At 33.7% G+C, this 276,997-nt stretch overlaps 24 protein-coding genes and 1 long non-coding RNA gene across 45 annotated transcripts; 14 read left to right on the top strand and 11 right to left on the bottom strand.

The window, feature by feature from the left end:
* The first annotated feature begins 3,740 nt into the window (after positions 1–3,740).
* On the top strand, positions 3,741–5,227 carry LOC147393689 (uncharacterized). Its single transcript, XR_015181924.1, has 2 exons — positions 3,741–4,033; positions 4,780–5,227. It is a non-coding gene; the product is annotated as an uncharacterized LOC147393689 (long non-coding RNA).
* An 18,857-nt stretch (positions 5,228–24,084) lies between these two features.
* LOC147393688 (uncharacterized) lies at positions 24,085–25,781 on the top strand. The gene is made up of 3 exons (XM_086457125.1): positions 24,085–24,244; positions 24,534–24,860; positions 25,462–25,781. Exons 1-3 carry the CDS (start codon positions 24,169–24,171, stop codon positions 25,608–25,610), a joined length of 552 nt encoding a protein of 183 aa, XP_086313251.1. The 5' UTR covers positions 24,085–24,168; the 3' UTR covers positions 25,611–25,781.
* Positions 25,782–44,135: 18,354 nt separating this feature from the next.
* LOC147393687 (uncharacterized) lies at positions 44,136–45,317 on the top strand. The gene is made up of 3 exons (XM_086455679.1): positions 44,136–44,289; positions 44,410–44,471; positions 45,001–45,317. Exons 1-3 carry the CDS (start codon positions 44,232–44,234, stop codon positions 45,127–45,129), a joined length of 249 nt encoding a protein of 82 aa, XP_086311805.1. The 5' UTR covers positions 44,136–44,231; the 3' UTR covers positions 45,130–45,317.
* An 8,480-nt stretch (positions 45,318–53,797) lies between these two features.
* Positions 53,798–60,112, top strand: LOC147393686 (AT-hook motif nuclear-localized protein 11-like). The gene is made up of 5 exons (XM_086455675.1): positions 53,798–55,232; positions 57,175–57,242; positions 58,293–58,424; positions 59,219–59,380; positions 59,578–60,112. Exons 1-5 carry the CDS (start codon positions 54,803–54,805, stop codon positions 59,791–59,793), a joined length of 1,008 nt encoding a protein of 335 aa, XP_086311801.1. The 5' UTR covers positions 53,798–54,802; the 3' UTR covers positions 59,794–60,112.
* A 1,639-nt stretch (positions 60,113–61,751) lies between these two features.
* On the bottom strand, positions 61,752–65,624 carry GPX6 (glutathione peroxidase 6). Of its 3 annotated transcripts, none has more exons than XM_086455678.1 (7): positions 65,476–65,624; positions 65,164–65,313; positions 64,201–64,277; positions 64,034–64,095; positions 63,466–63,584; positions 62,115–62,282; positions 61,752–61,986 (listed from the first exon to the last, which is right to left on the bottom strand). In XM_086455678.1, exons 2-7 carry the CDS (start codon positions 65,200–65,202, stop codon positions 61,954–61,956), a joined length of 498 nt encoding a protein of 165 aa, XP_086311804.1. In that variant the 5' UTR covers positions 65,203–65,313; positions 65,476–65,624; the 3' UTR covers positions 61,752–61,953. The 3 variants fall into 3 exon arrangements, with proteins under 3 accessions (XP_086311804.1, XP_086311803.1, XP_086311802.1); XM_086455677.1 differs by having other exon boundaries at positions 65,398–65,549; XM_086455676.1 differs by having other exon boundaries at positions 65,164–65,510.
* Positions 65,625–74,609: 8,985 nt separating this feature from the next.
* LOC147393684 (putative CoA ligase CCL9) lies at positions 74,610–77,814 on the top strand. The gene is made up of 4 exons (XM_086457112.1): positions 74,610–74,874; positions 75,162–76,221; positions 77,143–77,246; positions 77,407–77,814. Exons 1-4 carry the CDS (start codon positions 74,674–74,676, stop codon positions 77,623–77,625), a joined length of 1,584 nt encoding a protein of 527 aa, XP_086313238.1. The 5' UTR covers positions 74,610–74,673; the 3' UTR covers positions 77,626–77,814.
* Positions 77,815–78,776: 962 nt separating this feature from the next.
* TUB8 (tubulin beta 8) lies at positions 78,777–82,192 on the bottom strand. Its single transcript, XM_086457113.1, has 3 exons — positions 81,673–82,192; positions 80,701–80,970; positions 78,777–79,688 (listed from the first exon to the last, which is right to left on the bottom strand). Exons 1-3 carry the CDS (start codon positions 82,064–82,066, stop codon positions 79,015–79,017), a joined length of 1,338 nt encoding a protein of 445 aa, XP_086313239.1. The 5' UTR covers positions 82,067–82,192; the 3' UTR covers positions 78,777–79,014.
* Positions 82,193–88,501: 6,309 nt separating this feature from the next.
* LOC147393682 (actin-depolymerizing factor) lies at positions 88,502–92,611 on the top strand. The gene is made up of 3 exons (XM_086456992.1): positions 88,502–88,658; positions 90,840–91,105; positions 92,154–92,611. The coding sequence occupies exons 1-3, from the start codon at positions 88,656–88,658 to the stop codon at positions 92,302–92,304; spliced, it is 420 nt and encodes a 139-aa protein (XP_086313118.1). The 5' UTR covers positions 88,502–88,655; the 3' UTR covers positions 92,305–92,611.
* Positions 92,612–95,140: 2,529 nt separating this feature from the next.
* On the top strand, positions 95,141–96,285 carry LOC147393681 (heavy metal-associated isoprenylated plant protein 39-like). Its single transcript, XM_086456043.1, has 3 exons — positions 95,141–95,283; positions 95,396–95,477; positions 96,008–96,285. Exons 1-3 carry the CDS (start codon positions 95,275–95,277, stop codon positions 96,175–96,177), a joined length of 261 nt encoding a protein of 86 aa, XP_086312169.1. The 5' UTR covers positions 95,141–95,274; the 3' UTR covers positions 96,178–96,285.
* Positions 96,286–101,777: 5,492 nt separating this feature from the next.
* Positions 101,778–103,460, top strand: LOC147393680 (heavy metal-associated isoprenylated plant protein 39-like). Of its 2 annotated transcripts, none has more exons than XM_086456046.1 (3): positions 101,778–101,901; positions 102,013–102,094; positions 103,249–103,460. In XM_086456046.1, the coding sequence occupies exons 1-3, from the start codon at positions 101,893–101,895 to the stop codon at positions 103,383–103,385; spliced, it is 228 nt and encodes a 75-aa protein (XP_086312172.1). In that variant the 5' UTR covers positions 101,778–101,892; the 3' UTR covers positions 103,386–103,460. The 2 variants fall into 2 exon arrangements, with proteins under 2 accessions (XP_086312172.1, XP_086312170.1); XM_086456044.1 differs by having other exon boundaries at positions 103,228–103,460.
* A 1,499-nt stretch (positions 103,461–104,959) lies between these two features.
* LOC147393679 (denosine deaminases acting on tRNA) lies at positions 104,960–110,904 on the bottom strand. 9 transcript variants are annotated; one of them, XM_086456040.1, is made up of 11 exons: positions 110,726–110,904; positions 110,404–110,524; positions 108,764–108,954; positions 108,508–108,639; positions 108,176–108,289; positions 107,123–107,295; positions 106,969–107,045; positions 106,757–106,876; positions 106,296–106,383; positions 105,807–105,921; positions 104,960–105,426 (listed from the first exon to the last, which is right to left on the bottom strand). In XM_086456040.1, exons 1-10 carry the CDS (start codon positions 110,892–110,894, stop codon positions 105,811–105,813), a joined length of 1,296 nt encoding a protein of 431 aa, XP_086312166.1. In that variant the 5' UTR covers positions 110,895–110,904; the 3' UTR covers positions 104,960–105,426; positions 105,807–105,810. The 9 variants fall into 9 exon arrangements, 5 of the variants coding, with proteins under 5 accessions (XP_086312166.1, XP_086312165.1, XP_086312164.1 ...); XM_086456039.1 differs by having other exon boundaries at positions 104,960–105,411; XM_086456041.1 differs by lacking the exon at positions 104,960–105,426 and adding an exon at positions 106,490–106,505.
* A 4,909-nt stretch (positions 110,905–115,813) lies between these two features.
* Positions 115,814–116,173, top strand: LOC147393678 (nuclear transcription factor Y subunit C-1-like). Its single transcript, XM_086455138.1, has one exon. It carries the CDS (start codon positions 115,814–115,816, stop codon positions 116,171–116,173), a length of 360 nt encoding a protein of 119 aa, XP_086311264.1.
* A 6,386-nt stretch (positions 116,174–122,559) lies between these two features.
* On the top strand, positions 122,560–127,011 carry ACYB-2 (Cytochrome b561/ferric reductase transmembrane protein family). The gene is made up of 4 exons (XM_086456363.1): positions 122,560–122,764; positions 124,259–124,307; positions 124,397–124,596; positions 126,510–127,011. The coding sequence occupies exons 1-4, from the start codon at positions 122,621–122,623 to the stop codon at positions 126,807–126,809; spliced, it is 693 nt and encodes a 230-aa protein (XP_086312489.1). The 5' UTR covers positions 122,560–122,620; the 3' UTR covers positions 126,810–127,011.
* A 20,266-nt stretch (positions 127,012–147,277) lies between these two features.
* LOC147393676 (remorin-like) lies at positions 147,278–152,996 on the top strand. Its single transcript, XM_086455323.1, has 5 exons — positions 147,278–147,634; positions 150,453–150,503; positions 150,601–150,688; positions 151,095–151,176; positions 152,512–152,996. The coding sequence occupies exons 1-5, from the start codon at positions 147,460–147,462 to the stop codon at positions 152,710–152,712; spliced, it is 597 nt and encodes a 198-aa protein (XP_086311449.1). The 5' UTR covers positions 147,278–147,459; the 3' UTR covers positions 152,713–152,996.
* Positions 152,997–156,155: 3,159 nt separating this feature from the next.
* Positions 156,156–161,842, bottom strand: LOC147393675 (transcription factor MYB17-like). Its single transcript, XM_086455322.1, has 3 exons — positions 160,191–161,842; positions 159,039–159,168; positions 156,156–157,163 (listed from the first exon to the last, which is right to left on the bottom strand). Exons 1-3 carry the CDS (start codon positions 160,321–160,323, stop codon positions 156,458–156,460), a joined length of 969 nt encoding a protein of 322 aa, XP_086311448.1. The 5' UTR covers positions 160,324–161,842; the 3' UTR covers positions 156,156–156,457.
* A 1,812-nt stretch (positions 161,843–163,654) lies between these two features.
* Positions 163,655–173,873, bottom strand: RH8 (RNAhelicase-like 8). 2 transcript variants are annotated; one of them, XM_086455321.1, is made up of 10 exons: positions 173,300–173,873; positions 171,479–171,539; positions 170,559–170,793; positions 168,225–168,463; positions 167,326–167,577; positions 167,048–167,228; positions 165,634–165,722; positions 165,484–165,557; positions 165,251–165,364; positions 163,655–164,023 (listed from the first exon to the last, which is right to left on the bottom strand). In XM_086455321.1, exons 1-9 carry the CDS (start codon positions 173,557–173,559, stop codon positions 165,286–165,288), a joined length of 1,470 nt encoding a protein of 489 aa, XP_086311447.1. In that variant the 5' UTR covers positions 173,560–173,873; the 3' UTR covers positions 163,655–164,023; positions 165,251–165,285. The 2 variants fall into 2 exon arrangements, with proteins under 2 accessions (XP_086311447.1, XP_086311445.1); XM_086455319.1 differs by having other exon boundaries at positions 165,241–165,364; positions 173,300–173,872.
* A 6,422-nt stretch (positions 173,874–180,295) lies between these two features.
* Positions 180,296–182,333, top strand: LOC147393673 (SNARE-like superfamily protein). The gene is made up of 5 exons (XM_086456782.1): positions 180,296–180,844; positions 181,214–181,374; positions 181,571–181,714; positions 181,798–181,868; positions 182,009–182,333. The coding sequence occupies exons 1-5, from the start codon at positions 180,654–180,656 to the stop codon at positions 182,096–182,098; spliced, it is 657 nt and encodes a 218-aa protein (XP_086312908.1). The 5' UTR covers positions 180,296–180,653; the 3' UTR covers positions 182,099–182,333.
* Positions 182,334–183,440: 1,107 nt separating this feature from the next.
* Positions 183,441–186,123, bottom strand: LOC147393672 (LIM domain-containing protein WLIM2b-like). The gene is made up of 5 exons (XM_086456783.1): positions 185,716–186,123; positions 184,721–184,820; positions 184,557–184,588; positions 184,368–184,457; positions 183,441–183,895 (listed from the first exon to the last, which is right to left on the bottom strand). Exons 1-5 carry the CDS (start codon positions 185,848–185,850, stop codon positions 183,647–183,649), a joined length of 606 nt encoding a protein of 201 aa, XP_086312909.1. The 5' UTR covers positions 185,851–186,123; the 3' UTR covers positions 183,441–183,646.
* A 3,183-nt stretch (positions 186,124–189,306) lies between these two features.
* On the top strand, positions 189,307–196,696 carry LOC147393671 (pre-mRNA cleavage factor Im 25 kDa subunit 2). The gene is made up of 7 exons (XM_086455393.1): positions 189,307–189,525; positions 189,804–189,849; positions 194,288–194,381; positions 194,481–194,554; positions 194,832–194,918; positions 195,016–195,126; positions 196,316–196,696. The coding sequence occupies exons 1-7, from the start codon at positions 189,407–189,409 to the stop codon at positions 196,385–196,387; spliced, it is 603 nt and encodes a 200-aa protein (XP_086311519.1). The 5' UTR covers positions 189,307–189,406; the 3' UTR covers positions 196,388–196,696.
* Positions 196,697–198,678: 1,982 nt separating this feature from the next.
* Positions 198,679–200,058, bottom strand: LOC147393670 (WD repeat-containing protein RUP2-like). Its single transcript, XM_086455392.1, has one exon. It carries the CDS (start codon positions 200,033–200,035, stop codon positions 198,833–198,835), a length of 1,203 nt encoding a protein of 400 aa, XP_086311518.1. The 5' UTR covers positions 200,036–200,058; the 3' UTR covers positions 198,679–198,832.
* An 11,790-nt stretch (positions 200,059–211,848) lies between these two features.
* Positions 211,849–217,394, bottom strand: LOC147393669 (phosphomannomutase). Of its 3 annotated transcripts, none has more exons than XM_086456923.1 (12): positions 217,237–217,394; positions 216,748–216,828; positions 215,731–215,775; positions 215,508–215,574; positions 213,952–214,028; positions 213,642–213,677; positions 213,309–213,364; positions 213,123–213,222; positions 212,927–213,022; positions 212,748–212,837; positions 212,534–212,585; positions 211,849–212,092 (listed from the first exon to the last, which is right to left on the bottom strand). In XM_086456923.1, exons 2-12 carry the CDS (start codon positions 216,814–216,816, stop codon positions 212,022–212,024), a joined length of 759 nt encoding a protein of 252 aa, XP_086313049.1. In that variant the 5' UTR covers positions 216,817–216,828; positions 217,237–217,394; the 3' UTR covers positions 211,849–212,021. The 3 variants fall into 3 exon arrangements, with proteins under 3 accessions (XP_086313049.1, XP_086313050.1, XP_086313051.1); XM_086456924.1 differs by having other exon boundaries at positions 216,748–216,860; positions 217,237–217,388; XM_086456925.1 differs by lacking the exon at positions 217,237–217,394 and adding an exon at positions 217,178–217,196.
* Positions 217,395–228,260: 10,866 nt separating this feature from the next.
* On the bottom strand, positions 228,261–233,961 carry LOC147393668 (phosphomannomutase-like). Of its 4 annotated transcripts, none has more exons than XM_086456927.1 (12): positions 233,815–233,961; positions 233,316–233,396; positions 232,354–232,398; positions 232,130–232,196; positions 230,473–230,549; positions 230,158–230,193; positions 229,824–229,879; positions 229,638–229,737; positions 229,443–229,538; positions 229,262–229,351; positions 229,044–229,095; positions 228,261–228,504 (listed from the first exon to the last, which is right to left on the bottom strand). In XM_086456927.1, exons 2-12 carry the CDS (start codon positions 233,382–233,384, stop codon positions 228,434–228,436), a joined length of 759 nt encoding a protein of 252 aa, XP_086313053.1. In that variant the 5' UTR covers positions 233,385–233,396; positions 233,815–233,961; the 3' UTR covers positions 228,261–228,433. The 4 variants fall into 4 exon arrangements, with proteins under 4 accessions (XP_086313053.1, XP_086313055.1, XP_086313056.1 ...); XM_086456929.1 differs by lacking the exon at positions 233,815–233,961 and adding an exon at positions 233,594–233,716; XM_086456930.1 differs by lacking the exon at positions 233,815–233,961 and adding an exon at positions 232,558–232,595 and having other exon boundaries at positions 233,316–233,587.
* Positions 233,962–237,033: 3,072 nt separating this feature from the next.
* On the bottom strand, positions 237,034–242,765 carry LOC147393667 (uncharacterized). 2 transcript variants are annotated; one of them, XM_086456931.1, is made up of 3 exons: positions 242,663–242,765; positions 240,997–241,200; positions 237,034–237,309 (listed from the first exon to the last, which is right to left on the bottom strand). In XM_086456931.1, exons 2-3 carry the CDS (start codon positions 241,177–241,179, stop codon positions 237,235–237,237), a joined length of 258 nt encoding a protein of 85 aa, XP_086313057.1. In that variant the 5' UTR covers positions 241,180–241,200; positions 242,663–242,765; the 3' UTR covers positions 237,034–237,234. The 2 variants fall into 2 exon arrangements, with proteins under 2 accessions (XP_086313057.1, XP_086313058.1); XM_086456932.1 differs by lacking the exon at positions 242,663–242,765 and adding an exon at positions 241,342–241,457.
* Positions 242,766–246,567: 3,802 nt separating this feature from the next.
* Positions 246,568–252,451, bottom strand: LOC147393666 (membrane steroid-binding protein 1-like). The gene is made up of 2 exons (XM_086455470.1): positions 252,000–252,451; positions 246,568–247,121 (listed from the first exon to the last, which is right to left on the bottom strand). The coding sequence occupies exons 1-2, from the start codon at positions 252,302–252,304 to the stop codon at positions 246,761–246,763; spliced, it is 666 nt and encodes a 221-aa protein (XP_086311596.1). The 5' UTR covers positions 252,305–252,451; the 3' UTR covers positions 246,568–246,760.
* Positions 252,452–261,828: 9,377 nt separating this feature from the next.
* On the top strand, positions 261,829–270,060 carry LOC147393665 (uncharacterized). Of its 3 annotated transcripts, XM_086456324.1 has the most exons (8): positions 261,829–262,042; positions 264,691–265,017; positions 265,106–265,199; positions 266,766–266,887; positions 267,438–267,590; positions 268,350–268,445; positions 268,641–268,728; positions 269,905–270,060. In XM_086456324.1, exons 2-7 carry the CDS (start codon positions 264,700–264,702, stop codon positions 268,689–268,691), a joined length of 834 nt encoding a protein of 277 aa, XP_086312450.1. In that variant the 5' UTR covers positions 261,829–262,042; positions 264,691–264,699; the 3' UTR covers positions 268,692–268,728; positions 269,905–270,060. The 3 variants fall into 3 exon arrangements, with proteins under 3 accessions (XP_086312450.1, XP_086312449.1, XP_086312448.1); XM_086456323.1 differs by lacking the exon at positions 269,905–270,060 and having other exon boundaries at positions 264,681–265,017; positions 268,641–268,983; XM_086456322.1 differs by lacking the exon at positions 269,905–270,060 and having other exon boundaries at positions 261,830–262,042; positions 268,641–268,983.
* Positions 270,061–276,997: the final 6,937 nt, after the last annotated feature.

Here is a 276,997-nt window from a genome sequence, read left to right as displayed (position 1 = left end):
CTTTTTCTTTCTAAATAATCCCTAAACCTCATCTCGTACATTTCTCATGATTGAATGACCTAATTGTTCGAATTCATCGTTTTCATCCAAAAATTGGATTTTGATATCTCAATTGAGTTTCGAAGACTCCATTCCATCGGAAAAGATTTAAGAAAGAAGAAGAAAAAGTCATTTTTAAGGGGATTTTTAAACATTTTGAAAATGTGTGTAAAAAACCCTAGACTAGTTAATTGAAATTGAGATCAAAAGTGAAAGTAAGCTACGGGAACTTGAGTTTATACCCTTAAGAGAGCTTCATTGAGAGTGTGTCGTGATGTGGGGAGGGGCACTTGTAGCACGACTAAACGAAATCGAAGACCATTTATTTCTTCTTGAAAAAAGTATTTTGGATGTCACTTCTTGAGCTCAATTACATCGACCCTGTCTCCATCTGCCTTCTTTAACTACTGGGTTTGCTGTGCTGTATACCATACCTCTCTAATACTTTTTAGATTTAGGCCTTATTAGGAGCGGTATACACTACTGCATTCCTTTGTTTCATCGATGTCTAATTAGTCGAAGGGATGAGAGGTCAAATAAACTTGTGAAGTTTTATTTTTCATTATTAATTTTATTTATCAAAATGAATTTGAGTTATAACCCCACCACAGTCACACGTTGAACTCGGGTTGTTAATGCCTGGCTTAATTCTCTCAAAAAGGAAGAGCTGTCTGCGCTTAATCAAGCTTAAATTCCTTTATTCTTTATCCTGATGCTTCTAATGTGGATTGAAGGTGCTTGATTGTATAGTATAGGAAGTGTATTAAGACCAATTTCTTTTTTGCTTTCTCTTGACAAAAACGCCCGTGTTTCTGCTCGCCCACTTTTTTTTCCTTAGTTTTTAGATGAAAATCGATCAATAATGATTTTTTTGGGGTTGAAATCATCTAAATAAATTATTATCTCAAGTTTTTATTTGATCTTTTCATGTATTTTAGTAAGAAAACCTAGAAAATTAAAGATGGGTGGATTTTACTAATGTCGAGTTCATCACTTTTTATTTAATAAGTGATTAACTTAACAGTAAATAGTAGTGAGTTCAACAATAAAAATTGTGAATTTGACACAAAATAAAAAAGTGTTAAGTTCGATAATAATAAAAAGTGATGAACTCGACCATAAATAAAAAAAGCAGTGAGTTCACCAAGAACGAGGGACCAGTAAGAAAATAAAAGATTTACTAAATGTCATATCAAACTACTATGCAAAAACTTAAGGACTATTTATAAAGAAATCCTTCCGTAAGGGTCCTTTAAGTAAATTTCCCTTTAAAGTAGCATTTCAAAAATTAGACTAGGTGGGTTGATTGGGTCATGCCAAAATTTATAACAAAATCTATTCAATTAGTGAATCACCATTTTTGTAAGTGTTTTGTTTTCATGAAAATAAAGTAAGGTAATTTAGAACGAAGTTTTTTAAATCCAAGGACTTGGCCTAGTGGCATGTCGAGCCTTGATAAGCTCTTGGGGAGAGTAAGTCAAGTGTTCGAAACCCACAAAGCTATGAATTTCTTGGGGCCATCCTCTAAGGTCTGATTGACCCTTGACTCAACCTGTTGCATGTAGGATTTTTCGAGGGGGCGATGCATGTGACTGCAGGATTAGTCCCACCCAAAGGATGAGGATACGACTCAATTTATTATGTCAATTTATTTAAATATTTTTTTATTTTTAAATTCTAATACATCATTATTTTGTAAATCTTTTTCTTTTTTTCCTTCTTAATCCCTGTAATCTTTTAATATTCAATCCTCTCTCTTTTCCTTTATAATGAAAATCATACATTATTGTTTGACTTATTACAAATATTTGCAAGGAAAAAGGTATTTAATTACAAAAGAAAGTTTAAATGGTGATTTTGTCATTTTATGAGTCCGAATATGATGCATTTGTGTGGCATTAGATGCTTGCGAATTTACATTGACACATTGGTAGTCACAAATTTGTTGTAGTCTTAAACACAATAACTTGATGTATAAGTTTTTGTAAAGAATTTTTGGGTTCCAATAATCTTATAAATGAATCGTTGGTAGATCGATACATAAATGCAAAATTCGATTGGTGATTTTATAATCTTTATATTTTATAATTGTTTTTTCCTCTAAGGATTGAACTCGAACCAAATTATTTTCTCATACCCAATCTTAAAGAAAATAGGCCAAGATTAGAAATCCCTTTGAGAGTGAGAGAATCAATCAAGGCCAAAAGCTTTCGATCACAGAGAGAGAGAGAGAGAGAGAGAGAGATGTCGAGAGAAGATCGAGTGAGTTCAGCCCAAAAGGGAGATCTGAGAGATTTAGAGAGGTTGAGAGGTGTGAAGTTGTTAGGTTAGCATTTTTTGCCCGAGAAAAAAGGAGAGGAGAGGAAAATCACAAGAGAGGGCTTTGTTTTGGGTTTTAAGTTGTGACGAAGGTTGAACTAATTATTGAAAATATCAAGCATGACACTATGAAAATGTGATAATTATCCACTTAAACGTAAAATAGATCGTGCCCGATCTAACGGTTGTGGTCAATATGACGCTCGTCGGCCGTCGAATGCAACTTGTGTAATAAATATAACAAATGTTTTTCATAAAAATAGTAATGCAACGAATGTAGAACTAAGAAACTATCATTATCTTTTCCACTGAATGGAGAAATAACTAAAGGAGTTATTGAAAAAGAAAAGCATTACAGGATACTAAGGCTCAATAAAGCATTTTGGGTTCTTTGAGTAAAAAACTTACACACGATCTTAATTGTGTAAACTTAAAATCCAATGATTGAGAATTATCCTCGAGATAAGTGTCATCATGATATGATTATGGGATACACATAAAATCCCAATCATAGGGTGTTGTGCTTACAGGTCGGAATCATGTGTTATTTCTTGAATAAATATACTTAGAAGGAAAATGCTGAAATGACATTGAAACTTACATCGTTTCATACATTGTTGACATGATGTGTATGGAACCATATATGCTTTTCATTGAGATAAGAGTGAAAAGCATCAATGATTTTGTGGGCACCTCCACGTCAACAATGAGTGAAACGATGTAAATAATAGGGGTGCGACTTGATTCGGTTTGAGGTCAAATTGGAACGGAACTGACAAATGTCGGTTTCACTATATAAGAATCAGAACTGACACTAAAGTTGATTTGGTTCGTTTCGGTTCTACGGATTGCCAATAATCTATAAATTATAAGTAATATTTTTTAATGAAAAAACAAACATATAATAAACTTAAAATTTAATATAATAATCATTAATCCATAAAAAGTCATTAGTTTGTCCACAAAAAAATACTAATCTATATCCTAACACTTAAAATAATTCATAATAATAAATATTTACATATATATTTATTTATTGCATAAGGATTTGATTCTCTATTTGGCATAAGAACCGAATCATTTGGAATCGAATCACAACTTATTTTAAATTGGTTTGATTTTCGATTTAAACCGAACCAAGTTGCACCCCTAGTAAATTCAGCCCAACTGGGAGTTGTGGGCCCAATTGGGAGTGCAACAAACTATTCTATGAAGAGGAGAGGAACATCAAACATTCCTCGTCTTGTGTATTATAAAAATGGCAAATTAGTACTTTGATGACGTGTCGGTTTTTGCGTTCTTTTCATCAAACTTCATTCATGATTTAATTCATCTAACTTCCGCTCTTATAATAACACCCCAAAAGCGTGAAACGCAACGGCGTAAAAGTAACGGGAAAAGGCCAACCGTTAGTTTTTGTTCACTATAAAAAAGAAACGAACCCAAAGTGGTTTTTCAGACTTCAAATCCAACCAGCAAAAGCGGTTTTGCAAAACCAGAAGTTGTTTTGGTGTTCTTGTTGCAGGTGAAGAATTCCAAAGGGATCGCATTGATCCGATTTAAGTCTATAAAAATAATAATAAATGTTTTTTTTTAAATTTATTTATCGGATCATGCGATCTCTTCGGAATTTTCCATCTGTAGCACTAAATATTGGTTCATCACTTCAAGTTAGGTAAGCTTTTTATGTATCTTTGTTTATAAAATTTTCTGCTTAGAATTGCTTATATAGAGTCTAGTTTTAGGGTTTAGAGTGGTTTTTCATGCATGAAAGGTGGTTTTTTTTTAGTTGAATTAGGATTATAATTAAGTTCTATTTCTTTTCTTCTTGTTTTTTTCTTTTTAAGTTAATTTTGTAATTGTTTATGTTTTGTTTTTATTTTTTAATTTGTGATGGATGATAATTATTAGATGGAAAATCCTAGAGGGACTTTTTTTTACTGCGTTTCACACTGCATTGATGTGGTGCCGTGGTGGCTATAGATGAATTTCCTCGGGATTCTATGGTTGTGTGCGCATCTCCTCATCATCGCAGTGTGAAACGCAGTGATAAGTGAAATCCCCCCAACACGACTCTTATTCCCTCTCTCTCTCTCTCTCTCTCTCTCTACATATGTGTGTGTGCCGTTTGATGTAACAAATTAAATAGTATGTATTTTTCTAATTTATATATAATTTTATTTCTCGAAAAAAGTATTAATTAATATAATATTTGTAACCAGGCCGAAACTCAATAAAAAACTAATGTTTAAGATCATTGTTTTTCCTAATAGGGAGAAAAAAGAAATTAAAAACTTGTTTCTAATTTTATTTATTTATTTCTCCTTGTTATTGTTGCTGTTTCAACTGTTGATGATTATATTTAGTTATTTTTATTATTATTTTGAATTGATTTATTCTCAAGTTTTGTTACTTTTTCAGGTATTAGGGGAAAAACTTCTTGAGTTGTGTTGCTTGTTTGATGGTGATCCTTCGATTGTCTTCTACGATCTTTTTCGTAACTTATACATACTTCTTCATGAATGAGTCCTCTCTAGCTAGTGATCGATACATGTGCTTCATCCCATGAGGGCTATGGACGATGTCCAATGCTATGGACTTCGAGGGGCTTGACGAGTGCATTGTTGGTTATTTATGCCCCCATTTTGGTTCACTTTTCTAGCCATTGCATAGCATACGACATCTTTAGACGTATCATGCCAATTTTTTAAAATTTGGAATGTATTTTTGCATATTTAGCGTCGAAAAATGTGGGATACAGATCTTCCTCCACCATCTTTAGGCATGTGGTGTGTTTCATAATGACTCTTAGATCTAGTTCTTTGGCTCATTTAACTAATTTTGATAGTATATTATGATTTCATTCTGACGTTCAAATCAATTAATAATTTTTCAAATTTTTGACTTGACTTAATATTGATTGGCGTACTTGGAATTCATTTCACTCATTTTATAGCCAATAAGAATGACTAACATTATATAAATCCCGATCATCTTGTTCAATGACTTTGCCTTAGCTGCCTCTCATCCACTTGGGATCACTCAATTCTTGTCAGTGTTTTAGGTTTGATCAATCGTGTGGTTTGGAGTTTGATGAGTCGCCATCGCAATTTTCATGATCTTGAGATATGGATGGCTATATCTTGTCAAGTAATCTTCTTGCCTTAATAATTTTTTATCTCATTTATGATGTGCAAGAGAAGATATTTGTAGGCTAAGACCAATGAAAAAAATTAGAAGAGTGGGAAGATGAAAAGTCTAAAACTCTTTCTTTCAAATTAAGGCAAATATATGTTTCTAGAAAACAAAGTATAAATATTAATTAAAAAATTATGAATCATCCTTAAGATCGAAACTATCCACCAAACTCAAAATATTAAAGAAGAAACTATTGAAACAACTTCAAATGCCATTCTAAAAATTTAGGAGACGGATGAAACTGTAACTAGGGTCTTGTTTCCCCCTCCCCAAAGCTAGCCTCACTCTCATATCTCTTTACCTTTCTACCACGGAAACGTCGATGGGATGTGTCCCAGGGCAACATGATGAGACAGGAAGGAAGAGTTTTGCAGTCCAGGAAATTCGATTCTACCCTAAATGTATATGATATTAATAAGGAAACAGACAACTGTAATAAGATCGACAACTGAAAGAATTTTAAGGTTTTGATTTGGCATCAATGATGCTCTCATGATGACACTTGTTTGCTTGGATTTTAAATTGGAAATGGACTACGATAATGTCCAATTAGTAAGTATAAAACTTGTTATGTTGAAAAAAAATAAAGTAAGTGTCAAAGAGTTATGAGAAAAGTTATGTAATATGACATTATCTCGTCGATATCTAATAGTTCATAGACTTGACAATTTGTATATTGAGATCAATGAGGTCTTTGTAAAAGAGATTCTGATAAAAAAGAAAGAAAAATCAACTCAATTAAATAAGAATAAGTATATTGAGATCAATGAGGTCTTTGTAAAAGAGATTTTGATAAAAAAAGAAAGAAAAAACAACTCAATTAAATAAGAATAAGTATATTGAGATCAATGAGATCTTTGTAAAAGAGATTCTGGAGGAAAAAAAAAAAAAGAAAAATTAACTCAATTAAATAAGAATAATGATTTTCAGATGCCCCCCACCCCTCCCCTCTGACACATGCCACCATACACTCCTTGATGTGGCATGTGCCAGAATCATAAATAATTTTTCTCGGGATACACAACTGTACATATTTAAGAGGATGTACAATTATGTATCCCGAGAGAAAAAATCTATGGTTCTATCCCATGCCACATCGGGGCGATAGAAAATCATGACTCATTAAATAATACTAAGTATTGATAATAGACCTTTTCTAATTTACACCGTTTTTCATTCACATTTGATCATTAAAAAATATATATAATCAGTTGGGAAATTAAATTATTTAATAGAGCTTAATTATGGTCAAGAAAATCTTTAGATGAGACCCACAAATAAGACGGTTAGGAATATGGGCCCCTTGAATGGGAGAGATAGGTACAATAGTAATGTGTGACGTACCCCACGTATCCTCCCATAGTTATATAAGAACAATTTTTTACTTTTTGTTCTAAATTAATCAGTGGGAAGTAGTTGTAGTAGGAGAGAGAGAGCACAAAGTGGCCATTTAAATAAGATGCACAATGTCATTTTTACCCCTTTAATTTTTTTTAATATAAAAGAAAATAATCATAAAAAATAAATAAATAAAGAAATTTAGGTCATTTTTGCTATTTACGTTAATGATATTAATTTTTTTTTTTTTTAATAACGAGGTGTCCGGACTTACGTTCGAAAGACCAGATGAATCAGGGTTGGAACCACGGCATATAGAACCCTTCCTCGAGCAAGTGCAACACCCGCACATAGCCCTTGATGATAATAAAGATATATTTTAAATAGTTTGATAGTAATAATGGCTAATATGATTATTTTTTATGATATTTTTCAACTATATAAATAAGTGGCATAATCTTTTTGAGTCCAATAACAACACAATCTATTTGTCGCACTCGTCGATGTATCTACACTTTGAAAATTAGTGATTAATGATTTTTAATCATTAGATTTGAATGATTCTTTCCTTTGAAACAGATATAAAGTGGAAAACTTTTGGATTTTAAATTATATGAAAAATGTTTAATAGGATAATAAAAGAATAATCAATCAATTGACTTTAGTGTGTGTATCAAGTGCACCGAAGGGTGGGTCAAAACTTCATAATATGATGCCACATGGCACTTTTTTTTTTTTTTTTTCTTCTTGGGAGATCATTTATTAATATTCCATGATTTCATGAAAACGGCCTCTTATAGGCAAAGAGAGACTTACCCGATAGACCTAATGTTGCATTTTTATTATAAAAACTGTCTAGAAGCACGTGAAAAAAAAAAGACTCATATTTGACTGCCAAAGGCCATCGAATTTCATAAAATTTGATGAACCAAGATGTTAAAATTTTCATTGTTGATTTTTTTTTAACAGACCAAAACCATTAAATTAATGGAGGATGAGAGACATTTGATGACTTTAAGTTGTTAAATTTGGGAATATAAAAATTTTCAATGGCCTTAGACCATCAAAATTTGTAGGCCTTGGCACATCAAATTTTTTTGACGAATTTTCTAATTTTCACTGTGGAGGTCTGACAACTCTAGGGAAACCTTTCATTATAATGTTTGTTACCCACCAAACCTTACTTTATCAACTTTATTACCCAACAAATCTTGGAGTGGGGTTCCATGACATACAATTCAAATTGATGTTGCTAATTTGTTATTAAACATACCTAGGAGTGGATCCTAATTGTATCAATTTGTGGCATCCAAAAACATGATCTGATTCCACAGGGTTATAAAAATGATTTTAAGAATTTTGAAAAAAAAAGAAGAAGAAGTTAATTTTCACCATTGAGTTTTAGTCTTAAATTTGAGAGTTGGTTAGCTATTCATTTTCAACACTTACGATCAAGCATAAAAATATTTTTTTAATAATTATTTTCCTTTGAAATTAGAGTTTTTACATGAAATCTAGAAGGATTTAATGTTTGATACCAACTTGTAAATAAATTTACAACTTTTAACTAAAATGAAAAGAAGAAAAATAAAATAGAAAAATAAAGATATCTGCAAATTGAAGAAAAGATGGAATGAGTAACATATATAAATGTTATTTTCTCACGAAAAAAATGACAATCCAACTTGACTTGTTTGGGAAGAGAGCTCAAAAACTCGATTTTGCAATCACATGCACATCACTCTCATCGTCAAAAAATCGAAGGGGTGGATTGTGATTTTTGGATGGCCAAACAGTCCCTAAAGGATAGAGGAGGAGTTCCATGATATTTGAACTACCATTGATGTTGGGTCACATCAAATAAAAGAAATGGACCCACCAATTGGATGACTCAGATGCAATTGCCCCAATCTTACTATTAATGTTGTTACATGAGGCTTTATTGTGTTTAGAAGGAAACCGACACACATTCCGTCACGCATTAAAATTGAACTGTGACACACGTTCCTTCATTTTCTTCCTTTTGTAAATGTGGATTGGTGACTCATTTATTTAGGAAATAAATAGCACTATTGTTGATTATTTTGTGCATTTTTCTATCTCTAGGATTCATCAACGGATCGGGTTGGATTGTCTTCGGAACTAATCCGATTCGAACCAGAATCTTGTCCAAGTCCGAACCCAATTTAGGATATAGATATAAATGAACTTCGTACATTTAAACAAAATTTACATACTTTCTCACATTTTATTGGATTGAGACATGGTGGATTTAATTGGATCCTTATGGGATCAAATTATTATTAGGATCCAAATCTTTGAACTAGATCCAGAGTTATTGGATGGGAAGGGATTTAATTTTGGGTGTTGTAATGCCTTTCATGTATTTGTGCATGTTTTGTTGGGGCTGCAAACGGGTTGGGTCGGGTCAATCCATAAACATTATTGGGTCAGGCCCAACTCAAAGAAGATATGTGTATGTGTGGGTTGGGTTCAATTATGACCTTTAAGTATTCAAGGGGTATACACTCCAACCTACTACCAAAAATTGCTACCCATAAATATTCTTATTTTTTATTTTTTAATTCAACATATGATGTGATGACCATGGGCTTTTACAATTAAACCCTTGAGCATATGATGTGATGACCATGCACTATCATCATATATGATTACAAAGCCTTGAGAAGTTTAAGGCTACAAAGGTATGGATGTGAGCGATAGTCCCACATCGCTTGAGTATCATAACCTTGCACTATATAAAAACCTAGGGCAATCCTCACCTTACAAGTCGGTTTTGTAAGAATGAGCTAAGCCCATGGGCTTCTACAATTAAACAATTCCCATTCCTTCGTCCCATTATGCTTAAAATCACCCATTCTTTCATTTAAAGTGTGTTCATATTAACTTTCACTATCTCAATCCCAAATTATTTTTGTGTCTTTGTCTTGTTCTTTTAACCAGTTCAATTTTCATATTTCTTTTAAGACTCGTAATCAATCTTTCATTCAATGTGCCCAACTCATCTCAATCATCTTTCTAGTAATTAATAAACTATTAGAATTATTTCTACATTTTTTTTTTTTTCAAATGTGTTCATTTTTAATTTTATCTTTTCTACATATAAAGATTTTGTTTCTTGAAAATTATAGAAGAAAATCAGAAATTCAACTAGCATATTTCTTTTAATACGTATAGTAGATATTCATCAAACGTGTATAACCTATCTCAATTGACTTTCTATTTGTTAATAATCTGTTAGAATTATTTCTATAGTAAAGTAGGCATTAGCATACTCTTTAATGGTTAAAAAGATAAAAGAGGAAAGATAATAAAATTAAAAGAATATTATTAAAAAAAAGAAGGAGATATGAGAGAAAATACAATAAAGTTGAAAGGGTGAAGAGGAAAGACAGGATAATGTAGACTTACTCCACTGTAATTGGATGAGATGTTTATACCCCATAAGTGTGTTTTATTGTATATATTTTTTCCAATATGTTCACTTTTAATTTTATCTTTCCCACATTTTTAATGGCTAAGCTTATATTTTCTATGTAACAGGCTTCGGTTCTAGAAAATCATCAATGAAAATTAAAAAAATTCAGGTTGCCTAGGTTGTCATGTTTTACGTGCAAGTGAGGTGAATTTATATTCTTTGAACCTAAGTAATTGGGTCAGGGTAGACTATCCAACTAGATTAGATCCAAAACCCAATCCATGACAGAATGGGGCGGATCACGAACAAAGATTTGCCGTTTTGAAATTTATGAGCAAAGCTGTGAACCAATGTCATGACGTCTTGTATATTGAAAAAGCAAGTAGAATAAAGCATTTAAACTACTCTGAAATTTTATTTCGACAAATCAATTACTCTTGTTTTTTTAAGAGTCAGAATCCACAACGGTGTCCCATTCCTAAGTATAGGAACGGTGTCCCATTCCTAAGTATAGGAACGATGTCCACATGGCATGCTTTCGTTGTAGAATAAATACATTGGACTATGTGCAAGGCTTGCTAAAGAGCCAAGATGTCTTTAACTCCAATTAAAGTGTGCCATGTAGACATCATTCCTATTTTATAGGAATGGAACGAGACACCATATTGGATCCTGAGTCTTTTTTTAATACATGTGGAGTCATGCCATTGTTTCATCAACTTAGCACATAAATTGCTAAACACAAATCTTTGTTCTAAAATTACAAACTAAGATGAGGAGTCCGACATTGAAGTGCCCACTTTTTTTTTTTTTGTTTAATTCTCAAAATAGGGATATTTGCTAATATAACTCATGTTTTTGGAAAAAAAACACCCTCACCTACAATTTCTCTACTAAACTCTTAAGCATAATCTTTTAGATTCTAACTTCCTCCCTCTCAACATCTCAACATTTTATATCATCAAAATAGAGAGAGATTTGTTCTCTTTACCAAAAAGTCACTGGAGTTTCCCAAAGAGACTATAGATTTGGGGAACAATAGTGAATCTTATAATTTTCCTTTGTTTTTTTCATTTTTTTAAAAATCTTTTATACATTCTTATAATCTTGATACATTTCTTGTTCATAGTTATAACAATAAAATATGATAGTAAAAAAAATTGATTTCACGAAATTTTTACGATTTTATTCATAAAATTTACTCAGTGTCGAATCTCGACCTTGGAATGTATTATAGCATTGAGGCTCAACGATACCTATTGTCGAACTTTGATGAAATTTTCCAACAAAATTTTTTATAAGTGAAAAATATCCACAACCTCGAACCTTGACAATAGGTACTATTGAGCCTCGACTCTATAATACATTCCAATGTCGAGATTCGACACTGGGTAAATTTTATGAACAAATCTTAAAAATTTCGTAAAAAAAAAAAAAATTGTTACCATTTTCCATGTAAATAACTATGGATGAGAAATGTATCGAGATTATAATAATATATAACTAATTTTAAAAAAATTATGGAAAACAATTTAAGTGGACTTGGGCTTAGTAATTGTAACTGGGCTTGGGCTTTGATAATCTAAGTGGAGCTCATACCCATTTGCACTTTCCGAAAAAGTCCGGAGACTTTGTTCTGGCTTCCTTCGCCGACCTTTTGAGCTTTTTTGGCATTAAGCCGCAAAAGTCATGTTTGTTAGGATAGCTTTCGCAGCTTTATTTTGAAGCCAAAAGCCACGTTTTATAAAAGTTGGTCCAAGGCTGCTTTTGCGCAAGTCATTGCGGAAAGCCATCAATTCAAGTGAAATGTCGAAATTACCCCCATTACAAAAACACAAAAAAACCTTTTGTTCTCCATCATCTTCTAACCTCTATTTTGTAACGATCAAACACAAGATTGAGTTTGTTGTTGGAGTTCTAACGGACCATTAGTCTTTTGTTCTTTGTAAATAATCAATAATTGTTTTAATGGTCAATTTTTTCCACCAATGGTTTGTTTTTTCTTGAGTTCTCCATGTGCTTTTGCGCATAACAATATTTGCCCGTCAAAATAATGGTTTTCGGACATAATTACCCTTCAACAATTATAATATTTACACCTTTTTGTTCTATTAAAACATGACAATTATCATATAATAAAAATAACTTGTATTCAATGGACATCATTTGAAGAGGTATAACTCCAAAATCCAACTAATTGAAGGATCTTATCCTTCCAAACTAGAGCTAGAACATGGACAGATAAAAGGCTATGGTTAAAGGCAAGTAGTTGAGATTCTACCCATTTCATTCAAAGATTTAGTTGAAAAGTTAATAATTATAATGGATTTACTTGAAAGACTTAAATCCTGAATTAATTTTTGTAGCATGGTTTAGCGAAAAATGCAGAGTAGGCTCAAGATAATTCATTGGGTTGTATTTTAAAGATCTTGAAAATTTAGGAGAACATTAATATGGCAATGACGTGCCAATAAGCCATTTCAAGTGGTTCAACTTGAGATAGATTTGATGATTTTGACTTGTTTGAAGACTTCTATAGTTCAAATTCCGGGAATGGTTAAGGGACAAAAATAAAGTTAGTCAAGAAATCCATCGTAAAAGTTTATTTTATGTGCATAAGATCTAAAAAATGTTGTCGTGATGTTTATTGTTTGCCCTCGTTGTGTTCTTTAATAATCAGAATCTTGACAATTTGAAGTAAATTTTGTTTAGTATCACCATGTCACTATCATGATCAAAAGTTTTATCCCAACATTTGGGGTTGGCCAAATGAATCTTGTTCCTTGATTCAATTCTGTCCAAAACCATGTCTTCTGTGACCGTTTTCAATAACTCAAATCAACATTTTTATAGGCCCTAGCCCTTCTCTTAGTCTTTTAGAACCTTCAACTTGTATATTAATTGGTCGGTTTTCATTCATTGAATGTGTTCAATCATCTCAATCGCTTTTCTTAATTTATTTCCTATTGGACTTGTTCATTTTCTTGGATGCGTTAATTTATGATTTTATATTTCATACTCATTCCACGCATACATACATCTCCCTCATATGTGTTAATTTATCATCTTTATCTTGACTCTATCTCGATGAAAAGCATCAATGGTTCCTGAACACTTTCACATAGGAAGTGCCATATGAGGAACAATCTTGAGGTCACCAAAGCATTATTCTAAAAGATCAAATCAAACAATTAAGATGAAGGGCCTAGATCAAGGAATCCTCGTTTTTAAGTGCATGTGTCAAAACTCTTTCGGCCCCACTAACACTTCAATGTGTTTGGTCCTGTTACACTTGCTTAAATTGTAGACTTATAAAGCAAATCCATCAATTACTCTCTTTGTCTCTCTCGCCGTGGATTGTAATTGCAATTACTACATAACGGAATAGGGGTGCAACTTGATCCGGTTCAAACTGAGAACCGAACCAAACCAATAACTTTGGGATGGTTTGGAACAAGTTGCGGTTCAGTTATGTGTTACGAAAATGAAGAACCAATCAATTTGGTTCGTTTCTTGGATCAAGTTTGTATAGAACCAAACTCTTATGTAATAAATAAATATATATGTGAATAATAATTATTATGAATTATTTTAGAAGTTAGGGCATAGGTTTATGATCTTTTATGGATAAACTAATGATTTTTTATGGATAAATTAGTGACTTATTTTATGAAAATTTATGTTTATTATATATTTATTTTTTCATTAAAAATGTTAGTTACAATTTATAAAACATTGGCAATCTATAGAATTGAACCGCACCAAACTCACTATAGTTCAGTTTGGATTGGTTCAGTTCCAATGGAATTTGGTTCGGTTCTAGTTCTTATTAAGTGGAACCGACTTATGTCGGTTCGATTCCAAATTGCCTACAAACCGAACCAAATTGAACCAAGTTGCACCCCTGTAATGGAGTACTATTAAGTAGTAAATGTAAGAAAAATATGAACTCATTCACCTTTACACCTTATGTGGTTTTCTGATCCGTGCCTTATGATGTGTAGGAATTAGAAATCCCCCTACACATCCCTCAGCTCGAAAAAAATGTACTGTTTGGGTGCTTGAGTCGCATTTTAATACTACTAATGGTAGTGGAAGGAGTTCCTATACATAAATAAAGGGATGTAACATCGGGTCCACCAACTTCTCCATGGCTCAATAGAATGAAGAACAACTATGCATGGATTTGTAACAAGGGACAAAGATTAATTTCCACCCTTCAAGAATTAGTGTTGTAGGAACCAACCGCTGCATTGACGTGACATCCGACGTGAATAACTGTGGGTTTTGTGGCATTAGGTGCCCATTTACTTGGCAATGTTGTAGTGGGTTGTGGATCGACACAAATGCAAATCTATTCAACTGTGGCAAGTGTTGAAATAAAATGAATAGAAAAATGAAGAAGATTGTTCTGAGGCACTTAGTAATCTACGTTGTCTTATAGAGAATAGATGTTTCAATTCTAATTGAACACGAAGATGTAAATGGGTTGTTAGCGAACTTATTTTTAGGATACACCATAACACATTTTTATCACAATTGTATATTTTCTCAAAATTTGCATTACTTTTGAGAAAATTTATCAGACAAAATCTTTGATACATATATATATAAATGCCCTTTTGTAGAAAATAGAAAAATAGTTTATTAGGAATAAATTTAGAAATAGAGAGAGATTAAATTTTTTTAATTAATTTCTAAATAGAATTGATCTCTATATATAGATAACAATTTCAAAAGTCACATCTATTCGAAAATGGACAAAAGAACTCAATATGTACGAAATCCATTGGAACCACTAGACATCTATTATGATCTAGGCAACCCGTGGGTCCATTCGACATCTTTTGGGCCAATTTGGAGCATATCTAAAGTTGGACGGGCCCTCTCTTAGAAACTCTCGAGAAGAGAGTCTTTAGAAAGAAGAAAGAATTGAGAATAAATTCTTATTTATAGGTTTCAAAAATACCTCCAAATTTTTTAAAAAGTAATGTGGAATTTACAAATTATTTGAAAAATAGTCAAAATAATTTTTTACAAACTTCAATCCATGTGAAAAGATATCAACCAATAGGATTGTTCCAAATAAAAATACTTTTTTTTTTTTTTTTACTTTAACAAAAGGCACACCAATCATAAAGTAATTTTCAAATATCATTTTAAAACAAATTAAATTAATTTTATTTGAATCAACCAAAAAATATTTATTTTTATCAGCTTTAACCTTAAAATGCAAGTGCTACAATTTATAAAATACGGTTGTAATCTTAGAGCATCTCCTATGCAACATCCTCTACCCATACCCATACCCATACCCAGACCCATAAATGAGTCTTTTAAGTATTGTGGGTAGCAATTATGGGTATCCGTGTGATATGCACCACAACCGTGTTACTATTAAATTGTTTAATAATTTTTTAATTCAATTCAAATTTAAAACTTTCTAAAATTAAATTTTTTTTAACATAACTATTTGAATTTTTTCCCTCTAAAAAGGATGGGTAACCAAGTGGGAGTATCTTTTCCTGATATCGAAGATGTTTAGACCCAAAAAATGGTGAGGGATGGGACATGCATTGGAGTTGAAATTTCCACACTCCATTACCGATATTGGCGGTTAGGAGGGGTAATGTGATGGAGTTGCTCTTAAAGCTTCTTCTTGTGTTTTTGTCATTTGTGGACCAAAAGCTTAAGACCGTTAGGCCCCGATGATGACGGCTGAATCAAATTTCCAAGACATCAAAGACCCAATTAATTAAAGAGTCCAGATCGTATGCACCCAAGGTAGAGGATTGAATTACTAATTGAATTTGAAAGTGATTCCACAATGAAAAACACGTTGGAATCTAACATCTAGAAATCACCAATCAGTGTAATTCTTTTGGGTGTAAGAATGTCAAACGTAGCCCTAGAGTACAAGATCAACACCAAGAAAAATTGCTTCGTTCACCCGTGATAGACGGGGGAGGAGAGAAGTAATGTGGGAGGTCATGGTCTTCTATTAGATGATTTAAGCGGACTTTAGAGAACTTCCTTCCTTGGACTTCTAAGTTCTAAGTTTCCAAAGTCTTCTTTTTCGCTCCATCAATGATCATAGTATAGGTTTCGTGCCTCACACGCCTAGCACAAAACATTATAAGGTTGAATTTCTTAAAAACATATGGCTTTGATCAAGTAAAATCAATCAATCAATCCCGACCACTGATTGGTAGACCATCACCAAAATGTTTGTTGATCGAAAATTTCTTAACCATCCGATTCGGAGCCAAACTAGATTTTTAACTACTTACATGCAAAATTTAAGTTTACGTACACGTACCCATTGCTAATATGTCATGGTTATGGTGGAAAATTTTGATTTTGGGTCATTTGGTCAAGTTTGTTACCATTTAACTATGTCATTATCTAGTCAAGGTAGATCGCGACCAGTTTGAAAATGTATCCTAAGATCATTCGTTATATTATAACGACAATTTGATTAATTAATATTTAGTAGCAAATAATTTTCTTGTAACTTAGTCAAAGTCATCAGCCTATATTTCTGATAATTGAAGGGTCTAAAATGAAGCATCATTAGGTTTTACATTAACGACAAAGAAACCAAATTGTTAGGTATGCAGAGCTTCCTACAATGGTGGAAGCGACCTTTAATTCAAGTTGGTCCATAAGGGCTGTTGCCAAAGAAACGTATTGAGAAGAATTATATGTCGAGCTGTAATTTCTTTCTTAATTATAGTGAATCACTCTCATCTCATTCATTGATATAGGCATTTTTGAAATCACGTAATTCTAAATCGTGTTTTCTTTTATTTTTGTTGTTTTTGTGGATGGATCTAGGGTTTGTTGTTTACAATATTAATTTCTATTGAATGGGTAATGAAAAATAAAATAAATAAAAAGTTGTCCAACATAATTTCCATATGGATGTGTAGTATGAAACAAGTTCAACACATATTGGGGGCTTTGATTAGAAGTTTTGGCAGTCCTTTGACCTTTGATTTCAAGTCAAATGACCTTCATGTGCGTTTATTTCAACTATAGTTCGTATGTAACAATCACAATAATAAATTGATTGAGATGGTTTTAGCATGTTCAATGCAAGCTGAGCTAGTTTAGTTGGTAAAATCTTTAAATGATGATATCATAGACTTGAGTTTGATTCTAACCAACATCGAGTTATTGATCTCATTAAAAATAAGTTTATTAATAATAAAAAATGAAGGTCAATTATAGTTTCAAAATAGATATGAACGTGATTTTAATAACAAAAAATATGGTCCAAGATGTTAAGAAAATAGGGAAAATCGAACCAAAAAATGAATCGAAAAAAGAAAACATGATGCAAGCATACACATAAACATATAGATTTTATGTGATTCCTTCGAGATTGAGCATCCACACATCACATTGATTCCACTATGAAGAGAAAACTTGTAACTACAGATTACCTTTTCACAAAAAAAAAAAAAATTATAGATATTGCAAGAAGCATAACTAGGCTTTTACATAATATTAGTAAAATTATGAAAATACCCTAGTGAAACATAACTAGGGCTTGATCGGCATCTCCACTGTGTTAAAAGATGAATAATATACTCCTTGCTAATGACCAATACCATTAGGCTCTCATAAACAATAACATTAGACAGAGTGGTAAGGAGAAACAAAATTTGTTTTAGTCGACTCGAGATCGTTGGGATTAGGCTTTGATGATAATCTAACAAATGGGAATAATTGTTGTTTTATTTAAAAGAACTCTTAGTTAATTATCGGTGGAGGAGCCTGCATGGCATTTTTGAAATCACATAATTCTAATCGTGTTTAGTACGTGTTTTCTTTTATTTTTGTTGTTTTTGTGGATGGATCTAGGGTTTGTTGTTTACAATATTAATTTCTATTGAATGGGTAATGAAAAATAAAATAAATAAAAAGTTGTCCAACATAATTTCCATATGGATGTGTAGTATGAAACAAGTTCAACACATATTGGGGGCTTTGATTAGAAGTTTTGGCAGTCCTTTGACCTTTGATTTCAAGTCAAATGACCTTCATGTGCGTTTATTTCAACTATAGTTCGTATGTAACAATCACAATAATAAATTGATTGAGATGGTTTTAGCATGTTCAATGCAAGCTGAGCTAGTTTAGTTGGTAAAATCTTTAAATGATGATATCATAGACTTGAGTTTGATTCTAACCAACATCGAGTTATTGATCTCATTAAAAATAAGTTTATTAATAATAAAAAATGAAGGTCAATTATAGTTTCAAAATAGATATGAACGTGATTTTAATAACAAAAAATATGGTCCAAGATGTTAAGAAAATAGGGAAAATCGAACCAAAAAATGAATCGAAAAAAGAAAACATGATGCAAGCATACACATAAACATATAGATTTTATGTGATTCCTTCGAGATTGAGCATCCACACATCACATTGATTCCACTATGAAGAGAAAACTTGTAACTACAGATTACCTTTTCACAAAAAAAAAAAAAATTATAGATATTGCAAGAAGCATAACTAGGCTTTTACATAATATTAGTAAAATTATGAAAATACCCTAGTGAAACATAACTAGGGCTTGATCGGCATCTCCACTGTGTTAAAAGATGAATAATATACTCCTTGCTAATGACCAATACCATTAGGCTCTCATAAACAATAACATTAGACAGAGTGGTAAGGAGAAACAAAATTTGTTTTAGTCGACTCGAGATCGTTGGGATTAGGCTTTGATGATAATCTAACAAATGGGAATAATTGTTGTTTTATTTAAAAGAACTCTTAGTTAATTATCGGTGGAGGAGCCTGCATGGCATTTTTGAAATCACATAATTCTAATCGTGTTTAGTACGTGTTTTCTTTTATTTTTTGTTGTTTTCGTGGTCGGATCTAGGATTTGTTGTTTACAATATTAATTTCTATTGAATGAGTAGTGAAAAATAAAAATAAATAAAAACGTTGTCTAACATGATTTCCATGTGGATGTATGAATAGACTGTTAAAGTAATAAATTACAAGTTCAACACATGTTGGGGTCTTTTATTTGAAGTTTTGACGTTATTTGACCTTTGATTTCAAATTAAATGAACTCCATGTGCATTTATTTCAATTATAGTTGCTATGTAACAATCACAATAATAAATTGATTGAAATGATTTGAACATATTCAATGTAGGCCGAACTAGTTTAATTGGTAAAATCTTTAAATGATGATACTACTAAGACTTGGGTTTGATTATAATTAACATCAAGTTACTGATCTCATTAAAAACAAGTTTACTAATAAAAAAAATGAAGGTGAGTTATAGTCCCAAAATAGATAGGAATACGATTTTGATAACAAAAGATATGGTGTTAGATGTTAAGAAAATAGGGACAATCAAACCAAAAAATGAATTGAGAAAAAGAAAACAAACACATAAACACAGAGATTTTACGTGATTCCCTCAAGATTGAGATATGTCCACGAATCACACCAATTCCACTATGAAGAGAAAACTTGTAGTTACAAATTACCTTTTCACCATATATATATATATATATATATATATATATATATATATATATATATATATATATATAGGGGCGTTCAATGGCCAACTTTTTAGCAAACTTTTTGGCAAAACATTTTTCAAAACATGAGTTAGAGGTTTTGGAATGGGCTGATTTTTGGCAAGGATGATCTCCTTACCACAGAGATCATCCTCACAAAAAATCAGCCCATTCCAAACATTTTTGCCCATATAAGACAAAACACGTTGTCTATATGTGTGTTGAAATGGTTGTCGATTGAACCTGACCCTATATATATATATAGGAAATGTTCAGCAACAAACATTTTTCAAATCATGGGTTAGAGGTTTTGGAATGGGCTGATTTTTGGTGAGGATGATCTCTACAATGAGGAGATCATCATCACCAAAAATCAGCCCATTCCAAAACTTCTAACCCCATCAAAAATGGTTTACAAAAAATGGACGGTCCACGATTTTTAAACTTGTAAACATGGAGCTAGAAGTTTTGGAATGGGCTGATTTTTGGTGAGGATGATCTCCTCACCGTAGAGATCATCCTCACCAAAAAGCAGCCCATTCCAAAACCTCTAACCCATGTTTTGAAAAATGTTTTGCCAAAATGTTTGTCGCTGAACAGACCCTATATATATAGATAGATAGATAGATATTATAAGAAGCATAATTAAGTTTTTAAATAATACTAGTAAAATTATGAAAATACCCTAATGAAACATAACTAGGGCTTGACTGACATCTCCACTATACTAAAAGATGAACAAAATGGTCTTTGTTTGTGACCAATGCCATTAGGCCCTATAAACAATAACACTAGACTGAGTGGTAAGGAAGATCAAGATTTGTTTTAGTTGACTCGAGATTGTTGGGATTAGGCTTATGATAATCTAACAAATGGGAATAATTGTTGTTTTGTTTAAAAGAACTATTTGTTAATTATTAGTGGAGGAGCTTGCATGGTATGTTTAAAATCACGTAATTCTAATCGTGTTTAGTATGTTTTTTTGTTGTTGTTGTTTTCGTGGCCGGGTCTAGGGTATGTTGTTTACAATATTAATTCTTTTGAATGGGTAAAGAGAAATTAAAAAAAAAAAAACAAAAAGTTGTTCAACATAATTTTCATATGGATGTATTGTATGAATAGACCGTTAAAGTAATAAATTACAAGTTGAACACATGTTGGGCCTTTGATTTGAAGTTTTGATGGTTATTTGCCCTTTGAAATCAAATGACCTCCATGTGCATTTATGTCAATTATAGTTAGTATGTAACAATCACAATAATAAATTGATTGAAATGGTTTGAGCATATTCAATGCAGGCCGAGCTAGATTGGCTGTAAAGTCTTTAAATGATGATACCATAGACTCGGGTTTGATTCTAACCAACATCGAATTATTAATCTCATTAAAAACAAGTTTACTAATAATAATAAAAATGAAGTCGATTATAGTCCCAAAATAAATATGAACACGGTTTTGATAACAAAAGATATGGTCCTAGATGTTAAGAAAATGGGGATAATCGAATAAAAATTTTAATCTAGAAAAAGAAAACACAATGCAAGCATACACAGAAACACATAAATTTTTCGTGATTCCTTTAAGATTGAAGTACATCCACAAATCACACCGATTTCATCATGAAGAGAAAATTTGTAACCACAGATTACCCTTCCACAATAAAAGAAAAAAAGAAAAAAAATATATAGATACTGTAAGAAATACAACTGGATTTTTACATAATACTAGTAAAATTATGAAAATGCCCTAGTGAAACATAACTAGGGCTCGACCGGCATTTCCACTATGTTAAAAGATGAATAATATATTCCTTGCCATTAGGCTTCACAAACAATAACACTAGACAAAGAGGTAACGAGGAACAAGATTTGTTTTAATCGACTCGAGATCGTTGAGATTAGGCTTTGATGATAATCTAACAAATGGGAATAATTATTGTTTTATTTAAAAGAATTCTTTGTTAATTATCAGTGGAGGAGCTAGCATGGCAATGCCCGCATTTGGCTTTCACAATCTTAGTATTTGGGTCAACCTTGTTGTGTGGTTCACGAACAATTCCAAGAACTTGACCGATAGCTTAAAAGACCGTCAACATTTTCTCATTTACTCTATATATGAACTATGACCATTAACCCAATTGTATGAGACAAAGAAGAAAAGAAGTCAAAAAAAAATTAAAAAAATTAAAAAGAAGAAATTGGGTTTTGGTCGAATCAAGTTGATGACTCATGAGTTGATTTGGATGAGTCAAATAAAAATATATTAAATTGATAAATATTTAAAAATAAATAGTAATATTTATATATATATATTTAAATATAAATATAAGGAACAGTCAAGTTTCTTATCTTACTCGATGCATTTTCAAGCTAACTTGGCTAAGTTGATAAGTTGAGGAGTCTAATTGGTGCGATCAAATTTTGAGGCAGAGTGAGGTAAAAATCTAGTTGAATTGACTCAATCGAATTTCAAGTCAGCTCAATAAGTTTTAAATCTACGGAGTAATAAATTTCCCGATTTGACAAGAGAACGTTGCATGAAAAACTACCAAGCGCTGGGAGACTCAATATCCATGAAATGCCTTGTTGAGAAGTTAATTATTCCTAATAATCCTTGATATTGAATTTTTAACCATAAAAAATTATATAACCATAAATTTTTAAAGAATATAAAATAGTCAAATTAATAATTAAGCATAAATCGGTAATTGATTACTAAGAAAAAAAATAAAAAAATGAACAGATTCGATAAGAATAATGATTTTCTGACTCTCCCCCTCCCCCTGACATACTCCCCCATACTCTACTGACGTGGCATGTGTTAGAAATAGATTTTTTCTTGGGATTTTTAATTGCACATATTTATAGGGATGTGTAGTTGTGTATCCCGAGGAAAGATTATGATTTTAGTCCATACCACGTTAGGAGAGTATGAGGGAGTATATCGAAGAGGGGGAGTTCGAAAATCACGACTCATTCGATAACTAGTCATCGATTTTGTTCTGAATGGGTTTGGTAAGAAGTAGCCTAATGAACAAACTAGCCCTCAAAAAGTGTGGATCTTACATGATAGAAAACATGCCTAGAACTCCCCCATCAGACTCATAAGTGGGCTAGAAAGTGTCACAATGTAACCCTAAGAATACAGGATCAGAACTAAGAATGTTCATTAGGTTTTGCCGCAAATGACGGGGATGGGTCTTCTTTTTGATAATTTAAGCTGACTTTATGGAAGCTTTCTTATACTTTTCATTCTTTATTTTTCTAATCTAGTTTTGGTCTCAAACATACTTGGCACAAAATTATTTGTTTATCAAAATTTATATTCTCATCAGTAATCATATATGAACATCAAATCTTTTAAATTATTTAATAATTTCCGTCACTAATGTGCTTGGCACAAAATTAATTTTTTATGAAAAATTGTATTGGTTCTTCAATGTTTTGCTCCATCAAAAGCTTTTAATAATTTTCGTATCTCACACGCTCGTAATGAAATTATTATTATTATTATTATTTTTTATCAAAATGGTATTGTAAAATACCATTTTGATTCCCAAATTCATACTGTTAAATTGGTAGGCTGAAACATAAATGTGTATGAGTCCGAAAATTTTGTAACCATTCGAGTTGGAGCCCTATCTATATCGCAGTCTGACTTTTTTACTCGAAAACAATCAAAACTCGGTTTAGGACGATTTGTATGCAAAATGAAAGTTTACCCTTTCTAATATATCATTTTTATGGTAAAAAAATAAATTATAATTTTTAGTCATTTGGTTAAAGTTCGTTACCATTTAATTAGTTAAGTTTTTGTCTAATTGAGACTGATGGAGACCCGTTTCAAGAAATAACCTTAGATCATTCACCCAACTATATGGGCAATAATTTTCGTTGTGACTTGGTCAAGCCCTCACCAAACACACGGTCTTAGTAAAGTCAACAAATTGTTAAAAGGACCAACATGTGGCATCATCTGGTTATTTACGATCAACGATGAAACGATCGAATGATTAGAAATTCATAGCTACCAAGAAGGATGGGAGAAACCTCCAAAGGACCCCACAAAAACTGCTTATTTTCACTAAGATCTAAAGTAAGGTTCAATTACTTTTCATACCCAACCACTTATCAATCTCTAAAATTAAAATGCATGGGACATCTCTATAAATACCCCCATCTCCTAAACAACTCTCACAATATCTCTTAAGAGAAACTCCATATCTCTAGTTTCTTAGCAACCCATTTACCTTCTCTCTGATTTTAAGTGTCTCAATGGCTTCTTATTCTAACTTCAAGATCTTGGTCATTCTAACTCTTGCAGTTTCCCTATTTGTCGAAGCCGCCCTAGGTATGTAAATACTCTTGTATCCATGGTTTAAAGTTTTGTTCCATAAAATAAAAAAAAATGGTCGAGTTATTGTAGATTCAATAGAGATCGAAACGGAATATTCATCTTGAAACATTAAATTTTTTTAGACCCATATTTCAATTCAGCCGTTTTATAATGATCAAATGGGTGTTATACACTTCAAGGGCCTATTAGTTAAATATTTTATTAGAGAAATCAACATAATCTCATGTCTTTTCTTTTATATATTGTACTTTAGTATTTATTTACTTATGGTGGGGTTTTATAGGAGGTATTATATGCGAGCATCTCGAGAAAGACAAGTGTGCATTCGCTGTATCATCATCGGGCACACGATGTGTGCTTGAGAAACATGTACGACGTAGCGGAAAGGAGGTGTACACATGTGGTACATCGAAGATTGAGGCTGATAACTTGAAGAACTGGATTGAAACTGATCAGTGCATCAAATCTTGTGGCGTCGATCGCAATTCGCTTGGGATTTCATCAGATTCTCTATTGGAGTCTTGCTTCACACACAAACTTTGCTCTTCTCAATGTTATGACAGCTGTCCTAACATTGTTGATCTCTACTTCAATCTTGCTGCTGGAGAAGGTATTAAATACAGCTATACAATAAATCAATTTATTCTCTATAAATACGTAATTTTTAAAACTTTTAAGGTTATTTAGACATAACCCATTGCATTTTGGTGAATATTTGTGATTTCCCACGTTTTCAAACTAATGAGATCCCTTGATCTCATCTTTGAGAAAATGACCAAAATACCCTCAATTTCAATTTCAACTTTCACCTTTTGAATCAATGAGAATAAAATTTCATACTAGATGTCTTCGCCATTGAAAATGGATTTTTGAATTTAAAAAAAAAAAATCAAATATTACCAAATAATATAGGAAGTTATTTTAGGTGTGGTTCAATATGAGGGTACTTTGGTCATTTCGAGTTAGCATTCGAAAAGGAGGACTGTAAAGGGAGCATATCAGTTTGAAAACGCAGGAATATCTCAAATATTTACAAAATCTAGAGGGTTGCCTAAATAACCTTTTTTAATTAATTTTTATGGACACAAAAATGTTAGGTAAATTAGACAAACTATGTATTTTCTTTTTTTAAAACTATTGTTTGTATCTATTAATAAATACAGACAATTGAACTAATTATAATCATAATTAATTTGTTTTAATGTTTATAGGAGTTTTTCTTCCCAAATTATGTGAAGCACAAGGAGAAAATGCTCGTCGAGGAATGGCTGAGATCCGAAGCTCTGGTATCGTAGCACCGGGACCTATCTCCATGAATGCAATCGTTGCACCCTCGATCGCACCTGTGACAGTGCCATGATAACTATACATGTTCTTAATAGATTCCACTCTACAATACTTGTTCCTAGTAAACGGATTGGATTGTAAAACTTCGTTTTTTTGTTTTTTTTCCCGTGCTAAGTAAGTGTGAAATTTTATTTACAAGTAAAGAAAAATACAAGATTCGAAAGGTGTACCCCTTATATTACAATTTTGTGAATCTACGATAATTGATAAACCTTCGTTAAAATCTTCCCGAGCATCTTTGCAATGAAATTTTTGTTTCTCACATGGCTTGCACAAAATACAATGTTGAATTCCTTAAACACATGAATGGCTTTGATCAAAGTGATGAAAACATGACTAATTGCCACCAATCAATCCAGGCCATTCAATTGGTAGACCACCACGTACGTAGATGTGTGTCAATCGGAAATTTTCTTCACCATCTGATATGGAGCTGTATGCGTAGCTGTCCAACTATTTGTTTGAAAAGAATCAAAATAAGATTTTTGATCATTTTTACCTGCAAAATGTAAGTTTACCCATTGTTAAGGTGGAAAATAATGATTTCGAGTCATTTAGTAATATTTGTTATAAGTATTTATCTAAAAAGACCTTTTCATGGGTTAAAATCAGTACAGATCTAACTATTTACTGGAGTCACTTGAAATTCAAGATCTGTAGCCACTCATCCTGTTTGATTTCTTTCTCGAAAAGTAAATTTGAAGTTCACCCATTTTTATAAACTGCTCTTGAAGGATGAATCAAAATTATCCAACGTGACCTTCACGAGGAGGTAGAATATAGAATAGGTTGAGTTTAGTCCCACATCGGTCATTTATTGCCTTGTCTATCTCCTTATGAGTTCTTGACCCTCTCTACTGATTGTCAATTGGTTTTGACTTATACTCCCAAATTTATCATGATATCAGAGCAAACATTTCTCTTCTCCATTTCACCCAATTCATATATGCACGTGTGGGGGCATGTTGTGTTTAGTCCAATATCCTAAGGTGTACTTATTACAATTACAGTTTGTACCTAATACTCATTAGAATAAATTAAGCGTGGCATAAATGAATATATTAAGAATACTTAAGATGGACAAGTGGAAAGGTCATGAAAAATAAAACTAGACGTAAATGCATATATGAAAATGTAAAAACAAGTCTAATAGAAAATAAGCTAAGAGAAAGTCAACTAAAATGACTTGGACATGTTCAACGAAAATCGATTACGACCATTTAAAAAAAAAAAAAAAAAAAACCTTTAAGTTGAGTGAAGATTTTAAGAAAGATATTGATCCAAATGAACGAGGGTGGAGATATTAATAGTATCTATTACCATTTTTATGATAATTTTTTTTAGAAGAATTATTTGGTGATTATCAGTTGAGGAATCTAACATAAAATTCGGCATTGGGCCATCCCAATTAGGGCTCCAACTTGGGCGGGCCAAACCCGAACACACCCCCAATGATGTGGAATGGTAGAGAAGTCAATTGGGGTGATTTAAGGTGACTTTAGGGAAATTTCCATACCATTTGGTACATAATTTTTCTCACCCTCTTTGTATGTTTTCAAAGTCTTGAATGTTTGTTTGTTAATGGTACGACCAAAGTACAAAGTTTCGTTTATCACGTGCCAGCCCAAACGACAAGAAACATGTCGGTAAGGTTTTCTCTATTCTTTTTTCTTTTTTTTTTTGTTTCTTTTGTGCCCATGTTACAAGAAAACATGCAAATTAAATTATTTTATTTTCTTTTTCTTTTGTATCTTTTTTTATATCATAAAGTTTTCTTGAACTTTTCTGGGATGAGACTAGTTCAATGGTCGCACATCTCGATCCCATGAAAGATACTCAATGTGCAAAAAAGATAAATTAGAAGACTACCCAATTTCAAATACACGATCAGAAGGGACAAAAAAGTAAAATAATTTTTTTCATAATTTTAAATTAAAATAAGATCATTGGTGTGCTTTCTTATAACAAGTGTACAAGAAAATTAATTTTTATCAAAAAATTATTTTTAAAAAAAAATATATTAGTTTCTTAGGGTCAACAATTGCTTACCTTCTTTAATAAGATATAAAGTAAGGTTCAATTCCTTTTCATATTTCTTATAATCTCTACGTTATACTTTATAAAACTTCATACATTTTAGGACCAAGAGTCTGCGAATGAGAGTCCATTTAAACACCATTACTTGAAAATCTGAAATTTAAAGTCTCTCTTTAAGCCATATTAGTCATGTCAACTTGCACAAATTCTATATGCCCCTTCACATAAAAATAATTATATTTAACTGCTGAACACGTGCTAGGGATGGTTGGTACGTCAAAGCAAAATGATTAAAAAAATAAAAAAACTTGCACAAAAAAGTTAAGAAGAACGTGTTGATGTAAACAAATCATCTCTAACTAATTTTAATGTTCATTTTAAAATGATTACAAAGTTCATACCCATTTTTGTAAAATACCCAAGTGGTATCTATATTTTATTTATAATTTTAATATGTATCTGTTATTTATTTTATATTACCATATACCTTCACAAAAGGATGAAAATTTTAAAGTTTTTTTTTTTTTTTCTCTGTAGGAAAAAATTATAATTGTTAATTATTCACAATTTAATACAAATTTACATATTGTCTTGGAATTGGTTTACATGTTTGGCCTAGCTTGGTCTACAAATATGCACGATTGAAAGTGTGAGTTAGCTTAGTTGCTAAAATCTTTAGGTGATGATATCAAATATCTCAGTTCAAATCCCTCTAACACCGAAGTTACTGAACTCAGTTATGACATGCTTACAGATAAAATAAAATGCACAATTGGTTGGGGAAGGACTCGGTTGTAGTAGTATGGATCACATCAAAACCTATTTAACTTAATCATATAAATTATTTTCTAAACTCGAGCATGCACGACTAAGTGTCATTAGAATGAAAATGTGATTTTAATTAATATTTGAAAAATGCTAAACTGTCTTCTTATATAACACTGCATTGACATGGTGGTGTGTACGGAACCATGGATGCCATCTATGGTTCTGTGCATAACACCAGTCAAAGCAGTGTAGTATGGATCCGCTTTTGGATAAGAAATAGGATTTTACATAAACAAACCTTGTCTTTGGTACTCACTAATGTCGTGTCATGGGTTGAGGTTTTCCCATCATGAAAGGGTATAAACTTTACCTACACTATTATATCTAGGGTCGAGTGAAGAAATTTGCTCTTCTAGATGTGCCCTTTGTAAATCTTCCTCTTAGTATGTGGATATAAGTGTTGGGATTTTCAATGGATGTGATCTTATCTAAAATGCAATCCATTTCAATAACTTAGGGTCTAGATTAAGGTTTTGGATTCCAATAAGTATCTGATTTGAGAATTTATAGGATAAATTTTGGGATCAATCATATCCTGATCTAATATAAAAAATGTGACAAAATATGCGGATTAATTTAAATTATACATATATCAAATTCCTATTGGATTTGATCAAGTCCACTTGTCATTACTTAAATTGGATTTGGATCCTAAAATAAAGATCCTATCGGAATTAAATACCATTCATGATGTTTTTTTCATGGGTAAGTTGGACTTGAATCCATGACCTCAAAGTTACTTTGCAATGTATCAAACCAACTGAGCTATGGGTTGAAGCCCACCATACGTAATGTTTAGATCCAAAATTATTAAATCGGTTTAGGTGCTTTTCTGATTAATAAAGAATCTACTTTATATTGACGTCGATCCTATCCAAATCCAATCCATCGATTTCCTTCTAAATGTGTCTTGTTGCCTCGTCAAAATGTTTCTATATATACTTGAAGGTTGCGAATAGGTTGTCACACTTTCAACTTTTTCTTGACATTTACAAACCCCATTAGATTCTCATAACCTTGTAGAAGAGCTTTCACATTATAAATAAAGCACACATTCACCTCCGAAAGCATCGTTCTCTTTGGTATGTGTTTCTCTTCTTCTGTGTATTTTTTTTTTCTTTTTGGGTAAGGTGGGATTGGACTTGTGACTTTAACACTAAAGCCATCCCAAGAGTAATATCAATAGTGGTTATCTCTCAGGCGTCATTGTTAAGGTCACAATCCAATCCCATCTAACCTCTCAAAAAGTGCGGCTCGAAGATTAATGTCTTTAGATGTACCAATTGGTTTAGCAATTGTTGATCTCAAAGATTGAAAATGAATCCTCTAGATCAACAAATTTGATTTATCGATCTCAACTATTTGAATTTGCTGTTTTATCAGGGCTAGCCGGTGAGGGGCCACTAAGAAAGAAAAAATTTAACCAACTGGGTTGATCTAGGAAGATGACCCAGCCGCATGGTCTATTAAGTAATTCTCTCCTTATAAAGTATACTTACTTAGAAGTACTCCTACCCACGCGCTCGTGCACATACACATGCATTCAAAGCTAGAAGCGGGGGCAATTTATATTTATTTTGATGATGGTGGCCAACAAATGTTTATGATTTTGGTGTGGCATCAACATCGATCCATTCTTTTTAAATTTTTCTTGATATTCACATGACATATTGGGTTTTCTAAACCTTGTGGAAGAGCTTTCGCATTGTAAATAAACTCATGCTCACCTTCAAAAGAATCGTTCTCATTTATATGTGTTTTTCTTTTTTTTATTTTCTATTTTTATTGGGTAAGTTGGGATCAAACATGCAATCTTAATGTTTGTAGCCTTTCCTAAGAGTAATCTCACTACTATGTGTTTTTCTTCTTCTATGTAATTTTCATATTTGTTGGATACGTTAGGATCGGATATGGAAACTTTGATTTGTTTAACTGACCCAAGATCCTTGATATGAGTATTTGTTATTGTCCTTGTATGTCAACTAAGAGAGACATGGGTCCAAACTACATCACAGACCATTTCTTTGGTAGGAAGTTTTCCACATGTATTCATGCTGCAAATTGTCACATTAAAATCTATCTATCTATATATATATATATAGTATGTCAGTGCCGATAGACACAGCCAAAAGGTAAAAGCAATAGAGTTTGAGGGGTATTATTGAAAAAATGTAGTAGAGAAAAGACAATAAAGTTGGAGAGGTATCATGAAAATGAAGTATTAGATGAAAGACAATAAATTTGAAGGGTATGAAAAGGAAGATAAGAGGAAAGAGTATAAAGTTAAAATTGTCCTTGAGTTGAGAGTTGGAAAGATGGCCAAGAAGCCAAGACCAGGCCTCAAGAAAACGAGGTCTTGAGTTCAAATCCCACTTTAGGGGTCATTCTTAGGGATTTATCACAGAAATTACTATATGGGGAGTGCATGTGCCCAAGGAATAGTTGAATGCTTAAAGGGGACAAGATATATCAGTTAAAAAAGAGAAGTGAAAGTATGTATTTATATCATGGTTCTAAAACCCGATTTCGCGTCTTGTCTCATCCATGCAAGATATCGAGTTGTCTCGGATGAGTTTTCCGATACGTTAAAGATGTCTCATTCAAAATTTTGAAAAATGAATATAGGTTTTAAATCTCGTCTAAAAAATTGACTTGTCCGTCCATGTCTGATATCGAGATGACTTGGACAATACGTCTCTGCCTCAGACGAGTTTTGAAACCATGATTTATATTATTGAAATACTATGAGAGGTATTTATAATCAATTTAGAAGTTTTATTGCATTTTTTTTAATTCTTTATCTTGGCATCTAGACCCAACTTGGACTACAAGAATAGGCCCAATAGGTTGGGAATGGAATAGATTGTAGCCACTAATAAATTGGATCAAAGATAAGGCCTCAGTAGCTTAGTGCATATATATATATATATATATATATATATATATATATGACGTTCATAGCGATAACACGGGGCTATGATGTTAATTAGTTATAAGTTTTTTTTTTTCTTTTGATTGGTAGATCAGTTATTAGTTACAAAATAGGATTACATGTCATGGGTGGTTGGTGCGTGCCCTTCCTAGCTTCTAATAGGAGGTTTTGGTTGACCCCATGCATTTAGATTTCATTGTCATGCAATAACTACATATTAATTGGTCTTTTGTTCTCACCCTATATTACTTGATTCGTGGGTCCCCTTGGTTTGAATTCAGGTTCTTGGTTCGCCACTTAGAAATGAACCTGGTTCGTACGGGTAGATACAGATGAGGACATTTGAAGTTTGGAATGATGAATAGTGTAAAGAAGATGTCGAAGATGATAGATTTTAAAGAGAAAAAAATAAGTGTTTTTTTATTTAATAGATTGAAGATGAGGGTATTTGGTCATTTTCCAAACATTAATAAAGATTAAGGTCAAAAGGGCTATGTTAGCAGTTTGAACCTATATGTTCCCTTTGGGTCGAGTGAAAAAATTTGCTCTTCAATTCAATTACGTCTAGATGTGTCCTTTCTAAATCTTCCTCTTAGTATATGGACATAAGTGTACGTGTGGACTTTCAATGGATATGATCATATCTAAAATGTGTTCTAGTTCAACAACTTAGGGTCTAGATTAAGGTTTTGGATTCCAAGAAGTATCCGATTTTATAATTTATAGGACCAATTTTGGAATCAATCATATCCCAGTCTAATAATAAAAAATGTGAAAAAATATATGGAGTACAATAAATAATATATAGATATACGATAAATAACTACTAGAGTTCGCCCATGTAGGCACGAGCATCCTCTTTGGGGTAGAGGAGGTAAAATAATAAAATTGGAGAGGTATTATTATAAAATCATTGGAATTGAAGGGGTAAAGGAAGAAAGGTACTAAAGTTAGAGGGGTATCATTGAAAAAGAGAATGGGATGGGGGAGGAGGAGAGTAAAGACAACACAATGAAAGGAGTTGGAGGAAAGCAGTAAAGTGGGACCATTGTATAAGGAAGGGGCGTTTATCCCCCATAAGTAGGCCCCACCGTTGTATTTTATTATATAGACTATACTTTACTCGTGCCTATAGCATAGGCATCCTTTTCTAGGTTAAAGGGGTAAAAGAGGAAAAATTAACAAATTTATAACAATATTATTAAAAAAATCTTTGGTAAAATATGATAGATGATATTATAGAGATGGTCTCATTTTAAATGTGGTTTTCTTTTTACACTACAAAATGAGAGTTTCAATGAGCCCCATTTCAATCAGAGAGAATCCTGGATCGTATTACCAGAAAGGAAAGTGGTTCGAAAAGGTACCCTATGAATAATCCAAAGGCCTAAGACTAATACTTATAGTATAGTAACCCTAAGATCCTAACTATAATGTACAAGTTGATTCCCATATCAGAAATTATTAAGTTGAATGTAGAATAGTCAGGTCCCCAAACCAAATCGAACACTTAGGGCCTGTTTGGATACCAGGAGTAGAACTACTATTCCAAATAACAGGAGCTGGAGTACTCTATGGAGGAGCTGGAAAAGTAATTCTGTATTGAAAGGGCGTTTGGCAATCAACTCTGTGAAGTACTGGCAGAAGTACTTTTGTGCTGGAAGTCTGTTTGGGAACCATACTGACTTCTCATGACTTCTACAAAAAAGATCAAAATACCCTTATATTATACCAGTTACTGTTTTTTATTTTTTAGTATCATAATATGCCTTCAAACTATACTGTTTTTTGACATTTAACTATAAATATTAATATAATATAATATTTTAAATATTAAATATTAATATAATGTGTTTAAATCCATTATACCAAATTTAAAAAAAAAAAAAAAAATTTGACAGCACCTCCCTTAAAAATTAGATGGTTTAACCTATCACCTGTTGAATTAACATATATATAAAAGTTGTCTCAAACATACCAAATCCTGATATATATATCCATACTTAAACAAATCTCATACATGCAATCTACATATATCTATTTAAGAAATAACATTATAACTAATACAACTACTAAATTTTCAGACAATTTAAATAATTTATTTATTTAAAAAAATCTACGATGAAATAAAGAAAAATATGTGAAAAAAAAAATAGAAAAATTGGAAGAATTATAGGAGAGAAGGAGAGCGTAATCAAATAGTTGATTTGGGGAGAGAGAAAGGTAGGGCGAACCACCTGTTTTCTTGGCCGAACGACTGCAAGCAACAACAGAACGATGAAGAAGAAAGGGGCGAGTTACCCTTCTTCATCTGATTTAGGGTGAAAAAAAATGTGGGTATTTTCGTGAAAAATTAATAAATTTGGGGGTATTTTCGGTAAAATGAACCGTTAAAAAATTACTCCCCACAAGATGCAAAATTGAGAAGTAGGTTTTAGCGACTTTTTCATAAAGAGCAATTTTTTGCTCTTGCGTGAAGTAATTCTTCGAAGGAGTTGTTTATCTAAATTATCCAAACGACTTCTAACTCCTCGCAAGAGTCAGAAGTTGCCAAGGAGTCCTATCCAAACGCCATCTTACTTTCTCAACCCGGGGTCACAGTTAGAAATATTATTAAAAAATGGTAGGGGTAAGGGAGGATGAGAATAAAAACAATAAAGTTTAAGGGGTAGGAGGAAAGCAATAAAGTGAATCATTGAAGCTTGGATGAGATGTTTATCCTCCACAAGTGGGCCTATTGTTCTATTTTATTAAATGGATATTTTATACAACAATTTTGATTTGATCAGGTCCAATTGTCATTAATTAGATTAGATTTGGATCCAAAAATAAAGCTCCGCTAGGAATTTAATACCATATGTAATGTTTCCATTTTTATTTTTTATGGGTAAGTTGGACTTGAACCCACGACCTCCAAGTTACTTTGCAATGTATCAAACCAACTGAGCTATGGGTCTTGGCCCTCCATACGTAATGCTTATTTCCAAAATTATTAAATCGGTTTATGTGCTTTTATGATCCTTATTTCCATATCGACGTGGATCCTAACCAAATCTTATCCACCGATTTACCTACTAAATGAACCTTGTTGTCTCATCAAAATGTTTCCATGTATGTTTGAAGAGCAGTTGCGAACAGGTTGTCACACTTTAAATTTTTTTCGTGGCATTCACAGACCCCATTAGATTCTCAGAACCTTATAGAAGAGCTTTCGCATTATAAATAGAGCATATATTCACTTCCAAAAACATCATTCTCTTTTATATGTGTTTCTCTTCTTCTCTGTATTTGTTCTTTTTTTTTTTTTTTTTGTTGGGTAAGGTGGGATCGGACTTGTGACTTTAACACTATAGCCATCTTAAGAGTGATATCAATAGTGGTTATCATTCAAGCATTGTTGTTGAAGTCACAATCCAATCCCATCTAACCTCTCAAAAAGAGTGGCTCGAACATATATCCTTCAATCCCTCGAAGCTTTCTTGAAGAGTTTATACATTTATAAAGGGGAAAATTACTTATTAGACCCTTAGGCGGGGCTTCTTTCTAAATCACCCCTAATTTTTGTACGGTAACTTGATGTCCATTTTGTAAACTTTTTTCTTTCTTATGATCCCTGATCCCCATTTCAATTGGTGAGATCAATTATTCAAATTGTCGAGATGGGCAATTCAAATCATTGAGATCAACATTTTACTATTGTTGAGATCAAAAGTTGTAAATCGCCAATCTCAATATTTGAAAATGAATCATCTATATCGACAAATTTGATTTATTGATCTCAACTATTTGAATTTGCACTTTTTTTAGGGATAGCCAGTGAGGGACCATTAAGAAAGAAAATTTTAATGAACTAGGTTGTTAAGATACCACTCCAAAACTCGGGTACATCTAGGAAGATGACCCAGCCGCAGGGTCTATTAAATAATTCTCCCCTTATAAAGTATCTTTACTTACAAGTACTCCTACTCACACACTCGCGGTCAAAGCTAGAAGTGGGGGCAATTTTATTTTATTTATTGATTAATTTATTTATTTTTATTTGTGATGATGATTTTGCAAATGGTGGCCAACAAATGTTTATGATTTTGGTATGGCATCAACTTCGATCCATTCCAAATTGATCCATAGACATATGAGTCATTATTTTCGGACTCAGTTTGTATTCTACTGACGTGGCAAGGGCACAGAACCATAGATCATTTTCTTCGGGATACACGAGAAAAAGATTTAGGGCAGATCGAGTGAAAAAACTGAGTCCGAAAATCATTAGCCATATATCTAATACATTTGCCTCATTGTCACAACAACATATTTCAATATATGCTCGAGGAGTAATGGATTATCGTCTTTTAAAATTTTTCTTGATCTTCACGAGACATATTGGATTTTATGAACCTTGTGGAAGAGCTTTCGCATTGTAAATAAACTCATACTCACCTTCAAAAGCCTCATTCTCTTTTATATGTGTTTCTCTACTTCTTGTTTTTTTATTTTTGTTGGGTAAGTTAGAGATCAAACATGTAATCTTAATGTATCTAGCCTCCCTAAGAGTAATTTTAATAGTATGTGTTTTTCCTTCTTCTATGTATTTAATATTAGAGATACTCCTATGTTTTCAAACTAATGACATGCCCCCTTGACGTATGTCTACTCTAAAATACTTATCAAAATGACTTAAATGCCCTCATCATCAACCACTAGTCAAAGTTCCTTGATTTTTTACTCCCCAAATGAATCTTGTAGGAACAATTTTCTACTCTGCTTTTTACCTTAAGATTTGATCTCCTTCAACCTTCACTTACAAATTTTTCTCCCCCAACCCATTATTTAAGGTTATAGATTTTTACCCTGATTGTACAAAAGTATTCCACCAATTAGACAGGGAGTATATTTAATATTCACCAAAACATAGTGGGACATGTCTAAATATGAACTTTATACAAATTAAAGATCCTAACACAGCGAAAGAAATACTGAAAAGATTGTGAATGGAATTAGTATGAAGTTACTTTTAACTGACCCAAGATCCTTGGGATGAGTATTTGTTATTGTCCTTGCATGTCAACGAAGTGAGCCTTGGGTCCAAACTATGTCTCAGACCATTTGTTTGATAGGAAGCTTTCCATGTGTATTCATGCACCAAATTGTCACAATAAAAGCTTCTCACAACGACTAAAACATTGTCATGTTAGTTTTTTTTTTTTTTTTCGATATTTTAATGAAATAATTTTGATCTTAAAATTAAATATACTACAATAAACTTGTATTTTTTAATGCCTTATTTCATTTATTTATATAAAATAAAGGTCCTATATATATATATGGGTGGCGTTCGGTGCACAATTTTAGCTCACAAAAATGCTGCCAAAACGTTTGTCCTATGCGGCATACAAATTTTGGATTGGGCTGATTGCTTATGAGGATGATCTCTATGGTGAGGAGATCAGCCTCACCAAAAATCAGCCGAATTTGAAACTTCTAAGTGAATCAAAACTGGTTTTAGAATTTATAATCATCGATTGCTTATCGAAAGTTTGTAAATCACTTTTGATGGACTTAGAAGTTTCAGATTCAGCTGATTTTTGGTGGGGATAATCTGCTCACAATAGAGATCATCCTCACAAAAAAATCAGCCCAATCCGAAACTTTTAAGCCACAAAGGACAAAACTTTTGTGAGATTTTGTGAACCTAAGATTGTGAGCCGAACACCCCACTATATATATTAGAGTATGCTGGTAGGCACGGGCAAAAGGTAAAAGAGGAAAAGCAATAGAGTTGTGGGGGTATTATTGAAAAATTGTAGTAGAGAAAAGACAATAAAATCGGAGAGGTATCTTGAAAATGAGATACTAGTGGAAAGATAATAAAATTATAAGGGTATTCTTAAAAAGGAAGAGAAGAGGAAAGAGTATAAAGTTAAAAAAAAAATAAAAAAAATCTCAAGATAAGAGTTAGTAAGATGGCCAAGAGCCTAAGACCAAGCCTCAAGAAAAGGAGTTCTTGAGTTCAAATCCCACCTTTGGGGCTACTGTTAGGGATTTATCACAGAAATTACCTTGTCTGTATGTGCAGTTCATGTGCTTGAGTATGAGTTGGATGCTCCAAATTATAAAAAATAAAAATAAAAAGATGAAAGTACGTATTTATGATTTTGAAATACATCAACTCAGAAGTTTTATTGCATTTTTTTTTTTAATTCTCAATCTTAGCATATGGGCCCAACTTGGACTACAAGAATAGGCCCAATAGCTTGGGAATGGAATAGATTGTATCCAATAATAAATTGGATGAAGCTCAAGCCTCATTAGCTTAGTCATATTATTTCCATACCTATAATATGGGGATATGATGTTAATTAGTTATAATTTTTTTTTTCCTTTGATTTGGTCAATTTTGATTGGTTGATCAGTTATTAGTTACTAAATGGGATTACATGTCGTGGATGGTTGATGCGTGCTCTTTCTAGGTTCTAAGAGGAGGTTTTAGCTGACCCCACGGATTGAGATTTCATCCTCAAGCAATAGCTGTATACTAATTGGTCATTTGCTCTCACTCCATGTAATCTGATTCGTCGGTTCGTGGTTTGCCACTTGAGAATGAACTTGGTTCATAGGGGTAGACAGAGATGACGACATTTGAAGGTTTGAAGTGATGAATAGGGTAAAAAAGATGTTGACAATGATAGATTTAAAAAAAAAAAAAAAAAGTTTTTTTTATTTAATAGCTTGAAGATGACGATATTTGGTCATTTTTCATAAGTTTATTTATAAAGACCAAGGTCAAAGGGATATGTTAGTAGTTTGAAATTTAGGAAGACATCTCAATATTGACACATGGTTCAGATTGGTTCAGATTTTGACAAAATTGGAACCGAACCAAACATGATCAGTTCTACAAATTTAAAACCGAACCAATCCAATTACCCTATAGAACCAAACTAATCTAAATCAACCTTGATTCGGATCGGATCTCAGTTCTCATACTTATTATTTTCAATAGTAAAATTAAAATAGTTAAAACTTAAAACTAAGTAAAATAAATATTAAATAAAGCATCACGCATAACACATAGTACACATAAATAAAAAATCAACATACTTATTATTTCAACATAAACAAAGCATCACGCATCACACATAACACAAAAATAACAAACCCTTAGTCCGATCTTACATTGGTCTACCTATGCATAAAAAATTACTGGAATTTATTTTAAAAAAATGAAATATCTATGAATATTTCAAGTGGGTGAGTGATTGATAGAGAAATTCTTATAATTTAAAGATCAGTAATTAATGAAAAGGGAAAAAAAATAAATATTAGAATCATATTCAAATATGAGTGTGACACAAGACACTCATAAAATGAAATAAAAAAGAAAGTTAAAATTCATTAGGAGAAAATCCTTCTTTTTTGAAATCTATTGTTAAAGCATATAAAAATTAGTGATATATATATAATAATAATAAATACTTCGGATTAGTTCAGTTCTCGGGTTGGTTCAATTCTATTATACCCCTAATTTGGGACCAAACCAAATCAATCGAATTTTTTTTTTTACAATCTGCACTCGAATTAAGCCATGCTCAATCCGAACCAATCCAATCCAAAAGGCTTCGGATTTTACCCAATCCAGTCTGCACCCCTAATTAAAAATATATAGAGGGACCAAAATCATTCAAGTAAAATATTGAAATTTGTTTAGATCATTGCATTTTACTAATCTAAAGCGAACTGGTTCGGTTCATAACGGTTCACCGTTTAATTCCTTTAAAACGAATTTGGTAACCTAGTTCTCACTTGCTCTTATCATCATCAAAGTGTTATCTTAAAAAGTTGGATCGACTAAACGAATTACATTCCTCCATTTATTTTTTTCAAAGTGGGCCTTTGTAAACTTCCCTAAAAAGCACATATTGTAAATATGCTTCTCTATCATATCAAAATATGTCTATATATATGCCTGAAGAGCGGTTATGAATAAGTTGTCTTCCTTCTAAAACTTATAGGATATTCACACACGTTGGATTGTCAAAACCTTCTAGTTGTTTCATTATTATATTGACATGTGTCTATATACGCCTGCAAAGTGGTTACGAACAGGTTGTCACCCTTTTAAAAGTTATAGTGTTATTCACAAACTTTAATGGGCCATGTTGGATCCTCAAAGCCTTTTGATGCCTCACTGTCATATTGACATGTGTCTATATATGCCTACAAAGCGGTTACAAAATAAATTGTTGTGTTTCTAAAACTTATCATGATATACTCACAAACTTTAGTGGGCCGCATTGGATTCTCAGAGCCTTCTGATGCTTCACTACGATATTACACATGTGTCCATATATGCCTGAAGAGTGGTTACAAATAGACTGTCGCCTTCCTAAACTTGTTATGATATTCGTGAATACACTGTCACACATAAGATTCTTGGATCCTTCTGGAAGCGCTTATGCATTATAAATGAATCTCATATTCACCTCCAAAAGCATTGCCTCATTTATATGTGTTTCTCTTCTTCTAAATATTTCTTTTTCTTTTTTTGTAGGGGTAAGTTGGGATCGAACCTATGACCTTAGCGTTATAGCCGTTATACAAGTGACCTCAATGGTTGGTGGCTTTAGTTGCCCAAGTTAATTCTCATGAGTACAATGCCCAAAGTGTTGACAGCAACTATCACTTGAGCTTCGACATAAGGCTATGACGTTGGAGGGGTATCATTGGAAAATGATAGTGGAGGAAAGACAATAACGTTAAAGTTATCATCAAGATTTGTAACAAGATTAAGCTATAATCCCTCTTTATGTGGGGGATAAATAGAATGGGGTCCACCATTGTGTTTTATTACATAGATGTGGATTTTTGTGTCTAGCAATAATTAGGACAATCAATGGCTTGTGTTGGTTTCAAGTCAGGAATTAAATGGGCCAACCCTAATCAGCCCCTAAAATCCTATCTTAAAATCGACTTGAATAATAGCTTGGTTGAGCTAAGTAACAAAAAGATAGGTCCTATCCCGGACCACACGTATTTTACTTATAAGTCAGGATGGCTCACATATTTTATATACACGCATTACAATATTTATAAATTAGTGGACTAAAAAAAGAAAGGTAATGAAGTTAGAGGAGTATTAATGGAAGGTATCATATTTTGGATTATTGGATAAAACAAGAAAGGTAATAAAAGCATAATTGGAAAAAGATGAGAAGAGGAAAGATAATAAAGTTTGAGAAATATTATTTAAAAAAAAAAAGAGGAGAAGAAAGAAAATAAAGGTAAAAATTGTCCTCGAAATACTTTTTCTATGGGTATATAGATTGAGACAAAAGAGAGGGGCATCTGTCTTGTTTTACTGTAAAGAGACTTATCTGGAAGACTTATTTATTATATTTTTTATTACAAAAACTCCCTTGGAGTTTTGACAACTCTTAGGAACCTTACTTTATCAAGTTTTTTACTCAACAAACTTTATCAAGTTTTAAAATTTCAAATACCTATACTACGCATAGTTTTTTAATCAAGACGTACCATTTTAGGAGAGAGAATATCAATGTTAAAAGGAGTGAGATTATATAATTGATATTTAATTTTTTTTTAAATGGGGGGTATTATAGATATTTAATTTTTTTTTTTAAATGATGTGGGTCTCACTACAAGGAGGTTTGTTGAATAACAAACTTGATAAAGTAAGGTCCCCTTGGATTAGTCAAAATTCACAGGGAATTTTTGTAATAAAAACCCTATAAATCCCTCTTTCTTATCCACTTAAGTTTGTTTGAGCCTACGATACAAGCACTCTCTTTCGGATTAAGGGGGTAAAAGAGAAAAAATAATGAAGTTGGAGAGCTATTATTAAAAAATCTTTAAGATTAAAGGGTAAAATATGAAAATAATATAGTTTGGGAGGTATTATTAATAAAAGGGGGAAAAGAAGAAATACAAGAAAGTTGAAGGGGTGATATTGAAAAAAAAAAGTAGATGAAGAAAGAGAATAAAGTTATGATCATTTTTGGAAGGAGGTAAAAGAGAAAAGGTAAAATTTAGCCTCAAGGTACATTGTGAATAGGGTATAAATCTTGAGATAAAAAGAAATGGACCCACCATTGTGTTTTATTATATAATATAGACATAATAAAACACAAGGTAGACCCCACTTTTTCTCTCAAGATTTACAATCCATAGATAGAATAACTTGAAGATGGTTGTCCCCTCTCCTTTGTCTTCGCTCTCCTTGTCCTTCCCAAGAATATCCCAATTTTATTATTTTTTCTCTTTTGTCCCTCATCGAAAAGATTCTTATAACTTTCTATATCACTTTTCCACTTTTCCCCCTTTTTCCAATAATATCTTTTTAAATTTATTAATTCTTTTTCTTTTTCACCCCTTAAACCCAAAAAAAAATGCTTTTGATGTAAGCACAGATAAACACTAGTCTTTATAATAAAACACAACGGTTCTCATCCCGATGTTTATCTCCCTAATAAGTAGAGTAGGGATTTAATCTCCTTACAAATCTCGAGAAACAATTTCAAATTTATTTCTTTTTTTGGCTTCCATTTTTAATAATACCCTTTCAATTTTATTGTCATTCTTTTTACCTTCAACCCATTTTCAATAATACCCCTTCAACTTTAGTGTCTTCCTATACTCCTTTAACCTTAAAGAGGATGATCATGTCATAGGTTACACAACTCATAATAGTTATATATAGATAGATTGTTTATTATCTTCATTGGTTGCGCTACTCATAGTATTTTTGTAAATAGTCATCAACTTTAGATATATTTTTGAGAGATTTATTGACTAGACTTATTTGTTACAAAAATCCCCTTACGTTATCAAGTTTGTTGCTCCATAAACCTTACTTTATGACCTAGGCTAGCCTAACAAAGTAAGATTTCAAATCTTATTAAGGATTGTTGGGCCTACATGGATTATAACAATGGCAATCCAATACCACATCTTTCGAGATTTCATGGAAACTCATATAAAAAAAATAATATATATCTTTTTTGAGTTTTATCCAAGGTGCTAAAAAATGGAGGGTTACCTAACTCTCAAATGTAAAATTAAAATTTCAATGGTGAGATTTTTTTTTTCAAAGTTCTTAGAATTTTGTCCTCTACAACCTTGTGGCATCAAATTGTGTTTTTAGATGCCACAAATTAATGTAGTGAGAAAGCTTTCCTCACTAAGTTAATAAAGGAATTGTTTTTCTTACTCGACAAACTTTGGAATGGGACTTACATCATTGTAAATGATTAAATAATTATAATAACCTCAATTATTTTAATCAAATACCCATTAAATCCTCTCCTTATTTTACAAGAGAATAAACATTGAAAGGAGAGAGGGGATATAATAGTATTAACTTAAAGAAATGAGGGTATTAGTATTTAATCATTTTAAAAGATGTGGGTTCTACTCCAATGTTTGTTGAATAACAAATTCAATAAAGTAAAAGAGTTTTTGAAATAAAAATGCAACAGATACGTGAGTCTGTCCAATAAGTCTCTCACTTTTGTAAGTGAGATTTACCTGACAAACTTAGCTTTTATATTACAAAAACTCCCTTGGAGTTCATACAACTCCAAGGGAACCTTACTTTATGAAATTTATTACCCACCAAACCTCATCTATCAAGTTTGTTATCCTGCAAAACTTGGAGTGGGAATCCACGTCATAAAATTCAAATTGATGGTGTTAATTTGTTACTTAACATACCTTGGAGTGGATCTTAACCGCATCAATTTTTGGCATACAAAAACATGACCTGATGTCACAAGATTATGAAGGACAAAATTCTAAGAACTTTATAATTAAAAAAGAGAGAGTTAATTTTCATCGTGGAATTTTAATTTAAATATGGGAGTCCAATATCCATCCATTTTCAACAGCTTTGATTAAGCTCAAAAATAATATTTATTTTGAATATGGATTTTTCCATGAAATTTAGAAGGTTGCGGTGTTAGATAACGAATTTGATAATCCATTTGGGCCTTACAACCCTTAGTAAGATTTGAAATCTTACTAAGTTAGTTATACTAGCTTGATTCATAAAATAAGGTTTGTTCCGTAACAACCTTGATAAAGTAAGGTAGTTTTTGTAATAAAGTAAATCTCTCTTTATCCTTAAATGTTGAGAGCTACTATTAGCACCATGGTTTTTTAACTCGGTATCACATCTCGTTTCGTTCAACCCCAATATCAAGTCGTCTTAAACAAGTTTTTCAATACGTTCGAGACATCTCATTAAACAAATAAAAAAATTGAACGCGAGTCCTAAATCTCGATCAAAAAATGATTTTGTGAGTTGGTCTCGTTCAGTTCTGATATCGAGTTAGCTCAGGTTGTACGTCATAGTCTTGGACGAGTTTAAAAATCGGGATTGGCACCTCAACTCTTATAACACCAAAATTGAAAAAAATTAAATAAAGATAAAAATAGGTGAATGATTGAGAATAAGTAAAACTTGGGGTGACAATAAAAGCTCTCACATCATCGTCGTCGTCATTGTTGTGTGTTAGATTTCTATCTTTTTTATTTAAGATTTTATATGAACCTAGTCATAGTTGTAACAATTAGTTAGATTCTTTGTACAATGTTTTGTAATGTGAGATTATAATTTAAGCCAAACCTTTCTAATGTTTGAATAATGTGTCTTAACTTTTAATCTCTAATGGGGGTGATTTAAATAATTTAAGAAATTGGCGTGTAATAACTAAATTTGGGGTGCTAATAGCAGTTGTAAACAATAAGTAAAATATTTCTAGGGTTTCCTCTGAAAATACTTAACCAACAGAGCTACACTTTGTGTAAAAGAGAGAAATAGAGATGTCGAAGAAGAACGATTTAGGGCGAAGGAAGAGGCAACATGAATTCGAGCTCCGCAGTAAATCCCCTTAGAACTTCTCTATTGTTTTTTTTTTTTTTTGGACCTATTTTTCCCTTATTAATGACTTTTGTAGATCTCTTGTTAATCGATGATATATATATGTTTTCGGTGAATCAGGAGAGAAAGAAGAAAAAGAAAAGAAGGCAAAGAAGCTACACGCGAAGAAAGCAAAGATGAAGGTGAATTTTATTTCATTTATTTATTTATTTATTCATGTGTTAATTCTCTTTTTTCTGAAGCTTTCATCTATGTTTTTGGGTTTTTGTAGTTGTGTTGTTGGTTCTATATTTTAGGATTTCTCATGATCTTTTTTCTTTATTTAATGAACTTTTCTTGTTTGGGGTTTTTGTAAATTTGTCATCTTTTGTTTGAGTTAGACATTTTTTTTCTTATCGATCTTTTTCTCGAACTATTTTTCTTTGTGGGTTTCAATTACATGATGAATATTTGAATTTCATGCTTTACTTAACGGGTAGTAGGGCCTGTGAATCAGATTCATAGTGAAGACGAAAGTTGTTCAAGTAGAGATTAATTTATTATTTAAAAAAAATTTGAATTATTATTCAATATGGGGTGTTCCAATTATATGATGAACAGTTGAATTTCATGCTTTACTTAGTGGGTGGGGCCTGTGATTAATGGTGAAAACTGGGTTTGTTCAAGTAAAGTTTTGTTTTTTTATTTTGAATATGGGGTTGTATTGTATAGATTGATGGTAGTGAGAAGAAAAAGAAGAAAGGTTCGAGCGGATTTCAAGTTGGGAAGAGAAAAGTGAAGACAAAATTGACAGCATTGGCGAAAGCTAAAGCTTCCCAAGCAATGGAGGTTGAAAAATAATTTTGATTTTAAACGATGTGTAAATGCCGTTTGGTTGTAGTTCGATATGATCTAATTCAGCATTGTGTTTTCATCCTCAATGGAACTCTCACTTCTGTAGTATAAAGTTGTGAGTCTTCTCTTTTGTCATCTGTTCACATTTTGCTTTCTAATGGTAATTTGTTAGATTTAGCGTGATTTTCTGCCAAGGAATTGTGTGTGTGAGCAATACTTGCATTTTTTCAAAAAAAAAAAAAAAATTATTGTTGTTCTTGTTCACGTTTGATCTCTCCATATGGTGTTTGGGTTGGAATGGATATATATCTTTCATCTTTCCTCAAATGTTCTAATTATTTGGTCAAATTTATGCTATTTGATAATTTGAACTATTGAATTTCCGGATCTGGTGGGCATTCTTAGATGTTTAGTGTTTCTTGGTCACAAGACAGGAAGTATATGCTAGAAAAAGTATCAAAGTTTATTGAAAGGTATTTTTTCCTTGAAATCTTGAGACTTCTCCGATGGGCTTTGAAACAGCACTTGGTGGGTGTAGTTTATTGATTTGTTAAACACCCATATTTTTTATGGTGAAGAATGGGATAGGCACATCGCTGTGGTACTTTAAAGGTTAGTGTGTTGCATCTTCTATGGTGTTGGCCTAAACTCTAAACTCTAAAGTGTTGTTCTGGTATGTGTCCTCTCTTCCTATGACATTTTTCATGCTGATTTAATGTTGATTAGAGTTCCAATTTGCCAATGATTGATTCATATTATTGTCGTTTTTATCATAGTTTTCAGTTGTGGGTGTTGCTTGATAACATTGAAGTTTGGAACTCTGATTGCAAACTATATATGCATACCTTTTAAGCTTATTTCTTGCATTTGAATCATAGAATAAGACACAAAAGTCAATGACGGAGGTTAATTATTTTCTACTAAATCGCTATATATGATACCTTTTGAGAGGATGAGAGGATTGAGCGGCGGGATTATGCTGGCTGATTGAAAGCAAAAGACATGTAACTATAATAGTTAAGGTATCAAAGAATTTTTTTTTTTTTTTTAGAAGTACAAGAACGTGGGTAACTGATGAAAGATTGGAGAGTTGATGATTAGACTAGACCGTGTTTGATGGAGTGAAATGGAATATGTTGGTGCCTTTTTTGTTAGAAGATTTACTTGATATAGAGGTGCTCACCATTGGGTCATGATGCATGAAGGTGAGGGAAGAAGAGGAAATCTGGAGTTAGGAGAATCCGATTTGGGATTGGATGGGTTAAGGATTTGGGCTAAAATAGGGTAAATCCAAAGGATTTGGCTTACAACCACAATCCCAATGGTTAAGGTAAAAAAAATACAAAATTTTACAATTACAGTATTTTCAATACGATAAAGGAAGGGTTGAGGTTTGTAGGGTGAGGATTAAGGATTAAGAGAATGGGGAAAGGATTAAGGGTTGAGGAAAAGGGGTTTCAAGAATTCAAGATTCAAAAATCAAAATTCAAGATTCAAGAAATCAAAATTCAAGATTCAAGAATTCAAAATTCGAGATTCAAAAAGGGTTTGGATGGGTTGATTTCTCACAAAAAAATATGTATAAAAAAATGGATTGAAGAAGAAGATAGACGTAAAAAGAAGATTAAAAAGAAAAGATGGTAGATTTTTTTTGGAATCACGCCCAATGATTTCCATGGTATCACCACGTTAAATGTACCAACATTCAAACAAGAAAATAGAAAATTCTATAAATTTTATCCCCAAAAACTCTTCATCAATAAACTCTAGTACAATCTATAAATAAAGAAAATATCTAAGAATCCTACCAAAACTAAAATACCAAATAAAGAAACTAATAAAACTCTAATTGTCATAATAAAATCTCTCCTAAATTTTTTATTCTTATAAACTTAAATAAAAAACATCCTAAAGTTGCCAAACTACCCCCAAACACTACACTAAGACCATGGGCTAATAAAACTTGAAAATAAAGCCCAAAAACATAAAAATAAAAGTCAAAATAGAAAACTAAATAAACATAAGATCTACTTTTCAAGCTTTAATGTCCCCATTAGATCACCATTTATTCGCATCTTTTTCTGAGAAAGTCCATTTGAACCTTGGTCGTTGGACAGAGAAATTTAGCATAACAGGAGAATATTTTCTTGAAAGAAATTTTGATTGTGGACTTGGTTAGTAGAAGAGAGATGGATTGTGATTGTGGAGCTGGCAATTGTATGGGACATGCTTCAAAAGAATCGTATACAACAAAGGATTTCTCCAATTGGTGTAGATTATCTCCATCCCAGGAGGTTATTGATTACATGTCATCATCAGGGAAAGGTGTTCTTTATAGGAATGGTTGTAATGTAGGGTTGCTTAAAATCTAATGGTGCGTATGATTGCTGAGAAAATGTTTTCCATAGAAAATTGATTTCCCGGGTGTATAACTGTTGGTAGTTGATTGCACATTTGCACCTGGAAGAATGTCAAGCTGCAGTTGGTTTTTGGCATGGGGACAGTCATGAGAAAGAAGAACGATTTTTCCCCCTCGACGAGAAAACTCTAGATGTCAATTTGGCAAATATTCTTCCACCTTGATGGGAAAATCTTGTTATTTAGGCAAACTGTTTCATGACAATCAAATACATTATGAATTGCATGAAAGATGTGGGTTTTATGAGATTGATAAAATAAAATAGTTTACCCATGGTCAAAGACCAACAACTTGAAAGATTAATTCAAAAACTTTTAATTATATTATAAAAAATAATATAATTAGAGTAAATAAAAAGATACAAGAGAGGCGATTACGAAAGAATATTTGTAATTATTTATATTATATCAGCTCTAGGATTTCCCTTCATAGAATTCAGGTAAAATGTATGTACCTGACCCAACCTAACACCAAATATTCTATACTATTCTAGTGGCATTTTTTCCATTCCTTATTTTTGTTTTGTAAACAAGAGATTTCCCCTTTTTCTTTTTTTATATAAAATCATGCTCAGCTAACCAAAAAAAAAAAAAATTATTGATCACTGAAAATTTAAAGAGAGGGACATCTTAGTATACAACTCTAAAGTGGAGAAGACTTCTTACATCATTAAGTAGAACAATGGGTTGACATCAAGCAGCAAGAGAACCTAGGTAACTATCATTGAGTTCTCTTTCTTTCTATCTATGTTGGACCTGTAATACAATCTTACCAGAATCTCTCTGATCCTTTGGATCCCATATTCTATTTTCAATTCTTGATTAGACTAGAATAATTTATTCCTTAATTTCAAACCAGATGATAGTAATTTAATTAATAAGTTGAACTACAACGCCATCGCCACTTTGTTGAGCTGAAATATTTTCTTGTATTTTTATAAAATGACTTGATAATAAATTTGTGGTTGTAATTTCATTGGTCAATTTGTGAATATCCATTTACCCGTGCCCTAGTTGACTCAGTCCAGTGAGTTGGATTTCATTGGTCAATTTGTGAATATCCATTTATTTATGAAAATTAAGCATGATGATTATATTCTAGAAGGATATTTATAACTTGTAAATGTTGTATCTGACATATTTCTCACTCTTTTCTACTAATTTTTTCTTTCTCATTTCCCGTTTCCCACATTGGGTAGAATATTTAAAGGTAGCTTCAGCTTCATATGTTTATTTTTCTCCCATTGTTTTCCACACTAGTTTCCTTTTCAGGTAGTAACTATGTGCTTCGATGCTAGTTAGTTATTAACAGCTAAGGAGTTACCCAACTCTCTTAAGGCATCCACATTCACTAACTCAAGAGAATGCACACACGGTTGTATAAAATTATTGGAATCATCCAAGCTTGAAGAGTGTGACTAAAGCTTTCAAGAGTTAAGCACAGTGTGGGGGCATTCTCTCAAGTATGAGTGCCTCAGAGAGTTGAGGAACTCCTTAGGACTCATTGGAAGGGTTGACTTGAGCTACATCTCATGGATTAGCTCGAGTGTTGCACGGGGGCTATGCAACGATGTTATGTGTTGCATTAGTGGGGCACCTGCACCAATGAAAATGCCCGGTTGAGATTCATGGCTTGCCAAGCTTAAGTTATATATGTTTCTATTACAAACTGTCAGATTTTTTGTGTAACATTTGGCATTTTAGTTGGTGCATATTTCACGTTTAGTAGTTAGCCATTATAATTAGTGGCATTTAAATATAACTCTTCATGGGATGTCACTTTTTCTAGACAGTAGATGTTGTGGGTATGAGTTTTAATTGCACAAATCTTGGAACCTTTGGAACTGAGCCCTATTTGGGCTTTGATGAGATCTTACTGTTTGAAATTAATTTCCATTTATTAGTTTTTTACAGTGCTCTCGCTCCCAATATAAAGGTGCAACATAGTAGATTATATCATAGGCTTGCTAGAGAATTCAAAATTGGCTATCAAATAGGTATTTTAATTTTTGAGGATTGTATTAGACATCCGATCGTAAATTATATCATAGACTCACTAGAGAATTTAATTGATTGGTAAGATTTTTTTTTTTATTTTTTAAATGTTCTTTTTGAGTTTATTGACTCGAGATTGGGTACTAAAATCAAATCAAAATATTTTTTCACTCTTATTCCACAAGAGGTCATGTTGAATGTTATTTGCAGTTAGTTAAGACCCCCCACAATTTTGAGATGCTATTCAGATTGACAAATAAAATAACTTCTTTATAGAAACTGGCAAGCTTTTGGAGGCCTAATGAGAGCCAAACACTTTTCAATATATAGGCTAGAGATTTCGGAGTGGGTTGAGTTTGTTGAGTTTTTGTGAGGATGATATCTATGGTGAAAAGATCATCACTTAAACCCCATAAAAAGTGGTTTACAAATAATTGATGGTCCACGATTCTTCAATTTGTAAATTTGTGTTAGAAGTTTCTGAATGAGGTATTTTTTTTGTGAGGATGATCAAATCAGCCCATTCCGAAACTCCTAGCCCATATAATGAAAAATATTTGACACAATGTTAAGACTCTCTTTAGGACCTCCAAAAACTCTCCTAGAAATTCTCTATAATTTTAATTTAATTATACATAAAGATGAGAAATTGGTGATGATGAATTATATATTATTAGGTTCAGATGGATAGAGTCTAGGGTTTCTGAATTATTATGTGATCAACATGTTTTTCTATCCATTTACATGGATATGGGTAGTAATTCATATTAAAGTACAAAATAGTTTATTCATCGGACGTTCTGGATCGTTTGATCAAAATACATTGTAAGGGCCCCACTCAAAGAGGTGTAACATGCATGTTTGATACCTAAAAAGAGAGTAGTTTTAGTGTTTCAATCAAATAATTAGTAGGTTTTCTTGGTGAACAGTACTTGTTTAACCTAATTTTCCACCTAAACGACCCATTATTTCTCAACAAATGTCTGTTTGTTCTACCAAATAATCCTCCCCAAGTCACTTTCTTGATAGTAACACCACCCCTATTGAGAGGAGGATATTTAAGGGGAAAGAGACATTCTCTTTTTCATCAAAAGATGTGTGGTGTGGTCTTGCTGCCACTTTGCCAAAATATCAACCTTATAGGACAGAAGAGAGAAAAAAATTAAAGTTTAGGCAATTTGATAAGGACCCACCACTTCAAACATATCTAGGGTTAAAAGGATAACCTTATAATGTTCATCTCTATTCAAATTTTGTCCCATTCAAGAGATCTATTAGGATCAAAGATTTATCCAACAATAGTGATGAATGATGATAGTCACATGATCCCTATCAAATAGTTAAATGGGACTCACCCAATACTAGACCCTTTGCATTGCTATTATTTGTGTTGGCAGGATTCTAAACGTCCGTGTTGCAATTTGTGTGTGTGTGTGTGTGTGTTCGGTATGGTACCAATCCTAGGTGGGGCTTACTTCAGAGATCAAATCTGATTGATGAATTCTAACCATTGGATTTGAGCCTTCTTCACCTTTACACTATTTATTTTTTTTATTTGATTTAGTTATTTTAAAGAACATTAAATACTCCAATTAAATATTTATCAATAGAGTCGTGATAATCTTAGAGCTTCCCTCCCTCGCTCCCTCTAACATACACCCACATCACAAAATCGTATATCATTTGTCTCAGGATACACAAGAAAAAGATTTATACTAGAGTGACCTCACACTGGAATCTCATATCACACTTCTTGACGTGAAAGTGTTTGGGAACCATAGATGCTTTCATCAAGATACGAGTAAAAAAGCATATATGATTCCTATCCACTTTCAAGTCAAGAAGTGCGATATGAGGTTTCAATCTGAAGTCACTTCAACATTATTCTTTCAAAAATTCAAGGTGCATGAAAAATTCATTACTAGTATCAACTATTAAATGGGAAATTACATCGTAATTTTTATTTTTAATTAAAAAATAAATTGTAATTTTTTTTACTCGAGTATTTTCACTCAGTCTAACATGGCAAGGGGAAATAATCGTTGATCATTTTCATCAAGATTCTTGGGGACATACAAGGAAAAAAATCAATTGTTATGTATCCTTGCCACATCATACCAAATGAAAATATTGGAGTCAGAAAATCATTAACCTTCAAAAATTATTATCTATCTTATCGACTAGCCAATGAATAGTGGGCATTTGCATCATCGAAATATATTTAGTCAGGACGAATGTTCTACTTAGCTTTCAGATCCAAACGGGTTGAAATGGGTCAACCTGAACCCAAATGAGATCTTGCCTCTCTAAGGGAGACACACATGAGGGCAGACTTTCTCTTTTGGATGTTTAAGATACAATTTATTTATTTATTTATTTTTTTAATCAACTTATCGAAGGGAATAACAATATAATAATAAGATATGTGACAGTTCGATCAAATCTCTAACGTACTCTACGAATAAGAAAGCTATCATGTGCTAGTAGTATTTTATAAGCAAAATCTTTGTTCCTATGTGACTAAAATGCTTACATTCTATTTTTTATTTTACTTGTCGTTGGGTACAAACTTCTAAATCCAATCCTCTAGTAACATCTCTATCTTTTACCCTTTTATGCTTTTTTTTCAAAAACCATCAAAGATTAATATTTCAAATTATATATTATTTTGATTTTACTCCTAATAATTCGAAACAAGGTCGGAGAAAACAAGTTTACATTCGAATAAATCTTAATCTTTACGAGATAATTTACTTGATTGACTTTGAGTTTCTTGTAACGACTATCAATTTAAATTTGGCCATTTGGTAGTGTTTGGGTTTTTTTTTTTTTTTTTTAAATTAGTTTATTGAGATATTTTTAGTAATTATAATTAATATATATGTATATGAGGGAGATTATGAGATAATATGGTGATAAAATCTAGATCATCCTCACCAAAATTAGTTCATTCCAAAACTTCTAACCTCAATTTACAATTGAAAGAATCGTGAGCCGTCAATTTTTTTCGTAAATCACTTTTGATGTGGTTATAAGTTTCATAATGAACTGTTCATTCCAAAATTTTTAACTCATATAAGACAAAAATCATTTTCATAGATTTTATCACAATTATTGTCCCATGAACCATCTCATATATATACATCTTATTCAACAGCCAACATGTTTGTCCTATATGGGTTGGAAGTTTTAGATTGGAATGATTTTTTTTTGTGAGGATGATTTCTATGACGAGGAAATCATCTTCACCAAAAATCAACCCAATTTAGAACTTCTAATCCCACAAAAAATGATTTAGAATTTTAGATCTTCGATCTTTTTTCGTTCATTTGCAAATCACTTTTGATGGGATTTGAAATTTGAAATTAAGTTATTTTTTTATCAGGATAATTTCCTCGTCATAGATATCAAATCATGATCCGACTTTTTAGCTAACATGTGTTTGTCTTATATGGATTAAAAATTTCAGAATAGACTAATTTTTAGTGAGGAAGAATTATGGACAATTCAAGATTTTATAAATTACTTACTTTTAATGGGTCTTGAAGTTTCGGCATGAGTTGATTTTTGGTGAGGATGATCTCTAATTTTATTTTATTTTATTTTTGTGACCTTTTTAAACTTCTCTTTTGAGTTGTTAATTTAATATCATAGAAAAAAAATTAATCACTAATTTAAAAATTAAGAAATTTTGCTTCCCAAAATTATATTTTTAAGCTCTCTTATATTTCTTGCAAATACTAGAAATAAAAAATCTGGCCCAGAAAGCAATTGCTTCTGGCCCATTTACAACTTTTGTATTTTGAGCAGATTCCAACTATAACCAAGATGTTGCCACGTGGAAACTTATGTGGGCCTATCAAATCCCACTGGAAGAAATCAAGAAAATATAGCTCATAGATCAGAAGATCACATGATCGATAATAATGTTGAATCTTGACGTAAAAGATTCTTCAAGTGGTCCCCACTACCCAACAAAATACGTGGGTCCTACAACCATACTATTGCCACGTGTCAACAAGTACGTAAACTTACTCCATAGCTATCAAATACTCGTCACGATTCAAAGCAAGTTGAAACAGAAGAAAGAGATAAGACGACGACAGACATGAAGACAGCTTTTGCTTCTTTTGCGAAAAAGAAAAAGTGCGGAATCCAGAATTATTTATAAATTATAAATCTATAAAATATTTCAAGTCCACGATCTCGTACATCCGTGATATATAATATTAAATTACTTCTATATATCCATTTCACAATTCACATTAAATATCTTCTCTCTGTCATCCTGATTCTCTTCTTAAAAGCGTTCTTGGACCTTGGACAGAGCCCTCCAATGGCGTTTTCTGTAAATTTGTTCAGAAAGTCAGAAATTTACGGCTCTGTCTTGACTGATAAAAAGCGTTCGATCTTTAATTCAAGAACTAGTCAAATTTCAAGCCTTTCTTCTTCAAATTCAATCTTGTTGCTGTGTCTCTGAGCTTCATCTGCTCTGCATTTTTGTGAGCAAAAGCTTCAAAGTCTAGGGTTTCAAGTGTTCTTAGTTTGTGGGACTGTTCGAATCGTTTCGTTTGAGTTCTTTTTTTATGTGATTTAGTATTACAGAGTGTTCGCATTTCTTCGTAAGAAGTGTTGGTTTTTAGGGTTTGTTGAGAGTGGAACTGTTGAAGAAGCTTTTCTTGGTGAGCTGTCAGTTTTTTTGTGTGGTCTCTCTCTCTCTCTGTTTCTTGTCTTCCCGATGAAGCTTTTAGGGTTTTGTAAGTTGTGTAAGATATGATCTTTGTGTCTTGGAATTCGAACTTCTTTTTGTTTGTTTTACTCTGGAGAGGCTTAAATGCTTTGTGCTTTCGGTGGTTTGAACTTTGAATTTTTAGAAATCGAGCTTTGGTTGAACTTTTCTCTCTAGATTTTGAAGGAGGTTCGAATCTAGGGTTTTAAAAGAAGCATTTCATCTAAGAAGTTAGAATCTTTTTCTTTTTTGTTGCATGAAGCCTTTGTTGTTACGAATCTGAGCCAATATTGCAGTTTGGACAAGTTTGAGATCTTACAAAAGCTTTCCCCGTGAAAATTTAGCATCTTTTGGTACAAATCTGTGCTTTGGCTGCAAGTTTCAAGGCACAATCAAGTCCATTTCCCAATTCTTTCAGAAGTTTGTGAATATCAAGTTCTTTTTTCTTTTCTTTTTTTCAAGAATTTAAGTTGATTAACAGATCAATCTTCTCAAATTGAGTACAAGAGTTTCTTTGATCATTGTTTGAGTAAATGCATGGATGGGAGAGAAGCTATGTCGGCATCTTACTATATGCAGAGAGGAGTTACTGGGTCAGGTTCAGGAACACCAACTGGGTTACATGGATCGCAGGGTTTTAGGCCATTATCGTCGAATCCAAGCATACCAATTCACTCTAATATCGGAGGAAATTCGGTTGGATCAACATTTCCAGTAGATCCATCGTCTGGGATTTCGCCTCATGGAATTAACATGAGTTTGCCAGCAGGAATGCCATCGGGTGAGACTGTGAAGAGAAAAAGAGGGAGGCCACGAAAATATGGACCAGATGGATCTGTGTCATTGGCATTGTCGCCTGTGTCATCTACGCCTTCTCCGGCAGCATTGGTTTCGCCAACCCAGACGCAGAAACGGGGTAGAGGGCGGCCACCCGGGACGGGAAAGAAGCAGCAATTAGCTTCACTTGGTAAGTTTTCTGGAAGACATTCCTTTTTTGTCCATGATTCATTATAAAATGTTTAGTTTCAGCTGGTTTTTATCAATCTCAATTATTGTTAGAACTGAACAATTTGCCTCCCATTTTATGTATTTTAAGTTTTGGGTCTTTTCTTACAATGCATCTTTTACATTGCATTTTATTTGCTGCCCAAACTATAACATTTTGAATACTTAGATGTGTTGATTTCCATTATAAACAACATCATAAATTGGATAAAATGCAATACTTCTATGCTAGGTGGTTCGTCTGTTTTAAGTTTTAATATTTTTCTTAACCATAGCAAATAAGACTAATTAGGATTTAATAATGTATCAACTGTAATCCTCACACTTAATAGAACTAGTTATCTTCTTGACCCTTTTGATATTGTATGCATTTTTCTATTTGAAGCGTGACTTTTGAACCTCTATAACAAAAATAGTTACATGACTGTTCTTGTATTAATTAGGTGCAATGCAAGCAAAGATGGAGGAAAAACAACAAACAAAATGCCTAATGCTTGTGAAAGATGTCACATTTCTTGACTAATTGTTTCACTTGGTTAAATAAAGTAAATAAGATGGGGTTGGATGAAAAAGAATAAAGGGACTCATTCGTTGAGATTCCAATAGATGACCCTATCCACGTCTCTCCGGGTCCTACTGGGTACACCACTTCTCACAGGCAAAGATCTGTTAAAATTTCCTATGAGCATTTATAAACATCTCCAAAAATCCATTAGCAGGGGAGACTAAGAACCTCCTGTAGCTCTAGCAAACACTTCTAATCCATACATAGCTCTAGCAAACAGTTTTAATCTACACCATTTTTTGATCAATAATCATGGCCTTCGACATATATATCGATGAAGTCATTCACAACCCATGAGTTTATGTAAGGACACTCATCTGTTCACTTTTGTTAAAGAGGTTCAAAAAGCACACCTAAAATGAAAAAAATGTGCACATGTTTTAGAGGGGTCAAGAAAATAACTAGTTTTATTAAGTGTCTGAGAATGGCGGTTAATGCATTATCAAATCTTGATTAGTCTCATTTGCTGTAGTTAAAAAAATACATTAAAACATAAAACAGATGAACCACCCAAGATAGAAGCATTGCATTTAATCATATTTTACCCAGTTTCTAAGGTTGCTTATAATGCAAATCAACACATCAATCGTACTCAAAATGTTGTAGTTGGGCAACAAATAAGAATGCAATGTAAAAGTTGCGTTGTAAGATAATAATACCCAAAGCTTAATATATATGACATGGGTGGCAAATTCATGGTTTGTGAAAGACATGCTTTGTACTGTATCCGAACTCTTAGTAACAAAAAATGGTGTTTTTTTAAGGGAAAAAAATCGCGTTTGAAATGCGTCTTGTACCTTTGATGATTAAAAAAAACGACTTTTGAAGAAGTCACATTTTCTTTCCATTTGAAATGCATTTTTTTAACGTTTTAAAAATATTTTTTCAACAAAAAAAAACTCAACACTTTCTTTTTTTAAATGTGAGATTTGATACATAATAGAATTTGGTGATTCATACATGTAAAAATATGAGATTTCATGATAATATCTTGATGTTATATTATGATTTTTCATTTTTTTCAATAGTTTATTATTTTGAACAAAAGATATGTTTTTGTAAACTTTTTTTTGACATAATAACATGTATAATTATGTAGAACATATTATATTGGAAATATAGAATAAATATCTTATGTATTATTAGATATATAAATTTTTCATAATTTCTAAAATATTTTTTATATTTTATGTTTCATCTTCTTTTTTTTCCAGTTTTCTACAATTTTTCCAAAGTTTTCCTTTGCCATTTTAGACCCATACTCTGACTTTGTGACTATGTTGATACTACATTCTTTTGGGTGTATCATGACCCTTGCTTATGGTTCACTGTCATGCAGGCGAATGGATTTATGGTTCTGCTGGAATGGGTTTTACTCCACATATCATTACCATTGCAGTAGGAGAAGTATGCTATATCCCCCCTATCGGTTTCTTCCTAGTGTTCTTATTTCTTTCTTTTGTTCATATTTTTTCGCTTCTGGCATGATGACATCACTAAAAATCTTCATAGAAGAGGAAGAGCCTACCTTTAGGACAATTTTTTTCCCTTGTACGATTCATATTGTAGCATCACTTGTTATCTGAATCTTTATTTTGTTGAATGTTCTGTAGGCATATAAAGATTAAGTTCTGGAATGACAAACTTGATATTTTTTCCTCAACGATGTGAAACTTTGTCATTTTTCATGAAGGTTTTCAAGCTTTGCTGGTTTTGTAGCTGTGATGTCAACTCAAAAATGCCTATGCCCTACAGATGTGAGGACCATCATGGGTTCAAAATGTCAGATTTGGTGAATCCTATAAAATAGGTTTTCTGCACTCCGCAGTATACTTTCTATATATATATATGGATTTGACTGAGTACCATAGAGGGAGAGGGATCCCAAGACCAATAAACCAGTGCTGGCTAAGGCCATTTTGTACTTGATCTGAGTTAACACATTATCTCCCTATCAGTTTACTATAAGTCTTGAATTTACATGAGTTTTTTTTTACCTGCACTTGGTAGATTTTTTGAACAGGTTTTTCCCATAAAGTATAACGGATAATGCTGTGGGATATCTTATGATCTATGTCATATATCTATGGACAGGAGAATACTTTTGTGAAACTTTATATTTATTTCATGAAGACGTATGTTGATTTATATCTTGCAAACGAAGAACCAAAAAAAAAAAAAATGTATGTTTCATGTTGGAATTTTTGCAGTTCCAGAATTCGTGCTATATATAACTTGGAAATAAATAGAATGATGAACATTGATGTGAAAAAACACATTATTCTCAACATGGCGCTTATGGTAGTAGCCAGTCCAGATGAAGGACTAGAATGATTCCTCAATGCTGAAATCCCTTTTTGTAGCTTAGTTTCATCAGGCATGATTTTCACTGCATTTGGTAGTCTGATATTATTGCACAAGGAGGCATCTATTTTAACTTGAACTTGTCTTATGCAGGATATCGCAACAAAGATAATGTCACTTTCACAACAGGGGCCAAGGGCCATCTGCATTCTCTCTGCCAATGGTGCTGTGTCTACAGTGACTCTTCGTCAGCCCGCAACATCAAGTGGCACCGTAACATATGAGGTTCACATGTGCTTTCTAGTTTGATATACATTTTGCCAGGAATACTATAATTTATGGATATCTTGTCTTTCTTGTCAAGATTTATCCAAGTCATTTACACTTAACTGTCATAAAAATAGCTTAGCAAAGGCTACAACTTTTTATAATGAGATTTCCCTTAAAATCTAATAAACTTTAATCAGTAGTTGAAGCGGACCTTCAACTTTTTTATTTTTGCTAAGCAAGCAAGTTGGTGGTTAGTAATTAGTCGGTGAATGATGCTTTTGAACCCAGTTTGTGGAATCAACACTCATAGATTTCAACCAACATCTAATTTATTAGCGAGTAAAATTTGATTGAGTAAACATGTGTTAACCAAAGCAGAAGCACTTCTTTTTTGTTTTTTGTTTACTCCAAACCAGGATTAATTTTATTTCTATTAATGAAGAGGTTTCCATTATGATGGTCTGTAAATGGCTGAAATGGTCTGCCCATTGTAGCAACACTGGACTTGGACTAATGTGAGATCCAGCTGGAGAGACTGATCACAACGTATTATTATTTAGCTAGACTCTTACCGGCCTTTTGTCCATGATAAACAAATTTCACATGTATAATGATTTGTTGTTCCATGGACTCATTGTTCATCCCTACAGTGGGATGTTGGACTAAACATTGTTTGATGTTTTACAATATAATGCACATAAAATTACATACCTACATTTATGCATACAGAAACAGAATGCTAGTTAGGATCCCTCTGTGACTTATAAGTTGCTGAAACTTGAACATGCTTGATATTTTTGACCTTGTAGGGCCGGTTCGAGATACTGTGCTTATCAGGATCCTTCTTGTTAACTGATAGTGGTGGATCCCGCAGCCGCAGTGGTGGTCTAAGTATTTCCCTTTCTAGTCCCGATGGTCGTGTCATCGGTGGTGGAGTCGCGGGGATGCTTATTGCTGCAAGTCCAGTCCAGGTAAATGATTGGGCCTTTATTGTACCTTAGTATATAATTTGATTTTTTGATGTCTTCAATTGCAAGTCTAGTGGGAAGGCACCCAAATGCACTCGTCAGCCTTTGGAAGTGATGTAGAAGAGAGGAGTTGGACTAGTCTTCTTGTATTCTTTCTTGCTTATTTTCTCTACTGTGTATGTGGATGACTTGCTCTACAGGTGATTCTGGGGAGTTTTGTATACAGTGGTTCAAAGAGCAAGAGCAAAGCAGCAGGGGAGGGTTCTGATTCTGCCGCAGACACAAACCTAGCTACTCCAATAAGCATTCCGCCAAATCAAACTCTCACACCTTCAACAGTGAGTGGTTGGCCTGGTTCACGGCCAGTGGATATGAGGAATGTCGCACATATTGATATTGACTTGACGCGAGGATGACGATATTCCGCCCTCTGCTTCATCCACTTGAATGATATGGCGTTGGTAAACAAGCAAAGTCTTTTGAGCCTCTTATGGAACTTGTTTCTTTTAGCGATTTGTACTAACATGTGCACCAAAGTTGGTCATTTTGTACAACATTTGTAGCATGAAAATTTAGTGTTCAATTCAGTGGAGTGTAGCTCTTGGCATGGCGAGAAGAGGTTAAAGGTGCCATGATGGCTTCTGGTTTTTTTACTGAATTCTATTGTAATGCCTGTGATCCAAATGGTTTTGTAGGATTATCAGATTTGAATTCATGGAAGTTTTGCCAATGTGATGCTCTGAGTAGACCGGCTGTTTATTAATCTTGAAATGTGCGTGGGGGGTGTGATGGTTGTTGAAAATATATGCCATTCAACATTTGGTAGATATATTCCAAGGTATATTTTCTGGTAGTTATGTTGTGTTTGTCTCTCTCATTCAGTTAAAGCTTTGAATGTTGTTATTCTATTTTTAAACTGTAGCATTTGGTGAATCATCATCGTCACTGTCCCCCATTAATTTACCATCATATCAATGAAATCATGTTGAATGTTGGATAGTATATCATACTAATAATTAATTGGAAGTTAATTAATATTATTATGATGAGTTCATGGTTTGCTTGATTTTATGGTGTAAGAGCCCAGTATGAATTGAACTGCTTCGATTTGGTACCAGTTCCTGGTTTGGGCCAGTACTATCGAATTCAGTAACATAAGGGTATACCCCATAGTAACAAAAAATGATGATTTCTTGAAGAAAAAAAATGCATTTTGCATCTCCAAACGATGAAAAAACGCAACTTTTTCAGTTACGACAAAAAATGATGTTTTATCCCCTGGTTTTTTTTCGTCTTTATCAAATAGGAAATTTTTGTTTTTGTTCAGCACTTCCTTATTTTTTTTCATATGGGATTTGATGCATAATAGAATTTGGTGGGGATTTTGGTAATAATAACTTGATTTTATGAATTTTCATTAGATATATATGTTTTGTGGTATGGGTATTACACCAATAAATTGAAGGGTTGTAGAACCTTCAACCCAATCATTGAGTTAGAGCTCATTAATCATTCAAGATTGAGCTTTTAAAATCGAATTGAACTTGGATTAGTCCAATTTAGGTAATTTTGAAAGATTTGGTTTATTGATCAAATCTAATTTTATTTTGATAATATATACATTTTATTTTATATTTTAAAAAATAAATATAATATAAAATAATAAAATCTCTAGTAATAAATTTGCATACAATCTCCAAAATCATTAATTTTTATATTTTAATTTTTTTTCTTAATTTTACAAATATATTTAAAAAAGAGATAATATTTTTTTTTTAAAAATAAATAAAATTATTTATATGTAAATATGTAACATTGGGTTTGAATTGAGTCGGGTTGTCTGGATCCTCAACCCGTATTCAATTTGAGTTAAGATTTCTAGTCCTGACTCAACTCATTTTTCATATAACCCAATCCAAGCTCACCCTGATTGAATTCGGGTTAATCCGCCCTAATTGGGGGCCATAGATTAGAACAGCTGACAAACCAATAAGTGACGATAGTACCATACCATAAAAAAAAAATATAAATAAATAAACCCATCTCAGGTAACTTTTGAAGCTAAACTCCATAGATAGAAGCAACTAGTAATTTATATATGGTGAAGGCCGGCCTGTGTTTCCTGATTTGTTCCTACTAAGCTAAACAGAAAACCAATCGGTTTGTTGTTAAGGTCCATGACAATGGGAATACCTCAAATCAAGTTGACCAAAGCTTAATACAATTATTCTTATTTGAAAGGTATGGAGATGGTGAAAGTAGGTATGAATTAACTTTCAAACAAAAGATGATTATTGGGATGATAAGGTGGAATGAGGGAATATGATTCAGACCCCAAATCTATTGACTTAACAACTGAATTCTTCACACCATCTTCTAAAACATTTTGTTATTCCACTTTCAACTTAAGTTTGGAATCCACATTCCTTTCAAGGAACTACTTCAAACACCGTAAAATTTTCAAATAGATTACATATCTAAATAGCAAAATAACAACGAAATACAAATATCCGTTCATCCAAGTGGGCCATTTATTTACTAGCGGTCACTTTTATAAAAGCCCTACAACCCTGAATTTAGGAGACACCCAACAGCTTCTTTATATGCTTCTGTGAAAACATCACAACCAAAAGAAAAAAAAGAAAACCATCCATGTAAGTTAGCTTCTGGACGAAATACAAAAAACTTAAATTATTACCCAAAAATAAATAAATAAAGGCTCATATGATAGGTTTACCTCGATGCTGAGAGGGGAAGTTGTGGGAGCATATCGGTCCACCACATGTCCGTCCTTGTCAACTAGAAATTTGGCGAAGTTCCATTTGATGCCATCTCCAAAGATACCACCTTTGCTTGACTTCAAGAACTTGTACACTGGAGCAGCATTGTTCCCATTCACATCGACCTAACACAAGAATGCAAAGTGTGGGTTTCCTCTAAAATGATAGTAAAGCCATACAAATAGAGAGGGGGAAAAATATATGTAATCCAACAACTGATCTTTTTATGGACCATGTGTTGTTGGTGGAACATATTCAGTTGAAGAAACGAGCATTAAGAATAAGTTTTAGTTTCCTGATCAGTTGAAGGGTCGATTATATGGATAGAAGTAATATTCAAGTTGAAGGCCCTGAGAGACAGACCGAGAACATAGATAGAGTTGGTGAAAGCATACATGAACTCACTACCAATGACAAAAGACCTGACTTTAGACACAGAAGAATGGAGGAAAAAACTGAATTATAAATGATGAACATTCCAGAAATCAAGGACCGACCAGTAACAATATCAATGCAAGATTATAAGGAAAAAAGATGAAAGGAAAAAAAAAAACACAAACAAAAGAAGGTCCAACTTTACATGTTTCGGCACCAAGGACTCCCTACATGAGCATCGACTCACTTCTCACTATGTGCCAATATACCTTTAAAAAGTGAGAATTTTTTTTATATATTATTATTGAGCTTCCCCTACATATCTAGACTACTAGGAAATGTGTTTGATTTGATGACAGCAAGGATTTTAAGAATGAATTAAGAGGAAAGGAAAAGGCTCGCAGATTTATAATATGTTAATGAGAGCGGGTTCGGCAGCCCTAAAGTTTGCCAAGTTTGGTGCCAAACATTTTTTGTAAATCACTTTTGATGGGGTTAGAAGTTTTGGAATAGGCTGATTTTTTGTGAGGATGATCTCTACGGTGAAGAGATCATCCTCACAAAAAAATCAGCTCATTTTGAAACTTCTAACCCTAGTTTACAAGTTGAAGAATCGTGGACCGTCCAATTTTTGTAAATCACTTTTGATGGGGTTAGAAGTTTCAGAATATGCTGATTTTTGGTGAGGATGATCTCCTCATCATAGAGATCATCCTCACAAAAAATCAGCTCATTCCAAAGCTTCTAACCCATATTTTGAAAAATGTTTGGCACCAAACTTGGCAAACTTTAGGGCTGCTGAACCGTCCCCTATGTTAATTGCACAACAAAATGGAGAGAGAGAGTCATGATATTTGTTTTTCATGATTGAGTTGAGTCAATCTACTCTGCATGTTATATAATGAAATGCACCACAAGGTTCCTCAATTATACCTTGTCAAATATGGGATATTCAGCTTTAAAACGAGTGCAAGCAAACTCCAAGATTTGCTCATTACTTCCTGGCTCCTGCTCACCAAATTGATTGCAAGGGAAAGCTAGTATTTCAAAACCTGAACCAAGAATAAACAAAATCAGGCTCTTTTGGTAATTTAAAAAAAACAAAAAATAAATAATAATAATAAGAATTCTTTATCGATATATCAAATATCAGTTCTAAATGATTAAAAAATGGGTTCCTTATTAAGTAGTTGTTCTCAACCAAAACATCATTTGCTTCGAATTGACATATATTTTTTTTAATAAACTAACTCTTGTCCACTTTTTCTTAAACAAGTCTCATGGAGCACACAGCTTCCCCTTTAATTTCCCTTGACGATTCTTAAAAGGGAAAAAAAAGAAAGAAAAAGGACCCATGATAAGGAAGTCCAACAATTACAGTGAGTTGATTTGCTAAGATACCATTGAAAATCAGGATGAATCGCGGCTTAAAAGAGGAACAATCAGACACAAAACATATTATATATGTATAAGCTCAGATAAGAGAATGAAAACCCCAAACCTTGATCCTTGTACTTCTCATACAATTTACTCAACTCAGTGTAGTTCGAATTGGTCAATCCACTGCATCAATCAAATCAAGAAAAAATAAGGATTATAATGCTGCTTTAAAGAAATTATTTAAGTCAACCAAAGTGATTCAAAAGTCCAAGAAAAAAATGAAAATACCATTGAGATGCTACATTGACTATCAAGAGAACCTTTCCTTTGTAAATACTAAGATCCACATCATTTCCCCTAGCATCCTGAATGTAAATGAAATTATACCAAAAAAAAATTGATAAATAAATAAAATCATCAATCCAAAATCCTGAATAAATCTAGCATACTATCCATCAATCAAGCTAATTCTATCACAAAAGAAAATTAATAAGTAAAATATCAATGAAAAGAGAGGAAGTTTTAGTTTCAATTAGAAGAAGAAATCCCTCAGACACATTTCAAAAAACCATTCAATCTATGTAAGACTCTTAGGATAACAAAAGCACACATACTCATCAAAGAAGCCATTATAATAAAGGAAAAAAAATACAGCCTTTTTTCCCTTTGTTATGTGGAAGAAGATGTCAATCATTTTCTAACCCTCTACAGTTTCTAATTCATGTCCTCTCAAATTTTACAGAAAATCAAAATCCCATCTAAAAAAATCTCAAATCTGCAGCAAATCAAATTTCATAAACACATATAACTAGTGCAAAAAAAAAAAAAAAAACTAGTTGAATTCAATAGAACAACAAACAAAGTCATAAACCTAATTAATCCATCATAAAATCATGAGAAATTAAATAAGAAACAAAGTCTCAAACGTCTATCTTCCAACTTATGAAACCAAATCTCAAAAACCCTGAATTTCTCAACATCCAATAATTCCATGGTAGATATTAATAATATCTCAAACCCAACACCAAACTCCCCACCTGCAAAATTAATACAGAAAACATAAAATCACAACAACAACAACAACAACAAAAAAAAACCCTAAAATTCTAAAAATCCAATAATTTCATGATGGATGTTAATAATATCTCAAACCCAACACCAAATTCTCAAAAATTTAAAACCCATCTGCAAAATTAATACAGAAAACCTAAAATAACAAAAAATTGCACATCAAACCAAAAAAAAACAAACCTTGACAGTAAATTCATGGACAGATTCCGGATTTGCCATAGTCGAAGTTGATCTTAAAGGATGAGACAGAAGTCTTGGAGAATGAAAGCTATAAGAAGGACGAAAGTACCCTCTTGTAAAAGACGAAGAAGATGAAGGAGCTGAAAAACCCTGCAAAGCAGACAAATAATGGGTTTGTTTAGAAATCGAAGAGAGATTCTTGGAGAAAAACAGAGAAACGTGGATTGCAGAGACTGTGAGATTTCGGCGATTAAGAACGATACGAGCTGATGAAGAAGAGTAAAGCATCGAAGAGAGGATCAAACCAGAGACCTAAAGCGAAAGCAGTCGAACGGCTCTGTATTTGCTTCTGTGTTCCTGTATATAAGGAGGTGTGGTTTCTGTGTGTACGTGGTTACGCTAAGTACACGCGTCATCTCATGAGTCTTACAGGTGTAACTGTGTGGATTAGTTATGTGATACGCAGTAATTATTTTCGGTTATGCGAGCTCCACGAATTAAAAATTATATGAAGCGCGGAGGGACGGACACGTCTCTGGAGATAGGAATTTGCTATATTGCTAAACATAAATTCTTGATGTGCACCCTTTTTTATTTTCAGAAATGAATTTTGGTTCTATTAATAGTATATGATATATGTGGATTTATACGTGAACATTAAACTTGACTGATAAAGGCTAATTATTAGTTTTAAATATATTTTTTTTAAGGTTGAAGATAGAACTATCTATGGATTGGGTTTGGATCGTAAAATGATTAGTTGTTAATTAGATCTCAATATTCTACTTCGGAGTCTGGACAATTTAATTGTTGGGTAGGATCAAATAATTCTTTTTGTGGGTTGGATTGATTAAGTCGTTCCACAATTTTTCTTATATATTATAAAAAGCCTAGCTCCCAATCCCGAACACGACAAGAAATACGAATTGAGTCTAGTCAGCCAATACCAATAATTGAACAAGACTATTAATAAAATCCAAACCTAATCAATGCCAATTCGGACAAAAACATGGTTCATTGTAAAGATGTCAATAGATTAGAACAGACGTGAAATTCAATTTTATAACTTTGGGTCTGGGTCGATATTTTAAATTTTGATAAGGATTCGATCCAATAAGGTTTTAATTTGATATCTTATTAGGTCTGATCTAGATCAATCATGTCCCGATCCGATAATATGTTAGAAAGTATATAATTTATTTTATATATATGTTAAGATGTATGAAATTTATGTAGATTTTATATATAAAATTAGATTTGCCCTCATCTGAACCCAATCTGATTGTTAATGGATCAGATTTAGATCTTAATATCAAGTTCTGATACAAATCTGATCCGATACATTATTGGATCACTTAAATCCAATCCGATTAAATCAAATCGATACCAAATCAACCTTAATTCGATCTGAACCAATCCATTGACAGCCATAGTTCATTGATAGCTTGATTGAGTTCTTAATCTCTCTTATTTGATCATTTTGTTACTAAAGTATAATATCTTCATGGATATTTTCTTCTTAGTCAAAGATCAAGCACAATAGTGGTTTAAATATCACGCAGTTGTCTGAATTACTTTAAAACAGCAAATGTTCATTTTAATGACGTGGCATCAGTTGCGCGTTTTACATAGCCGTTGATCTTCTTTGACTTTAGAGTAATTTAGACATGCCCCTCTACGTTGGTCAATATTATGGATCCCCACCTATTTTCAAACTGATGACGTACCCCCTTAGCTTTGCTGTTAATAGAAGGCAAAATGTCCTTATCCTTCATTTTTCTAGAAACTCTCTGTTATCTTTTAGTTATTTATTTTTAAGGTAAATTATTTTTAACCTATTATTCAGTCCATATTCAACAAATCCTTGATTTTTTTATCCAAAAATTCATCTTACACTCCAACAATCTTATTTTATTATTGAGATTTGAAATTTAAAACAAAGATATAATCTTAAAATTGCGTACGAATTTGGAATTTGTCATCTTCAAGTTGTTAATCTCTAGGATGAAATATTTCTATCCTAGTCATCCTCATCTTTGATCCAACATCTTCAATGTATTATATAAATCCTAGATGTTTCTATCATAAAATTTCTCCTTTTATTTTGTTATTAAGATTTTAACATTGACTTGGATAAAAATTTTAAGGTTGAAAATTAGGTTAAAAAATAGGTTGGCTTGAGAAGAAAATAAAGGGTTTTTAGTTAGAGTTTGAAAATGGAAAATATTGAAATAACATTGAAATTAACATCGTTTCAGACCTTATTGATGTGGATGTGTCTACAGAAACATATATGATTTTCATCGAGATATGAGCGAGAAGCATTTATGATTTTGCATACCAATGTCTGAAGCGATGTCGATATCAATGTTTCTCCAACCCGAATCTTTGAAAATTAGGGTATTAAGATATGAGTTGTGATAAATTGACTTAAGAAAAACACTCATTTACATGGTAACGTGTACAAAACCATACATTTTTCCTCGAGATATACAAGGAAAAAAAATCAATGGTTGCATGCACACTATCACAACAGTCCCTTTTGAGGTTTTTTTTTTTTTTTTTTTTTTTAAGTTAATATAACTTTATTCTATAGATATTTATATTTGAGAGTTACTATTATCAAACCAACTTATACTATCACCACACCAACTATGTGCAATTCTTTGGTGATGTACATAGGAATTACTGTGACAAGAAATGCTTCCTTGCTTCTCAGGATTTTTAATTCTAGAAACAACCATGGTGAACATTCTTCATCATCAATTGTAAAGAAAGAAATTGAGATTTTCTGGTAATAAAAAATGATGCTAAATGAATGAGTTAATAACACAAGGTCACATGTATTGGAAGAAAAAGAAGAAAAAAACCTGCTGATTAGTTAGATCGAGAGACAATTCTTGGGGTAGATGATAAGCGGTTAAGTTTTCGACTTTTACCCTTTTTCCTATACATGTGGCATCATGCGATTGATTTATCAGCTTAGTATTATTTTTCGTTAACAGTAAATTTGGACTCGAGAGAAAGCCTACCTCTCTTTCTGGTAGGAACTTTCATTAATTTCTCCACTATCTAGATAGATGCGTAGATGGGGTGGTTCGAGAATTTTTACTTCTTCATCTACTCAATTGGTTTGAGAATTTCTTCTTCTTCATTTAATAAACTACTATTGGGTTTCGACCCATAACTCGAATGGTTGACATATTGCAATGCAACTTTTGACTTAATGGGTTTCACCCATAGCTCAATTAATTGACATATCGCAATGCAACTTTGAGATCACATGTTCAAATCCAACTTACATACCAAAAAATAAGAAGTTGACCCAATGGATGTGAATGATCCGATCATCAACGCGTACTCAATAAAATCATTATTTATCAATACAAACACCTTTGGAAAGTTCAAATATTTGAATAAACCCAAATGTTAAAACAAACTCTGGGAAAATCCCTATCAATTCTTAACAAACACATCGAATAACCCCAAGGGTTGGTTCAATGGCAATTTTGAATCCAATATGCGATGAGAGTTTGTAGGTTGTGTTCGATACCCAATATGAGCAATGGCTCTTCGAGGCCACCCATGTGATGTGCGGGCATTGCACGTGCCTGAGAGAGGGACTCAAAGCCTTGGTCCAGTCTCTGGCTCCCCCGGTTCCACTAGTCAAACGTAAGTTCGGATACCCCCATCAAACAAAAAAAAAAAACACATTGAATTAGTTAATATCTATCATATAATAGGACTGATTTCACCATACCAGTTTAACATATTGAACAGTTGAGGCTGAAGATATTGTTCTAGCTAAAATATTTTCTTAATTTTTCTTGTTTCACTCCACAACTTACTGATCACTAGATTATTATAAATTATTTGGGAGGTATCACACTAGTGTCACTCATTGTAGATAAAGAACTTGCAAAAGCATTCGATAACACGCATCTCAAAGCTTATATGATTGAAAAATCACCACAGCACATATTAATGAAATATTAAATGTTGACCTAGCAAACAAATCATTGGTGGTTTACGATTGAGCTCATTAATTGTGTGAAATGATCTAGTTTTTTTTTTTTTAAGAACAAGATATATTTTTAGGGCTCGGTTTCGAAATACATTTCCTTACTAAACGTCTGACGTGAACTATTTCTTTGTCCTGAAAAAAATAATAACTTACTTTTTTGAATAACAATGAGTATACCGTTCATCTTTTTCTGTTATAAATCACCAAAGTCTTGTTGCAATAGTCCTTGGAAATCTCATTTAAAATAAGAGAGTGGGAGTTTTAGCTAGGTAATTCAGAAATTTTTTGAGTCAAAGAAAATTTGGTTTGAGATTACTAAATTATTAAGTTGTTGTCCAAAAATTGAAGGGTCGTCATTTAGCAAGAAAACCATTTATTAAGAATAAAAGGTGGCATGTGCATACACACATGTATCTAAAAGGCTTATTTGTAATTTAAAAATTAATTAAGAAGTGATTTTGAGATGTTAAACCCGAATCAAATCTTCCTTCCTTGCTTTGCATGTTTCCTCTTTTTTTTTTTCTTATGGCAGAAGTGTCGGGATTCGTAGTCTCCATTGACAAGGGCAAGGCAATTGGCTTCCTAGGGCATCACATCTCGCCCAAATCCCCCGGTTACATACAATACCCCACCAATCACATGCCAACCAAGATAGATAAAATCCTTGTGGTGGCCAACAAGACTTGAACTCAAGACCTCTCCCTTTTTGGAGTGAGGCCTTGGTCATTACGACAAATACTTGTTGGTACCAATCACACATGCAAGATAAGACGGGTGAAATCCCTATGGTGGCAAATGAGGAGATTTGAACTCATGATTTCTTCCTTTTTGGAGGAAGGCTTTGGCCACTACATCTAACACTTGTTGGTACTAATCACACATGCCAATAAGACAAGTCAAATTCCTATGGTGGCTAACAAGGAGGCTTGAACTCAAGACCTCTCTTTTTTTAAGGAGACCTTGGTCACTACGCCCAACACTTGTTTGGTCACTTTAGTTGCTTCTTTGTCAACAAATTTTGATTCAACTAAAGTAATTGATGAAACTTGATCAATTAATGAAACTAACTTTATTGCCTCTCCTGGGCCAATAAATTGGATCCAAACATAGGTCTAACGGAACGACTCTACTTGCATTAATGCCCAGCAAACGAAACTACACACTCTTGATTGGTAGGCTTAGTCAAGTCAAGTATATATGCGTTATTGTATATGTCGCTTTATTCCACTTTCTCTTTATATCCTAATGGAAAATGCTGAAATGACAAAAAGAATTTATTGCGATTCTCACAAGTCTGATGTGGGATGTGCACATAACCATAGATATATTTTCTCGTAATACGAGTAAAAATCATCTACGAATTTGTATGCATGTTCACATCAAAATTGTGAGAATCACAGTAAATCCTGTCACCCCAGCACGACTCTATTCTAATTCATTCACACTTTATCTTTATTCCACTTTCTCTTTATATTCTAATTCATTCGCACTGTCTCTTTATTATAATTATGAGTTTTGAAATATTCAATCAAATCCCAACCCTACTCCAAGAAGATTGGTTTGAGATATAAAACACAAATCGAATAATAATATTTGACTTTTGAACCTCAACTAATTGGGTTGGTGCGAATATTGATGTGAGTCTAGGGGTGGAGTTAGTGACTGTTTATGTGAGGGACAAATTATAGTCAATTGGAAAGGTGGAAGGGCTTTAATATGATTTTGGTTTTGGGTAGTAAATTCAAGATTCTTTGATTAGAGGATCAAGAAAAGTGCATTTAAGTTATTTCTCATTAGTATATGAGAATAGACCTAAGTCAAACAGCAATATCATTAGTTTAAAAACATAGTGTTTCTCAATATTCACAAAAAAAATAAAATAAATAAAATAAAAATAAAACCTACATGCCCCCCTAGACCACGGTCTTCTTTAATAAACTTAGGTAAATAACCTAAATACCCTCTTCTTCAATCTGAAATAAAAAATTCCCTTTGATTTATCTTCCAAAAACCAACATCTTTACCCTAGTATTCAACCTTAAGAATGAGATACTATTTTTGAAGTAGAAGATGTTGATATGTTTTTTGACTAAAACATTTTAAAATTTTCTATAAGGGATTAAGTTGAAAGTCAAAATATATGTCGAAAATGATGGTATTTAGGTTATTATATTTTTGTTAGTCTACTAAAAAAAGAACACAACGAAAGGGGACATCTCATTTGTTTGAAAACAGAGGGGATAAGTCAAATATTCACCATAATGTCGAGGGATAGTAAATCACCCAAAAAATAATGAGGGGGGCTTGTCTTCAATTTGAAAACATAGAAGGCATGAACATTCTGAAAAGAAAAATTGATGATTACTGATTAGCCCCCCTTATATTTTGATGGATATTAGAGATACCTACTCTAATTTTTAAACTAAAGATACATAACCCCCATTGAATGTAAAAAAAATAAAATATGAGAGACCCTTTTACATTTTGAAGGATATTAGAGATACCTCCTCTATTTTTCAAACTGACAACAAAAAGACCCCCACATTATCATTAGTCTTTGAAAAGAAAGATTTGACGGGGCGGCCAATCTCTTGCATTTTTATCATTAGTCTTTAAAAAGAAAGACAACTCCATGGGAACCTTACTCATCAAGTTTGATACTCAACAAACTTTTGGATTGGCTCACGTCATTTTAAATGATAAAATATTTATAATATCCTCATTTATTGAAATCAAATACTTCTTATATTATCTCACCTCTCAATTATGATTCTCTCCAGAAATCGTGCATAGATTAAGTCCAAAAGTTCATTTGATTGTAGTGTTGGATTGCCAATGTCGCCATATGGGCCTAACGATACTTTTAGGGGAGAGAATATATATTAAGAGGATATATATAATATAATAAGTATTTGATTTAAATAATTGAAGGTATTATAGGTAATTAATCTTATAAAATAATGTGGATCTCATTCTAAAATTTATTCAGTAACCTTTCTTTGGAGTTCTCATAACTTCAAGGGAGTTTTTGTATATAAAAAAAATACAATAGATAGATCTGTCGGTTAAATCTCCTTAAAAAATGGTGATTTACCCCTTAATCTAATTAAAATTATAGATACCCTATGTTCTGAAAACTAATGATATGCAATACTTGTCTCGACCTTCTCAAACTCTAACTAATGTAAAATTACTTATGGGCTCTCACTTTCAATCTCTATTCATCTGTTTGAAAAGAAAAGAAAATTTGTGATTTAACAGCTCACACCCATTTTGGTCAATATTAGAGATTTTTCAAGCATATGACATGCATATTTTGTAGGGTTCATTGAAAAAAAAAATAGAAAAAAAGGTGATTTTAACCCTTCACTTTTTAATCGATTTTAGAGATATTCCATGTGTTATTCAATCTGAAGTTTTGTAAAATAAAGTCGAAAAATATAAAAATAATGTTTTTGAGTTCTTTTTTGTAAAAATCTATCATCTTCAACTCCCTACAAATCATTTCTTATTCTTAAGATTTTAATGTTGAAGAAATAAAATTTTGAGATAAAAAGATAAAAAATGTTACTATATTCAGTGATTAATTGATAAATTATTGATTATTTCGTTCATCTGTAGATTTAATCGACTAATCCCTTATTTGGAGAATTTTACAAAATTTTAAAAATTTCGGAGAATTTTGTAGCTATGTTCATAATTCTTAATTTTATCCCCAAAATCACTTGTCTCTAACAACAGGGCAAGTATTTTTATCTACGATTTTTAACTTTGTTATTATATCTTTATCAACCTTCAAAACCTTAAGAACAGGATTGTATTTTTGGCATGATATATTATCATATGTTGGTATGGTAAGACACTTCTTACCATTTTAATTTTCAAAAAATATTTTTTTGACTTCTTAATTTCTTCACATCCAACCCTTTGAGATATCAAACCTAATGCAAGTTTTTTTTGCAAGTCCAAACATCCATGATTTCAATAGGATTCTTTGATTACTATTATGGAGATTAAAGTTTCAAATCTTAAAAAATGTCAATAAATATATATATTGAAATTCATAGAATTTCATCCTCTACAAACCCATGGCATTGGATCACATTTTTTAATGTCACAAGCTGATGCAATTAGGAAATTTTCTTTTTTCATTAAGATAATGAGAGAATTTGTTTTTCTCTTTTTTATCTTGTCTTTTTAGCCACATGGTAATGGGTGTGGTGCCGTGAGCTAAAAATCACTCTGATACACTCTTTTGGGTGAACATCAAATTGAATCAACATGTGATTGTTAAATAAGGACTTGATTTATCGAAGAAGTATTCAAATATATGATTAGAAATTTTCCATGATAAAAGGCTTGAATCTAAATGCTATAATTTTTCAATCATGCTGGTACGTGCACGATGCATCTGTCGGCTATATATTTATAGATCAACATTTTATTTTCTTTTGAAAATTAGTCATTATAAACCGATGCTATTTATATGCTCTATGATGTGGCAGTGCATTGTACCATTAATCATTTTGTTCGGGATACCCAACGAAAAAAGATCTATGGTTTTGCTCACATGCCACGTTAGAGAGAATTGAAAGGTGTAAATTTATTAGTAGTCTTTGAAAATAGAAGACTAATAAACTCTCGCTAAACTCTCAAGTTTAAAATTAAAATTTAGCGTTAAAAATTAATTTTTTCTACGATTTTGTTTTTTTAAGTTCATAGAATTTTGTGATCTTGGATCATTTTTTGGTTGTCAGAGTAAGATTTGAAATCTTGCTAAATTTGTAAGGTTAGAGTCACTCTTTATGTAAATATGATGAACACTAGCTGTGTGTTATTTTAACCTCATGTAAAAGAAAATTGCTCAAAGAAATCTGGGATCCACCAATCACATATGCCCACGTGTATCAATGGTATTTCTGTTTTACAAAAAGTACCCTCGCTGATTACAAAACTACCCCTTTTATGCTTGAAGTGGCATGCAGTGAGTAGTCTTTGAGCACTGTTATTAGAAAAAACACGACTCTCAATCGTGTGGGATCCAAGCTGGACGCGGTATTTTTCTAAGATTTTTTTAGGACGTGAGAAGTTTCTTTCAAATCGAACACGTCCACTAGAAGGGCAAAACAGTAAAAATAAACACGAAGAAGTGACTTACTCGTGTTTTCTAACGGGCCCACAACTATTTGGTGGGCCCATTTCCCAAAACTGGGTCTAAACTGAAACACTTTTTGACTTGTTATCGCCGCAGCACACAAGGACTGACTAGACAATGCCACGTGTCATATATTCACCAAGTCTACCTCCCTCAAAAACAACCGTCGTTCGCACCACTTACCACGCGCACATACCGAACCTAGACCTCCTCAACTTTCTTATTAATAGGTATCGTTTCTCAATTCTCTATCACACAGATCTTTTCGTTAATTGGGTTTTTTTTCTTATTTTTTATTTTCCTCAAAATTCATTTTATTTTCTTGGAAATAATGGCGAACATGACTCTCACTGGTTTGTTGAAGAAAACGGCCGAAGAATTTCCATCAAGTCGAGCCCTTTCGATTTCTGGAAAATTCGATCTGACACACTCGCGATTACAATATCTGATCGATCAAGCTGCCTTTCTTCTTGTTGAATCTGGCGTTAAGGCTGGTGATGTTGTTGCTCTCACCTTCCCAAACACCGTCGAGGTTCATATCTTCTCTGTGATTTTTTTAATATATTTTTTGGATTGATTTGGGTTTATTTCTGAGTTTTTTAATTAGGTTAAACTAATCGGTATTAGAAATTCTGTTTTTAAATGATTTTATTTTCACTTTTACGTATTTTCAGATCTTGATTATGTTTTATATTTTATCTGTTTTTTTTTTATTTTATATATTTTATAATCTGGATTGATTTGGATTTCGGATCGCAAATTTGAGAAATTCTTTGTTTTTAAAGTATTTTAAATGTTTTTTTTAACTATATTTTGCAGTTCGTGATTATGTTCTTGGGGGTGATCAGAGCTCGAGCTATTGCGGCTCCCTTGAACTCGGCTTACACAATGGACGAGTTCGAGTTCTACTTATCCGACTCAGAATCAAAGCTCCTAATTACTTCCCAGCAAGGAAACGAGTCGGCTCAGTCCGCAGCAGCCAAACTCAAAATCCCTCACACAACCGCCACCCTCTCTCATGCCGATGCTGACATTATTCTCTCTTCAACTCGTCAAGAATCGAGGATCGAATCGTTTGTTGACTCGGTTTCTCGAATCGTCAATGAGCCATCTGATATTGCCCTATTTCTTCACACCTCTGGCACCACGAGTCGTCCAAAGGGTGTCCCTCTGACTCAGCAAAACCTCGCTGCATCAGCTCAGAACATCAAATCGGTCTACAAACTCACCGAGTCAGACTCAACAGTTGTTGTCCTCCCTCTCTTTCACGTGCACGGGTTACTCGCAGGGTTACTGAGTTCACTCGGAGCTGGAGCCGCAGTTACTCTCCCATCCGCTGGACGATTCTCTGCCTCCACCTTCTGGTCCGATATGCTAAAATACAACGCCACGTGGTACACTGCTGTCCCTACGATTCATCAAATCATCTTAGATCGCCACCTCAGCAAACCCGAACCAACTTACCCAAAACTACGGTTTATAAGGAGCTGCAGCGCATCTCTCGCGCCGGCTATAATGAATCGGCTGGAGGAGGCGTTCGGTGCGCCTGTTTTAGAAGCGTACGCTATGACGGAAGCTTCGCATCTTATGGCATCGAACCCGTTACCCGAAAACGGTTTACATAAGGCCGGGTCAGTTGGGAAATCGGTGGGTCAAGAGATGGCGATTTTGAGTGAGAACGGTGTACCACAGCCGGCGCACGTTAGCGGAGAAGTATGTATAAGAGGGCTAAATGTAACGAAGGGCTACAAAAACAACCCAGAAGCCAATAAAGATGCTTTCAGGTTCGGGTGGTTTCATACGGGTGATCTTGGGTTCTTCGATTCGGACGGTTATTTGCATCTTGTGGGTCGGATCAAGGAGCTTATCAACAGAGGAGGTAAAATTCTCAACTTTCTTAAAGGTCCATATATTATTGTTGGTTTTAGTTATAAACCCGTGGAATTTTGTAAATATTTTAGAAATCCTTTGCCACAGGTCGTCTTTTGAAAAGATAATGTAAATGACGTAAACACCCTCACCTTCAACCTTTTACCAAAATGCCTTGATTTCTTTCTTTTTCTCTCCAAAACCCATCATCTTTCATTTCTTGATTTTTTTTTTATTTTTTATTTTTAAATTAAGTTTGAAATGATGGATATTTTAATAAAAACCAAGGGTACAAGAGTTTAGGTTTAAAAGAAAGAATTTTCCTTTAGTTTGAAAAGATGGGTATATCCAATAATAACCAAAACTGAGAGGGTTACGTCTAAAATCTAAATCAACTATAATATTTTTTTTTTCCCAAAATATTATTATAGGATATCGAATTCTGAATTAATCAACTTTGACCCTCACAAGGGTCTCATAGTCATTTTGACTGGAAATGTAAGTGACAAAACCTCCTCTCTCTTTTTTTTAGTGATTATATTGGCACACCAACTTTGACATACAACACACCAATCCTTGTAGAATTTAAGCGTAGCTTGCGTACAGATTAATGTGTTATAAGTAAAAGTTGGTATCCTATTAGAAAACTTTTTTTTTTTTCTCCCACTTGTGACATTGACAGTCAACAAATCATCCTTTCAGTGAAACTCCAATAAACTAGTGTTTGTTTGGTAAAAAATTGTTGATAAAATATCTGTTTTGGTTTCATGCGTGTCGCCTCAGTAAAAGCGTGTCCAGACTTCATTTTGACAGCGAAGATTTAAACGGAAAACGCGTTTAATCCAGCAAAGCTAGCTTTATTTATTTATTTATTTATTTATTTTTGTGTTAAATGTGAAGAAATGTAATAAAGTAATTTTTGGATTAACAGGGGAGAAGATATCACCAATTGAGGTTGATTCAATCCTTTTGTCCCATCCCGAGGTTGCTGAGGCAGTTGCTTTTGGTGTTCCAGACGATAAATATGGCGAGGAGGTAATAAAACCCACAACTCAATGTGGTATCCATTTTATTATTGGATCATTTTTGGTTTCTAATCTGATTCTTATGGGGGCTTAAACCCCAAGTTTCTTGATTTTAATAATTGAATTTATAAATAATAATGAGTCAAATTATGTTTGTTTTGTTTTAACAGATAAATTGTGCAATAATTCCAAGAGAGGGATCATATTTGGATGAGGCAGAGATAGTGGGATATTGCAAGAAGAACTTGACATCTTTCAAAGTCCCAAAGAAAGTATTCATCACTGATTCACTCCCAAGGACTGCTACTGGCAAAATCCAAAGGAGGATTGTTGCTGAGCATTTCCTTGCTCAAATCTCAGCTGCTAAAGTTCCCAAATTCGGAGCTTAAGCCAACCAGCCAACCAACACAACTCCTATTTATTATCAATCTATATAGTTCAAGGTGCTGTTCTTTCAAAATGGATTAAATATGTTGTTCTTTCTTTTTTTCTTCTTTTGTCAACATTTCTATGATAAATGTTTTTTTTTTTTTTTCAATTTTTAATGAGATAGTAATTGGTAATGTAAATAATTAAAACTGTGTCACATTTGGCGTGATCATGGGCTTCTGGCCAAATATTTAATAACTTTTTTTTAAAAAAACTATTAGTATTGAGACTCTAATCAACACGACGATGTAAACAACTCATCGGGTTGTGTCGTGGCAATCCAAAAGACCCTTATTCTTTATTAAGTCCCATTCATCTTTTTCTTCGTGAGTGCTCTCACTGGTTTTGGGTTTAAAGAAGACAAAGTTGGATGATCTAAGTAATTAAGTCCAATAATGAAAAGGTTAAGAGAATAAGAGTCATCTTCAAAAAAACAGACATTATGTAATGTATGTCTTGCATTCTGTTGGAAAAGGATAATTAGATACAACCAACCATAAATAAGATTACTTAGATGAAACTGTCTTTTGGACTTCATCCAAGGTGTCCAAAATGGCATCTATCAAATTCTCAAAAACTGAAAAATAAATGAAACAGTTAAAATTAACTTTTGTTTTTTCATAAATCATATAATTTTGACTTTAAAAGCTCTTAGACATCAAATCATGTTCTAGAATGCCACGATGCCTTAGTAAGATTTGAAATCATATTAAGTGCGGTTGATGGGAATATTTATTCTTTTAAAAGTACAATTTGAATTTGGCATCAGAAATTTTCAATTTGTCACTGGAGTGTTTCCTGCCAATTGAAGCTTTTACTCAAATCCAAAAAAAAATTTGAGTCCTGACCAAAGACACAACCAACCATAAATAAGATTCCGACACACTAGCCATGCTCAAACATAGCAGAGCCCCAATACAAGAACCTCAGTATCCAATTGAATCTAACTGTGGATTCTCATTCCACCATTCTCAACCATTAATGAGTTTTCTTTTTCTTCCCTTTCCATCTCCATCGATATATATTTATTACTACTATCAGCCTTTTGGCAAATGATCTAAATTATCCATAGTGAAAGCATCAGAAGAGAACAATTTCAGCGGTTTCAATATTACCAACCAACAGAAAACCAGCACTTTGTTAAACTGTAAACTAAACCAAACAAAAAGTAAATGATCCCACACACCAGATATGAGCAAGCAATAGCACATTGCCAACATACCATCATATCATCCCAACATCCAAAACATTAACAAAAGCCAAAAGTACACAAAACACAACATAATGCCAATCAGAACAAGTCTGCATCCCAATCAACTATTAATGAGCAAACCCAAATCATTTCTCACTCAGCCCTCCAAAAGCTCCTCCTCTTCTTCGTATTCATCCTCCTCATCTGCAGTCGCATCCTGATACTGCTGGTATTCAGACACCAAATCATTCATGTTGCTCTCCGCTTCGGTAAACTCCATTTCATCCATTCCCTCTCCAGTGTACCAATGCAAGAAAGCCTTCCTACGGAACATAGCCGTGAACTGCTCACTCACTCTGCGGAACATCTCCTGGATTGAGGTTGAGTTCCCAATAAAAGTCGAAGCCATCTTCAAACCCGTTGGTGGGATGTCGCAGACTGTGGACTTAACATTGTTAGGGATCCATTCCACGAAGTACGATGAGTTCTTGTTCTGTACGTTGATCATCTGTTCGTCCACCTCTTTTGTGCTCATCTTGCCACGGAACATAGCAGATGCAGTCAAGTACCGTCCATGGCGAGGATCTGCGGCACACATCATGTTCTTTGCGTCCCACATTTGTTGGGTGAGTTCGGGGACGGTGAGAGCCCGGTACTGCTGTGACCCACGGGAGGTGAGGGGAGCAAAACCGACCATAAAGAAGTGGAGGCGAGGGAATGGAATAAGGTTGACGGCGAGCTTGCGAAGGTCAGAGTTTAGCTGACCAGGGAAACGAAGACAGCATGTGACCCCACTCATGGTAGCAGAAATCAGATGGTTCAAATCTCCAACTGATCAAAATATATTCCATTAAACAATGTTAGTTTGTCATGCTAAACTGGGAACAAACATGTACTTTGATGTGTTGGAAACTATTAAACAAGGTTCAGTACAGTTGGGTCTCTGTAACAGGGAACGGAGTAAAGGACTGTCCTACAAATGCATGTCACCCTTAAATACCATTCATCAGATTCTTTCGTCCATAATGCAGAGGACGAAGACAAGAATGTACGAAGCAGACATCAATATTTGCTGCCTTATTACATTTATTGGATCAAGAAATCCTATTTTTCCAAGATATTCTTTTGAACAATACCACACTGCCTTAAAGTCATGCTAGAGTGACATGGGGTTTTTTTTTTTGGTGGGGGGTGGGGACCTTGAAGCGGTGATGCATATCCATAAATGCATTTTACTCGTATCTTAGAGAAACGAATCTATGGGCATTTGTGCACCACCACGTCAAGATGTCCCCCATATCCACTGAGGTCACTCCAGCATTAATCAATCTATGGTTTAGATGGCCCGAAATATTTGGGATATGGCTTTGACTATCATGGTGACCTACAATTTCATTAGTTGGCATGCTATAAGAAATGGTGTGGCAATATAATAAGATATCTTTTCAAATGATCTGGTGTTGGGTGACCTCAGAACCAGTATTGTCCTCTAGATTAAATCCAGATGACCATCCAAAACGAGGAACGGCTACTAAGGAGGACATCGTCCCTCAGTGAACACCAACAAGGGGCATTAGTGTCATTTTCCATCCTAATTTGCTACCAAAACACAGAATACATACCCTTCTTTCGCAAGAAACGCCTGATGGTAAAAACAAAGAGCACATGCACCCACTATGGTTGTTTAATTTTGCTTTATAAAAGTATGATGCTGACCTCACATGCTCACGTGAAAGACACGTGCGGCGCGTGAGATCACATTGGCATTATGGAAACCCTAATTTGACATGAAAATTCGTTGAAATTTACAGGAAAGATAAGATTAAAAAAGAGGGAATCTTACAGCTTGGAGTGGTAAGCTTGAGAGTTCTGAAACAGATATCGTAGAGAGCTTCATTGTCCAGAACCATACACTCGTCAGCGTTCTCTACTAGTTGGTGAACCGAAAGCGTTGCGTTGTAGGGTTCCACAACTGTGTCGGATACCTTTGGGGATGGGAAAACTGAGAAAGTGAGCATCATTCGATCCGGATATTCTTCCCTGATCTTTGAAATGAGAAGAGTTCCCATTCCAGAACCAGTTCCCCCTCCCAAAGAATGGCAGACTTGAAAACCTAAAGAAGTAATCCAAATAGTAAGAGATGATTTGAGTTTTTGCAGATTATGAAATTTATAGGTCTCTTCAAAAGGCCTTCAAATAAAATGAAATCCCAAACAAAAAAAATTAAAAGCCCAGACATCAGAAAAACAGAAGCAGAAGAAACAAACATAAAAAACTATAGAAGAGAAAATCAAAGGAAGATCAAAACGAGTAAAACAACGGCAAAGGAACATCAGAAACTATAGAAGAGGTTATCAAAGCGAGTAATAAGCAAGATTAGCAACAATATAAATAAATCAAATCCCTTAAAACGAAAGAAAACCTCCAAAAAAATGTTAAAAACCTACATACTAGGAAAAACAGATGTAAAAGGAACTTCAAAGTCTATAGAAGAGGATATCAATCAACAGCAAAATTATACCAAATAACAAAAAAAATCCTAAAAGGCCAAAAGCAGCGAAGAGGATATTAAAGCGAGTAATAAACAAGTCAAGAACAAAATTACACCAAATAATAACAACAACAAAAAAAATCGAAAACCCTAGAAACTAGAACAAGGAAGCAATAGTAAGATCAAAAACTACATCAAATCGAATAATAAACTAATTAATATTAATCAACAAAAAATTAAATCGAAAAACAATCAAAAAGAACACCAGATGCAACTCCCGACCAACACATGATTTTAATCCAATTTCAGAAAAAAATAAAATACCCTGCAAGCAGTCGCAGTTCTCCGCCTCTTTTCTAACAACATCAAGAACCGAATCAATGAGTTCCGCTCCTTCAGTATAGTGTCCCTTAGCCCAATTATTTCCCGCGCCAGATTGCCCAAAAACAAAGTTATCAGGCCTGAAGATCTGACCATACGGTCCAGATCTAACGCTGTCCATCGTTCCTGGTTCCAGATCCATCAAAACTGCTCGAGGAACGAATCTTCCACAACTAGCTTCGTTGTAATAAACATTAACCCTCTCAAGTTGAAGATCAGAGTCTCCATGGTACCTTCCAGTCGGATCGATCCCATGTTCTGCGCAAACAACTTCCCAGAACTTGGCACCGATCTGGTTTCCACACTGGCCTCCTTGAATGTGCAAGATCTCACGCATCTTCGATCGATGAAGAAGATGAACGGTTGTGATTGAGTGTTGGAGTTGCAGAGAGGAAGAATTCCTGGTAATTGAGAGCAGAGAAGATGAGAGGAGATGAAGGGGTGGGTGAAATGGGGGGAAAAGTAGGGAAGAGGACTATTTATAGTGTAAAGTTAACGGTCTTTCAGTTTGCCGTTTACTTTGTCAGACTTAACGGTGACTTTCTTAACGCCGTTTATTTTAGTGGGAATTTCAGTTTTTGAATTGCAAATGCCAAAACCTGATAGTGACAGCGTGTCTAGGCGGAGTAGAAGTTGTTCCAAAACAAATTTTGGTTTCCACAAATGCCCTCTCTTTTTATTTAAATTAAATATAATTAGGGTCCTTTTTGTCAAAAATTAAGAAAATTACCTCACCGATTGATTTTTTAAAAATTAATAAAATATCCTTTTTATTATGTAATATTTAATAAAATCCTTCAATCAATCATTTAAATTACAGATAAGCCCATGCCACCTTCTAGTTTCTAATAATAAGTAAAACTGTTGCATTATTTGTTACATTTTTAAAATAATTTTGAAACTGACCAGGCTGTTTGTACCCACCATTTGACCTCTTTGCAACCACCTAAAGCATATTTCGGCATGGGAGGTATAGAAGAAAGTGGGTGCACTAAGCATAAAGGTGGGTGCCAATATAATGATCCTTTTGAAACTCATGCTTAAAAGGGAGCTGGACTAGGTCGGGTCTAAATATATCTATATTCACATCCGATTTTTTTAAATACTAAAATCATATCCAACTCGAATTATGTTAATTAAGACCATTTTAAAATAATTTTTTGTTCGCTAAAACCAAATGAGACTCAACCCATCCTGAATTATTTATTTTTATCATCACGTCAACTTTTACCAACAGCACCCTAAGATGTGTGTTAATTACATATGAATTGAGATGATGTTAATGAAATTTGATGTGACCATAAATCTTTATAAGAATAAAAGAGAAAATTAACTCATGTTAGTGAATCTAATTTAAGGATTCAAACTATTTGAATTTGATTTTTGGACTATTTAGATTTTCGATTGAGTCAATCGATAAGCATGTTTTTCAATGAGTTCAGTAGCGCCATGACGGTGGGTATCAAGATTTGAACTAGGTTTTTGATATCATCACCCAAAAAGACTTTACTAAGAACAATTCCAGGGCAAATAGGCATTTCTACTAGGTATTTTATCATGGAGAGCCATTTTTTTTCCTATTTAAGAATTGTACCAGTAAAAATCAATCTCCACAAATCTAGTTACAGTAATCTATGTTACAATTACCATTATTTTTTACCACCGTTAATAAGTAAAGAGAGAGAAATCCACTATTTTCTTTTGCCTCTTACACTTCCTCTTTTTCTAGAAAATTTCGAAGTATAGAGTTAAAGCCTAAATGCATTGGAGTTCTTTTGGAGGGCTCTAACTCTATATAACAACAATTGAGAGAGAATACAAAGTAGAAACTCGAATGCATTGGAGTTGCTCTAACTAAACTAGTTGGCTCTTGTACCTCTAACCCATTTTATGCCTTAATGATGATAATAAAAGCATTCGTTGAAGAAAAATAAATAGTCCTTCTATCATCTCATTTAATGGAGTACCTCAAATGTGGTTTGATAGAAAATTTCAAATGTCATCTGTTGGAGAGTTGAAAAGTTCAATAAAATTGAAACAAATAAAATACTAGACTATGGTTTTGATGAAAAGATATTCTTAGTGGTTATCAATAACAACAAAATCCTAGAAAATATATGATGGTACTTGGATAAATTTGTGTTTGTCTCCCCACCCCAGCCATATGTTTGGTGCTTGAAGCAAAAATCCAAAATAAAATAAAGACAACTAATTGGTACTCTTTTATCCCACTCATATGGCATAAGTTTATTGATGATTGGACATTCTTTTAATAAAAATATCTCCCCAAAAAACTTTACATTAATATTTTTTATGTAATATAATATATAAAATTATTTGATAATAACATCAATATTTTCTATAACATCTTTAAAATTTAATTTTTATATCACCACCAATGTATATTAAAGTAATATACTAGTGAAAAAAATTCCCCACATTCATCTTATGTAACTTTTTATTGGGAAAACTTGATCAATCGAAAGAAATACGATAATGATTTTCTGACTCGAAAATTTTCACTCAAACTTTACTCGATTGACTGTAAATGGCACAAAATCATTGGTCGTTTCCTTGTGTATCCCGAAGAAAATATATCTATGATTTTGTGCCCTTATCATGTCAGTCGAGTACAGAACGAGTGAAAATTTTTGAGTAAAAAAATCATGACTCAAAGAAATAATAATAAGTTATGTCATGACACAATGATTGGTTTACTATAGTATCCAAATGAAGGTAGTTTGTTAGGTTGATCCATAATTAGAAAAATTGGTTATAAATATCAAATGCCCTTAAATTATATTAAAAGTATAAGAAAAAGATTTTATTTCTCATAGTCCTCTTGTTCGTGGGGCTTATATGAATATCATGTTTGATGATCTTTTATCATTTACAAAAATTATCTTGGCCGCATGAAAAATATTATTGTAATAAAAAGTTTAATTGGGCAGTTAAAATTTTTATTTTCACGATGGTAGGAATATCAAAATGTACCAAGTCTTTATATATTTGGATCATCAAACATTAGATCATGTGAACCCAAAAGCCAAGCGTAAAAGAATATACTATATGGTCCCATAAATTGTTGTGGTGCGTTTCCTAAAAGTTTCATTTCAAACCCTAAATAGATGTATTTGTTTCTAAAATATTCGATTCACATTAATTTTCACTACTCAAAATATTTCTTTTAGGCTCTCTTTTTCATTTTTTTTTCTCTAAAAATTTCAGTTCGCCCATTTCTCTTAATTAAAGTCAAAATTGATCTCGATTGTACATGACCAAGCAATCTCAATCGATTTTCTCCTCATTTATTATTAATTTGGCTATGTTTTCTTTTACAAAATAGTTCATTTCATCTCTGATTCTTTTAATTGGTCCTCTATTGATTTATTTTCATGTGGGCTCATGAGTATGAGATATATCATTATCATGATCCGGCCTGGATTGGATCCATTAAGAACCCAACATGTGTAGGGATAAGGTGGGGGCCCACTAAAGCCAAAACCTTCCAAAATTCGATAAAATATTGGTTAAAACGTCACCGTTACTTATTACCAACATGTCATCTTGAAAGACATCGAAGGCCTTTAGTAGTTGAAGCCAAGTTCTTTTTATTTTTGGGCCAGCTCTTCGAGTACATGACACATTACTTGTCTAACTTGCTTTCTACTCCTGATCTGACAAAACGTGGCCCCAAAACGAGTTACACTTAAAGTCGACAGCTAGATACCATAGTTTTATCAAATAAGGAAAGCTGTAGTGGTCATAATAGCCAGACTTCCCAACCCTTAGATGTGCAACATGTGTCCAAATCACTCCAAAATCATAGTTTTGTTTTAGCAATCTTGGTTTTGTTGGAGTTTTATTGGAGACACGTGTCATTATATATGTTGGTCATGGTTTTAAATCTCGTTCGAGTTGTCTCGGTGTTGTCCATCAACGAGACGAGCAGGGGTGGAGTCAGGATTTTCTTGTATTGGAGGCAAATTATAGTTAATTATATAGTTGAAGAATTTGAAGATGAATGGTTTTAAGAAGAAATTCAAAGATTTTTTTATTAAAAGTTGAAGAAAAAGATATTTAGGTCATTTTCTATTAGTATAGGACAAGGCCAGGTCAAGAGGCAATGTCATCAACAAAAAATTGAAAGAGAAAGGGGGGGACAAACAATATCCCAAAATGACCACTTTTGTTGTTTATGTTCAATTGTACATAAGTGAAGACTAACATCAAAAGTAATAAGAAGCACTTTTGTACAATACCTACGCGTCTTGATTAGGAATATGATTCGTGATCCCAATAATTTGGATAATTTATAGTAGTTGATGAATCATTTTTGTCAACCACATTATTTAGGACAATAAATGAATTTTTTCAAGAAAAGTATATAGATCCAATGGTTGAAAATGCTTCATCAAGTTGGTTCTTAGACCTTATCCTTGTTTAATTATTTTTATAATCATTGTTTAAGTCCTTGTTATTAAAAAAAAAAATTAAACAAATCCTCACCTAATAATGAATCATTTTGGAAAGCTAGATGAAATGATGATGGGACTCAATGCCTTCTTAGTGGACTTGAGGTGAGAAAGAGTGTTAATTACTTCTACATGCTTGTATTCAACGTAAACTGAATGAAGCACTCTAGATATGTGGGCCACAAGAGAATGTCTTTGCAATCAAGACCATTCATTAGCTGATGAAAGTTGTAGGGCCCAGTAATAAATTTAGGGGTCCAAGTCTAAACCATTTGACTATGAGTAGAGAGGCCCAGTAGCTTATATGGAGAAAGACAAGGTATCGAGTGTCCGATGTAAAACTAAACTCAACACAACACACCCCCTCGCGTGTGGGTTGGACTGAGCTAAAGCATGTGAAGATGTGAATTTGGAGATGTGGAGAAAAAAAAAAAAAACTTGCACGTGTGGACCAGACTGGGCAAAACAGTAAAAAAGAAAAAGACTTGCTCTGATACTATGATAAATTTGGGATCCAACTCATAATTAATTGTTATGAGCAGAGAGACCCAATAACTTATAAAGAGAGAGACAAGGCAACGAGTGTCTGATGTGGGACTAAACTCAATAGTCACTCATTCATGATGATGCCACTTGGCTCACAATAAGTAGTGGGCAAATGGCTAGGTTGAGTTACTCAACTACTGATACTTGTATATGATTACAGGGAATATGTTTTCGAGGAATGTGAATTCCTTAGAAAAATGAATTTAGTCACTCAATTGCATCTAGAAAAATACAGTAAGAAAGATTTGCTTTCTAGTTTGTGTGGTTATGGTAATCTTGAGAAATTAACATTAGAGCAACTCCAATCAGACTTCAAAACTATTATTTTCAAAGATGAAACACCCCAAGCAAACTCCAACAAGACTTCATTTTTGAAGTCTTGGGGGCTCCAAATCACTGTTCACGACTCTATATATGGAGCCCCGGGTTCCATCATTCTTCATCCTTTATATAAATACCAATTGAATCTTTTTATATATAAATAAACATTATTTTTACCCTTATTTTGTCATTTAATATATTTTAAATACCATTTGTGTCCTTTATTAATTTTAAAATATTTTCTTTCATTATTTTAAAAATTAAATCAAACTGATTAATCGATCAAGCTTGATGAAAATTTGTACTAAACTATATTTGATTGTGAACCACCGATTTTTTGAATTTTTTTCTTTATATATATAAACATAGAATGATCCAACAAAATTGAACTAGAGTCCAATCAATATGATAAATTTTATGTCCAAACATCGATTTCATCAATTGGACCAAAATAAGTAAAGGTTGGAGTGCCAATAACAACAAGGATGTTATTTGATAACCTATTAAATTGGTTCTGAATCAACCATATTTAAATCTGTTACGTCCCGATCTGATAAATTATGTAAATTATATTATATATTTAATTAAATATATCAAATTTATTAATTTTTTTATATTTATTTTAATAAAGTTCAATTCAATGTAAACTCGATCCACTTGTTATGAACTGGATTTGGATCCTAACATATTGGGATCCAATAAACACACTATCTTATAATGTTGACAGACCAAATAGTCTCAAACCAAGTTTAATGATTCAACTGAGATAGGACTTGGGAATAGGGCGGTCAATGGATTAGATCATACCCAAAATCCCCTCCATTCCGATAACTTTGGGTTTGGATCGGTGTTTTGGATTCCGATAAGACTTCAATTTAATATCTTACTGGATCGGATCTGGATCAATCACGTCCCAATCCGATAAGTACCCGATTCAATGATATGTTAATTATACCATAATCCGAAACTTATTGGATCAACACCAAATCAGCCCCAATCCATTGACAGCCCTACTTGGGAGGATATTTCTAAAGCTATTCATGAAAAAGCATGAACCGAGGAAACCCCACCATCCATAGAAAATCTGTTTAAAAAATGACTAACGATAATCTGACACTCTTTTTTCAGACGCTCCCTAACCTGACAATTACAAAACCATAAATCCTTTTATTGTGTATCTCAAAGTAAAGAATCTATAATTCTGTGATGAGAGCGTGCAAAGAACGTCAAATTATCACGATTCTTAAAATAGGGGTCAAATGCCCAAAAATATAAAGTCCAAAATTTAACAAAACCAAAGGACATTTTCAACCATAAATAAGAAAAAAAGGTTGGTGGAGCCAAATATTAACGTGGCAACAACAAAGTGTATAGTGGAGAGAATGAATTAACACCCTTATTTTCTCCTTCAAAATCTCGCCTTCCCATTCTTTTCTCCACCCTAAAAAACCCACCTCTTGTCCACCAAAATTTAAGGATCTCCACTCTTTCCTTAGTCCCATTTCTCTTTCTTTTATTCTCTCTCTTCTCTTTCTTTTTTTCAATCTCAGACTTCCTCAACACAAGCTCTCATTGGAAGACAACATGGTATGTTTGCAAATCTTTCTCCCTCTCTTTGTGTATGAGATTTTTGTTTAAGATTTAAAATATCATCTCGAGATAATGTTCAAGTCAGGAGAAATTTTGACATTGTTTCCATAGACATTTTGAAATATTTCTAATATTTCAGCGTCAAAATTTTGTTCAAAACTTGACTAATATCAGAATGTATCAATCGAAATAGTAGCAAATTTTAGACCATGAGCATATATTTGTCATAATGTTTGGAGATTATCTTGCATGGTTTTAAATCTCGGACGAAACCGAGTTATTTATCTACGTTCAAAGGCTTTCGAGTGATCACTTCTATGTAAAATTGATCACCACGATGGGTTGTCTAAAATCATGTCCTCACCCTAGATTTTGAAATAATTAGCCAAATATTGAAATATAATGCTTTTCAAATAATTTAAAAAACAAATTGTGACATATAAAAAACTAGATTTTGCAATTTATCATCTATTAATTAGTCCAGGGCAAAGAAAAAAAAATCAATTATTATTATAAGGATCCATTTTTGAACTAGTTTTAAAGGGTTTTGAAAACAATTTTAAAACCATGTTGTTGGCAACCATGTGATCCCCAACCTTCTAGAGGGGGTGGGGGTTGAAAAAAAGGGTTAGAAGAGATTTTACAATGTGTTTGGATTGGGAGAAACGAACAGACAATAAAAAAGTTTCTCTCATTTGGATTGTTAAGTGGGGAGAGAAGAGAAGAGGAAAAACGGTGAGTTTTCTTTCTCTCCAAAAATAGTGAGATTTGGAGAGAAACACTTTTAGAATATTTTATAATTTCAACTCTGCCCCTAGATCTCTTTTAAGACATTTTAAAATTTCAAAATTATCCTAATTTCTCTATTGACAATCCAAACATGGTGGAGAGAAATTGAGTTTCTCTTCTCTATGTTTGGATTGAGAGAAGAGGAGAGAAGAGAAACCTAATTTCTCTCTTGACAAGAGAGCAATTAGAACAATTTTGAAAATTTAAAATGTCTTAAAAGAGATTTAAGAGCAGAGTTGGAATTATAAAATATTTTAGAAGGATTTCTCTCCACATCTCTCCACTTTTGAAGAGAAAGAAAACTCACATTTTTTTCTTTTCTCCTCTCTCCCCAACTTAACAATCCAAACAAGAGAAATAGAAAAAAAAATCCAAACAAGAGAAATAGAAAAAAACTCATTTATTTTCTCTTCTCTTTTGTCCATTTCTCTCAATCCAAACACAACGAGTGTTGTTGGGTTAGGTTGTAGTATGTCAAGAGCCAAACATCATCATCATTTTATAATTGAACCCATTGTTAACAACTTTGTTAAAGGCCTCAATTTTATTGCTTAGATTCATGTCACAAATATTTTATCTTTCTCCTGTACATATTCCTCTCTGTACTTTTTTCTATGGGACTCACATGGATAAACATTTTAGACAATCCAATCATACATTGAGTTAATTTCGACATAAAAGATCATTGTGAATCAAAGTATGTCGTAATGGATTGAAATTTTGTGAGAATGATCTTTCAAGCACGGGCAATTCACGGTGGCAGGTTGGGTTGTACAAAATATTATTCAAGGAGTCCCACAAGTGAGAATAAGATCAGAGAGTAAAGTCTCTTTGTCCTACTTTATAGGACTGCAACTTCGGCAAACTAACTCTAACTCAATTCGATTTATGGGTGAGCCTGGCTGAGTTATGTAGAACATGAGTTGAGCTTAGGTTGGAATATCTCAACACGACCTTAATTGAGGTTGGGCTTGGTATGGGGTTCAGACAACCCCCATATTATCTTTTTTAAAGGGGTTTTGTAATTATTTTTATTTTAGATTTAAATTTTTATTTATATTAATTATTTCTTATTTGATGTATAAATTTTCTTTGGTAATCCAAACAAAATTAGACTTGTTCAATGGGCCCAACCAGCCCAACCTGACAAAAAATGCCTTAACTCAGGTTGGGCTTGGGCTGAAGGTTCTGCCACTTGAGTTAAGCTTGGGTCTATCCTCCAACCCGCCCAAGTTGAAGCCCAACTTATTTACGTTGCCCACATTTTTTTATGGTAAATCCATGATTCAAATTTGATTTTGGATTGTACCCATGATATCTTTTGAAAAGATTTCAAGGCTGAAATTTTTATTTTTTCTTTTCTTCCTTTTTTTATGAAATTTTAAATAGGCGAATTCAGCATCTGGAATGGCAGTGAACGATGAATGTAAGCTGAAGTTCTTGGAGCTAAAAGCGAAAAGGAACTATCGATTTATTGTGTTCAAGATCGAGGAGAAGATACAACAAGTGATGGTGGAAAGGCTCGGATTGCCCGAAGAGAGCTACGAGGATTTTTCTGCATGCTTGCCATCCAATGAATGTCGCTACGCTGTCTTCGATTTTGATTTCATCACCGACGAAAACTGCCAGAAAAGCAAGATTTTCTTCATCGCTTGGTAACCTAAGCTCAAGAACCCAAATATGTCATCAACATTTCATATATAGACAACTTTCGGTAGATAAAAATGCAGAAAATGTTCTAGACAAAGTTTTATTTAATAAGGTTAAAAAGTTTCGGAATGTGCTGATTTTTTGTGAGGATGATCTCCATGGTATAGAGACCATCCTCCCAAAAATAAAAATAAAAATCAACCCATTCTGAAACTTTTAACCCCGTGAAAAGTGATTACAAACTAACAGTAAAAAATTGACGATTCACAATTCTTCATCTTATAAATTAGGTTAGAAATTTCAGAATGAACAAATTTTTTGTAAGGATGATTTCCTCACCATAGAGATCATCCTCACAAAAAAATCAGGTCATTCTGAAACTTTTAATCCCATATAGGGCAAAACAATTTGTCTAGAACTTTGTCTACAAACCCGACCCTTCACACACACACACACACACACACACACACACACACATATATACTAATAGACATATTAGAGATCATCGAATGAATTTTCCTTCTCTTGGTACATAGATGTGTTCCATTCATGCTTGCATATATGGTATACATCTGTATTATTATAATGAGAGACCAAAATTTGAGTGGTCATAAATGCCCCACTTTTATATTTAAATATAATATGATCAAAGTCATTTTGGTAAAAAAATCAAGAATAATTGCAAGCGACATATATTGACACAGCTTAACATTTACTATTATAAGAAGAGTAGGGGGAATAAAATAGGGACACACCAAAATTTGAGTGGTCATAAATGCCCCCATTTTAATAAAAAATTTAAATACAAATAAACTCTTCTGATACATATGCGTTTGCACATGCTAACTTTTAGTTTGGTATAATAAACTTAATGGATGACCCCAACCTATATTGATTTTAAGACAACAATATTTCTTATGACTCTGTTCGAATTTTCTATATAACTATCAATTTTTCTTCTCTATCGGATCTTATGTCTCCCAAATTTTGGATGCACAAGGCGAATTAACAAGAAATGGGTTTAATGAGATCTACTTATTTCTATGGTTGTAGGTCTCCCGATTCATCAAGGGTGAGGAGTAAGATGTTGTATGCTAGCTCCAAGGATAGATTCAAGAGAGAATTAGATGGCATTCAAGTGGAGTTGCAGGCGACGGATCCAAGCGAGATGAGCATGGACATCATTAAAAGCCGAGCTATTTGAAAAACAAAAAAACTGCCATGTTTTTTCTCTTCTGCAAGCCACACTAATGGACCTTTTCCCTACTCAAATCATACTTTGTCCTTCTCTCTTACTTTGATGGCATGGCTTTTGCAACATTTTTTTTATAGTTTTATTGACAACTATTAATGTTTCTATTGCAATTAGTTTGGGCCTCTTGTAGTAGAGATGATGGCATGAGACTTTGAAGATAAAATGTATATCTTCATATCACTAGACAAGATGAATGCTTTTGTACTTTTAAGTAAATTTCAATGAGGTTAAGTAGTGTAATGCTACTACATCTCACCTTGTGTTTCAATGCAATGTGGTTAAAAGGATTATCAGTCCTTTCTTTGGGGCGGAGCTAGGATTTTCTTGTAGTGGGGGGCAAATTATAGTTAATGGTACAATTAAAGAGCTTGAAAATGAATGATTTTGGAAAGAAATTCAGAGGTTTTTTGTTAGAAGTTGAAGAAAGGATATATAGGTCATTTCCAATTAGTTTGTAAGAGAAGGCCGAAGCAAGAGACAATGTTATCTTCAAAAAATTGGAGTGAGGCCAGGTGATGGGGTGGGGGAAAATGGGGTATGTAATTAGTTGAAAATATAAGGGTATCTCAAAGTAATGTGGGTGAAATTACCCCCCAAAGTAACTCCTTATTAGCTCCGTTCCATCCTTTATTTAAATAGCTTATATGGGTAGGCCCATTTTTTTTATAACATACTAAACAATGAGATTAATTACATATGGTATTGAGGTTATTTGTTCTTTTAATCACTCCACTCTATGGTTTTAAATCTCGTCCGAGATGACTTGTTCAATATGTCTCAGTATCGTCCACCAATGAGACGGATATACAAGTCAAATATATCGGATGAGATTTAAAATCATGGTTCATTTTTCTCATTGTTGAACGAGACGATTCAAATGTATTAAAAATCTCGTATGAGATGAGGCGTCAAAAGGAGTTTTAAAACCATCTTCACTCTCTTTTGAGTTATATTTCTCCTCTGAAGGGACCTTTAGATTTGAGGTTCTATTCCACTGAGAAAAGTTTATAGGATATGGCATGTGTTTGCCCATGGAAAATAGGTGGGAAAATGATTTTCTTGAAAAATACTATTTTTATGTAATGATTGTGAATTTTCATTAGAAGTCATTTCCCCACCTCTTGGCATTTTTCTCTCACAGTTACCCACACCTCCTAATGATTTTCCTAGGTGCAACTAGGAAATGGAATTCATTTTCCTAAGGATTCATATTTTCTTGGAAGGAATTCCTTGCACTCATATTCCCGATAGGGTACTAATTGTTAATTTGTTTATTTACAATTTAATTGATACAAAACTAACATTCTATTTAAATATTAATCAAGAGGCATCCCGAAGTAAATGTATTTTAACTAACATTAAAATATATATAAATAAAAAATAGAGTATTCATTTTTTACCTTTTCTTTACATACATGTCCATTCATATTTCACTTCCCTTTTTTATTTCAATTATAAAAAAATACTCTATAACAGAATTTTCTAAGACTTTCTTCTCGAAAGTTTGATTTTTTTGAAAAATTCATTGTTGGTATCGACTCTCAATAGAAGAATAATAAATTAATTTTTTTACTTTAAAACATCTATCTTAATAAATTATTCCACTGGTGTCTCATACCAGAACAGGAACCAATAAGAATTAGGTACTTGTAGGATATGTTTTGATTTCAAAAATCTTGTATCTAGAACCAAAATTAATAAGAATTGAAATTAAGGTTTTATTTACATTTCGACTTTGCATATATATAGATCGGGTTATTTGAAAGTTTATTCACAATTTACATTAGCGTTAAATCCGTAGACTCATGACAGTGAATCACCAAGGGTTAGTTGAGACAGTAAGGATGATTAGGTTTGCTCCCTAAGTTACACTTTCGAATCTCTATATATCCCTTTTATATAAAAGTGATTATATTTAACTATTGAACACGTGTAGGGTGATTAGTACATTTGCCCCTCTCCAAAACAAAAAAATAAAAATAAAAAATACTCATGAAAGTAAATTCACATATTCACACAATCCCAATCGTGTAAACATTGAGGTTCATATTATATTTTAAGGATATATATATTCTTTTATCCTAATCCTTGGATTTCACTTGTACACAGCCAAGATGTGATTCAACGTATGAGTACCTTTCTACGTGGGCCCTTTACATTATTGGTCCCTTTTCGGACACGGAAGCCGGTCTAATGTTAGCTTGGTGAAGTAAGCTAATTATAATAAGGTTAGTTTGGTATGTTTGAAATTTGAGCCTTCACAAAAACTTTCTAACGAAGGGAAGATGGGAAGAAGTGTTAGGTGTCGTACTCTCTGGAGTATGGTAGCTATCTCAACTCCTATAATCTCTAGCCACAATTCAAACATTTTTCATCATGGGCTTCAACTACACCCAAATCTGTCTTCAACAATCAATCATGGTTTTCTTCTCAAAACTTGCCCTCTTCGATCTCCCCAAAAACCCAATCTTGTTCTTCAGATTTGAAAGTTGAAGAAGATCAAATTTTGAAGTTGAAGTCAAAAGAATGACAAAAATCTTGAGATTGAAGGATAAAAATGCTACACTATCTATTAATCGATAAATCACCAATTAATTTGTTGATTCATAGATTTAATCAGTTATAGAATTTTGGGTTTTAAAAGAATGTGCAATTGAAGTGGTGTAGCTATCCAACTCCTGGGAGTAGTAGAACATAACTTTTTTTTTTTTCATTGACGAGAAAGAGAATCTTAAAAGGGTTCACTCTTTTCAAGGGGTCATCATCTTGACCTTGACTTTTTTTCTGCTTTCAGATGAAGGAACCCTCTTAACATCACACTGTAAAACTCCATCACTCACACACACAATTACCATATAATTCAGTCTCTCTACAAGTTGTCTCATCTTCATTCAGTTTGTTCTTCAACTCCTCCACATAATGGCACAGGTACTCTTCTTCTTATATTCCATTATTATCTCAATTATATAATTCATTTTTTAAAAAGAAAACTAGTTTTCTGGAAAATAATAATATTTTTTTTATGATCTTGAATTTATAGCAAAAAGTGGTTTTGAGGATCACGAACATGACCGACCAGAAGACTAAGCAAAAAGCTATGGAGGCAGTCGCTGATATCTATGGTATTTGGCTATTTGTTGATTTTTTAGTTTTCTGGAAAATAATATGGTATTTTTCACATTTAATTATTCAATGTAAGAGAGAAAGCATACCTGAAACTTTTTAGCCCTTCCTCAAATTATTTTTCATAATTGAATGTAAATAAAGTTATTTTCATGAAAATTAGATTATAAACAAAATTCCTATTATTTAATAAATGCTTGATTACATAATAAATATCAAGGGTATTTTACTCTTTTGATTTAATTATTTTTTTTTATTAAATATTTTAACTATTAATGCTAACACAATAAATGTATTTATTAATGACATAATAAATATATTTATTATATAAAAAATTAATATACCCTTGTCTTTTTACTAAAAGATAAAATTCAGAGGGATATCATTGAAAAAAAATGGTGAAAAATGTCTTCGACATTGGCATTCCCCATATTTAAATGAATTTTAGATTGAGAAATTATAGAATTATGTGAAACATTTATAATTTGGAATATTTTTTTAATTAATTAATTTTTATTGATAAAAACAGGAATTGATTCAATGGCTGCCGAACTAAAGGATCAAAAGATGACCATAGTAGGGAGCATGGATACAGTTGCAGTTGCGAAAAAATTGAAGAAGATAGGAAAGGTGGACATAATATCAGTTGGGCCAGCTAAAGAGGAAAAGAAACCAGAGAAGAAACAAGAGAAGAAATAGTTGACCAATGTACTTATTATCATAATTCATAATAAAGTCTTTACACACAATTTTTGTTTTGATTGGAATGAATCTTGTTCCTCCATTCTATTAATTTAATTGTTTTCATGTCCATGAAAAAATGAATTCTGCGGAAAATTGATTTTGACTATACGTAGGCGAAAGTTGAAAAGAGAATTGGCTTTTAATTTTGGGAGTGGGGCTAAAAGTGAGAAAATAACGTTAGATGGGAATCCCCAGGGGGTGGTTCAATGGCAATTTTGGATCCAATAAGCGGTGAGAGTCATAGGTTGTGAGTTTGATACCCAGTATGAGCAGTATTTCCTCGGGGCCACCTGTGAGGGTGCAACCTCTTACTCGATGCGTGTGATGTGCGGGTATTGCACGCACCCTTGGGAGGACCCATATGCCTTGGCTCTTCTAATCCCCCTAGTCCGATTTAAATAAATATATATTAGGTGAGAAAATAAATAAATAAATAATTCATGAAAAATATGCAATCATACTCGACAATCTCATATTTCATAGGGAAATATTTTCCTACTCAATTTCGAAGCACAAGAGTACCTTTTTTCACTTAAGTTATTTTTCCTGAATACTTATCCCAACCAAACAATAATTCGTACAGAAACATATTTGAATGTGGAACCGAGGAAAAATTATATTAGAAACAAAATTAAGAATATTCTGTTACAAGTTCATGATGAACATTGAAGAAGGATAATGCTGAAGTAACATTAAAATGTACATTGATGGTACATTCTGATGTGGTGCTACATACATAATCATAGATTCTTTTCATCAAGATGTGAGTGAAAAATATCGATGATTATGTGTGCACCACCACATCAGGATGTTAGAATCGACGTACATTTTTATGTTACTCAAGCATGACTCTTTGAAAAAGGCCACAAAAGTATTTTGGAAGGATTTGCCAATTTAAAGGTGATTGATGTGTTTTAACTTTTAAGTGGGGTGACATCTGTTACAATACCAAGTTATCAGATTCCCTCCTCCTATACCAAGACGAAATGGAAATTTCAGGTAGAGTCGTGATTAAAATGACTTGCCAGATGGCATACTCAATCGACTCATTGACATGATAAGGTTCGGTAAACCCAGACTCAACCCAATCATAGGGCTTAAGCTCACTAACCCAAACTCAACCTAAGCTTGATTTTCGAAAATCGGGTTGATTTTAGTTAGCCTGAGTTAGGTAATTATGGGAGATGCGGGCTCATTGAATGACGCTAATTTCATTTTGATTATCAAATAAATTTTGTGTCTTTTTATTTAAAAAAAATACATAAAAAAAACTATCCGTAAATAAAATCACATACAACCTTCAAATCCATCATTGAGAGAATATTTAGACAAGCCATACTTAACCCAAGTTCACATTAATATTAATTAATTGTCCACAAGTCATAATAAGATGAAATAATTTTTTTATAATTTAATATATATTAGTATATAGCATCGGGTTCAAGTTGAGTCGGATTGCTTGTACAATCCAAATAGAAATCGGGTTGACATTTTCTAATCCAGGCTCAACTCATACTCTAGATAACTCGGCTAGACTCTCCCATCAATTTAGTTGCATCCGGGTTGAGTTCGGGCCAGCCCACTCAGATTACAGTCCTAAAAAGATTTTCTTAAAAAAAAAACACTTTCCTTAGTAAAATTTTAAGCTTTACTAACGGTCGATTTGCTCAAATGGATAACCACATTGGCAATCCAACACCACAACCCTCTAGATTTCATGAAAAAACTCATATCCAAAAATAAAAAATTTCTTTTAGACTTGATCTAAGGTTTTGCAAATGAAAGACTACCAAATCTCCACCTTATTCCAAAATTTAAATTTAAAATTGAACAGTGATTTTTTTTTCCAAAGTTCTTAGAATTTTATCCTCTACAACCTTGAATCATCAGATCATGGTTGTGGATGGCACAAGTTGAGCCCAAGAACCTTGAGTAAGGGTGAAATCCTTACTTAGTAAGACTAGTTGGACACAAATTTTCTTCCAACAAACTCAGATACATTTAGAGAAACCAAAATGCGAAGATATAATGTAATCACTAGAGACATTCGATTACATCTTCCCATCTCCCTTTTGCCATGCTTTTCTTCTCCTTAATTATATTAACAACCATACCTTAAAAGTTGACTTCTCTCAATGCAAAAGTCATCATCCATGCATAATCGACTTAATCATTTTCATCAATTTTTGTTCACTAAATTCTTTTAGAACATAAATTTTTCATGGTTATACTTAACTAACATCATAGGTCGATAAGTTCTCCATGTGATACTTTCTCAATAAATGGGTGGGAAAATGAAATCCATGTTTTGGTGGACTTTTTGATTGGGGTGAAAAATCAATTTCCATGGAAAAATGCAATCAAACACATGAAAAATGTCATTTTTCATGAAAATTGATTTTCCACCCTATTTTCCATATGCAATCAAACATACCCTTAGTAAGATCTCGAATCTTTCTAGATTTCATGGAAAACTCAGATTTAAAAAAGAAAAACTATTTTGACTTCATCCAAGGTATTGAAAATGGACGGCTACCAAACTATCGAATCCAAAAGTAAAATTCAATGGTGTAAAATAACTTTTTTTTTTTTTTTTTAATTTACTTTTTTAAAGTTCTTAAAATTTTGTTCTCTACATCCCGATGCCATTGGATCATGTTTTTGAATGCCAAAATATGAGCTCATTTTATGATCTAAAATCTTAGAGTGACTCAACTGAAAAAAATAGTCTATTATAGCTAAAGTAATTAATCAACATTTTAAAGGGTTTTATGTTATTTTAGATTCCTTAAATATGAAATGTAAAAGAAAAAAAAAATTACAAAGTGCAAGAATAAAATTATTTTACAAAATAAAAAACCTTAATTGAGAAAATAATAAAAATCCTGTAACAATTTTGGCATTTTTTTAGGGATGTTGAAAACACTAAAAAAGGGACCAAAAAAATTATTTGTCAAGATTTTATTTCATGATATATATTTTGGAGTTAAAATTTTATATAAAATACATATTTTTATAATTTATTGCATTAGAGTAGACTTATATTGATATTCAACAAACACCATCTAGATTAATTCCATGTCAAGATTAATGTTAGACAAACAACTTTGAAGCTAATCTGGCCAAGGTTTACTATCACAGGATGAAGGAAAATCCAATTTAGGACATGTAAAATGTAATTTGATGTGACCAAATAGACCCTTAAGGAAAATCTTCTCTGCAAATTCACTATTCATCATCTTCATCTAAAATTTCCTATTTTCCCTTGATCACCATTGCTATGCTAACTAAATCTTTGAAGGATCTTTGACAGGCACCAGACCAGGACTTCTTCTTTCTACTGAGCCAAGTGAACCAAGAATTGAAGAAAAAGCTCTTAGATTAAGATCATCTTCATCATCAAGATTTAAAGTTCATCTAGAGGAGTGGAAGCTCAAATAAGTCCTCATAATCCCTTATTAGAAATGCATAATTAACATTTTGCCACACTAAAAGAATGTGGATGAGACAGTGAAAGCAGATGTCAGCAATCTTTCAACAACAGAAGATGCGGCATAAACATATGCGAATGGAGAAACAAGATTCATGTAGCAACCCCAGATCTTCGAAATAAGACTTTCGAGGTTAATGATGATGAGGACTACTTTCCAACACCGGGGTTATCTGTTTTTCTAGATTCTCCATTTGCAAGTAAATCAAGTAATCTAATAGCATATTGTATCTCTAGATAGCTAAAGAATTTACTTCATTATCTCGAAAGAGAAAATGCCTCAAGATCTGAAGGTTTCAGATGCCAATTACTGAAAGATAAGCAATCTTTGAAATTTTTTAAAGTTGACCGGTATTCTTGTGTTCCTGCTTGCAAGGGAGGTTCAACACTTCAAACCACTGTTTCTAATATAGTTTTGATGGTCAACAAATACCCTCCTCGACACAACTTATTTCTAATGTTTCAGAGTCAAAATGCCCCTGCCTTTATTTAACTAGTTTATATTGCTAGGCCCATTTTTTATATTACATATTAAACAATGAAATTAATCACGTATGGTATTGGGGTTATTTATTCTTTTAATTACTCTATTCCATGATTTTAAATCACGTCCGAGATGACTTGTTCAATATGTTGGGGTATCATTCACGAATGAGAGGGAGATACAAGTCAAATGTATCATTCATGAATTCATTGTTGGTGTCAACTCTCAATTGAAGAATAATAATATTTTTTTTTTACTTCAAAAACAATTATCCATTTCATCATGTACTCATATTTTTTCTCATTAAAAAAAAAAAACATCTATCTTAATAAGTAATTCCAATGGTGTCTCATACCAGAACTGGAACCGATAAGAATTAGGTATTTGTAGGATCTGTTTTTATTCCAAAAATCTTGTACTTAGTACCAAAATCAATAAGAATCGAAACTAAGGTTTTATTTACATTTCAACTCTGCATATATGTAGAACGGATTATTTGGAAGTTTATTTACAATTTACATTAAGGTTAAATCCGTAGACTCATAAAAGTGAATCACCAAGGATTACTTGAGATGGTAAGGACGACTAGGTTTGCTCCCCAAGTCACACCTTCGAATCTTTATATGTCCCTCTACATAAAAATGACTATATTTAACTATTAAACACATGCAGGGTGGTTGGTATGTGTGATCCTGCCAAAGCAAATAATAATAAAAAAAAGACTCATGAAAGTGAACTCACATATTCACACAATTCCAAATCATGTAAATACTAAATTCAATTGTTGGAATTTAACATTGAGATTCGTGTTATATTTTAAAGATATATGTATATATATATTCTTTTATTCTAACCTTGAATTTCACATGTACACGGCAAGATGTGTTTCAACATATTTGTCCCTTTTCGTACAAGGAGGCTGGTCTAATGTTAGCTTGGTGAAGTAAACTAATTATAATAAGATTAGTTTGGTAACTTTTGTATGTTTGAAATTTGAGCCTTCACAAAAACTTTCTAACGAAGGGAAGATAGGAAGAAGTGTTAGGTGTCGTACTCTCTGGAGTTTGGTAGCTATCTCAACTCCTATAATCTCTAGCCACACAATTTAAACATTTTTCATCATCATCGCCTTTAACTACACCCGAATCTGTCTTCAACAATCAATCATGGCTTTCTTCTCAAAACTCGCCCTCTTCGATCTCCGTAAAATCCAATCTTGTTCTTCAGATTTGAAAGTTGAAGAAGATCAAATTTTGAAGTTGAAGCCAAAAAAATGACAAAAATCTTGAGATTGAAGGATAAAAATGCTACACTATCTATTAATTGATAAATCATCAATTAATTGTCGATTCATAGATTTAATCAGTTTTAGAATTTTGGGTCCCAAAAGAATGTGCAATTGAAGTGGTGTAGCTATCCAACTCCTGGGAGTAGTAGAACATTACTTTTTTTTTTTTTTTTCATTAACGGGAAAGAGAATCTCAAAAGGGTTCACTCTTTTCAAATTTCAAGGGGTGATCATAATGATTAGATGACCTTGACCTTGACCTTGACTTTTGTTCTGCTTTCAGATGAAGGAACCCTCTTAACACCACACTATAAAACTCCATCACTCACACACACAATTACCATATAATTCAGTCCCTCTATAAGTTGTCTCATCTTCATTCAGTTTTTTCTTCAACTCCTCCACATAATGGCACAGGTACTCTTCTTCTTATATTCCATTATTATCTCAATTATATAATTCATTTTTTAAAAGAAAATTAGTTTTCTGGAAAATAATAATATTTTTTTTATGATTTTGAATTTTCAGCAAAAAGCGGTTTTGAGGATCACGAACATGACCGACCAGAAGACTAAGCAAAAAGCTATGGAAGCAGTCGCTGATATCTATGGTATTTGACTATTTGTTGATTTTTTTAGTTTTCTGGAAAATAATATGGTATTTTTCACATTTAATTATACAATGTAAGAGAGAAAGCATATCTGAAACTTTTTAGCCCTTCCTCAAATTATTTTTCTCATTGAACGTAAATAAAGATATTTTCATGAAAATTGGGTTATAAATTAAATTCCTATTATCCTGGAAAATTGATTTGTATTCTTTTATTTCAGTGACAAAATACTTCATATAGCTGTTACAAATTTACTAGATTGACCTATGACCTACTCTAGTAGTATCTCGGTCAATATAGAGAGATGGGTGTTTTAGTCATTTCATACATTTCATCCAATCAACATTAGCCATTATTGCATTAAATCACCTGAAAAGTATACAAATTTGTCTGGCAATATCAGATCCCTATCTTTGTTTCCTTCCTTTGCAAGTCTTACAAAGACTCAGGCATCATTAAGTATAAAAAACGCATGAGCCCAACCCTTCAAATGTAAAATCCAACGGTTGAAATTTATGAGTATTTTGATAATCCAAATCTCAAAAATACTTGTATTGAGGATAAATCTCAATTATTGAATTTTACTTTTAAAGGATTGGGATCACATGTTTTTTTCATGAGTCATTCTTAGGAGTCAAGGGATCTTGACCTGATAGTATATAATATATACTTGAGTCTTGTTAACGGAGTATACCTTTAAGTGCAACATATACACTTTGAAAATAGGATTTTACATCGAAAATAGCCTAGGATGCTTATTTTCAAAGTGTATTTATTTGCATTTTAAATACCTATCAATTTTGTCTTTTAGTAAAAAAATAAGGGTATGTTGATCTTTTACATAATAAATATTAAGGGTATTTTAATATTTTTGATTTAATTGTCTTTTTTCATTAAATATTTTAACTGTCGTTGCTAACATAATAAATGTATTTATTATGTAAAAGATTAATATACCCTTATCTTTTTCACTAAAAGATAAAATCGAGAAGGATATTATTGAAAAAAAAATAATGAAGAATGTCTTCAACATTAGCATTCCCCATATTTAAATTGAGAAATTATAGAATTATATGAAACATTTATAATTTGGAATGTTTTTTTAATTAATTAATTTTTATTGATAAAAACAGGAATTGATTCAATGGCTGTAGATCTAAAGGATCAGAAGATGACCATAGTAGGGAGCATGGATATAGTTGCCATTGCCAAAAAATTGAAGAAGATAGGAAAGGTAGACATAATATCAGTTGGGCCAGCTAAAGAGGAAAAGAAACAAGAGAAGAAATAGTTAACCAATGTACTTATTATCATAATTCATAATAAAATCTTTACGCACAATTTTTGTTTTGTTTGGAATGAATCTTGTCCCTCCATTCAATTATGTTTAAAGTCATAGTTTCTATTAATTTAACTGTTTTCATGTCCATGAAAATATGAATTCCGTGGAAAAATGATTTTGACTATATGTAGGCGAAAGTTGAAAAGAGAATTGGCTTTTAATTTTGGGAGTTGGGGTAAAAGTGAGAAAATAACATTAGGTGGGAACCCCAAGGGGGTGGTTCAATGGCAGTTTTGGATATAACAAGCGGTGAGAGTCGTGGGTTGTGAGTTTAACACCCAGCATGGGCAGTATTTCCTCAGGGCCACCTGCGAGGGTCGAGAGTGCACCCTTACTTACCCGATGCATATGATGTGCGGGCATCAAACGTGCCCTAGGGAGGGACCCATACGCCTTGGCTCTTTTGGGGAACCACCCTCGTTGGATGTTAAAAAAAAAAACCATTAGGTGGGAAAATAAATAATTCATGAAAAATATGCAATCATACTGAACAATCTCATATTTTCAAAGATAAAAATTTTCCTACTCATTTTCGAAGCACAATGGTACGTTTTTGAACAAAGTTATTTTTCCTAAATACTGATCCTAACCAAAGAATAATTCGTAGAAAACTTATTTGACCGTGGGATCGAGGAAAAGTATATTAGAAACAAAATTAAGAATATTCCTTTACAAGTTCATAATGAACATTGAAGGATACTGCTGAAGTAACATTAACATGTACATCGATGGTACATTCTGATGTGATGGTGCACACATACCCATAAATTCCTTTTATCGAGATGCGAATTGTTGTGTGTGTACCACCACATCAGAATGTTAGAATCAATGAACATTTTTATGTTACTCTCCAGCTTTGAAAGAGGCCTCGAAAAGTATTTCGGAAGGATTTGCCAATTTAAAGGTGATTTGCCATTGAGCCTTACAAAAGATTGATTTGCTCAAATGGATAACCACATTGACAATCTAACACTACAACCCTCTAGATTTCATGAAAAAACTCAGATCCAAAAATAAAATATTTCTTTTCAACTTGATCTAAGGTTTAGAAAATGGAAGGCTACCAAATTTCCACTTAACTCCAAAATTTAAATTTAAAATTCTAACAGCGATTTTTTTTTTCTCCAAACTTCTTAGAATTTTGTCCTCCACAACCCGGAAGCATCGGATCATAATTGTGGATGCCACAAGTTGAGCCCAAGGACCTTGAGTAAGGTTGAAATCCTTAGTAAGACTAGATGGACTCAAAATTTCTTCTAACAAACTCAGATACATTTAGAGAAACCAAAATGCGAAGATATAATGTAATCACTTGAGAAATTCGATTACATCTTTCCATCTCCCTTTTCCCATGCTTTTCTTCTCCTTAATTATATCAACAACAATACCTTAAAAGTTGACTTCTCTCAATGCAAAAGTCATTATCCATGCATAATCGACTTAATCATTTTCATCAATTTTTGTTCACTAAATGCTTTTAGAACATAAATTTTTCATGGTTATACTTTAACTAACATCATAGGTCAATAATTTCTCCATGTGATACTTTCTCAATATATGTGTTGGACTTTTGTATTTTTTTTTTTCCACCTAAGTACAAATTCTTTGAACACCATGGAATGGATGTAGTTTCAAGTGAACCAAAAACAATGGTATATCGCACACCTACACTTGGACCGAGCAAAACAAAGAGCACAAATCAAAGCAAGTGTAAATCTGCCACATTATTCAAAAAAACAAACCAACTATTGGGCCAAAAACCTATTATTTTTTTGGAATTGAGGTAATCAGACCCTCTTAAATAGAGCACTCTTAAGGAAAATCTGCTCTTCAAATTCACTATTCATCATCTTATTCATCTAAAATTTCCTATTTTCTCTTGATTACCATTGCTATGCTAAGTAAATCTTCGAAGGATCTTTGACCGGCACCACACCGGGACCTCTTCCTTCTACCGAGCCAAGTGAACCAAGAACTGAAGAAAAAGCTCCTGGATTAAAATCATCTTCATCACCAAGACTTAAAGTTCATCTATAGGAGTGGAAGCTTAGAAAAGCCTCCACAATCTCTTACTAGAAATGCATAAATTAACATTTTGCCACACTAAACGAATGTGGATGAGACAGTGCGAATGGAGAAACAAGATTCATGTAGCCAACCCCAAATCTTCGAGATAAGGCTTTCAAGGTTAATGATGATGACGGCCACTTTCCAACACCGGGTTTATCTGTTTTTCTAGATTCTCCATTTGCAAGTAAATCAAGTAATCTAAAAGCATATTGTATCTCTAGACTGTAAAATTGAGCAGTCTAGAATTTTTATCATCCAAAGGCCAAAAAAAGGGAAAATTTACACAGCTAAAGAATTTACCTCATTATCTCGAAAGAGAAAATGCCTCAAGATCTGAAGGCTTCAGATGCCAATTACTGAAAGATAAGCAATCTTTGAAATTTTTTAAAGTCGACCTGTATTCTTGTGCTCCTGCCTGCAAGGGAGGTTCAACACTTCAAACCACTGTTTCTAATATAGTTTTGATGGTCAACAAATACCCCCCTCAACACTACTAATTGCAAAGAGTCTCTAATAGTTTGAAAATATAGTTCAACCAAACAATGATCAGTGACCCAATCAATCAACCATATAGTATGTTACTCTAAAATGGCCAATTTATAACAACAATTTTAACTAATAGAGGAAGGCCTGATATTTTAGATACTATTTAAAATCTATCTTTATTGTTGGGTATTTCACTAGTTATATATTTATATCTTATTCGAATGTGAAATGGACAAACATGTTGGTGTCGTGTGAATGTACACAGGGTGGATATGGCAACTTTATCTAAAAATCAAATATTACCTTCAGTTCTCGATAAGAGACCTCAGCAGTTGGAAATTCAGTGGAGCATTTAAGGTCCAGTGACAAGAAAAACTCTAATAGTTGCTTCCTTGCATCAGAAAAAAATGTATAGAAATGTCATGAAAGAGTTATATACCTCAGATAAATAATCTTATGGACTCACATTTTCTCATGAGAGCAAGAAGCATATGTACCTCTCTCATTAAGGCCCTGTTTGGATAGAAAGTAGAAAGTAACCGTGGATGAAAGTAAATTTGGCAGAATGTAGCTTTTAGAAATTAGAAAGTAGAAAGTAGTTTTCTTTTGCTTTTTTAAAAAGTAAACATTTTTTCACTTTTAAAAATAGATATTTAAAATTAATCCAAACAAACTTTTTAACTTTTCAACTATAAAAAGTAAAATTAACAAAAAAGTTACTTTTTTAGGTGAAACCAAATGGGCTAGAAAGATTGTTAGCTTACTTGCATAGAGATGACTCAGTAGAAGGGGAAAGAGCCCCCTTTGAAGAGGTGCCTTGCTTTCTGCCAGTAGTTCCAAGAATAACTTCATGCAATCCAGACTTATTCCAGCAGATCGAATACCTGAAAAGTTGAATCATCAAGCTTTCTTTAACAAACAATCAATCTGAAAATGAACAATAATGGACATGTTGAAACATACGATCTAAGTATACCCGCAAGTTAAAGTCGTCGTAGCAGTGTCGGATTGCTGAAACTCCTTCGGTGGTATTGGAGCCGCCCAAAACATTGGCTGTCATTGGCACAACAATAATGTTATCATAACTCTGCTCAGCCCACTTCTATTGAGAGAGTATACACATTACGGACCTTGTTTGCTCGAAAAGGACTCGTAAGCTTGTTGGACAATGGGAGGATACGATCAGAAAGAGCTCTTCTTAAATAATTTTCCAAGGGAAGTTCTTCGGAAGTTCTGCTTGGAGACTGTCCGACAGTAATCGAAGATAGATATACTGGTTGAAGAAAGTACGAAAGCAAAGCTCCTGTAACAAAAAGAACAAAGTGTGTATCATTCAACTGCTTCAAGTGAAAACTTGGACAATATTTGGCATAGATGGGAAGGTATCAACTCGATGAGTTGGTCACAATAGAGTTTAAATGGAAAGAAAAACATAGTCTTGTTTGTACATATTTAAACCTACATAAGTCCACGAAATATATGGCACAAAAAGTAAGAGTTGAATCAAACAAAATAACCATAAACATATGTCCCGCCCACAAGGCCGGTTTATAAATTAAAGAACTCCTCATAATTTCTTATGCTAGACTAAATGCCTTCTATATTATAGGTTTAATCCAACAAAGTTTTAAATTTCTTACAAAATCCAAGACCCCATATTAAGTAGATGAGTCAGGGACAGAGAATCCCGGTGTCCAAGATGTACCACCTTCCTGCATATCCTGATCCACTAATACAGAGATTTCCCTAGAATTTTGATATCAAGACTGAAATTGAAAAAAACAAAAAACCCAAAATTCCAATTTGGATATAACAGAGAGATCAAGTAGCCTTTAAATATTTAATATTGGGACCAGACTGATTACATTTGACAGTAAGTAGAATCCCGCATAGGTGATACGACAAGTGAACATTCATGGGGAGGCCAACTCCATGACATTGATGTACATTTCTCAAGGTTGTTGGGCCCTTCCATTTTTAGCAAAATGCATCTAAATTTACATTTCTCAATTAGGTATATTGACATCCATCCACATGAATCAATTGTTTACAATTTGTTTGCTCAGCAGAGATATCTACTTCAATGTCATGGAAGCCTTAGTCCAAATCAATGGAAGCATTAATTGAGAACTTGCAAGCCCATGCAACAATCGTCAATCAACAAAAGCCTTAGAAGTGCAAACCTTGAACTCCTACTACATTCCAGCGAGCAATTTTGTCAGAGCAGCTCACCGACAGAGTTGTATCACCACGACCAGGCTTCCTCTGAACCATTCCAAAAATTTGAGTAAAATCTCCTATAAAAAAAAGAACATTGTAAATTAAATAACTATGTAAAAAAAATCAACCAAATGAAATAGTTATATCTCCAAATCATCTGATATCTCTAGAATATGTTGAACAAGAAACACGAGCTAAAGAAGAGATGTGATAACAACAATAACTTTCTTCTCCAATTAAACGTCTAATAATCATAATTTTTACAACATATCAAAAGTTTCATACCCTCCATTACCGTCTTTCTTTCCCAAAGCTTCCGAACAGCTATCCGTGTAACCCATGAGTTTGCTAATAGACAGTAACGAATCTTCCTTCGTTTGGGGCAAATCTCTCATTAGAAGCGATGAGGAAGTGGAGGCATTCCCACCTATGAAAGACAAAAAGAACGATGTTTTCATAGCGATGCATAAGCAGTTGTAATGAAATTCTAAGAACTCTGAGTCTCAGATCCTATAAAAGATAACACATGGGAAATCAAAACTAACGCTTACATGGCATTTGTGTGATGTATAAATGTAGTTGCCAACCCGGTTTCATAATGTATTTTACTTGGCCAGAAGCATCAGTGTCCAAATGGAAAAGAAAGTTCGTGACATCATCACCTTGCAACTGTTCGGTTGAATTACTACACTTGTGAATGTGATAAATGTTATTAAGGCTTCTAATCTCTGTATAGAAGAATCTGGCACAAAGAGGATGAAACGTCTTCTTAGTGCAGGAATTTATATATCTATACATGTCTTACACACCCTTCAAAGTGCACTTTCAGGATTGAGTGTAAGGGTGTTTAAACCATTAAATCCAATGGTAAGATTCTACAATAAAAAGCAACATTCAAGGATAACAAAGGACTTCTACGATTTTAGTAATTGTGCCCTCAAATTCAAAGGTGTGGAAATATAGCAGAGACTAAACATACTCACTTGAAACAGTCGAAAAACTGAGTCTTATTATCTTATCAAATGGATTACCTTTACAACAAAATTCCAACAAAAAAAGAGATCAACTGTATGCAATATTACTCAAAAGACTAGTGTCTCCTAAAGGCTGTAATGAGAAGCTCATAAATGAGTAAGAGAGATTCGATAGCCAAATATATTTCGAATTCTTTCATGGAAAGGTTGAATAATCAGACAAAATTAATAAAATCAAATGAGACTAAAGATTGAGTTTGTTGGCGAAATAAGACCAAACAAATGAAAACACTAACTAACTAGTACACAATACTAAAAGAGAATAAAAATGAAAACCTCATAGAGTTTGTATATTTATATACACAAACATATCAGAAATCTCCCATATACATGTGTGAATACCCCAGAAATTGCCACATGGGAGACCCTTTTTGTCCTTTCAATGTTGATGGAGCAATGAAAATGTCAATAATTAATTCCATGTATTTGCTTACTCTATGGTTGAGCTTGTTAAGATAGACGACAACCTTGAACCATGTTTTAAATATCATCCCAGACCGAGATGACTCACCCGAGTCATCTCGGGATCATTCAGCAATGAGATGGATTCACATAGCATCTCAGACTTCACGCTGTCTCACGAGATGGCTCGGATGATATTTTGAAAATCTTATCCAAGTTAGTAAAACTCGGTTGAGTCAACTGGGATTTTGTATATTATGTTTAAAATAATAATTTTTTTTGACTAAATATCTTCTAATCTACCTTATTGTACTCAAAAAAAAAAAAAAATTCATATAAATATATCTATGAATAAATCATTCTAAACCAAGTTAAATGGTTTATCTCATCCCCAGACAACCCGGTCTCATTGATTTCAAACCGAATTTTAAAACAATGCCTTGGAACAACCTTACCTAATTGATTTTTTTTTCTATGATCTGTGAAGATTCGAACAGGGCTATTATCAGTTATCACAAACATAACGACAATGAAACTTTACTCAAACACAATGTATCCAATCCATGGTACCTCGAAAGCTTAATTGCTTAAAGCATCAACATTTCTATCAGTAATGGACACTAATACAATGGGTATAATAATATGGATACTTTTGTTACGTAGAAATTATCAATTAAGATGAGAAAAAAAAAATATTCAATTGCTTATAGTTTATTGTAATCTACTAATAACAACATCAAGAACATGATAGGAACCTCATTAGAGCTCTTCGAGCAATTATTTCGGCGTGAGAATCATTTACAAGGTCTCCCCTTGGACTCAGAAGCGAACCTCCAAGACATTTAGTTCCCGTTCCTAATGCCACAACTTGCAGATCTGAAGGACAAAATTTACATAAATAATTTGTATCTCATATAGAGATTCATAATTTGTTCGAGAAAACAAAACAATCTTAATTTCACCAATTAAACTTATTTAAAGAACCCAAATTCACAACAATTTTTTTTTTGAAATTATTGAATTCTAGGGTTTAGAGAGAGAAAATTAGGGTTTTGAGAGAGAAGAAGAAAGGCGGACCTTGAGAAGGGGAAGAGAGAAGAAATGCAGCGAGAACAGTGGTTTCTCGGCCTTGAGGTTTGCCTTTCTTTGGCAGAGAATTATAGACCGAAATAACCGTCTCGGAAACTCTCTCTCCCCATTCTTTCTTTGGTGAACCAGAAATTGGCGCCACGGAGTGAGAACCCATGTTTCGGAAATGCCCGGAATTATTATTTTTTTTTAATACAATTTTATCGTTATTTATGAGCGTTGCTATTGCCACACCAACCTTTACTAACTGTGTTTATATAAGAATTGGTGTGGCAATAGCATCTCTATTATTTATTGGACGTGAATATTTGAGATACCTTTTGCAATTAATTACAAGCACCCTTGACTCTCTGTCCTCTATTGTAAACTAATGTAAAATGACTTAAAACACCCTTATCTTCAACCTCTAGACAAATCCTATGTTCCCCCGCCCCCTCCCCCTCCCTCTCCCCCTCCCAAGAAATGTGTTATCTTCGAGCTCTTCGATCTCTATGGTAAATTATTTTTATAAATTTAATCTTATTTTCAATCTATCGTTCTTAATCTTACCTTAACTAGGGTTGTCAATGGGGCAAATCAAGTTTGGGTTGTAAATTTATTGGTCCTTAACGGGCCATAAGGTTTTAGTTCAAGGTCCATAAGTTTTTGGGCCTATTATGGATTAGGCAAATTCACAAATTTTCATACAAATATTAGCTAATCCTTTATCTGTATAAAAAGCAATTGAATTTTCGATTTTCATTTGTCTTTTTGTCATTTAATGACCCATTCTATCTATTATGAAGATAACTTTCCTTACTAACTTAGTAAGATTTCAAATCTTACTATGGGTGGTCGAGTTCAAGTGGATTACCACATTCGCAATCCAACACTCTAACCCTGTAGATTTCATGAAACACACACACAAATTCAAAATTCAAAATTCAAAAGTCAAAATTCAAAATCCCATTTGGAAGGCCCATAAATCCAGCCCACTCAATAACCTAACAAGCCTAGAAACACCTCTCATAGCGGGTCCACATTGGATACCAAAAACCCCATCACAACTTCATCTAAACATTTAAAAACACCCTTCGATTTTTCTATGCAAATTTCATATTCTTCTACTTCTGGAAAAATTATGTTTCTTCTTGAGGCTTCAAGGTTAAAGTACATAAATCTTACCATTGAAGATGATAGTAAAAATGTTCTATCCAAAAGATTGAACATCATTGGTTCTTAAAAACCAAGATTTTTTATCTTAACTTGACGGGGCATGTCATCAGTTTGAAAACTTGGGAGTATAAAAAAATATTCACGAGAAACCACGGGGCATGTCTACAATCTAGACCACAAAAAAGAGAAAAATAAAATGTGAAAAAGACCTCTCATCACAGCCGTAGTGGACATTGTGCGTCGATTGTGGTTGGGAGATTAAAATTTTCGTTGAAATAATATATATTGTTTGACGTTTAAACAAGATTGCAACTTGTCTTAGGTTTGATTGAAAATGACCAACAAGGATAGAATATTTCAACAAAAGTTGGTGAAATTATAGATCTTTTAATGTTGACCAAGTATACGAAGAAAAAATATATTTCAACAACTTAATGATCGTCACCCCCACCTCAACCTAAAGGTTGATGATTTTCAATCGTTGCATAGGGTTTCTGGTCCCTAGCCTTCCCATTGGATACCTTTCTTCACACTTGACCTTCGATCCCTATCCTCCTCATTCTATACCTTTCATCCACCCTATCACCTTGTGTCGAGTCACAACCTTAAGAACATCTCGTTGATTCGATTGTCCATCACTACATGAAAAAAAAAAAGGGTAAATTCGATGGATTCAACATCAAGATCCATCGAATTTTTCTTGAATTTAGTCAAATTCTACTAACCTTAGCATCAAATTTATCTCTTTTTTCATGTAGTTCCCTGCTTCTTATCGTTGATGAATCTTAAATGTTAATATAAAAGGTGGGCAAATTACATCCATGACAAAAAACCACTAAATGGGATAATTTGGACATCTCCAAACGATTTAGAAAGCAATGCTTGAGGTCCAAATATTGATGATTGCTAGCAGATCATTTAGAAAGAAAGTAGAGATAGGCGAAGACCCTTCAAGCTGATGTACAAATCATGTGGGTTGAGTGATCATTGAAAAGAGCCCAAAACACGAAATTAAATTGCTTTTGTGCAAACAATACAAGCCTAATAATCTTGTAGCCAATGTCATCATCATCGAAACATTATCGTTAAAATATAGGGTTGGATGAATTAACAAATCATTTTCCTCTATGCTTAAGCACAATACTATGTGCAATCATGCTAGTATTAATGAGCAAGATTCCATTAGATTTTCACAGTAAACATAATTAAACGGCGAGAGTAATACTAAGACGTGTGACCTTCTGGGAAGTCTTCATGTACCCCTCCCAATTTTTGTATGAAAAAAATTACGATTAAGTATTTGAGCAAGAGTAGTACTAAATGGGTTCCCTCTTAGGAAGTCCTCATGATCCCCTCTTTGACATACGCCTCCATCATAGAACCGTAGATCATTTGTCTTAGTATATGCAGAATCATAAATCTCTCTTTTGTATCCCAAGGCAAATGATCTACGGTTCTATGATGGGGGTGTATGTCAAAATGGGGGGGGGGGGAGGGGGTTCAGATTATCACTACTAAAAAAAATGATACTTAAGCATTGTGCAATAAATACAGTAAAGAAAAAAAAAAACATTAATAAGTTTTAACCTAGACATTAAATGATTGGGTTTCGGGAAAAAATTCCTTCATTCATGGGAAATTTTTGAATAATTGTTGTGCTGTACGATTGCCAAGGAATCAGATCAGACCTGAAATCTGATCCAATAATTTTGGATTTAGTTGAGGACTTGGGTTTTGATAAGGTTTTGCTTTGATGACCTATCGTATCAATTCTATAGATCAACCATGTCTCAGTTTGATAGTTCCCAATCCCCTAAAATGTGACTACTTATGTAAATTATATTATATATTTTGTTCAAATATATGAAGTTTATTTGTATTTAATATATGAAATAAGATTTGATCAGATCTAGACCCAATGGTTATAAGATTGGATTTGGGTCCTGATATTGAGCTCCATCAAAACAAGATCAGTCAATAATCGAGATAATGAAAATGATCTGCTAATCACCACGTCTAGAAGTATTAATTTAACTGTTACAGTAGGAATATTTTTAACCAATAAATTGATTTGACTGTGATATTATATTATCAGTGGAGATTTGACCAAATCTCAACTAAAATCACATAAGTTACAGAGTCTAATTAATAAACAAATACCCACACCCCTATTAAATAATTATCTCCTATTTAATTATTCATTTGATTTCATAAATTAACCTATTTGCTATAGAGAGGGTTGCAAAGTAGTAGTTTGTCTTCATGGATCATTCAATAATATAAAATAAAATAATACAATGGTGGCTCTCCATCCAGTGAAGGTCTGCGAGGGGTGATGCTTCTAGGGTTTGTCTCTTTTTTTTCTTTAGGAAAGGGGGGGGGGGGGGTAGATTTATATATGGGTCTTGTTGGTAGATTTATATATGGGTCTTGTTAACGTGTGCCTTTAGGCACACATTAACAAGACTATTGGGTGGGGGGGGGGGGGGAGACGTGGGCCTTTAGGCACACACTAACAAGACTATTTATAAATTAATCCCTATCAAATTTGTGTTATTCATCCTCGGGAACTATATGTTTTGAAGTAAACGCTCAAATTTTGAGGTTAAGGAATTGAAGTTCATGATTTCAACAAGACTAACGATAATCTAACACTCTTTTTTCAGACATTCACTGACATGGCAATTACAGAACCATAAATCTTTTTCTTATGTATCCCAAAGCAAAGGATCTTTGATTCTCTGATGGGAGTGTACGAAAAAAAAAAAGCATCAAATTATTACAACTCTTTCACCAATTGTTAGAAAATTTGCACATTTTCCTTTACATTTTTAATGGGTATCATAGGAGTAATCTCTCAAACCATGCAAACTTTGAAGCTGATCTTTTTCTTCCAGTAACGGTACTTTACAATAAAAAATTATATGGAGCGGATCCTCACTAGCATTTTTTCTTGTAGTATCTTATAGTATTTTTGGATGATTGAAAACAAGACAACAAAATCATTGCACTTGGCATTGGGACATTGGGACTTCAATGGCCGTCAATTTTCAAAATCTTTTGCTAGGCTTTTGAAAAAACCAAAAAAAAAACTAATTTAGAACATGAACCTTGGAGGGTTTAGGTGTTATTTTTATCAGCATGGCACACTCTATTATGGAAAAATGTGCTACAAGAAATGAGTTTTTATATAACTAGGAATCCTTACTCATTGGGAAGTGGATCCTCTGTACCATACTTTCAACTGATGAAAGAGTGCCACATCAACGATAAAATTAGATCTCGCTGCTTAAAATATGAGGAGTTTAGTGGTCGTTCATTTTCAAAGAGGCGGATTTGCAATAATAATAAATAAATAAATAAATAAAAATTTATAATTTTTTTTTTATCATATCTAAGTCATGGTCACAAGAGACTAAGATGTTAATTTTTTTTAAAAATACATTTCTTTCATCGTTGAAAGTATGCTATAGGGTTGCTACAAGAACTGTGTGCTATAGAGGATCCACCTCCTTACTGTCTTGGTATGTGATTTTTTATGGAAGTTTGCCTTATGTGAAAACATCTACATAGGATTCACTCTCAAAATCATATTATCTTCACCTAAAAAAAATATAAAATAAAAATCATATTGACATATTAATTTGATAAATAATATTATTTTAGTAAATTTAATATAATAAAATATAAATAAGTAAAAAAAGAAAGAAAAATCATAATAACAACTAAATATTCATGAGTCAAGATTAATTTTCTTAAAATTTAGATTTAGCCGGCCCTAAAGCAGGCTGGCCGGCTACCAAACATCAAAGTTCTTACATAATTCTCCCTATAAGTAAGACTTGTTAACTCTCCCCATTCTCTCAAATCTCTCTCTCAGCCCACGAACACATTTCCACCCAAAAAGAAAAAGAAAGAAAAATGAGACAAGCTGGAACTTACTCGGGAATTTTATCGGGTGGGATATCGGGTAGGACGGGTCCTCACTCATTGCCCTTGGCAAGGATAAAGAAGATCATGAAGAAGTCGGGGGGAAGCGATGTCAAGATGATATCGGGAGAAGCACCAATTGTGTTCTCAAAGGCTTGTGAGCTCTTCATAGAAGAGTTAACAGTGAGGTCTTGGAGGGTAGCCCTTCAATCAAAGAGAAGGACTTTGCATAAAGATGACGTCACTGCTGCCGTCATAACCACAGACATCTTCGATTTCCTTCTCAACATGCTCTCTGATCATCATGATTCTAATATCAACTGCAATAATTATCTTCCAACGACATTTTAGAGTGACTCTAAAATATTTTAGAATCATAACTATATTTTAGAGTGATTCTATTGGCACTCCACCTTTTACTAATAACACACCAACTCTCTTTAAATAATATGTTGTATAATGAAGCTTTGGTGTGTTAGGTAGAAGCTGTCTTATTTTACTAGTACTTTTCTTATGGCTGTTGTGGGATTAAAATTTAAAATCATCGATTTTCCAGGGATTAGTATTTAGTCGTACTGACCTTCTATGAAGAGTCAACCTCGAGTGACCGTGCAGACACTTGATTGGGCATTGAGCTGACGTGGAGATGTGCACAGAACCGTTGATGTTTTTCACTCATATCTTAAGGAAAAGAAATAACGCTTCTATGCACATATTCACGTCAACTCAATGTTAAATGCAATGTCCTGAGTCATCACTTTAGCATTTTCCTTCTATAAATTCATTGTTTCAGAGTTAATCCCTATAAACACGTTCCATTTCAACGGTTGGATAGACAGTATCTTCATCGAAACACACCAGGCTCTCCCTCAAATAAACGGTTGAGATACAAGTAAAAAATACAAATTTCTTAGAGATCAGTTACTCTCTTCTTCAAGGGATTATTACAATTTTTGTACCGACACATATTTTGTAAGGCCTACTACATTTTTTGTAAGACCGTGTTCTATGGACTGGGCAAAGACTAAATAAGGGCCCGGTCCACTGTCTACAAGGATACCCGATCATAAAAAATAAAAATAAAACACTACAACCCTCCAAAGTTAAAATTTTGTGATCTACTTGATGTAGCATCTGATCATGCTTTTGGATGCCACATGAAAGTACTTACAGTGCGTTTAGATAGAGCTACTTGACAATTTATGCTCCTACAAGGAGCTAGCAAATGTTTGGATAGGTTTTTACTCTTGTACGGAGAGGTTTTTGCTCTTTGTTGAAAAGTTCCAAGAACCTACTCTTCCACAGAAAGGTTTTTTGTTCTTGCAGGGAGAGATTAAACTTTTGCTCTTGCGCGGAGAGGTGTACATACACAGGGCCTTAATTTATCATCATAATGCTCATAGACTCTCTTCTAAAGTGTGCCACGTCAATTCTAATGAGGGCAATTTTATAATTGGCATCATTATTCCATGCACATGCCTCACATCACGTGATAGGTGGATTCGGGATTATACATTCACTGTGAGCAAATGTTATAAAGAACTGTTGTTGGCACCCCAACTTTTACTCATTACATCCCAATTAAAAATAAATAAAATAAGTGAATGATTGGGAATAAGCAAAAGATGGGGTCTCTTTCGTTTTGTTATATTTTTATTTTTTATTTAAGATTTTATATAAGCCCAATCATAATTATAAACAACTATTGAAATTATTTGAACGAGTGTTATAATGTTTGTAATATTGAAATTATGATCTTTGCCAAATCTTTATAATGTTTCAAAAGTGTGATTTAATCTTTAATTGAGTGTAATAAATAATTTAAGAAATTGAGGTATAATAAGTAAAAGTTGGAAATTTACGAAGAAATGCTATCCATTGGATTACATGTGGCATTTTCAACGAAGTGTTTAAAATTTTGACGAAAATGTATGAGTTTAAAACAAATTTAAAATGCCACGTGTCATGTAACAATGAGGTACCTACAAAATTTCCAGAGTGGCCAGCCCACTTCAAAGTTGGAGTGCCAATAACAGATCTCAAATTATGTGAGGAAAGAGTTTTTCAAGGATTGGTAAATACACTTTGAAAATTGGATTTTGTTTCAAAAATGCCATTAAAATAATTTTCTTTTGCCAAAATGCCCTCAGACGCCAATTACCAAAGTGTATTTATTGCACTTTAACGTATGCCCGGCACACGAAGACCCATAATTCAATTAAACGAATGTCTATCGATCATTTAATTGATTCTATTTTCCAAGATTGATAGTGCAAATCAAAGATCTGAAGTAGACAGTCAATTAAAGCAATGTCTAGTGATCAGTTTAACTGATTCTATTTTTCAAAGATTGATTGTGCAAAAAATAATTATTATATATATATGGGTCAGGTTCAAGGGCCATATGAGAAAACATATGTAAAAACTTTCGTTTTTAATAAAATTTTAAAATATGGGTTAGAAATTTTGGATTGAGCTGATTTTTTGTGAGGATGATCTCTATGATGGGAAGATCATCCAAAAACAAAATCAGCCAAATCTGAAACTTCTAACCCCATTAAAAGTGATTTAGAATGTGGACCGTCGATTTTTTATCAATTTTTATCACTAATTTGTAAATCACTTTTAATGGATTTAGAAGTTTCTGATTGAGCTGATTTTTTGTGAGGATGATCTTTTCATCATAGTGACCATCCTTGCAAAAAATCAACTCAATCCAAAATCTCTAACTCTTATTTTGAAAAATGAAAGTTTTTTCATATGTTTTCTCATATGGCCCTTGAACCGCCCCTATATATATATATATATATATATTTTGAGAATTCTTAACAACGAATTAAATATAAATTGGTGCTTTATTAACTCAACACTTGTTTATGTAAATTAATAATTTTTTTATATAAATTTTTTTTTAAATAATTACACAAATGAATTACCAAACACGATTATCATTATTATAGTCGAACCACTAAGAGTTGAATCTATAATCATATCGAAAATTTGTCAATTTGGTTGGATCACGAGCACTGATTTAATCTGATCAGACTAATTTATATTATTATGGACTTTTAAAATATGTGTGTTTTTTTCCCTTGAAATTATTTTTATTTTCAAGAAAGTTTGATTTAGTTATTTAAAAAAATCAATTATTAAAGCTACACTATTGTTCCAAAAATCTTATCATAACGAGAAATATTCTTAAATTTGTTAACTTTTCAGAAAATGTTAACTCGTCCAACAAAATTGGACCAGGATCTAGCTATGGTTTGACCAATTATATAAACATTTAAAAATGTTAGCTTGAGAGATACTAAAGCTTCTCCAACAATGCTCTTTAAAATAAATAGTATATTTCGACAAAAACTAACAAATGTTATTTTAGCTAATCTAAAATTTGTTGAGTGCTTTAGCATATTTAATAAATCTTTCATTTGTTGAAAATTGAATCAAATCTTACTAAGGGTTGTGACCTTACATCTTGATATCCAAAAATATGATTTGACTTCACAGATTTCTAGAGAACGAAATTTTAAAAACTTACAAAAAATTGAAAAAAAAATATCCATTATTTTTAACTATTGAATTTTAATTTTAAGCTTTGGGTTTCTCAACACCTTGGATCAAGTTCAAAATATATACATATTTTTATGAATATGATTTTTTCCATGAAAAGTAAAAGGGTGTTGTATTGGATTGTCAATGTAATAATTCATGTGAGTCCAACAACCCTTAGTAAGATTTGAAATCTTATTAAGTTATTGAGGAAATTACTTTTTTTAAATAATTTTTATGATTTTATATTATATTTTTATTATTAATCAATCAAAGAACTCTTGTTACATGTAACGAGTCTTGGCCTCGATTGCCCTTGAGAGGTTAGAAACCATCTTAACATATAATTAAGTTGGGGTTTTATTAACATGCGTCATAAGGGCAATGTTAACATGCTTTATACACTTGTAATTAAGTAGAAAAACATATTTTTGAGGGTATTTTAGGTTGTAAAAAATGTTTTGAGATATGTTTAATGCATTTTGAAGGGTGCTCGACACATGCTAAATAGCACCCATTAAGTACAGTCGAAGCCGATATCTTTTTCAATATTGAATAGTTGTGATCATGATTTTTAAACTCGGTCTCTAATCTTGTCTCGTCCAGGTCTGATATTGAGTCATCTCGGACGAATTTTTCGATACGTTTGAGACATCAAGTGAGTCAAATAAAAAAATGAATGTGAGTCATAAATCTTGATCAAAAAATAATTTTGTGAATTAGTCTCGTTCAACTCTGATACCGAGTTAACTCAGAAGATACATTTCAATTTTGAACGAGTTTAAAAACCATGGCTGTGATAGATGGGCTGATTGGCTGAAAATACCAGAGATTTGCTGTTAAAAAAACGTCATCAATGACGTCATCTAAGTACTAAGGTATTAACGTACATCCATCAAGGACAGTAAGGAGTAAAGAATATTTTCGTCCATGTTAGTAGAATCTAGAATGCAACCAAAGCTAACTTATGGGTTGGGTCGGGTTGGATCGGGTCAATCCATGTCCGTGTCTTATAAAATTTTGCCAAACTCAAACTCATACTCATACCGGATCTATCTAATAATTATGTCAAAAATTTAAAATCAAATCCAACCCATTTATAAATAAACATAACTTATCAAATTCATATATAACTTGTTTAATAAAATTTTAATATTTATTAAAATAAATAAATTTTATTTTTATTATTAAAAACAAAATACCACTATTAAAAATGAAGTCAAATAAACTAATATCTACCAACATAAATTAAATATCACTAAACATAAATCAAGTTTATTTATAAACGTGTTGACATTCCTAACCTGGATCTAATCCATTTAATAATCGTATTAAACGGATTGACATTGTTACGATACAAATCCAATTAGATTTGATCCAAACCCATTAATTTTGGATAGTTTTCGAGTAGGGGGATATGTTAAGACTGCTACCCCTAAAATAGAAGATGATCACATACGGTCGTAAAAACTTTAAACTAATTAAAAATAAATAAAAATAAGTGAATGGTTGAAAATATTTAAAAGATGGGGTGCCAATAGAAGCTCTTTTGTTTTGTTAGATTTTTATTTTTTTAATTTAAGATTTTATATGAACCCAATCATAATTATAAAACAACTACTGAAATTATTTGAACGAATGTTATAATATTTTGTAATGTTGAGATTATAATTTCAGCAAAATCTTTGTGATGTTTCAAGAGTGTGTTTTAATCATTAATTGGGTGTAATAAATAATTTATGAAATTGAGGTGTAATAAGTAAAAGTTGGAAATTTTTTAAGAAACGCTCACTATTGGATTACATGTGGCATTTTCAAGGAGATATTTAAAATTTTGGAGGAAATGTATGAGTTTGACATAAATTCAAAATACCAGTGTCATGTAATAAGATAAGGGTTCCTTCAAAATTTCAAGTGGCCTACCCGTTTCAAAGTTGGGGTGCTAATAATAGATCTCAAATTATGTGAGGAAAGAGTTTTTCAAGGATTAGTAAATACAGTTTGGATTTTATTTAAAAAATACCCTTAAAAAATTATTCTTTTACCAAAATACCTTCACATACTAATTTTCAAAGTATATTTATTGTACTTTAACGCGTGCCCTTAGGTGGGAGAAATATCTTCTTGTCTCAATATATGGTGAATAATTCCTAGATATTAATTAAGGAATGTCCTTGGTTGCATTTGATGATCTAAATCTCAAAAGATCTCATCGACCATGCAGTCAATTAAACTAATATAGATTGATCATTTAATTGAATCTATTTTTCTTTTCGGGTTGTGCTGGGGTGACACAGGATTTACTTTGTTCTCACAATTCTGACGTGGACATGTATATATAATCTTAGATAATTTTTACACGTATCACAAGAAAAAATATCTTATGATTATGTGCATATCCCACGTCAGACCTGTGAGAATTCTAGTAAATTCTATTTGTCATTTCAGCATTTTCCTTTCTAGTAAGGAACAGTTGTGTGGTCGATGGCCTGATTGGCTAAAAATACCACAGATTTGCTATTAATAAGAACGTCATCAATGACGTCATCTATGTACAAGGTTATTAACGTACATTCATATAGGGCAGTAAGCAGTAAAGGATATTTTCGTAGCTCATTTATGATAGGGGTCGCAATGGATTGGGTCGGGTCCATGTCCGAGTCTTGTTGAGGTGAGGGTATCATAAAATTTTGCCAAACTCAAACTTAAACCCGACCTATTTAATAATTATGTCCACAATTTAAAATCAAATCCAACCCATTTATACATAAATATGTTTGATCAGATTCATATATAATTTATTTTATAAAATTTTAATCTTTATTAAAATAAATAAATTTATTTTCATTATCAAAAATAAAATTATTATTATTAAAAATAAAGTGAAATAAATTAATATTTAAAAACATAAATTAAATATCATTAAATATGAATCAAATTTTATCATAAAAATAAGTAATTAATTTAAAAAAAAAAATTATTGATATATTTAAAATTATAGATTAACGACCGAATGATGTGTCAACATCCCTAATTCGGATCTAACCCATTTAATAATCGTATTAAACGGATTGATCCAATTTTGGATAATTTTCGAGTCGAGGGACAGGGACGTGTAAGATTGCCAACCGATGATCACGTACGGTCGTAAAAACTTTATATTATTATATTTAAAGAGGCTAGCGAGACTCGAGTCTTGACCACTGGAACGAACGAGCGAGCGAGCGAGCGAAAGAAGGAAGACAGATGGCGATCGGAGTAAAGGCAGAACTATTCACGTACGTAGCGCACGTGTTGGCCATCGCAGCATCGGTTATGGTGTTGGTTTGGTGCATACACTTCAGAGGAGGATTAGCTTTCGAAGCCACCAACAAAAATCTCATCTTCAATGTACGCCCCTTTATCTACTTTTTCGTTTTTATTTTTCCGGAAAAAGAAATCATGAATTTTTTTTTTCCTGAATTTTGGGTTCTATGTGACGATCGTATGTCTTTCTTTTAACAGAAATGTACAATCTCAAAATTGGAGTTCGTAGTGTTAGGGTTTCTAATCTCTTTAGGGATTTCTGTTCAAATTTCGAGTTCAATCTTTTTAATTGATGTTTTTTAGTTTTATGGTTTCGATTACAATTATTGGATATTTATGTTTAATTAGGAATTAATTCTTTGAACTTATTTATAATGATAGTAATTTCTTTTTAAAAAACCAAAGCTTTGATCCAATATATATATATATTTTTTCTAATTAACTATCTTATGCTTAAATATAATGTGTTATATCTTTGATGCTTAAAATCTATCTACATTTTGGTAGATATTGAGAGCTGCTATTGGCACCCCAACTCTAACTTATTACATCCCAATTAAAATGAAAAAAAAATGGTCAAGGACTGAGAATAAGTAAAAGTTGGGGTGCCAATAGAAACTCTCTATCCTTTTGTTTTGGATAACGAACTTAAATTGGCCAAATTAGAAATTATTGATGACTATTGGAGGATTATTGAATGAACCTTAATAGGGTATTTATTTACACTGATACAATATATCAAATGCATCTTATTCTCTAATAAAAATATTCACGGAAATCCAAAGGGGCATCTCTAAATCACCCTAAATAAAATTTACCATATTTAAAGTCTAATCTATTTTCTTACTAATGAATCATGGTTTTAAAACTCGTTTTGACGTCTCTTCTCGTCTATGAACGAGACCGAGTCGTCTCAGACAAGTTTTCCGATACATTTGAGACGTCTCGTTCAACAATGAGAAAAATGAACGTGGGTTTTAAATCTCGTCCGGCGCATTGACTTGTTTGTCTGTCTTGTTGCTAGGCGATACTGAGATGACCCGGGCGATACGTCTCGGACGAGTTTTGAAACCATGTTATGAATTACATGAAGTATTGCCACAATGACTGAAATGTAGTTTACTTGTGCAGAGTAACCATCTTTTGTCCCTATAGTTATGTAACTAACTGTAATGGCCCTTACTCATTACAAAATCCAATTATGTTATTTAAATTGTGGTATGGACATCGTAGACCTGGGTTTTCCCGCCATCACCAAGTTACTGATCCCATTAAAAAACAGGTTTACCAATCAGAGAAAAAAAATAGATCAAGGAGCAAATTGGGGGTGAAGAGCATTTAAGAATAATTCAATTTAAAAAATATGAAGACACGTCTCTCTTGAAGATATGGCTCAAGATAGAATTAAATTAGCAAAATATGACTCAATAAGGATGAAATTATGTAGACCTTAGTAATTTTCACGGATGTCGTAGTATATTTGCAATTTCTTTAGATGGGTGTTTGTTTTCTTCTTCGTTTTTTTTTCTTGTTTAATTTTTTGCATCGTTTTGACTTTTATTTCTGTTCTACTTGCAGATTCATCCAGTTTTAATGCTAATTGGCTTCATTATCTTAGGTGGTGAAGGTGAGTAAATGATGCTTTGAATGTCCTTTCTTATGCTTCTAATTTATTTTTTCTTTCTTTCTTACATGATTAATTTACTAAAATTGCAGCCATAATCAGTTACAAAGCTCTTCCGTTGAGCAAAAAAGTGAAGAAACTAATACATTTGATTCTGCATGCGTGTGCACTAATAATTGGAATTGTGGGAATTTATGCTGCGTTCAAAAATCACAATGAGAGTGGCATCGCCAATTTGTACAGCTTGCACTCTTGGATTGGGCTTGGAACTATAATCCTATACGGTATTCAGGTAAATACAAGTATTTATGTTTTTGTATTACTTGCTGGCTATTAGGAATGCTGATTAGGTGGTCAGGTTGGGAGTCAACTAAAGCCCAATCCGAGGTTTAGACAACTCTGCCCAAATTCAAGTCCAATTCTTCCAACCTGAGCTTTTCGAGTCTAAGAACTTGTTTTGGTTAGGTTGATTTGGTGACAGATTCAGCTTTAAAATAGAGGTAAAAACATATATACATTAGGCACAAGTGTGAAGTGTCAAGGTATTCAAAGGTGGCATTCTAATGGCTTGAGCCAAATGAAGGAAACTTGGAGTGAGATAGCTAGTCAGGTTGCTAGAATACAAGATCCATATTATAAATGTGGATTCCTTTGTGGAAAAAATAAGGAAAATTAGTTTTATCATATTTATGACAAAGGCCTAGATGTGTTGTGCCATGTCGTCTCAACACAATTGCATAGGAAAAAAATCCAAAGTCGAAAGTGTCAATGTAACAATGATATAGAGTAATTACAATTTGCAATAGAAGTTGGATCGGCCTCAAACTAACTTTGTTTGGCTTCAAAAATCCAAGCTTGAACCCAATTCGAAGTAGAGAATTCCTAAGTTCGGGCCAACGTTGGTTGGATTCATCCAAGTTGCACCCCTGTTGAGTTTAATTTTTTGTGATGCATTTTCTACTCATTTCACTAATGATCTAAAATTTCTTTATAACATAATTGCATATCCAATGTCCAAACTTGCGAGGAAGGTATTATTTGTTTCTCTACAATTGTTGTAGATTATTTAGAGTGGTAGATAGTATGTGTTGTCGGTGGAAAATCATCATAAGTTGATTTTCACCATCCATTTCTAAAAGCCTCTTCAGGCTTCCTCTCAATGGTAGTGGAAAGTCTTACCTAAAAAAACACTGGTGCTTAAGTGTTTTGGGGCTCTCAAGTCACAAAGAAGAGTAATCCAAGGTGATGGAAGTTCTGCAATCCCCCAAGAAGGATATTTATACGTACTTCCACAAACATTGTCAGGGGCTTACATGGCATCGTGACTCTCAGTGCCTTGCACATTTATGTTGGTAATGATTCTTCATGTGCATAGGTTACTTTGTGACGAATATGTTCCGATCAAGTCATTTAAGGTTTCAAGTTGGTCAGGTGCATAGATTGCTTTGTGACGAGTATGTCCCGATCAAGTCATCTAAGGTTTCAAGTTGGCCAAGTTCATGGCAATTAGGTCCTCCGAGGGGAATCAACTCATCAAGTTAGCAAGGCCTAGGGGAGATAAAGTCAGGGCAAAGGGGTTATAAGGTCTCTCGGACACCATTTCTTATGGGCAACTGGCACAACTATTTTTATTTACTTGTTTGGGTTGATCAATTTACTTAGTGTCCAGGCTGGTTAAGCTAGGGATGGTTGTGTCTTAAAGTCAACTCGACTTGCTAGGATACTAGGTAGAACTTTGTTGCTATAACTTCAAGTAGGCAGAACTTCAAGTAGGCACATTGTTATGTGCCTGGCTTCACGAACAATTATTAGTAGGTTCTCACATGTGATTCTTATCAACTCACACCATTAGTTCAATGGAGACCCACATTTCTTTAGTGGGTCATGGTTCTCATTCAGATCATCCTTTGATCTCATACATGGATTCTTTCATGAATACTCTTCATGCTAAATGAAGAACATGGATGGAGATAGTGAATACAAATACCAGAAGGCTTGGCTTTAAACAAAGTGGGATGAGGGAACAAGATTCGTCTAGCCAACCCCTAATCTTTAGGATAAGGCTTTATTGTTGTTGATGTTGACTTGGCACCGTTCTTTATCATCGAAGACCTTAATGCCATATAATTCTTTTTTTCCCCTTCTATACCTTGATGTGATATATTCCACTTCTATGTTTGAAATGGGATGTGAGATAATTTGCAGTGGATATTCGGATTTGTGGTGTTCTTCTACCCGGGTGGATCAGCCTCCTTTAGAGCAGAATCTCTTCCCTGGCACGTGGTGTTTGGGCTCATTTTGTACGTGTTGGCCCTCGGCACAGCTACATTAGGATTTCTGGAGAAGCTTACCTTCCTAGAGAGTTCAGGCGTCGACAAGTATGGGTCTGAGGCATACCTCGTCAACTTCACTGCCATTGTTACCATTTTATTTGGAGTCTTCGTTCTGTTAACGGCTATTTCTCCAGCTCACGTTGAAGATGATTTCAGCTATTCATCTATATAAGTTATTTGTTTCAGCTATTCTCCTATATAAGTTATTTGTTAATAGTCTAGGGGATTTATTTGTTTCAGCTATTCATCTATATAAGTTATTTGTTAGTAGTCTAGGGGATGCAAGAGAGTCTTATTTGTATGTCAAACTGAAAACCGTTTGTGTACCCACGTTAATGATGTGCACTATTGCTTATCTATGTTGTTCTCTTGAATCTGTATGCATGATAGAGGTTTGAATGGACTGTGTTTGTTTTGTTAAGTGCGGCTTGGCCCATCGAGGGCCACCACTCCCAATACAGCTCAATTATTAATCAGGCCAGGTTTAGGAAAATGGGCATGGACCAGCATTTGGACTAATTGAAGCGGTCTGGACCTTGGTTTTAAAACTTGTTTTGACGTCTTGTCTTGTCCATGAACAAGACCGAGTGGTCTTGGACGAGTTTTTCGATACGTTTGAGTCGTCTCGTTCAACAATGAGAAATGAACTGTAGTTTTAAATCTCGTCCGATATGTTTGGCCTGTCCATCCATCTTGTTGGTGGACGATACTGAGACGTCTTGGACGAGTAGTCAATGCCTCGGATGAGATTTGTAAAATTGGAATACACATGTTTTGTTTATCTTCTCCTATGGAAGATGAATGAATCGTATAGATTACCGGTTTAACAAGATTTGAATAAATCTTCTAAATACGAAAAATAAAAATATTAAATAATTAATTCTAGATTTTTAACTAAAAATAAGGATTTACAATGAAGAAAGAATAATTAAAAAGTATGTTTCTTCAATTAAAGGAGGATTTGTTGGAGTCTTCAACGCAATTGAGAATTTGTAGGAGAATCTCAACGTATCTTCTAATTTCAACGTATCTAGGAGATACAAGTCCTAATACTGCCCCTCAAGTTGGAGTGAGGTTGGTGATGTCGACCACACCTAACTTGTTAGTGAGTCGTTGAAATGCCTTTGCACCAATTGGTTTTGTAAATAAATCTGCAAGTTTATCATGAGAGAGAATGAAGCAAAGCTGAATAATGTTTGCGGTGATCTTCTCTCGAACAAAGTGGTAGTCAATTTCGATGTGCTTAGTTCTTTCATGAAAAATTGGGTTCTGTACAATATGGATGGCGGCTTGATTGTCGTAGAATACAGAAATAGATGCTGGATGGGAAATATCAAATTCTTACAGGATGGATTTAAGCTATTGTAATTCACACGAAACATTTGCCAATGCTCAATATTCAGCTTCAACAGAAAAGCGAGACAGTCGGTTGTTTCTTAGTTTTCCAAGAGATAGGACTAGAGCCTAGCATTGTAAAATATCCAATGGTGCATTTCTGTGTTGTTGGGCAGTTTGCCCAATCAAAGTTAGTGTAACCACAAAGAAATAGATCACTTGAGGAGGATAAGAAAATTCATTTACCAATGGATCCTTTAAGATAACGGAGGATGCGATTTGTAACATCAAGATGATGAGTATGTGGTTGTTACATAAATTGACTGAGAGTATTTACGAAATATTGGATGTTTGGCCGTGTAATAGTAAGGTATAAGAGACATCCTATGAGTCTTTCTATATGGTGTTGGGTCAGAGTGAGGATCCCAAATGTGGGTGTTAACCGTAGTTGTTGTTCCATAGGGAACATAGAAGGATGTGTAGCGGACATACTGGCATCGTGTAATATATCTAGGATATATTTTTGTTGGCAGAGAAATACGCCTTTAGGAGAATGTGAAACTTCAATACCGAGGAAATATTTTAATTGCCAAGGTCTTTGATGGAAAACGTTATTTTGAAAAAAATTATGAATGATTTGATAGTGTCATCGTTGTTTCCTGTGATGAGGATGTCATCAACATAAACAAAAACAAATAATGAGATGGACCCCTCAATTCGAGTAAATAAGCTATAGTTTGAAATGGATTGTTTGAAACCTTGTTGGATTAAGGTGGTCGAGAATTTGAAAAACCATTGTTGTGAGGCTTGCTTTAGGCCATATAATGATTTGTTAAGTTTATAGACTCGAGTTTCCCCCTTATGAGAGAAGCCAGGGGGAATTTTCATATAAACTTCTTCATCAAGAGAGCCTTGTAAAAAAACATTGTTAACATCCAGTTGGTGTAAGGTCCATCCCTTAACCATGACAATAGAGAGGAGAACTCGAACAATGACAAGCTTTGCAATTGGGGCAAAGGTATCTTGATAGTCAATGCCCTTAACTTGATTGAAACCTTGAACCAGTAAATGAGCTTTGTATCGTTTGATTGAGCCGTCGGAACGATATTTTATTTTGTAAATCCATTTGCAACCAATATGACGTTTTCCATTGGGCAATAGAGTGAAGGTCCATGTGTTATTGACCTCAAGAGCATTGATTTCTTTTGTCATGGCATCACGCCAAATCGAAAATTTAATAGCTTGGGTGATAGATGACGATTCATTGGGAGTTTTTAGTGAGGTACACTTTATGGGGCATAAAAAGTTTAATAAAGCATAAGTAATAGGAGATGGAAAACTTTATATTAATAGAAACCGAGAAACAAATGAAATCTTTTAAATAAGCTAGGAGACGTCGGTCTCGAGTAGGACGAGATATAGGAGGATTGTCATTGGAAGATGACACAGTTGGATTTATGGAGGCATCTAGTATTGGGCCAACGAGATTAGCACCATTGGGAATTGAGTCCATGGGCATAACCTTAGTTGACTCAGTACAATTAGAAGGTATGTCCATAAGTGGCAATGATGTGGCACCAGTGAAGATGTTCTATGGTGCTAGATCTAATGTTGTTGGATTGTGTGGGTTGATCCCCAATAAATAAGAGGCAGTGAGAATGCATTCACCCCAAAAAGTAAGGGGATGATGTGCTTGGAAACGTAAAACATGAGCTACATTAAGAAGATGGTGATGTTTGAATTCAAGAACGCTGTTTTGTTGTGGTGTGGCAACACAACTACGTTGATAGATAATATCATTTTCAAGAAACCATGATTGTATAGGTTTAGATAAAAGTTTAGTCCCATTATCGGAATGAAAATGTTGGAGTTGGGGTAAAAATATATCACCACTCTTAGAATGAATATTATTGATTTTAGTATGAAATTAACGATGTATTAAGTTAAAAAAATAAATTAAAAATTTGGAAGTTTCGGTTTTAGCATGCATTAATAGATCCATGTACATTGTGAGAAGTCATCTACAATAGTAAGAAAAAATATGCAATCCACTATAAGAGGGTAAAGAGAAAGGCTCCCAAATGTCACAATGAATTCATTCAAAAGGCTTAGTACTAAAACTAATACTTTTATTAAATAACAATCTATATTGTTTTGCTTGCAAACAAACATTACAATAACATTTAAAATTAAAGAAAAATAATAGAAAATTTCTCAACTAAATATTTAAGCCTAGAGATAGATGGATGACCGAGGCGCCAATGCTAAAGGTCAAAATTATTTGTGGGTAAAACTAAAAATGTAAAAGTTGAAGATAAATAGTAGAGACCATATCTGAAATCACCCCGACCAATCTGATTCTTCATCTGTGGGTCCTGAAACACACAATGAGATAAGAAAAAAATAACTTCACAATTACGAGATCGAGTTAATTGTGAGTTAGATAGTAGATTGTATTGAAAAGTAGGAATATGAAAAATATTATGAAATATCAAATTGGATGAGAAATGTATTGTGCCAATGTGATGAACTAAGGCTTGAGTTCCATCCGGTTATTGAATAGAAAAGTGAGGTGAGGCTTTATCATGTGTGAAAGGAAGATAAATTAAAACATATGCGATTGGAGGCACCCAAATCTACTATCCAAGAAGTAGAAAAAGAAGGTGATATCATACCAGCGAGGTTTATCGTTGGAATTGGTGAAATGTTTGTTGAATCAGATCCCAAGAATTGTAGAAGGCAAGCTTGTTGTACTGATGTGAGATACGACATGTTGGTTGGTGGAGTAGGTGGCGGAATCATAGCAGGAACATGATTTTTGTTCTTCGATTGGTAGCCATGAATTTTGTAACATGTATGGCCGTGACAATTGCAATGATCACAGAAGGGTTGCTGACGTTTGGAAGGATATGAGGTGGAATGACCAACATGAAGAGCCGCAGATTCAACACTTGGGATATATGAATTATTGATTTCTTATTGTTTTTCTTCTTGATGGATGAAAGCATAGATCCAGTTGTGGAAAGGAGAGGTTCCATAAGGAGGATTTAACTACGAATGACTGAAAATCTATCATGAAGGCCTTGGAGAGACTCCATGGCTCGATCTTGTTGAAAGTGTTCAACAAATGACTTTCCATGACTACAAATGCATGGTACAATAATGTGTATGGAATTGAGTTCGTCTCAAAGAGATTTGAGGTGGGTGAAATATGAAGAAACGGATTGATTTTCTTGTTTGAGAGCAGAGATGGATTGTTTGAGTTGATAGACTTTGGGGTTATTAGATTGAGAGAAACGGTCATAAAGATCGGTCCAGATATCCCGTGCGGTGTTTTAATAAAGAATGCTTGTGCGGATTTCAGAAGAAACTGAGTTAAGGATCCAACTACTAATCAAGTCATTGCAACGTTCCCACGAAGATATTTCATCGCCAGATTTTGGCTTTTGAATCGAACTGTCGACGAATCCAAGTTTGTTTTTAGCACATAAGGTCATAACTATGGCACGATCCCATGATTTGTAGGGGAGGGGAAACAAGGACCGTGGTGGGACTATCGAAATGATGGATGGAATAGGGTTCGATGGACTCAATTTTGGAGTTGCTTGGTTAAACGTTGGCCATTGTGAATTAAATCTCTAATGCAAAAATAGTGCTCTAATACCATGTAAAATTAGAATTCACATGTTTTGTTTATCTTCTTGGATGCCACAAGATGAGCTCAGGGACCCTTAGTAAGATTTGAAATCTTACTAACTTACTAAGTCTAGTCTTACTCTATTTAAAATAAAATATTTACTGATTACTTTTATTATTCTGGGAACAACATATCAAAAACCAACACGTGGAGAAGTCTTCATACCCACTAATCCCTAAAATTGTAAACCTACCCACTAAAAAGATCATTCTAGCTATTTGAAAATAATAAGCCCACTTAGGTCACTAAACCAAAAACTTCTTCCCAAACCTAAAATCCAACGGTTTAGATTTCATCTTCTCCTTTTCTTCATGAGCACCGGACTAGAACTAGATCTTGTTGGATTTTCTATATTTTATTAACTTTGAGAGATTCTATTTTTTTCTTTTCATTTTTTCAATGTGATCTTGGGATATTTTGGAGACCACATATTTCCATTGATCCACCTGTATTAAAGGACATCCCAACCCACAATTTCAAAACTCATCCCAAATCGAGATGTATTGTCCGAGTCGTCTTGGTATCGCCCAATAACGAGAAGGACAGATAAGTTAATGTATCATACAAGATTTAAAACTCAACATTCATTTTCTTATTGTTGAACGAGACGTCTCAAACGTATCAGAAAACTCATTCGAGACCACTCAATCTAGTTCACGGACGAGACGAGACGTCAAAACAAATTTTAAAATCCAACATTCATTTTCTTATCGTTGAACGAGACGTCTCAGATGTATCAGAAAACTCATTCGAGACCACTCAGTCTCGTTCACGGACAAGACGAGACAAGACATCAAAACAAGTTTTAAAACCATGCCACAACATGCATAACGTCGGTAATTTTATAATTTTGGGATATAAAATCTATTTTTCATGAAAAATTATACATATACAGATGCTTTCCTAAATAAAATGGAAGGGAAAACAAAGTCAAAAAAGAGATAAAAGACTCATTTTGACACATTAGGTAGAAACCTAAGAAAAGTTTTTTTCGAGTGCAATTTGTCCAAGCATAATCAACCACTTTCTGACACCATTTTTTAGGATAGTTGGAAATAAATTTTTTGCGGACATGTGGACCAATTCCTTTTTTTTTGGTGATTTGTAACAGCTGGATTCAGGCTTTTGTTCATTAATTATGGGCTTTAAAACCCGTCTAGGACACATCATAAAAGCCCATTTAACCACGATGGTCAGATGATGCTGTAAAAGACTTCTGCATTATTTATTTTTAATGTTTAATTAATATACTCAGTTATTACTTTTCTGTCTACAATCAGTATCATTGTATATAACCCGACATACAAAAAACCAACACGTGGCAAAATCTTCAGGCCCGCCCACTCTAAAGATCATTCTAGCCGTTAGATTTCAGCATTTTCACGCAATGGGCCAAGATCAGAATATTCTACGAAAAAAACTTTCTCTTATGGCAATGGTGAAACCCTTTCCTTACTAAACAAGTTAACAGTAGTTCTTTTCTAGTGTCCAACAACGTTGGACGCTTGGTGTCCAACGACATTATACACATATTTAGTTTTTAAGAAAAAAATATATATAAAAAAACGAAGATGTATATAAGATTCATGCTGAGCAGCAATTGAAAATAAAGTCATTGCTTAGTCCACCGGAAACCAAAAACTCCTTCCCAAATCTAAAATCTGACGGCTGAGATTTCATCTTTTCCTTTTCTACTTTGCCGGAATCTGACACCATTTCTGACCTTTTTCTTGCATTGTTGACTGCAGCTTTTTTCTCTCTTCTTCGACTTATAACATACTCCTCAGAAATATATACATCCATATTTCTGCAAATTTTCACAAAAAATACGCAAATATTTGTATTCTTTGTGCGTGTATCGTGCAAAGTGGAATCTGTTGAGTGGAATTTATAGAGAGTGGAGAGGTGGTAGAAATACTGATATTCTGTGGGCTTCAGTCCCACGTTTTACCAAACAGGGGTAATGTTTGGCTTAAAATTTACTGAAACAGCCATTGGTTTTGATGCCTTTTTTACTCGATTCTTGAAAATGAAAGCATGTTCCCACGTGTTCGCATGTTTTATCAAATTTTTTCCTTTTATTAATATTCTCGAGATCGGAGACTACGTGTCATAACAAGATGTCTTGTGATGCTGGGCCGGCCTGCAAGTATTCAGGCCTGTTAACGGGCTGGATTACTAAGCATATTTTCATGTACTGGGCCACCAACATGTTTGCTTCCAACATGAGCCCGGCCCTTAAAATTGAATAGGACCTAGTCTGATTTGACTTGAAAACTAAAAGAGCAAGTAACACTCCAAATCGTATCCATGATGGGCCGGGCCAAAATCCAATCAATTAGTAGCCATACTAATATATGAAGTTACAAATACTGGACCGGACTAAAAACGGTGCTGTTGCTTCTCTCGTAACAAAGTTTGGATTCGATAATTATTTGGTGGGGGTTTGATACGGTTTATTTGGATATGTTCTAGAGGGGTTGGCTCAATGGGAATTTCGGACCGATAAGCGATTAATGGCCATAGGTCGTGAGTTCGATACCCAGTATGAGCACTAATTCCTCAGGGGCCACCCGCGAGGGCACACCCTCACTTACCTGGTTTGTGTGATGTACATGCGTTGCATGTGCCCAAAGACTATGGTCTATGGACTGGAAAAAGCCCAGATACGGACCCAGTCCACTATCTACTGGGATACCCGGTTATAAAAATAAAAAAGTTAGGGAAACTTATGTTAAAATATGGGGAAATTTTCGAAAAATATACAAATTGTGTTTTTGGATTCTTAACAATACCCATCACCTTAAACCTCCCTCAAATCCCTATATTGTTCTTGAGATTTTTGAATGTTGAAGAAAATAAACTTTGAGGGTAAATTTTCAATGATTAATTGATAAATTCGTTGATTCGTAAATTTAATTGGCTAGTCTCCAATTCGGAGAATTTTATAAAAATTTTGAAAAAATTCAGAGAATTACACGGTTCCCTTCAAAATTGTACTCTTATTGAACTTTGAGCATTATGAATGGCTAGAAATCAAATATCAGACTTAAAGGAAGGAATATATATATATATATATATATATATATATTTTGAAGACATTTTGGACAGTGGTACCATTAAGTATCATCCTATAAAATGAATCATGATTTACTCAAGATATTTTAAACTGATATAATTATCTTGATGAGTTGATTGGCCATGATTTTAAATACTTTAGATGGGTGTATTGTTGCTTAAACATCAAGAAAAAATAAGTCATCGTAAATTAATCACATAATGATTAAACCCACTTTTATAATTAAAATATATAATTGAAGAGAGAGAGAGAGTTTAAAATCATACAAGCATTGTAATTACCCAAAAATTTTAAGCACCCCACTAGAATATGTTGTGCACTCATGAGCATAATGTGGGAGTTCACGACATCCTGCTTTTTTGTACTCGAAGGGTTAGTGGGCACCATGAAGGAGGATTCGATGGGTTTTGAATTTAGGTCTTGGGATCTGTGAAAAAACATGACGAAGCAGAAAATAAAAGAGATCATATACTAACATAAAGATTTACATGATTCGGCAGTGTGTCAACGTCCACATATCATACTGAAATCTAAACACGCTATATATTACAGTTTTAGAGATCTCTAGCAAAACAAGAATAGAGAGAATGTTTCTCCTAATCCCTTAAAAAGAAACCCTAGATGACTTTTCCCAAAATAATATATATGTCTTGAAATTATTTGTTTCAAGGGCCACTACGTGGAAAAAAAGGTTAAATTTGAATTTAAAGAAATTCATAAATGGGAATCCTTCTGTAAAGATGAATGCATGTTAACTTCTCTCTAATGAAGTGGTAATGCACTTCACACGCATACATAAAATATTATGTTCCCTACAAATTGAATCTCACTCTTTGTGATATAAGTGACTAAAATAATCTCCTTAAATATCCAACATTAATTGTATTAATCTCTCACATAAACATGACCATTGACCTATATTCGATTTCGATATTCAACAAGTACACTATTTATTGCTTATGATTTGACCAAACCAATCTCATAGTCTACTGCACACACACACACACACACCAAAAAAAAAACCTTCATTAGTGATTTGTTTCAAAAGATTGCGACAAACCAAAAATCATTCTAAAACACCCATGCTTTGGGGGCTCTTGCCGGGTCAAAGTCTGTCAGGTTTCATTATTGGTAGATGGGGTAGGCCCAACTTTTGCGGGGCTGAAGTGGTAAGGTTAACTAATTTAATAAGATTCCTGATAATTTGACTTGCAATGTGGCATACTCAATCGAATCTCTGATGTTATGGACAAGTTTGAGAATCATAAATATATACACGTCGGGATACTTACTCCCTTGGGATACACTTTTTTATGGGAAAGTGCAGTCATGTGTCCCGAAGCATATCTATCTACAATTCCCAAACTTATCACGTCAAGGAGTGATTGGGTATGCCATCATGATTCATTTGATAATCCAATAATGATCAGATATGATAAGGAGCTTATTCCTATAACGTATCAAGGTGTGTTGGAATGGTGTCCAAGAGGACACCTTAAGACCCCAAGATTTTATTGATGAACTATATTGTATTGTGGAGGATGGCGGAGGATGACGCAAATGGGTAATCCTATGTAAGGTTTTGATTTCTCTTTTTCTTAGCGGTTGGGGATCCGCTTAAACCCTCGACTACCTTAAAAAAAAAAACAAAAGTATTTTTTATATAGGGTTTTGTTAATGTGTGCCCTAAGGGCACATGTTAAGGTGCATTTAAAACACCTTGGACCTAAGCATATGTGGATATTTTTTGTATGAAAGTTTTTTCTTGAGGGCAATTTTTGTAGTAAAATCAATTTTGAAAGTATATTTAATGTACCTTAACGTGTACCCTTGGGACATAAGCTAACACCCTTTTACATATTATATATAAATTAAAAGTCAGCACGTACAACCGCAATTGTATCTGAAGGGCTTACTTGTAATTTAAAATATTAAAAATAGGGCAGTTTTGAAGATTACATAGTAAAAATTTATATTTTTGTTATTTTGATAGATTGCAATTTTCTTATTTCTTGAACAAAATGACCTCGATTATATTAATTTTAAATGTTAAGGTGGGGGTATTTTTGAAATTCAAATTTTAATGTCAAATCATTTTTACTCTGCCTTCTCTCATTATAATAGTAAGATGAGGTCTAATAGTTTAACGTTCTTCCCAACGTTGCCTTAGGTGTTCTCTATTACTCCCAAGCTAATCATCAACTCAATGTAGTATGAAATTTTTTTTTTATCCCTTATACCCTTACGACTTTCATCAGACTTTACATCTAATGAGAAACACACCGTCACTTTATACAAAATTAGGATTTGTCTAAAGAATTTGCTATTCTATTATATATAATATTTTTTAGAATTTTCTAAGATAAATTTTAAAAGTCGTTTAGAATTACTCACAATTGTATCCCTAATCAATGAAAAAAATTTCAAAGTTTCCGTATATAGTCCTAGTATAACATAATTATTTTTTAGTCTTCGAGAATTCTTGAGCTTCTTTGAGAATCAAGGCAAGATCTTCTTCGAGAACAAGTGAAAATGAAAAATGAAGAGAACTTCAGTTATCACGAGATCAACATCTTTACTATTATAAGTAGAAAAGGAGAAGTAGAAGTGGTTTGTCACCAAAATTTGAGTGATAATAATGCCCCACTTTTTATATTAAAATTTAATATAATCAGGGTAAATTAAGAAAAGTGTAATTCCACAAAAATATCTTTTTTATTATGTAAAATCTTAAAAATAAATAAATATTCTTTGATTAATATTATAATTTACAAATAAACCTTAATGATAATGTATATTTGCACATGTCACCTTCTAGTCTGATTTAATTACCAAAGAAAGATAAAATGTTTATGAAAGAACGAGTATGAGTAATAAAGGCCTCGGCCGTTTGCATCATGAGATGACTTAGACAAGGAGAGATAATTACTTTTCATTTATGAACCAAATATCAAGAATTTTTTTGGGAATGTTAGAGAGAAGCTGGTGTGGGCCACCAAAACAGCTTAGTTTTAGAATCAATGGTGATGGCGACCTTCTTCTACATTCTTGGAATGAGAAGATCAACATTCGAGAAAGAAAATTTTCAATGACAAACGATCAAAAATGTGCCGCGTGGCTTACTATTTTGGACTCATTTCTTTCATAATTCAATTAATCAAGATTTTTTAATAATTGTAATTGAGAAAAATGAACAGTTGAAAAGTGAGTCCGATTAGTGCTGAAAAAAAGGTCTTATTAAATCTCATCCATCATAAAAAAAGATCTCGAGATTGGTAAAAAAAATCTTTGAGATTCAAAAGAAATCTCAAGGTCTTATTTTATGTATCTTGAGGCCTTTTGACGGTGGATGAGGCGTAACAAAATCTTTTTTCTCATTATCTTAGTAAGGAAAGAGTTTCTCTAAAAATATATATATATATATATATATCAATAAAAAACATTCAAATCCAAAGGACAAAAGTCATCACTTTAACTTTTACTTTTACTTTTTACTCTTTCCCAAAAACCTTATAGAAAAATGCCACGTGTCATGAGAGCTGGTCTTTCAAGTATAGAAATATACTATTTGTTAAAGTTGAAAGAGAACATTTATATTTGTTTGCTTGGTCCGCATGTGCACATGTATAATTCAAGTCCACAAGATATAAATACAATATATATATATATATATATATATATATATATATATATATATAATTTAAATTTTAAATATAAATAATGAAAAATATAATGAGTTGATTTGATTCACCGAAGCAATCAAAAATTATTTGACTTCTCGAACTTAATGCTTTGATTCACTGAACCAAATGTTTTGATCCATCGAAACTAACTAAAATTTAGTGGGTTTGTGATTCCCTTGATTTTATGAACCCAATACAAATTATACCATAAATTAGTATGTTTCGTACAACTAACTGAGTAACATAGTTCTCACTTAAATAGAACATTATATATATATATATATATATATATATATATGGGTCACGTTATTACGACCCCCTTTGCGACCCCCTTTGCGACACACCTTTTTGTCTTATATGGGCAAAAATGTTTGGAATGAGCTGATTTTTTGTGAGGATGATCTCTATGGTGAGGGGATCATCCTGGCAAAAAATCATCCCATTCCAAAACTTCTAACCCCATCAAAATTGATTTACAAAAATTGGACGGTCTATAATTTTTCAACAAAAATCGGACGGTCTAGAAGTTTTGGAATGGGCTGATTTTTTGCCAGGATGATCCCCTCACCATAGAGATCATCCTCACAAAAAATCAGCCCATTCCAAACATTTTTGCCCATATAAGACAAAAAGGTGTGTCGCAAAGGGGGTCGTAATAACGCAACTCTATATATATATATATATATATATATATATATATATATATATATTACATAATTGAATGGTTATCCACACCCAAACTCCATTCCTCTTCCACTGTTGTGTTATAATAATTAAACGGTGTGGGATAAATAAAGTGCAGTGATAATCTGAGTAATTACCAACTATACTTAATTGACTATCTGAGGTGACAAGTTTAGAAATAGTAGATTTGTGCTTGTTGGAATACATGATTTCCTTGAGATACATGATTTCCTTGAGATACACTTGTTCATAGAGGAGTGCAGTTGTGTATCCCAAAGAGCGTAGATCTATGATTCCTAACTTGTCAGATAGTTGATTGAGTTTGCCACGTGGGATACTCAGATTATCATGATTCACAAACAAATTCTAAAACTAGGGCAGTAGCAGATATCCTACTTGATTAATCCAAATTGTTGATCGTAACGCGCAAATTTGGTCCACGTGTATCATTTATAAATCTAAAATTTCTTGCAAGTTGGTGATTTGATGTCCACTTGGTTAGGCTAAAGCTCAAGCATACTTGAGGTAGGGCCCACGTACTCGCTATTGAAGGGTACAGCTGCAATACGACAAATTTACGCTGGTGAACACCTGTCCACGAGGGTTCAATGCCACGTCACAAAATATCTTTTTAGAATCTCTTTCGTCCAGGATCACCACGTGGCAGCAGCAAAAGATGCTAACAGCCGACAATCAGGGAGCACACTGTCGGCCGTGATATACGCCGAGTGGAATCAAAACATCGCCGAGGAATTCCATTGAGCTCGACAAAGCTAAAGATTAATCGCTCGAGGAAACAACTTTTATACGTCTATGACAGCTTAAACTTGTTGGCAGATATTATAAAAAGCAGTGATATAATGCAACTAAGGTGCATGGTTGTCAATGGACACCATCATTAGTGCTATTTCATAAATAAAGTTGTTGGAAGTATTCATCACCTAAATAAATGGTTGAACTATCCAAATCAAAAGAATGGGTGATCTACCAAGAACATCGTATAGAGTACACCTAAGTTTTATTTATTTAATTTTCTTTGGACATGATTCACATACACACATCATGCCATGGGGCACAAAATTTGGATCCACTCTCATAGATGTTTTGTCTACTATTTACCTAAAATTAGTCTAATAGATGATTTCTATCCTTAAAATTAGAGCAACAAATTGTTGGATTTAAGCATTTGTCATCATGTTTTGATCATGTAGTCTTTGTAAAAGTGTATGTGATCCCTATGCATTTTTCATTTTCAAAGATTTTCTAGGTTAAGACAAACTCAAATTAATTACAGTCTCATATAACACATACCACTCCAATCCTAATCAAGAATAAATAACAGATCACTAATGTTGTGTTTAGATTAAGAGAAATGGAGAGAAGATGAGAGAAAATAAATGAGTTTATTTCCATTTCTCTTGTTTGGATTGTTAAGTGGGATGAGAAGAGGAGAGAAAAAAATGTGAGTTTTCTTTCTCTCCAAAAGTGGAGAGAAGATGAAAGAAAGGGAGAGAAACCTTTTAAAAATATTTTATAATTTCAACTCTTACCCTAGAACTCTTTCAAGATATTTTAAAATTTTAAAGTTGTCCCAAATTCTCTCTTGTCAATCCAAACATGGTGGAGAAAAATTGAATTTCTCTTTTCTTCTCTTCCCTTCCCTTCTCATCTCTTTTCTTAATGACTTTCTCTTCTCTCCACTTCTCTCAATCCAAACATAGTCTAAGAGATGAATTTGACAACCCAAATTATCTTTCATAGAAGCATGCCTGTCAACAGTCTTTCTGGCATCTCCATAGATGTGATCCCTATGTACATGTCATAGTCTTGATTCTCAACCACTAAAATCGGACACCCTGTTGAAAACTTGAGTTTTGTGACTATGATGCACTAGTTTAACTCATCCAAATGAGAGGTAGTTCGTCTTTCTAAAGTTGCATAATAGATATTTTAATGAATGATTCATTTTAAAGTATATTAAATTCTTAAAATTATATTATTAAAGTAGTTTGGAATCGTTCGACTAACTGGATAAGTAAAGCATGTTTCCCATTAATTACCAACAAAAGGAGAAAATTTACACTATGAGAGAAAAGAAAGATAAAATTATATAATCTTCTTTAACTCAAACTTGCATTTTGTTGAGTTGTTGATTGACTTTACATTCGAAGCAGAATCATATCAGAATTGAAGGTTTGAACTTGCAAATTTGCTCAAGTCTTTAAGTGTTCATACCACAATTTGGGTTCAAAAGCCCGTCTCCACCTATTAACTACTATTCACTAACTTGTTTGCTTATAAATAAATAAAAAATACATATCGAAATTAACTAGAGTATGCCACATACCTGAGGGTGATGGGGAAGAGTTTTTTTTTTTTTTTTGTTGTTCGTGCTAATGATAAATTGACTCGTTTAAAAATATGTGGTATGTACGTGGATGACATGGCAAGGGCACAAAATCGTAGATTTTTTTCCTCATGTATCCCAAAGAGAAGGAAAAACGATCTATGGTACTCTGTCCTTGCCACATCAACCGTGTATAGATCGTGTATCTTTAGCACATTGATTTATGGCGACACTTGTTTTTTTTTCCTATGACCATGCTAGACATGTTTTTGAGGGACTCACAAATCCGTGGAAAAGTGATCTGCACCGACGTCATTCGGATCTTGAAAATGTTGATTTTCTAAATTGATCTTATTTAGATAGTCCATATTCAATATAAAAGTATTATAAATTAAGATTCTTAAACAAAATAATTACATTATTGCTGACTTACAGCCAAGTTCATTCACACTAGAAATATTGGTGTGGGTCACGCGTCACCAACTGATGGAACCAAAACCCGGTTCAGATCAATCTCTATTCTCTCACGAGGGCACCCTGGCTTTAGAACTAAGCCTAAAATATTCTGTGGTCCAACATTTAATAATTATATGAATGAAAGGTTCACCTTAGAAGACCACTTTCAATATATTTTCTTATAGAGTCTCTTAAGTAATATTCTATTATGACTTTGAACTAAATTAAACCATCAACTTATATAAAACTCTTCACTAATCAAAAATCTAACCAATCTATTTCTAGGCATGGTTTAAATCTTGTTCGAGACTGAGACGACTTGTCTGATACATCTCGGTATCATCCACGAATGAGACAGATAGACAAGTCAAACGTATCGGGCGAGATTTAAAATCATAGTTCATTTTTCTCATTCTTGAACAAGACGACTCAAACATATTGAAAGACTCGTTTGAGACCACTCAGTCTCGTTCATGGACGAGACGCCAAAATGAGTTTTAAAACCATGTTTCTCGGTAATTGGTAGGGTTTGTTTAGATGAATTATAAGAAATTTAACTTCTAGAATTCATTTCTTGAGAGTTGAGAAGAGCAAGTAATGCTAGGTTGCATGTGAGAATTCCCCTCTTGATGATTATTGAGTTTGTTACGTGTTGTCCACGACACGATCGAATCTGAACTTACTCCGTTCACAACTTTAGATGCACAAAACAATAGATACTCTCATATACAATAAATTTAATTTTGGGAAGTACTCCATAGGTCATTGAATGTACACTCAAGTCTTCCATCGATGCTTAGAAAAAACAATCCCCTTCTTTAAAAGATTTTAATTTTTAAATTTTAAAATAATTATTTAGTTAGTAAATATTAAATACTTTTTTGAGGATAAATTTACTAAGATTTCATACAGATACTAAATTTGGAATTATTAATTGTAATAACTCAATTTTTAAATATTATACGGAAAAAAAAAATGGGTCAAAAGCAGAAATTATCCAGACCCACTTCTAGATTGCAACTCTTATTTGAATTCATATAGAAATTATGTTTTATTATTTTAGAAGAAAATGTCGTTATTTATAAATTAACGACTAATATACCCAAAATATCTTAAGATAATAAAATGATCAAAACATCGTGATAATCTGATGTCCCCCTCTATCATGTGCTCCCATTATAGAACCTCAGATCATTTGCCTCGGGATACACAATAAACAGATTTATGATTCTACATATCCCGATGCAAATGATTTACGGCTCTGTGTTAGAAAATCATTAGTCCTTAATATATTTACTAAAATGTTTCGAGAAACAATTTCTCTACATTGCAAAAATTACTCCATCAACATTGTCTCAAAATGGTACATTTTACAATCAAAAGAAGTACTTATGTCGGAAAATGTTTGATCAAATTGAGGTCTCGTTATCCGAACGGATTGGTAAAATGGAAAGAGAGACCAAAACAAACATCACAATAAAGTGGGGGTAAAGCTATGAAACCGTAGAATATAAATGTGGGGCCCATTTAACCCTAACGTCTCCATGAGTTACTTTTTGGTGGGCCCTTAGTTTATTGAAATCAAATTATTCAACTTTAGACTGGGACACCAAAATAAAGGATTCACTTTTATGGCAAATTTTCAAATATTCCACAGTTGAACTATAAGATATCTATCCATCTATTTATCTTTCTAGACAATATGGCAAGTCTCAATTCAATCTATCCTTATGTGTACATTTAAGAAATTAAATGCCAACCATGATGCGTCTACATGTATTGTTACTATTGGCCCACTAACGACCTACCATATATTCTTGAGTTGTGTTGTTCTCCTAATTTCTGTCGACATATACATGGGCCCACCACATTGTTTATTGTGTACCAACTAGAAAGGATAACAAGATGTGGTGATCTCATCATGGTTTTAAAACTCGATTTCGCGTCTCGTCTCATCTCGTCAATGCCAAATGTCAAGTCGTCTCGAACGAGTTTTCTGATATGTTTGAGACGTCTGGTCCAAAAAATTAAACTATGAACATGGGGTATTAAATCTCATTCGAAAAATTGGCTTGTCTGTTCATCTCGTTCATGCCTGATACCCTGATATCGAGACGACTTAGTCTCGAACGAGTTTTGAAACCATGGATCTCATATAACTCCTATCTCTCCATGACAAATTAATTGTCATGAAAATCTTAGGTGATAAGTTTTTCTTGGATTGATTTTATGGTTGTTTATCTTTTTAATTAAATAAAAAAGATGAATAGTAACTGAGATTTAATTTAAAGTTGTAAGCTAGTTAAGGTGGTGTTTTCAAAATGATGACATTTTTCCATTATTGATTAATGGAAATAATTGCAAATCCTCATTTTCAATTTATAATCCAAAATCATTTTTACTTTCTTATTAAAATCAATCATGTTCAAACTCTTTAACCTCGATGGTAAATTATTTTCGATTTATGCAATCTCATCTTCAATCCATCCTTTTCAACCTTCCTTCAATTCCTCATTATGTTTTCTAAAATTCCATTGTTACCTAAATCCCTTCATTAACTTCAAAATTTAACAAATAACTTTTGATTTTCTTCTCAAATCAATTATCTTTAAAATCTGATTATTTCTTCATTATACCAGTCATCTTTAATATTGTTTCCAACCTCATCTCAACAAAAATCCTTGATTTTTCCATTGAAAATTTCTACTTCTCCAAAATCCTATTTTGTTCTTGAGACTTGAAGACTTCAGTGAATAAAATCTTGAGGTTGATGGAGATATGGGTAAATTTTTTAATTAAGTGATTAAAGATGACTGATTTTGAGAGAAAAAAATTGAGGAATTTTGACTAAAAATTTGAAAAGGATGACATTTTATTAGTCAGTAAGAGAATTCCAAGATAAAGAGACAAATGTTACTAGCTTGAAAACATAAGAATTATCTTAAATATTCACCAAATGTTGGGACCTGTGTATAAGTCAATCAAAAGCATACCATTTTTAAAAAAAAATAAATATTCACAATAACAATAAAATTCATGGTTTAATTAATATAACAATAAAATTTTCTACAAATAGTACTGCTTCCCACAAAACACCTCACTACTTCTGCAATTGCTATTAGATTCCAAAAAGCACTTTATTGGACAAATCCACCAAACAATCAAGGTTGCAATTGTTTTTTGTTATAAAATAATTGATTAAAAAAAAAAGTGATTCCACAGATCTAACCCCACTTGATTGATTCAAAGTTAATAGTGTACAAGTGCTGATCCACCACTACACCATTCGAAAAGTAGTCTAGACCAAAAAACAAACAAATGGATATTCTTTTCCTTTAGAGATCTCCTAAGTTAAATAATCGATTCTATGAATCGTTTAAAACTAAATGAAATAAAATAAACTGAATCTTAAAAGCCCAAGAGTAAAAATAAAAATAAAAATAAAAAATCAGGAGAAAGAGAGAGAAGAGTTGCCGACAAAGTTCTCTACTGTTCCCTTCGCTTGTGAATCTAATCGAAGAATTAACTTTGTACCCCTTGTTTTGGCACTTGGTCAAACCGGCTAGACATGAGTGACACTACCCAGTTGTGGGTCCCACGCTCCCCTACGTGTCCAATCAGATTCCCTTCACATCTTAACTATAAAAAAAAACTGAAAAACAAATTTTGATACATGTGATTGTATCAAAATTTGCTACATCTTCAAAAATACTCCATGGCATGTTTTCAATTTTTGGGAAATAGTTTACCCTCTCAAAATTCGATAGCGTCGAGAATTTCGTCGTCAACATTTAAAAGAGCCTCAAGACGTGCATGGACATTTTATCAGAAACTAAGATTTCATAACAGTGGTTATATGTGACTTCTATGTTTAGTTTAGTGGCCAAAGTCTCCTTAAAAAAAAAAAAAAGAGGTCTTAAGTTCAAGTCTCCCTCATCGACTATTTACGAGGATTTATTTTATCTTACTTGGTATATATGATTTATGAGGGTATTGTATATACTTGAGAGATATAGGCAAGATATGGTGTTCTAAGAAACTAGTTGTCTCGTCCTTATTAATTGGGCCTACGGGTATGGACACCCTGACAACAAAAAAAGAAGACAAGAAGTAATTGATATTCAACTAATTAGTAGAGATGATTACAATAATACTAAACCTACTAAAATCAACATTTACTATATGTGAAACAAAAATGATAAACAATATTCTATTATGAATGTTATTATTTTGTTAAAATTATTATTGATTTGATCGACAGATTATGATCATATGATTCACATTAAAAAATAAAAACTAAAATAAGCCACGGAATAATTAAACAATATTTTACTCACGAAGGTAGCGAGAAAGCCAATGAGACAACCACAAGTTTGATGTTTTCAAAGATATGATTTATACATTTTCAATCATGATTCTAGGACCTAAATTATCCTTTACCCTATTATAAAATGGGTATTTTAGAAGCATCCCTTTTAAAATTAGTGATATTAGGTCTATCCCCTGCAAATTACAAGATTATCTTTACCCCTTTGACAGTAAGTTAATGTTGTTTTTTCTTGAAGATTTATCGATGAAATTTTGATTTAGTAATTTAAGTATTTAATGATCATTTTGAAAAAAAAAATCAAAATTTCACCGTTAAATCATCAAGAAAAAAAACAATGTTGACTTTACGGTCAAGGGGGTAACCATAATCTTGTATTTTTTGCAAGAGGGTAAACCTAATATCACCAATTTTACATGAGGAGGTATAAAATACCCTTATAAAAAAAACGCTCAATCGAACGGACAGAAATCACCCTCCAGTCTGCAGCCAAACATTTGTAGGTGTCTGTATCAAAATTGAACTAAAATACCGGTTATCGGTTTTGTTGCAGTAATTATGATACGATAGGTATAGTCTAACTTGCTCTTTAGATCTGTAGCCATTAAATCTCAAAAATCGCTAATCCAACGGTTGATAGATCTTGTGCGTGTTGAGATCAGTCCACCTAAAACTCATCTTAAATTAAAACTTACTGGCCGATTTCAGCCAATGACACAAAATATCTGACGAGTTTTTCCCTGAAAAACTCGCTACTCATGTTCGGCCCACAAACGATATCATCGTCACCGCAGTAACCGTAGCAAAAGAACAAATCCCTCGAAAACTTAAAAAAGAAAAAGAAAATATCTCTAATCCACTCTAAAAGATAAAACTACGAAAATATCCCTACCACTCTCCCCCCTTTCTCTCCTTCAAAATTAAGGACATTCTCGATAATTAGCAAAAGATATAGGGATATTTTCGAAAATTTTAAGTTTTTCACTCTCTGTGTCTTATATTTTCTTCTATAATAATTCTTCTGTCATCTCCAGCTCCTATTTGTACCAACCTTAAACCTAGGGTTATCGTTCGAGTTTGCTTTCTTTTCTTTCCGACTTAGTTTCCAAACTAAGAAGTTTGATTGTTTCTCTGCTAAATAATTTAGCAGCGCCGCTAAATTTAGAGGAATTAGAGCTTTGTTGAGGTTTTATCTCTGAATTTGGTGAAGAAAGATGGGAGAAGAGGAACCGAAGAAGGTAGAAACCGAATCGCCTTCAGAGGCTCCTCCTCCGCCTCCACCACATTCAGCTCCTGTTGAAGCAACGAAAGACGTTGCAGAGGAGAAAACTGTGGTTCCACCTACGGAAGAGAAGGTCGATGAATCCAAAGCTCTTGCTATAGTTGAGAGTAAGCTCTTTCAAAATTTTAGTAGTTTTTCTTGCTTGATTGTTGCTTAATTTGACTTCTTGTTGAAGATTTTTTTTACTGGAATTTGATTGTGTTTTAGTGTTCGATGATTATGATTTTCAATTATTTTTGTAGATCTTTTTTTGGTTGATTTTGTGCTGTTTTATATCGAATTTGTGTAGATTTTGATTCCGTGTTGTTTGAGTGTTTTTTGTCTAGATTTTTAGGGAAGTTCAAGAGATTTTGAGGATTCTTAAGCTTAATCGACTTCGTAGTTTCTTCTAAAACTCACAGATGTTGCTGCTATTTGGTGATTTTACTTGAATATAGGTTGAGTTATTAGTTTTTCTTTTTAATAATTCATTTTTCGGACTAATAGTCAAGATTTTATTGGAAGAATAATCATATGTTGATATTTTATGAAGATTATTTCGATTTTTCGGGTGTTTTAAGGAGAATTTTATACATAATACTATTTGATATTTAGGTATTTTGGAGAATATGATCAGTTTTTGTTCTTGATGTTGTTTGTTTGTAGATCCATGCTTTTCAAGGTTTACGTGAGATTTATGGAGAATTTGATCAGTTTTTTTTGTTCGGATTATTAGTCTTGATTTTTTGAAGTTTAATCATATATTGACCACTTTCAAGATTATTTTACTTTTTTTTCCCGGGTGCTCTGAGGATTTGAGATAATTATATAGTCTTATTTTTAGATATTTTGGAGATTTTTTTAAAAAAATTTATAAAGTTGTCTTTGATGTTGTTTGTTTGCAGATCCATGTTTTTCAGGGGGTTTTTAAAGTGAGATAGGATTTGATACAATTATATTGTTTGAATTTTAGGCATTTTGGAGAATTTGACCAATTTTTTGTTCTTGATATTTTTGGTTTGTAGATCCATGTTTTTCAGGGGAGTTTTTATGTGAGACTTGTGACTTTTAAGGGAGCCAGAGTGAATTTTGTGGACTACAATAATATTTTTCTTCTCAAAGCCGTACTTTTAAATATGTAACTGAGAAATTTTTTCAATGATAGAAAAGTCTGATATCCGAGAAATCCTTGACTTCTGGGTTTTCTAATTCTTCTTCCATCGCGACAGATCTCTCTCTCTCTCTCTCCTCCGTTTCTTTCCTTCTTTTTTTTTTTACATTTTCTTTTTGGCCTTTTCTCATGTTTCATTAGTAGAAGACTGCGCCCTGCTGCTGTGTTGTAAAATCTAATAATTTATATTTGAAAAGAGCGTGCTGGAGTGACCTCAGCCTGGAATCTCATATTGTACTTCTTGACATGGAAGTGAATAGGAACCATAGATGTTTTTGCACTTGTACCTTGATGAAAAGCATCTATGGTTCCCATAAACCTTCATGTCAAGAAGGCGATATGAGGTTCTACATTGAGGTCACTTCAGCATTATTGATTTGTGTAAGAGATGTATTGAAGAAATTATTTATTGAGAATTCTTGGATGAATATTACGTTAATCCTATAGGATATTTATAGGGATTACATCAACTAAGATAAGGAAACTAGTCTTAACATAAATATTAATAGAACTTCCTAATGTAAAATATCCTAATTGATATTGCTACATGTATTATTCTCCAACATTCCCATACTTTTTAGATGAAATACATTGATATGATACAATGTATCTCATGTATCATAATATGTTACATATGGTTCTCTAACAATTTGAAAATAAGAAGAATAGTCCTGGCTATATCCAAAAAGAAAAATGCTGAACCAGCTTCCTACACCACTGTGCTGACATGATGTGGCGGTGTGCACAGAACCATAATTTTTTACTTGTATCTCGAGGAAAACAATCAAAGGCTCTGTGCACACTGTCACGTTAGCAGAGTGCTGAGCAGAGTGTTGTAGTAAGTCAGTTTAGAATGGCTTGGTGTTCAGAATTTTATGGTTTCCTCTGAATGATTTAAATAATGGGAATGATCTTCCCAGTCAGCTGAGAGAACAGCGATTTGGTGTTCAGAATTTTATGTGCTAAGCTGATGAACCAATGGCAATCTGCCACGTGTATTGGAAAAAAAAAAACAAGTCATTGGTTAGTGGAGAGAGAATTTTGAAAGAAAATTTCTGAGTGGTTAAAGTGCTAGGATTTTACTTGTTTTTTAATACACGTGACAGCATGCCATTGGTTCATCTGCTTAGCACATAAAATTAAAAACAGCAAATCTCTGTACATCAGCTGAGGCCATACCTAACTTGTATAGGTCACATGCATTACGAAAACGGATGTGGACTCATATGAAGTTAGACGTGGAAAATCAATTTTGGGTTAGCTTTAGTCGAACAAAATACTTCATTATTTTATTTTTCTAGTGTCATTCTGCATTTGAGGCAAAACGAACATTTAATGACCGGTGTGACCAACCTTTCTACCCACGGTCCCCTCACATGGAAAATTTCAGCCCAAGCTACCACCCCATGTGAGAAAAAGGGATCCCTTCTCTTCCCTCTAAATTATTTTAATCAGTTAACTTTTCGATGGCTGTACTGGGGAAATGTCCCTTAATGGTAGGGTTTGGGTCTGATGTGGCACTGTCCACATGTAAAATCCATAGGGCCCATGTAACGGTCTGTATCAGCCGTGAGAGTCCTCTACTTAGTCTTCCAAATACCTTTCTCCTTTATGTATTAATCATCTCTTCTATCATTTACATTAACCATGAAGCATGTGACAAGTGTTTTTTTTTTCCCTTGTAATTTTAATCTCCAACCATTATTTGAATAAATATAAGCATATCTGAGCTACCTAAAAATGATATTAATGGTTGAGTTCTTGACTGTTAACAGAGGCTCCAGAACCTAAAGAAGAGAAAACTAATAAGGGATCAAATGACAGAGGTAAATGTTGGATGCACGAATTAAATTACAAGATACTCCACACTCAGCTACTACAATTGTCAACTAGGAGACTAACTTATTCGGATCATGTCTTCAGATATCGCTCTTACACGAGTTGAAACAGAGAAGAGGCTGTCTTTAATCCAAGCATGGGAAGAAAGTGAAAAGACAAAAGCAGAGAACAAGTAAGAAATATTTTGTTGGACTTTTATTCGCTATTATTAATCGTCATCGTGATAAAATAAATTTTCATGAACTAATCTGGCCATGGCCCACCAATTTGGAGTAATTCAACATTAAAAATTACATCCATCATATAAAAGTTCACATATCTATATATATAATTTTTTTTTTTATATGGGTAAGTTGGACGAACCCGCAACCTCAGAGTTTCTTTGCAATATGTCAAACCAACTAAGCTATGGGTCTAAGCCCCTCACCTCATGAATATCAAAGGCCTCTACATTTTTTATTTTTTCGTTTTATTTATTGATTGTATATTTAGTTTTATTCTCTTTTGTTTCCTAGTTGTTTATGGTCATATTAGATACCGAAATTTCAATAACATAGTGTACTGAAACTATTGAACAGGGCCTGTAGAAAGTTGTCAGACATCGGTTCATGGGAGAATAGCAAGAAAGCATCCGTGGAAGCTAAGCTGAAAAAGATTGAGGTATGCAATTCTTCAGTCTTATAACTTCAGGCACATCCTGCAGTTTTTTGTGTACTTTGAAGCACTAAGTTGCAATGGAAGATAACCAAATTTAAAAAAAAAATGGTAAGAAACCTCTTTTTTTTTACCCATCTAGAAGTGATAGCATTACCTTGACATCATTCTTATCTAATTGACCCATTACTGCACTTCACCGATCAAAACAAAGCAAAAAAAAAAAAAAAAATCTTTTACAGCATTACTTCGTCTATTTTCCCAATTTTAATTAGTTTCTAAATGGTTGTTTTTAAATTTACTATATTATATTGAAAGTGATAAACTATTATATAAAAAAAAATTGAATAAAACATTATAAGATTCAAAAGTTGTGGGTTAACAACGAATATTAAAAGCATTGGTTTGGTCTTTGGAGAGTTCATTAGTTTCTCATGTCAATTAATTCATATGCTAGATTCCAGGTGATTATTATAACATTAAATGTCTTGCTAATATTAAGAATACCACAATTTTTTATTTTTTTTGGGTCACTACCTTTTACCTAATCACATATTTTTGGACCTGAGCATATAGAAAGCCATACTCCAGACTTTTTTTTAAGAATACTGCTGAAGTGACATCAAGATTGGACCTCACATCGCACATGCACACCCTGAAGTGAAAGTGTATGGGAACCATAGATGCTTTTCCTTGAGATATGAGTGAAAAAGCATATATGGTTCCCATACACTTTCACGTCAGGGTGTGCGATGTGAGGTCCAATCTTGAGGTCACTCCAGCACGATTATTTTTTTAATTGTTCTTTGATACCAGCACAGGAATAAATTTATTGGGGACGAATTTGACAATTTATGACCTAGAATGGTGAAGTCTACCTGATTAATGAATTGAAGCCATAGTTATCAGGGATGCATTTCCCATAAAGTTATCATTCAGGGATGCAATGCTATTACCCAAATCCAAAACACTATGGAAAACTTATCGAAATCCAATAAAAACACATTTAAATTCATTCTGGATTCTATGCACCTTGGCTTTGTATTGTTCAAGAAAAACAGTTTGGGGAGTCCTCTAAATCAGTAGGATCAGATGCTGTGGGAAAGTTCAGCATCTATGACTCAAGATTCTCGAAGCTTGGCTGAGACTTGAGTTGTACACTCCTTTCTAGTTTTTTTTTAAATTTTATTTTTGAAAATTGATCTAGGGGTTTAAGGCTAAAAATCGTAAGAGGATTGATTCTTTTGTATCTAATAAATAAATAAAAAGAAGGACGATAGTGTTGTTCGTCTTTTGAATGGAATATGTCTTTTATTTTGACAAGAAGTTGTGTTTGAGCAGCAACAATTGGAGAAGAAGAAAGCAGAATATGCTGAGAAAATGAAAAACAAGATAGCTCTAATCCACAAAGAAGCAGAAGAAAGGAAGGCAATGGTTGAAGCCAAGAAAGGTGAAGAACTCCTCAAGGCAGATGAAGAGGCAGCCAAGTATCGAGCAACCGGGACTGCTCCAAAGAAGCTCTTTGGGTGCTTTAAATATTGAGTTTCTCAGACCTGGTAAGGACCAAAAACTAGTTTTTAGAAACGAAAGAAAAAAAAGGGTGTAGTTTCAATTTGTATATTTACTATGCTGCTGCTTTGCTTCCGTATTCTGTTTGTTAGTTCATTTGTTTGTGTGAATGAGGTGGAAACTTACAGTGACTGGTCAATTGTTATGTGGGTATGTATAGTGTGGCATGTCTGTGTGCATAGAAACTACATTACTGATTTGCGATTTGTAAGTAGTATTATTATATTCCAGTTACTACTTCCTTTGGAAACTATAAATAGGGTTGCTTTTGAAACATGGTTCAAAATTTTGTGGTGTTTTGAAATGTTTTGGTGGGATATTCTGGTTTTGGCTTGTGAAATAAGAATAAAGCCTTCACTCGAGACATTTAATATTTCAAAAAGTCTATTATCTTTGGTTGGGATTATTTTGGTTTTTCCCCAGATCAAAATATTTCCTGCAAACATTATTCTAAGATTTGCTTTGAAGGCATGGGTTTAAAAACAAGACTGAGTCGTTTTGGACAAGTTGTCCGATTAATTCAAGTCTACTTGCTCAGCAATGATCGCCCTCCGCCTTATTTGAGAAGCACGTCAGGTGTGAGATGACTTGTCAATCCATCTTGATGAATCGGATGAGTTGTCTTGGTCTCGAACTCGGACAACAAGCTTTAAAACCAAGTATGGAGGTGATTGTAATTTGGAGTTGGTGTAGAAACCCCAGGACCCAAGTGCCTTATGCCCAAATTTCAAACCAACTCCAAGGCTCCACCCTGGAAAAACATGTAATGCATTATCGGATTGACTAATATGTTTCACCTGGAGTTTTAGATTAAAGATCAAGCACAGAATCCGAGTATTGTGGTCTTGCACATGTTACAACTGAAGTCACGTAGATCCACTCTACGCAGAGACTTACAAGTTCCACTCAATTTGCTGTCGACTCTTTGGTGTGATAATCTTGGTGCCACTTATCTCACAGTAAATTCAGGTGTTTCACGCCCGCACTAAGCACATTGAAATTGATTTTCATTTTACTCATTTTGCTAGCGAGAAAGTTGCCCGAGAGACTTGATATCTGATTCATTTGTTGTTAAGATCAAACGGCTAACATACTAAGCCATTACGTGGTCAAAGATTTAACATGTTGCGTAACAAGCTCAGTCACATAAAGGCCAATGAGCTTGAGGGGGGAGTATCAATGATTATCCAAAACGCCACTAAAGCCATATGATTTATCCCAAACCAAAACTGTCTCGAGAGATTTTCCCTATATAATAAGAATGGATCCACCGATTATATTCATCGGGGAAATAACTCAAGTAGTGGTGTTTTGAGTTAATTTGGAAGTGTTTTTAGTAACCCTATGCGTGCTTGTGGGTATGAATTGATGCCATTTGTACAGAGTAAGCGACTCAAGGTATCAAGTAGCACATAGATCTCCATTCTAACATATTATTATATATGTAGACACGTGGGATTTAATGAGTTTAAGATGTAAATAGACTATGAAATAGGTTTTGAAAATATTTTTCTTTTGATAAATTGGTGACTCAAACTAGTCTAACGTTAGAGGTTAAAGTTAAGAAGGTTCAGTTGTGAAAGAAGGAAGGTGTTAGGCATCTTATCTCACCCACTTAATTGGTGGTTACTATGCACATAAAGCTCCGTTAAAACATTATTGTATACATTGCATTCTTTGAAGGTTTCATTATCATAGTATACATTGCATTCTTCCATGGTTTCATTATTGACAATCTTTGAGAAAATATCAACCTGATGTATGGACGAAGATCAGGATTCATGTAGTTAATCCGAAATCTTCATATGAGGTTTTGTTATTGTAGACATCGGAAATTTGCATCCTTGACTTGTCCTTTGTAGAGATCATGTTCTCCGTTAAACAGACAATTGAGAATTGGGATACAAGAGGAAAAACACTACAAAAATGTGCCACATAGACACCGAACTATAGGAACAGGACACCATTGTCAATCACTGAATCTTATTTTTTTGGTGGTACATTTTTAACAGTCCAACCAGCCTTTACTAAGTTAGTAAAAGATTTCACCATCCTTGAGCTAAACTTGTGGCATCCAAAACCATGAACCGATGCTTTACGGTTGTGGAGAACAAAATTCTATGAACTTTGAAGAAAAAATGTTATTTTTAACTCTTGAATTTTAAATTTAAATTTGGGAGTTCGATGGAAGTTTGGAGGCGATCCATTTTCAAAACCTAGAATCAAGCCCAAAACGAAATGTTTTTAAGGTATGTTTGATTGCACATGGAAAATAGGGTGGAAAATCAATTTTCATAAAAAATGACATTTTTCAAGTGTTTGATTGGACATGAAAATAGAAATTCATTTTCCACCCCATTTAAAAAATCCACTAAATCATGGATTTCACTTTCCCACCCATATTTTCCATCCTCAATTCTTCCTTACCACCACCACCATTACACTAACCTCGCCGTCGTCACCATCGCCATCCCCATCGAATCCGTCTTCGACTACCTTCTCTCTCTCTCTTCTTCTTTTTCTTCTTCTCCTTCTCCATCCCTCACCTCCTCCGCCACCACCACCACCACCACCACGTTCTCCCCCCATATCTTCCTCACTTACCTCCATCGCCGTCATCGTTGCCGCTTCCACCGTTGCCGTCGCCGCTGCAGCCACTGTCGTCGTCGCCGTCGCCGCCACCACCTTCTTCGCCACCGTCACCACATCCTTCCCCCTCCCTCTTCCTCGTCATCTTCTTCTTTCTCTCCCCCTCCTCTCATCTTTTTCCTCATTCTCCTCTTCTTCTTGTTTCTCATATTTTTTTCATGATTTTATCCAAGTGAAATCAAACAATGGAATTTGATTTTCCAACTCTACCTATTTTTCACAACTAATTTTCCATGGATTTCAAATTCCATGAAAAGTGATTTTCCATGCAATCAAACATACCCTTAAGAGTTTTTTTTTTTTCAGGGTTGTGTTGGATTGCCGTTTGGTAATCCATTTGAGTAAAACAGCCCTTAATGAGGCTTAAAATCTTACTAAGGAAAGAGTTTTTTTTCCACTTTTAACGGGGAATCCTCAAGGTATCCTCCCATATCAAAATATTTGCAGAGATCATGTTCATTAAACAAGGAATGGGTCCAATGATCTTGTAATCATGGTCTGACAGAGTGCAGACTACAAGTTGTGGATATGTTTCACAGAATAGTCTGTTGAACATTGATTTTCCAAGGAGTGCCACGTTGGAGTTTCAGGCTCACTGGGACTAAGCATCACAACTCAACCTGAATAGAGATGCTAGTCTTGAGATATTTCCCAAAATTGAGAAACCAACGTTTTGAAAATTTTCCATAAAATTGATTTTCTGAAAAAAAAACATTTTCAAGGCAATCCTAGACAATCCACAATTTAAGTTTCAAACCAACTAGTAATGACATAGAAGTCGATATGAAAATTATCGAAAGCTCAAACATGACATCTAATTGTGGGGTTCTTAAAATACGTACACACCTCCCGTTGTTGGATCCCATGTTTTAATAGTCAGTATTTCGTGTTTTTGGTGAGTCCAACCAATCCCAGTTACACTACCTTGATCTCTCATTTTCTACCAAAGCTGAGGAAACAAAAGACTGACTTGAACACAAAGATGTGAAATCCAAGCAAAATGAGAAACAAAAAAAGAGACCCCCAAAATCAACACCAGACCTGAAACCAGACACCCAAGCGGGGCAATTCAAAGAGACGAATTTAAAGAACTATCAGTAAATGTGTCCGGGAACATCGAGAAATTACCCATCTGACCTTGGAAGAAATTCATCTCATCGCCACCATGGAAATCTAGGAGTAGGTGCAATGACATATCTGAAGAATCATCCATCTCATTGGAGCAAGACGAGTCTGAACCCGCCATCACATCGTCCCTATCTGATCCACAGCTCCTGCAGTCCATGTCCTCATGTTGATCACTTGCCGTTGAAGCACCTATATTGACTGTTTTATCTTCTGTGGTGATCACTGAACCTAATCCATATTTTGTTACCGATGATGCCTGGGAGATGGTACTCTGACACGAAGTTGTATCTCGTCCGTCAAATCTTCGGAATGATTCTCCAACTTCAGAATTCCAGATTCGGAGAAAGTAGTCGTGATCGGGTTTTTCAGATGATGGGAGATTTGATTGGGATGATCCGAACAGTAAGGACTCCTTCGACAGCCGGGCCTCGGCCTCAAGCCTCGCACTCTCCCATTGTGCCATGTGGCGTGTAGAAGGGGACACAGATGATGGTGTGGTGGTGGTTAGACCAAAAGAGGGGGAGGAGGGAGTGTGGGTGAGTGGATCAAGACCCATGCAGCGGAGGCGTTTCTTCAAGTGAGTATTCCACAAGTTCTTGATCTCATTGTCAGTTCTTCCTGGTAGTTGGGCAGCAATGGCAGCCCACCTGAAAATTTGTGCACTCAGTTTTATTTTATTTATGTGAAAAATCGAAATGACAAAGAGAACAAAGATCGCACACACACAAAAACACAGCGATTGACATGGTTCAATAGTATGCCTACGTCCACGGATTAGATCAAGAACAATCACTGTTTTCTTTCAAGTTTTACAGCCCTAGAGATCTCTATTTATAAACCCGAGAGTAGAGAAAAAACAGAATACAAGACATTTACACAACAATTTATACAGTCTAACACTACAGTTTCTTGATTACAACTACCAAGTTGATTAGTAAATTAGCTAATAAAATTTGGCATGTATTATATCTCTCTCTACATTTCAGCTAAAAGTAGAAAATTGCAAACCACATGAATAACTTGAACGTAAACCAGGTAACTAAGGCACAAATAACTATGAAACACGATTGATTTGTATAGCCCCATGGCTCAAACAGCAATTTGGGGGCAAGTATTAGTCATAAAAGTGTGAAAAAAATGATGCAACAAAGATGGAAAAATCACACAGGACACAAGGATTTACATGGTTCGGCAGTGTGCCTACATCTATGGATCAGATCAAAATCCAATCACGATATTCTTTCAAGTTCACAGTCCTATATATCTCTAATAAAAATGAGAACAGAAAAAAATTTGTTTCCCTTACCCAATAAAGAAAATCTTAAATGACTTTCCAATAGAATACAAATGTTCCCCGCAAAAAATCGCATCAGGGGTGTTGCTCCCAAACCCCGCATGTGCTCAGTCGAGATGCTTGACCAGGACCTCTTTTCCGAAGTAGGGAGCTTGACCGGGACCCACTGTGCCTCAGAAAAGTCCCCTTTGATTTTACCTCTTGAAGCCATGCATCTTATGGACAATAGAGATCCTTAAAAAGACTCAAACTTGTTTCTAATCTTGACTATCTTTCTACAAAACGTTTATTACACATCATGTGCTGCCTGAGTGCACACTAAATGGTTCATCATAACAGACAAACTTTGTCCCCCCCCCCCAAAAAATAAAACATTACTGTTCAATACCACCCAAGCTTGGTTTTGTGGTGTAAATGTCTTGAGTTTTGTTGCGCTACACAAAGCTGTGGGGGTGAAGGGGGAAGCGCCCCCACCGGACATAGGGTACGAAAAGGGCAATCGTGTAATATTTTCTTAAGATTTTCTATTTTATTTTTTGAAGGGCGGGGGGTTCTGTTTTGAGGAGTTTTACTTTCTTTTGTAACTCTCGGTTATATAAATAGAGATCTCTATGGTTATAATATGTATGAGAAAATAGTGATTGTTGTTGTTCTATGGACGTAGACACACTACTGAACCACATAAATCCTTGCGTTTTGGAAATTTGAGTTATCTTTGCTATTTCGTATTTTTTCACATGTTCATCTATGGGTTACTCTTCTAACAACCAAAATTGTAATAATAGATGGCAATTTTGATCTACAAGGTTGCCTTATATCAATGTAACATTCCATGAGCCTCACAACCAAAGGTGATAAATTTTGGGGGTCTAACTCAAAATCAATTGGCAACGAATGGAGAGGCCTAAGAGTTTATTAGAAGAGAGTGAGAGAGAGACAAGGCAATGAGTGTAAGATGTGAGACTAAACTCAACAAAATGATCAAATACATAAATAATGAACCTGATCAAATTACGAAAACATCTAAACTACGGAATTTTTACTACGCCCTAATTCGTAAAAAAATAATAATTAAATGAAGCAATGGAGAACAAAAAACAAGATGCAATCACACACAATCACTCGATGATACTCAAGATTTGCTTGGCATGAACACAATGCACCATCAGCAGTTTGAATGTAGGGTCATGGATTAAGGATGATGGTATGGTAACACACTCAAATGTACCTGTTGCCTAGAAAACCATGAAGCTGAATAATTGTTTTCTCTTCCTCCAGAGTAAAAGAACCACGTTTAATATCTGGTCGTAGATAGTTCGTCCAACGAAGCCTACAACTTTTCCCACACCGAAGCAGTCCTGAAATAAAATAAAAAATAAGAAAAATTGAAAAATGCTGAACTGACTTTCGTTTGACACTGCACTGACGTGGCAGTGTAGGGAACCATAGATTTCCTGCCTTGTATCTCGCGAGAAGAAATCTATACTTCTCTCCTCACTGCCACAAACGAAGTCAGTTTAGAACGACTAAAATTTTTTAGAGAAACACTTTCGTAACTAACTTAGTAAGAAGTAGCTGAGCTCAAATGGATTACCAAATTAGCAATCCAACACCACAACCGACTGGGTCTCATGGAAAAAAAAAAAATCTAACTTGATCTGAAAATGGACGGCTATTGAACTCTCAACACAACTCCAAAAGTTAAAATTAATCTTTTTATAAGATTTTTTTTAATAAGTTCATAGAAATTTGTCCACAACATGATGAGCTCAACGACCCTTAGCAAGATTTCAAATCTTACCAAGTTAGTAAGGCTAGACTTACTCTTGAATTCATATCCATGCCTATTACTCTATTTAGCACTACAGACGAAATTAGGAAAATGCCTATTCGACAAATTGAAAAAAAAAAAAAACTCTATCGTAACTTCTGTCCACAGACACAAAGGCCCAAAAACAAACAAAAAGGGGCAATTACGCCCAACTGCAGCAAGGACCTGGAATTATAAATTAAAGCTTAAGAAGATCAGGAATTTCTCGTACAAAAAGCCATTCATCCTCACAGGAGAATCTGTATATTTGTAGTATTTTTTTAAAAAATAAAGGGTATTAAAGTTATTATAACCAACGCTCGAGTCGATTCGGACAACTCATGACGGTCAATGAACGAGTCGAAATCCGAGTTTGCAAGGAAAAACAAGACCAACATGCAGAAAACAACACACACAAAAAGAAAAATCTGAAACGAAAAGCAACACTCTTATCTTCTAAAAATAATTTAAAAATCCATTTTTGAGAGTAAAACAAGGTTCAGAAAGAGAAGCTTAAAGTTCTAAAACCTGTAAGTTAATGGCGGAAAAGAGAAACAAAGGTCAGAGAACCTGCATGTTTAGGGAGATGTCGCCAACTTCCATGGCCGTTCTTTTTGATGTATTCGACAAGGATCTCGTCTTCTTCTGGAGTCCAAGGGCCTTTCTTCAGTCCTTGCTTATCACAACAAGGAGATCTTCCCATGTTCTTTACTTTTCCCTCTTAAATGATTCAGAAACAGAGACAGAGAAAGAGATTTCTAAAGCTTCAAGCACAAAATTCTTGTCTCTTTATAACAGATCAGACACAGATGAAAAGATCGATCTACCAATCGATCAATCTTTCTCTATTCAAATCAAACCTCAGATCTTTAAATGCTTCTATTTATCTTCGAAAATCAAACCGAGTAAATATGGAAAATCTTTGATTTCTGAGTTTCTTATAGTGATTTTTCAAAATCGAACAGATATTGTAGAGAAGAGGGAATCCAATGCATTAATGGTGGATTCTTACTGTCAGAGTAGCATTAAAGAGAGGAATTAATGCTTGTGAAACATAAAACTTTCAGAGTTCTGATCGCCATGAAAATGGCGATTCTCTCTTCTAATCTTCCATTAAGGTTGTCGAAAAATTAGGGTTAGGGTTTTGAAGATTTCTGGAAAAATCAGACTTGAAGTTATATCTTTCCGTTCGTATGATATCTTCACCTTTCCTCTCTGTTTGGGTTCTGATGCTCTTTGTTCGTACAAGAAGCTTAAATAGAGTTCGAAATTTTGACTCTTTTTTACGTTTGAAATAAATGTCAAAGTCATGTCAAGTCAAAATTTAATGAAACAGACAGTAAATGACAAATATACCCATCAGTTTCATAAGATTTACAAATTTGTCTCTTCTTTGCATTTAAAGATGGAGTCAAAGCATGAAAGGACGATGTAGTTATGTCGTCGGCGTTTTTAATGGAAGTCAGAGATATTGTAATTAATTAGAAGACCTTATAGTTTTCTTCAATATCTTATACATCCTTCTCTAATCTATATTACGTGGCATTTATCATAATCTTTCACATCATTCGATGTGATCATGACCATCCAATCAATAGATTTCTATGAATTATGATGTATGTCGTATGTGGGGACCATATCTGCTTTCATGAAAGGGTAGTAGAGTAGCATTTAATACTACGAAACACCGTATCAAAATTATATTTTAAGCATTAAATGATTACGAAAAATGGGACTCATAAGTAAAATTTCAGAAAAGGACAATATTAAGTAAAAGAGACTGCTGTGCTGTCAATAGTATATCGATGTGAAGTTATTAACATATTCACTGTGCGTAGTACGCAATAAATAATTAAATTCAATCAACAATGTACACTATGAAGTAACGTACTCCACTATGCGTAGTACGCACATGTACTAAGTACTAACGTGCGCTGCACGTTGAATAGTTATTGCATTGGAGTCTATCTAAGGAAGTAACTGTACCCATCATACTCGTTTATATTGCCACGTGTCCATTTAAGAGTGAAAATGATTAATAAAAATCATGATTGTTATCCATAGTAGATATCTTAAGATCCACACATGTCAACTGGATAAGATGAAAATGAAGGATCCGTGACACACCATTATTACTAGCGGACCACACTCCCATTATCACAAGATAACACACTGATTTCAGAATTTTAATTTTAGTAAGATTTCAAATCTTACACGTGGATTTCTTAGATTTCAAACTAGCCTTGTACATTTCATGACAAAATTTTGATTTAAAAGGAAAATTAAGAATATATATATATATATATATATAATATATATATATATAGCTTGATCTCGGTGTTAGAAATAATCGACTATTAACTTCTAAAAATTTAAAATTAAAATTCAACAGTTAAAAAAATAAAAAATTAAATCAAGATGCGAGCTCATGACTCTAATCAGGCAAGAAGGACTTAATTTTATCATAACTTGCCTTAATTTAATCATTAAATGAATAATATTTTTCTAATTAGAAAGTCTTTATTCCGTCGATACTTGATTGACATAGCATGGATACAGAATCATAGATCTTTTTTCTTAGGATACACCACATCACATTATTTATGGGTATGTGTAATTGTGTATCCCGAGTAAAAAGAAAAATCTATGATTCTGTTGTGCAGTACTTGACCGGGTGAAGACTTTCTAATTAAAAAAATCAGCACTCATCTTAATTAGAGAGATTCTATTGCCGCACCAAAATTTTCTTATTTATAATAATAATAATAATAATAAATGGGGAATATAATAGCTGTTTGAAAGATAATAGCCGTTTTTGAAAGAATGTAAGAATAACTCCAATAGATGATAAATTAAAAAGAAAGTTGGGTTCTAAAAGATTGAGAAGAATGTGGACCCTTAAAAAGAATGCAAGGAGACGTAATAAAAGTAGAACCATACTTACAACGCAAGATCCCTTGATGGCTCATTATCAAAGTCTTGTCCCAAAGTGCATTCATATCCACTTTTATCATCTCAAATCCACATTATTATGAAACTTCCTATTCCAGATCCTACAACTAGAAATTTTCTTCATATGTTACAGATGCTCAAACCTTAATTTAACGCCTATTGGAACTGCTACATTTTCTCATATGAGATGAGATCAAACCTCTAATCTGATACATTTATTAAAAGTAGAACCATAATTAATTTCATGTGAGAATTGAAATCAACCCAAGCACAATTTTAACACCACCCGTTTCAGAAAAAGAGAAATATAAAAAAACCAAAAGTAGGGTATAAAAGACATTATTTGGGAATAAGGAGTTCAACATCCTTAACCAGACTCTTTAAACCAGAATGACCAGAGAAATGTTTAAATGGATCATTCTAACCATCAATATCATTCAGTAGGCCAAAACATATAATTTTTCTGGAAAAGTAGTCTCCAGGATGAACCTCACTAAGAGCAACTCCAACGCAAATAGGCATATATGCTAGGCATTTTAGTGTAGAGAGTGATTTTGCCTATTAAAGGGGTCTTCACTCCAACAGTACCGAAGCCAAAAAGACTCTCAACAAATTCAACTACAGTAAAATGTTTCACAACTGCCATCGTTTTTTACCTGTCAACAGATATAGAAAGATACTCTCTTCTTTAAATTCTCCCACTTTCTCTCCGAAATATTTCAAACTAGAGAGCCCGACCCCAAGTGCGTGGAGTACATTTGGAGGGCTCTGGTTCTATAAAATGGCAGTAGCGAGAAGATACAAGCCTGAGCCCTAGTGTGTCGGAGTTGCTCTAACAGATCACTTGACATCGATACAAATATGCACTGACCATAATTGTAAAGCACTATCATTTTTGTTTTGTTTTTAACCTCAAAGTTGCTTTGCAACATGACAAACCAACTGAGCTATGGATCTAACCACATAAAGTACTATCTAAAGACCAAGAGATGGTTCGTGGATATGAAATGTTACCCCGGTATGAAAATATGGTGCATATAACTTGGATGAACGGTACCTTAGATATAAATTAGACCCAAGAATATTTCAAAATCTTAAACCAAACAACATTAGATGGATTTTACAGATAAAATCCCATTATCCAAAACAAAGAGTAGTGCTTAGTGCAAAATATATTTAAGATGGGGCAAAAGCATGGAGAATGTAAAAGATAAACCAACAAAACAAATCCAATTCTCTGAGCTGTCGATCATTCTAAATATTCTTCTCATGACCCTACAAGTTTCAGTATTATGAAAATCTACGAACACTAAGTATAAAATAGAAAAGGTCACCACATGGATGAAGCAGAGGGTGTTCACCGAAGGTGTACCACAATCCGATTCCCACAACGCCCTTTCAAAATGCAGAATTAGATGCTTTCTCGAATGATGCAGCTTAGTTGGCTCAATCTGATATTAAGAAAATGTTAGAAGGCTATAACAAGCAGCATAATGCCATAACCAGTAATCTGTGTTTTATATATATATATATATATATATATATATATATATATATATATATATATATATATATTATTTCTTTTTCTTTTCATATGTAAGCTGACATTGAACCCAAAACCTCAAGGCCAATACACAATCATGTCTCGAAAAATTAAAATTCAACATGTTGACATATCAGTTGACCTTAGATTTGTAAAAGCATAGTTCAAAGTTTTGTGCCATCTTCAGTGGAACATTCTGGTTTTGGCCAAGACCGGAACAAAACATTGACCCCAAAACATCCACATGTTTCATATTGTTCAAAAATGCTTCAGTCAAGACTGTCTTGGTTTTTCTCATGACTGAAAACAAAATGATATTTTAATTTTGCATAAAAGCAGCAGATATGTAGAAAGTGGTATCTAGCTAAATGGTAATTCCAACTTCCAAGAACATAATTAATGGTACAAAATACAAATCATCATCATCATCATCATCTACGCCTTATCCAAAATAATGGGGGTGACATATTAGCCTAATGAAAAGGAAAAAAAAAAAAACTTGAAATTGACATGTATCTCAAGAAATGTAGTCTACAGTAAATCCAGCTCCCTAGAAAGTAGATGAAGGACAAACAAAATGAATTAAATGAAGTTTTTTTTTATAAATGCAGTTTTTGGCTAGGGAGAAACGGTAAAAGAAATAGGGAACTACTTTTGCCAAGTACATCTTTACTGTGGCCAGGGTTATTAAATGTTGCAGGCTATTTCAGCCAATAAAAATCGCTGCAATGCGTATATAATGACCTTATGGTAAAAAATATCCTTGATCATAGCATGTCCCAAGAAATAGGACTTATTTTAAGACAAGACCACTTCTTGTCTGCCAGTGTTTAGGTGGTATGCATACAAAATCTCCCTCCTCTTAAGTGCAAATACATGAAAGGAAGTGCATATTAAAAAGGTACTGGACATTAATTTATCATAGTGACACTACAAATTTTGATGTGCAACTTTTTTTGTGTCACCTTGTGGAAGTGTTCAAGTTGCTGCAGAGTTTTGACACAACAAAAACCTAAACAAAGTGTCCAGGTAAAACTGGTGCTGACAACGGAAATGCATTTAAAAAAAAATCATTAGATAATAAGGACTTCACAAACCAATATGTGCACGTAGTCAGATATTTACCTTTACTCACCCTTGTTGAGTGCATGGAGGGATTACTATTACAGGTCACCTGCAGTAAATAGCCTGGTCAATTTGAGGAGGAATTTGCTTTATTTCAGTCCCAAGTTCTTGTTCAATTCGATACCTGTTAGAAAACAAGAGATTATTTATAGCTAATTAGGAAATAAAAATAATAACTGACGACAAGAATCAGCTCTACAGATGTATCCCTTTATAATGACAGATGGGGAACAAGAAACATACAAGTTGAAGCGGTCCTCGTAGGTGATCAAATTCACAGCAAGCCCAAGATGGCCAAATCTTCCCGATCGACCAACCTATACGAGGGAAACTTGTACCCATCAGGAAAGAAGTCGCTATAAAGACTACATGTACAAACTGGATTTGACATACCCTGTGCAGATATGTTTCTGAGTTCTTAGGGAAATCGAAGTTTATAACGACATTGACTGCTTGAATGTCTATCCCCCTTGTGAACAGATCTGCCAAAACGAAAAAGTTTCAAAGATTAGAATCTACAATGCATCTTACTGTTGTCGTTTAGGATTTTTTCCAAGCAGCGAAATGGCCACAGCTTCGAGATTTTATCCTTGGAACAGAAATTCATGTAATAGCCAATAAGAGACACCTGACATGTTTGTGTTAAGGAAAAAAGTGCTTCTTAGGAAATAAGAAATGTCATCTGTCCAGTAACTTTCCTGGGAAGGACCACAACTTGAATGTTAATACTCTAATTGATGAACAGAGCCAGAGAACCAGAGTAGATCCAAAGTGTATGTCGGGAAATTGGAACATGTACAAAAGCTTCTACATACTTGGTGGAATCACACTACTGGTGGTGGTCAGAGAACAAGTAGGTTAGAAAACATGCATGAATAGCAACTTGAGGTGAAAATTCGTTCGGTCAAGATAACCAATTGTTTAGCATTTGGACTTTGGCAGCTCAATTGTGAAAAGTAACTCCCAAGAATGTCCCATGGCAAACACAATGGCGTGTCCAAGTGTTGGACACAAGCCCACACTCTCAAGAACAAAAGTTAAAAAACTTAGTTTAGTTTCTTTGTAGTATTATTTTCGATAACAATAATTTTAATATCTATTTTAAAAACATTTTTTTCCACGTTTTTTTTGGATAGGTATAGGGTTAGTGATTCGCAAATGAAGTTGGGTTCAAGCTGGTTAGAACCTAGGACATGGGAACAACACTCCAGGCGTCTTACCACTTGGCTAAGCTGCCACTTTTTTTTTTCTTTTTCTTTTTTCTCTATGGTTTATACCTGATATCTAACCTGCAGAACTTTAAAACTGTACCAATGAAAAAAATGGAAAAAATTGTACAGTCATGCCGGTGTCCTGCTTTTTGGGGATCAATGTGCCTGAGACTAACTTTTGGTCTTGGAAGCAGATATGTCTTTTTTAAATAGCAGATATGTAATATGTCAATGTTTACTATGATCTCCTTCACCAGAAAAGAATGAATAAACCGTGGTATGTAACTCTGTGAAAGTGAACGAGTAATTATGTATATTTCTCAAGATTAGCCAAAAAGAGTTAATATCCATATGAGACAAGTATAAATTACACATCATTTGAAATTCGGGCATAGCTAAAAGAATCAAAATATTCAAGTGTGCCTAATAAGCATTACCTGTAGCTGCAATGAAAAAACAATCTCAGGGATCTTACTTATCTTCAAAATAATTCACAATCATATCAGCTGTTGTTTTGAGCCTATATACATCTACTTTGTACACAAGCAATTGATATTGAGAAGTCTCGCAGTGGGAGAAGTTGGAGAGTATCATACCCGTACAAACAAGATTTCTGCATGCACCATTTCGGAAGTCATGAAAAACTCGGTTACGATGGTCTTGCAACATCTTAGCATGAATGTAGAAGCAAGAATAGCCAAGTTCTGTAATTTTCTTGGCCAACAGTTCCACTCGATTAACAGAGTTACAAAATATGATGGACTGGTTGATTTGAAGCTGGAAACAAAAAAATGGATTAAGAGAGACCATAAATTCACCACATCCATGAAAAGGGGAAATGAAAAATCATATGTATCAGTAGTTTAGGTCAAACCTTAGAAAAAAGAGTGTTTAAACAGTGGACCTTCTGTCTTTCTTCTACAAAAGCATAGTATTGTGTTATACCCTTGAGGGTAAGCTCGTCCATGAGATTAATGACATAAGGCTTATGTAGATATCTATCTTTGAAATCCTTGACAGTTACGGGAAATGTTGCTGAGAACAACAAAATCTGCCGATTTTCAGGTAGAAATCGAATCAGCTGCTCCACCGAAGGTTGAAACTCTGGAGACAAGAGTTTGTCAGCCTGGGAAACAAAAGCAGATGTTGTCAATCTTGCGAAGTGTACCTCACAAATCATAAAATGCATTGAAGGCTAGGAGAAAAAACAGAATCAGAAGTACATTAACTACTTCCATCTAAAAGCTATTTCTACCATTAATAAGAGATTTCAGTAATGGAAGGCTCAGCTTCTGAAGAATGAATGTGAGATATATGAACATCCCTGGTTCTAAGTTCTAACTGAGAGTGTATTTGCCGCAGGTATTTATATTATATTTACTCTCGAGCAAAAAGTCTCACAATTTCTATTACAGAAATGCTCATAGGAACTGCAAAAACATGTGTGTACAAAAGTACTGAAAAAGAAGCATAATAGTGAAACAAAACAAAAACACTTCCTCTCCAAACTATTCAAGGATGAAATAGAAGAAAACTCTATTTCACGTATATTGTATACTTCATCTTGAGAGAAAGATGCATAAACAAAGAATAAATATAATAAACATTGCAACGGGAAGATCAATATTATAATGCGAACCAAATCACAGTTTCTTACTTAGCAACCAAACCCATCACTTATCGAAGGGAAAAGAAATGAGTAACCCCTCTAGAATTGGATAAATATACCAAATTAAAAAGATTTAATAGAACCAAAATATTAGGATATTATACCTCATCCATGACAAGCATCGAGCAACTGCTCAAGTTGCAAATGCCCTTTTTTGCGAGGTCAAGAATTCTTCCAGGAGTCCCGACAAGTAAATGGACTGGCTGATATAATCGCATGATATCGTCTTTTAGACTGGTTCCTCCAGTGGTGACCATGACTTGAATATTCAAATGCTTCCCAAGCTCCTTACAGACTTGTGATGTCTGAAGCGCCAACTCTCGTGTTGGAACCAGTATAACAACTGCAGTGAGTACTAACCCTCAATTTAAAAGTAAAACGAAGGTGCCTACTTGCTAACTTGATTAAAGTCAGTAAGTGTTGAACTGGATTCAAAACCCGTCTTCACCTACTAATTACTGACACTAATCTCACTTGCCTAGCCAAAAAAAACATGATAGAAAACAAAAGAACTGCAGTGACACGTAGCATATAATTCACAAAGCCTTATCCCAACAATCTGGGGTCGGCTACTTACATATGTCAAATATTTTAATCTTTGGTAACATCTCAGAATTGGTCATAAATGGAAAGAAAATCATCAGTAACAAATATAATTAAATTAGCAAAACATTGAAGCACTTGTATATATGTTACTGAGATATACTCCAGAATGGGCGTATCATATCCATGTGAGAAACTTACATTTGAAGTGTATAAATTTTGTATACCTAAAATGTCAGAGCCGAATCCTTGGCATATATGAGTAACATAGCGAAGAATGGCTCTCAATGATAGCTTTCTATAGACCCAATTTTCAAAAAAATAAGATGCAAACTCAAAGTTAGTCCCTTATAATTAAAAAAGTTACATATATTTTTGGAAAGAAGCATTTATTTTTTGGAAGCTAGAGAAATTGGTAAGGTTTATAATGGAAAAAAAAAAATTAACAGTCAGGATTATAATCAAATTAATGTGACATCAATCACAATAGGAAAACATTAACAATTTCATTCAAGAAGAAAAGGAAAGATGGGGAGGCAGACAAAGCCTCCCATACATGGAAAAGGAAAGAAAGGGAAAAATACAACAATGCCAACAACTAACTACCTGAATTTGCTAACATAAGACCCCATTTGAACACAAAATCAGTAAAGAAAACACCCCTAAGCACAAAGCCCGCCTTGGACCAAAGGAATATGGGAGTCTTGACCTCCAATACACGGTATCTTGAATGTAATTCTCCTCGTCTTCAAAGTCTCCAATTCCGTTCTTTCTAGTTAGCCCCCCAGCAACCCGCAAACGGGAGCATAATAACACATAGAATCCTCCCTCAATCAGAGAAGACCACAATGACCCAACTTTGGAATGCCAATAATATAGACGATGGCCATGTCCAAGGATAACCCAATGCAGAAAAAACAAATGACCAAATCTCTCCGATGACCTCACAATGAACTAACAAGTGATTGGCGTTTCTCCATAATCGTTGCACATGGAGCAATAATTAACCAAGATTTTCCAATGCGGGATAAAATTTCCAATGGTGAGAATACTTCCAAGGGATGCTAACTGTAGCTAAAAAGGAGACCTTTGAAGGAATATGAGACTGCCTCATAAGAGCCTTTTTCTTTTTTTCTTTTTTATTTGGGGGGGGGGGGGGAGAAAGAGAGAGTAGAACGAACTTGTTGAGATCACACGACTTCTTCAAAACATGTTTGTCCTCCTCACCTGGAGATAGGGGGATGCCAGAGATGATCTCAATCATAGGAGCAATAGAATCAACCTCCTAGTCATTCGTATTACTTATTAAGCTCAAGTCCCACAAATTCCCCCCACCTCTATTACTGATAAAGCTAATAATCAGCTCCTTCCAGAAAAATTGAAGTAAGCTGGGATATTCAATCTTAAATGAATTAATTACGAATTGGTGGTAGTAATTCATATGGGTAGTATTTTTAGAAAAATATTAATGGTATTAGCTGTTATTAAAAACATATTCTTGAGACTAACGGATAAAATTTTAATAAAATAAATATTTCATACTGTTTTGGAAGATCATTTAAGGAGAACAACAGTCAGGCACAACAGATGGTAAGTAAATGCAATCATTCTATTTCTATCCAGCCTAGCCTACATGAACAAGAGGAGACAACTTTGGAAACTTAAGCCATGTTTTGGCGGACGCTTAGCTCTGTCCTGGGCTAAGACAAGAGCATGCCATCTGCTTCGCTCACAGGCTATTAAGGGACAACATGCAGACCTAGTAAGACTTCCTTACCTTGCAGCCGAAAATGCACTTAAGGTACAAAACAAAACCAGGCAATTAACTTAAAACATTCTTATTAAGTAAACAAACCCCACATAGATAATTGCACTCAAATGGTTGAGATCAGAACCTTGAATGACATTGTTATCTTGATCAATTTTTTCCAATGCAGGAATGCAAAATGCAGCCGTCTTCCCTGTCCCATTTTTAGCTCTAGCAAGAATATCACTTCCAGTTAAAGTGATTGGAATGCTTTCCTCCTGAATGGGAGAAGGTCTTTCAAAACCCTTCTCATATATTCCCATAAGCAGCTCGCGTTTTAGAAAATAATCTTCAAATTCATTTCCCTTGGTAGCAGTCACATCCTGGTACGAATGAATAAAAGATTATATCAGATCTTGTAAACACAAAATGCCATAAAAAGTGGTCCCAACTCCAAAAGTAAGGTCCAGATAAAATTGGAATTCCATAACTCAGAGTCACACACAAACACACACACTTTACCTTTTGAATAGATATTGGTACAAACATTGGATTTTTTTTAATTTGGATAGGCTACAAGCATAGGATTAAAAATCACCAATTTTTTGAAAATTCGCGATTAGTTTACGACTCCTTCGATTGGCTATTTAATCCCCTATTAATTCGCAAAGTTCTGAAGAAAAAAATCATGAACTTCGCGAAGTTAGAAGTTGGACAATATTATGGTTTAGTAACTTTGTTTAATATTATGTTTAGTGTATGAAATATACATTTTTATATTTTGCTATAATTAATCATATATTTTGGTTTCAATATTGCCGACATTTGCCGGTTTTAACTATTTTTTTCTCTTGTCAAATAATTCCCGAACTACAACTTTGACACTTTGGGTATAAGGAATAAACAAATGTAAAGTTACTTGATACATTATTTTCTGCCTTTACTTGCCCAAGAAAGCAGAATATCGTTATTTGAAATGTTAACTGATCAAATGACAGTCCCAAAAGATTCATAAGTTCAACCTCATGTATATAATAACTAAGCACGTATGAGTAACAGCACTTATACCTCTGTCCTGTAGCGTGTATCACTTGGTGGTATCTTTAGCTGTGCCTTCCAGTCTTGAGAACTATGAGGAAACAATGGAGGGGGGGAAAAAGAGCTCAATTCATGTATGCAGTAAGCCAACATAAATGTATCTGACTTGCTATAAACATAATGTTAAAGACAACATAATGGTGCAGCTACAAATATGAGAAATTTCAAAACAAAGTAATTAAAAAGTTATAAGATGACATCTGCAGGTTGAACTTATATCTGGTTGAATACATGTGTAGCATGCGCACAGTCACACACAAGTTATCAATTAGCACGACTATGCATTAAAAAATATGAAACTTTTTGACGTGTTTCCATCTAAGTAACATCTTGATATGCTCGACTTGTGCAACAATAAAGTAACAAATCTGTCAATTTTCTATTAAGTTTGACAGTTTTTGGGAAGGTTAAAACAAAGGATGATGCCAATGTCCTTTCAGACAAAAAAGAAGAAAACACCTTGTTTAACATATATGTTTTTTCTTGTTCTGATGATATCAACAACTGATATTTTTAATACTTCCTTCAAATTATAAAAAATAATAATAATAATAATAATTCTCCATCCCATTGCACTAATTAATCAGAGAGCTCAACCTTCCCATGCAGGAAAGAATATATACTAGACCAATAAATGATACATGCGCTTTGAAATATTAATTTTATGTGTTTGGAATAACATAGTATTGTTCCACTCCTTCTGATTGAATTGAAGTGACAAAGGATTGTCATTGGGAAGCAACACAATGTTATAATAGGTAAAATGTGCTCCTATTATGTGCTTTCTTAGGAAAGGTTAGAATAGAAAATATACACATATGGAATTCTTCCCACTTTTGAAAGGTCGGCACAGAACTGTGCAACCCAACCTTCTGCCCCTAAAAACCATAGTCACCAAGTCGGGGTTCGGGAATAAATGAGCAAGCAGGAAAAAATCAAGAGAAAATCGGGAAATAATCGAAATAGTGTTAAGACAATATATTTTTTCTACTAAGTGATGTTATCGTTTATATCATCAAATCCTATTTTAAACTTAAGAATAGATGGTCTTTGAAAAAACCCTTTTAAAATAGCTTGTTGAGCAAAAAATAAAAATCACAATTTTTTTTGTTTAAATAGCAATTTTTTCAAAATGTCGTGATTTAATCGCCAGTCTTTAAAATTGTGATTTAAACATGGTTTTTTGAAAAATTCGGTGACTTTGGTGACTACGCTAAAAACAACCCTTTCGTGTCCATCAATTATTTTATTGTTACAAAAAAAGGGCAATTGTCTGAAAATTTCACCTCCTTTGTGTTCTTTTTCCTTTTTTTCTCTTTATCACTTGGATGTTCACTGCACTATTTCCATTTAATCTAAACCAATCAAAATGGCTATCCCATGGATTCACATCAACAGAAATTTCCATCTGCAGACAATTAACGAAAATCCTAATGGCTCAAAATTTGCTTCTTTTTTCTTTTTTCTCCTGAGGTTCATTTGTCAATAAATTTATTTTCGCACGATAACGTCCCATATCTAACTTTTTGAGATCACCATTCCAACACTAAGGACACCTCAGCATTTCCAAAGTTGGAACTCATATATTTCAGAGTTCAATCTGGTTTTCATTCCTAATTCATTTCCCATGATAAGAAGTAAATGTTATTTCCTATTTTCATAAAGATGGGCATTAATTTACACAAAGACGATCCCACTGTTCAGAATAAACACAAATTTAAGTCGAATTTCATCTGAAAAAGGTCCTTTCCTTCCCTTTCCAAACCGAAGGTCAAGAACAAGAATTTGTACCTCGGATCGACTGATTCGGACTGGACAGTTTTCTCAACTTCATTGGCACCGGAATCAGTTCCAGTCGGATTCCTTCTCAACCATTGTTGCTGCTGTTGTTGTTGAAGTTGCTGATTTTGCTGAAATTGCTGCTGAGTCTGCGCAGGATTCCTCTGCACATACTGTTGTTGAGGGTTTCTAGGTTGAAAATTAGGGTTTGAATTAACATACCCGCCACGACCATTTCCGATCCCAGGAGGATACCTACCTCGCGGATTCATTGAATGATTGATAAAACCAAATGCAATTTTCGGATTTTAACACTAACAGATGTGAAATTGGCAGATACTAAAGGCTTAAAAACCAAAATCGACCTAACATATCTACGATTCCAAATGGATTTTTTAGCAGAATAGGTTCGATTTGAACATCATCGAAGCTCTAATCAGAAAGAAAGTCAGAAAATTAAGGGAATCGATAACCAAAAAAACAGAAGATCTGATGAACACTTCGGGGACTACGTGAGGATCATCTTGGTGCCCTAATCACAGAAAAATGCGAAGCGGTTTTGAGGGGGAGAGTTTTGTTTGAGATGAAAAAGCTCTTGTAGGGCGCGTGATAGATGTCAGTAAAATTAATAATTTAATTGCAAATGGGTCCCTGTAGTTAATTGAAATACCTAAAATATCCCTGAACTTAATCAATCCTTGTAACGCTCCAAGTGCCTGTCAACATTAGCGTAAAAAACGCAAAATTCATAGACTCGGGATCGAATATGGTGTACCGTTCCTATAAAAAAACGTAAGGTGTCTACGTGGCACATTTTTGTTTGAATTTGATACATCTACCCTGTTAATCAAGATGTGCTCACAGCCCGATGCATTTGAACTCCAACAAAAATGTACCATATAGACACCTAATGTTGTTATAAGAACGAGACACGGTTATGAATTGCCAATCAAGTTCATAATCCCAATAAATAAGTTATTTCGAGCAAAACCTAATATTAGATTCAATAAATAATTAGTTTATGGGTAAGATTAGATTCTAGAATCCAAAACAAATACCTCTCGATTTAGCTTAATTAATAGTCATGGGCCCGAGTTTTTAGGCTCTTGATGGGTTGTTTAGGCGCACCCTCGACTAGTGCTGACCAATTCTTTTTTTTGTTTTTATCATCTTTACTGTTATAATGAGAAAAGGTGAGGTACAAATGCTCATACTACATTTAAACTTATTGATTGTTAGATTTGTTTTTGTTAAGCAAATAAAATTTTAAATGCACGATTTCCCTTTAATTTGTTGAAGGTAAATATTTAATGTTTCTGATGAGATAAAAATCAATTGCAAATTCAAAATCATCGTAATTAATAGTTTAAATTGTAAAATTATCTTCATAGTATATTTATATTTATATAATAAAAACAATTGTAGGTCCTACTCCCAACTACAATTATAGTGGATAAATACCCCTTTCAATTGAAAGCGGATCTTCTATAGCACAATGTTCTTGTAGCACACTTTCAATAAATAAGAGAGAGTAAAACTAGAAAGAAAAAAAAAAAAGGTTTAACACCCCAACTCTCTTCTAATCATGACTTAGATTTGATTTTTAAAAAATAATAATAATAAAATAGTTTTTGTCTCTAGATCTATGTCTTTACAGATGAACGACTATTAAACTTCCAATATTTAAATTTGAGATTTAATTGTATTATTGATGTGACACTCTTTCAACCGTTGAAAATTTGCTACAGGATCCTTGTGCTATAGAGGATCTATTTCCCTTTAAAAAATAGTGGAGTGGGGTCCACACTACTCACTCCATTCCTCTGAACCCTTTTAACATTATTGTCTTTCATCTCTTCCTTTGCCCTCATTTTCAATAGCATCCCTTCAATTTTAATATTATCCTCTTTTACCCTTTTTGTTAATATTTATTATTTTTCTATTTTACCCCAATCCTGAAAATGGATGTTTGTGTTGTAGGTACAGATAAAACTCTAGTTTATATAATAAAACACATATGTTCACCCCAATCCAATAACAATTGTAGGGGACAAGTATCCCCTCCAGCTACATAGTAGAGTAGTGTCCCCACTTTATTTTCTTTTCACTTCACCCCTTTTAAATTATTGACTTCCATTAATTTCCTTCTTCCCTTTTTTAATAATATCCCTTTAATTTTAGTATATTTTTCATTTTACCCCTTTGTCTTCACCCCTTTCAGGTTTATTGTCCTTATTCCCCCTCACCCTTTATCCACCCCCTTTTCAATTATTTTGCCTCAATTTTACTATCTTTTCTCTTTTATTTTTTCAATAATAACCCTCTAACTTTATAATATTTTCTTTTTTACCCTTTTCATTTTTTTCCTATTCTCCTCATTCTTAATAATACCTCTATTTTCTTTATGTTTTTTTACTCCACCTCTTTAACCCTATAAATTATTATTTTTAATAATACCCTATAATTTTATAATTTTTTTCATCTTTACATCCTTAAACCCAAAGAGTATGGTCGAGCGAACTCTAGTTAAATTATAAGTTATCACCTAAAATTAAAAAATTTAATTAATTGAAAAAAATAAAAAAAAGCTTTATACAAATCCTAAATTCTGTAATAAGAGAATACATAAAAAGATCTCAAAGAGACAAACGTACTCCAGAACTCGTAGCAGTCCAATAGTTTTGGCTAGGGCTTGGACCTCAGCTCAATTGAAAGGCTACCGGTGGATTAGATTAGATTGTATTAAAATCCAATTCATTCCTAACTTTCGATCAGGGTGGAGGATTTGGGTTTCATTAATGATCCGATGCAATAAGGATCATTAGATCGATTTTAGATCAATCATGTTTCAATTAGATAAAATGCGTGAAACTCCAATCTATTTTAGATCCTATTGACATCCGATAAAATCCCAATTTGACAAAAGTCAAATCTGATGTGCTCATCAAATCAATTCTGAAGTTGATCTGACTAGACATGATCAATTGATAGCCTTAGCAATTGGTTGACATGTAATGTGATTTTTGAGGTTACACATTAAGATGACCTTACCCCCCCCCCCCCGGCCCACACACACACACACACACACACACAAAAAAAAAGATTTTTGGCTATATTTTGCATACGATCTCCATTGGCAAGCACAAGGTACATTCACATATATACAACAACCTCTTGGTGGTTGATGTTGTCAACATCATTATCTTCTATACTATAACTTCCATTAAGTTCGACAATACAAATCTTATTTCACCATTCAACTTTATTTCATATCATATCTAATAGAATAATGATGAATGCATGCAGTTTTTGGTACGCGACTGATATATATGTCAAAGGCACAAAACATCATATATTTTTTCGTGTATCCCAAAGAAAAAAATCTATGGTTCTATGCCCTTGTCAAGTCAACCACATACAAAAAACCGCGTGCATTCATCACAACTCTATCTAATACCCTTGTTGTTGCATGTGGAGCTTGATCTAGGTTTATTTGGTGTAAGGGCTCTTCTGGACTTGAAGGGGCCAGGGTTCTAGGCTCAAACCTGTTTTTGGGTCCATCTATTTTTTTTTTTAAAAGGGCGGGGCGGGGTTGTTAATCTTAATTTTGAGGTTATGTCCGTCATCGTGCTCATGAGAGTAGTGGAGGGTTTGAGAGATTGAGAGATGAGAGTACTCTTGTATCTAAGCAATTTTGCCTTTCATATAGTGGAATTGGTGTGTATCCGTGGACATAACTTAATCTAGAGCCATCCACGTAAATCTTTCTTTTTTTTTTTGTTCCTCCTTTTTTTTTTATTTTAATTACTTCTTTCTGAAATAGTTACATGATAAATCATTAAGAAGAATGTTCTGAAAATCAATGGGAGAAGAAATAAAATCATTAACTACGTAAAAACCATCTCCATACAATCCCAAATGAGCCAAGAAATCAACAGCTCTATTCGTCTCTCTCCACCAAAATTCAAATGCACAAGTTAAGAATTCTTCCTTCATCAATTGAATTTCCTTGATTAAATTGGCATATTTTAAAGAGCTTTCGAAATCTCCATTAATGGAATAATTAAGATGAGTCTAAACTCACAAGAACCTGACAATAACCTTTACTTTAGCCATCTTCGATGCCTCTAAAATAGCTAGGAGCTCAATAGTGATGATATCATCCGTGTTTGTGTTAGACCAACCTGCAAATAGTAATTTCCCATATGAATTTCTTGCAACTAAGCCAAAACCAGCCCCCATTAAAGATAAAGATCTGTCAGTATTGAGTTTGAGGACACATTGTTCTGGGCACTTTCAAAAGCACAAAAGGCTTTTAGGTTGCAAAACTTTACATTAACAGTTCCAATTTTTTAAGATTCCAGCCGTTAGTTCAATGTTATCAACCTCAATGCCAACATCATTAAGCTCGCCATGAATAGTCTCTTCAATTTGGTTGATAATTGTTGTGTGCGGTGACTCCATGCCTTTAACAATTCTGTAATTTCTTTCTTTCCATAAGTAGTAAATTGATGCACATAAGCAAAGACTAAGCATGGTAAATAATTGTATATTGGGAAATTTAGTCCTAGCACAACCAATGTTTCTTCCGAAATTGTACTGCACTCCCACTCAAACATTTCAGCCAAATCAAGCTAGAGTAGGAACACTTGAAGAAAATATGATCACATGTTAATTACCAAATGCTCTTCACAAATAACATATCTTGATGCTAATCTGAACCCTAGTTTTTGGAGATTATCTAGGGTGGATTGCTTGCAAGGAATAGCAAGTCAAGATATGAAAGAAAACTGGAGCACTTTCCTTTTGATCCACGTAAATCTTTGTGTTCTCTTTGTCATCTATTTTTTTTTGTCTCAATTTGTTTCTTGGTTAGTTTATCATTGTTTTCTTACACTTGCATAATTCAAAATCAAAAGTTTGATTTATGATTATTTGCACATGGACCGAGCGCAGGTCCCATAGGCTTGAAATCATATCTAATCATGGTTTTTAAAACTTGGTTTCACGTCTCGTCTAGGCCCGATACCGAGTCATCTTGAACAAGTTTTCTGATACAATTGAGACGTCTTGTTTTAAAAATAAAAAAAATTCAACATGAGGTATTAAATCTCGGTAAAAAAAATGACTTGTCAGTTGGTTTCGTTCAGCTTTAATATCAAGTTAACTAGGACGATACGTTTCAATCTCAGATGAATTTTAAAATCATGCATCTAATATCATCATAGGGTCGCGATCCGCAGCCAAAATCTGAAACCAATATATATACAAATAATTTCAGCCATTGGATATAACAAATTTTAATGAGATCCAACGATAGAAATTGATTCAAAAGCACGTGCTCTTTAATTTGCTAATGACTTTCTAACAATTACAACTACCTCCTCGATGTCCACGAGTGTAAAAAGAACCCCCAAAACCAGATTTCAGACCTTTGTATCTCTTTTAACCCTAACCTTCAACATCTCCATCTTTTTCTCCTCTCCAATCACTGCTAATTTCAGCTCTTGCAACGTGGGTTAAGACGGCAAGGCTCAGGCGACCTTTACCCCTCCATCTTTGTGGTAATTTAACCTTAACCGACAAACAAAAACCCTCATCTCACTTCGTTTTCTTCATCTCACTTCGGAAACCAAATATATTGGTTCAATCCACCATTAATGGTGGACTCCGTCAAACCTCTAAACTAGAAGATTTGAAGCACTAGTTGAATCTAAAGAAGAGAAAGAATCGAAAGAGGGAGTGGGATCTTCAGTCCACCATTAATGGCGGACATATATATCCAAGTTAAACGATTCAATTAAATCCAATAGTTGTAATTTTAACAAATTACCAGTGTTCTTCATGATCTTTTAGAATGATTGGATTTTGACATAATCAATTCTGTAGGCTCAGATTTGTTTGGGTGCTTGAATTTTTTTATGTTTTAGCTTCATATGAGGAGGATTCTGTTGGAGGAAGAATACGAATGTGATTTGGGTGTTTGAAGATGCGGGGAGGTAGATATAATTTTTAGAAAAGATTAAGTGAATCAATTGGTTTTGAAGATACAGGGAGGAGGTTGTAATTTTATAAAATTTTAAGTGAATCAATTTTATAAAATACGTGGATTTATAACTTATCTGTGTCGTTAGATCCCAAATCATCTGACGGTTGGGAAGATTTGTTTGGATCTTTGTCTCAAAATTTGTCTGCTGATCCCTTCCCATAATCATATTTGGCATATGCACAGGTGTCAATGTGGGCCCCACAATCCTGAATTTGAATTGTTTGATTAGTTACCTAGCTGGGGCCAATGTATCGACACCACCACGTGCACAAAGGTTTTGCCATCTTTGGTCATTTATTACAATGAACAATGCTATAATGACGACACTGGACACTGCATTCAACATTGAGCTGATGTGGAGGCGTGTTCAGAATCATAGATACCTTTTAATTGTATCTTGAGAAAAACATGTATAATTTGAATTCCAAACACACTTCCACATCAGCACAGTGTCATAGGAAGTCATTTTAGTATTTTTCTAATATTAATAAAAAAATGCTAAAATGACAAAAAGTATTTACTGCGATTCTCACAAGTCTGGGTCGGATGTGCACATAACCATAGATATGTTTTCTTGTGATACGAGTAAAAATCATCTATGATTATGTATACATGTCCACGTCAGACTTGTGAGAATCACAGTAAATCCTGTGTCACCCCACCACGACTCTTATAAAAAACACCATATCCTTTGCTGTTAAGAAATTGTGTTCCTAGCATGACGCCAAAATTACTTAAAATAGAAACTCTAAACTATTATAGAAATTTACTTCTTAAATTTATCTCCACAGACCAATCACATTCGCTTTTGCAATACATGTGGCATCATGTCATTGGTTCATCAGCTTCACACAAAAATTTGTTCATAGCAAATGAGTACTCCTTCCTTACATGATACTACTCTTGTTAAAAAGGGGTATATATTATGGAGCAATTTATGGTTTGATTTTGCTTGATTGTAAGATCAATGGTTCAATGACCTAGAATTTCCAACCTAAGATTCCTATTAAAACCCTAAAGAAAGCAAGAAAAGGAGGAGCAAGAAAGGATAGAAGAAAGGGAATTGACATCCTTCATCTTTACAAAGCCATTTCTCTAATCTCTTAACCCTTTACCTCCCTCTCAAGTCCTTTTCCACCTCCTTTAGTTTCCTTTTCCAAACACAAGGAATAACTTCATCTCTAAGCTCTCTCTTTGTTTTTTATAAAGAGCTTTTCCCTTCTATTGTTTCAAACCTCCAACAACTTTTTCATTCTAACCCATTGGTCTTGTTGGAGTGAATAGTAGAGGAAGAGAGCTTATTCTCCTTTTTCAACTATGGTTAAGCTAACCATAGTTGGTAGGATGAGTGATGGGTTGCCTCTTGCCCAAGGGCCTAGGTATTTGAATGAAGAGAATGAAAATATGGTGTTTTACAAGCAACAAGGGGAGTTTATACTCAAAGAGATCTCTAGAGGAGCCCTCCCTCCTTCAAAGATGACAATTCGCATTGACCACCATTGCCTCAAGTATCCTTCTCTCTCTCTCTCTCTCTCTCTCTCCTTGAATGCTTGATTTACATATATGATTTTACACATGAAACCATGCCTACATAGATAGATATGTATATCATGAATACTTATATTTTGTTGGAAATGTGTTTCAAAATGAATTTGTGAAGATAAAATATATTGATTTAATTTATTTTTTTTGGTGGTGGGGACATACTCTCACAATTAACTTTGTGGCTTAGAATTTTATTGAGAATTTTACAAATCCCTGGTTTCTTTACGATCCCTTGTAATGGAATTATCTTGTTATTTCGATTGTCTTTGAGAGAAGCGCAACCTTAATAAGCACATCTTTTCATTGATAATCCTTTATATGTTGATGCTAAGCTACGTGGTCGAGAACGGGTTTTGTTATATCACATTGTGCGAGTCCTCGTATCCAAGAAAACTAGCATTTAATTATCTCCAAGATTTACAAAAGCAGATCGAGAAGCTGGATATCAAACTAGTAGAGACAATTACCAAACCATACGGCTTCATTAGAATCGGTAATTTTATCTACAAACACGAGTTGACCATTACATATTATTATAAAGAGAAAATTAACAGAAAATACCTTCCATTTTTCTAAAATTTTATATGAAGGAAAAATATGTTCATTTGTTATTTTTCATATTATTGAGACCTTTGGAATAATGTGTCGAAAATAAACTAGTTAATTTTGTTATGCATCCTGACGTGCAGATAATGTGATTGGGAGTATTAGAAAGCAATATTTAGATACAAGAACACAAGCCAATCTTTCTAAGCTAAATGCCAATCGTCAACAATACTTAGATGTTGTCACAGAAGACATCTCCAAAATCATAGAAAATAAACGAAAATCGGGTAAATTTTTTGTTCGTTCATTTATTTGCTACGTTTCTAAATTGTTGCTTGTAAAAAAAAAATGTCAATAATTTCTTCTTCAGAGATTTCGGAAAGGATGTTGATGCTGACCCCTCGTGCTGCATCGTCCATATGGTGTTCCCCGTGTCTTGAGGTGAGCGTAACATATTGGAATAACTAAATCCCAAACCTAGACCTATCGAACAAATGGGTGTATTTGATGATAAATTTCCATTCCCGGATTTCTTAAGTTCATTTGGATCGATTCTTATTTGCATTTTTTTTGCTACACAGGCCATTGCTCTGAAATGGACACCCATTACAATCCTTCTTGTTGTTATCATTCTTGTCTTGTGGACCAATTTCATCCTCACGGAGTACTGAAATAATACAACTTTGTGAAATATTTGGAGCGAAGAATAAAGAAGTAGAAGAAGATAAATGATGTTGCTTTCCAGATTAAGAGGAAATAAAGGAATAAATTGCTTGAAGTTTGTAAAAGTAAAACCATGTAATGAAGTGAGAAACAAATATTTGAAGTTTGGAATGAGATATATATATATATATATTTGGTGTCTTGGCTTTGCTCAAATGCATATAAAGGATCTAATTATACTCTTGAGTACATGTGCCAAATTTTTTTCCTGATGGGTAAATGATTGTGCATCTGTTGTAGACCCGTCATGGAATTTTGCACCAATGTCCTTCAATCGGGGCTGAAGCACTAAAGGGTTGGGGTGGGGGTACTATGTGACTGTAGTTTGAGTTGCGAGCAAAAAATTGTTGTGCAGTTGTGGACACTAAAATTCTGCAGAATTACAGATCGAAAAACAAGCTAACTGACCTTTATCTTCCTCGTCAAACAGGTACCTTGGAATTCTTGATTCATAAATTTGTAGAAGGATTTATATTTCCAAATGCATTAAATGTACTATAGAAGCATTTTTTCCCTGTAAGGCACCTGCCTCTGGAAATATAGAAAAACATGCTCGACAATGTAATTTTTCTATAACAAATAATATCTAAAAGTTAACTGATTTTGTTACCTCAGTTCTATTATACATAAAGAATGAGAAATTGAGGAGGATGTTTTATGTTGAATTAGAGCTTGTTGAGTGTATATTTTCCTCCACTCTCGGGTGTGTCATACCCAAGTTAAAGCTCGTGACTCTCTTATATTCATATTTCTCCCCTTCTCTAACAGATAGTCTTTTGGAGTATTTGATTGGTCAACATGGTATCAGAGTGTTAGATTCATATAGGTCACAGGTTTGGGTCTTTCTACCCTTATGGGTGAGGGGTAATGTTGAGTGTGTATTTTTCTCCACTCTTGGGTGTGTTATACCCAAGTTAATCACCGTGACCCTCTTATATTCATAGTTCCCCCTCTCTACTCTAACAGATCAGTTTTTCAATACAGAACTAATCCAATAAGCGATAAATTAAGAGAAAGTTCATTCAGATGGTTTGTCATGTGCCATGCTATTTATAATTTCAAATTGGAAAGAACGTGCAACTTGAAGGTTAAGAAAACATGAGAAGACAACCCAAAAGAACATGGATTGAGATAGTGAAAGTGGTCACGAACGTACTTTTAGTAACAAAAGACATGGATCTTTTATTTATGATTTGACCAATAATGAGACACTGTGCAAGATGCAATGGATACGAAAAAAACAAAACAAAAAAAATTGGACAAAATATTTTAAATTTATTTTTTCTCTTGCTTTGCATTTCAAATGAATAAAATACAGCGAAATCTTGAATTTTCTTACAATAATAAAAATTCCCTTTTGACATGGGAACCGAATGTAAACAGTAGAATTCAGATTTAGATAGCCCAAACAGCTTCCATTGAAAATTAATCGAAAAAATGGGAAATGTGAAATATGTCAAAGAACAAAGAATTTAGGCACGTGTTGACGATTTCTTCTATGTCTGCTCAGGTTCTGGTTGTGGTTCTGCTTTTGGTGCAGGTTCTGGTACTGTTGCGACATTGCGCTTAATCGAAGCCGTCTTGATTAGATGATTATAGCTGCCCTTCTCCTTGAACAACTGAGAAAAATGAGGTTTGCAATAAAGGATTCCATCCAAAGCAGCATAAGATGATGGTGTAAGTGAGCACCCCCCATGAGAACACTTGAAACATGACTTATGGTATGATTCTCCCTCCACTGTCACCTGTCACAAATTGTACATATAAAGTTTTAGTCTAACTTGGATTAGTCATTAAAAAATTGTTAAAAAGCATTTGATAAAAGTTATAAAAAAAATGTACAACGCAGTTTTCTTTTTTGAATAATTTCTATAGAAAATGTAAATCGTGAACCATTGAAGAAAAATAAACCAGCTTTTTTAGGAATTTCATAGGCGAAAGATGTTATGTTGGCATAACATATATATATAGGGGCGGGATCACCATCCAACGTGTTTTGTAAACTGGGGTTAAAAGTTCTAGAATGGGCTGATTTTTGGTGAGGATGATTTCGAGTGGATACTCCAATCAATGAAATTGTCCCATTTAATATATATATATATTATTAAGGTTTGATTATTAAAGAATACTATTATTAATGAAATGATATTATCTTTGGCATGATCTTAAGAAACCAAAATAACAAGTTATTAAATAATAAAGTTGGGTCTTGCAAACCTTTTCCAATGGATAAGCTGTTTTATGACAAGTGGTACATTTGTCTTGGGTCCCAGAGAACATGTAGGAGAGTTTGCTAGGAGTCCTTGACTGTTAAAAAAAAAAAAACAAATAAATAAAGTAAAACAAAAGAAAATAAAATATCCAACAAGAAAGAAAAAGGCCAAGTTGATGGACTTTCAAGTGTACCAGCTCATTTGGCTTATCTGAAGACTTGGCAGCTAAACATCCATCATAAATAAATATATATAAAAAAAAAAAAGATAAAAAGACAATTAGTAGCCCATCAAGATTCATAAATAAGGCCACAAGTAACCAAATTATTGAAGACAAAAAAGGGGAGGGAAACTCACAAATATGAAAATTCTTGTTGAAATTGCCACTCTCCTTGAAGAGTTGCTCAAAGTGAGGTTTGCAGTAGAGGACACCATCCATGGAGGAGTAGTTGCTCATCTGTTTCATGATGTTGAAACATATATCAAACAGTCAAAGAAGTGTGATTTTCGAGCAATTCTTCATCTAAGAGGCGGACGGGTTTATTTTGAATAAAGAACAAAATGTGATTAGTACACTTGGGAAACAATTAATCAAACCCTTTGATCATATAATTTTTAATTTTCTCCCATTTATACAATGTCGAGATGATTTTCATAGTCCTTTAATAGGCTTCTAACCAGGCCATCTAGTTCAATAATGTATTGAAAAGTAAGATTTTTCCGAAAATTAAAATTAACAATGTTTCCTAGATAAAATTAAATATGTATTATATTAAGGTTTGATCATTATTCTCTCCCATTATTGTATTTCATAAAAACCTTATCTCAACTCTCATTTTATTTTTTCAAAATTTGGTATTTTTAACTATTTAATAAAATGAAAATGTTCATTCACTTTAACATTTGAATAATTGATTTCATGAAAAGCCGATAGTTATTTCAAATAACCCGATTCTAGCAAAATTAGATTCGAGCTAACACCATTATAATAAAAGTTAGTATGACAAAGAAAACTGGTTCACGTTTAGTTCGTATAAGATTCATGTTTGCTCAAATGTTAGATGCCCCCACGTTTTGATTGATATTAGAGATACCCGTTATGGGTTTTGGTCAATATTAGATCTTCCCCGTGTTTTTAATCCGAGGATATGGCCCCCTTGACTTAGGTCTCCTTATCTGAGATTAACATGAATGATCGAAATTCCCTCTACAAAACTATAACTATGAATCAAATTTGTTCTAGAGTTGCCAACAGCCAACCCAAATCCAAATCCAACGAAAAGAGCGAAGTGTTCACATCATTGTAAGCTATTGTGCACAATGAAAGCAAAGCTAAGAAATGATGGACATACCACAAGAGTTCCTTTGCAATGGCTGCATTTGAAGCATGACTTATGATAAGCGATTCCATCCGCGGACAACAAATCAACCACATAAACTGTCTTATCGCACGCACTACACTTCTGTTGAGTCCCCGTGAATGCCATACTTTTTCCGGTTTTGATCTAAAATCTAAGACACAAAGCAAAAGAAAGAAATAAAATCCAATTTCGAAACTTTGATGTTTTGAGAGGGTTGAACAAAGTTTCAAATATGCAAATTCAATGAGATACTTTTTCTATCTCAAATTGAGATAGAATAAACTCGAACCCTAATCGAGATCGATCTTTGCCTTCTCTTGCAATGATTAAAGAAGGTGCTGACGTTAAAGGACTAAAATGGATGGATTGATTGGCGGAGAAGGTGAATTCAACCACAAAGTCTATAATTTGGAGATAATGCTCCAATTATAGACTAAATTCATCTAAAATAGAAATGAAATGAGGAAGGATTCTGACCAATTCCAAGAGAATGGTTGAGATGGGATTTGAAAGAAAGAGAGGTAAACAACTATGCTATTTTTATGCTGGTAGTTATTTTCGTTATTTTCCATTGAATTCTAGCAAGAAAATGACAAATATAATCATTTATTTTTCCAGAATTACTGAATCAGCCATAATTACAAATGTTATTGCAAGGCGTCGACCAAATTTACGAGACAAACTAATAAGAAAACAATAATAATCAATGTTTAAATCGCCAACAAGTCAAACTAATGGACGATAGACAAATCTAAAAGTTTTATTATAACCATGTAAATGAGGTACAAAGTCGGAAGCAACACAAGTCCTTAAAATGATTTTATCCGAAATTCAATTTTAGTGGGTTTGGTTCCTTCAAGTATATTCAAATTAAAATAGGGATCTGGGTTGATGTCCCTTGACCCTAGTCGGATCCAGATTGGGTATGGATCCATCCTTATATTTGAATGAAATATTACTTTGTATGTTGTATTTTTATATTTTTATATTTTTTTAAACTATCTTTCATCAATAAAGAAGTGTTAGATGTAATTGTTAATACCTCTCTTAAAAAAAGAAGAGGTCTTGAGTTCAAGTTACTTTTTTATACCTTAAATAATTTTTTTCTTGAAATGATTTGAAATTATTCGATCTGACTAACTCAAATCAATTAATTCGATAGATCGGATCCAAATATTGATTTAATGAAAGCAAAAAATATTTGGATGTGGTTTGAACTAGTAGGATCTGAGTTGGATTCGGATCCGAATTTGGACCCAAATAAAAAATCTGGATATGAATATATACATATCTGGACCGAACCCAACCCATTTTAAGCACTAATTTTGTGAATAAGCATCTACTAATCCACCCTATAGTAAATGAATAATAATGATTTAATTATACTAATAAATACTCTGGAGACTTAGATACACCTCTCCACATTTTGATCAATATTAAAGATACTCCTCATGTTTACAAACTGATCACATTGCCTTGACCTAGGTCTTCACTGAGATATTAATGTTAATGACCTAAATCCCTAATATTAAATCACTTGGTAATTTTCTCCCTAAAATGAATCATCTAAAAAACTTGGGATAATGGGTTTTACAATATATTGAAGGCAACGGGTTGTAGACAGATGTAATAGGTTCAAAATAGCTTACCTAGGGAGTAACAACTTGAAGATGAAACATTTTTAGGCTAAAATCTTCAACCATAAGATTCTATCCCATTCAACTTTTAAACACAATAACAAACTTTAACATTTTCGGGGAAGAAGTATGAATTTTTTGGTAGAAAAGTCGAGGATTTTCTCTAGTACATTGAAAACATTTTTGTTAGTCTCTCGAGACAAACTTAGATCAAGAGGGTGCTTATCATCAGTTTGAAAACATAAGGGTATCTCTACCATTGATCAAAATAACGATTTAGTGAACTATCCACCATATAATAAGAAAATAATAATAATAAATGTTTAGACATATAAGGGTGTGGGAAAACCCAAAACATTAGATCATTTGAATAGTTCGATGACTCGGATGGTAACGAGATACTAAATTTAAAATATACGAGTCAATGTGTTAAATGATTCTCATTGATCATCTTGCCCAATTGCTCGAATCATCTCAATCTTCAAAGAGTTCTAAAGGGATCAACTAGTTGCATATCACAAGTAGCATGTTGCAACCCAATGCTAAAAAATTACATATTTTTTTACTTTATAAAAATCTATGCAAATTGCACACCACCCCGATCTCCTCTCCTCTCCCATGTTGTCATCTTTCTTTGTTGTTCTCTCTCCACTCACACGCTAATCTAAGTCTCTCATCGCCTTTCTTTGCTCACCCTTTATTTTCTCTCATTTCAAACTCCTATCCCTCTATTCTTATTATCTATCGTCTTCTCCTCTCTCTTTCATTCTTATCATAGCCCTCTCTCCTGGGAGTGGATCCTCTGTAGCTTATTTTTCTTGTAGCTCTTACTTTACAGTCCACTTAACATTAGATTAATGAAAATAATAAATATAAAAAAAAAAAAAAAAAATTTTTTGCTAAGATCAAGTGTTTGAAAATGGACAGTCTTTGAACTCCTAAATTTAAAGGATTGGATGTAACTGTCTTGATAGTCACAACAAAGAGCTACATAAAGCTACAGAGGAGCTGCTCCCCTCTCTCACGTATCTCACTCTCATCTTAGCCTCCCTTTATTTTAAGAAGAAGAACTCTGTTTTTCATAATATAAAACTATAATATATGTATATATATATATATATATATATATTTTAAGTGCAATCATGCTAATGGATTGCAAAGGGAATGTTTTTACGTGAAAGGTTGCAATCATTTCTAAGAGATCCCCAACTAATCACTCTCAAACCTAAAATCATTATAATTCCTACTGGAAGGTGGCATTTGCAAAAGCACATCTGTAAAGGGCTTATAATTTAAAGTAGTAAGGGGCGATTTTGAAGATCACATAGTCAAAATGATATTTTTGTAACTTTGAAAACTATAATTATTATGCAACTCAACCTATACGGTAACTCAAAAACTCAACAGATGTGTACCTTGCAAGAATTATAGATTTTTTCCTTCGGGATACATCACATCCCCATAAAACATGTGCAACTATAAATTCCGAAGGAAAAAATCTACAATTCTGGCACTTATTATATCAGTGAGTTTTCGAGTTATCCTATCAGGTTAAGTTACAAAATCATCACTTTTTTGAAAATTAAGTAATGTGATTTTAATCAGGTCGTGGTATCATACGATTTTCTTGATTTTTGACGAAAATGACCTTAATTATATTAAGTTTAAGGAAAATGCTCGAGTAATATCAAAACTTAAATCGATTCTCACATTAATGACGTGGATGGATTTAAGGAATCATAGATGTTTGCACCACTGTTACTCAGCCCTTCCTCCGTGAGGTGTTTCATTTGGAACGGTGTCCATCGGCATGTTTTGGTTATAGTGTTTAAAACACGTGGGACTCGTAAGTCGTAACGAAGCTAATCTCCAATAGAAGCGTGCCACGTAGACACCGTGTGTTGCTATTTGTCGACCGAGTCATATACAGGACGCAGAAGCGTAGCTGCTATTTTGCTGGTTCGACGAGTTTCAAAATCACTCTTAAAGTTCTGCACAGAAAATAGAAGTTTTCTTTGCTGGTTCGAAGAGAGAGAGAGAGAGAGATGGTGGCGTCGTCTGTAGTAAACACATATCCACTTTCGAGTTACACCTTCGGAACGAAGGAACCAAAGATGGAGAAAGACACTTCTGTCGCAGATCGCCTCGCGCGAATGAAAGTCAAGTAAGTTTAATTTCAAACATCTCAAAACCCTATCTTTCGATTTCCTTATTTTTTTATTAGGGCTTGTGTTCGACTTTACAATCTCTAATATAACAAAACCCTAGATTTCATCATGTGTTTTAGGGTTTTTGTGGCCATCTCTGGTGTTGGATTTTTTTGTTGCTCCTCTGCAATTTTTATTTATTTATTTATATACTGGAAGGATTAAATGTATCAATTTGAGATCAAATCAGAAGAAACTAAAAACGGAGGACTGAATTGTGGTCTTTGATCTACAGCTATATGAAAGAAGGCATGAGGACTAGCGTCGAAGCGATTCTATTGGTTAGTATTATCTCAGATCTCTTAAAATTTCAGGTTATTTTATTTATTTGGTTAAGTTTAAGTCCAAATTTAAAGTTCTTGTGTCTGATTTGGTTTTAAATCTTCGACATTTATCTAGGCTAAACATGGAATAATTCATTTTTGTTGAACTCTTTTTATATAATAAATTCAATATTTGGAATCGTCTATTTCACTGCCTGATTTTATGTTTTTTCTCTTCTTTCTGCTGCTAAATTCTAACTTCGGTTAGTTGATGTTCTAAGTTGTTTCAATCCAAACGGTCGGTGACTTGGTTTTTTCAATGATTCAATTATGGGCATCTTTTAGGAATATCAAGGAGGGATTCTAATGCGGGACATGAATCAAGCTAGCAGTCATGGGTTCCAATGGAAAATTTGGAATTATTTATATTGCAACTTGTTTTGGAGTTATTTTTTTTTTATAGGGATTAATTTTAAATTGGATTATTAGATTTTTGTGATGTCTTTTAATTATTTTAGAATTCTTACTATTCTTGTCGTTTTTCTTCAAGTCTTATTTTGATGGGTCAAAACTTGTCGTATTGAGTCGATTTTTGTGTTATTTGGTATGTTATTCAATTACCTATTCAATGAGCCCAAAGATTTTACAATTATAATGACTTTTAAGAAAGTTATGGCCAAAATACTGATGGGTGTCAATCTTACATGGGTTTTTATCAGTTTTACGAAATAAAAAGAAAATTTGCAGTTTTTCCAGTAATTGGAGGCCATTCATCTTGGTGTGATTCCAATGATCTATCTTTCTATCCCTTCTCTTTTTCTTTTAATCTTATATCTATTTTCTTGATTTTCTTTAAATCCTTATTGTTCTTGATTCTTGAATTCTCAAAGTCTTGAATTTTGAATTCCTGAAATCTATTTTATTCTACCCTTAATCCTTTTCCATTTTCTTTAACCTTTATTCCATTAATCTCTTCTTCAAATCTACCCTATACTCTATCACTTAATCCCCCCACCAAATACTCTAAACCTTCCCTTAATCGTAATTTCAAAATGTTGTAATTGAAAATTTTTGTGTTTTACATTTCAACATATAACCAATTAGGATTTCGGAAACCCCTTTTCTCAATATATATATATGGTAGATAAAATTGTAGACAACATTTTAGTTAAAGTTGTCTTATATGGCTAAAAAGTTTCGGAATGGACTGATTTTTTTGTGAGGATGATCTCTATGCTGAGGAGATGTTCCTTACAAAAAATCAGTCCATTTCGAAACTTCTAACCCCATGAAAAGTGGTTACAAACTAACTGTAAAAAATTGACGGTCCATGATTTTTCAACTTAAAAACTAGGGTTAGAAATTTCAGAATGGGCTGATTTTTGTGAGGATGATTTCCTCATCATAAAGATCAACCTCACAAAATATAGGCCATTATGAAAGTTTTAGCCCATATAGGACAAAACACTTTGACTAGAAGTTTGTCTACGGAACCCGACCCATATATATATATATATATAATTTTTCTTCTTCAGTACCTAGTTTGCCATTTCCACCACCCTTCCCAAAGTAGAACATATATAGATTGTCCTGCATTAGATTCTCTATTCTTGTTATTTCTAAAATGTTTTGGTGTATAATGCTCAAACCTCAATGCTTAGGACTGCCGGATTAACAATACACAATCTACACTAGATTCCTTCTTCTTAGTTCCTATAAATGTTTTACTAGCTTTAGATTTATCATTTGTGTTACCAATTATTCTTCTTCATGTCATGCATGTTATCTAAAACTTTTAATAAATAAATTAATAATTGTATTGGACGTATCTTCTTTGTTATACCATTTTTTAGGAGTCGTGATAATCTGACGCTCCTTTTTTGCACGTTCCCTCCATAGAATCGTTCAAAACCATGAATATCTGTCCTTGTGTATCCCGAAGCAATGGATCTACGATTTTGTGAAGGGAGCATACAAAAAAGGAGCGTCAGATTATCACGATTCTGTTTTTAATATTCAAGTCACACTGTTGATCGGTTTAGTCGCTAGAATGTTGAGATGGATGAGTGGTAAGATTAAAACAAAAACTAATCGAGAGCGAGTATATTCGGGAATAGTCCAAGAGGATATATAGTAAGTGAAATTCTTTTTAGATGGTCCAGGCATGTGAAAAGAAGACTAATAAAAAATGACATTGATGTAGTGAGAAATATGTAGGAATATGCTTTGATTATATACACGGTTCATGATAGAGTTATTTTGAAATAAGATTCATTTTACTGACTTAGTAATTGGGTTAAGGTGTAGATGATGATTACATGTGTCGAAAAAAAAGAAAGAGAACTAAAAAATTAGAAGGTATTAATTTGTTGAATTGGTAGTATACGAGTGGAAATACCTCAAACCTGGGATCAAACACCCGCCTTCACCCACTTTCCTCTAATAAAGGAAAATAGAAACAAATGCTCTTGAAATGAATGTTTGGTCCACATCAAGGTTGGTTGAATCCTCGATAGACAACATCCTAATCAAGTTGTTGCTTATGGTGGATTATTTGGAAGAAAACAACAATCAGTTTTCTCATATCAACTGTCAGTGTAAAAATCCAACATGCCGATAATGCCTTGAAATTCATCCCAACAATTAAAATTTAATTGCACCCCATGAACTAAGTGCATCAACCACAACAATAAATCATAAAAGGATAATAGATGGATAAATATGGTTTTAATGAGCTTCATCAACCACAACAATAAATCATAATACAGTCATAGGCAATGCAACGAAATATCAAAAATCTGTCTAGGCAGCCGCCTTAACATGTTTATGTAGAATGGCTCCGTAAACCCTTGCATTGTAAAGATTCCCTTCCCGGCCCCGAAAGATTCAAAAAATTAATTAAGAAGAAGAAGAAGAAACAAGGTAACCACCAAGATACAAACAAGACAAAAGTAAACTTACCTAGAACTTTACACAACGAATCCTATCTAAACAGAAAGTACTCAAAGAATACACAGTTAAACTCCTTGAGCACCTTGCACCAGAATGATAACATCTTGAAGAGAGCGCTCATTTCCTCAGCATCCAAATTCCAAAGGATTCCTTTCTCTAGCCAAGAAGGCCTGGCACTGCCCAATTATGAATAATTTTTCCCTTGAGATCTTAGTTTCTTTACTTGGGGTGAAGTTATTGTTGTCATCACAATCATCAAAAGCATTATCCCATCTCTGTGATGGTGGTCATGTTTAAAGATGGCAATTTTTTGCACATGCGTACAACTGACATAACATTCCTTCTTTATCCAGTTTAGTTGAAATTCTTGTGACTTGTGAGTATTAATTTGGTTGGATTTGGATTGAGATTTTAAATGAGCCATCGCAAAAGCTTTTCTTGTTCTCCCTTGTCTAATAATCTAGTGAAAACTCTTCAATTGTGACCCTTTTGGCAATACAAATGCGAACAACTATGCAAATATTATGTGTTTGTGTGCGTGCATGTTTGTTGATTTTATCATGTTGTTGATATGTAAATATCGTGTTGTTGATTTATTCATTTGCATCTTCACAACATCCCGCTCATCAACAAACGCCATAAGAAGTCCTCTGGAGCTCCTCCCATGTTCCAGCCTTTTTTGAGCTTCTTTCCTTGAAAGATTAATAAAAATGGAATCCCAGATGCCTAATCCTTATATTGGGGTTATTCCATATCCCCTAATTTCAACCACCATTTTTTTTGTGTGAGCTGAAGAAGCACACTGGAAAACCTTGTAGAATCCCCATTCTAGCCTTTGGAGCCATTCACAATGACTTCTTGAGAATCTTACCAATTGAAGTGCTTGAATATGCTGTGTACCTTTTAGCATTCAATCAACTTTCATCCTAAAATAATCAGTACTGAGAATTTACTTACCCGCACAAATTGGTGGTATGCTAGGTAAGAAGAATGACAACCTTTTTTTCCCCCTAGTTAATAACTTATTTTGGTTAGTTATTATTTATATACTGGTTTTATACATAAATGATTTTGTATCAGCATATTGCCACATTTACCTTTTTATATTAAATACTTGACGTGAATTAAAGCATTTTAAAATAATTGATATCAACATATGGAATAAATTGTATGGCCATGTTGGCGTATTTGGTGTGTTGGGATTAATAATTCGGAAGATGTAGCTTTAGACAGAATTTATTGGAGGGAGGACAGGATTAGCTTGGCCGGCCCCATATCATTTGGATAAGGTTTTTGATGATGGTGATGACAAATAATTCTGACAAACTATATCAGTGTTGGACACTCAGACAACATCTTTATTATGAAGGTGGCATAGCAAATTTGTTTGTCATGTGACTCATGCCCCACGCTTTGGTCTCAACAAAGGCTTGAGAAATCTGTTAATGGAGTAATTAGCTTGATCACAATTTTGTGGTCTGTCAATTTGGCTTTATTTCTGCAGGTACAGGAGCATAACCACCCCCACATACTTCTGCTGCAAATTGGGAACACCTTTTGCAAACTTCCGGGTGGGCGTTTGAAGCCTGGAGAGAATGGTATGAAATCATCATTTTTTTATTATTATTTCTTTGCAGGGGATCTCATGAATATGCTTTTGGATGTAGTATTATTTACGATCTTGTTGAACATTGCAGAAATTGAGGGTTTGAAAAGAAAACTATCCAGTAAACTCGCTGCTAATGCAACTGCTCTTCAGCCAGATTGGCAGGTATAGTTCTAATAAGTACTACGAGGATTTGAAGACATCTACTATTTACAGTCTTATGTGCTGTGTCCCAACATTATGAGACTACTCTTAACATGGAATTGTGAAAAATTACCTGCACTCCCTTCATGACCAATCAAATTGGTGACTTGCGGAGTAGTTCCAGTGCAGAAAATTCCCTGAGTTGATGTAAACTAGCTCTCCAAGGGCAGAAGCTCAGATTTTCTGATCTATGTATGGTGGACTTGAGTTCTTATTCACTTGTTGAATCCAATTGCAGATTGGTGAGTGTGTTGCTATCTGGTGGAGGCCAAACTTTGAAACAATGATGTACCCATACTGCCCTCCTCACATCACTAAACCTAAGGTAAGGGCATTTCAAGCTCAGGAACGATGGCTTCACTATTTGTTGGAATTTTGTTTTTTTGTTGACTTTACTAAGTTGAAAGTGGTCTTTGATTCAGGAGTGTAAGAAGCTTTTCCTTGTTCATTTGTCTGAAAGGGAGTATTTCGCAGTACCCAAAAACTTGAAACTGCTTGCCGTTCCACTGTTTGAGCTCTATGATAACGTTCAGGTATGAGAACAATACACAGCTCTGTGATGGTACCAACTTGGTGGGTTTGTAAAGTCTGGGTAGTGATACCATATTTGATTATAAGATATCATATTCAGCTCTAAGAAACTCCATTGCTAGTGTAACCATCTTAGGCATAGATGATGAGTGTCTGCTCATCCATATAAATGAAGGTTTTGAAAGGGTCCTTAAAACAGTTTAATGGGGTGCTGGTGTTACTGTTGTGGCCATTATAATAGCAGTAGCCATAACAACGTTACCTTGTTATAGTAGGTTTCATTGTTTATGTTACATAGCATTCAGAAATGCGTGCTAAAATAGGAAAATCAAATAGAAATATGAATCTGGAACCATCATGACGTTATATTGTCCATCTTCAAGAAGTTAAAAGAGAGAAAAAAAAACTGTATATAACAACCATTAACATTGAAAATTGTATGCTAAAATAACGTTTGGAAAAAAAAAATACCCATTAGAATCTGCTGTTCTCACCTATTTAATTAGAATAAGGGTGTAATTGAGTAAAGAATCAGGAGAATCAGCTGGTTATAACTTAAACCATTATGTATAAATATATTAATGCTAGGAACCAACAAGGGGTTGGTGAGAAGGCCAGGACCATGCCTCTGGAAGTAGAGGTCCTTAGTACGAATCACTTCACCCCTTGTTGGCCACCACCCTGGTATTTTAAAAGGCCAGGGACACAAGGCACGTGCTGGAAGTGGTGACGGGCGTGTCCATGGGATTAGTCGGATGGACTAAGTCTGGATACCCATGTATAAAAATAAAAAATAAAAAGCTTGGAAAAACACAGTTTTTGAAATATAAATTTTTTTCAACGTTGTGGAGGCAAATGACATCAAAACATTCAATTTTGTGCAGCTTTTGTGTATTGGATGATATGTGATTCCATCCTTCTAGGAAAAGAGTACATGTTAGTTTGCTTTAGTACTAATCTATATGATACATACAAGTTACTGCATCGGGCATTGTTATTATCAAGTTTTAGGTTTAATTACCACAATGCAATAGATTTGTGTATTCACCTTCTCATCTTTTGTTAATTGTGCATGTGTCTTCTCGCTTCGTCTTTTTCCCGGGAAGAGGGCCCCATTTTCTATAATATGTTTGTGATTTTTCAAACATGGATCTTGATTGAAACATATGCCTTGCTATAACCTGGTTGCAGAGATACGGGCCGGTCATCTCCACAATCCCGCAGCAGCTGTCCAGATTCCAGTTCAACATGATCAATGCGTGAAACATTGTGAGATTTCAAGAGCTCATATCAGGCTGTGGTGCTTAAAACTGCCAATTGATTGATTGATTTCGATAGGGTACTCAAGTTTTGCAGACAGACAAACCCGTGAAGCTAATCTAACTTCTATTTTTATTTTTATAACTTTATGCTGCTCAGACATTCTATTTATGAATCCTACTATATACTTGCATTGTAGTGCACTTATAGAGTAAAATGGTTGATCTTGTTCACGTGTGCTTGTATGCATTTGGGCTCAAGTTGTCCTGGAGCTATGCATTGATATTAGGATGGAAATCATTCTTGGGAAATTTCAAATGTTGTGGTTTATGCTCTCTCAGGCGGTTCAGTGTGTGCTGTACACGCAACCATTGTAATCTAGTTAAGCTAAAAGAGGACTCACTCAATACATGTATTTTTTCAGCAATCGAAATGAAATTGTTGCTTGCTTTGATGGCTAACAGTCATGAAGCTAAAGCAGTCCTTGCTCTGACTGTTCTAAGCTTTCAAGTTGGATGCATTCTTGGTGTTAGATTTTTTTCTTCAGTAACTATAACTCTTCATGTGAAAGAGATTCTTTACTTATGTCCATAGGTGATGATATCATAGATCTGTCATTAGTTATTATTAAAATTAGGGTTGATTGTTGGAAAATTTATGTTCATTTCATCCATAATATCTTTGAAGCACATTTACTTTTTTTTTGCCCCCCACTATTATAGTGAGAGAAGGGTGAGTATTTTTGATCAAATCTATTTTAATTTTTTTTATTATAAAATTATTAAAGTATAAATCTATTAATGCATTCGCAATAATCTATCTATTATACTAAGAAGTTGAACATTTTCTTTGAAAATTTAAAAATCAAGTTACATGTTATTGAGAGAGAGTTCATATATGCTTTTACATTCTTTTGAATATTTATTTAGCTCTTTAAAAATCTTCAAACTTGCATATTTTTTCTAAGTAGGGTTGCAATTAGCTTTTGTTGAGTATGGTCAAATTATCTCGGTTGACTTTCTCTTAATTTTTAGTCATTTGTAAAGCATAGGTGGTTTTACTACTATTTAATGAAAATTTTCTTCTAGTTTGATTTGTACGTGTCTTTCATACAATACTTCTTTAGAAGCACACCTCTACCCCAATCATTCGACTTCGATTTTATGAGTTACAGGTTTCTCAAGGGAACTCAAATTTTCTTTTCTTATGTATTATCCAAGACAATGATTGGATGTTTCTAACACTGTAAATTTTAAAGTTGTGATGATATGATTGATCACTTTTTTGGTACACTCCTCCTTTGCTTCGGGATACACAAGGACAAATCTTTATGATTTTGTACGACTCTAAAAGGGAATATACAAAAAGTTAGTCAAATTATCCTTGGGTGTCACTTATCAGTATGGCCTTAAAAATATGAGTCCGACTAACCTTATTATGATGGTGAGGGAAAAAGGCGTTACTAAGTCTTATCCACCATAAAGGCCTCGAGATGTGTAAAATAATTCTTCGAAATTCATAATAAATCTCAAGGTCTTGTTTTATGCATATTAATTTAACACCTATTTCCTCACTATCATAGCAAGGAAAGGGTTTCTCTAAAAATATCTCAAAAGACAAATTATTAAAAATGCAACTATTTAGGTTTTAGAAAGAGAGTAAAAATAGAAGGTAAATCTAAAGAGGAACCAATTCTTTACTATTTATCTTTGTAATAGCAAAAGACTCATTTAAATATTTTGTATAACTAGAGGTAAGATTAATGATGAAGTTGAGATTATACCTCATATCGCACATACGATGAAAGTGTGTAGAAACCATAGATGCTTTTCATCGAAAATACAAGTCGGGGGGGTTAAGTGCCCTCCATTGCCCCCATTGTAAATCCGCCCTGGTATACACATCACATGTCTTTTTCTTGGAGATACAAAGGAAAAGATATGTGATTCTATGCACATGCCACATCATCATCGGGGAGTACCCTGTAGCCGCCACTGTAAATCCGTCCCTCGTTGACATGCCATGTGCACAAAACCACAGATCGTTTTCTTGGAGATACATGAAGGAAAAGATCTGTGATTCTGAACATGCCACACATATGAAATTTATTTGTATTTTGTGTATCAAACTAATTTGATCTGAGCGCATTGGATCTTAATCCTGAGATCCAACAATGGTCTGATCCGATTGGTTCTAGTTCCAGGTCCAATCCAATATTTATCTGATTGGAACCTGATTGATCGAATCCAAACTGGACCCGATCCATTGACAGCTAAGAGAGAGAGAGAGAGAGAGAGAGATAAAATTACATAAATTATTGAACATTTTCTTATCAGTTTGGTAAGAACAACTGACATGAGACTGTATTTTGTTCCGCTTTTCTCAAATAATAAAACGTCTGAAAATTGAATCGTTGGTAAGTAAATGGGAGAGAAATCATCAAATAAATCAAGATGACCTTCTTTTACCCACAAAAACCTGTAAATTCCCATCAGATCCCCCAGTCGCAAGTGTGCAATCATCCTCCCCACTTTGTCTCCAACACACACTACTAACAAACTTCCGGTCACACCCTATCACACCCACCTGTTCTAACCCTCCCACCCATATGGGACTCCCCCATCTCTTATCATAAACGAACACTTGATCATTCTCAGACCCACAACCAATCAACCCTCCATTCCTCCACACAGACAACCCAACGAAATTCCTACTATTACTATGCCCTTTATACGTGCGAATCACACGTGCACCATCCACCTCCCACAGCTTCAAACACCCATCAATTGCTGCAGACACCATCATCCCTTCCCCAAGGAATCTAACGTATGACACGGTTTTTTGATGCCCAATTAACACAGATGTCGGACCCGACATCTTCCGAACATCGTACGTGTACGCTTTCGTATCTGCACATCCAACACCAATTAAATTCGAACCAAATGGGTCGAATTCTACACAACAAACAGGGCTCCGTGTCACACTAGGCTGTACCACGGCCACGCACTTGTTACCATCACCACAACTACGTGTATCCCACACATGCATTGTTCCATCATCTGATCCTGATGCCCCTACTTTCGACCCCCATTGTGAGTAATCGATACTCCACACACGTCGTCCGCCATGTTCGTCGCGCTCAAATATTGATACTTGTCGCTCTAGATCGTATTCGGTGATCACTCCATCGTAATCTCCTGAACCGATAACACGGGACTCCGTATCGGGCTTCCATCGAAGACTACTTAGCTTGGCGGGGGTACAAATGTTGTAGTCACTTACATTATTGTGGTCTAGTAAAGAAATAGTACCTTGGGCTATATCATGTGATAATAAAGATGATATATTATAAATTCTTATCTTCCTAGCAATTCCGCCCGTTGCTAAGAGATGATCTGAAGGGTCGAACTCCGTTACACCGAGGGTATCGGAGATGGTCCCGATAGAGGTAGAAGTGACAATTGTGCGGAGGTTGAAGTCCCATTCGCATCGAGCTTTCTCTTCTTCTTGTTGTTGTTGTTCTTTTCTTTCTTGTTTTTCGTGGATTTGAAGTGAGTGATGGAAGTTCATTTCCCATTCATAGAGGGTGGTGGTGGTGGTGGTGATGGAATTGGAGTTTTTTGGATTTGGGGACCAATGAGAGACTCCCATGGAACCAAAATTAAAGTTTAAAGATGATGTTGATAACAAAGAATAGAAGCATTATTTTTTTCTCTCTAAATATTTGAATTGGTGTTACAGATATGACCTCAACAGTGTGTGGAATTGCAAAAAATGCCACTCATAGGCATCATATGATAGCCATAATACTATTGTTTAATGGATTAGAAAATAAAATAAAATAAAAAATGGTACGACGTAGGGGCTCATACATGACTCGGACTCAGTCTAACTCGGTTTAGTTCCACGTTACTTGGTCCAACTCAGTTTTGGACGTTGTCGATTGAATTAAGATGGGCTAGGATTCAGACTCCACTCGACTTGGCCTTTGAGATCATATTATGATACTCCCAATCTTATTGATTGATAGGATCCCAAACGTTTTTTTTTTTTACCTTAATCAAGTGTTGAAAAATGGATGGTCATTGTACTCCTATATTTAAACGATTTGATGCAATCATCTTGATGATGTGACACATCCACTTCCGTTAATATGAGTTACAGAGAGCTACAAGAGATTCACACCACAAAGGATCTGCTCAAGAGGGGGGTGTGGTGTGTTATGCGAGTAAGATCATTTGATTTGATATAAAAGATTGGAACCAAACAATTTGAGTCTCGATCCCAATCCACCCGAGTCATGCATAATTTAATGTGTTTGATCAATCCAAACCGTTGACTCAATTGATTAAATCTGAATGGGCTATATAACTTTGAAGTTAAATTGTTTATAATCATTAAACCTGTATACATAGCGGACTTCTTTCTAGACCAACCATGCATTTTTCTTAATTTTAGTAACTTTTGGTTCTATATTAGAATATTTGATTAGTTTTTTAGTGGTTTCTCACACTATAGAGAAATCAAACATATTTTTCAATTAAAAAAAAATGAGGGCATTTTGGGTATTTTGAAGATTAGGTCTCCATCATTTATTGGTTTTTGTTATATTCGTGGTATTTAATTTTACAAATTATTCCAGTGGAGGAGGAAGAAAGAAAAGGTGGTTGCTTTTGTGCCTCATTTGTATGCTGTGGACACAAGTTTTGCTTTGGCTTTTTAGATAACGTGGTTGAAGCCACGCCTCCTGTTGTCACTGATAATCCCACGTTTCGTTTTCGTCAATTTATCGAGATTTTTTTGGTCATTTAGTTCGAGTTGAAGCCGTAGCCACCAATTTTTTTTTTCTTTTTTTATAAAGGTACTGCTTTCAATGGATTGGATCAGAATCGGGGCTGATTTGATAGGCGGATCCAAGCCTGGTCGGATTGTGTTTTTTATTTCAACCCATATTATAATCCTAGTTTGATTGATAACAAATGGATCGGATTCAAATCGGATTTGACATGCAAACAAATTATATAATATAATTTACAATTTCTTTTTTTTCATATTTTAACCTATCTAGACATGGTTGGTCCAGAACCGAACCCAATAGGTTATCCAATTGGATCCTTGATCAATCCTATTCTTTATCGAATTTGATAAAGCACGAAAAAATTATATTTTTTAGCTTAGTTGGTAAAATCTCTAGGTGATGATACCATAGACGTGGATTTGATTCCCGTCACCTCCAAGTTACGGTCTCATTAAAAACAGGTTTACTGAACCAAAAAAAAAAATCCTTATTAGAATCCAAATCATCTATCCAGATCCAAAGTTATGAGATCGCTTAATGGCCCTATAGGCTTGAGGTTTTAAAGCCCTAACAGATAAGCTCATGCTTAGGTTTATTTGTAAACGTAGTATCAGCTCCAGTTTAATTTTAAGGCCCAAAAGTGAAACAGATTAGATATACTCAAGCCTGTTATAGATCTAAAGATCCGACCCATTAAACTGACAGTTGGGATAGGTTTGGACCTATAATGGTTCGGGTCGGTTTGGGTTTTACAAGTATATTGAGTGAGGCTTGTACTTCCTAATCATTTCTTATATAAATATGTTACTATGACGACCTTAGTATTACCCTTACATGATTTGTTCTAGATATTTTGGGGGTAATTTTGTAATACCCCCTTCAAACCTGGTGATTATTTGTTCTAGATTTTTTTGGGGTAATTTAATAATACCCCTTCAAAATTTGTGATATTAAGTTTCCCCCCATGAAATACAAGATTAGGATTACCTTTACCAAAAATCAAATTTGCTTTTTGTCGATGATTTAACAGTAAAATTTTGATTTAATAATTTAAGTTTCTGAAATATGTTGCATTTTGTAAGGGTTAAACATAATATCATTAATTACATAAGGGGTGTATTACTGAAATATCTTTTTTTTAATGGACAAGAAAGGAGATTGAAATGACTTGTCCAAATAATTTTATTAGGGGTAAATTCCTAAATAATTATAAAAGTTTTTAATATTTTTGAAATGTTGATAATTTAATAATATTTTGTCAATATTACCTGATAGTTGTCTCAACATTAGCAATATTTCCAAAATATTGAAAACTTCGGTAATTATGTGAGAATTTATTCTTTTGTTATTCACTTGAAATAATTTTTCATAAAGAGAAAATTTTCAAATAATTACAAGTATTTTTCTTTATTCCGAAAACATTTGCAAGGGTATCATATAATGTTGACACTTTGTTTTGAGAAAGATTTGTCAATAATATGTGATAGCTATGTCAACTCAAGTAATATTTTATGTATTTTCAAAAATTTCAGTAATTTTTTGAGAATTTTTTTTTTTTTTATAAATAAAAAAATTATATTTAAAAAAATTATTATTTTCTGTAATATAATTGACTAATAAATATTCAATCATCTATCTAGACTTGAATATGAGTAGTCAAGGTCAAAGATTTAAATCATCAAGATCCACAGCTTAAATTTTATATTTTACATGGGTGAGGAGGGGGCATTAAGAAGAAAGGGACTTTACCATCAAGGTTGTTAAGATACCCGTCCAAAAGTCAGGGTGCATTTAGAAAGAGGTCCCTACCACTGGGTCTACTAATTAATTATCTCCCCCTCCCAAAATAAATAAATAAATAAATAACTGCACGTATCAAACATGACTTATAACTGTCACCGAAACGAAAACTAAAAGAGCCGGACCGCTAGTGACGACACGTGTGATTAATGTTAATGGAGGATATCAAATATTTGACTTTCTTTCATCATTAAAACATGGAAAAGTTTCACTAGCGGAGAAAGTACTTGTGATTTATTAATTTGAAATTGGAAAGGACTTCCTGCGTTTGACACTGAGTTTGGATTGTTTAACATTTGATTTTTAACTTGTATCTCGAAGAAAATAAATCTATGATTATATGTGTACTCTCACGTCAATTCAATGTTGAACGCAGTGTAGGATGATTCCTTGAAGTTTTGAATATTTACTTCCTAGTTTTTTCATGAAGATTAGATTATAAACATCCAAATCAATCTCTTAATCAGTTATCTTTAAGAACATGGCCCACATTATTTTTGGGTGATTTAGACTTCTCCTCTATGTAAGTTTTGGTGAATATTTGAGATTATCATAATTTCAACCTTTTCTATTCTAATAGTCAAATAAAAATTATTAGAATACCTTAGTTTTCAACATGTAATCAAAAACCTTCTTTTCCATCCCCTTAAAATTGGTCTTCTTCGACATTTTGAGTAATATTTTTTACCATCCTCTTCAACGTTATGATTCTATCTGCCATAATCTTTAATACTCAGAGCATTTTTGGATTTTTGAAAAGTAGATGATATTGATTTTTCTTTAATAAAAAATAATAAGAGTTTTTTTACAATAGAATTAAGACAAGATTATAAGTAATGGGTTAAAAATAAATTTAAATAGATTAAAAGAAAATTTTCAAAGAGGTCGAATATGTAGTTATTTTGGGGTTGTGGAGAGGGTGTAAAGGGTTTTTGCTAGGGCAACGACCCCTTGGCCATGTCTTTGATTAGATGGGCTATCATTTATTTGTTTTTTACCTTCTTCTATGAATAATGATTTTCTGACGTCCCCTTCTGACACATGCCCCGTGATAGATTATTTCCTCAGGATACACAATTGCACATATTTATGAGGATGTAAAGTTGTGTATCTCGAGGAAAGTAATTTATGGTTATAACTCATGCCACATCAAAGGGCGTGTGTCAAAGGGGGAGGGAATCACAACTTTTCTTTCGTACCTCTACAAATTTACCTAATTTGTACATTCACATTGATATCTCATTTTCTTCTTTGGCACCTTTAATTGGAGATTTTTTTTAATTGTACAATTCTATTTCATATGTTATCGGAGATAATGACAGACTTGATCTAGTGCCCTCCAATAAACATTAAAAATTATAAAATATAATAATACGATAGACTTCACATATAGACAATAAGACAATGACTATGAAGAAAAATGATTTTTTTTTACTACATATCAACAATTAACTAAGACCGACCAAGGGGTGGTATTTAATGTAAATGTTTAAAAGTCCACGCTTTCCATTTCCAACACACACACAATCTCTTGTAACTATTTTAAATCAATTGTACGTTACCTTTATTTAAGGAAAGATGCTACATAGAAAAATGTCTTGTAAGCATTTTAAAATTTTACATATAAGAAAATGGTTTTCTCTCCCAATTCACACAAGTAGTCTCGAGATGTATATCATTCTATGATTTCCAAGCCATAAGTCGAAAAGCCAATTATTTATTGATGTCATGGTAATGAAAAAAAAAAAGACAAACGAGAAATAATTCATAAGTATAATCAAAGAGAAAATCCTTGAAATCCTATTATATGATAGACATTGAACATTCTATAAATAGAGAGTTTTTATCTGACGCATTTATTTAATTCTTCATGTATAGACTAAAGTTTTGTATAACTTATAATTACAATAAGCGTCTGAGTATCTTTGACAGGTATTTTATGTGTATCCACTTACTTTAAGTTTTAAATGATGAAATAGTTAACCCAAATCTGCAGATGTCAATTAGTTTAGTTGGTAAAGTCTTTAGGTGATAAGTAGGGGCACTTGCCCCCAAAAGAATTTTCCAAGTCTATCAATTAATAAGCTATTGCGATAAATATTAGCGACAGATTAAAAAATCCATTGTTATTGCTCCCACAATTTTTTTTTCCATTTTTAATTACTCTCCTAAAACTTTTTCTACTCTTAGATGCCATGGGTAAAATCCTGGCCCTGCCCCTGGTGACGAGAGTTTTTGGCACACATCATGAGGTGAGAGGAAGTGAACCATTTGAAGCCCCTTGTGTTGCAAGCGAGCCCACGTAAATGACCTTATTTACACACATGAATTCATGACTCAAGTATGTAATGGGTCCTATATCACAGGACCATCAGTAAGTGTTCTCAACCCTCAATTCCATCAGGACACTTTAAAACAAAAAATCTAGGAAAATTACATTTTGAAAATATGTAATTAAGATGTTGATTTTTCTGAATTATACATGAGGATGGAGAGATTGAAATCATATATTGATTATTAACGTGAAGACGTCCAATATGATAGACACATCCCAAACAAATTGAAAGGAAAATTACTTAAAGGACATTGGAGGATGGACTTTTTTTTTTTTTTGAATAATCCTTAAGTTTTGGGTGATCTCTTGATTGGTGCATTTACTAATTTTTTTTCTTTTCTTTTCTTAATAGTCCTTGGACCTCATCTCACGTGTATAATGTCTTTGAAATATCGAAACTACAATTTTCTCATTTCCTTCACATAGTTAGGTTTTCTAATGGCGATTACAATTATTTTCAATGATCTTTGATCAATTCCGATAATCTTTGATCATGAATGATGAATGGAGAATGATATTCTCTTAATTTTGAACATTTATATGTATTTTTTTTATTTCGATGTTTCATTAAAAAAAATGAAGAACGAAGTTGAAATTCTAAATTTTTTGATGATTACATCTTACCTTTTGATTTGTAACTAATATATGCATTTTGGATATTTCGAGAAGATTTACCAAGTATCGAAGTCGACAAACGATAAAATCTTGGTTACATTACAGTGTCGAATTCAACATTTTTTATAGTCAATTTCAATATTTTTATTGTCAAACTCACCACTTTTTATTGTCTAATTCAACAGTTAATTACTTTCAAGTTCAACAGGTTTTTTTTAAATAAAAATATTGTTGAACTCGACAGTAACTAAATGTTGGACTACACAATAAAAAATGGTGAACTGAACGATAAGTGATGAGTTCAACACTAAGTAATTAAATGTTAAACTAGACAATAAAAAGTGGTGAACTTGACGTTGTAATGTGAATCATATTTTTTATTTTTTCGAGTTAGATACTTGATATATTTCCTCAAAATACCCAAAATTTATATATCAAAGTTGCAAATCAAAAGTTACGATGTAATAAAAGAAAATTTTAAATCTCAACTTCGTTATCATTTTTGTTGTTGTTAAACATCGAAATAAATTTTAAAAAAAAAATACATCTAAATATTTAAGATTAAGAGAATATCATTCTCCATTCACCATTCACCATTCACTATTCATGATCAAAAGATCGTAAAAAATGATCGTAATCTCCATTGGAAAACTTAACTATGTGAAGAAGATGAGAAATATGGTAGTTTTGGTATTTCAAAGACATTATAAACTTGAAATGAGGTCCAGGAGCTATTAAGAAAAGAAAAATTTACTAAATAGACTATTAAGAGAACGCACAAAACTTTGGGACTATTTAGAAAAAAAATCCCTCCACTAGGGCTCTTTAAGTAATTCCCACCCCCACTTCTTCCAAAAAAAAGAAAAAAAAAAGAAGAAGAATGTTGATGATCAAGAAAGAATATGTTAATAAGGAAACAATCCTTCTAAGACAGTTTAAGACAAAGTCTATTTAAGAGAATTTGCTCATGCACAACCAAAACTAATTTCAACTCCAATTAAAAAGAACACGTAAGTTAGGAGTTCTAATAAAGCAAGAAGAAGACTCAAAAAAATACAAATTGAGAGAGTAAAAACAAATATCAACGCAAATATGATAACAAAAGTCGCGATTTCAAACAAAATTGAATGAATGAACGTGATCTGTTTAGTCAGACTCCCGAATTTTGGAATAATAATTGAGACTTACTATTGCCACACCAACTGTTACAATTCTTTTGGTAATTTATCATAGGATTTGGTGCGGCATTAATAGCATTTGGTGTGGCAATAGCAGCTCTCTTAATAATTTGATGATGATAGTGCAGATTTTTATGTAAAAAATTTCTTAAATGGAAATCCATTAATTTTGGGCAATTTTGTTGGACAGACATTGTTCATGACCTTGTGGCCATACTTGCTTTGTTAGGTCCGTCAAACTGAGCTGGTTACTTTTGAACCATAAAATCCTTTATGGTTCCAAAACAGAACTCACAAACTGGTCCTTGGTCGGGCTCCCGAGAAATTGTAAAAACTCGGCAATTTCTCCTATTATGTACTAACAGTTCTGTTTCTGGGGATTCCACAGTAATGCCAGTAACGGTGGGTCTCTCTCTTACATTTGCCCAACCATACAGAAAGGCGTGAAATAATAAATATTGAAGTCTTAGGCTTATTGTCAAACTTACGTCCTAATTTAGACCGAGTCAATAATGAATTAATGCAGAGTTTTAGTTAATTGTGATCATACCAGCATTAATGCATCGGATCTCATTAGAACTTTATAATTAATTATTCTTCGAAGAGAATAGTTTATGATGGGTGACTTCTTACGGAGTCCTCATGTTGTACCTCTCCCCATCTTACTCCCAAAAGTTGGTGAGATGCTTGTTAGTAATCTCCCGTTTAATTCTTGAAAAATTTATTAATTTATTATTTTTTTTCTGATAAAAATACTATTTTTCAAATTATTGAACTATTCTGAATATTTCATGTATGTTAAGTTAAAAAAGAATAAAACATGATTTTTACAAATTTTTATAATACTTAATCGAAAAAAAAAAAAAATACTATTAACTTGTTGTATGTTGTAAAGTGTAAACTTGTAAGTTGTCAAGTGTAACGCAAGTTAACTTTGAAGCGGTTATACTTTAAAATTTTGGAAAAATCCATATTTTTAAGTGACAAATGTTCGTGAAAAAAAAAATGACCCTCTACATTTATTTGAGATTACACCTTAACTTTTCAAATTGACGATTTTATCTTGATTTGGTCTTATTTTATAAACTAATAAAAAATAACTTCAATGCCCTCATTATTATCACCATCATTATTACCATCACCATCACCAATTTTATCATAACCATCACTATTATACTATCAAATTTTTTATTTTCGAATTTTTGAAATGAGACGGATAATACACATATGAAGTATATCTTACATATTTTCATTTATCGAATTTTTGCCGTATTCCAAATTGCTAGTAAGGGAGTGAGATAGCTAAGATCACATCTAAAGAAGCAGGGGCAGAGCTACATGGGGACCATGAGTGGGGCTATAGCCCCCCACTAAAATTTTTGTGAATAATTAAGATAGGTGCTAAGCCCTTTCATTTTGATTAATATTTTGAAATACCCTTATTTTTTGTCAGTTACCCCCACTGAATTTTTGGGAAAAATTAAAATTAGTGTTCTTACATTTTGATTAATATTTAAAGCTACCGCTGTCCTATACTTTTTCAAGATGGTGACATGCGGGCTCATTGAAGTTTAAAAAAGGAAAAACACTTTATCAAGGGTTGTTGAGCTTAAATGGAATGCTAAATTTGCAATCCAACCCCATAACCTTCTATATTTTATGAAAAAACTTAGATAAAAAAATAAATTAAAAAATATTTGTTTTGGGTTTGATCCAATGTTTTTAAAATGGATGATTACCAAACTCCCAAACTTAAAATTAAATTTCAACGAGGAAAATAAGTTTTTTTCAAAAAAAAAAATTTGTTCTAAATTTGTAGAATTTTATCCTCTACATCACGTGGCATTGGATCATGTTTTTGTATGCCACAAGGTGAGCTCAACGACCCTTTGTAAGATTTGAAATCTAGTAAGTTAATAAGATAAGTCTTACTCTATAGAGAAAAAATAAAAAAGATATCTACTACAGTGCAAATTGTGTTTTTATTACTTAAAAAAGCTCTCTGGAAGTACATTTTTAAGTTTGTTACCCACAAACCTTGGATGGGATCCACATTGTTCTAAAAGATTAAATGTCTATAATACCTATTATATCCTCTCTCTCTCTCTCTCTCTCTCCTCAACATCTATATATTATATTCCAAAACTAAGAATCGAACTTAATTTTTATTTATTTTTTAAATATCTAAGTTTAATCATGAAATATATAAGGTTCTAGCGTTGGATTGACAATGCAGTCATGTGAGCCGAGTGATGATTTTAAGAGAGATAATTATGTTGAGAGAAGAGAAGATATAATAAATATTTGATTTAAGGAATGTGGATATTATAGATATTTAATAGTTTTAAAATAGTGTGGGTCTCATTCTAAAGTTTGTTGGGTAATAAACCCTTATAAAATAAGGTTCTTTTATGGCTATCAGAACTCCAAGGGAGTATTTGTAATAAAAATGTAATAGTAAGCTATACTTGAGAGATAATTACGTTGAGAGAAGAGAAGATATAATAAATATTTGATTTAAGGAATGCAAATATTATAGATATTTAATAGTTTTAAAAGAATGTGGGTCCCTCTTATAGTTATCAGAACTCTAAGGCAGTTTTTGTAATAGAAATGCAATAGTGAAGTCTACTTGATAAATTTCTGTTAGAAAAAAAAACCACGGATTTAACACACCCACAGTTTTTATCGATATTAGTGGGACGATTGTGTTTTTCAAACTAATGTAAAATTACTTAAGGACTCTCATCTTCAACCTTTATTCAACTTTATGAAAAAAAAAATTGATGATTTAGTTCCCCCACGACATTTTGATTGATATTAGAGATACCCCTATGTTTTTTAATTTGACGACATGTATCACTTTGCCTTGATTTCCTCAAATTTCGATTAATGACAAATGACTTGAAGGACGTCACTTTCAACCGGTATTTAGTCTCAATAATCATATTACAAAGTAGAACCATAAAATTCAGATTCTATAATTATTCGAAAGAGCTTAAATAGAAGAAAAATCAAAATTACTGATCAACCATCATTAGTACTTAGCCCCTATTGATAAAAAATCCTAGCTTCGCCCATGTTAGGAAGCTGAAGTCTTGAGCTCGAATCTTCCCTCAGGTAGAGCTTTCACTCAGGCGGGTTGGATATCAACCCGTGCCCAACACGACCTCGGGCATAACATGCTCAACCCAAGCCCAACTGAAGTTGAGTTGGTCGGGTTGGCTCATTCCTTATTAATATTAGATAATTTAGTAATAATAATAGCTTATAAAAAGATAAGTGGTATGTTAAAAAATATAAAATTTACAAGAAAGAAATAGAGATATTTTTAAATTATAATCATATTAAGTTCAGGTTCGGGCAATCCGATGCCTACACTCGAACCCAACCTGATTTCATTCGGTCAAAATTACCCCAATCTCTACATAATTGTGCCCAAACCCGACCAAAGGTCGGGTTGAACCCATTGGGTTGAACCCATTGGGTTGAGCATTTGGCCCGCCCAAGTTGCAGCCCAACCCTCAGGGACTTATCCCAGAAATTATCTTGTGCGTGTGTGGGGAGGGCACTGCATATGCCCAACGCTCTGATAACTCGGTTCAGAAAAACAAAAAGAAGGTAAATTGAGTTAAGAAAAATCAAAGACAAGGTAATTTGTATTCCTGAGTTGTATCACAAGTTTAGGTTGGATGACTTTTCCACCTGTGAGTTGGGAAATGGATCAAATCGATTCATCCAATCCCTGATTAAAACTTTTAAAAACTAGGTAGAGTTGATTAGTTTGATTGATTATTTATGAGTAAGTGGTTTTAAGAAATTTAATTTTTGTGATTGTTGTATCTACTAATCTAGTTAATAACTAAACAACTCACATATGAACCATACATCCACATGTCATGAAAAACAGTATGATCAGGTGCTATGTGAATGTAGAGCACAAAATTCTAAAAACTCTAGAAAACATGTAAAATAGACATTTTTTTAATCATATTCTGCATTTTAAATTTGGAAGTACAAGTGCTCATCCATTTTTTAAGCTTTGACCAATTCTTTAATCATAAAAGCAAATATTAATTATAAGTCCTGATAATCAGACTCACTTTTTTGTACACTCCCTTCACAAAACCATACAAAATCATAAGGATCTGTCTTTGAGTATCCTGAAGCAAAGGATTTATGGTTCTGAAAAGGGAACGTACAAAAAAGTGAATCAGATTATCATGACTCAAATTATAAATCCTAGAAGGCTGAGGTGTTATTTGGACCAATATTGTGGTTCACCTGGTCCAAATGAGAACCTCAGTCCAAAATTTCTGTCCTTCAATTCAAATAATTAGGATACGGATACTCTCAATTCTTACTCCCAATTTGTACTCCTGCCTATTGGGCCCCCCTATAGATAAAATTTTAGACAATCTGATCGTGCGATGAACTACCCATGCCTTGATGACCATCCTAGGAAATTTTCGATATATTTACTTCACTAAACCTTGACTTCAATTTAATTTAAGATATTTTTTTAATATAGTTAGTAAAGGTATATTGTACACATATTTGTGAAGGTGATCTTCATGTTGAGAAATGTTCGATTAGATGGTCAAGATTATCATCCATGTACACCGAACAAAATGTGATATTCATGGCTAATTTAGTAAGTAATCATGGAGATTTCATAGTTTATAGTATTTTAATATCTCAAGGATAAGTATGTATTAGTTTTCTAGTCAGTAAAGCGTGAGTAAAAAATGACAATTAAATAATAATAATCTCTCTTGAATACAAAATGTGGAAGGATATTGGGTTCTATTTAGAATGATTAACTTCTTTGAGATAGATAATCTCTGCTTAAACATTTATTTTATAAATAATATATAATTTTGAGCTCAGAATGACCTATTTGAGCAGAATTCAAGGGTCTCCTCCTTGCTTGGTAAGGAAGAGAGATGTACATTGTGCTGCTGTATCCTCAGGGCTGGTGACTGTAAATGAAAAGAAAATAAAGCTAAAATCAATTTAATATTCCAATAGGAAATTAAGAAAAAAAAAAAGACAATGAATTAGCCAAAGAGAAACTAAATGCACAAAAAACTTGAACCATCAATGCCGCATAGCTGAGTATGAGTTGTTAGGGTTAGGGATTCGAGTATTCTAAAATTGTCCAGATTTACATAGTTCATTGATATGCTTGGTAAGATACCTATATTCTTGTTCGTCTGTCTCCATTGACACAAAAGTGAAAAGAGTTAAGGTGCGGGAGGGGGGTAATAAGGTGTGTTTATGGTATGTGAATGGTAAACATAAAGCATATCTGACACAAGAGATAGAGAGAGATTCTATTGTCACATCAACTTTTGCTAATGCCACCCCAATTCATATCTAGTATCTATTACATGGTATGGAATATGGATTAGAGATTTTACCTGTGTGTCCCACTGTTCGTTCCGATTCATAAATCTCACAATCATTTCCTCCCTGTTCAAACAAAAGAAAAAAAAATCTTATTTTAGATTCAAGGAACATGTGCGCATAGAAATTGCATTGTAAGTTTTGTCACCAAAGAATGGTGAAAGAGGACATGTGATGCAGGGGAGGAATGATGAAAGAGGTGAAGCTAGTAGAGTTAAAATGGGTTACCTTGTATGTTTTGTCACCAAAGAAGTGGATTTCATGAAAATCATCAAGGTATTTGAGGCAATATGTTTTGTCCCAACCTTGAGGGAATACCTGTTACAAGCGTTATGCAAGGAAAAAATAAGGTGTTTCATTAAATAATTCAAAGCCAGCAACACAAACTCAAGTTATAACTCACTCACATCAAAGCTTATCTGTCCTCCAATAGAAAATGTCAAGTTTAAGTGTGCAAACTTCTCTCGAAGCAGAGATACCATTTTTGAGCGAATGTTGTGAACCTGATTTTGTTTTTTTAAAGAAGTATATCAGTATCTGATGAAAAATACCATAGTAGATTTCAAAAAAATGTATACATCAGCAACAACATCAAATATATACCTTGTCATACTGTTCAAACTCATCCCGTTCCTCTTGACTGCAATTTCGCCCAATTGGCGATACATTAAGCATCCCACTTCGGAACTCTATGAACGTACCCCTAGAGAAGCAATTGAAAGATAAAGGATTGTTTTCATTAAGTTTGTTTTAACATTACCATAGATGAGCACTTCAGTATTCACCAACCTTTTTATGGGAATATCCAAGTCAGCAATATAATGAAGTGTAAAATTAATAAATTCCTGCACAAGCATTTGTGATCCGTTACAACAGTGTCTACAAAGAGGAATATAAGTGAATTCTTGGAAGAGGAGGCCTGCAATTTGTTTTCTTTATCCTTAGATGGGACAGACCATTCATTAGATATTACCTAGGAAGTTTGGTGTTGGTTAAACAAATAATGTCCCTCCTTTCTACCTTTTGTAGAACCTCAGGTTCTAATGGAGTGGTAACTTGGATTACCTCTAACTAAGAGTACTCTTAAGAGTGATAGGAGGGAAGCAGAAGGTAAGGTCTTACCTTGAGTTGTTCTTCTCCAAGAAATGACTTCAAGCTCTGGCGATACAAAGAGAAAACCATGAGACCATTAAAAGGATAAGAATATGACCACAAATAATTGAACTAGATTGTGGGGCTTAAGAACTCCAAGCTTTAATTATGGGATAAACTATGAGTCCAAAACCTACACATTGGGGAGTCAGACTACATTACTCAACTCCCAACGAAGTTCTCTAACAGAACAAGTTGGAGAAAAATACAAATTTACAAACTATTCTGTGGCTAGAAAATTTCTTGATCTTCTATAGCATAAACAGGAAAAAAAATATACCTGCGTGCCAATAAGCTTCCCATCTTTGTGAGCCACAAGACCATTTTCAGAAAAGACATAATCATAATCATCGATAACTGGAAGGACAAAACAAGGATCCACAGATGTCAGACCTTACAATGAAATCAGAAGTTACCTGAAGATTCTTGAGAACTCTGACTGATGGAGCAATTACATACCTAGCAGTGCCCATTGACATGTATACAAGTAGAAACTATATGAAAAAACCCATAGAAGGTAGAACATCTTTAAACAGGTTGAGTTGAATACCATAGAAAATGATTTGCAATTCAACTATAAACGAATACTTTAAATGGTACAACTCAGGAAAATACTGAAATTTTAGAATTTGAGGCTACTTAATGGATTTAGTATTAGTTTTATCAATGGATTGTGGAGAAAAAACATGAAATCCAACATTGTGGTCTGTTTCAGCCAATAAACTCTTGCAATTCATTTAACATCCTCGCTTGTAGTAACACTTTCCTTAGCCAAAGCGCTTTCCTTCTTAAATTAAATACAAACTAGATGAAGAATATCAGAAATTAGCTGAATTGGGACTCTCGGTCTTTTCCCTTTTGGGAAATTCAGAATCTATGCACTTGGAATCTAAATGAATGCCCTTAAGCACACTATGTGGACACATGTTTTGAATGCAAAGGATAGCAAACTAAAAAATTTAACACGTCCTACTGACCAGATCTACAGGACCAAAAGTCAGTATGGTTGGACTATCTTGAATATTCAATTTCACTCTATTCCTCCAGATGGTACACTAATTCAATAAAAAGATCTATAGTTCAAATGATAAAAAATATTCGATCAGGACCCACTGACATGAGACATGAGACATTGATTGAGGTATTGTGCTCAAGGATAGCATTTTCCGAGTACTCACAGATGCAAGGAGCTCCCTATTTATTTATTTATTTATTGTTTTATTTGAGGTTTGCAGGTGTGTATCTTCCTTTATTATTTTCAGTGTTTTTCAAATTGAACTAATTTAATAATTATGAAATGCAAATTCTCTCTCTTTCAGTCTATATCTTTCTCCAAATTTAGGGGGCGGGGTGGACACATCCATGCCAAAGCATGTAAGAAGCAAACAAACTCTACAACATTAGCACGTGGTCCACATATTCCATAAAAATATGTCTTTTACGCATCCATTTTCACAAAAGCAGAGTCTATAAAGGAAAAATTAGTAGTGCAGACAAGAACTCTTCTTCCAACACAGGAGGTCACTTTGTTTACTCTTCCCTCATTCTTTTATCTTAAATTGATGAAAACCATTCCTGGTACTTTTAACAAAAATCCAATCTTTGAACAGGAAAAATGTTAGTGGGGACAGAAAAGCTACATCACTCATACAAGCTACCAAGGTTCAAAATGTAGAACAAATCTCATCCTTTCCACATGAGGAATAAAGCTATAACTATGAAATCAAATGGTAAATTTTAATTACAGAGCATGCTGAGGCAACTAGGAGCTAGTAATATCTAGATTTTCTTGTTCCTTCCATTACAAGTGAAAGCCAAGCTCTAGGAAAAGCAAACCTGATTTCCCAAGCTGCTCCGATATCTTAACAAGATCAGATCCTCCAACAACACCAACTGTAACAACCTGAAGATTGAAAAAACTAGTAAAATTTAAAAGAATGTGTTGGGTCATGCAAAAAGGGAGCCAAATTCAAAAGAAGCATCAGAAGCATCTCAGTATCAAAATTACACTATTGCTGCGGTGAAAAATGGAAGAAGACAGAATTACGCAATCAAGTACCTTCCGAAGGTTCCGCATGAATTCTAACATCTTTGGAGTCGCATCCTGCAGTGAGACAAGCTATATAAGATAAAGCAATAGATAAACTAGATTTCAACGATTAACAAAGCTAAGTCAGGTGAATTTGACCCATGATTGACCTGAGCACAAAACGCAAAATTGGTTGTCTGTAAAACTACATAGATTAATCATTTTTACTAAGAACTGATATATCGATCAGCCAAAAGAGAACTTCTCTACTAGTCTAATGCTTAACTAGCTCAGCTTGAGGCATCAGCCTGAATTACAATTGGTTGATGAGCTGAAAAACTACTACGACAAAGACCACAAGTTTGGTCTTAGATAACACATCTAAGTAAAAAAAACATGCATCAAAACTAGCTGAGGTTTACATTGACTGATTAGACACGTCCAACTCCATCATCGAATCAGAACTTACTGACCCACTAAACCTCCACTGTAAGTAGTTAGGATTTCTATAACAGTGAGTGAATGTGGATCATAGTCACGAAATTCTCCGAAAATTTTCAAAAATTCATAAAATTCTCTGAATAAGGGATTAATCGAGAAAATTAGAAAATTGAGGAATTAATCAGTGGTTTATTGATTAATCGTCAAATATGGTAGCATTTTTACCCTTCCTGGTAAAATTTTTATTTTCTTCAACAGTCAAATCTCAAGAACAAAATAGGGATTTTAGGGCGGAAAAAGATGATGGGCTTTAGAAAAAATCTCCGAATGAACTAAATTGAACTCCTACCAAAAAATTATCAAATCCAAACTTTGTTACTAGATCCAGACAATATGGAGATATAAATGGGAAAAAAAAAAGAGAACTTACAATAAATTTAAAAAAATTCCATAAGAAGAAATTTATAAACATATAAAATTTATAAAACAGAAATATAAAAAAACAATAAATTTGTTTCTAAGGAAACAATTTTAAGGGAAAAAAATAAAAATTCTAAGCTTCCATGCAGGGGCGAAAATGAAAAATTGGAGCATAAAGCCAAGTACCTTTCTTGGAGCTGTAAGTGTCCCATCAACATCAAATAGAGCAATCAAACCCAACTTCTTCGAGGCCATTATCAAGAATTTCTACAACCACATTCACAAAATTATCAAAGCTCCTACATTATCAAATTCTTCTAAAACTCAGAAACTTTACAGCCAACAAGATTAATTTTTTGAAGAAAAAATTGCCAATTCGAAAGTATAGAAAGCTAAATCTTTATTAAAAAATATTTTGAGCTCGATTTGATTAGTGTGGACAAAGTCCATCACCAATTAGGACTCGGCCGAGCTCCCTCGTTTAGCAGATACCGAGTAGAAGATCGATCCAGCTTCTATTTTATCGCAAAAAAGACGAATTTGATTCTCACTTTTACCTAAATTAAACTCGGAAACGAAGAGTTAAAAAAAGAACAATGATGAACGAAGAAGAAACCTTGGATTAGGTTAAAAGCTTAATTACAGCTTTAGATCTTGAGAATTAAGCAATTTTACCTGCAAAAATCTCGGAAGTTGAGTTTTCTGAACTAAAATTTGAAGCAGACAGAGACCGTTGCGGATCTTCGAAGGAAAAAAATAAATACAATTTTGGGAGTTCCCGGGGTAATAAATAAATAAATAAATCTTCGAGTGGGAAGGCTCAGATCAAGAAATAGATATTGTATCCTATGCTCCACGGAATCAGATAGCTAATTGCCTCCCAACGCTTGTTTGATCGCCACGTCAACAGATTCTAATCAAATCGAATATAGGACATTCAGATTCGAATTTGAATCCACAAATATTCAATAATATCCGATTTGGTATTGGAGTTGAAGAACCACCATCAATGGACCCAAAAAAATGAGTCCGACTCTCTAACAGTCGTTTGTGAGAGAGAAGCATCTGGATTCCAAACACGAATCTTGAGATGTATTTGTCACATCGTACTCGTTCTCATGTCACTCCGAACAAAGGAAATCTCAAATCGATGTTGCTTGTAAAGGAATGAAGAGAATGTTCTCTGTTTTTTTTTTTTTCATTTTGATATGTGTACAAGTGTTGCTATATATAATAACATTGGAGAATCAATTAAGGATATAACGGATATATTCAAATTTTGAAATATAAAAACTGAATCCCAGATTTTATGCATCCTATTATTGAATCCCAGATTTTACGCATCCTATTATTGAATCCCAGATTTTACGCATCCTATTATCTTGTGCTTGATTTGTGGTGGCTGATGACAGCTTTGTGATTCGGCATCAGGTGCACCAATATCCCCCCGCAATCGAAATGGCAGATCTTGCAATTGAAGATTGGCACGCAACAAAGTGAATCAAGGAGCATTCAAGACTTTGGTGAGCAAGTCAGCCAACTGGTCTTTTGAAGAGACAAACGAAACTTGAAGCTTTTTTTGTAGGACTTGATCTCGCACATAATGAAAATCAATTTCAATATGTTTGGTTCGGGCATGAAACACTGGATTGGATGAGAGATATGTGGCCCCAATATTGTCACACCATAACGTTGGGCAGTGAGGAAGAGAAATGTGTAAATCATGTAGAACCGATTGAATCCATTGAAGTTCCGCAGCGGCGTTGGAAAGAGATTTATATTCGGACTCAGTGCTACTTCTTGCCACTGTTTGTTGTTGTTTACAACTCCATGAGATTAAGTTCTTGCCATGGAAAATACAGTAAGCACCCACACTTCTTCTGTCGTCAATATCCCCCGCCCAATCAGCATCACTAAAGCTATGAAGAGCTTGATTAATTTGTCTGGTAAAGTGAAGGCCGAATGAAATGGTATGCTTAAGATATCGAAGGATTCGCTTCATCGCCTGCCAATGGGGTTCTTTTGGTTGATGCATGAACTTGCTTACGCGATGAACACTGTAAGCTATATCTGGACGTGTAAAACCAAGGTAATGCAAAGCTCCAACTGTACTCCGATAAAGTTGAGGATCACTGAAGTCGGCACCTTCAAATTTGGAGAGATTGCAGGTGGTTGCCATGGGAGTTGCACATGGTTTCACGTTGTCCATGTTTACTTTCCGTAATAGATCACCAATGTATTTTCGTTGGGTTAAGAACAAATCATCACCCATACGTAAAGTTTCAACACCAAGGAAAAAAGATAATTGTCCAAGGTCTTTAACTGGAAAGATTGAAGATAAAGTGCCAATTAATTGGTCAATAGCCTTAGTATCCGAACCTGTAACAATTATGTCATCCACATAGATGAGGATGATTATTTGTATTTTTCCTTGCTGAAAAGTGTAGAGAGAGGTGTCAGCCTTGGAGCCTTTAAAGCCGATTGTTTGCAATTGATCCGTGAGGCGAGAGAACCATGCTCTTGGTGCTTGCCGAAGGCCATAGAGACTTTTTTTTAATTTGCAAACATGATGAGGATAATCCGGATGAATAAATCCTTATGGTTGTTGCATATAAACATCCTCTTGTAGAAATCCATGAAGAAATGCATTTTGAATATCCAATTGGCGTAGTGGCCAATTATTAGAGACTGCAAGAGAGATGACGAGCCGAATTGTATTTGGTTTAACCACCGGGCTAAAAGTCTCAGTAAAATCAACACCTTCTTGTTGGTGGAAGCCTTTAGCAACAAGGCGGGCTTTGAATCGTTCAATACTACCGTCCGCCTTTTTTTTGACACGGTACACCCATTTATTCCCAACAAGATTATATTCTTGTCGGGGTGGAACTAGATCCCAAGTTCCATTTTGAATTAAGGCATTGAATTCTGAAAGCATTGCATTCCTCCATTGTGAGTGTTTATTTGCTTCGGTGAAACAACTTGGCTCAATGTAAGAATTATTTACTTCGGCAAGAAGTGCTTTTGGAAGTGGATATTTGATGTATCCAACGTACGGCCGTTTCGGCTTGAGGTTATTTGTTTGTGACCGTGTGACCATGCGTTGTGTTGTAGCAGATGTAGACACTTGGGTAGGCAAGGTACTAGGTTGTGAAATTTTAGCAGGCGTCGAACTTGATGCAGCATGCGAGTCTGGAGCGTTGGCATCATCTGGATGGTGCAATGCCGTTGTAGTGGCATTTGACATTAAATCAAATTCAAGTGGTGTTGGATGAGGTTGAGATATTTGAGCACCTGTATTTAAAATTTGTGTGTGCGGACATGTGGAATGCAAATTAAAAGGAAGGGATGCCATGTCAGATGGAGAGTGACCGAGAGAAAGAGGATCTGATTTTTTATATGGAAAGAGAGATTCATCAAAGACCACGTGCCGAGAGACATAGATTTTTCCTGTTGATAAGTCTAAGCATTTGTACCCCTGATGTGAGAGACTATAGCCTACAAAAATGCAAGTTTTGGAGCGAAAATCAATTTTGTGACGATTATAGGGTCGTAGGTTGGGCCAGCAAGCACAACCAAAGACACGCATAAAGTCGTAGTTTGGTTTTTTGTGATATGCTTTTTCAAACGGAGAGTGGTTATTCAAGATTTTAGTTGGCAAACGATTAATAATATAGGTTGCCGTTTGAAAAGCATCTTCCCAATAGGAGTGAGGAAGATTTGAATGAGCTAATAAAGCAAGTCCCATTTCAACAATTTGACGATGACGTCTTTCAACTGAACCCATTTGTTCATGAGTATAAGGACATGAAATACGATGTTCAATGCCAAAATTTTTGAAATGAGTATTGAGTCGGCGAAATTCTCCGCCCCAATCGCTTTGAATAGCTTTAATTTTTGTATCAAAGTGCCGTTCAACAAATGTTTGAAATTGGAAAAAAAATATTTTCAACTTCAGATTTATTTTTGAGGGGGAAAAACCAAATAAATTTTGTACAATCATCTAAGAAACAAACATAATAACGAGAGTTATAGCTCGAGGTAACAGCACTTGGTCCCCATACATCCGAATAAATTAGTTCTAAAGGTCGAGTTGCATGGTTAACAGATTTTGAAAAGGGCAAATTGTGGCTCTTGGCCATCTCACAATCAGGGCAAACAGATTGCCTTTTATTAACTTGAACAGAAATTTTATTGGAATTTAACACATGATTGACAGTTCGAAAATTAGCATGTCCTAGTCGACGATGCCAATCAGAGATGGAAATACGAACACCGACAAAGACAGAAGAGACAACGCATGGAAGTGGTGTAGAAAAGCAATACAACCCATCTTTGCTATGGCCTTGATGAAGGATGTTCCCCGAGTAGTCCTTGATGAGAAAAAAATCATTGTGAAACTCAAAGTAAACATTGTTATCTCGAGTAAATTTTTGAACAGAAATTAGATTTTTTGTGATTTGGGGAACAACAAGAATTTTATCAAGAACAAAAGATTTTGAAGGTGTGGATAAGGATGTGGTGCCAGTGTGGGTTATAGACAAACCTGTACCATCACCGACTTGGATTTGATCTGTGCCAACATAGTCTTCTCCACGTACATTGAGATTATTGAAATTGTTGGTCAGATGGTGCGTTGCTCCAGAGTCAACATGCCACTCTTGGTCAGACGGCTGCCGAGTTTGGTTGGTGGAGAGGTTGGCTTGTCCAGTCCGACGTGGTGGTGGGGGTAGAAAGTGAGGATCATAACGCTTATAACATCGAGAGGCAGTATGGCCTGATTTTTCACATAGTTGGCACCACAAGTCAGAATTACGAGGTGAGAAATTACCTCTACCAGTGCCACGATTTGAGCCTCCAAAGGCATGCCCTCTAGTGGAGCTGCTACGGCTACGATAGCCGGAAAAATTCTGCTGGCGTGCAGCTACATTGGCTGACACGTTCGTTGTTGGAGTAGACTGGGAATGGTGTGTAATTCGGGCTTCACAAGTAAGAAGCATAGAGTAGACCTCCTCCATTGTCAGTGACTCATCGCGAGCAGAGATGGTAGTGACAAGGGAGTCATATTCTGATCCCAAACCAGCAAGCAAATAAGTGATGATGTCATCAGTGTTCAATGGTTGCCCAGCAATTGCAAGGTTGTCTGCAAGACGTTTAATATGCATGAAATATTCACTTGCCGTCTGATTGTTTTTGCGAGCTGTTGAGAGTTGAGTCCGTACTTGGATGATTTGAGCCCTGGACTGAGAAGCAAAAGAGGATGTGAGAGCAAGCCACACTTCACGAGAAGTTGTGCAGTGAGCAACCTGTGCAAGAACTTCATCAGTGAGAGAAGCATTGAGACAACTAAGAATTAAATTGTCTTGAGTTTCCCAAATGTCAAAAAGAGGATTCGGAGTCGTGGTGCCATTGTCGGCAACAATTTCCTTAGACGGTGGCTGGAGAGAACCATCGAGGTAGCCAAAAACCTTTTGGCCTTTCAAATATGGAAGCATGGTGGCCTTCCAGGTGGGGTAGTTGGTACGGTTGAGTTTAGTAATATTGAGAGAGGAGGTGGGATTGAAGAGGGGAAGTTGAGTGGGCTGAGTAGTAGTCATGATGAAGAGAGAAAAAAATTGCAGAGAGATGACGTTGGTCTATTGTTCTGATACCATAAAGGAATGAAGAGATAAAGGAATGAAAAGAATGTTCTCTGTTTTTTTTTTTTTTCATTTTGATATGTGTACAAGTGTTGCTATATATAATAACATTGGAGAATCAATTAAGGATATAACGGATATATTCAAATTTTGAAATATAAAAACTGAATCCCAGATTTTACGCATCCTATTATTGAATCCCAGATTTTACGCATCCTATTATCTTGTGCTTGATTTGTGGTGGCTGATGACAGCTTTGTGATTCGGCATCAGGTGCACCAATAGCTTGTACCTCTCACCTTTCACAAAGGAAAATGAAAACGTAGTATAGAATGGCTTTGATAATCTTTGAAATGTTGAATATTTTTTTTTTCTTTTTACCTACTTCAAAGAAAGTCTAACTATGTTTGGTAACATTGCTGAAGACTGAAGTCTGGAAACATCTAAAGTTTGAAACTAGAAATCAGATTTCAGAAATTTCATCCAGCATCCCTCCATCGCTGGTTCAAACTTCTGAATTTTTATTCTAAAATTTGAAATTTAAATTAAAACAAATAGAAATAAACCTTCTAAAATCTGAATTTTAAAAGTGGACTATTTCCATTCAGACTTCAGAAGTATTACCAAACACATACTAACACAAAATTCAGTAAACAAGAAAAAGACCTAATCTTGACTTTTTCTGTATTTATATAAATTAGAACTACTATAATCATTGAAAGAATTAGGAAATCCAGTAGATTGGCCTTGAAATTGTCTATAATTTTAATTTATTTTTACCCATTTCAAGAAACTATATAAACAAATTCATTCAAAAAAAAACCCATTGATTTTTTCTCTCTCTCAATTTTGACAAGTTAAAGCTACTAAAGATCATGGAAAGCAAAAGAAACAGAAAATCCAGTAAAATGATCTTAAAGTTGTCTAAAATTATAATTTCTAATCTTTAAAAAAAAAAAATCTATTAATAAACAAAGATCATTTTTGTGAATCTCTTTAATAAAAAATAAAAAAGAAATAATCTTTCAAATAAAAAAATGCCTCAAAATGTTCTGAAATCTTTTGACTTGTTTCCTATTAGGTTAGGTTGTGTTAGGTAACATTTATGAAGTTTGGTAACATCTGAAGTCTGGAAACTAGATAATATGTTACTTTGAGAGAACATAGTAATTGGCCTTGTGAATTATTAGTTGGATAACTTTGTAATCGGATAATATGTTACTCTTAACCTCCATTTATTAGAGGGTATAATTTTTAGATTTTGTGATTGCATTTTGAATGAGATTAGCAAGATTTGTGATTGTAAGGATTCAATGATGATGATTATAGATATGTTTTTTGTGACCTCCTCAAGATCTATGAGCTCTTCTAGGATCGACCTTCAGTTCCTTGGAGATCTTCTTGTTCCATGTTTCACAAAGCCTCCAATGCCAAAGTCAAACCACATAATGAAAATATAGTGGGATTTTAGAGTAAGATTTTTTCATACATTTGTGTGTGCTGCCCTCCCCTTATTTATTAGGAAAAACTTCTCCCTTTTGCACGTTTCCCCCCTTATCCCTTTTTATTTAGGGATTTGATTCGTGGGAAATCTTCTACCTAGGAGTCTTTCTCGGGTTGAGGCACTCAAATCTCAAGAATTATGGGATTAGAACTCTATTTGTTTAAGGAATCACGTTCCCCTTGAGCTAATTCTTAGTCCCCTCTTCGGAACCTTACCAAAGTATTATAGATTATTAGGTCAGACTTCGACCCTTATTGAGTTAAGCACTTTGTTATGGACACGTGTTGTTATTCTGGGAGACCGGGATTTTATCCCTCCACAATGATGATGGTGTTTCTTGAAATACTTGGCTAACATGATTTTATCTTTTTTGAATCTTGAACTAATTTAGAAAGTTCAGCTAGTTTAACAAAAACAAAAGCTAATGAAGATATTTCTCAAAAGTTGTTCTTCTTGTCTTGATAGATTAGCATATGATGAAGATGGTTGTGAACCCAATTCTATAAATGGCTTCCCCAAAATAGCAAGTTATCATATTCAAGTGGTGATTTGTATTAAAATCCCCACCACAAAGTAGTCTACATTGTTGTTGTTAGAAACTTCGAAACGTTCAAGAGCCAACTTCATTCACCACCAAAAAGAATGGTTTTATGCCCAACTAGACCAACAAAGTCAACATGAGTTGGTACTAACTTGTCCAAGACGTCAAGTTCTTGCTTGTCCCTGAAGAATTCTGAAAATTGATGATTACTTGTTGTATTTGATAATAAACGAGTTGGCCAAGTGACAAAAAAAAAAAAATTAGAATCTTGTAATCTACTGCAATTCCTTTCTCGTAATCCTCAAAAGTTCATGCAAAGAATGTTCTAGATTCCAAAAGAAAACCCCTCAAAAAATAGTATTTTGTTATTAAAAAATAAAAAATATACACTGTGAATATAATTGCAAATTTCAGGATCATTATCTTTCTTCCCACATTTTTTTTTTCCTCCGATGAGTATCTTTTCTCCCCTCATGAACACTGTTACCATCCAATCATCATATTACCCACCCGTGCCTTTCACTGGTCAATAATGAGTATCAAGAACTCTAGGAGGCCCCATCGAGGAGATCATCCTCACAAAAAATCAGTTAATTCTGAAACTCCTAACTCTATCAAAAGTGTTTTACAAAAATAAGATGGTCCACAATTCTTCAACATGTAAATTGGAGTTAGAAGTTTCGGATTGAGCTTATTTTTTGTGAGGGTGATCTCCTCACCATAGAGATCACCCTCACAAAAAATTAGATCATTCCTGTATATTACAAAATGTTTGACTATCTTTAGGTCCTCCGAAGGATTCTATATATATATATATATATATATATATATATATACATGGTGAGGAGATCTCCATACTGAACTAATCATCCTCAGCAAAAGTGATTGGTCACTGAGAGAAAATTGCGGGGGAACAGTTTAAGTGCTTTATTTTTAGAAACTTTTCAGTACACATAGCATCGTGGCATTGGTGCATTGGATCATCAGCTTAGCAAATAACTTTCAAAACAACAAATCTTTGTTCCTACGCAATTTAGTTGTACATCGATTATAATGCACACATGGGTCCAAAATAATGAACCGCGTGAAAGAGACCCAAAAATGGATGGTTGCTTTAAAAAAAAACTGTGATAGTGGGGACCACTCCAAATGATCATTTTTTTTTAGTATCGATAATCTAACACCCCCATGGCATATTCAAAATACTCGCGTGGCGTGGGATGTGCTAGAATCATAGATTTTCTTTCATCGAGATACACAATTGCACAAATTTATGGGAATGTGTAGTTGTGTATCTCAAGGCATAAATTCTATGATTCTAATACATGCCAGTCAAGAGAGTATTTTGAATATACCTCGTGGGGTGCCAAATTATCAAGACTCTTTTTTTTATTAGAGATTATTTTCAACGGAAAAAATCTATGAATAATGAGTTGTGACAATCTGACTCCCCCACGTGACATACTCAAAAGACCCCCGCAAATGTGGCATGTGCTAGAACAATAACTTTTATGCTTTGGGATACACAACTGCACATCCCCATAAATAGGAGGGATTATTCAGGAATAATAAAGGCCCTAAAAGGTAGTGGGCCCCACTTTGTATGGTTAGGAACACATGGCGGTCCTTGATTGGGCTGCCACATAAATTGTCTTTGTCCGGGTATAAACCCCAAATTCTATGTGTATATTAGGTTTCATTATGCAACATAAATGTACTTAAGAATTTATCTTGTAACTTCAAAACCACAGACAAAGAATGAATTAGTTCTGGGATTTTTTTTTTTTGAGCCTCCATGCCTAGTTTCAGATATGCTCGTGGGCTTTAGAATTCCATAGGTTTATTAGTCTCATGATCCTTTTTGGAATGTAAATAGCTATAAGAAGGTACGTCAATCAATTCTATTTTTGAAAGGTGTAGGTGTTGAGAACGCTTGTTAGATGATGAATAGCCAAATTTGGAAATTGCTTAAAAAACAAAAACACATTCTTCCAAGTTCTGATTCTTGGATTATGCAATGAAGGAAAGATGCCTCTGCAACAGCCAAGAGGATCTCCCAAATTGCTACAAGTTTTGTGTGTATTCAGTAATGGTCGAGCTTGACTTCTCAGTATACATCTCTCTCTCATCTAACTATCTCCTTCTCCTTCTTCTATCTCTACCCTAGTTCTCAATCCCATTTTTGTGTTCTAGCAACTCATTGAGAGTTTGTGAAGTGTAAAGGATTATTGATTGAGTCTTGATGACTTGAGATCATTGCACAATTTTAGAGCTTAGTGGATTGTTCTAAGCCTGATAGGCTTTCAGGATGTTTCCCTGAGCACAAATCGAAACGTTGTGTTATCATTTATGTTTGTTTAATTGTCTCTGTTATTACATTGAGCACAAATCGAAACCGAGTGATTAAGACCAATTCATCCCATTGTTGGTCTTAACGGTATTTTCTAGGGTGTGATGGGAAGTTCATTACCTCACTAAGGGTGTTGGGAAGTGATTTCTCTCTAATAAATTCTTTATAGAAAAAAGTGGGAAAAAATGTGTTATGGTGCAATTCCACTCCCTATATACTAAATCAAACCCTTGCTTATTCGCAAGGGTATTTTTTGGGGGTATTTTTTAGTAATAGCCCATAGGCATCTCAATCATTTATTTATTTCTTCCATAATAAAACCTTAAGAAGTAACAACAATCACAGGTTAGACAACTAAAACAAGTGTTGGAAAACATACAACTAATAAGACAATAAAGGGAAATACGATGATTTTGTGTGGTCGTTTAGAAAAATTGCTCAACCTCATGCACACTTGCACTGTATATTAAGAGTCTCTTGGTACACATTTATGAGACAATATAGGCTCTTAAAAGAGCATAATGATAAACCAACTAATTTTAAGTTTTGGAGTAAATTCAATTATATTGTCACACAATATTCTAAGTACATTAGTCAACTTTCTTATGGCACATCATGTTTCCCTCATTCTAAATCATTCACAATTGCACACTCATAACGACACTTATAAACGCATTATAAATTAGAGTATATGAATAACTTGAAACAGAAATAGTTGTCCTTATGTTGTTCTCACGCAAAGGGCCAGGGCTCACAAAACATACTCAGATTCTATCCACTATTTACATGCATCCTTTTTCATTGGTTTCTACACTTCTATAGTTGTATTTTATGTGCAAGAAGATAGGATGCACACATTATCCTCTATTGTTTCACATCAGATGTACATGGAGAATATTGTCAACCCAAAGCATTTGTTTCTTCATTATATCCACAAAGCACCACTAGCTGCACTGAAAGGTCAACTGGTGCTTCTCTATCAAACAAGCATTGATCCTCTATTAAGATGTTATGACCCGAAGAAATAAGGATCCAACTTTCGGCACCATTTAACACCTAGATGCTTTTGGTGCATTGGTTAGGATCAGATCATATCAAATAATATCAGAGCAAACACCATGTTTCGGGTTCGATTCTTGGAAGCAGCGACATGAGGAAAGGACAAAAGAAGGAAATTAGCATGAAAACAGCCACAAATTAGGCTGCCGCATGGACAGCAGCTGCAGAGTCTGGCGGTGTGTTACGGCCCAAAGAGATGACGGCTCAACTTTTCATACCATTAACACCTAGGTGGTTTTGGTGCATTCGTTAGGTTCATATCATAAAAAATTTCCCTTTTTATGTTGAAGAGATTGATAGATGGAACCATGTGCATCAAAACCAACAAAAATCCAGTGATAAATACTATAATGAAAAACCCTTCACTCTATTAATAAAAGTGCTTGAATCCAAAAACAATAGTTAGTAAAGGTATGTTGTACACATTTTTGTGAAGGTGATCTTCATGTTGAGAAATGTTCGATTAGATGGTCCAAAATATTATCCATGTACACCCAACAAAATGTGATATTCATGACTAATTTAGTAAGTAATCATGGAGATTTCATAGTTTAGAGTATTTTAATATCTCAAGGATAAGTATATATTACTTTTCTAGACAGCTAAGAGTGAGTAAAAAATGACAATTAAATAATAATAATCTCTCTTTAATACAAAATGTGGAAGGATATTGGGTTCTATTTAGAATGATTAACTTGTTTAAGATTGATAATCTCTGCTTAAACATTTATTTTATAAATAATATATAATTTTGAGCTCAGAATGACCTATTTGAGCAGAATTCAAGGGTCTCCTCCTTGCTTGGTAAGGAAGAGAGATGTACATTGTGCTGCTGTATCCTCAGGGCTGGTGACTGTAAATGAAAAGAAAATAAAGCTAAAATCAATTTAATATTCCAATAGGAAATTAAGAAAAAAAAGGCAATGAATTAGCCAAAGAGAAACTAAATACACAAAAAACTTGAACCATCAATGCCGCATAGCTGAGTATGAGTTGTTAGGGTTTGGGTTTGAGTATTCTAAAATTGTCCAGATTTACATAGTTCGTTGATATGCTTAGTAAGATACCCATATTCTTGTTCGTCTGTCTCCATTGACGCAAAAGTGAAAAGAGTTAGGCGGGAGGGGGGTATGAGGTGTGTTTACAGTACATGAATAGTGAACATAAAAGCATATCTGACACAAGAGATAGAGAGAGATTCTATTGCCACATCAACTTTTGCTAATGCCACCCCAATTCATATGTAAATCACCAAAGAATTAGCACATGTTTTGGGGTGGCCTTAGCAAAAGTTGGTGTGGCAATAAAAGCTCTCTTGACACAATCCTACCAGCAAACATAAAAGCATACCTACTATCTATTACATGGAATGGAATATGGATTTGAGATTACCTGTGTGTCCCACTGTTCGTTCCGATTCATAAATCTCATAATCATTTCCTCCCTATTCAAACAAAAGAAAACAGAAAATCTTATTTTAGATTCAAGGAACATGTGCAGATAGAAATTGCATTGTAACTTTTGTCACCAAAGATATGGTGAAAGAGGACATGTGATGCAAGGGAGGGAATGATGAAAAAGGTGAAGCTAGTAGAGTTAAAATGGGTTACCTTGTACGTTTTGTCACCAAAGAAGTGGATTTCATGAAAATCATCAAGGTATTTGAGGCAATATGTTTTGTCCCAACCTTGAGGGAATACCTGTTACAAGCGTTATGCAAGGAAAAAATATGGTGTTTCATTCAATAATTCAAGGCCACCAACACATAAACTCAGGTTATAACTCACTCACATCAAAGCTTATCTGTCCTCCAATAGAAAATGTCAGGTTTAAGTGTGCAAACTTCTCTCGAAGCAGAGAGACCATTTTTGAGCGAATGTTGTGAACCTGATTTTGTTTTTTTAAACAAATATATCAGTATCTGATGAAAAATACCATAGTAGATTTCAAAAAACGTATACATCAGCAACAACATCAAATATATACCTTTTCATACTGTACAAAGTCATCCCGTTCCTCTTGACTGCAATTTTGCCCAATAGGCGATACATTAAGCATCCCACTTCGGAACTCTATGAACGTACCCCTAGAGAAGCAATTAAAAGATAAAGGATTGTTTTCTTTAAGTTTGTTTTAACATTACCATAGACGAGCACTTCAGTATTCACTAACCTTTTTATGGGAATATCCAAGTCAGCAATATAATGAAGTGTAAAATTAATAAATTCCTGCACAAGCATTTTTGATCCGTTACAACAGTATCTACAAAGAGAAATAATAAGTAAATTCTTGGAAGAGGAGGCCCACAATTTGTTTTCTTTATCCTTAGATGGGACGGACCATTCACCATATATTAACTAGGAAGTTTGGTGTCAGTTGAACAAATAATGTCCCTCCTTTCTACCTTTTGTAGAACCTCAGGTTCTAATGGAGTGGTAACTTGGATTACCTCTAAATAAGAGTACTCTTACGAGTGATAGGAGGGAAGCAGAAGGTAAGGTCTTACCTTGAGTTGTTCTTCTCCAAGAAATGACTTCAAGCTCTGGTGATACAAAGAGAAAACCGTGAGACCATTAAAAGGATAAGAAACACATATGACCATAAATAATTGAACTAGGTTGTGGGGCTTAAGAACTCCAAGCTTTAATTATGGGATAAACCATGAATCCGAAACCTACACGCCGGGGAGTCAGACTACATTACTCAACTCCCAACGAAGTTCTCTAACAGAACTAATTGGAGAAAAATACAAATTTACAAACTATTTTGAGGCTAGAAAATTTCTTGATTTTCTATCGCATAAACAGGAAAAAAATTATACCTGCGTGCCAATAAGCTTCCCATCTTTGTGAGCCACAAGACCATTTTCAGAAAAGACATAATCATAATCATTGATAACTGGAAGGACGAAACAAGGATCCACAGATGTCAGACCTTACAATGAGATCAGAAGTTACTCGAAGATTCTTGAGAAGTCCGACTGATGGAGTGATTACCTACCTAGTAGTGCCCATTGACATGTCTACAAGTAGAAACTATATGAAAAAACCCATAGAAGGGTAGAATATAACATCTTTAAATAGGTTGAGTTGAATACCATAGAAAATGATTTGCAATTCAACTATAAAAGAATACTTTAAATGGTACGACTCAGTAAAAGATTGAAATTTTAGAATTTGAGGCTACTTAATGGTTTTAATATTAGTTTTGTCAATGGCTTGTGGAGAAAAAACATGAAATCCAACATTGTGGTCTGTTTCAGCCAATAAACTCTTGCAATTCATTTAACATCCTTGCCTGTAGTAACGCTTTCCTTAGCCAAAGCGCTTTCCTTAGCCAAAGCGCTTTCCTTCTTATATTAAACACAAACTAGATGAAGAATATCAGAATTTAGCTGAATTGGGACTCTCAGTTTTTCCCTTTTGGGAAATTCAGAATCTATGTACCTGGAATCTAATGAATGCCCTTAAGCACAATATATGGACACATGTTTTGAATGCAAAGGGTAGCAAACTAAAAAATTTAGCATGTACTACTGAACAGATCTACAGGACCAAAAGTCAGTATGGTTGGACTATCTTAAATATTCAATTTCACTCTATTCCTCCAGACGGTACAACTAATTCAATAAAAAGATCTATAGTTCAAATGATAAAAAATATTCAATCATGTTTATTATTGACCTTGGGAGTATCCTAGGTGAAACCCATTCAGTGGTGGGTCAGGACCCACTGACATGAGACATGAGACATTGATTGAGGTATTGTGCTCAAGGATAGCATTTTCCGAGTACTCACAGATGCGAGGAGCTCCGTATTTATTTATTTTTTTTTTGTTTTATTTGAGGTTTGCAGGTGTGTATCTTCCTTTATTATTTTCAGTGTTTTTCAAATTGAACTAATTTAATAATTATGAAATGCAAATTCTCGCTCTTTCAGGCTATATCTTTTTCCCAATTTAGGGGCCGGGGTGGGCACATCCATGCCAAAGCATGTAAGAAGCAAACAAACTCTACAATATTAGCACATGGTCCACATATTCCACAAAAATATGTCTTTTAAGCATCCATTTTCACAAACACAGAGTCTATAAAGGAAAAATTACTAGTACAGACAAGAACTCTTCTTCCAACACAGCAGGTCACTTTGTTTACTCTCCCTCATTCTTTTATCTTAAATTGATAAAAATCATTCATGGTACTTTCACAAAAATCCAATCTTTGAACAGGAAAAATGTTAGTGGGGACAGAAAAACTACATCACTTGTGCAATCTCCCAAGATTCAAAATGTAGAACAAATCTCATCTTTTCCACATGAGGAATAAAGCTATAACTATGAAATCAAATGGTAAATTTTAATTACAGAGCATGCTGAGGCAACTAGGAGATAGTAATATCTATATTTTCTACTAAAAAAAATAAAACATTATCCAAGTTCCTTCCATTACATGTGAAAGCCAAGGTCTAGGAAAAGCAAACCTGATTTCCCAAGCTGCTTTGATATCTTAACAAGATCAGATCCTCCAACAACACCAACCGTAACAACCTGAAGATTTAAAAAACTAGTAAAATTTAAAAGAATGTGTTGGGTCATGCAAAAAGGGAGCCAAATTCAAAAGAAGCATCAGAAGCATCTCAGTATCAAAATTACACTATTGCTGCGGTGAAAAATGGAAGATAGACAGAATTACGCAATCAAGTACCTTCCGAAGGTTCCGCATGAATTCTAACATCTTTGGAGTCGCTTCCTGCAATGGGACAAGCTATATAAGATAAAGCAATAGCATAAACTAGATTTCAACGATTTATAAAGCTAAGTCAGGTGAATTGACCCATGATTGACCTAACTTGAGAACAAAAGGCAAAATTGGTTGTCTGTAAAATCAGCCAAAAGAGAACTTCTCTACCTGTCTAATGCTTAACTAGCTCAGTTTGAGGCATCAACCTGAATTACAATTGGTTGATGAGCTGTACAACTACTATGACAAAGATCACAAGTTTGGTCTTAGATAACACATCTAAGTAAAAAAAACATGCATCAAAACTAGCTGAGGTTTACATTGACTGATTAGACACGTCCAACTCCATCATCGAATCAGAACTTACTGACCCACTAAACCTCCATTGTAAGTGGTTAGGATTTCTATAACAGTGAGTGACTGTGGATCATAGTCACGAAATTTTCCAAAAATTCATAAAATTCTCAGAATAAGGGATTAATCAATTGAATTAGAAAATTGAGGAATTAATCAGTGGTTTATTGATTAATCGTCAAATATGGTAGCATTTTTACCTTTCCCGGTAAAATTTTTATTTTCTTCAACAGTCAAATCTCAAGAACAAAATAGGGATTTTAGGGCGGAAAAAGATGATGGGTTTTAGAAAAAATCTCCGAATGAACTAAATTGAACCCCTACCAAAAAATTATCAAATCCAAACCTTGTTACTATGATGTAGATCCAGACAATATGGAGATATAAATGGGAAAAAAATAGAGAACTTACAATAAATTTAAAAAAAATTCCATAAGAAGAAATTTATAAACATATAAAATTTATAACACAATAAATTTGTTTCTAAGGAAACAATTTTAAGGAAAAAAAATAAAAATTCTAAGCTTCCATGCAGGGGCGAAAATGAAAAATTGGAGCATAAAGCCAAGTACCTTTCTTGGAGCTGTAAGTGTCCCATCAAGATCAAATAAAGCAATCAAACCCAACTTCTTCGAGGTCATTATCAAGAATTTCTACAACCACATTCACAAAATTATCAAAGTTCCTACATTATCAAATTCTTCTAAAACTCAGAAACTTAACAGCCAACAAGATTAATTTTTTGAAGAAAAAATAGCCAATTCGAAAGTATAGAAAGCTAAATTTGAGCCAAATCTTAATTAAAAACGATTTCGAGTTCGATTTGATTAGTATGGACAAAGTCCATCACCAATTAGGACAAGGCCGAGCTCTCTCGTTTAGCAGATACCGAGTAGATGATCAATCCAGCTTCTATTTTATAGCAAAAAAGACGAATTTGATTCTCACTTTTACCTCAATTGAACTCGGAAACGAAAAGATAAAAAAGAACAATTATGAACGAAGAAGAAACCTTGGATTAGGTTAAAAGCTTAATTACAACTTTAGATCTTGAGAATTAAGCAATTTTACCTGTAAAAATCTCGGAAGTTGAGTTTTCTGAACTAAAATTTGAAGCAGACGGAGACCGTTGCGGACCTTCGAAGGAAAAAAAAAAAAAGTAAAAAATAAAATAAAATTTTGGGAGTTCCCGGGGTAAAAAATAAATCTTCGAGTGGGAAGTCTCAGATCAAGAATTAGATATTGTATCCTATGCTCCACGGAATCAGATAGCTAATTGCCTCCCAACGCTTGTTTGATCGCCACGTCAACAGATTCTAATCAAATCGAATATAAGATATTCAGATTCGAATTTGAATCCACAAATATTCAATAATATCCGATTTGGTACTTAGAGTTGAAGAACTATCATGAATGGATCCAAAAAAATGAGTTCGACTCTCCCACGGTCATTCATGGGAGAGAAGCATCGGGATTCCAACCACAAATCTCGAGATGTATTTGTCACATCATACTCATTCTCGTGTCACTCCAAACAAAGGAAATCCCAAATCGATTTTACTTGTACCTCTCACTCCCCACAAAGGAAATAAAAACCTAGCATAGAATGACCTTGATGATCTTTGAAATATTGAATATATATATATATATTTATATATTTATCTTTTACCAACTCCAAGAAAAAAGTCTAACACAAAATTCAGTAAAAAAGAAAAAGATCCAATCTTTTTATTTATTTATGAATTTATATAAATTAGAACTACTATAATCATTGAAAGAATTAGGAAATCTAGTAGATTGGCCTTGAAATTGTCTAAAATTCTAATTTATTTTTACCCACTTCAAGACATTATAAAAAAATTCATTAAAAAAAAACCATTGATTTTTTTTCTCTCTCTCTCAATTTTGACAAGTTAAAGCTACTAAAGATCATATAGAAAGCAAAAGAAATAGAAAATCTAGTAATATGGTCTTGAAGTTATCTAAAATTATAATTTCTAATATTTATAAAAAAAAAATTCTATAAATAAACAAAGATCATTTTCATGAATCTCTTTAATTAAAAAAGAAAAAATAAATAATGTTCAGAAACCTTTTAACTCGTTTCTTATTAGGTTAGGTTGTGTTTGGTAACACTTCTGAAGTTTGGAAACATCAGAAGTCTGGAAACCATATAATATATTACTCTAAAAAAACATAGTAATTGGCCTCGTGAGTTGTCATTTGAATAACTTTGTAATGGGATAATATGCTACTCTTAACCTCCATTTAGAGGGTATAAATTTTAGACTTTGTGGTTGCATTTTAAATGAGATTAGCAAGATTTGTGATTGAAAGGATTCAATGATGATTATTATAGATGTGTTTTTTGGGACCACCTGAGCTTTTCTGGGATCAACCTTCAGTTCTTTGGAGATCTCTTTGTTCCATATTCCACAGAACCTCCAATGCTAAAGTCAAGTCACATAATGAAAATATATAAGAGTTTTAGAGTAAGAATTTTTCATACCTTTATGTGTGTTGTCCTCCCCTTATTTATAAGGAAAAACTTCTCCCTTTATACGTTTCCCCCCTAATCCCTTTTTATTTAGGGATTTGATTCGTATGAAATCTTCTACCTAGGAATCCTTCTCGGGTTGAGGCACTCAAATCTCAAGAATTCTAGGATTAGAACTCTATTTGTTTAAGGAATCATGTTCCCCTCGAGCTAATGTTGTATCCCTATTCGGAACCTTATCAAAGCAATATAGATTATTAAGTTAGACTTTGACCCTTACTAAGTTAAGCACTTTGTTGTGGACACGTGTCGTTGTCTTGAAAGACCAGGGATTTTATAGCTTCACAATGTCAACAGGATTTATCTTTTTTGAATCTTGAAGTTGAATATTCCTCATGGGGGTGTCAGATTATCACGAATCTTTTTTTATTAGAGATTATTTTCAATGGAAAAATCTATGAATAATGAGTCGTGATAACCGGACTTCCCACATGACATACTCATAATACTCTCCTGATTGTGTGGCATATGCTAGAATCATAATCTTTATGCCTTGGGATACACAATTGCAAATCTATGGTTATGAGATGCCGGTAAAGTATTTTGAGTATGTCATGTGATGGGTGTTAGGTTATCAATACTCATGAATAATAAAGGCTAAAAAAATATGATGGGCCCCACTTTTGTATGGTTAGGAACACGTGGTGATCCTTGATTGGGCTGCCGCATAAATGGTCAAATCCAAGTTCTCTGTGTATATTCTCCCTCACACTTACAAGTTTAAACAAATGTCTTCAAACCTTACTTTTTCAATTTGTTATATATTCTCCATCAAACAAAATAATTTATCTTAAAATTATAAAATTAACACTTGAATATATTATAATTATAAAATAGATAAATATTTTATCCAACTGTGTTGATAATATCCAATATCATTAAAATAGTACTTATTTTTAAAAATGATTCTCTTTTTCAATTAAATAATTAAAATTACACTTTGTAAAGCAAACATGAAAATTATGGTTGATACTACTTTTTTCCTTCTTTTTTATTTTTATTATTTCTTTTTTAACTCTCCCTCTAAAAAAAAAACACAAAAAGGATCAACAAGATCATCTTATATAATTATTTTTTATTCATTAAAAAAAAATACTTGACTTGATTTTAGAAAATACAGATAACATAATCCTTGTGGCAATATGCTTTTTTTAATACAATTATCATCATTGCAACAAAGTTCGGATTCGATAATTATTCAGTGGGGCTTCAATTCAAATAAATTCGCAAAAGCTTAGTAAAAAATTCAAGAAAATTTTGGGAAATAAAAAATGATGTTTGGAATTTCTTACTAAAACCCATCATCTTCAACCCGTAAAATACCCTATCTTGTTCTTGAGATAATAAAACATTGAGATTGAAGGGTAGAAACTTTTTACCATCAATCAATAAACCATTGATTAATGCATCGAATTAATTGGCTGGTCCCTAATTCAGTTCTGAGAATTTTATGAAATTCTCAATCTATTGTAATTGTGGGATGCTTTCATTTTAAAAAACAAGAACAAAAAATAAATTAGTAATAGGTTTGTTTAGGGAAAATTTGTACTAATTTGAGAGAGGTTTGGAGAGAGTTGGTTTGACTTTAAGGAAGAATGTGACTAGAACTAGGTAAAAAAATTCCCTACTTGAAAGAAGAAAAAAAACCCTTCGAGAGTGCCTTTCAAGTTTGGAATCAAATGTAGTAATCTAGAAACAATAAAGAAATATGATGAGCAATTCAAATGAGGATAGATAGTCCAAAACTTATTTCAATAAAATCCATATAATCAGAGGATGCAATTGTCCTAACAGATCAATCCAACTCAAATAGGCACAATCAGTACTGAAAACACATCCATAACAGATTCAACTCCATTGACAAGTAAATAAAACACCATTAAGAATACTTCATAGTTGTAGAAGCAGTTTGATTATTAAAGGCATCATCACAATCAGTAATCCTTCTTACCAAAATTCTTGCACCAGAGTTGTGAAGGAATTGGCCGAGCAGGCATAAAAGGCCGTTGCTGCCAAGAAAAAAAAGAGAGAGAGCCTTGTTAGTTCCGAAGCACTCGTAACAATGTATGATACACAGTCATGTGCAAGGAAAAAAAATCATAATAATTTTACTAAATTAAACAATTTACACAAGGAAAAGTGGTTAAGTGCCGGGTATGTTAAATACACAATTTGACAACAAGCATAAGATACTAATCTATTTGATTGAATAATGCTGAAGTGACCTCAAGATTGTACCTCATATCGCACATCCTGACGTGAAAATGTGTAGGAACCATAGATGGTTTTCTTAAAGATACGAGTCAATTGGGCATAGATTTAGATAGCACATGAATTAACGCAGGCTAACCCATTGGTAGATTGATGACTAATTTGGAAATTTCCCCTTTTTTATTCATGTAAAACTTCTGCATCATTGGAGTTTTGGACAAAAGCTATGTAACAATGGCAAAACAGTTTAAAGAGTTTTCAGCTGTGTCAGACGTGTATTGACACATTTACTAATATCAACAAAAACTGCAAGTTGGAGAGGCTCTAAAGAGAAAGAGAGGACCAAAAAAAAATTCGATGGAGGTAGTCAGAGCGGATATGAACACATTTAAATTAACAGATTCAGATTATTAGAGGAATACAATTTGTTCAGCCAACCCCTAATTTTTGGGACAAGGCTTTGATGAACATGATGATGATTTGTTCAAATAAGGCTTTCAACAGATCCAAGACACATTTTGACATTTGAGGCAGTATCACCCTTAATTCATAATTCAGTTTACGAAATGGACTCTAGAAGAGGATTGTTGTGTTCCAATCCTCTTTACATTAATTTAACGAAGTGTCGAACACAGCAGTCAATGTTTGATAACTTTATAGTGAATGAAAATGTTTTCTTGTACTTCTTATACATCTCTTCCCTTTTTATGTCTAAATTAAATAACTAACCAAAACCTCATATTGCAGTATATGTGTACAAGTTTAAGCTTCTTGAAGGCGTTGTGTGAAAAATGCGCACACTTACTCCAATTTTTTTTGTTTTTATAAGTACTTACTCCAATAAAACAATGTATATGATTATTTCATTTGTTGAGAAGTACCCAGGCAACTACAACACCACACACCACGGTGGGGAGTTCAGGCCCTAAATTAATGTGCTAGAAGGGGGTTCTTTCTCTGATAATTTCTTTACACATAAAAGTGAAAAAAAAAAAAAGTATTATGTTTCATTATGCAACATAAATGTTGTTAAGAATTTATCTTGTAACATCAAAACCACAGACAAAGAATGCATTAGTTATGGGATTTATTTGAACCTCCATGCCTAGTTTCAGATATGCTTGTGGGCTTTAGAATTCCATAGGTTTATTAGTCTCATGATCCTTTTTGGAATGTAAATAGCTATAAAAAAGAGCCAATCATGCAAATCTAAGAAGGTACGTCAATCAATTCTATTTTTGAAAGGTGTAGGTGTTGAGAATGCCTGTTAGATAATGAATAACTGAATTTGGAAATTGCCCAAATAACAAAAATACAATCTTCCAAGTTCTGATTCTCGGATTATGCAATGAAGGAAAGATGCCTCTGCAACAGCCAAGAGGATCTCCCAAATTGCTACAAGTTTTGTGTGTATTTAGTAATGGTCGAGCTTGACTTCTCAGTGTATATCTCTCTCTCATCTAACTATCTCTAAGCCTGATAGGCTTTCAGGATGTTTCCCTGAGCACAAATCAAAACGTTATGTTATCATTTATGTTTGTTTAATTCTCTCTGTTATTACATTGAGCACAAATCGAAATCAAGTGATTAAGACCAATTCATCCCATTGTTGGTCTTAACAATGGTATTTTCTAGGGTGTGATGGGGGTTCATTACCTCACTTAGGGTGTTGGGAAGTGATCATCTTAAATGATTAGAGGGTTTTCTCTCTCTAATAAATTCTTTATAGATAAAAGTGGAAAAAAATGTGTTATGGTGCAATTCCACTCCCTATATACTAAATCAAACCCTTGCTTATTCGCAACAGTATTTTTTAGTAATAGCCCATAGATATCTCAATCATTTATTTCTTTCTTCCAAACATACAACTAATAAGACAATAAAGGGAAGTATGATGATTTTGCGTGGTCGTTTAGAAAAATTGCTCAACTTCATGCACACTTGCACTGTATATCAAGAGACCATATAGGCTATTAAAAGAGCATAATGATAAACCAACTAATTTTAAGTTTTGGAGTAAATTCAATTATATTGTCACACAAAATATTCTAAGTACAGTAGTCAACTTTCTTATGGCACATACTGTTTCCCTCATTCTAAATCATTCACAATTGCACCATCATAACGACACTTATAAACACATTATAAATTAGAGTATATGAATAACTTGAAACAGAAATAGTTGTCCTTATGTTGTTCTCACGCAAAGGGCCAGGGCTCACAAAACATACTCAGATTCTATCCACTATTTACATGCATCCTTTTTCATTGGTTTCTACACTTCTATAGTTGTATTTTATGTGCAAGAAGATAGGATCCACACATTATCCTCTATTGTTTCACATCAGATGTACATGGAGAATATTGTCAACCCAAAGCATTTGTTTCTTCACTATATCCAAAAAGCACCACTAGCTGCACTGAAACATCAACTGGTGCTTCTCGATCAAACAAGCATTGATCCTCTATTAAGATGTTATGACCCGAAGAAATAAGGATCCAACTTTCGGCACCATTTAACACCTAGATGCTTTTGGTGCATTGGTTAGGATCAGATCATATGAAATAATATCAGAGCAAACACCATGTTTCGGGTTCAATTCTCGGAAGCAGCGACATGAGGAAAGGACGAAAGAAGGAAATTTTTTTTTTTAGATCCACAAAAGAAGGAGATTAGCATGAAAACACGCCACAAAGTAGGCTGCTGCATGGACAGCAGCTGCAGAGTCTGGCGGTGTGTTACGGCCCAAAGAGATGACGGCTCAACTTTTCATACCATTAACACCTAGGTGGTTTTGGTGCATTCATTAGGTTCATATCATAAAAAATTTCCCTTTTTATGTTGAAGAGATTGATAGATGGAACCATGTGCATCAAAACCAACAAAAATCCAGTGATAAATACTACAATGAAAAACCCTTCACTCTATTAATAAAAGTGCTTGAATCCAAAAACAATAATACATAACAGGGGGGAGCTGGTGGCACCCCAACTTTTACTAATTACACCCCAATTTCTTAAATTATTTATCACCCTAATTAAAGATTAAAACACACCATTCAAACACTACAAAAGCTTGGTTCAAGTTATTAGTTCAACACTACAAAGCATCATAACACATTCAAAACAACTTCAATAGTTGTTTACAATTAGGATTAGGCTCATATAAAATCTTAAATCTAACAAATAGATATCTAAACAAAAAAAGAGATAAAGTTTCTATTGGCACTCCAACTTTTACTTATTCTCAGCATTGATCTATTTTTTTTTTTTAATTGGGGTGTAATAAGTAAAAGTTGGGGTGCCAATAGCAGCTCTCGAAAAAAAAAATGATTATTACACTGCAATTCATGAATATAACACCGAATTACACTTACATAATTAACAATCAAAACCCATAATCCACATTTAGGTTTAGCAAAGCATCAAATTTCAGATATTTCCATGAGAATTAGAAAAAATATGAAGAGAATTGAAATCCAAACCTCGAGCTCTGCAGATTTCATGGCAATGGGGATGCAGATGAGGATGATGCCAGCCATGGCGATAGCAGTGTTTCGCTTCCAATGCTTGGGCCTACAATTTGGGCCTCCAGTCAGAGTCCACACCTTTGTTCTGAAATCTCCATGAGATCCCTCCACGTGTCCATGCTCTCCTCCTCCTCCCATTAATTCTCTATTCTTCTTTAACTGCAAATGTAGATCAGAAGTTAGCTTAGAAAAATCCTAATTAATCAATCAGAGATATTTATATCATTTGAAGCTACGAAGGGGAAATTGAGGCTTTCAAAGAAAACTAAAATGAAGGGAAAAAAAGCGATGTTACGTTACCCTAGTGAGAATTTGAGGACAACAATGAGCTCTTATCAAGTCTCTTACATGAGAGCTCTATTGGCACCTCGCTTTTAATTATTACACACCAATTAAAAATAAAGAAAATAAGTGAATGGTTGAGAATAAGTAAAACTTGGGATAACAATAGAAGCTCTAGTATTTTTTTTTTGCTAGATTTTTATTTTGGGTTTAGGATTTTATATGAGCCTAATTATAATTGTAAACAATTACTGAAATTGTTTGAATAAGTACTATAATGTTTTGTAAAGTTGAGATTATAATTTGAGCCAAACCTTTGTAACGTTTGAAGTGTGTGTTCTAATCTTGAATTGGCGTGTGATAAATAATTTAGGATATTGGGGTGTAATAAGTAAAAGTTGGGGTGTCAATAGAAACTCTCCAAAACTATTACACATGATATAAATAGGTATAAAAGTCATGGTTTTAAAACTTGGATGAATCCAAGTTAACTTGGAAGAGTATGACGGGACTAAGCCATCAAGTAAGTTTTCCAATGCAAATTTGTCACCTTATGGACCCGTTTGTAAATCAATTTGATCCTTTTATTTAAATATAATTTGATCAAAACCATGGATTTGAATTAGTTTCAGCATTTTTTTTTTAGTAATATTAACAATTTTTGAGATTTTAAAATGTTCTTGATCAATATAAATGAGATGTTCTAGATGTATTAATCCAAATTATAACAAAAAAACAAGTATTTTTAAAATATAAGTACCCTTGGCTAAATTCATTGATACATTTGAAATAATCAATCTATCATAAATATAAATATAAATAATATTTTATTTAAAAATTCTCTTGACAAGTAACAAAATGTACAACTGCAAGAACTCAAGAACTTGAGGAGTGTTTAAGCTTAGCAACATTTCAATGTGCATACTATATAAACATTTTGTTACCTAAAAATATCAATTTTAGTTTTTTTTTTTTTGGCAAATATTACACAACTGTTGTCTTGTTGTTGGAAAAATTATTAATATTTCACTACAATCATTGTTTCTAGACACGGAAGGAAATTCAGATTCTGCTATAAATTAAAAAGGAAAAGGTAATTAACAATTTAAAATGGTTCAATTAGGGTTTTTTTTTAAGCTATTAAAAAAAAAAAAAAAAAAAACCCCTAAGAGAACCCTAATTTACTGATTTATGTTCTATTTGGGGTATTGAAGGTATATTAAAGCCCCAATCGAACCCTAATCGTTCGATCGTTGTTTGATTTATAGAATAACCACAAAAATAAAGACGATTGTTGTTCGATCCATAAGCCAAAAAAATTAAAGAACAAGACGCTTACCTTACTCGCCCAAACGCAGAGTGACGAAATAACTCTCGGGTTATAGTTTTTGACGAAGAAAAAAATGATAATTAGATATACCCCCCTTGGTAGATACACTGTAGGTACCCCAGGATTTTGAAAGTGATGGCATACTCTTTGAATCCGGTCTTCTTGAGAGGCTACTAGAAAATGTCCAAGATACCCCTTTCTTATTAATATTTTTTTAAGAGAAAATTTGTGCATATTCTCATGGCTAAAGACTTCCATTTTTCTATGGTTTCGACTTCTATGACTCAATGAGAATAATTATTGCTAAATAAATAAAGGTTTGAAGATAAAAAAATTTTGAGAAAAATGTTATGACCTTAAAGTAGGGGTGTCAATGGGGGAATCGAACCGGAACCAATAGAGCTGGGTTTAATATGGAATCAAATCGATAGGAATTATAATCATTAGGTTCTATCCAATGGGTACCCGCAAGTACTTGGAATTGATTATTTTGTAATTTATTTTTTATGTTATATGTAATTTAAAGTTTCCTTATATTTTAAAATTAACTTATATTATATAAAATTCTTCAATTTTTCATATAAACTAAACATTGAAGTTTAAAACAAGTTATCTCTTCTTAAAGTTTATTATTTGTAAAGAAGATGAATTTTATTTTTTGAAAAAAATATCATTGAATCATATTTTTAGTAGAACAAATTATAATTAAGTTGATATTTGTAAATAATATGTTATTTTTTAAAAGGAAATATAATGATTTTAAAATATATTTTTTCCATTCAATTCTTGAGAATTGAAACCAATGTGTATGTGTGATTCTTGGCGGTTTAGGTAATAATTCCACGTATTTTAGAATCGACATCAAAACCAATAAAAATTGATATCGAAAAATTTTAGTGATTATGATTCTAATTTTCCTAGGAATCAACCCATTGACATCCCTACCTCAAAGATAAAAATGGACTTACTTTGTGAATTATTAATGCCTTTGTGCTTGTGATATATTTGTTAGATTTGTATCAAAGTAAAGTGGGAATGGATCCCCCTATGGTACTTTTTTCACGGTTGAGAGAGTGCCACATCAACAAAACAATAAAATCTGACCGTCTAAATATGAAAGTTCAGTTACCGTCCATTTTAGAAACCTTCAATCAAGTTCAAAAACAATTTTTCTTTTATGAATAATGCTGAAGTGACCTCAGGTTGAAACCGCATATCACACTTCTTGAAGTGAAAGTGTATGGGATTCATAGATGTTCATCGAGTTACAAGTGAAAAAGCATCTATGGTTCCTATCCACTTTCACGTCAAGAAGTGTGATATGAGGTTCCAACTTGAGTTCACTCCAGTATGACTCGTTTTATATATTTTATTTTTTATTTTCAAATCTAATCTAAACCATAAATACTAGACTTGATATATGGAGTACGGATTTATTGTTAAGAAATTTATGTGCTAAGCTGATGAACCAATGGCATGGCACCACGTGTACTAAAAAAAGCATTACAAACTCCAAAATTCTCTCTCCATTTACCAATCATGCTTGCCTGTAATGTCATGCCATTGGTAAGGACAGAAATTTCTTAATAGCAAATTCTCACACTCCCTGATGTGGTATTTTTGCCTCTCAACCATATCATACGGAAAGTACTACAGGGTACAACAGGAAAAAGGTATAATAGAGGATCTACTCCCAAGTGAAGGTTTCCCTTCGATTGGAAAAAAACATGAGACACAGAAATACTTTCTGAAACACTCCCATTCTTCTAGATCTTAGCAAAAGCCTTGGATTTATCTCCAAAATTATCTTATCTTTATGGATTTTTTGAAGACATAATTTGTGCATGTTCTCATTGTTTTGTTGTTTCAACTTCTATCTCTATGAGAAGAAATAAATGAAATTAATCAAAGAAATAATTAAGATTTGTGAAGATATAATTTTTTGAAAAAAATTCTTAAAACCCACATTGTGTTTGAATTGAGAGAAATTGAGAGAAAAAAAGAGAAGATAAATAGTCTCTCCCCTTTTTTTTTCTTGCTTGGATTGTTAAGTAGGAAGAGAAGAGGGGGGGGGGGGGGGGGGGGGAACGACTAGGTTTTCTTTCTCTCCAAAAATGGAGAGATTTGAAGAAAAATCCTTTTAAAATCCTTTATAATTTCAACTCTGTCCCTACATCTCATTTAAAACATTTTAGAATTTTAAAGTTATCCTAATTTCTCTTTGATCAATTCAAACATAATGGAGAGAAAATGAGTTTCTCTTATGTTCTTAAATGGTAATAGAATCCTGTCTTACAACTTTGAAAGCGGGACATGGGGAAAGGACTATCAAGGGGTCGCAAAAGACTACTGAGGATGTCGATAAAAAGGGTGGTTTAGAAAAGGATTACATGGAAGTCAAGAAGGTAACAAAGTGATGGTTGCTACAAAGGCATGGCCTCGTCAAAAAGGATACGAAAGTGCTAGGGACTCGCACAATTAACCCTCAAGTATTTGATGTATCGATTAGGTTCTTATATAAAAAATAAATAAATAGAGAGATTCTATTGCCACAACCTTTTTACTTTAGAGCACCTTAATTCATATGATATCAGTTAAGAATAAACACATCTGAGGGTGTTGTAAGTAGGGGTGCAATTTGGTTCAGGTTGGTTCGATTTGTGACAAAATTGGAACTGAACCAATATAGGTCAATTCCACTAAATAAGAACCAAAACCGAACTGAAATGCCCATAGAACCGAACCAACCCAAACCAATCTATGGTCAGCTTGGTTCTATGAGTTACCAATGTCCTATAACTCTGCTTGGAAACAACATACTTTTAATGAAAATAAATACTGAGTATGAAATTTTATATAATAAGTCATTAATCGATTCATAAAAAAATGTCATTCATTTACTCATAAAATAAAATCATTAATCTATGTGCTAAATAACCATTATAAATGTTTTAAGTCATTATGAGCTCGGTTCTATACAAGTCTTGAACCGAGAATTGAACCAAGTTGATTGGTTCTCCATTTTCTTAACCCAGAACCAAACCACAACTTATTCTGAACCAAAGCAAACCAACCCAAAACCATTGGTTTGCTTTGATTCTCGATTTGAACCGGACCAAGTTGCACCGTAGTTGTAAGTAAAAGTTGGTGAGGATAAAATCAGGTGTTTTGGGTAGATTGTATGCATGGAAGTTTTCCGTGAACCACAGAAATTTTCGAGGGTTCAACATATCTAAACCAAACCCCTCGAGCGAAAAAATTTAGGTGAGAGAGCATGGTACATACTGAGACACGCCAAAACATTAGATGTTTTGGGGTCAACATTTCTTTCAGATCTTGACCAATTTAAAAATATCTTGAACAAAACATTCCGAGATGATATGAAACTTTGCACCAGTGAAATTTAGATATCACAAAAAGTTGAAAGTGGTATCTTAGCCCCCAACCCAATCCATCGCTCTAGAATCATCATTGTCAAAACCTTATTGTGAAATTTGGAATCTGGATCATACAAACACACAATATACATGCCAAGCACATACCACTACCAAAAATACTGTCCGGACACAGTTAAAATTATAATTTTGAGTACCATGCTCGCACGCGCACAAGACAAACACACATACAAGAACATTAAAAGGGCTCAAGGCTGCTAATCAGGGGAAAAGGGAACCCACATTTCTAGTGAAAGAAAAAGGGTTTTGTCAACATGTGCCCAAAGGGCACATTTTAAGGTGGGTTGAATACACCTTGGAAATAAGCATTTGGGGAGAGGGATTGAGGGCAGTTTTGATAAGAAATCAATTCACAAGGTGTATTTAATCACTTTAACGTGTGCCCTTAGGGCACATGTTAACCAAACCCAAAGAAAGACAAACAAGAAACCATTTTAAGGGTTTCTCAAGGCACATTAATGATTAAGTCTGCACTTCAACTATGGTAACACGATATTGAAGATTTGGAGCTACAATGTTCAACATGTTTTATGTAACTTATTAAACAAACAGGTTGTCTAAAGTCTGCCTACAACAACAGATTATATTTAAACGCACTGATAAGGGATTACCAGATATCTCTGTACGCTGTAGTCAGCAAAGTGACAAGTATTTACTCTCTCGCAACATCGTCGCCAACAGTAACTTCTTTAGGTTGGTGCTCCTCTACACTTTCTACCGCTGCGGTCTCCGATGGTCCATCTTCGGCAGGTTTAGCAACATTTTCGGTGACCTCAGATGACTCAGCGGGGGATTGCCCATCAGTTACCGGGATAGTTTTCTTAATAGTTCCAACCTTGACGTACTTGCTCATAAACTTGTATTCCCAGTCCTGTAGAGCATCGAGTTCAAATGGACCAAGACCAGAGATATCCCCAGTTAAATCGCTATCCTCGAAGGACATCTTTGCCAGAGCTCTACTTGCGTCCTTTCCAGTGAACAAAGCATATGGCCCACCAGGTCCATAAAACATCCTGCAAGGAAGAAAGAAATAACAACTAAGTATAAATATTTGCAAAATAAATTCATCCACACAAATGTGTATCGAGTATAGTTGCGGGTGGGGAGACTCGATCTCACGACCCTGGGGAGCACACCCAGGTTGCTGGACCACTACTACACCAATCGGTTGGTACACCTATGCATTCTCTAAGATCTTGTCTATCCTAAAAGAAGTGAAGATATTGTTATAAACATGCAAATCTACGTTAAAATTACGAAACATGATAAAGAAACTAATAAATAATTACTTAATTTAGGAACAAAGGTGTTTAAGAGTCCTACATGCACGCAACTACAAACTTGGGATCCCGATATCCCTTCCCCCTTTTAGCATCAACCCCATCCACAAGGTTAGAAATTTGGAAAATGGGCTCTCGAGCCTTTTATCATTGGTCCAAATTTTGCAATTAATGCATCCATAAATACCTTCAATTGCACCGAAGTCTTACTGTCCCACCCATTTGAACCACTGTAGTCAACCATCTAATTATGGGGTTTTTTATTGCAATTGAAGAAGTGTTCAACTTTAGAGATCCCACCAAGGGGATCTTCTCCATCGAACCTCAGAAAAATCACGCTTGACAAATTTGTACAGCAATAATTGAGCTTTGGCACATTAGAAACGAATGATAACGCCTCCTATTCTGTGCCCTTTTTGCTAGTCAGACTGCTTCAACTACTTTAGTATCTATAGGATCATGCTATGCATCTCTCGACAACTAATGGAATTCAGACTCCAAAGAAGATGCTTATTATTTAGTTCCCACCACTATTGTATCACAAACAGCTATGATATCTTAATGATAAGAACCCATCTTTGGAGGATAAATAAGCCTCCTAAACATGATGCGCACTCAGAATTGTTCCTCATTTACTCCTGATAAAAAATTATAGCTTTTATACTACTCTTCCTCCCTTATTCCCAAAACCAACCCATCGTGATGCATGGCAGAAAATATTCTACCTAATATAATAGAATATTCTTTAAGATCTTGCCCACCCTAAAATATATGATAATGATAAAATTGGGGCAATGATTTTACCACACCATTATGTTATGAATATACACTATAAATATCACAACTCTAAACTTATTTCATTCATGCAAATCCACTTACAATAGGAAACATGAAAAGCTAATAATTCAATATTTAATAATTCATCAATTAGAGAGGACTACTAGAAGGCCCCATGTGCAAACGCAAGAGTATTACAAAATTTAGGATTTATGGATGATTAAAAAATCTTCTAATAAATAGATAATCAAATTTTACATAATATTTTATCATTAGATAGATTTATAAGGGCTTTTTGTAATTTAAATATTAAGGGGATTTTGAAGATAATGTAGTAAAAAGATATTTTTATAATTTTACAAACTAACTAAACGAGATTGTAAGGTTGGGGGATTGTAATTTTATTTGTATTGACAAAAATGTCCTTGATAATAGTAAGGGTAAATGTAAGTGTAGGGACATTTGTTATCTTCCAAATTTTGGTGTCAAACCACTTACTCAGCTTTCTCTCATTATAATAGGTAATATATATTTTCATTTTCAACTACACGACCAAGCATTCTCGTGCAGATATGTGAGGTCTGCACAATCAGTGATGATCCCCGGCATCCTCAAAATCACTAAGCTAATTGTTTCTTAGGCAACTATTAAATTTTCTACTTCTTCATATTACATCTATCAAAAAAATCATCTTAGGCTCTCCCCCATATTAAGTAGCTGAGTTGCTGCAATTTTTTATTAAGGGGAATCCACTCCCATGAGTGATTTGTTTACCTTTTTACCTGCTTAGTTTGGGAGTGGTCACTTGAGAATCAAGTTCACATAACCTACTCAATTGTGAAGTAGAATTTTGGTAGTGTTGGGAGATTTTATTAGAGTTTTTGTTTGATCATGAGATCGTTCTCTTTCAAACAAAATTATAAATTATTTCTCAACTCAAAAAGCTTTTTTTTTCAATGATGATTGTGGAGACCATTTTTGTCACACTATTGAGATAAGGACACGTGTCTTGATTACTAAGTGGGTCCCAAGATAAAATATTGATCAGGAATTAGTAGAAGCACAAAATCAATGTAGATGATGGGAATTTAACAAAGTACGATTTAATGTTTTAGTAAAGCGGAACACAACAAGTAGAACAATACCATCTTTACTAAGCTAGATCGAAATTTACTGTGGAGGACATAAGATGCAAAGAATAGTGAAAAGGATGAAATACGAAGATGGTTTAAATAAAACATAAGCTGGGCTGTGGGTCAATAGGTTTTAAACAGCTTAAAAATATCAATTACGTCAATAAAGTAAGAGCTCAGACTGAAGGCCCATGCCTTAATAAGAGAGAAAATAAAATGTGATTTGAACTCTCCCATGTGCCAAGTCTCTCATTTAACGAGAAATTCACAAGTACTTATCAAAAGATTGAAATGGGTGTGACAATTGACATTCTCTGACTCACCTACCCTCAAACAGTGAATCACACCAACTCAGCAATAAATGTGTTGAAATACTACTAATCAAACTCAAATATTAACATTAATAAGACATGAGCACAAACCCCAAGGGAGGATTAAGCAACCTCCACACAACTCACCCCCAACTGCATTACACCTGGACCAACCATGTGATGATACATGACTCTGAGTTTGAACTATAAAACCCCCTCTCAAAGACTGAAAGAGGGGTTGAAGGAATCATTCTCAAGAACCCTGAAGAAAACTCTCTCTGCATTTTTACCATTCACCTTCTTCACCATTAAACTCCTTTCTTTCTTGTTCATCTTGATCGATTTGCAAAATCTTTGAAGGATCCTTGGCAGGCACCAAACCTGGGCTTCTTCCTTCTACCTTCTCACCTTCTACCATACCGAACTAGTGAAGAATCGAAGAGAAGATTTCTAATCAAGATCACCATTACCATCACCACAATCAAGGTCTTAAATTCATCTCGAGTAGTGGAAGCTTGAAAAAACCTCCACAGTGATGAAGTTTGAAGTGTGGAGTGTACACGTAGAGAGAAATAGAAATAAAAGACATGGGTTGCTTGATGGGTTATTTAAAAGTACTTTCTATTTGCTTATGAAAACTCGCTTATTATTTGCTACTCTTTTTCTTCCTTGAGTGACTGTGGTCACGTGTGTGTGAGGACACCTCTAGTGCATTTATGTGCTTGATTTATTTGTTAGAGTTAGTTGATTTGTGCTTCTCCAAACTCAACAAACGGCAGTTGAAAAACTCAGTTTGGATGATAGAAACTTGGGGAGTGGTTTTGAATCTTTGGTGTACAACCACATCTCCGAGGAAGAGAATGTGTTTGCTAATTTTTTTGCCTAAATCAGCACTTAATTGAAGATAATCGACGCAATTACTAGATATTATAGATTTCTTTAATTGGAAGGAGACAAAAAAAGAAAGAAAAGAAAAGAACTTCAGGGAACTGATCTGCAGCTTAAGCGGCACAATTATGTTCCCTGAATCAAGTAAAACCCGACACGAAAAAGTGGGAAACCGGAAAAGAAGTAGAAAATACAGAAACCATCTTTCTTTTTCTTATATTTGATGAAACCATCTATTTATATTCCCCTCCCTAACACAATGTAAGCAAACTAAAGAAAACCCATTTATGGGTGAGAGCGAGGTTGAACATTTGCGAAGCGGACCACCTTCCAATTGAACAACTAGGTCGACCCAGCCGGCAGAAAATTCTATAATTTTCCCCAACACATCAAAATAAACATAAACTACTTCATGAGGATTTTAAGATTTAAAAAAAAAAAAGCGGCTTGGAACTTAAAAATATGAGCACTTGAATAGCCAAACATTGCAGACCACAAAATTAGATTCTAGTCGATCCTCCCACCACAGAAGTACAACCTCAGGCTAGCAGATCAATAAATAAAAAAATCAACTTCAATCCATGATCTGGTCATCGATTCATTTGTTTAACACAATCAAATGGGAAGACACTAACATGGATACATGGGCTGCAATTCGGAACCTAGATTATCTAACTCCAATCACCCAGATAGTTTTTTTTCCCTGATCAGTAAGCCTGTTTTTAATGCGAACAGTAACCCAGGTAGTGAAAGGCAAGATCCCTGCAATAAACACTGAAATTCACTATGGCAGAAACAGATAATCCTAAGTCCGAGGATCATCCATAGATTTTACTCTAAAAACCGAAACAATATTTTAAATTTTAAAATCACATAAAAGGCATCTAACAATTCCATAAAAACCACACACCCATTAGTTAAAAATACCCAAAAACCTACAGAAATAATTAGGAAAAACAAAAGAATTCCCAAATTAAACAGGAGCCCCTTTCCTAGAACCACCCAAAACCATGTACAAACATCAATAAAAATGAAAATAAAAAATAAAAAAATTGATAATTTTTTATTGATCGACCAAGAAAAATAGAAACATCATCATTAGTAGCTGCAGAAGTACCATGTAAAAAAATTATGATAAATTATTAACCCATCACCTAAAATCATACAAAATCCTAAAATACCACATACCCATAAGCTTTAAAAAAAAAATTAGAAAAAACAAAAGAAAACCCAGATTAACCAGATAAATCCGTGCCTGGAACTACCCTAAGCCCTATACAAACAGCAATAAAAAGGAAAAATTGAGAAAATATTGTTGATCGGCAAAGAAAAATCAAAATCATCATCGTTAGTAGAAGCAGAAGCATCATTTAAATATAAAAAAATAAAAAAGCCTCATATCCTAAAATCACATAAAAACCTAACATACCACATACCCATATCTAAAAATAGCAAAAAAAAAAATTGCAAAAAAGGGATGGGGGAGGGGGGAATAATTATACCTGCTCTGTGAAACATCATAGATCTGTCCTTTAATCGCCATGAGTAAGGGCTTCTTAGGATCTGATCCATCATAGACCTTCAACTCCTCTTCAGTGACCTCTCCAAGCTGAACTGGAGGAGGTAAGGGTTCCATCTCTGGTTCATAAGCCCTTGGCCTTGAAGAAGCAGAAGATCCAAACAAACCAGAGACAACATAGTAGAAAGCTACTGCTAAAGCCAAGACAGTGAAGAAGGTCGCGGGAGAGAGCCCTGTGTACGCTCTAATGGCTTCTTTCAAAGTCTCCCAAAGCTGTAAATTCGCCATGAGAGTCAAACAGAGTTGAAGAACACAGAAAAGATGAACGAGATCAGATCGGAAGCTTTTCTTCGTCTAATTATAAGTTCGCTCGAGAACCCTGTCCGTAATGATATTTTAGAGAGTTTCGTGTATAATCAGGCATTTTTTTCGTGTCACAAACCCTAGTTTTATTTACATATACTCCCTTAAGTTTGAGAAAACTCTCTTAAAACCTTACTTTTTCTCCCTCTTTACAAGTTCTACGCTCACAAAATCATTTTTTTTAGGGGCCGTTCGATTCGGGTGCCCATTATTTGGCCAATATCATCCTCGAATCGTGATAATCTGCCTTTGGCACGTGCCATACTCAATCGACTTACCTAACATAATAGGCTCGGAAATCGAAAACTACACTTTTTTATGGGAGAACTAATGTTGTGTATCCCAAGGAGAGCACATCTACAATTCTCAAAGCTTGTCCTGTCAAATAAGTTGAGTTGCCACGTGCTTAAATCAAATTATCAACATTTTATCATCCTCATAAAAAATAAGCTCATTCCGGAACTTCTAACCTATGGAGGATAAAAAGTGTTGGCCAAATAGTTGACACCTAAACGAGACTCATCTTTTTTATATGATAAAAAATAACTAATTATAAAAAAACAATTACAATGTCTAGTAATGTTGGACTCAAAATATCTATGATTATTAATTTTTTTCTTTTTCTTTTTCTTTTAAATATAAAAATTTCATTTATTTAAAAAATATTTTGCACAAATTCTAATGACATTTGTTTAATACGGACCCTTTTTTTTTGTTTTGATGATCCAGTCGGTAGGTCCGACTAATTTGTATCTCGCCCAAATTCCCAGATTACATGCAATACCTCATAAAAACAGGGTAAATCATGATAAATCTCTTTGAGTGACCAATGATGAGGCATGAACGCTAAAACTCTCCCTTTTTGGAGGGAGGACCTGACAACTACACCCAATACTCGGTTGATTTTTAATAATGACTCTTATTTTTAAATCTTTTAAGAAATCTAATTTTCTAAAAATATAACAATATTAGAAATATCATAAAAATAATAATAATAATTTGTTTATGTTATTTTAGAGTTTTTATTTATTATTACTTTTTTTTATGACAAGGTATCCGGATCAGTAAGCTTATCTAACAGAGAAAGGTAATTAACCTCTTAGAGCACCATACCTCTCCCAAATCTCTCAAGTACATATTATACCCTACAAACCACACATATCAAGCAAGATATGATAAATCCTTGTGGATGACCAACAAAAGAGTTTGAACTCAAGGCCTCTCCCTTTTTTAAGAGAGATCTTGACCACTATGCCCAACACTCGTTGATTTTTATTATTTTTGGGTCTTATTGTGAGAAAAAATAAAGATATATAAAAATTTCAAGAATGTTCAGTGTGATTTTTTTAGATTTTTAATATGCAAATGACACAATCTTAATAATGTTAATAATTTTTATTTGTATCCAACATTGGTAGACATATTACTTTTCCTTGTATGTGTTTCCTACGAAAGAGTGAAATTCACTGTTAACAAGAAATTTTTATCTTTTAAAGATAAATAATATTTCAATGGCATTTGACATTCTGTGTCTAATATTATTGGATATCATGAGAGTTCAAAAGTATTCAATTTTCCCAAATCTCACACTAAATTCCCCCTACTAGATTCATGCACAATATTTCCTATAAATACTTCAACAATCATGTAAATTTTGTTAAATTAAAAGCTTAAATGATTCAAGAAATATTTGTAAGTATAGTAGCGTACGAATTTGAAAGAAGAAAGCTTGGTGAAAATGTGGGGAACTTCGAATAATTTTGAGCCTCTGTAAAGAGAAATATTTTGATCATTTAAAAATGGTAGTTGCTATTGGCACCCCAATTAAATTTTTTTTTATAAATTAAATGACTAAGAATAAGTAAAAGTTGGAGTGCCAATATAAACTCCCTGTCATTCTTTTTTTTTTTATATATATTCTTATTTGTTAGATTTAGGGTTTTATATGACCTAGTCCTAATTTTAGATAACTGTTGAAGTTGAATGTGTTATAATACTTCGTAAGGTTGAGACGATAACTTGAATCAAACTTTTGTGATGTTTGAATGGTGTGTAACAATCTAGAAGTTTAGGGAAGTGTATGAAAAGGGCGAGCTTATTTGCATTCACCATTTGTACTCGTTGCACCCACCTAAAGCACATTTTTAAAATGGGATTATAGAAGAAAGTGGGCACACTAAACATAAAGGTGGGTGCAAATAGAATGGCGAGTATGCTAAACATAGTGTTTAGAGTAATGATTTTCTAACTATAAAGTCTTCACTCAGCTAAGCTAACATGGCACGGACACGGAATCATAAATTTATTTTCTTGGGACGCACAACCACCCATCTTTATGGGGATTTGCAGTTGTATATTTCAAGGAAACAAATCTAACCATGTCCATGCCACGTCAACCGAGTATTGACCGAGTGAAGACTTTCTAGTTAGAATACCAGCACTCTAGTGTTTAGGATAGGGATGTTGCAAAGTAAATTATTTTTATTGTTTTCCTCGATGACCATTGTTATTAGATTAATACTGGAGTGATCTTAGTGAGGGATACACAGGGAACATCTTGATGTGGTGGTGCGTGCATGGTTATAGTGTTTCTCCGAGATACGAGTAAAATGCATCTATGAACATGTGTGCGCCACCATGTTAAGGTGTCTCCTGCTAAGGTCACTTTAATTATTATTTTATTTCGTTTATTTTTAATTAATTAATTTTATTTGTTAGATGCATCACGCCTTCCATTTTATTACTTTTTGTATAATGTAGATGGACCCCTCCAGATGTCAACAAAATTTTGAGAGCCCCTACATTTTCTAACTTTTGGCAAATAAAAAAAGAAAAAAACTTTGATTTCTTAAGAATTGCTTGACTTTCCTCCTAAACCCATCATCTTCAGCCCTTGATTTGCTATTATATCAGTGTATTCTAGTTATTTTCTACCATTGATTTAGAACTCCATACTCTTGTTTGTATCCATTGGCCACCAATCTAGTCTTAAACCTCTCAATTGTTCCATTAACTTTTTTGTTGACTTTATAAACCCACTTGTAGTCAACTATTACTTTCTCTAGAGGAATAGAGACTCGATCCCAAGTAATAAATCATTTTAGTGCTACAATCTCTTTTTGCATAGAACTACCATTAGGGTTGAGATGCGGCCTCTACAAAGATATTAGGTTAAATAATATTGATGAAATTGCAAAAATACTCGTGGGAAGTAGGCAGATACTTAGTGGATACAAACCTCTAAATAGAAAAAGTGAACACAAGTGGGTGATTCTACTTACCTCACGAAACAATAGAGAAAATTAAGTAATTAATCAAATTGTACAAGTCACTCTAACTTTGCTTAGAGTGAAATGGAGGAGCAAGTTTGTTTGGCCGATCCTAAATCTTTATGATAAGGTTTTGCTTTTGTTGTTGTTGAATCAAATGGTGCAAAACAAGTGACCATCACGTCACCAAATCCATAAGTAGATTGAAGAAGAAGGATTTATTGAATGAAAATGAAAATCTTGCCTTTGAATTGAGTGCTCAACCTCCATAAATTGTTACAAAATGAAAATGAAGAATCATTGTGCCGTTTGCTAAGAGTATTTCAAGTAATGAATCTTTGAAATAAACTATAATTGCCTATGCTTCTCGATATTGTAAGTAAAATATAGTTTCAATCAATAGTGAGTCTGTATGGGTTTTCGAAATAATTATTTAGATTCTTTTGTTACTAGTTAATTAAATCAAACTAACAAATTTCAAGTACAATGCATGTGAATTTGTATCAAAATGCAATAAAACATTAAAAACTTCTATGAATCACCCAAGTTTGTTGTTTGTCAATGACTCAACAATAGTTGAACGATTGTATGAGTCGATTTGATGAAATTATAATATCACTCATTGTTGATGATAATAAAGAAAAAAAAAAGTTAAATATCCCTAAAAAAGGAGAGGTCTTGAGTTCAAGTCACATCGTTGATCAATCACAGGGATTTATCCCGACTTACTTGGTATGTGTGGTTTGTAGGATCCTACATGTTCCCGAGTGATTTGAGTGAGATATGGTACTCTAAGAAGTCAATTGCCTCACCCTTGCTAGTTGAACCTATGGATCCGGAACCTTGTCATAAAAAGGGGGGAGTAAATATGTGATAATGATGACCTGATAATTAGGTTGAAGGACACTTAAATTAATTTTATTGATATTTCATAATAGACCAAGGTCAAGGGATATGTCAAGATTTCAAAAATAGGTATGGCAAACTGTTAATATATTCACCAAAACGTGGAGCAACAAGGGCGCAAAGGATAAAAAATAAAAATAAAATAAAATAGTGGATCTCTTTAAGGATGTTTATGTTACTTATTCAAGAATCAAGTTGGTAGGTGGCAGGTGCGAAAGAAAATGAAAGGGATGGATTGTCACAGACAACTAGAATTCTAGAAACCCATTATACACGTTTATAAGTCCTTGTCTTCCTGCTACAAGGATAGTCCGAGCTAATTTTTTGTGAATGGGTGGGCCTTCCTACGCTTTATCCTACGTGTTTTGTCCTACATTGGTTAGAAGTTTTGGAATAGACTGATTTTTTGTTTCTACGGTTAGAAGATTCTCCTCACCAAAAATCAGCCCATTCCGAAATTTCTAGCCCCATGTTTACAAGTTGAAAAATCGTGGACCGTCCATTTTTTGTAAATCATTTTTGATAGGATTAGAAGTTTTGGAATGAGCTGATTTTTTGTGAGGATGATCTTCTCACCATAGAGATCATCCTCACCAAAAATCAGCATATTCCAAAACTTATAACCCATGTAGGACAAAACACGTAGGGTAAAGCGTAGGGTGCCAAACGGGGACCCATATATATATATATATATATATATATATATATATATATATATATATACAACTGGTGGTTTTTCACATCAAAATATTTCCGATTAACCGTAACAAATAGTTTAACGACCATCCATGCCCACAAAATATACATAATAGAAAATATAGTGAGGAAGTGTAACAAGAGTAAAGATAAAAAAAAATTAATAAAACGAACACACAAGATTTAGGTAGTTTGGTAAACTACCCATGTCAGGGGTGGAGCCAGGATTTTGCTCATGTGGGGGCAAGCAAGAGTAAATAATTTTTTGTGGGGATAACTAAAAGTGAAAAAAAATATTATGGGGGAAATGGTGGCAGATTTTTTTATCCGCCGCTAAAACATGTCGCAATAGCTAACTTTGAAAATTCTTATGGGGAAAGTACCCCCATAATCTGCCCCTGGCCTACGTTGACAAAGGAGAGGGAGAAAAAATTCACTGTTAATGATAAAGATTAGAGACTCTTTGTTCACATCCGCTAAAAACCTCACAAAGCAACAACAACAACAACAACAAAAAAAAAAAAAAACATAAAAAGTCATACTAAAATATACAATATATATATACCAAAAAATTCATCTCAGGGACGCTGTCCTCGAACCCTACATGGGCCCAGTCAAGTTGAGCCCACTCTACATCGGGAAAGGTCCTTTTTAATACTGCATTGCCCCTTGAACTCCAAGCCCAATAGGAATACTGGCCATCTCACAACTAGGAATGATCCAATGAACCCCAACAATCATCCATGCCTCGTGGTTCACTCCATTAGAAGATTTTATAATTATTTACAAACATCTGATTTCTCTCTTTTTTCTTCGTGTATTTTTTCTATTTCAATCACATCCACATTTTTTTTTAATTTCCCTCAATTATTATCGCTATTTTTCCTAGGCTATGGTACAAATAGCCGGTGAAACTTTCACGAATCGTTCATGTTATTTCTTGCTCCAGCACGAAAATTCCATTTCAGGCATGGACGACATACCATGGTACTTCTTTTTTTTCTTTTTTTTGTCGAGCCTTGCTTTTATCTCTGGTTTGATGGTTGTATCAATTTAGATAACACTTCTAGTGGCTCTGGGTATCGGGGAAAGTTTCACGTTTTGATATGCATTCAAATTACACTAGGCTTTAGAATGACTAGATCCTTTTGTTATGGGGTGTCATTAGCTCCTTTTTTTTTTACCAAATCTTACTCTAGCACTTTGAGAGTTGATGATGAAATTAATCAAGTGGAAATATTTATTTAGGAATTTTAGAGGACGATTTAGTATTGACAGATGGCACCCTTGAAGTATGTTGATCGATGGGATTTTTTTTTTCCAGGAAAACACAAATACTATGCCTTTGATTGCAAATTTTGCAAGAAAGCCATTTTTTACAAGGAAAATAATTTTCAAACCACCACTTGGGAAACCCTCAAAAATGGAATAAACATTTTATATTTTTATATAACCAAGCACAAGCGAAGAGTTTATTGGGAAATCCACTTATAGGGATCATTTTATCTAGGAATTAAATTCACATGAAAATAAGTTTTAAGCAATCATACATACTCCTAGTTACAATTCACAACTACAACGATGAAAGAGGTGGTAAAACTTTAGAGTCATGCTGGGGTGACACAAATGGAGATAGAAGGGTGACAAAAACTCGTGGTGGCGCGCACATAACTATAGATGCTTTTCTGTGAGATACGAGTAAAAAACATCTACGATTATGTGCACACCACCACATCATTTTTGTCACCTTTGTGTCTCCATTTGTGTCAATCCAGCATTTTCCAAAACTTTAACAACTTCTGGAGAAAAACTTAATATGAATGAAGTTTCAACAATTAAAGTTATAAGGACACTTGAACTTGGATAATTTTCCATAGACGAGAAGTCGAGGTGTAAGGTGGAAATGGTAGTTAGACGTTGTCAACAATGAAAATGTTTTGAAATTCTAAAGTACTTGTTCAAAATGATTTCTTTGATAGCATTTGTTTGTTGTGAAACATGTTCATGAATTTAATCAAAGCTAATCGCCCGGTCATCAACATTCACTAATGCAAAAGCACCAAGGTTGTTTTACGAAAATGGTTATGTATTTTGCCAAAATTATTAGTCTAATCATCTTGATTTTCTAAATATTTGTGGAGGGTTTTTTTTACCACATTCCTCGAGATGTGTAGAGTCCTTGATAATGTTTGACAGGACTTAATCTGTCGACTATTCTACTTTGATGGTTGTTGATGCAATCGATTATCTGTCTCTAAAGACTTGAAAGGAGAAGATTGGGATCCCAGTATGGTGCAAGTCAAAGATTCTTTGGAGATTAAGTCAAAATTTGCAATGAGGTTTAATTGGTAGATGAAAGTATGATGAAACTAAGAAGATAATGAATATTGAATTTTAGAGAGGTGCTTGAGATTGTATTGGCTTTTTTGGAGGAAATCTTCACCCCTTTTCTTACTTTGAGTGGGGGTTTTATGGCCCCGAGTCTGGACATGTGTCACCACTTGACTCGTCTAGGTGTATAAGCCGAGTAGGTCATGAGCTAGATAGAGTAGTTGGTTTCGCTCTTGGGTTTTGCACGAATGTTAGCATGTGAGTTCAATTTGAGGTATCTCAATGCATTGATTATTGAACTGATTTAATCTTACTATTTGAGGGATTAGTGAGTTAGAAAACGTTGTTGTCAGCGTTGCTTCGATATTACTCGAGGATTCTACATTAAATGCAAGGATTTGATGCATGATCAGACTTTGTTTTTGTCTTATTATTTTGTGCTAACTAACCTTTACTTTAGCATGCTATTTCTCGTTCGATTCAATTTCTAGACTCTTTAGACCTATCTTATTGTTCCGACTTGAGTGATCTGAATCTTGATCGACTGTGCAATTTCCTGAATCAAAGTGCCTGAGGTTAGAGTCAGACTTGCAAGGCTATGGAGGACACGTGTCCACGATATTTATCAAGAGTCATACCCATTTTGATATTTACTTTTCACCATAATGATTAGTCATTGGACTCACACCAAATTGATTACCTATATACTTTTTTTTTTCCTATAGGGTTTTGTCATCCGATGCCCTAAGGTCTCACATTTAGGTGCATTAAATACACCTTTGAAATAGAATTTCCCACCAAAAATGCCCTCAAAAGATTTTTTTCTCTTTTTTCTTTTAGAAATAACTTCAAATGCCTATTTCCAAGTATTTAATGCACCTTAACGTGTGCCTGAGGACACTTGTTAACAAAACCTTTTTTTATATATTATACTAACTAGAAGGTGGCATGTACAAATGCACATAAATTTGAAGGGTTTATTTGTAATTTAAACTATTAATTAATGGGTTTGAAGATATATATTTATATATAGAGTAAAAATGATATTTTTAAAATTAAATGCGCAATTGCTATTTTCTTGATTTAATTTTACATCAAAATGTCCTTGATTATTTAAGTTTAAATGTTAAGATGGGGCCATTTCAAATTCAAATTTTGGTGTTGAACCATTTCCATTTCGCCTTCTCTTGTTATAATAGTAAAGATGAACAATTTTTTTCAAAATAAATAGATAAAACTTTTAAAACATGCAAAATTTTTGTTAAAATTTTCATTTCGATACACTGTTCATTTTAATTCTTAAAACATGGACAATGAGATTTCCCGTATTTATTTTAATTTTAAAGTGATAATCTCGATGATAAAAATTAAAACATGAGATAGTGAGATATCATGTATTTATTTTAAAATTCTCAAGAGGGTTAAGTATATACAATCATAAATGTAATCGGTGTACCTGTTTTGTAAAACTAAATAAGACACCATGTGTAATACAAAGAAGAGGGTTCTACCAAGGCTTGAAATCTCTACTAAGTGTGTGTTTGGTAATATTTTTGAAGTCTGAATGGAAGTGGTCCCATGGCTTTAAAATTCGGTTTCACGTCTCATCTCATCCATGCATGATACCGAGTAGCCTCGAACAAATTTTTAGATACGTTTGAGACGTCTTGTCCAAAAATTTCAAAAATGAACGTGAGGTATTAAATCTGGTTATAAAAATTGTTTTGTGTGTCTGTCTCGTTCATGCCTAATATCAAGACAACTCGGACGATATGTATCAGTCTCGGATGAGTTTTGAAACTATGGGTGATCCACCTTTGAAATTCAAACTTCAGAATTTTATTTCTATTTGTTTCATTTTAGATTTCAGACTTCATAAGTTTTGATCCAACGATGGGAGACGTAGGATGAAACTTCTGAAGTTTGATAAGTTTGATTTCTATTTTTAAACTTCTGGTATTTCCAAACTTTAGAATTGAAGTGAAACCCACTTCAAATTTCGAAGGAGCCCTCTTCGTTACAAGACACGTTGCATTTTCTATTTATTTCACTCCCCTAAATTTCTGCTAAAATTTAAAATACCTCCTTTGAAATGTCACGTGGAATTCAATGGAGAGGTTCCTTCAAAATTTTGAACCGGGCTGCCCGCTTCAAAGTTTTTTCCTGAAGTGTCACCAAAAGGTTTCTCGGCCGATAAATACCTTATAAAACGTGCCTGGCCCGGCAATTTCGGTAATATATGGTCGTTTTATTACTCTTTTTCTAATAACTGAACTCTCGAACAGGAGGACTCGGTGGTTTGCCGATTCGACTGTAGTAAAGGCGAAAATTTACCCAAATCGTGACGAATTTTATACTTAAAAACCTTAACAAATCTCTGGTCTTCGATTCAATCTCAGATCCTTAATTTCTTCAAAATTCAAGTTTCGTCGATCCACTGACGGTGTCAGATCACGCTCAGGTGAAAATCTTTACATTTCTAATCGTTTTTTTTTTTTTGGTAGATTATGGTAGTTAAGCTTGTGTTCTTGCTTTCCTAAATCCTTTTGATCTCACTCCATATATTTCTGTTACGAGTTTCAGATTTTGATGAATTATATTTCTTCCATGAAAATGCCAACATAATAAGAAGTATTTAGTTTTTTTTTTTTTTTCCTGTGATTTGATTTTGTTTCCGTTTTCTATGAATTATGCTTGACTTATGATATAGGGATTTATGAAAAATGACCATATTTGGATTTACAAGACGTAATTGAAATTAATTGTCTAAAATTGCCCAAATTGGTTACATATAAGCTCGAATTCTTTTGTGGAGTCTGCATTTTAATTCTTCTGGACAATGAAAAATGGGTATATTTGGATTTTACAAGACGTAATTGAAATTAACTGTCGAAAATTGCCCAAATTGGTTACATATAAGCTCCAATTCTTTTGTGGAGTTTGCATTTTAATTCTTTTGGACAATGAAAAATGGGTATAGTTTTCAGATGTTATGTTAGTTTTTGACTTTTTGTATATATATATTTTTTTAAATCATAATTTCAGAACCTCATACAAATGAACTCATATCGAAGAAATACTAAAACCCATTTGCATCTTGAGTTACTGGTCTTACTAAAAAACAAACTTACCTGGTTGTAGTGCCAAAGTTTGGAAGTACCTACTTGCCTGAGTTGGTTAGGGTCCTATATTGTTGAATGCTGAGTGGGACAGGTCTTTGCTAATAACCTATTCACATCTTCGCGTTACTGATCTCATAACTCGGTGGCAACACTAAACATTGATCTTGAGCCTGTAGTGTAATTGGATGTTCCATAACTTGGAGATTGCGGCTTCCCAGTTTGCCCACCAAATAGATTTAAGCCATTCATGCAATGCAGTTGCAACTTCCATGGTTTATGGATTTTGTGTTAATTCTCTCACAATGAAGTTTTCTACCGAGTTCTCTTGAACTTTGGTATTCTTTTTACGAGTATAAATTTACTGAAAAGAGAAAGGAGGTCGAGGAAAATTTCCTAGGCACAAAGCAAGAGGCAAAATCTAACTAGATACCAAAGACATAAGGTCCCATTTGAAAACAAAATCATAAAAAAATACATCTTTAAACTCATCAAACGATTTGCACCAATAAAATAGCAACCGTAATATGCTAATGGGTGGCCACTGAAGTGATTGTTCATTTAAGCTATTCTCTTCCTTTCCTTTCAAATCCACAAACGTATTGCAAAATAAGTTGTATTCTCTCTTTATGGCTGAAGGCCTAGAACTGCCAACTCTATAATAATGACATGATGGATTTAGGAAAGACCCAATGAGTATGGAACAGTGGAAGGAAGTGGGATCAGATCTCTCTTACGGAGGAACAATGGATCAACTCATGGTCTGCCGATTCCCCATTAGCTTTTCAAACCATGCAAAAGTTGGACATAGAAAAATCCCTTAGGATTAATGGTCACGAGTCAATAGTTTGTTCAAATCAGTTCTTGAACTTGGCATTTAAACAGCTAACAAGCTGATCAATTCCTTTCTTGGTATCTAGAAATACCATATATTATTTTAGAGAGCTGCTATTGGTACCCCAACCTCTACTTATTATACCCCAATTAAAAAAAGTGAATGGTTGAGAATAAGTAAAAGTTGGCGTGCCAATAGTAGCTCTCTCAAGGCTTATGTTTTCTTGTGGCTTGCCTCCCTCAAAAGGATCTTAACCTTGGATTATTTGATCACCCGCGGATGGATACTTCCAAACTTCTGTTTCCTTTGTAAGAGAGATGGAGAGTCCATTAATCATATTCTTATTCATTGCTTCTTCTCGAGGGAAATTTGGTTGTGCTTTTTAAATTCTTATCCAAGTAGAATGGGTTTTCCCTTGATCATTCTTCAATCTTAGAAGGTTGGGCATACAATGTTTTCTCTGGCAGAAAAAAATACCTTTGGGCTATTCTTCCTTTAGCTATTGGATGGGTCTTTGGAAGGAGAGAAATAAAAGGGTGTTTTAGGGAAAGGAAAGTACACCCAAGTAGTGTTGCTAGAGATTCTGGGTCTTCTCTACTTTTGGTCCAAGCTGAGCAGTGACTTTGTTGGGGTTTCGTTTGAGGATTTTGTATTTAAATGGGATGCGCTTTGCAAAGCATAGTGATTGAGGGTTTTTTATTGGTGTTTGCTTTTTGTTTTTTTCTTCTTTTCTTTGTTTGCTTTTTCTGTATTGGGGGCTATCTCAGCCTCCTTTCTTTATTTCTTCGTCTTAATAAAATTTACATTAATACAAAAAAAAAAAAAAAAGTAGCTCTCTCATTTTTGTTGTTGTTGCTAGATTAATATTTTTGGGGTTTAGGATTTTTTATGAGCCTAATCATAATCGTCAACAACTACGGAAATTGTTTAATGAGTGTTATAATTTTTGTAATGTTGAGATTATAATTTGAGCTGAACCTTTGTAATGTTTGAAGAGTGTGTTTTAATCTTTAATCGGGGTGTGATAATAATTTAAGAAATTGTGGTGTAATAAGTAAAAGTTAGGGTACCAATAGCAGATCTCTTATTTTATTATCATAATGTGATGAATTAAGGTTTTATTTCATGATTTGAAGTATAAATAGTGTTTTGTAGCTCAAAGGAATGCTGTCAGGTAATGCCATTGGTTTACGGGAATGCGCCGGATCGAATGAGCTCCTACTAGCAGATCCTGTATCCGAGCTTGATGATAATGAAGTAGAATTTCCAGAAAAGATAATGTATAGAGCCTCCTTTGAGGACCTTGCAAGAAACCATTTGCAGTATGATTCGATTATATGGGTCCTTATATCCCTATTGTTGGTTTTAGCTTGGGGAGTTGGAATTTTTATGCTACTATACCTTCCTGTCAGAAGATATGTGCTGCAAAAGGATATCTCCTCGCGCAAGCTATTTGTTACACCTGATGAAATTGTGTACAAGGTACATTTCTCTGCTTATTTTCCTGTTATTTTATAGTTTCAAGATCATGTTTAAGAAAATTTGGAACTAAGGAATTGGATTTTCAAAGGTTAAAAGGCCTTCGTTTCTACCCTTTTTGGGAGTTACGAAGATTGAGAAGCACATACCTCTTGCATTGGTAATCGACATCATCATTGAACAAGGTACCTGTGTTGTGTATTTATACCTTATGTTCCCATTATCTACCCTTTACTGTTTATGCATGGATAGGTTACTTGGTTCTAAATGCTGAAATACATTTCTGAGTTTTGTTTACATCCAACTGTGAGTGTAGATTGTGACTACTTTTGTTCTCAACAACCTGAGTTACGTTGTATTATTTTATGCCTTTGGATGCAGTTACATTGGGATTATGTTGTACAGATTGAGGTTTCTGGTACTCTTTTTGACATTAGGACATAAGAGTCTGCTATCTGAGTAATGGCTAAACATTCAAAATTCACTGATACTTTGAGATGATGGTCTACGGTTCTGGGTGTTTGTGCTGATTAAAAAAAAAAAGTTTTGGGTGTTTGCTACCTTTTGGACATTAGTACGTGAGAATCTATTGAATCAGCAATAATTAAACATTTAGTTTTCATTGATAAATTTGATTTGAGGTAGACCTTCATCAGATTATCAATTTAACAATGGGGAAGTACTTGGCTGAAATTCTGGATAGCTGAATCAAACATTTGCATGTTTGGTTCTGATATATTTGCTTCAAAATTCACTGATACTTTGGGATGCACCTTTTCGGAATTTGGACATGGGGACCTGTTGAATCAGTAAATTGCAGAAGTAAACATTTGCATGTTACATTGGGCTCAGTTATCCATATAAGTAAAAGCTAGAAAAATAAATAAGAATCTAGTGGCCAAAGCTATGTAACAAAGACATGGACTGCTTTTTCTCTGCCTGGCATTGATATGAAGTGTCAGGCACACTAACCCCCCATAAAGCGGACACACTGACACTTGCAGAAAGTTTATGTCATATGTTTTGAAGCTTTTTACACTTTTTGATAGGTTTAATTTCATTAATGGAAAAGGAAGTTGAGGAGACAGCCCTCGAGACAGATACAATAGAATTAGTGACTAACATGAACCCAAACATGTAAGGTCCATTTAAAGACAAAATCCTCAAAAAAGACACCTTTGAATTCATCAAACATTTTGCACATATATTTTAGATACTTTGTTTAGTGCACAATTCGAAAGGATATATTTAGATTGCTTTTCCTTATTTTCTTTTCTTCTTACTTTTCCCTCTTTCTGTGTGCGTGCATGCATGTGAAAATGTGTTGTGTGTCTAAGATGGAAATATTTTGAATTTTCTGTTGGCCTAAAAATTTAAGACTACTAAAGCAACCACTTAAAAATAGTTATCGATCTGCATAGTCAATATGGTACATAAGATATTTGGCTCATGGATTGATTTATAATGCACCTCTGTAGTCAAGTTCTTATCTCTGTATCTCTCTCTCTCTCTCTCTCTTGGAATTATTGGAATTCTTGATTTCTCACTTTCCTCATTTCGACTGTTAACTATTTCATTGGAAAATACCCGTGCTTTTTTAGGAGAGATCAGCTATATCCTCATCACAATAATATAAATCTCATCTAATTTTGAGTTGGTAGTCTTGTAGAAAATAGAAATACGAGATACAGTGCCTGGAACAAATATTTCATATCATTGATTACAGAAGTTTCATGCTTTGATGCCTCTAGGATGCTTGCAATCACTATATGGACTCCATACATTTAGGGTTGAAAACATAGCCCATGGAAAAGCCGCACCTGTGGATGAATTACAGGTTCAAGGGATCTCTAACCCAGGACTTCTGAGGAAGGTAGCCCAAAACTCTATTTGTTACTTTACATTTTTTCCAAGGATGAACGATATTTAGAGCAACTTCAACATTGATATCCAAAATCACTACCCATAATGGGTCGTGATGTGCTTATGGATAACCATTTTGGATATTCAAGGGGTATGCACTCCAATCGTGCTGTCCGAAATGGCTATCCATAAATATTTTAATTCAACCCAAATTTCAAACGATCTGAAATTTTAATATTTTTTCAGCCAACGATCTAAAATGTTTTCCCTCCAAAAAATGGAGAAGCCATGTCTTGCCACCCAAAATGGGTCGTGAAAATCCCATGGCCCAAAAATGGATAGTGGGATGGGTAGTGCATTGGAGACCCCTATTTTGGATTTCACAACCCAAAATGGCAGTTGAGAGGGGATGGAGAGTGCGTTGGAGTTGCTCTTAGAGTACCCGTAACTGTGTCATCTAGTCATTATCTCATTAGTTAACAAGGAATTGTTATCCCATCAAGATTTGGTGGTGGATCAGTATCATTTAGGTTTAAATATGTTTTTCGCATATCATGCAGGTCATCATAACAGAAGCATCAAGGCTCATACAAGAAACTGATAGAGTTTGGAAGCCTACTGCTTACACTGGCGAGGGAGAAAGTACACCAGCACGTAAAGTATCAGTGACTGAAGGACCAACAGTTGGTAGATCACCATCTACAAGTTGGAAGGTAATAGTTTAAAAACTATTGCAACTCAACAATGATCTTCTTGTCTCATGCAAACTTGCTCCAAACCCAATGTCCCAAAAATATCCACTTTTGCATACAAAATTCACCCGAGATGCCCCTTTTTTTAATGAAACTTATCGTAATCATCTCATGGCCTGCACTACTGCAACAAGTTTCAGCATATTTATCATTAGCTTTTCTGTAGAAACCTGAGTTGGAGTTGACATCCGTATCGGTTAAGACTATTTTATTAGGGCATTCAATCAGGATTCAGGAAGAATACTTGGATAAAAAAGCAGACATTTGGATGATTTTTCTAATCATCCAGCAAAATTGTGTTCATATTAGATTATTTAAAGCTATCATCATTTCTGGTTAACCTTCCTCTAAGAAAATTATACATATGCACACATTTTGCTCTGGTTAACTAGCATGTTAGTTCTACTGCATATGGTCTTTAACTGTTTACTAGAGAGGCGCTAAGGTGCATCAGAACCAAAACAAAGATGCACATGTATTTACTGGGTTTGTTTTTATGCCAACCTCATTATTTGGGATGAGACATAGATGATAGTGATTTCAATGTTTATTTCTTCTCGTGTTTTTGTTTAGGAGTTACTATAGGAGATCAGAATCTTTGTTCCCTGTTCTATTATGTATCGTAGTCAGCTTTCTCGTCTCTTTCAATTGAGTAATTTTCTACCCACATTTTGTGTCTGTAACTAATAACCATTTTGGCTTCTGCTGATAATATGGCAGGTGACTGGTTCACTACGGAATGCTTTGCAAGACGTCAAAGGTGTACCTGATGATTTGTTGGTACATAAACTTGAAGAAATTAAGCAATCAGTGAAGGTGTGGACTTTTATCCTTTATGTACTAAGCTTCTAAACTTTATGGTGATCAGTGTATCTATATTTTGAAATTATTGTATACTCCATTCAATTTGCCAGTTTCTTTATTTTTTTCTTTTCCCCTCCTTTTTCAATCGTTTAATTGTCTATTTTTCGCCCTTACTTTGCTTCATTTTTTTCCTCTCTTCATGACCAGAAAATTGAGTCGCTCATTCAGAAGCCGCATGCTTTTCCCGAAAGCAGCTGAATTAAAAGTCAGTCTTCGTCTGCTCGTGTTATTCAATGTAAGTCTCCAAGCTTTTCTTATCAGTACAAGAAAGGGGAAAAATGTGTAGGTACTCAGTAACCATTAAAATTTAGAATGAATGTGTGATACGTATTAAAATATCTTATAATCTCCAATTGGGTTGTTTGTGGTTTGGTTTCTGCAACCAAGGTTTGAAAGTTCCCAAGTCAATTTACTTTTTAAGCAAAATACCTTATTCGATAAGGCTTGAAGGATTATTACTTAGCCAGGTTTTTAGATATTGAATGGGTCACAGATGAATTCATAGAATGTTTTGATCAGAAGAAACTAGACTAGGCCGAAAGAGCTGATAATAATGCCCTGCATGCCCGAAATGTGTGGCGTTGCAAATGGTTATTGTAAAATGCTATTATAATGGGAGCAGATCCTCTGTAGCGCTCATTGTGGCGCATTTGAACAGTTGATAGAGTGCCACTTCAACAAGAAAGTAAAAGTACACCGTTTAAAATTGGGAGTTCAGTCCATTTTCAAAGCTTTGGATCAGGTACAAAACAAAGTTATTTTTTAATTTAATTATTTTTAAATCAGATGTATGACATGAACACAATAAGGCTGAGATGTTATTTTCTTTTTGACATGACTCATCTGTGGACAGAGAGTTGTGGTAAAAATGAAATAACAAAGAAGACAAAAATCACATACAAAAAACACAAGGATTTACGTGGTTTGGCAGTGTGCCCACAGATCAGATCAAAGAACAATCACTATTTTCTTTTGAGTTTTACAGTGCTAGAGATCTCTAGCAAAAACAGGAGAGTAGAGAAAACATGTTTATCTCCCTAAAAATAGAAAATCATTAAGAAAATATTACATAATTGCCCTGTCCATAACCTTAAAAAATTTGTTCTGGGGGCGGGCTGCCCCCTACACCCCCACAGCTCAGTGTACCCCAATAGAATATAAGACATTTACACAACAGGAGTTACACTAAAATTGCGCTATAGAGGATTTGGTAGGAGGATTAAGAGTCCAAGTTTCTAGTTTTTATTTTAAGCTATTGTAAGGTCCATTGTGCTACATTACAATGATTATCAAATTGCATATAAAACTCTTTTTAATAATTCCTTCTTTTGTTCACCTTGTTGTAGATTTAACAAGGTTTTCTTTTGGCTTTTAATATCATTGGCTTTTCATTCTTATTGGCAAATCGCAGATGTCATTGGGCCATGCCAAACCCTAGATCTAACAACTGAATCAATCTCCTATAGTAAACCTTGCGATTATGATCAGGATCAAAACTCGATGTTACATGATGGATCTAGAATGTTTAAATTTAATGGTGGCAATTGTATATTTTATGTTAAATGTTATCATGGCAGATCTCATAAAATGGGTTGTCAATTGGGTTTGCCTGCATGTAAATTATTATTAATTTTTTTTTTAGAGTTACTATTGCCACACCAACTTTTATTAATGCTGCACCAACTGTGTGCCATTCTTTGGTGCTTTACATGGGAATTGAAGTGGCATTAGTAAAAGTTGGTGTGGAAATAGCAGTTTTTTTTAAATATTTATCTATTAAGGGGCCGTGAAGAAATTTTCAGCTAACGACCAACTCTTTAATGTTTGAGAGCTGCAATTTGCACCTTATTTTTTTTTACTTATTACACCCCAATTAAACAAGGGTATTTTAGAAACACTCCCCTATAAATTGGTGATATTTGACTGTAGGTCAACATTCTGTTTTCTTGATGATTTAATGGTGAAAGTTTGGGGTTTTTTTTTTCTTGTCTCTTGAAAATGCTCTTTAAATACTTAAATTACTAAATAAAAATTTGGAAAATATCAAAATTTCACAGTTAAACCATTAAGAAAAAACAACCTTGGCTGATGGTCAAGGGAGGTAAACCTAATATCACCACTTTTGCCGGAGGTGTTTCTTACATTCCCTAAAAAAAAAATTGATGGTTGAGAACAAGTAAAAGTTGGGGTGCCATGAGAAGCTCTCTCAATTTTATTTATTTATTTTTATTTCCATTTTAGGTTTAATATGTGCCTAATCTTTTTTTTTTTTTTTCCTTAGTGTGGGCATCCCCACCCTTTGGGTGAGATTAATACCAGTCACACGCACCACCCCCTACGAAAGTCTTGCATATGAGCCTAATCCTAATTATAATGTTTTGTAATATTGAGATAATAACTTGAGTGTTTTAATCTTTAATTAGGGTGTAATAAGTAAAAGTTGGGGTGTCCATAGTGGTTCTTGAATGTTTTTTGGTTTAGCTCTCTTGGGCTACCTCTACCCTTCACCTAAAAGAACTCAGGCTTGAACCATCTTGCACCACCTTTGAAAAACACGACCTAGAGCCACCATCACAAAATTCAGAAAAGAGAAAAGAGTAACGCTGAAGTGACCTCTAGATTGGACCTCTCATTGCACACCATGATGTGAAAGTGTATGGAATCATAAATGTTTTTCCCCGATATATGAGTGGAAAAGCATACATGATTCCTATCCACCCACTTTCACGTCAAGATGCATCGACGTCACTCCAGCACGACTCAAAAGAAAATTCATGCCAGTTAATAAGTGAATCTATGAATTATTAGGAGATTTGTTGATTAATTGCTGAGTACGGTAAACTTTTAGATTGGATCGTTGGAATGTATTCACAATGCAATCACATGATTCAAAAAGATCAAACAACAATGATCGATTGAGATATATTGCCCATATTTACAATGAAATTTTAAGAGAAAAATTAAAGAATTTTCACAAGAGGACGAATATGAGAGTAGTTAGGTTAATTTATGATTGTCTCAAGGGAGGAGTGTTTGTTGTAAGATTGAAAAAGGTTTTTATTTGTACTCACTTTATTGCTTATCACATCAACTTAAACATTATTTTCTAATAAATATTGAAATTATTCAGTCACATCCACTTAAAAATAATAATAATAAAATAATTTATTTGATATAAAGATGTCGAAAATTTGCATTATAACTCAATAGAATTTTATTGAATTTGTTTGAAAAGACTCGATAGGAATCTACCGATTGGGATATTGAGGAATTACAGAGTCTTTTTAAATAGATTTCATAGAATCCGATCAAATTTGTATTGGAGAATTTAATACCAACCTACCTAATAAAATTGTATTTGATGTTTTTTTCTTTTCACGATCATTGCTAACCTATTTTATAATCTTTGATGATATTGTTTCTTTTACTATAAAATTCTTGTTGAAATCATAATTGAAACTTACGTAGATGCAAAGAAGAATAGTGTTTAAGAGGGAGAGGCAAATGACAGGAAAGAAGAAGAAGAAAGAGGAAGAGGAGATTGAAGGAGATTAAGTTGGGATGGTGGCTGTTTCACTAAAAGTCATAAAATTAAAATTATTATTTTCACCCACTTTTAAGTTAGGTGAAGAAATGAATAAATGGATGAGGCAAGCAATAAAGTGGGTGCAAATAGTATGTCATATTGAAAAATATAAAGAAAACTAAAATATTTATAGAAGAGTCGTGATTTTCTGACGCCCTCTCTGACATATGCTCCCTGATGTGGCATGGGCTAGAACTACATATCTTTTTCATGGCATATGTCACGTCAGGGGATGCATGGGAGCATATGTGAGAGGGGGTATCGGAAAATCATTATATCTAAAGATATATTCTATTGTACGCATCTTAGGGCGTGGTCGTCCAAAGTTGGTGTGGTAATAGAAACTCTCAATCTGAATTAAAAATAAAAAATAAAAAATTGAGGCTCAAACTTCAAGAACTCTTTATCATCGTACAACTCGCACATGAACTAGGTCAGGGCAAGTGGATCGAGTCCGACTTTGAAGCGTACTGGTTGCTTCAAAATTTTGAAGAAATCCTCCTCGTTATAAGACACGTAGCGTTTTAAATTTATTTTTCCACCAAAATTAGAATACCTATTGGATATGGAACGTGTAATCCAAAAGAGAGGATTGTATCAAAATTTTGAAGCAGCCTTCCACTTCAAAGTTTTTTCCAAAGAGGATCAACGTAACCATCCGTAAACTTTTATATTATATTTATCTTTTCTTTCTTTGACATATATGGCCCAAGTCCAACGACAGTCGGTTTAGATTTTTGGAAATGTGATGCACATTTTTGCCACTTGTCACGGACTCTGTCGGACACGTGCTACTATGTAAACCCTAATAATATTTTTTTATCGGATGTCTCCGAAATCCAAACCGCTGATTTTCCTCGAGATTTAAAACATATCTTAAGAACCATCGATCGATCGATCTTGACCTACTGATGATGTAACGGCTGCTTTCTAGGGATTATATTGTTGGTGTCATTTATAAAGAAAGAAACACGTAAATCTATGACACACTGACGCGTAACGAAGGATCCAATCGATAAAAGTCAACTTAACTTTCTTATAAAAATAAAATAAAATAAAAATTGTAACTTAGTCAGACTTCGTTATTTCAATTAATTTCACTAATTTAAAAGGACTATATTAGCCCTTAGTGTCTCCCGTAATACCCGAATCAAATCCCCTTCCCACGGTCGCACTAAAAAATAAAGGCAACAAAACAAAGTTATATCATTCATAGATGACATATTTGGATTATTTGTAAAATGGGTACTTTAATTTAATTAATTAATTAATGAGTTTTAATGAATATATACGATAAATCATATGTGGTCTGTACGCGACTGATGTGGAAAGGACATATAATTGGAGATTGTTTTCCTTGTGCATCCCCAAGAAAAAGACCTTAAGTTCTGTGCACTTGCCTCGTCAATTGCGTGCATTCATCACGATCCTAAATTAATTTCTTTTGAAAAGATTTGAATCCTAACTCTTTTGTTTTTGGAATAAAATGATTTGATGGAAATTTAGTTTTAAGTGAGAGGATTAGAAATATATATATATATATATATAGAAGGGGATCCATGGATGTCTGAGAAAACATATTAAAAATTGATGAAGAGAAATCCTTGGATGATGACCAATTGAACGATAAGATTGAGGTTTAGACTCAAATCATATGAGCCAACTGATTTTCACGTTTTTTGATTTAGTATTTCTTAAATATTTTCAAATACCTTCATAAATAAAATAAAATTAATGAAAACCTCCAAAATAATGTCAGATCAAATAAATACCTCTTTCACTTTCCCTGTCTCTCTCGTTAGTCTTCATTATAATAGATTGATGATAACCTAACATTCTTTTTTTAGACGCCCCCCCATACGCTCCCCGACTTAATAATTACAGGACCATAAATCTTTTCTTGTGTATCCCAAAGAAATGGATCTATGGTTTTGTGATGGGGGCATATGAAAAAATAGTGCCAGATTATCATGCTCATAATCATATGATAGGAGATGATCACTAATATAGAGGACAACCATAATAGAAAAATGGTAATTGACAAAGAAGATTAAGGGTATTTTGGGCAACAAATGGTAGGAGACAAATGTAATATACAAATTTATAAATATAATGCATGGGCATTTTGGTAATTATAATATGTAATTAAATTAACAATTTTGGACCTATCTTCCTCTTCTAAGGTCACACCAGGTCCCATAATAATAGACTTCTCACCTGCTTACCTCTTTAATTCAACTCTTTCTTTCTTCTCTCTCAAACACTCACTCTTCTTTCTTCATAATTTAAATCATGAGAATTCGAATTCCTTCGCTCCCATTTGCTTTGTTTCTAATCTTTCTCTTCTTAGTCCAGCTTCCGAGTCGCACTTACAGCTATAGAACTCTTAGTACTGAAAAAAGAGAACCGGTTTGGAAAACCGATTCAAACCGGTTTTCACGGAGTTCCTCCGCAGTACCTCCCACTCCGGTTTCCAACAAGTACTACTTTGATCCAATATATGGAGCTTCTGATCGAAACGTGCCAGGTGGACCAAACCCGCTTCACAACTGAGTAGATTTCTCCGATTCCCGAGTTGTTCTCGGTCAAAGGCAAAAACATAGATACTTTTTTTTTTTTTTTTGAAAGTCTATAGACTTTGTTGTGGAGTTTTACAATATTAGATTTGCAAAGTAGAGGTTTTTTTTTATTATTATTATTATTTTTAAATTAAAGTTATTATAATTTGTAATGAAATTGTATAGATCATGCACTAACATATGCATTTGACTCAAGAAATTCAGCTATGTAACATCGACATAATTATTGTGTGGGTAAAAAAGGAAGAATATATCACCACCGTTGATTTTATAACATAGGGATTCTCAACAGGATAATTGTAAATCAAGGGATAGGGGCCTCTTAGAGAACCCGACTTATCATTGAGGCATGTGCAATCCCCTCCCCCTCACATAATTTCAGGGATAAATCCTTGAGGGTGACTCCTAAGGGGATTCGAAAAGGAAGGCCTTTAGTTGTAAGGGTAAGTGTCCAGACATGTTGGATACGATGAACTCTCATCCCAAGAAGTTGGGCGACAAGGGTATTTGATATTTTGTAGGGATCCTGTAATAGAAGGTAGTGGGGTACCAGATTAAGATCTAAAGACGATAAATCGAGAATATCTTATTTACATCTAATCAAGATGAAATTCGAGGAAACATTGATCATTAACTGTAGGAAGGTGTGGAGTTTTTTAGAAGATTAATGGTAAAGCGATACGCTAAATAGTATGTGATCTATGCGGAACTAATGTGGCAAGTACATGGAACCGTAACTCTTTTTCCTTGTGCATCTCGAAGAAAAAGAACTATGGTTCTGTGCCTTTGCCACGTTAACCACGTACTATTTAGTGCGTTGCTTTTGAGAAAATAGGGATAAACCTATACTAAGAATGTGTTATTTTATTATAATTTTTCAAGTGATTATAATTGAAAAATTACTGTGAATTTGACTTAAGTATCAGAATATCTTTATGACAAGTATAATATTGATAATCTTATAGTTATTTATCTCGAAGTGTAAGTTAGACGGAAAAAAAAAATACATCAAATTTTTTTATTTTTTATTTTTTGAATTAAATAGTAAGCATATTACTAATTAATAGTGAAAATTAAAAAGGAAAAGAATAGGTAGTAGGTTAGAAAAGAGATGGAAGTATGGTTTTTAAACTCGTCCAAGACCAATACGTATCGCCCGAATTAATTTGGCATCAGAGTTGAATGAGACCAACTCACAAAGTCATTTTTTGATCAAAATTTATGACTCACATTCATTTTTTTTATTTGACTCATGAGATGTCTTAAATGTATTAGAAAACTCGTCTGAGACAACTCGATATCGGGCATGGACAAGACGAGATGTGAAACCGAGTTTAAAAACCATGGATGGAAGAGATCCAAGTGAGTTAAAAACAGAAAAATGAGAGTAAAAACAAACATGTTAAACATTATATAGAGTAATATCAAAGGGTAGCGTTCAATGACAAATTTTTTGGCAAAATATTTTTCAAAACATGAGTTAGAAATTTTGGAATGGACTGATTTTTGGTAAGGATGATCTCTATGGTGAGGAGATCATCCTCACCAAAAATCAGCCCATTCTAAAACTTCTAACCCATGTTTACAAGCTGAAAAATAGTGGACCGTCCATTTTTTGTAAACTGTTTTTGATGGGGTTAGAAGTTTTGGAATGGGCTGATTTTTGGTGATGATGATCTTCTCACCGTAGAGATCATCCTCATCAAAAATCAGCCCATTTAGAGATCATCCTCACCAAAAATCAGTCCATTCCAAAACTTCTAACCCATATTTACAAGCTGAAAAATCATGGACCGACCATTTTTTATAAACTGTTTTTGATGGGGTTAGAGGTTTTGGAATGTGAGGAGATCATCATCACCAAAAATCAGCCCATTCCAAAACCTCTAACTCATGTTTTGCCAAAAAGTTTGCCATTGAACGCCCCCCAATAACAAAAGGTTATTAGATTAGAGAAGTCAAAAAAGATGGGAATCAAACTAGCTGTATGCAACGTAAAGGTTAAAAGTCAACTCCTGCGTATGTTTGAAAGAAGTAGAAGACGTTCTATTAGGATGTTCACTGACAACAAAAACATTGCAAGCAATTTGATAATAATTGAGTGACATTGCTTTTTTCGTTTAAATAAAAGATTCCCTTTAGATATAAGAGTCGAGATAATATGACGTGCCCCCTTGACACAAGCTCTCATCACACGATTCCCTTAGATATAAGAGTCAAGATAATATGACGTGTCCCCTTGACACACGCTCTCATCACAAGACCGTAGATCATTTGCCTCGGGTTATAAAAGCTTTTTTTGCAATTGTGTATCCTGAGGCAAATGATCTGATGGGGGC

The sequence above is a fragment of the Akebia trifoliata genome, chromosome 10 (genome assembly GCF_017979445.1).
Source record: "Akebia trifoliata isolate Shusen 1 chromosome 10, ASM1797944v1, whole genome shotgun sequence".
In the NCBI taxonomy this organism is placed as follows: domain Eukaryota; kingdom Viridiplantae; phylum Streptophyta; class Magnoliopsida; order Ranunculales; family Lardizabalaceae; genus Akebia; species Akebia trifoliata.
Note: the sequence above shows the minus strand (reverse complement) of the source record. Positions and strands in the feature narration are given on the sequence as shown.

What these genes read in the sequence shown, in the direction of transcription:
- LOC147393688 (XM_086457125.1), top strand. Translation starts at nt 24,169, where the DNA reads ATGGCTTCTTATTCTAACTTCAAGATCTTGGTCATTCTAACTCTTGCA. An exon ending in ATTTGTCGAAGCCGCCCTAG is followed by an intron (nt 24,245 to 24,533) that starts GTATGTAAATAC and finishes GGGGTTTTATAG; the next exon opens with GAGGTATTATATGCGAGCAT. An exon ending in CAATCTTGCTGCTGGAGAAG is followed by an intron (nt 24,861 to 25,461) that starts GTATTAAATACA and finishes TAATGTTTATAG; the next exon opens with GAGTTTTTCTTCCCAAATTA.
- LOC147393670 (XM_086455392.1), bottom strand. Translation starts at nt 200,035, where the DNA reads ATGGGAGTCTCTCATTGGTCCCCAAATCCAAAAAACTCCAATTCCATC.
- LOC147393679 (XM_086456038.1), bottom strand. Translation starts at nt 110,894, where the DNA reads ATGGGTTCTCACTCCGTGGCGCCAATTTCTGGTTCACCAAAGAAAGAA. An exon ending in ATACATCACACAAATGCCAT is followed by an intron (nt 108,640 to 108,763) that starts GTAAGCGTTAGT and finishes TGTCTTTCATAG; the next exon opens with GTGGGAATGCCTCCACTTCC. An exon ending in ACGACGACTTTAACTTGCGG is followed by an intron (nt 106,877 to 106,968) that starts GTATACTTAGAT and finishes TCAACTTTTCAG; the next exon opens with GTATTCGATCTGCTGGAATA.
- LOC147393665 (XM_086456324.1), top strand. Translation starts at nt 264,700, where the DNA reads ATGCTGTCAGGTAATGCCATTGGTTTACGGGAATGCGCCGGATCGAAT. An exon ending in CTGATGAAATTGTGTACAAG is followed by an intron (nt 265,018 to 265,105) that starts GTACATTTCTCT and finishes GGATTTTCAAAG; the next exon opens with GTTAAAAGGCCTTCGTTTCT. An exon ending in CGACATCATCATTGAACAAG is followed by an intron (nt 265,200 to 266,765) that starts GTACCTGTGTTG and finishes TGATGCCTCTAG; the next exon opens with GATGCTTGCAATCACTATAT.
- LOC147393686 (XM_086455675.1), top strand. Translation starts at nt 54,803, where the DNA reads ATGGATGGGAGAGAAGCTATGTCGGCATCTTACTATATGCAGAGAGGA. An exon ending in GCAGCAATTAGCTTCACTTG is followed by an intron (nt 55,233 to 57,174) that starts GTAAGTTTTCTG and finishes ACTGTCATGCAG; the next exon opens with GCGAATGGATTTATGGTTCT. An exon ending in GTGGCACCGTAACATATGAG is followed by an intron (nt 58,425 to 59,218) that starts GTTCACATGTGC and finishes TTGACCTTGTAG; the next exon opens with GGCCGGTTCGAGATACTGTG.
- LOC147393673 (XM_086456782.1), top strand. Translation starts at nt 180,654, where the DNA reads ATGGTTAAGCTAACCATAGTTGGTAGGATGAGTGATGGGTTGCCTCTT. An exon ending in ATTGACCACCATTGCCTCAA is followed by an intron (nt 180,845 to 181,213) that starts GTATCCTTCTCT and finishes GTTGATGCTAAG; the next exon opens with CTACGTGGTCGAGAACGGGT. An exon ending in GGTGTTCCCCGTGTCTTGAG is followed by an intron (nt 181,869 to 182,008) that starts GTGAGCGTAACA and finishes TTTGCTACACAG; the next exon opens with GCCATTGCTCTGAAATGGAC.
- RH8 (XM_086455321.1), bottom strand. Translation starts at nt 173,559, where the DNA reads ATGAATCCGCGAGGTAGGTATCCTCCTGGGATCGGAAATGGTCGTGGC. An exon ending in CAGAAATCTTGTTTGTACGG is followed by an intron (nt 165,723 to 167,047) that starts GTATGATACTCT and finishes TCGTTTTGGCAG; the next exon opens with ATCTGTTCACAAGGGGGATA. An exon ending in TACGAGGACCGCTTCAACTT is followed by an intron (nt 165,365 to 165,483) that starts GTATGTTTCTTG and finishes GTTTTCTAACAG; the next exon opens with GTATCGAATTGAACAAGAAC.
- ACYB-2 (XM_086456363.1), top strand. Translation starts at nt 122,621, where the DNA reads ATGGCGATCGGAGTAAAGGCAGAACTATTCACGTACGTAGCGCACGTG. An exon ending in ACAAAAATCTCATCTTCAAT is followed by an intron (nt 122,765 to 124,258) that starts GTACGCCCCTTT and finishes TTCTACTTGCAG; the next exon opens with ATTCATCCAGTTTTAATGCT. An exon ending in TAATCCTATACGGTATTCAG is followed by an intron (nt 124,597 to 126,509) that starts GTAAATACAAGT and finishes GATAATTTGCAG; the next exon opens with TGGATATTCGGATTTGTGGT.
- LOC147393672 (XM_086456783.1), bottom strand. Translation starts at nt 185,850, where the DNA reads ATGGCATTCACGGGGACTCAACAGAAGTGTAGTGCGTGCGATAAGACA. An exon ending in ATTGCAAAGGAACTCTTGTG is followed by an intron (nt 184,821 to 185,715) that starts GTATGTCCATCA and finishes ATCATGAAACAG; the next exon opens with ATGAGCAACTACTCCTCCAT. An exon ending in CAACAAGAATTTTCATATTT is followed by an intron (nt 184,589 to 184,720) that starts GTGAGTTTCCCT and finishes ATGGATGTTTAG; the next exon opens with CTGCCAAGTCTTCAGATAAG.
- LOC147393667 (XM_086456931.1), bottom strand. Translation starts at nt 241,179, where the DNA reads ATGGGAGGAGGAGGAGAGCATGGACACGTGGAGGGATCTCATGGAGAT. An exon ending in TGAAATCTGCAGAGCTCGAG is followed by an intron (nt 237,310 to 240,996) that starts GTTTGGATTTCA and finishes TTTTCTTGGCAG; the next exon opens with CAACGGCCTTTTATGCCTGC.
- LOC147393669 (XM_086456923.1), bottom strand. Translation starts at nt 216,816, where the DNA reads ATGGCCTCGAAGAAGTTGGGTTTGATTGCTCTATTTGATGTTGATGGG. An exon ending in GGAGCAGCTTGGGAAATCAG is followed by an intron (nt 214,029 to 215,507) that starts GTTTGCTTTTCC and finishes TTGTCCTTCCAG; the next exon opens with TTATCGATGATTATGATTAT. An exon ending in TTGGTGACAAAACATACAAG is followed by an intron (nt 212,586 to 212,747) that starts GTAACCCATTTT and finishes TTGTTTGAACAG; the next exon opens with GGAGGAAATGATTGTGAGAT.
- LOC147393671 (XM_086455393.1), top strand. Translation starts at nt 189,407, where the DNA reads ATGGTGGCGTCGTCTGTAGTAAACACATATCCACTTTCGAGTTACACC. An exon ending in CTCGCGCGAATGAAAGTCAA is followed by an intron (nt 189,526 to 189,803) that starts GTAAGTTTAATT and finishes TTTGATCTACAG; the next exon opens with CTATATGAAAGAAGGCATGA. An exon ending in AGCTCTATGATAACGTTCAG is followed by an intron (nt 195,127 to 196,315) that starts GTATGAGAACAA and finishes ACCTGGTTGCAG; the next exon opens with AGATACGGGCCGGTCATCTC.
- LOC147393682 (XM_086456992.1), top strand. An exon ending in AAGATTTTCTTCATCGCTTG is followed by an intron (nt 91,106 to 92,153) that starts GTAACCTAAGCT and finishes CTATGGTTGTAG; the next exon opens with GTCTCCCGATTCATCAAGGG.
- TUB8 (XM_086457113.1), bottom strand. Translation starts at nt 82,066, where the DNA reads ATGCGTGAGATCTTGCACATTCAAGGAGGCCAGTGTGGAAACCAGATC. An exon ending in GAACTGCGACTGCTTGCAGG is followed by an intron (nt 80,971 to 81,672) that starts GTATTTTATTTT and finishes TTACTTCTTTAG; the next exon opens with GTTTTCAAGTCTGCCATTCT. An exon ending in CAAGCTTACCACTCCAAGCT is followed by an intron (nt 79,689 to 80,700) that starts GTAAGATTCCCT and finishes TATTTTGATCAG; the next exon opens with TTGGAGATTTGAACCATCTG.
- LOC147393666 (XM_086455470.1), bottom strand. Translation starts at nt 252,304, where the DNA reads ATGGCGAATTTACAGCTTTGGGAGACTTTGAAAGAAGCCATTAGAGCG. An exon ending in TATGATGTTTCACAGAGCAG is followed by an intron (nt 247,122 to 251,999) that starts GTATAATTATTC and finishes TCTTCCTTGCAG; the next exon opens with GATGTTTTATGGACCTGGTG.
- LOC147393680 (XM_086456044.1), top strand. An exon ending in AGCAGTCGCTGATATCTATG is followed by an intron (nt 102,095 to 103,227) that starts GTATTTGACTAT and finishes TGATAAAAACAG; the next exon opens with GAATTGATTCAATGGCTGTA.
- LOC147393684 (XM_086457112.1), top strand. Translation starts at nt 74,674, where the DNA reads ATGGCGAACATGACTCTCACTGGTTTGTTGAAGAAAACGGCCGAAGAA. An exon ending in GGAGCTTATCAACAGAGGAG is followed by an intron (nt 76,222 to 77,142) that starts GTAAAATTCTCA and finishes TTGGATTAACAG; the next exon opens with GGGAGAAGATATCACCAATT. An exon ending in ACGATAAATATGGCGAGGAG is followed by an intron (nt 77,247 to 77,406) that starts GTAATAAAACCC and finishes TTGTTTTAACAG; the next exon opens with ATAAATTGTGCAATAATTCC.
- LOC147393687 (XM_086455679.1), top strand. Translation starts at nt 44,232, where the DNA reads ATGTCGAAGAAGAACGATTTAGGGCGAAGGAAGAGGCAACATGAATTC. An exon ending in ACATGAATTCGAGCTCCGCA is followed by an intron (nt 44,290 to 44,409) that starts GTAAATCCCCTT and finishes TCGGTGAATCAG; the next exon opens with GAGAGAAAGAAGAAAAAGAA. An exon ending in CGAAGAAAGCAAAGATGAAG is followed by an intron (nt 44,472 to 45,000) that starts GTGAATTTTATT and finishes TGTATTGTATAG; the next exon opens with ATTGATGGTAGTGAGAAGAA.
- LOC147393675 (XM_086455322.1), bottom strand. Translation starts at nt 160,323, where the DNA reads ATGGGAAGATCTCCTTGTTGTGATAAGCAAGGACTGAAGAAAGGCCCT. An exon ending in ACATCTCCCTAAACATGCAG is followed by an intron (nt 159,169 to 160,190) that starts GTTCTCTGACCT and finishes ATTTTATTTCAG; the next exon opens with GACTGCTTCGGTGTGGGAAA. An exon ending in CATGGTTTTCTAGGCAACAG is followed by an intron (nt 157,164 to 159,038) that starts GTACATTTGAGT and finishes ACAAATTTTCAG; the next exon opens with GTGGGCTGCCATTGCTGCCC.
- GPX6 (XM_086455676.1), bottom strand. Translation starts at nt 65,451, where the DNA reads ATGCTTTACTCTTCTTCATCAGCTCGTATCGTTCTTAATCGCCGAAAT. An exon ending in TCCATGAATTTACTGTCAAG is followed by an intron (nt 64,278 to 65,163) that starts GTTTGTTTTTTT and finishes ATTTACATTCAG; the next exon opens with GATGCTAGGGGAAATGATGT. An exon ending in CTTCCCCTCTCAGCATCGAG is followed by an intron (nt 61,987 to 62,114) that starts GTAAACCTATCA and finishes ATGTTTTCACAG; the next exon opens with AAGCATATAAAGAAGCTGTT.
- LOC147393668 (XM_086456927.1), bottom strand. Translation starts at nt 233,384, where the DNA reads ATGACCTCGAAGAAGTTGGGTTTGATTGCTTTATTTGATCTTGATGGG. An exon ending in TTGGATATTCCCATAAAAAG is followed by an intron (nt 229,738 to 229,823) that starts GTTAGTGAATAC and finishes TTGCTTCTCTAG; the next exon opens with GGGTACGTTCATAGAGTTCC. An exon ending in ACTTTGTACAGTATGAAAAG is followed by an intron (nt 229,539 to 229,637) that starts GTATATATTTGA and finishes AAACAAAATCAG; the next exon opens with GTTCACAACATTCGCTCAAA.
- LOC147393678 (XM_086455138.1), top strand. Translation starts at nt 115,814, where the DNA reads ATGAGACAAGCTGGAACTTACTCGGGAATTTTATCGGGTGGGATATCG.
- LOC147393676 (XM_086455323.1), top strand. Translation starts at nt 147,460, where the DNA reads ATGGGAGAAGAGGAACCGAAGAAGGTAGAAACCGAATCGCCTTCAGAG. An exon ending in AGCTCTTGCTATAGTTGAGA is followed by an intron (nt 147,635 to 150,452) that starts GTAAGCTCTTTC and finishes GACTGTTAACAG; the next exon opens with AGGCTCCAGAACCTAAAGAA. An exon ending in CTAAGCTGAAAAAGATTGAG is followed by an intron (nt 151,177 to 152,511) that starts GTATGCAATTCT and finishes GTGTTTGAGCAG; the next exon opens with CAACAATTGGAGAAGAAGAA.
- LOC147393681 (XM_086456043.1), top strand. An exon ending in GGCAGTCGCTGATATCTATG is followed by an intron (nt 95,478 to 96,007) that starts GTATTTGGCTAT and finishes TGATAAAAACAG; the next exon opens with GAATTGATTCAATGGCTGCC.